This window comes from Tursiops truncatus, chromosome 11 (assembly GCF_011762595.2).
Source record: "Tursiops truncatus isolate mTurTru1 chromosome 11, mTurTru1.mat.Y, whole genome shotgun sequence".
NCBI classification, from domain to species: domain Eukaryota; kingdom Metazoa; phylum Chordata; class Mammalia; order Artiodactyla; family Delphinidae; genus Tursiops; species Tursiops truncatus.
This window is the reverse complement of record NC_047044.1, coordinates 94716119-94962879: the sequence shown is the minus strand read 5'-3', so window position 1 is coordinate 94962879 and position 246761 is coordinate 94716119. Positions and strand designations below refer to the sequence as shown.

Here is a 246761-nt window from a genome sequence, read left to right as displayed (position 1 = left end):
CCCACTTAGGATACTTATCATGGTGTAAACTCTTCCTTGGGGCAATGTTTTCGTTTTGGAAACAAGTTTGGAGGCAATGGGAGGGGGGTTGGGGAGCGAATAGTGATATTTAAACAGAGCCGATTCTCTAGGTAATTACACCCTTTTACCTTGGAAGTCCACACACTGATCAGAAACTCTGACCAAAAGGGTCAGGGAAAAGTAAGTCCATGATGTAGGTATTTCCCTAAACCCAAGGCCATGCTTGCATAAACTATTTGTTCCTTACCTCCTCCACCCTAGACTTTGCCCTGCTCCTCTTAGGAGTTCCCAAAGTGAGAGAAGATGGGGAACATACCCAAAGGAGGTCATCCCTAAGCCTGCCTTACCCTTCGGTATGATGGGAAGAGAACAGAGAACTCTAGAGAAAAGAGAGCAGTCATGAATGCTCCTCCCACACAGTGAAAGCCCCACCCCTCTGTTCTTTTGGGTCTGTAGCTCCTGCCAAAACTTCCCATTTTTTTGCAATGGAAGGAGGTGGTGGTCCTCAAGATTTACGAAGTTATATCTGGCCAAAAAAACATATCAGATGATTACAAAAACTATTCTTGTGTCTCTGGGGTTGAAGGAATATCTTCTGATTTAATATTATCAACCACACTGAAAAAAGGAATGTTCATGAGAAAATTTACATTCTTCAACTTACTGAAATATAAACGTTTGTGCATATTTGAGAAGCAAGGTGATTTTAAGGTTTAAGTAGTGTTTAGCATTAAAACGCCTAAAGCCCGTGCTCCGCAGCAAGAGAAGCCACCGCAGTGAGAAGCCTGCGCACCACAACGAAGAGTAGCCCCCGCTCGCCGCAACTAGAGAAAGCCCGCGCACAGCAACGAAGACCCAATGCAGCCAAAAATAAATAAATAAATTTATTTAAAAAAAAGAGTAAGGTTTCTATCTTCAAGGAGCTCACAGACTATTGGAGTGAGAAAAAGAAAACAAATCGACAGTCATGTTGTAGTGAGACAAAAAATAATGATAGAAAAAAGTACATAAAGCTATGGGAGTACATAGCAGAGGCACCTTCCCAGACTGAGGCGATGGGGTGATCAGGAAAGGCTTCTCCATGTTGGTCCCTGAGCTGGATGAGCGGCAACCAGAAAACAAGGGAGCAAGTTTGGGCAGAGTGAGCTACGTGCGAAAGGCAAGCAGTGGAAGAAGGCTGGTATTTCCCCAGAGTAGTTCAATGTACTCCTGGATGATGTGTGTGTGTGTGTGTGTGTGTGTGTGTGTGTGTGTGTGTGCGTCTCTGTGTGTGTGTGTGTGTGTGTGTCTGTGAGTAAGTAGAGAGAAGTTAGGTCACGAATTGCTTTTTAGAAAGATTATTCTAGGGACTTCCCTGGTGGTCCCATGGTTAAGACTCTGCACTCCCAATGCGGGGGGCCCAGGCTCGATCCCTGGTCATGGAACTAGATTCCGCATGCTGCAATTAAATGATCCCGTGTGCCGCAACTAAGACCCTGCACAGCCAGATAAATAAATAAATAAATATATTTAAAAAAAAAGAAAAAGAAAGAAAGATCATTCTAGCAACAGAGTGAAGAATGGGGTAGAGAAGAGTAAAGCTGAAGTCCTGAAGTGCAGGAGGCACTGAAACAGTCTAAGTAAGAGCTGGTGGACCGGCAGTGGGGGCGAAGAGGAGGGGGCATGTTCAGAATTACTCACTGAGGAGATAGCCTCAGGAAGACACAGTGATATCAAAGACAAAATGCACCAGATAATTAAGCAGATGGTTTTATTCAGGCTGTTGCAATAGAGAACATGTTCATTAATGAAGAGCATCTCATGGAAAGGAAAAGGGATCTGAGGTTTTACAGAGGTTGGAAAACTTAAGGAGTCATGACTGGATCTTACTGGAGTCATGAGCAAGGGCGGACATGAGTCTTTTCATGGAATATGCAAGAGCAGTGCAATCCTTTACAGTTAGCTGTTTTCCCTGCACAAAAGGTATGGGGCTTTGGAAAACAAAAGGATGGAGGGACTTCCTAACCAGCCTATTTTCCAGGAGCACAGGGCTCAGATAAAGCTCACTCCTGTCAATGACTGATTGGATGTAAAACAAGAGAGTCAGGGAAGAGTCTGGGAAACTGTCAGGATTCTAAACTGTGGGCTGTAGACTGTAAGAGAGGAAAATCTTTTCCTCTACCTACTTAGATTCAGTGACTGGGGCCTGAGAGTTAAGTTGGCAAAAGACATTAACAGGAGAAAAGGCTTATTTCCTGTGCACATCACTGCTTCACAGGAAAAAAGGGAAAACCCAAAGAAGCAGTCAAGCCTAATTTGAGAGAAGTGGCAAAACAAAGGAGGAGGGGTTTGGGCTTCTAGGGGTTGTCAATTGTGGGAAGGTAAATATATGGGCAAAAGGAATAGGAGATGAGGGTTATTTTAAGATTTGTTTAGGCAGATACAAGTCATTGCCACTTTCTATCTCCTGTGATATGCTGTTCTCCTCCTGGTGTGGGAGAGGGGAGGAGAGGCAGCTCTGAAAGGGAAATTTATGCCCTGCTTTTAGGCAGAATGAGGGAGGGCAGAGAGTTCCTCCTGAATCTGCAGCTTCTTAATTGCCTTCAGCTCAAAACAATCCTTATGCCAAAGTGGCTTATTTTGGGGTGGCATGTTCTGCATCTCGTCAACTATGTGGGTGGTTCCATCCATTCAGGCAGAGATATAGAAGGACGGAAAATTGTGTGTTCAGTGTCATACATTGAGTTCGAGGATTTGTGAGGCCCGTGGGATATAAAGGCTCAAGTCAGTAACTGAAGAAAAAGACTGGATTAGCCAGGGAACTGAAAAGAGAAGGGGAGAGAAGGAAAGGGAGTGTCAACATTTAACTGACAGAGGAAGAGAAAAGAATTCAGAACCCAGGATTCGCCAACATTTCTTCTCTTAACAATAATTGAGGGGACTTCCCTGGGGGCACAGTCGTTAAGAATCTGCCTGCCAATGCAGGGGACATGGGTTCGAGCCCTGGTCCGGGAAGATCCCACATGCTGCGGAGCAACTAAGCCCGTGCGCCACAACTACTGAGCCTGCACTCTAGAGCCCACACGTCTAGAGTCCGTGCTCCACAACAAGAGAAGCCACCGCAATGAGAAGCCCACGCATCGCAACGAAGAGTAGCCCCCACTCGGCACAACTAGAGAAAGCCCGCACGCAGCAACAAAGACCCAACACAGCCAAAAATAAATTTATTTAAAAAAACAAAAAACAATAGTTAGTTGAGGGTCTTCCCTGGTGGTGCAGTGGTTAAGAATCCCCCTGCCAATGCAGGGGACACGGGTTTGAGCCCTGGTCCAGGAAGATCCCACATGTTACAGAGCAACTAAGCCCGTGCGCCACAACTACTGAGCCTGAGCTCTAGACCCTGTGAGCCACAACTACTGAAGCCCACGTGCCTAGAGCCTGTGTTGCTCAACGAGAGAAGCCACTTCTCAATGAGAAATGAGAAGCCCACACACCGCAAGGAAGAGTAGCCCCGGCTCGCTGCAACTAGAGAAAGCCTGCGTGCAGCAACGAAGACCGAACACAGCCAAAAATAAATATAAATTTTAAAAATTAAAAAAAAAAGTTAATTGAGACGGCTTTCCCTTCTCCCTTAAGTCCCATTCTTCATCATGGATTTAGTGGGAAACAGGATTGAGGAAGGGAAGCAGTATCAGGAAAGAGCCCTACCTAATAAACAAAATATACAAGAGGCGAATTTAGAGTACATAGAACTTTTCATTCCTCCTCCTGAAGCCCTGACTCAAATTTGTATCATATCATCCAGACTGTTGGAAAAATCCTGCTCCCCCATCTCGAAACATTCCTCCACCACTAAGTGTATTATTACATATTGTATATTCTCTATACACATGGCTGTCCCTGTTCATTCAACTAACACGTCTGAGTGTCTAATTGTTTCAGGTGATGTGCTTCCAGAAATATCTATTTAAAATCCTAATCTGACTATGTCTCTCCCTCACTTAAAATCCTTCAGGGACTCCTAGCGATAAAGTTCTACTTCATTTTTGTGGCACAGGAGACTTTCCCTTTCTGTCCCTCTAGCTCCAATTTTGGCCGTCCAGCTTAATACTTCCTTCTTCAGGAATACCGGACAACTTTTAGTTCCCTAACTATGCTCTCTGATAATTTTGATATGTGCTTTTTTTTTGCGGTACGCGGGCCTCTCACTGTTGTGGCCTCTCCCATTGCGGAGCACAGGCTCCGGATGCCCAGGCTCAGCGGCCATGGCTCACGGGCCCAGCTGCTCCACGGCATGTGGGCTCCTCCTGGACCGGGACACGAACCCGCGTCCCCTGCATTGGCAGGTGGACTCTCAACCACTGCGCCACCAGGGAAGCCCTGATATGTGCTTTTTATCATGCTGTTGGAAAGCCTTCCTATCTCTTCTGCCTGGAGAACTTCCACTAGTCCTAAAGGTTGTGGCCTTCAAGTTGTGTTTTCTATTCTAATCAGTAAATCGCCCCCAAGGAATCTCTGTTCCTATAGCGCTTGTACCTTCCCCATCTTCTTTATTCATTCATCTATCGATGGACACTTAGGTTGCTTCCATATCTTGGTTATTTTAAATAATGCTGCAATGAACATAGGGGTGCATGTATCTTTTCTAGTTAACCATTATTCTACTTTCTGTCTCCATAGATTTTCTTATTCTGAACTTTCATATGAATGTAATCACATAATATGTGGACTTTTGTGACTGGCTTTTTTCACTTAGCATAATGTTTTCAAGGTTCATCCAAGTCACAACATCTGTACTGTACCAGGCATCAAGAAGTGGAAATAGTGTTTACAAGCGCAGTGGAATTGGATGGCTTTTGATAAGGAACAAAGATGTTTTGGAGAGAGATAATTACATGTTAAGAGTGATTAATAAGCAATTAAATGCCAAGTATGAAGTCAGAAGGCCTCTTGGCAAGATATAAAAATTTTCAGCCCAAGGGTAGGAAAATCTGAATATTAGCTTTGTCATAAGAGGAAGGTTGAATAGCTCCACAGATGGTTGAACTCTCAGCCATTGCAGGTCTGGTATGCCAAGGTCAAAGCACTGTTTGGGAAGGACTGGGACCCTGAGACATTGGGATGGGGACATCACAATTGATGCCCTCAAAAATTTTCAATTTCTAGATGCCCCTGAATTCTCAGGGCCTGAAAATTTCCATCTCCTCTCTGTTAAATGCTATCATTTCTCCCTTGCTTAAAGAGGAGACAGAGGCTTCTACCTTATGAGACAGCATGTGGTCCTCTCAGCCTATGTCCCTTATTTCTCTCCTGCCCAATACCTAGGGTTAAGTCACATAACAGTCTGACTGGGGAAGTGCTGGGCCTGCTAATGGAAGAAAAAGATTATACCCAGAAGAAGCTGTAGGATCTTAAACCAGCAGAAGCCAGGAGAGTGCACATGAGATAAATTCTGAGGTGCTGAATCAAGGGATCTAGAACATAGGTCGAATAAGGGAGAGTCTATCAATATGGGGGGACTTTCTGAGGAAACAGCATTTTATACCCAGGTAAGGATATCAGGAGATGGTACAAAAAATACCACCAGGATGGCTTTTAGGAGACTTGAGGAAAGTGATGCCCACACTAAGAGAAGCAGAAATGACAGAACTGCCATGGTAGATAGTTGAAGAAGATCAACTAGTTCAGAGAAGTGGTCCATGGGAAGATACAGAGCACCTTTTGTTTTCCAAAGTAATAGGAATGCTTTGTTGAGTGAGGCACCAGAATCATGGAGAAGCTAAGTGATGGCTGCAGTTGCAGGCATGGGCTGAAGATTGGAGGTGCTAAAAAAACCTGGATCCTCTGACAGCACTGAGAAAGATAGTTCCTGAAATGATAGAAGCCAGGTGTTGGCACGTCACACTCAGAAGCAAGGTGAGTACATTTGTCATAAAGAACAGCCAATCAGGGACTTCCCTGGTGGTCCAGTGGGTAAGACTCCACTCTCCCAATGCAGGGGGCCTGGGTTCAATCCCTGGTCAGGGCACTTGATCCTGCATACATGCAACTACATGCCACAACTAAGGAGTCCGAATGCTGCAACTAAAATCCTGCATGCTGCAGCTAAGACCTGGCACAGCCTAAATAAATAAATATTGAAAAAAAACATAAAAAGCACAACCAGTCAGCATGGATTCTACTGGAGACTAACCTACAGAGAGATACGGAAAGGATTAATAGGTACAATATCCCTAGGGCCCGATAGATGGTGTGATGGTTTAAAAGATGTCCAAACATTCTTGAGCTCTCCTTTTAAAAAGTGCTCCTTAATTTCCTTCCTCATGAATGTCAGCTGTCTTAGTGACTCACTTCTAATGAATAGATGAAGGCAGAAGTGATGATGTACGACCTCTGAGATCAGGAAATAATCGATAGTATGGTTTCTTGCCATGTTATGAAGACACTCAAACCACCAAATGGAGAGGCCCTCATAGTGAAAAACTGAGGCCTCCATCCCGTAAGGAACTCTTACCAACAGTCATCTAGTAAACTCTAAGAGGATAACCCAACTCCAGTCAAGCCTTCAAATGACTGTACCAGCTGACGTGGGTTTTTTTTTGGCTGTGCCGTGTGGCTTGTGGAATCTTAGTTCCCTATCCAGGGATTGAATCGGTCATGGCAGTGAAAGCTCCAAATCCTAACCACTGGACCGCCAGGGAATTCCCCCCGCTGACACCTTGATGGTAACTTCATGAGAGAGCTTGAGCTAGAGTCAACATCGAAGCTGCTCCTCAATTCCTGATCCACAGAAAACTTGTGAAAAAACAAACATATATTTTTTAGTCACTAAGTTTTGCAGGTTATTTGTTATGCAGCAATAGATAATACGAGGAAGTTTTTCCCAATTCCCCTTCAAGATTACATGTGCTATGGGTCCCATAAAATGGTATACTCACCTGTGTCAGAGGGCCAATTATAGTGTGTTGTAAATATCTCTGTACTTATCTGATCTCATCTTGTGGTAGGTATAATGGCCCCCAAAGATGTTCATGCCCTAATCCCTACTGAATACGGTACCTTAATGGCAAAAGGGATTAGGCAGGTATGATTAAGCTTGCACACCTTAAAAAAAGTAGATTATCCTGGATTACCTGGGTGGTCTCAATCTAATCACATGAACCCTAAAAACAGAACTTTCTGTAGCTGGAGGCAGCAATGATGCAGCAGAAGAGAGACAGAGAGATCCACTGTGAGAGCAGGACGTGATCAGCTGTTGCTGGCTTTGAAGAGGGAGGGGGCAAAATGATAAGGATGAAGCAGCAAGGAACCAGGGACCTCCATCTATGGCTACAAGGCACGTAATCTGCCAACAAGCTGAATGAGTTTAGAAGCAGATTGTCCTCCAGAGCTGGCCCATACCTTGATTTTAGTCCTGTGTGATCTGGAACAGTGTCACTAGATGAGCCCAGCTCAGACTTCTGACTTTTACAACTGTGAGAAAATAAATGGGTACTGTTTTAAGCTGACAAATTGGTGATAATGTGTTAGAGCAGCAATAGAAAACCAATGTGCATCTATACTGTAAACAGATTGAAATGATGTTGTGTAAACATCATTTCATTCCCAGCCTTTTCCACATTGTCAGACTTGAAATAAATGTCTTCTAAATATTTGTTGAGGGACTTCCCTGGTGGCACAGTGGTTAAGACTCCGTGCTCCCCATGCAGGGGGCTGGGGTTTCATCCCTGGTCAGGGAGCTAGATCCTGCATGCTGCACCTAACAGTTCACATGCCGCAACTAAGGAGCCCACCTGCCACAACTAAGACCTGGCACAACCAAATAAATAAATATTAAAAAAATAAATAGATAAATATTTGTTGAATAAACTCAACTGAGACAATCAAGGTCATTCAGCAGTGGAGGTCACCCAACTTTCCTCCACTGCATCTTAAAATTTTGTCTATTGCCTTCTTCTTCCCAAAACCCAACTGAGGAGCCACCTCCTCCGGGGTATCCTTGAGCTTTAGCACTACAAGTATTCCCTTGGGCTACCCTAGCACTTCAGCCACACCTTTGGCATTGCTCATGTCTCTCGTACTTTTGTGTTTGTCTTCATGGTGCTTCCTATTAGACTATAAACCCTTCAGGACAGGAACCATGCCAGATTTATTTATCTTTAACCCCTCGGTGCCTGACAAGTTTCCACCACATAGTACGTGCTCAAGAATATTTACTTAATAAATGAAACGTGTACCACATATTAACCAAGGTTAAATATGAACAACCGGCACTGGGAACTGTTGTGTTTTTTAGATGAGAGGTACCAAAATATATTTTCTACAGTAACTATGATATAAATAATAGGAAATGGCCATTAAACACCAACCTAATCTCTCTGGATTTTATCCACTTTTCTGCTCTACCCCTTCACACTTAAATCTGAAGTGGTTATTTGAGGTGTCCATTCAGATAGTCATGATTTAAGAAGACTTTCCATTAAGCAGAATAGAAGGGAAAATAAGTTGAGGTGGGAGGGAAATGAGAAAATAGGGAAGGAAAATGAAGCCCCCCCGCCAGCCACCCCCCAAGAAGCTATGGGACTACTCTAATGTGTATTCAAGGTAGAAGCATGTGACTTAGACTATAAGAGCCTTAGGCAGCTAGTGCAATAAATCATGGATAAGAATAACGTCAGTCTATGTGTGGAACAGTACTGCCTTCTATCAAAAAACAGCCATGGTTGGTCTATCTTCATATATTCTGCTACTTTGATACTTCTTTGTCTTCTCTTAAGTTCCCTGATGGAATAGGTGAGAAAGGAAAAGTAGGTGGGATGAAGGAAATACAAGAAAAAAGAGAAGTACAAAAAAAAAAAAAAGAGGGATGAAAAGCATAAAGGATAAATAAGGAAATACATTAAAGAGTGGAAAAAAAGACATTAGGGAGAGGGGAATTTTCATCAAGATGCTCTCTTTCCTTCTCTACCCCAGACCCCTTTCTTGGTAATGTTGAAGGATTCCTCGATTTCATGAACTTCCTCTCCTCGATAATACTGAAGAGCTCCTTCTCAGTTCCACTGAACTACCACTGTGTAAGCCCATACTTTTCTTTTCTTTTTTTTTTTTTGGGGGGTACGCGGGCCTCTCACTGTTGTGGCCTCTCCCATTGCAGAGCACAGGCTCCGGACGTGCAGGCTCAGCGGCCATGGCTCATGGGCCCAGCCGCTCCGTGGCATGTGGGATCTTCCTGGACCAGGGCATGAACACGTGTCCCCTGCATCGGCAGGCGGACTCTCAACCACTGCGCCACCAGGGAAGCCCAAGCCAATATTTTCTAAGCTGATCCTCAAACTGAGTTTTGAGGCATAAAATTCATGATAATTATAAAAGGAATTTGGGTTTTGCAAATAGTGTTAGGAAAAAGTAACATGAAGTTATATGCAAATTTATCTCTGTGTATCTGTTTATTAGTTTTGGGGCAAGAACCGTGTCACATTTTGTAAATGGAAAAAAAATGCATTCTCATTTTCCTTTAACAGAGAGGTTAAAGCTGTGGGTAGAGAACGAATTGTGGTGATTCTGCTGTCCCTTTGAAATAGAGTTGATGATGCTCAAATCAGGAGATTAAAATCATGAGGTCAAAATATGACTTTGACAGAGATGTTTGCTAATTCAGAACTCTATCCTGTAGTTTGATATTAAAAATAGCTTCTGTGGTCATAAATAATGGGGCTCTCTCTCAGGGCTGTGGTCTCTACCATATACTCTATACTTGAAGCATCCTATATTAGTTTGCTAGGACGGCCATAACAAAATACTACAGAGTGGGTGGACTAAACAACAGAAATTTATTTCTCGTGGTTCTGGAGGGTAGACATCCAGGATCAAGGTCTTGCAGGTTTGGTTTCTTCTGAAGAGTCTCCTCTTGTTTTGCAGTGGGCTGTCTCACTGTGTCCTCACACAGTCTTGCCTTGTCTGGGTGCCTCCCTGGCGTCTCTTCCTCCTCTTATAAGGACAACAGTCATACTGAATTAGGGCCCCACCATTATGACCCTATTTAACCTTAATTACCTCTGCAAAGGCCACAACTCCAGATACAATCACACTGGGGGTTAGAGCTTCAACAGATGAATTTTGGAGGAACAGAATACAGTCCATAACACATTGCCAGAGAGATTTCGGATCAACCAATCAGGACCACTAATTTTGTTTTCCATGAAGAAAATTGGGAAGGAAACATAAACTTCAAATATTTCTCATTGCATATGTCCTAAAAGAAATTTTTAAAAGCACATACTCCTTTGAATATATGCAGTCAACATCTAGAATTTTCATCTTAAATTTAAATACTTGAAAAGATATGATTTCTGGATATTATAATATTGGCCAGGATAAAACTGTTGAGGGGGAGGGATAAATTAGGAGTTTGGGATTAACACATACACACTACTATATATATAATAGATAACCAACAAGGACCTACTGTACAGCACAGGGAATTATACTCAATATTTTGTAATAACCTGTAAGGGAAAACAATCTGAAAAAGAATATATATATTCATATATATATATATAACTGATTCACTGTGCTGTACACCTGAAACTAATATAACATTGTAAATCTACTATATTTCAATAAATTTTTTTTAAAGAATAAAACTGTTGCATCACTTAAGAAATATGTGATGTAATCTATACTTCATACCAACTATCCATTAAAAATTTACACAAATAAGTTCAACAGTCAGAATTTTTACATTGTTCCTTTTCCCTCTTTAATTAATACTTCCATCCACCTTCCTCATAAACTTTTTCCTAATATATTTTTATGCTTAAAAGTTTTATTGATTGTGTTATCAAATTTTCTACCCCCAAAATACATATATAACTTGAAATATCAAAGGGTTTTTATTTTATAAAGTGCAAAGATATTCAAGAATTCTTGTGGATTGAGTTAACATTACAACTATGAATAGATGCAACAGATCAGCATAACTTGAAACAATAAAAAGTTAACCATATATTAGATATTTTGGGAAATAAATATTAAACATAAAATGTAAAATAATGTTGGAAAAGCAATTCCTAATGGAATAGATATAGTTTGGGATTTTTTTCAATTAGTGTATATATCTGTAGATGATTATTACTTATTTCTAGAATGAGATAGAAATTAGGATTAATTTTACTTCTGTTTTAAATTTCTATAGATGCATTCTTTGAGAAATCTCACTTATATAAACAAGTAACTAGGAATGGAAGGCATTTAACTTTTGCAATGTCACTGAATTTTCTGAACTCTTTCAAGTTATATGCCAAAAACTGTATAACACTCTTTCATCAAAAATGATTCTTAATGATCTATCCGAGCTCAGCTTGATTAGGTACTCCTTAAATTTGGTTGAGTTATAAATCTTGACTTGAAAAATAATTTTGCAGTAATGTAATTTACCTACACAAAGTGACGATATTTCAAAGTGTTTTTGGTGGCCAGGAGTTGTGTTTTTTTTGTTTTTGTTTTTTAACCCCCAGAACAATGCAGCACGGAATGAATGAGTCTTATACCTCTTGTAAAGTGAAAAGGAGAGAAGACAGAGGAGTGATCCCGAAGCTTCCACTAACATCGCCCATTCTCAGTGAAGCGTTCAGATGGAGAACCCATGTGGAAGTTGAAGATCTGGTAATTTCAGCCCTTGTACCTTTTGGAAAGTTTCCATACACTCCCAAAGATACAAGTACTACAGCTTGAAAATTACTGGTTTAAAGTATATTTGGTGTCGAATCTGCCTGTGTTTATTTTTTGTGTCTCTTTTTTTTTTTTTTGCTTTTTCCCTGTGTTTTTTTTTAAATTTTATTTTTCATACAGCAGGTTCTTATTTAGTTATCTATTTTATACAAATTAGTATATACATGTCAATCCCAATCTCCCAGTTTATCTCTCCCCCCACTGCGTTGCTTTCCCTGCTTGGTGTTCATGTTTGTTCTCTACATCTGTGTCTCTATTTCTGCCTTGCAAACTGGTTCATCTTCACCATTTTTCTAGATTCCACATATATGTGTTAATATATGATATTTGTTTTTCTCTTTCTGACTTACTTCACTCTGTGTGACAGTCTCTAGGTCCATCCACGTCTCTACAAATGACTCAGTTTCGTTCCTTTTTATGGCTGAGTAATATTCCATTGTATATATGCACCACATCTTCTTTATCCATTCATCTGTCGATGGGCATTTAGTTTGCTTCCATGATCTGGCTATTGTAAATAGTGCTGCAATGAACATTGGGGTGAATGTGTCTTTTTGAATTATGGTTTTCTCTGGGTATATGCCCAGTAGTGGGACTGCTGGGGCAGATGGTAATTCTATTTTTAGTTTTTTAAGGAACCTCCATACTGTTCTCCACAGTGACTGTATCAATATACACTTCCACCAACAGTGCAAGAGGGTCCCCTTTTCTCCATACCTTCTCCAGCATTTGTTTTTTGTAGATTTTCTGATGATGCCCATTCTAACCAGTGTGAGGTGATACCTCATTGTAGTTTTGATTTGCATTTCTCTAATAATTAGTGATGTTGAGCAGCTTTTCATGTGCCTCTTGGCCATTTGTATGTCTTTTTGGGAGAAATGTCTATATAGGTCTTCTACCCATTTTTGGATTGGGATGTTTGTTTTCTTAATATTGAGCTGCATGAGCTGTTTATATATTTTTGAGATTAATCCTTTGCCATTGATTTGTTTGCAAATATTTCCTCCCATTCTGAGGGTTGTCTTTTCATTTTGTTTATAGTTTCCTTTGCTGTGCAAAAGCTTTAAAATTTCTTTAGGTCCCATTTGTTTATTTTTGTTTTATTTCCATTACTCTAGGAGGTGGGTCAAAAAAGATCTTGCTGTGACTTATGTCAAGGAGTATTCTTCCTATGTTTTCCTCTAAGAGTTTTATACTGTCTGGTCTTACATTTAGTCTTTAATCCATTTTGAGTTTATTTTTGTGTATAGTGTTAGGGAGTGTTCTAATTTCATTCTTTTACATGTAGCTGTCCAGTCTTCCCAGCACCACTTATTGAAGGGACTGTCTTTTCTCCACTGAATATCCTCGCCTTCTTTGTCATAGATTAGTTGACCGTAGGTACATGGGTTTATCTCTGGGCTTTCTATCCTGTTCCATTGATCTATATTTCTGTTTTTGTGCCAGTACCATATTGTCTTGATTACTGTAGCTTTGTAGTATAGTCTGAAGTCAGGGAGCCTGATTCCTCCAGCTCTGTTTTTTTCCCTCAAGATTGTTTTGGCTATTCGGAGTCTTGTGTCTCCATACAAATTTTTAAGATTTTTTGGTCTACTTCTGTAAAAAATGCCATTGGTAATTTGATAGGGATTGCATTGAATCTGTAGATTGCTTTAGGTAGTATAATGATTTTCACAATATTGATTCTTCCAATCCAAGAACATGGTATATTTCTCTATTTGTTTGTGTCATCTTTGATTTCTTTCATCAGTGTCTTATAGTTTTCTGAGTACAGGTCATTTACCTCCTTAGGTAGGTTTACTCCTAGGTATTTTATTCTTTTTGTTGCAATGGTGAATGAGATTGTTTCCTTAATTTCTCTTTCTGATCTTTCTTTGTTAGTGTATAGGAATGTAAGAGATTTCTGTGCATGTATTTTGTATGCTGCAAATTTACCAAATTCATTGATTAGCTCTAATAGTTTTCTGGTGGTATGTTTAGGATTCTCTATGTATAGTATCATGTCATCTGCAAACAGTGACAGTTTTACTTCTTTTTTTCCAATTTGTATTCCTTTTATTTCTTTTTTCTCTGATTGCCATGGCTAGGACTTCCTAAACTATGTTGAATAATAGTGGTGAGAGTGCCCCCAATGTTCATTACAGCACTATTTACAATAGCCAGGTCATGGAGGTAACCTAAATGCCCATCAACAGATGAATGGATAAAGAAGATGTGGTACATATATACAATAGAATATTACTCAGCCATAAAAAGGAACGAAATTGGGTCATTTGTTGAGACGTGGATGGATCTAGAGACTGTCACACAGAGTGAAGTAAGTCAGAAAGAGAAAAACAAATATCGTATATTAACGCATATATGTGGAACCTAGAAAAATGGTACAGATGAAGCGGTTTGCAGGGCAGAAATTGAGACACAGATGTAGAGAACAAATGTATGGACACCAAGGGGGGAAAGTAGTGGGTGTGTGTGTGTGTGATGAATTGGGCGATTGGGATTGACATGTATACACTGATGTGTATGAAATTGATGACTAATAAGAACCTGCTGTATAAAAAAATAAATAAACTTCAAAAAAAAATAGTGGTGAGAGTGGACATCCTTGTCTTGTTCCTGATTTTAGAGGAAATACTTTCAGTTCTTCACCATTGAGAATGATGCTTGCTGTGAGTTTCTCGTATATGGCTTTTATTATGTTGAGGTAGTTTCCCTCTATGCCCACTTTCTGGAGAGTTTTTATCATAAATGAGTGTTGAATTTTGTCAGAAGCTTTTTCTGCATCTATTGAAATGATCATATGGTTTTTATTCTTCAGTTTGTTAATATGGTGTATCACATTGATTGATTTGCGTATATTGAAGAATCCTTACATTCCTGGGATAAATCCCACTTGATCATGGTGTATGATCCTTTTAATGTACTGTTGGATGCTGTTTGCTAGTATTTTGTTGAGGATTTTTGCATCTATATTCATCAATGATATTGGTCTGTAATTTTCCTTTTTTGTTGTATCTTTGTCTGGTTTTGGTATTAGGATGATGGTGGCCTCATAGAATGAGTTTGGGAGTATTCCTTCCTCTGCAATTTTTGGGAAGAGTTTGAGAAGGGTGGGCATTACCTCTTCTCTAAATGTTTGACAGAATTCACCTGTGAAGCCATCTGGTCCTGGGCTTTTGTTTGTTGGAAGATTTTTAATCACAGTTTCAAGTTCATTACTTGTGATTGGTCTGCTTATATTTTCTATTTCTTCCTGGTTTAGTCTTGGAAGGTTACACCATTCTAAGAATTTGTCCATTTCTTCCAGGTTGTCCATTTTATTGGCATAGGGTTGCTTGTAGTAGTCTCTTCTGATGTTTTGTATTTTTTTTTTACATCTTTATTGGAGTATAATTGCCTTACAATGGTGTGTTAGTTTCTGCTTTATAACAAAGTGAATCAGTTATACATATACATATGTTCCCATATCTCCTCCCTCTTGCATCTCCCTCCCTCCCACCCTCCCTGATGCTTTGTATTTCTGTGGTGTCCATTGTAACTTCTCCTTTTTCATTTCTAATTTTACTGATTTGAGCCCTCTCCCTCTTTTTCTTGATGAGTCTGGCTAAAGGTTTATCAATTTTGTTTATCTTCTCAAAGAACCAGCTTTTACTTTTATTGATGTTTAGTTTTATTGACTTTTCTATTTCATTTATTTCTGCTCTGATCTTTATGATTTCTTTCCTTCTGCTAACTTTGGGTTTTGTTTGTCCTTCTTTCTCTAGTTCCTTTAGGTGTAAGGTTAGATTGCTTATTTGAGATTTTTCTTGTTTCTTGAGGTAGGATTGTATTGCTATAAACTTCTCGGAACTGCTTTTGCTGCATCCCATAGGTTTTGGATTGTCGTGTTTTCATTGTCATTTGTCTCTAGGTATTTTTTGATTTCCTCTTTGATTTCTTCAGTGATCTCTTGGTTATTTAGTAACTTATTGTTTAGCCCCCATGTGTATGTGTTTTTTACTTTTTTTTCCTGTAATTGATTTCTAATCTCATAGTGTTGTGGTCAGAAAAGATGCTTGATATGATTTCAGTTTTCTTAAATTTACTGAGGCTTGATTTGTGACCCAAGATGTGATTTATCCTGGAGAATGTTCCATGGGCACTTGAGAAAAAAGTGTGATCTGCTGTTTTCAGATGGAATGTCCTATAAATATCAGTTAAATCTATCTGGTCTACCGTGCCATTTAAAGCTTGTGTTTTCTTATTAATTTTCTGTCTGGATGATCTGTCCATTGGTGTAAGTGAGGTGTTAAAGCCCCCCACTATTATTGTGTTACTGTCGATTTCCTCTTTTATAGCTGTTAGCATTTGCCTTATGTATTGAAGTGCTCCTGTATTGGGTGCATATATATTTATAATTGTTATATCTTCTTCTTGGATTGATCCCTTTATCATCCTGTAGTGTCTTTCCTTGTCTCTTGTAACATTCTTTATTTTAAAGTCTATTTTATCTGAGATGAGTATTGCTACTCCAGCTTTCTTTTGATTTACACTTACATGGAAAACCTTTTTCCATCCCCTCACTTTCAGTCTGTATGTGTCCCTAGGTCTGAAGTGGGTCTTTTGTAGACAGCATATATATGGGTGTTGTTTTCATATCCATTCAGTGAGCCTGTGTCTTTTGGTTGGAGCATTTAATCCATTCACATTTAAGGTAATTATTGATATGTATGTTCCTATTACCATTTTCTTAATTGTTTTCAGCTTGTTTTTGTCGGTCCCTTTCTTCTCTTGTGTTTCCTACTTAGAGAAATTCCTTTAGCATTTGTTGTAGAGCTGGTTTGGTGGTGCTGAATTCTCTTAGCTTTTGCTTGTCTGTAAAGCTTTTGATTTCTCCATTGACTCTGAATGAGATCCCTGCTAGGTAGAGTAATCTTGGTTGTAGGTTCTTCCCTTTCATCACTTTAAATATATCATGCCACTCCCTTCTGGCTTGTAGAGTTTCTGCTGAGAAATCAGCTTAACCTTATGGGAGTTCCCTTGTATGTTATTTGTTGTTTTTCCCTTGTTGCTTTTAATAATTTTTCTTTGCCTTTAATTTTTGTCAGTTTGATTACTATGTGTCTTAGCATGTTTCTCCTTGGGCTTATCCTGCCTGGGACTCTCTGCACTTCCTGGAGTTGGGTGGCTATTTCCTTTCCCATGTTAGGGAAGTTTTTGACTATAATCTCTTCAAATATTTTCTCAGGTCCTTTCTGTCTCTATTCTCCTTCTGGGACTCCTATAATGTGAATGTTGGTGCATTTAATGTTGTCCCAGAGGTCTCTTTGGCTGTCTTCATTTCTTTTCATTCTTTTTCTTTATTCTGTTCTGTGGCAATGAATTCCACCGTTCTGTCTTCCAGGTCACTTATCAGTTCTTCTGCCTCAATTATTCTGCTATTGATTCCTTCTAATATATTTTTCATTTCAGTTATTATATTGTTCATCTCTGTTTGTTTGTTCTTTAATTCTTCTAGGTGTTTGTTCTTTAATTCTTCTAGGTCTTTGTTAAACATTTCTTGCATCTTCTTGATCTTTACCTCCATTCTTTTTCCAAGGTCCTGGACCATCTTTACTGCCATTACTCTGAATTCTTTTCCTGGAAGCTTGCCTATCTCCACTTCATTTAGTTGTTTTTCTGGGGTTTTATCTTGTTCCTTCATCTGGTACATAGTCCTCTGCCTTTTCATTTTGTCTGTCTTTCTGTGAATGTGGTTTTTGTTCCACAGGCTGCAGGATTGTAGTTCTTCTTGCTTCTGCTGTCTGCCCTCTGGTGGATAAGGCTATCTAAGAGGCTTGTGCAAGCTTCCTGATGGTAGGGACTGGTGGTGAGTAGAGCTCTTTCCTGTGTTTAAATAACAGCTTGTTAGCTGACTGACACCCGGCAAGTAATTTATCTACAGCTCAGTTTCCTCCTCTGTAAAATGGGAGTAATAGCACATACCTCAGAGTACTTGAAAACTTATCTAGAGGAATGAATTACAAATTAGCATGAGGAAAAGCTTTGGGGGTGATGAATATGTTCAAGATCTTGATTGTGCTGATAGTTCATGGTTGCATAAATCTGTCAAAATTCATCAGATTGCACACTTGAAACGTGTGCAGTTAATTATACAGAAGTTTTACCTTAAGAAAACTGTTTTTAAAATACTATTTGGCATTTAGAAAATATTCAATAAATATTAGCTATTACTGTGCGTAGATATCCTGGACCCTTCTTTCCAGGTTTCTAAAATTCCAGTCCCATTTGGGGCCTCTGCCATGTACCTGGGCTCTTCTGTCATCCCTTGGCCCACCCCTGAGTAAGGGTGGAGCCTGCACCGACCTAGGCAAGGAAGTGTCACCTTCTGGTCAGAGAGGAGAGTATACAATGGTGTCTTCTGCATTTTCTAAGTGTTTAAATTTTCTGTTTTGTTTCTTTCTTTTTTAAAGAAATCATTTACTTTGGAATAGATAAGACATTCTGATGTAGAAACTTAAAGGCACAAAAAGACACCTTCCACATCTCTTCTCTCAGTTCCCTCCTCAGGAGTAACTGCTATTAGTTTTGTCTAACGCCAGCTCCCTGAAAATATCGCCCAAACACCGACTGATAAGGCAAAGCTGGGTTAATTCAAACTGTGGTAAGAGAGCATGTTGCCTTGAAGGCATCTTAGTAGCGTCTGGGAGGGGAGGGCTAAGTCAGGAGATTGATGAGGCTCTGGGGTCTGGGTTAAGGTGGGGGGGGTGCGGTCTATCAGTGTAGTGTTTGATTAAGATTGGGTAAAGATCTTGTTTTAGGATTGTGGACACAGCAAGGTGAGGGTTTCAAAAAGTCTTCAAGAATAAAAAATCATTTGATAATTGACTATGGAAAAGCTGATCAGTTTAAAATGGTTTTTCTGGATGTTTCTGAAATGAACAATATGATTATTTGCAACTTTTATTTTCTGGGCAAGAGGTTCCTGGAATACTGAAGTCATGTTAATGAAAATAGTGGAATGGTAAAGTCAAGTTTTATGGACAGCAAATTTTGTGGGTGTAAATGGTTCTCAGTTTCTTTCTTTCGGTTTGTGTTTATTTTTGTTTTGTTTTTTGTTTGTTTATTTTGGCCACAGAGCATGGCATGCGGGATCTTAGTTCCCTGACCAGGGATCGAACCTGTGCCCCTTGTAGTGGAAGTGTGGCGTCTTAACCACCGGACCGCCAGGGAAGTCTGGTTCTCAGTTTCTTGGATATCTTTTCAGAAATATTCTGTGCATATTCAAACCATACATGTACAAATTTAAGAAATGTCATCTTTTACCCTCTAACAGGTGTTTCAGAGATCCAGAGACTGGGTATGAGATATTCCTTACATAATAGCTATCCAATATCATTTACTTTGTAGTTATACGTGATGTACTTTTTTCAGAGTGTGAATTTTTTTTTTTTTTTTTTTTGCTGTACGCGGGCCTCTCACTGTTGTGGCCTCTCCTGTTGCGGAGCACAGGCTCCGGACGCGCAGGCTCAGCGGCCATGGCTCACGGGCCTAGCTGCTCTGCGGCATGTGGGATCTTCCCAGACTGGGGCACGAACCCGTGTCCCGTGCATTGGCAGGCGGACTCTCAACCACTGCGCCACCAGGGAAGCCCCAGAGTGTGAATATTTTAATCAAAATATGACTGAATGGAATTACCGTTTGAAGTATGTATTCGAGTAGTTTTTCCCCCTTCAGCAATTTATCTAACAGACAATGGTTTTGGCAAAACCAGTGGGGCACATTTTCTCTCATTCTTGGTTTCCTCTTTTCCATCACAAAGCACATTACAGGACTGTGTGGCAGGGGACAGAAATACTTACTCCATAGCACTGAAATATGAATGCGATTGGAGAGGCCTTCACCTAGAACCTAGTGAGGGAAGTAAACACTGAACATATAGTTATGAGTGAAATAAATATAACAAAAGATGGGAATTATGGGAGCTCAACCTAATCTTGGGGCCAAAGTAAGATTCCCAGAAGTGATTCTTGTGCTACAAACTGAAGGATAAGCAGGAAAGATATAGCTAAAGAGGTGACGAGTGGGAGGGATGTTCCAGACAGAGGAAGTAGCTTATGCCTTCTCTGGAAACGGAGGTTATTTTTCCCCATTTTCTTGTTTTCTGTGTCCAGCCGTTTGTTCTATGCATCTTGTGATCTCCTTTCTAAACACTTTGAATAGGAACATACACAAAGAATTTTCCAGTTCAAAGTCATCATCCTGAATACATAAGACTCTATCCTGTGATGAGGTCCCTCATCAGCACAGGCCTCTCATGTTAGTGGTCCTAGGGAGAGACAGCTCTGTACTAGTTTTTAGTTTTTAGGAGATACAATGAAGATTATTTTCTGAATCTTGGATAAAGTTCAAAAACTGCCCACAATTGGCAGAAGATAGACATAACGTTTTAGAATGGAAAGTGTCTTTAGAAATCACCTAGTATGATCTCTTCAACTGAAAAATGAGGAAACAGACTCAAAGTACGGAATTCTTTGTGATATCCGAGACGAGCAGCACGGGAGACCTGAGGGCTGTGGAAACCAAACACGTTGTAATCTCACAGAAAATCTGATGTGCTGATGTGTCTCCCCAACAATTAGACTTCTGCAGTGTGTGGGAGGTGGAGATGATTTCAAATAAAGGATAAGATAACTAGGATCCTTTTTTTTTTTTAAACCAGAAAAATTGGTTTTCTGGAGAAATTCCAGACAAATGTTCAGAGGGTCTCTTACCCTAGGGATAAGGAATTTCCTTAATTAGGTCTCAATTCTGTTCCCCGGGAAGGACTCAGCAGTTCATGTTCTCTGTGGCTATGGTTCCACCCTCTGGGAGCTCTTTCTTTGCTAATTTCCTCCTTGCCCTCATCTGAAGAGGGCATTGGACCACTGAGCAGGTTTTACATCACCTGAAGAAGTCTGAGTCCAGGAGTAATTATTCAGTCTCAAATATTCACAGATTTTTCTTTTTTTAAATTTAATTTTAATTTTTTATTGGGGTATAGTAGATTTACTCACAGATTTCTTAATCCAGGGTCATGGTTTCAAAATTTAGTCAGCCTCTTATCTTTTTATTCTTGTCAGCAGCCACATCTGTATTTCTTTCTTTCAAGACTTACCTCTTGAGACTTCTCTGGTGGTCCAGTGGTTAAGACTCCATGCTACCAATGCAGGGGGCACAGGTTCGATCCCTGGTCAGGGAACTAAGATCATGTATGCCACGCAGTGTGGCCAAAAAAAAAAAAAAAAAAAAAAAAAGACTTACCTCTTAATTTAATTGTGGGTACTGTAGGCCTGAGGTTTTGGCAACTAATGGGACTACCATAAGGTCTAATTGGCCTTCATTATTCAAAAGCTTTTCCACACAGCTGTCTCTCCCAATCCCATAAGACTCCATTTTTCTGCACTCTTTCCCCTTTCACTCCTGATTGAAAAATGGCCAGTTCTTTGCTATGGCCATTTCTTGCAGTACCTATTCAAATGCTGTCAAATGCAATAACCAATACACACTACTGATATTCTATTTTCCAACTTCTTCTGGAGCTATAATATCATCAAACTCGTTATCTGACTTTATGTTATTATAGACAAAATAATATCATATTTTCCCAGACTTTCAGTCTCCAGCAATTTTCCTCATCACGTGCAGACTTGTCCTTAAGCCACAGTTACATACTTTAGGAATTTAATGAGAAAGCACCTTACTCCTAGAACTAATGAGCCAGCATTGGTTAGGTTAAGTTGTAAAGTAACCTCAAAGATGAGTGATTAAAGTAAAAGCTTCATTCCTCATTCTACATGTCCATGGAAGGGTGGACAGGGCTTCCGCTCCATGCTGTCTTTATTCTAGGACCCAAGGTGACTGAACAGCTGCTGTATTGAATTATTGCTATATGCTGTAGCAGAGGAAAGGAGAGAATAAGGTTAGTTGTGTGCACTGGCTCTTGAGGCTTCTGCCCAGAAGGGATGCATATCATATCCACCCACATTTCACTGACCAGAGCAAGTCACACGGCCATACCTAACTTCCAGGGGGTGGGGAAGTACAATCCTATCATTTGCCTAAAAGGAGAATGATCTGGAACATTTGTGACAAATTTTAAGGCTGCCTCAATATGGTAAAAACATAAGAGATTTAGAATTCGACATGAGAGCCTTAGTCCCTCTTCTCGCTAATGTTTATGTTACCACGAACAAGTCATTTAGCATATCAGTTTTGGTAACCTCGTCTATAAAAATGGAGAAAACAGTCATTAATTCAATGAATGCTTGAGAGGAGCCACTAAGACATCACATGTGAAATCATTTAGCCCAATATTAGTTTCCTTCTTTTCCTCCATTCACTGCCCAGCGATAATGTATCATACGGTTTCAGTTACATTCAGTAAAGAAAAATTTGTATGTGTTGGTTGGCTGCTGCAATGTACATGAGTAATTTTCTTCTACCCTACCATACTACAAGCTTTTTGAGAATAGGGAAAATGTTTTATAGTTCTTCTGTATCTCTTACATTGCCCAGTACAGTGTTGAAAACATGATTTGGGTCACATACATATTGATTATTTTCTCCTGAAAAGTGTCCTACTTCTAGAGAACTGGGTTAACTTTCAAATGAAGCTTCCAATAAATTTCAGTTTCCTCTCCTAGCACTTGTAGCTTTTGTTTTACAGCCTTTTCCAACTGATTATTTTATTTTATACTTAAAATATCATGGGGACACAAAGGAGATATTATACTCATTTACAGTTAAAGAGTAGAAATTAGGGGAGATTTCATGAGTTCACCCTACAGTTCACCTTTTGACACAAGCAACCTTAGAGGTTTATAATCCAAGAAACCACTGACATGATTTGGGCCGTGCTTGCTGAGGGAGAAGGAGACCAGAAAAATGGATAATGTGCTACTTATTTGCAGTGGTTTTTCTGGATCTGGCTCTCTCTAAGGACTTCCAGGAAGCCAGACCAGGGACAGAGTTTGAGTGCAGGCTCATTAATAACCCCCAGATCTAGACAAGACACTGTTGACCTGAAACAAATAGACTCTCAGATATTTCTCCACCAAAGATGGGTATATTCTGGATCAGCCCAGAACTGCAATTCGGGGTCTGCAACCATGGCGAGTCAAGTGCAAGTCCCTGCACAGCAAAGGAAGGAGAACACCTTTATAGAGAGGAAAAGAAAGTTGGGAGGGCTATAGTAAACAGAGTCCATGGGTTTTCATCGGCCAAGTCCTTGCCAGGAACAAAGAGGAGTCTTTCTTCTTCCTATTGGGCTCTGCTATGGCTGTGGGGTGTGAGATCTCCCCCTTCTGGTCTCCCAACTCTATTCATTTGTGGTTTCTGATGATTAATTTTTTTTATAACCCTGTAATGATGATCTCTCAGGATCAATGTGAAGATTAAAGGGATAAAAAGTAAAAATCATCTGGCATAGTTGGTTAATATAAATGACTGTTGAGGTTGTCATTTGGCCAGTTTGATCAAGAGAGAAGATTCTTAAAGATGTTCCCTCTGATTCCTTCATATTCTGACCAAACACTACTCCAGATATTATTTTTCTCTTTTTTGTAGGAAGGGCAACTCCTTTGGAGACCAGATGCGACCTTTGTATCTTTGAGTATGTATAATCTTTTTACACAGTCCTAATCACAATCTGCCTTACACTCCAGTTGATAATTAATAATAAAAATAATAACAATCAATATTTTTTAATACTTACCAAGGGCAATCAATGGGCTAAATGCATTCTATGTATTACTCACTTAATTTTCACAACATTCCTGACAGGTAGGTAGATCCCTCATTTTACAGATAAGGAAAATGAGACTTACAGAGGTTATATTACAGGCCCAGGACCATGTAAATGGCAGAATTAGTAAGCAGCAGAGTCAGGATCCAAACCCAGGTCTCAAAGTTCATGCTCTTTTTTTTTTTTTTAAGTTTTTATTGGAATATAGTTGCTTTACAATGTTGTGTTGGTTTCTACTGTACAGCAAAGTGAATCAGCTATACATATACATATATCCCCTCTTTTTTGGATTTCCTTCTCATTTAGGTCACCACAGAGCACTGAGTAGAGTTCCCTGTGCTATACAGTAGGTTCTCATTAGTTATCTATTTTATACATAGTAGTGTATACATGTCAATCCCAATCTCCCAATTCATGCCCTTAACCACAGACTTAATATATATACCTGACTTTGTTTCCTAATTATTAATTTGCTTGAAATGAATGAATATTCTTGCTCATCTTAGTACATCCATAATGCCTAGCAAAATACCTTGAACAGAGTAAAGTAATTAAATCACAGGAAATATTTACTAATTCTCTAAAGGGTGTTATATTTGTGCAAAGAATTATAGATTCAGGTATATGGATTCAGGTTTTATAAGGGATGCATCTGAAAGTTATTAACATATGCCACTACAGGGAATTCCCTGGTGGTTCAGTGGTTAGGACTCAGTGTTTTCACCGTTGTGGTCCAGGTTCAATCCCTGGTCAGGGAACTAACATCCCGCAAGCCGCATGGCACGGCCAAAAAAAAAAAAAGAATATGTCACTACGAAATATGCCACTTTGATATAAGGATTGTTTTCAGCTGAAGGCAATTGAGAAACCACAGATGTAAGAAAAGCTCTCCACACTCTCCTTCTGTCTAAAATCAGGGCATAAATGTCCCTTTGTGAAGGCATCCCACTTCCTTTCCCATACCAGGAAGAACAGAACAACTCTCAATCACTAGAGACAATAAGAGAAAGATGGTATCAAGATGGGTCTACACAAACAAATCTTACTAAAGTAACCCTTATTGGGAATTCCCTGGTGGTCCAGTAGTTAGGACTCTGCACTTTCACTGCAGAGGGACCGGGTTCAATCTCTGGTTGGAGAACTAAGATCTCGCAAATTTATTGGTGGCAGGGCCAAACCAATAAATAAATAAAGAAACCCTTATTTTCCATTGGTTTCCTCAATATGTATACCTTCTTACAATTTACCGCCCCTAGAAGCCCAAATCTTTTTTTCTTTGTCTTATTTCTCTACAAATCTATTGTCCTTTGTTAAAATGGTATATAAGCTACCAGACCTAACTGCTTTTTGGGATTTTTCACTTCTTTTCTGTGAGCCCTTCCTGTCATGTGCATATGAAATAAACATTTTCTCCTGTTAATCTGTCTTTGTCAGCCTAATTTACAGGTTCCAGTTACAGAACTTAAGAGGGTAGAGAGAAGTTTTTTCTCCCCTACATATTCAAAATTAAGAAATCAGACTACCTATATGACACTCAGACAGTAAAATAATCACCTTTAGCAGGACCACCAAGCCATTAGGCTACAGAAGCCATACCCTGCCTAGGATCAATGTTGTTGCTTTCTCTACTTGGGTCATCGTTACATACTGTTCTCGGTACAAAGATGAGACATACTGACCATTCATGTGATATTACAGTTAGTGGCTTCAAAAATCTAAACTTCTCTTCATCTATATGTCAACTTTGAACTTATTGGGCAAATGGTTGAATCTGTTGTAAAGTATTTATTTTTATGTAGTATTTAGGATTACTAAAGCTGAGCATACCTAGATAGCTCCTGGAAGCAATACTCTCAAATTTCCCGCTAATACTGTTGATGCCAGAATCCATGTGGGCTTGCCTTTTCATTTAGCAGTTTTGATTTATGTGCAGGTTTATGGGCAGAAAACTCACTCATGGTCAAATAATATACTTCTAACCCTAACCAGTATCTTGTAAATGTATCACGTTGGTTCAAGAAAAACAAAAGGCTCAGCATAAATTTATTACTATAAACAAAACTATCAAGGAGGGACTTCTCTGGCGGTCCAGTGGCTAAGACTCCGCGCTTCTAATGCAGGGGGCCCAGCTTCGATCCCTGGTCAGGGAACTAGATGCCACATGCCACAACGGAGATCGGGAGCAGCCAAATAAACAAATAAATATTGGGGGAAAAAAAAAACTATCAAGGAATTCCCCAGCGGTCCAGTGGTTAGGACTCCGTGCTTCCACGGCCAGGGGCCCAGGTTTGATCCCTGGTCGGGGAGCTAAGATCTCACAAGCCGTGTGATGTGGCCAAAAAAGAAAAGAAAAAAAAAAAAGAACTACCAAAAGTGTGTACTCTAAAAAAAAAAAAAGTGTGTATTCTATTGATAACACATCATCCTTTTGTGGGAGGTATAGCTTAACTTTAGTTAACAAGTGTCTACAGGAGACATGTTTTCTGTGTGTGTGTGGAGGTAAGTGGATTGGTGGGAGTGTGCATGGAGGGTTAGAAAGGCAGAGAGAAAGAGAAAAAAGTTAAAAAGATAGAAAAAGACAACTATAAAATTACAAGGCTTAGATAAGAAGTCATCTAAAACTGAGGTTTTTAAATCGTTTTTCTACTATACCATGAATGAGATGACATTTCCACATGCCATCCTTGCCCTGACTCATCTCTATAAGGAGACCCAGGATTATCTCTAATTCTGGCTTCCAGCATTAATTTACCCACTTAACAAAATATAAGAGTACAACCTCTATGGACAGCAATTTTGCAATAGTTACTGAAATATAAAACATGCACATATTTTGACCTAACAATTACACTTTAAGGAATTCATTTTACAGTTATGCTTGCATCTATGTGTATTGATACATGTTTAAGAATATTGTGGCTGTAAAATATTACAAGTAACAAAAATGTTTCCCAATGTATCTATATTATATAACAAAGATGCCCATTCAACATAGTTACACAAGGGAATACTATGCAATTGTTAAAGAAGAATATGGCAGCTCTATGCAGCCTCTTATAGAATAACCTCTAAGGTCTATTCTTAGGCAGCAATCCTTGGAGGTACCTTTGTTTTCTTTCTTTTTCTCACCTCCCACATCCATTACGTCAGTAAATCCTATTGGCCCTAGCTTCAAAATATATCCAGTACCTGACCACTTCTCACCTCTTTCACTGTTATCACTCCACTCTACTGCAGATGCTTCCTGACCGGTCGCCATCCCTGTCTCTCATGCCTGTTCTTATCACGGCAGCCAGAGCGATCCTGTTAAAAAATGTAAATCAGATCATATTACTCCTCTACTCAAATCCTCCCAACATTTCTCAGCCGGAGTAAAAGCTGATGTCAGGTTTTACAATCATGATTTGCTTCCTCCCTCCCTCCTCCAGTCCTCCCCTGGCACTCCCACACTTTACACCTCTGACCTCATCTCCCTCTCCTCTCTTCCTGTCTCACTCTGGTCCAGACACACTGCGCTTGCTCTTCCTGTAGGGGAGGGAAAAGTTTCCTTGATCCTTTTGAGATTCCTGGCTGGGTCTGAAATTTAAACTGACAGATTAACAGAAGAAAAGCATACACGTTTATTTAATATAATTTTGATGTGACTAGGGAGCCTTCATACGGAAATGAAAACCTGTAGAAATGGTTAGCCCCACATTTTTTTTTTTTTTTGCGGTACGCAGGCCTCTCACTGTTGTGGCCTCTCGCGCTGCGGAGCACAGGCTCCGGACGCGCAGGCTCAGCGGCCATGGCTCACGGGCCCAGCCACTGCGCGGCATGTGGGATCTTCCCGGACCGGGGCTCGAACCCGCGTCCCCTGCGTCGGCAGGCGCACTCTCAACCACTGAGCCACCAGGGAAGCCAAAACCCACACACTTTTATGCTAGGTTTGATGAAGAGTGGACAGTCTAGGAGAAATCCGACAGGTCAAAGGGTATGAGGGAAATGTCGAAAACTGGGAGGAACTCAGGAAGACCTGTTTGTTCGGCCCCTTCTTGGCATCCCTGGCTTCAGAGGTAAGGATGTTCCTCTCCTCCAGGTACAGTATAGGGAGAGCGCTTCTCAAATGAGGGTTTATAACCTGTTTCAAGGGAGAAGGGCAGGGAGAAGTTCACTCTGACCTTCTTGTTTCTGCTGTTTCCTTCTTGTTTTCTGCTGACCTTCTCGTTTCCGCCTTCAGCTTAAAATATTCAATATGCCAAGATGTCGTATTTTGGAGTATCGTTCCCTGAACCGCATGGTTCCTCTAACGCACTGGCACATGATCCCTCTTCCTGGAGCAAATATACACATGGCTGCCTCTCTTCCCTTCATCTCTCTTCTTAAGTACTGTCTTCTCTGTGAGGTCTTCCCTGACAACCGTATTTAAATTCTAGCCCTATACCCAAATTCCCCCAACCCTTTTCCATTTAAAAATTTTCCTCTATTGCACTTGCCATCATTAACATTCCATAGATTTTAGATTTTATTTGTTTACTGTTCTTCTCCCCCACTAGAATGCAAGCTCCATGAAGGTAAGAATTCTTGCCTGTTTTGTCGACTGATGGACATGCATGAGAGAAAAAAGTGACTGTGTTGTAGTAGGTCCTCAAACTATTTTTTGTTGAATACTTGATATATGGAGGACTTAGATGTAGGGTATAAACTACAGAAAAGAGTTCAGGATGATTCCAACACGTCTTCGTCTTGACATCTGGGATTGCCATTTTCTAAGCTGAGGAAGTCTGAGGGAAGAACAGGTTTGCTGCAATTGTTGGTGGTCTGCCATCTATGTCTCGAGAATGCAGTCAGGAAGGAAAACTCAGGCAGGGAGCTTGGATGGGGAGATCTGTTCTCCCTGACTTTGCCAACTCTGACAGTTTCTTTACTCGGATTTATAGTTGTCAGAAAGATGATTCGAAAATTAGAAATAGAGGGAAGAGGTTCCTAGGTGTTCTTTCAGTTTAGTGCTGGGCTTGGGCCTTGCATTGATTTCCTATTGACTGAGTTATTTTACAACCCTGAAGAGGCAGAGGTTAACTCAAACCTGCAAATAGTTCCTGTCCAGTAGTGGAAAAGATATCCTTATTAAGGTTATGGTTCATGGTCGAATATGACATTAACCAATTTTCTATTCAACTCAGCAATCTTCTCTAACATACCTTTATTAAATTGCCTCTAAACATCCAGCTTCTCGAATGCACTTTTAACTGATTTTAGTACCTCACCGGTTCTTTCATTAATTAACAAGTTACATGAAATCTTTGACACATGTTCATTTTATTTTTGTATGAGAGTTATGATTCTACCTTTTTGAAAATTACACTTGAATGGCGTTTTCACAGAACTGAAAAGCTGCCACTCAAAATGATTCCTGAGCACTTTCTCCTTGATTAGCCCAAGCATGTGATACAATAACTTCTCCAGTTGTTAGCAAACAAAGGAGTAAAGAAGTTGGCAGCTGGCTGGACTTTCGGCAGCAGAAAAGGTGTAAGATTAGTTTCTGTTTTTTGAAATACTGGTTAGCTTCTGTGTTCACTTTCTATTGCTGCTGTAACAATGTGCCACAAGCTTAGTGGTTGAAAACAACACAAATTTATTATCTTACAGTTCTGTAGATCAGAAGTCTGACGTGCATCTCACTGGGTGAAAACCAAGGTGCTATCAGGAGGCTTTTGCGGATGCGCTAGTGAAGAATCCATTTCCTTGTTTGTTCGTTTGTTTCCAGCTTCTAGAGGCTTCCTGCATTGCTCAGCATATGGTCCCCTTTCACCTTCAAAGCCAGCAATGGCAGGATGCGTCCTTCTCCCATCACATCTCTCAACCTGTCTTCTGCCTCTCCATTAACACTTTAAAGGGCTCTTATAATTACATTGGGCTCATCCAGATAATCTTGGATAATCTTCCTATGTTAAGGTCAGGTGATTAGCAACTGTCAACCAATAAAATAATGTAGGAGGCTGCAAATAAAAGTTTATTTGGGATCTTAAGAATTGCAATTCAGGAGACACAGGTTATTCTGGTAGTCCCGAAAGGATGTTCCAAGGAAGAGAAAGAGTCAGGGTTTTTTAAAGACAAAAAGTCATGAGATTGTTAAAAGTTGCCTGGTGAGAATTGTGATTGGCTCTGATGCAAGTCAGAAAATCACTGTCCTTTAGGAATCATGAGTTGTTTTAGGGTGAGGGTCCCATAAGTATCTTGAGTTTCTAGCAGGTGTTTTGGATGACCTCATCAGGTCAAAAGGTCAAATTCCATCCAGGAGGAGATGTGCATAAGTCACACTTCTTTAATGACCTCCCAGTTCCATTTTAGAGAGCTCTCTTAGCAATAGCAACCCCATTTTGATTTTCCTTTCACACAGCATTATACCATCTGCAGCTTTAATTCCCCTTTGTCATACCATAACACAGTCGTAGGCTTCATGGACGAGGACATCTTTTGGGGCCATTACCTGCTTATCATAGTTTATAAGCCGATAAAGGAGAAAACAGAGAATTTAGGAAAGTGATATATACGTCTCTCTTCTTTATTTTTTGCTTCGACATCTCCCCAGTATCTATGTAGACTGATCGCCAGTTATTTCCCTTGTTACCAAAGGCAGGTGGGCCTTCCATTAAGGGTATTTATGATGGCAAATGCCAAACATCTTTGTTCAAATGTTTATGTGTGTGCTAAGCATTTTAAATAGATCTTTTGCACTATTCTATTTTTCACACTGAAAGACGTGATGTAGTTGAGCTTTGGAGTCAGACAGACCTGAATTTAAATTCTGACTCAATTACTTACAACTCCCATGAACTTTGAGCAATTTACCTGAACTTCCTAGCTTCAAATTAAGGATAAACTGTAAATTAAGGATTAACAATAGCTACCAGAAAAGGTTATGGAGAGGGCAGGAGTAGTTCCATCTTGGGCCTAGAAATTTATTTCAAAAGATTTATTTAGTATAATTCTGATGTGAAACGGGAGACTTCATAAAGAGATGAAGACTCAAAGAAACAGACCGGTATATTTTTAGGCCGGGTTTGATGAAGCTGCGACAGGCATGGAGGGATAACTAGGTTAAAGAGTACGAGGTGATTGTAGCGACTGGGCGAAATTTAGCAAGGCCTGTCTGTGAGGATTCTTCTTTGTGTCCTTTTGTCTTCAGAGATAAGGATTCTCCTTCCCTCCCAGGGCACCTCTCACATGAGGGTTTTATGATCTGTTTTAAGGAAGAAGAGAGAGGAAAGAAGGAGATCAGACTGACTTTCCTGCTTCTGTCATTTTCTCAAATTCCTTCAGCTTAAGATACTCAATATGCCAAGATGCTATATTTTGGGGGTAGTGTGTCCTGAACACCACTATGGGTATTAGTGATGAGAAGTGAGAGGAATTCTTTTTCTTTTCTGCTTAACAACAAACGTTTATTTCTCAAGGTTCTGAAGGCTGGAAGTCCAAGATCAAGATGCCGACATACTCAGTGTCTGGTAAGACCCATCTTCCTGGTTCCTAAGACAGTGTCTTCTCACTGTGTGAGAGGTATTCTTATATCTTTTAATTCCACATATTTTTTTTCAGTTCAGAGAAGGGCAAGCACCTAGAAAATTAATTCAGTTAATCAGTATTTATTGGATATCTTCTATTTGCCAGGGATTATGAAATGCCCCTCTTCTATATTCATCTTTTAGCCTTCAATTTTTTCCACTTAAAATTGAGGGGCTTGCATAATTTTAAAGGTTTTTTTTGCTTTTAAAATATTAGCATCTGTGAATTTTCTTAATCTTCATTTTCTCCCAACTAGACCTAGAAGTGGCATACAGAATTGTGGTGGGATAGGGGTGGGATGTGTATGGAGGTTCACATCCACAATTGGTTAAAGTAAAGTTTGATTTTTTTCCCCTACTTCCTCCCATCCACATTTGCATAAAAATGAGATCACACATGCTTACTTACTTGGTTATTTGTAAATACATGACAGTAACACCTCTCTTCCTTCACAATTCATTGCACATTGCTGGGCTTAGAAGAGAAGCTTGAAGAATGCTTATTCAATGTTCAGTTGATGTGCAAAATTATATTACTTTCTATTTGTTTTATTTGCTGCCAAACAGTTGATTTCCTTCAAGTCCTGATCTTTCTTTATTCAGAAAAGTTTGCAGGGGGAGGGCTTCCATTTCTACACACCAGATAGAATGCATTTCCTTTTCACCTATTTAGGCTAATGGCTTTGCAGTGTTATGCAGAGTAAAGAAATTATTTGGCTTCTATTCAGAAGACAATTTGGTTTGAAAAAGAAAAGGCTAATTCCAGCATAATCATTAAATGAAAATGAGAAAGGTTAGCACAAATTAAAAAAAAAAAAAAAAGAAAGAAAGAAAGGTCAGTTGAAGATTTTCTAGGAATCACAAATTGTTCTGCTCTATTTAGGTCTAGATAAGGTTTTCAGTATTTCCCAAGCTGATAGAGTCTTTGACAAGGATTTCCTTCTGGGTGGAGGTTTTCCTAATACTTCACTTTGCTGTTAATAAATTTCTTTTTTAAGCTGAATTTGTCTTTGGAAAATTGGTTAGACTTATGACCCTGGAAGTCTGGTCTGCCTTGGAGGGAGAAATGAACTTGAAAAGAATTACTGTGAAGTGAGGGATACAAGCCTTTAACATAGAAAATTAAAATAATGGCCCATAATCAATACAGCATGCTTTGTGACAGAGTATTTGTAGACTAGATTTATATCAGAAATTCAACAAAATTACACATCATCACTACCTTATCCCCTAACATCATCTAAATGTATAACTTTTAGTAGATGTAGGGGTCCATGACCCAGGGGGGAAAAAAAATCTTTAGAGACGGAATGAAATTATATGCAATAGTAGTGATTCTGTTCCACTTCTAATGGGGGCTGAAATGGCCATGTACCCTCCAGGTACGAAATCCCATAGGCTATTGGAAAGATGAGTGCATACCCTCTGGCATCTGGATTCCTTCTCCTTGGGATATGTTTAAACACTTCTTTAAATACTTCACAGTGATAATTCTCCCATAGAAACATGAATAATGTTCCTTGACCTGAATGTCATATAATCTAAAAATTGTCTATAGATAGAACTTTTTCACTGGTGCCAGGAAGTCAGCTTAGGCTCACTATATCCATTCTAAGCTTACGAAAGAGAGCTTTAAACTTCTTTGGCATGCCAAAAATCTAGGTTTGAATTAAATGACTAATGCTTTACCTAGTTTTTACCATGACTTCTCTCTGCCAGAATCTTTTCAATTCATCCTCAGCCAAAGCTGTCATCCATCCTGGCAACGTACCTTTTCACCTCCCCACACCTCATGTCTTTGCTTTTCCAGTCCTTTGGCTGCCCTCCTGTTTCTTCCTTCACATACCTGTCTGACTGGTTCCTAGAAGCTTGGCTGAGATTTTTCTCTGCCATAAATCTGGCTACCACAAATTAAGGGCCCGGTGCCCAAACACACCTCTCTCAATGAAAATCTAAATAGATCTAATATATAAACAAAGAGAATACTTCTATTTTCTTTCTAAAAATAGATCATGCCTTGGCTTTTAAAGGAGAGAATGAAGAGCAGGTTGACAGAGAAAATAACTGGTTAGAACAGAAGTTAGGAAAAGACTTGAGGTAAGAATAGTTACTCAACCACGATAATATCAGAAAAAGCAACAACCTTATTTATCCACAAGGCAGTCCCTCGCCCCATCCGTAAAGGCTAATGAGGGCAGTTATCTTTTTTCTGTGCACTGATGTAATCTAAGCCTTCAGAACCGAGGCTGCACATAGTAGGTGCTCTAGAAATATTTGCCGAATGTTCAAAGACTAAGTGAATTAAAAACTGATAAAAAATGACAAAGGCCACAGCTTCACCAAATGTTTAGCCTTCCCAAACACAGCCCCATTGTTCTATTCTCTTTATACCCCTAGCCTTCTCACTTGTTTCTGTCGTTCTCTTTTACATACATATTTAAATCTAAGAACACACACACACACACACACACACCCAAATCCCTGAAATAACAGACTGAAATGTGTTATTCAAAGCAAGTTATATTGGGCTGTTGCTTTTAAAGGAATGTCAACTCCTAACGGGTTTACTGTTTCTGTACAGCTTTCCCGCCTTCTCCGAGTGGAGGTGAGGGATGAGGAATGAAACAATCAACATTCTCTCTCCTTTTCCTCAATCTTTTTCTGTCCTTTTCTCTCCTTTCCTCGGCTTTATTTCCTTTTCCCGTCTGCCGTTTCTCTAGGGTTGTTGCTTGGTTTTCTCCCGCTCAGCCTGTTGGTCTCTTTGATCCTTTCTTTCTATCCCTTATTCCCAGAAGCTCCAGAAAAATACCTTCTTTTTTCCCCTTTTCCACGTCACTTCCCTCCCTTCTCCCATCTCCCTCTCCCTCTCTGTGAGAGGTGAGTTCCCCGCTAGAGGCCAGCACTTTCTCCGTTTCGTCCCTCCCACCGGCGAGCAGAACTCGGAGAGAAAGAAGGGGAAAAAAGAGGAGAAAGAGCGAGAGAGGGGAAAAAACACACAAAAAACCCCGGGGCCTAAGCGCGGAGGCCTGGCAGCAGCGTCGTCATGGCAACGGGCGCCGGCAGGAAACGAGGGACTCGCGGGAGGGAGGGGGGAGGGCGCCGAGGGGAGGGGGAGGGACGGGGGAGGGGTCCGGCTGCCCCGGAAGCACCTCCCCGCCAGCCCCCTCCTCCAGCCCGGCCCGCAGCCCCCGGCCTGCAGCCCCCACCCTCTCGGCCCGGCAGGAAGTGACAGGCCCCGAGCGAGCCCCGAAGGCCTGGCGGAGCCGCGGCCGGCCCGCACCCGGAGCGGCGGGAGGGGCGGGGAGCCGCGGCCGCGCCGGGCGCCTCCCACCCCGCTCTCGGCGCCCCCGCCCCTCCAGGAAGGGGAGGAGGCGAGGGGAGCCCGCCGCGGAGGCCGAGCGAGCCCCCCGCCCAGCCCGGCGCCGGGGGACCCCGGCACGTGAGGTGGACGCCCCCCCGAGAGCGCTCGGGTGCAGAGCCAGGCGCGGAGGTAAGCGGGCGGCCGCGGGCCGGGCAGGGGCAGGACCTCCGGGGGCTTGGCTGCGCGGGGATGTTTCTTCCGCCACCTCGGGCTGTGGAACGCCCCAGGTACCTCCCCCGGCGTCTTTCCCTGCCTACCTCTGGCGCTCGCTCTGCGGTCCTTCCCTCTGCCTGTCCAGCCTCCCGCTCTTCTGTTCATTTCGCTGTGCTCACTGCTGTCCGTCCGTCACCCTAGTTGCTTCTGACCGCTCATTCTCTCATTCATTTTCCCGTCTCTGACTTTGGCTTTCCCATCCAAGCATGCTGTCTAGTTATCTCCCTGCTTTTTCTGGTCCGCTGGGTTCCTCAGCTTCCAGTTCCTCGACTTCTGTCTGTCTCCCCGCTCTCAGTAAGCACATTTCTCCGCTCACTTGGGTCGGTTCACTGCTGGCACCGCTCAGTCGACCCCCGTCCCGCGGTGTGATTGATCCCTCTTGCGAACGTCGTTCTCATCCAGGTTCTAGGTACAACAAGGACCCCTGGGGCGTCTCCTCTCCCTCTTCTTCACATGGCTTCCATTTCTTTGGCACAGCCTTCCCCGAACCACCCCCCTCCTCCCGCCCCCCTTGCTATGCCCCATCCTTCCTACGAGACAGTTTCGTGCTTGGGGAAATTGATTTCCTCCAACTCTTGGCTCGGTAGGCCGAGTACCAGGTCCACTTCAATATCCTCTTCCAGCTCCTTGCCAAAGGTCTGCTCCAACCCAACCACACACGCCCAAATGCTGCCTTTCAGGATGACCGTGGTTTAGTTACTTTGGGGACCTCTATGGGTCAGCTTCTCTTCCAGTTAAATTCTGAAAATTTAAATTCACTGTGCTTCCCAAACTTTTTGTTATCTTCACTTTCTGTATTTAATTTTACAGTCCCAACACTGATCATTAATGAATAGATTTATGTGCCTGGGATCCAGGAATCCTGGTTTTGATGACAGTTTCTCCTGATTTTATTAAAAACTTTAAGCTGGTCCCTTTCCACCTCTTTTCTGTTTCTCACTCTGAAAAATTAATAAGACTTCCATTTTGGGGGGAGATGAGGGATCGTACGTTTTATTAGCATTTTCACCCATGAAGGGAATTAATGTCCCCTCCAGGGTCTCCTCCTGTCTCTGAGTCCAGTGAACTAAGTCCGGTGATCTATACAGCTGTGCCGTGCTGCCTCTAACCCTTACCCACTTTTTTTCTTCACATGCTGATAATGAGGATTCATGGGTCTGTATCTGTTTAGTGCTTTAATATTTTGGCAAAAGATGTGGGGAGAAGATAGGCTAGACTTGAAGCCAGTATGATTTCTTCTGTGTACTTCTTGGGTTATATCCGTGTTTGCAGTAACATTTGCTATTCCTGTGCAACTGAATTCTTGGGGAATAACGATGCAATCAGATGATACTGGGAATGGAATCATAAAAAATCTCCCCAACTTTATTTCCAAGCCCAAGCGTTTTGATTTTGTTTATTTTGTTTGTTTTGAATGCAGTCATTAAAATAGATCCACCCTAATAAAACTGTCGACACCCCTTAGCAGAAATTCTGGTTTGATGTTTACATTCCAAAACCAAATTGTGCTGTGCTGATCCGATATTTATAGCGGCTCCACGCCTCAAAAGTAGACAATATAGTATTTAGGTTTAACAGAAAAGGGGGAAAAAAAGAATGAACAAAAAAACCTTATTGTCATTTAGTGCTGCTTCAAAGGCATGTTTCTTCCTACTTCTCATCTGTCTCTTTGCTTGGTTCTTAGCAATGTTTTCATGTCTTTTTGCAAATTTTAGTGTAGACCCCAGAGGGTAAATTCTGACTACTTTAGTGGACTCAAAAGTTGAATCTTATTTTCTTGAAGATTTTCATTGTTGTCTTTACTGTGTTTAATACCTGTAAGTCATTTGTTAAAATGATGTATTATACTTATTTGTGAAGCCTTCCTTGCAAACAGGGAAACTGAGGTTATAAGAAGGGAAAGTGACATGTCCAAGGTGTTACAAGTAGCCTGAGTGGGAACCAGGCAGCTCTTCGAGGATATGGGCTGTAGGCTAGTTCTTCTGTCTCCTAGTTTTATGCCTTTCTATGATGCATTCAATGTATTGGTATCTGTATCTTAAGCCCCTCCTCCATAAAATGATGACAGTGAGTACTCAAAGTGAGTGACACTGCCTTAATCATAGATTGTTTTTGGTTTGAAGAAGCATGTCCTAGTGTAAAGATTTGATACTTAACTAGGACAACTTTAACTTCAGAAAACCTCATTTCCACAATTGTAAAGTGGGGATAATTATATTTACTGTAAAGCACTGAGAGATAATGGAGCTGAAGAGCCTAGCCCAGTGAGAGGAGGCACCTAGTGGCTTCTCAGTAAATGGTGACCATTGTTAATAAGATAATGCTGATAATGGTGTTGCACATGCGGAGAGAGATGAGATAACAGTAAATTTTAAATGGGACGATTTTAAACTATTTAAAAGTGTTATGGGGATATAAGGTGGCCTTACTATTAGGAGGAACCGCCTTACATTCTGGCCATTTTATATTTAAGGGCATGAGGGAATAGGTAAAAGTTGTTTATTTTGAGACACTGCTTAGCTTTAAAAGGTGGTGTGGGGAAGTTATGGTTATAAGAGTATATTGAAGATCTGGTAGTTATTAAACTGGAGAAATCATGGTTTATGGAAGAAGAGGAAGGTTCTTAGATAACTTGAATAATGACATGAAATAGTAGTTTGAGATCGGGTGTAAATTTGGATCCTTTGCTGCTTCCATCTAGGTCTCGAGTCGGAGCGCCAGCCTCGGGCTCCCTGGACCTCCATCATGGAGACTGAGAGTGAGCAGAGCTCCAACTCCACCAATGGGAGCTCCGGCTCTGGGGGCAGCTCTCGGCCCCAGATAGCTCAGATGTCACTGTACGAACGGCAAGCAGTGCAGGTGAGGCTTAGCTCTGAGGGGCTGTGATCTGTGAGCATTGGCTTGGGGTGGGCAAGGATGCAGGAAGATAATTGCCCTTGGTTCCTTTCCAGCAAACGCGGGGAGTTGGATTAGGTGACAACTAAGGTCCCTTCCAGTTCTGAGAATCTTAGGAGTTCACAACAGTTTGAGCAAGGAGGCAGAATGAGATTCAGTCTTTAAGGTTTTTATGCCATTCAGTTCATGTTGCTAGATTCTAACTAACCATTTCTCTTTATGGATTGTCAGGTTTTTAATTTTTGGTCTTTCTTGAAAATCATCCTGAGTAATGGAAGTTAAGAACTTTTACTTAAAATATTTTAGCTACTAGAATAACTATGCATATCCTAAGACTGGTCCTAATTATTAAAAAGAATACAGTAGTATCCTGAAGTTAATGTTAAAACTGAATTACCAGTATCATCTTGATAAACACCCATTAGTATTATGCTGTAGGTGTTTGAAAATGCCAGTTACTTGAAAATTTTACCTGATACAGTCTTTCATAAGTGACCGTTTACTCTATTTTTCATTGTATCCAACCCCTTAGGATTCTGTCACCTTTATTGTATCCCTAGAATATGGTCTTTTATTTTCTTCTTCTCTTTACATTAATCAACATCCCATTTATTTTCAAACCAGTTTAGTCCTAATTCTTTGTTATATCGTATATTAACAGATTCCTTTTGGGAAATAAGAGTTCATGTGAGTTACACTGCTTTACTTTTCAAGAATAGAGCACAGCAGAATTAACTGCTTGTCTACTTTTTAAGGACTTACTGGTTCTGATATAAAAATGGACAAATCAGATGTTGACAGTTTAACCAGATACCCATCTTCCTTTGTTTCCCTCCTTCCCACATGTCCCTTTCAGAGGATCACAGTGATTTCCATAGAATAGGAGTTAGGAGTGATTCTTCTTTTTTTCCTGGCCACGCCATGCGGCTTGCGGGATGTTAGTTCCCCGACGAGGGATCGAACCCGTGCCCCTGCATTGGGAGCAAGGAATCTTAACCACTGGACCGCCAGGCAAGTCCCAGGAGTGATTCATTCTAAGTGGATTGATCCCCGCTCTTTCTTCCTAGGCTCTGCAGGCACTGCAGCGTCAGCCCAACGCGGCTCAGTATTTCCACCAGTTCATGCTCCAGCAGCAGCTCAGCAATGCCCAGCTGCACAGCCTGGCTGCCGTCCAGCAGGTGAGAGGTCAGCAGCTAGCTGGCCCAGGAGGGAGGGAACAGGCACTACAGGTGGGTCGGGGCACGCTACCTTCTCCGCTGAGCCAGGCTGGAAACAGTCTCCTCTGCCTCCTGTCCTCCTGCAGGAGGCTGAAGGGACCTTAGTGTCTGGGCTGTCAGTAAGAACTGTGGGGAAACTACCTTTTAGAGGTAGCATGGCTTTGTGCTAGACCTGTACCGTCCAGTATGGTAGCCGTTAGCCACAGGTAGCTATTGAGCACTTAAAATACAGCTAGTGCAAACGGAGGTGTGCGAAAAGATTTTGGATTTCAGAGACTTAGTGTGAAAAAAAAATTTCAGTAGTTTGTTTATGTTGGTTACATGTTGAAATGAGATAGATCAGCTTGAATAAAGTAAATTATTAAAGTTTACTTCTCCTGTTTCTCTTCACTTTTCGAGAAATGTTCATACTAGATTATATATGTGGCTCGTATTATATTTGTATTGATTGGGCAGCACTGGGTTGGACTTAGCAGTGACTCATGACGTCACCTGACCAAAGTTTCTTGCAGCTAAAAGAAAGTGGGAGGAAGAGAGTGGGTTGCCTGCCTGCCCCGGCTGGGTATGTGGGAGTTATTGGGTTAGCATATGTGACAACATGAGGGTAATTGGGATTGTGAAGACACTGGTCCTTGCTCCATAGTAGAGGCTCTCAGTTCTTACCTGAGATCTCTATTATATTTTGTGCCTGTGATCTATTACTGGCAGATTCAGAGCCTTTTCCTTCATTGTCTCTGCTCTTTCTTGTCTTCTTTCCCCTCTAACAGGCCACGATTGCTGCCAGTCGGCAGGCCAGCTCCCCAAACACCAGCCCTGCCCAGCAGCAGACCACCACCACCCAGGCCTCCGTGAGTACTGCCCCTCCCCTCCGAGGGGCTTTCCTCTCTGGGTCTTTGTCTCTGGGTTAAACTACTTTGTGCTGCTGGTCTGAGAGTGTTTATTGAGCCGTCAATGGTATTTACTGCCCTTACGTAGAGAATATTAGTAAAATGGAAAGTAACCAGCTTGGATCTGTATAGGAGTCTTAACGAGGAGATCTAAGAAAGGAGGAGGAAAATCCTGCGTAGGCGGTAGCAAAGCCTTGAATGAGAAGTAAGGTCGGTTCCGTTTCGTTCCTTTGCCTTCTCAACTGTTACGCTGGTGGTTAGGGACTGGTTTGGTGATACCCTCCAGTAGCCAGATGACAGTAATGGATAGCAAGGTATTATTCATTTCCTCCTGACTCTGTGAAAGTGAGATACTCTGTTCTTGACCGCATCAGTCTGAATTTGTCAGTCGTGTATATTTCCTTTTACCTCTCCCCAATCCTGAGTCCTGGTTCCTTTCTGTACCACACAGATCAATCTGGCCACCACGTCGGCCGCCCAGCTCATCAGCCGATCCCAGAGTGTGAGCTCTCCCAGTGCTACCACTTTGACCCAATCTGTGCTACTGGGGAACACCACCTCCCCACCCCTCAACCAGTCCCAGGCCCAGATGTATCTACGGGTAAGCCAAAGCCACAGTCGCTGTTGCCCCAGGGGCATAAATGTCCTGTGTCTTATTGAGTGAAAGCTATTTTTTATTTTTTTGGCCATACCACGCAGCTTATGGGATGTTAGCTCCTCGACTAGGGATTGAACCCGGGCCCACAGTAGTAAAAGCGCCGGGTCCTAACCACTGACCACCAGGGAATGCCCAGAGTGAAAGCTGTTTTATTTAATCATGGTTACCCAGATGTTTTAAGACAAGCTGATCTGCTTCTTCTGCCTTACTTAACCTCTAGAAGTGATGCTTAGTGTTTACAGGTAGCCTGCAGATTATTGAGATCCTAAGTTAGAAGATGTTCACCGTAGTATTTGAGAAATTTGCGTCAGATAATAGTTTAATCTTTAAACCTATGACTCAAGTACACGAATCCTAAGTGTTATGTCTTGGCCTGTCTGCTTACTATATATAGACACTTGCTCCACAATCCTCATTGTCTCAACTTCTTTGACGTTTGATTCTTTGTTATCAGTGTATAGTTTTATACACGTTCTAGGTTTTCTTCGGATGCTTCATCGCACGTGGAAAATAAGGGTCTCCTGGGTTGGTGTGGAAAGGGGCAGGGCTTAGCTGTTTCGTATCTTCTGTTTATTTTGTCTTGTGGTCCCTCCCTTCCGTCTCTTCTGTCTCTCTTCTTTTCCTCTTGCTCTCTTCCCTCTGCTCGTCCTCTTCCTCCTCCTTGCCAGCCACAGCTGGGAAACCTGTTGCAGGTAAACCGGACCCTGGGCCGGAATGTGCCTCTAGCCTCCCAGCTCATCCTGATGCCCAACGGGGCGGTGGCCGCGGTCCAGCAGGAGGCGCCATCTGCTCAGCCTCCGGGAGTTCACGCAGATGCCGATCAGGTCAGTGGCGACCACTTGACCTGTGGACTGACGCTGGGGAGGGTGAAGGGAATGGCCTCGGACCAGGGCCCACCCTTCCACCCCATTACCACTTTTCAGAATCCTTTTTAAAAAAAATTTCTGTAGAACTTGAATACCTTACACCTTTTTAGTTCTTTGAGTTAGGAAGGGAAGTAGACTTGACTGAAAACAGCCCTGTGGATGTGGGAAGCCTTATTCTTAATACAGCACATATGTCCTTACCCTTCTTTTAGCCCTCCATGGCTCAGTTTCATTCAGGAAGTCTTAGTTCTCTCTTCTTGCAGTACTGTCTCTGTAAGATAAGGGATGGTTGAGGGAATTCTAGTTAGACACACGTGAAGCTGACCTGGCTGAGTTACTGGCAAAACACTTGATTCCTTGTCTTTATGAGTCACTGTAGCTCTCAACCTTCAGCAGTCTGTTTCCGCTCACTGTGTTCGCAGTAAAGTCTTCCTCACCACTGCTTCCCATGCCTTATCTCCAGTGTGTGTGTGTGTGTGTGTGTGTGTGTGTGTGTGTGTGTGTGTGTGTGTGTGTGTGTGTGTGTGTGTGTGTGTGTGTGTGTACATATATAGAGAGCCTGAATGTTTTAGCTTCTTACGGGTGGGATACAAACTGGGATCTCATAGTACTCGTTTCATTCTTTTAGTTTATCAGTCAGCAAGTAAATATTGCGCTCTCTCTTTTGATGTGCTCAGGTATATACTAGAAACTGGGGGATTGAAAAATGAGTCAAGTCTTCAAAGAGCTTAGAGAAGAAAGAAGTGCAAAAGTAAACAGTACCAACTTTGAGTGATGCAGCAGTTTAGGGAAGAGTTGCCTGCATTTCTTTTCAGTGACTTTTAGGAACATGAACAGATTCTTAAAGGACGGGTAGGATTTGATTTGGGGTAAGAAGAACACTGGAGAGAGAACAGTATGTGTAAAGGCCTATCTCACGTACGTGAAGATGATTTGGGGATGAGTGAATAAAGTGGAGACAGCAGGCCTGTGGCTGGAAAGGTCGTTGTTAGGGAGAAGTCTGAAAGCCAGGTAACTTCACAGGTAGCAGTGGCACTGCTGGCTTGAAAGGCAGATTGATAGGGTCAGGAAACTCCTTGAGAAAGAATCATTTAGGAACACGTGCCTGGAGAAGAAAGAGAAGTGAGGGGACCTGCTAAGAAACTGCTGAGGTCATTTAGTTACAAGGTAAGGCCTTTGGTTTAGACTACAGTGATAACTGTGGAATCAGAGGATGAGGTGGAGCCTGCTTCCATAGCAATTCTTCCATTTATCCATCTATTTATTCATCAGATATTTGTGTGTCACAGTGTGTGGACGGACAGAGCAGTGGTTGAAAGTGGGAATCTGATGTTTGGGTCAGATTCCAACTCCATGACTTAGTGTGACCCCTGCAAATGGCCTAACATTTTTAGCCACAATTTCTTCATCTATTAAATAGCTGTTATAAAATACTTACCTCAGAGTGTGTTGTGAGGCCCAAGGGAGTTGATGTGTGTAAGCGTTTGAAGAGTGCCTGGACACAGCATAGTGAGTGTTTTTAAGAGTTTAGCCCTCATTACGATCAGATATCAGACGTTCCTTGGCCTTGAATGTCCAAGGTCATGATCACTGGACTGATGGAGATGACACATCATCAAAGCACATTGAACAGATAATCACCTGAATAGTTTAGTGATTGCTTCATTAGAAAGTACAGTGTGCTGGGACTTCCCTGGTGGTGCAGTGGTTAAGAATCCGCCTGCCAATGCAGGGGACACAGGTTCGAGCCCTGGTCCAGGAAGATCCCACATGCCGCGGAGCAGCTAAGCCCGTGCGCCACAACTACTGAGCCTGCTCTCTAGAGCCCACGAGCCACGACTACTGAGCCCATGTGCTGCAACTACTGAAGCCCGCCTGCCTAGAGCCCGTGCTCCACAGCAAGAGAAGCCACCGCAACGAGAAGCCCTCGTACCGCAACGAAGAGTAGCCCCCTGTCACCGCAGCTAGAGAAAGCCTGCACGCAGCAACGAAGACCCAATGCAGCCAAAAATAAATAAATAAATTTATATTAAAAAAAAAAGTACAGAGTGCTCTGAAAACATAGAAAGGGACTTAATTTAGCCTTGGGATGGGGGTAGAAGTCAAGAAGGCGTTCCCGAGGAGATGGCAGTTAAATGGGGGCCTGTAGAAGTTAGTCAGGGGAAGACATGGAATGAGAGTGAAGGCAGGGCCCCCCCCATGTCCAGAGACCTGAGGAGGGAAGGGACTTTGTATATTTGAGTCACTAAAAGAAGACCCGTGTTCCTGGAGCCTGGCGCTGGGGGATGGAGATGGCACTGGGGAGGTGGGGGAAACTAATCTTGCAGGGCCTTGGGGACTGTGTGTAGGATTGGGGGCTCTGTGTGAAGGCCAGTGGGAAATGGCAGTGACTTGGAGACTTGAGGGTTTAAAAAATTTTTTTTTTAGTTTAAGGACTATGTTGGCTCCTCTGGAGGATAAATGGAAATGGTGTGAGTGTGAATATAGGGAGGAAAACAGTGTTGTAAGAGTTTAGGGGGAAGACGTTTGGATTAGGTGGTAGCAATGTAGATGGACAGAAATGAGTAGATTGGAGAAAAACTTCGAAGATCATTGGAAAGGGAGGCCTGACCCAGTGGATGGGGGAGTGGGGGGAGGTGCCAGAGCTGGGATCTGACATGGCCTGAGGGGCCAGGAGCGCTGTGAATGCGATGAAGAATGCCGGGAAGTGGACGCAGGGTGAAGTTCACTTGAGGATGTGCCGACCTAGCAGTGCTTGTGAGCCGCCCACGAGGAGGTCTCGGGTCAGCAGTCTGATGTACACAGTGCTCAGCTCGGAGAAGTCTGACTGAGTTGGAGATGAACAGACAGGAGTAGTGTGCGTGGAGATAATAAGAGAAGTCAAGCACCGGAAACCGCTTGGGGAGCTGGTACGGATCGAGAAGAGAAAATCCTTCAAGCTGGAGCCCCGAGGTTTAGAATGAGCCCTTAGAAAATAGAGCAGCTCCAGGTGGAGTAGAGGGTGGTGGGCTGGCAGAGGGGAGGAGGCAAGAGTGACAGACAAGATCTGGATTGTGCAGGGTCACGAAGACAAGGGAGCCGAATGTTATGAAAGTGGAGGGGGTCCTCTGTCCAGTTCAGTGGAGAGGGCGGGAGAGCTGGACTTAGGTCTGTGGGTGGAGAGCCCTTCCAGGGGAGTCGGGGGCTGAAGCCAGAGGAGTGGTGTGACTTGAGGAATGACTGGGTGGTGGGAGTCGGTGTGGTGGTTGTAAACAATTATTAAGAGATTAGCAAGAACAGGAGAGGAGGGTGAAGCTGGGCTTGGGAATGGGGTTCCGCTTGGTGATGGCAGGGAGCCAGTAGAGGAGAGGTTGAAGCAGGAGGAGGGGATGGGACCCTCAGCCTGGAGAAGGACGGCCCTTGGCGAGGAGGAAGGAGAGGGAGAGGGGGTGGTAAGTGACGGGGGCAGGTGCAGGGGCAGGTTTGGTGGAACTGCTGAAGCATCGCGCACATCTAGTGGTTTTATTGTCTCTGCTGGAGTGAACAGTGACAGGGGAAAGAGGAAGTGGTTCTGAGGTACAAGGAGAGGAGGAAAGTTTTAAATAGCCATTATGGAAAGGAAGCCGGTTAGAAAAGGTAAGAAGTATATAAGTGCCCCAGCACCCAATCCTGATGATTCTTGTAAATCTCTCTCAGAAGCTATTGCCTCTTCTTCTTCATTACTGTTGTCTGAATTCGGGTTCTTTTTGTTTTTCGCCTGAATTACTGTACTAGTTTCCTAATTGGTCTCTTGACTTCAGCCATATCTACTTCTAATCCTCTCCCACATTACTAACAGAATAAGTTTTTTAATAAGGAGATATATGTTGTTAGTAACATTATTTTTAATTGTACCTCTGGTGTACAGAATTTGATAAATCATAATCCTTGGCTCATGGCCTCCTCTCATCAATGGTCTACTTTTTAAAAATATTTACTCAGTAAGTTTTAATCATGTAATAAGCCATCCCCAGTTCCATCCACTGCCTCCCCTTACCCATGATTCCTAGGTTCATCCTTCCCTGTGTCCCTTTTTATATAGTTTTATTGCCTTTACGTATATTTCTAAAATGTACTTTTATTATGGAACATTTCAGACATAAACAAAAATATAAAGAAATATGAATCTCCATGTACTTAACCATCCAGCGTCAGCATTTATAAACATGTGGCCAATCTCTCCAGACCCCCTTCCCTTCACCTGTGGATTATTCAGAAGCAAATTCCAGATACCATATCATTCATATATATATATATATATATATATATATACACACACACACACATACGTCTAATTTATATTTAAATTTATAAGGTACTTGTGTGTAGTCTTTTTGGGAATGATTTCTTAATAGCTTATTGTCAAAATCCGTCTGTATTGTTGTATGTCATTGTACTTTATTCATTTTGATTTCTATGTAATATTCCATCGTGTAAATATACTACACATCTTAATTCATCTTCTCTTCTGATTATGGCCATTCAGTTGGTTTCCAGGCTTTTATTATCATGACTAGTGCTGCTGTGACCATTCTTAACACAAGCCACCCATTGTATACGGCGAGCATTTCTCTTATGGGATTCCTGGGTTATTAGAGTGTGTGTGAATAGTCACCTTTAGGATATGATGCCAAACTGTTTTCCAAAGTGGTTGTACTGATTTATACTTTCATCAGCAGTGTTTAAAAGAATAGTTTCGACTATAGATTTGATCACGATGATTCTGATGCATATTCTTCAGTGGCTTCCTGTAATCCATTAAGTGCTCATCATTCCTTCTCTCTGTTCATACCTTGGAGCACTTACTATCTGTCAGGCACTGTGCTAGGTGCTGGGAATATAACAACAAAGAAGATGGAGAAACTTTGTTTCCAAAGTAAAGTTCAGGCTCTCTTTATTTTAACACACCAGGCCCTTCGAGATCTGTCTCTTTCTAGCCTCAACCTACCTTCCTAGCTTCATTTCTTGCCATTTCCTCTAGTTCACCCCAAACATAATGAAGTATTTATAATTTCCAAAAATGCTGTGCTCTTTCTTGGCTCAGTGGTCTTGCAGTGTTGTCACCTATGTCTTCAAACCCCTGCCTTCACTATTACCTGTTGGTTCTCAGCTCAGACATCACCTGTTTTAGGACGTCTTCGCTAATCTCCCTAGTCTGAGTTAATCTCCTCTCTGTGCTCGTGTAGCACTGTGTGCCTATCTGTGCATAGTGTAATTTGGTTTTCTTGTCTTTTTTAGTAGAAAGTACTCATTAAAAGCAGGGGCTCGTGTCTTTCATCTCTGCATTCCCAGTATCCAGTGTGGTACCTGAAGCATAGTAGATGTTTTGTAGATGTTGAATGAATGAATGGAGAGGAAAGGGAAAATCGGAGACATTTTGAAGGAATAAAATAACCAAACTAGATGATGGATTTGATAGTGAGTGAAGGAGCCTGAAAAATCAAATATGACTTGAGTCCCTCCCTGGGAAGGCCTTCACTGTGTACGTTTGTATAGGACGGGGTACGAGTTGAGGGGGGCTGTGGAATATCTGTAGCTGTCGTCACTGCTTCGGAATCAGTCACAGAAATCTTTACCCTGAGTGCCCCCTGTTCCCCTTTTCTCAGTCTGTCTTTTGCTTCTTATCTTTCAGGTGCAGAACTTGGCAGTCAGGAACCAACAGGCCTCAGCCCAAGGACCCCAAATGCAAGGCTCTGCTCAGAAGGCCATTCCTCCTGGAGCCTCCCCTGTCTCCAGCCTCTCCCAGGCCTCTAGCCAGGCCCTCGCTGTGGCTCAGGCTTCCTCTGGGGCCTCAGGCCAGTCCCTCAACCTTAGTCAAGCTGGTGGAGGCAGTGGGAATAGCATCCCAGGGTCCATGGGTCCAGGTGGCCAGACACCTGGGGGCTTGGGTCAGTTGCCTTCCTCAGGAATGGGTGGTGGTGGGAGCTGTCCCAGGAAGGGCACAGGAGTGGTGCAGCCCTTGCCTGCAGCCCAGGCAGTGACTGTGAGTCAGGGCAGCCAGACAGAAGCAGAAAGTGCAGCGGCCAAGAAGGCAGAAGCAGATGGGACTGGTCAGCAGAGCGTGGGCATGAACCTGACACGGACAGCCACACCTGCTCCCAGCCAGACCCTTATTAGCTCAGGTAAGCTGTCACCTCTCATAATGTCATTGTTCTCTCGGGACTTGTTTGAAATCGTCAGAGTACATATCTTTGCCATTTTTCCTGCTTGTCTTGGTCCCGGACTAGTGGAAGGAAAGAGAATCTCATCAACCTTGATCATATTAGTCCAGGGAGACAGGACGACAGGTAACAGAGATGGATCTTGTCTGTTTCCACCAGGCAGCAGTCAGTTTACAAGTTGCCTTGTCCTCTCTTTCTTAGGTCCTGAGTTATTCAGTTTACTCACTCGAACCCTTCATTCACTTGGTTCTTTTTGAATTGCCTACTATGTTCTAGGAGGTGCTGGGACACACCTTTGAAAAACAGACTCCTCTGCTCACGGAGCTTACAGTTTAGCATAAGGGATGTGTTTAATGTTGGTTAGTTGGCCCAGTGTAGAGCAGAGGCTGTATAGGTGCCTTAGAGCACTTAGGATGAGCAAATAGAGCCATGGTTTAATACAGTCAACTTGTGATCATCTGTATCAATGATAAGGATAAAAAAGAATAAGTAATAACGCCAAATAGTTCTTGATTTCAGACTGTGTATAGAGTTAGATGTGTGCACCTTACTTGGCAATGTTTATTTTTGCCTTCCTTGTTTCTAGTTCTTTAGTTGTTGCTATATTTGAATAATGTATTCACAAAATGTAACAGTTAATTATCAGTTTAATACCTAGTATTTACACACTGTAGCACTTCTGTTACCGAAGTGCTTTCATTTCACATATATCCTCTGGACGCTCTGGTAGAGTATGGAGCGGGGAGATCCCAACTCTAGTTTACAGTGGAGGAAACTGGGTAAAGTCCGAGCTCGCAGCTGCTGACTCGTAAGACATCTTCTCATAGGCGGTGACCCAAACTGATAAATGTTGGAGACCGAGGCATTCACGGGAAGATGTTGGTATCTTTACCTCTGTGGACGTTTATTATTTCAGTGACTGCTAAGTGTTTCTCATGTGTCAGGCCCTGGGCTGGGTTCTAGGGATGTAAAAATGAATGAAACATGGCCTCAGTGCTTGAGGAGCTGAGTCTAATCGTGGAGAGGATGGGCCCGCCGTTGTCCTTGCTGAGTGCAAAGTAACAGAATTTAAGTAGAGCAAAAAAGTAAAAGTCAGATAAATGCAAGAAGTTACCGAGGACTGTTAACTGCTCGAGCAAGAGTGGTCTCTCCTGGAAACCTTTAAGACTGGGGTAGTTGGTAACGTCAGACTAGGAAGGAGTGTGAGCCAAGCAGCCGCCCGGGCCCCTCCAGGCTCGCCTTCCATTCGCCATCTGGGTCCGCCTCGGAAGGGTGCTCTGGCTTCCCATTCCTGGGGCTACTGCTGATTTTCTGCCCCCCTCCCTCTTTGTCGCTTCGGGGCTGTCCCCGCAGCCACCTACACGCAGATCCAGCCCCACTCCCTGATCCAGCAGCAGCAGCAGATCCACCTGCAGCAGAAGCAGGTGGTGATCCAGCAGCAGATCGCCATCCACCACCAGCAGCAGTTCCCGCACCGCCAGGCGCAGCTGCTGCACACGGCCACCCACCTCCAGCTGGCCCAGCAGCAGCAGCAGCAGCAGCAGCAGCAGCAGCAGCAGCAGCAGCAGCAGGCCGCGCCCCTCCCTGCCCCCCCGCCCCCGCAGGGCCCCCCTGCCCAGCAGGCCCCGCCTTCGCAGTCCCAGCAGCCAGCCCAGACTCTGGTTGTCCAGCCCATGCTGCAGTCTTCGCCCTTGTCGCTCCCTCCTGACCCAGCCCCCAAGCCCCCCGTCCCCATCCAGTCCAAGCCACCTGTGGCCCCTGTCAAGCCTCCTCAGCTGGGGGCTGCCAAGATGTCAGCCACCCAGCAACCTCCGCCCCACATCCCCGTGCAAGTCGTAGGCACCCGGCAGCCAGGTACAGCCCAGGCCCAGGCTTTGGGGCTGGCCCAGCTGGCAGCCGCCGTGCCTGCTTCCCGGGGGATGACAGGCACAGTGCAGCCTGGCCAGGCCCACGTGGCCTCTTCGCCACCTTCATCCCAGGCCCCTGGTGCGCTGCAGGAGGGCCCGCCCGCGTTGGCTTCGGGGATGACCCTGGCTCCTGTGCAGGGGACGGCACATGTGGTGAAGGGGGCGGCTACCGCCTCCTCGCCTGTTGTGGCCCAGGTCCCTGCCGCCTTCTACATGCAGTCTGTGCACCTGCCGGTGAGTGACGCCTGATGGCTTTGAGGGCACTATCATCCTCGAGAGGACCTGAGTTTAATTTAGGAGGGAAATAAGGAGTTAGGAAGGTTAAGATACTGGTATTGATCACTGCTTCTTTTGTAAGAGAGAGACATGTTCATGGAAGGTTAAGATCCTGGCACGCACTTCTTCCTTTTGTAAGAGGGAGACATTAGTGTAGATAATACCTGAAGTTCATACTCCTAAATTTGCCACTGAAATTCTGTGTTTTTGGACCTGTACTAAGTTATATCAAGATATAGCCTTAACCACCAAAATTGATTTTTAGAAAAACAACAGTTAGTGGTTGGGCTGTTGATGAACCCAGGGTCTCCAGGTCTACGTGAGGACCTGGAGAAAATGTATTTTTTGTCTTGATGTAGAAGTTACACTTCTTGGGAATGACCAGAAATTTTACTGTACTGTGGGAAGTATACAAATTGGGGAATCTAGAACTAAGAAAATTTTCTCTGACAGTATGGGAATAATTGTGTTTTCTTGTTACCCTTCACTCATAAATCTTTTCTTTCCTGTTCTTCACTTTATAGGGCAAACCCCAGACATTGCCTGTCAAACGCAAGGCTGAGTCAGAGGAGGAGAGAGACGATATCTCCACGTTGAGTTCAATGCTTCCTGCGAAGGCGTCTCCGGTAGTAGAGAGCCCGAAGGCCATGGAGGAGAAGGGCGGTCTTGGAGGTGAGTAACTGGCTTCTGCAGTGCTGCTGGAGTACATAGAAATTAGAGGAAAGTTCTGAGTGAGCTGAAAGATCACTCTGCCTCAGTAGGCTTGGTGGAGTAGATCCAAACACGGGGAATCCAGGGTGAATGATCAAAAGGGAACATGTATTACTGTGGAAGATCAGGCTGACCTGGCTCATAGATGGATCAGCTAGGTCATCCCCTACCTGTCCCTGAATCTTGTGTTTATTTTCCAGACAAAGCTGAACCAGTGACCAGTGTGAATGCTGGTGCCCCGAGCAGTGATGTAGTAGCCTTGGCTCCTGCCCCGTCAGCACCGCCTCCCACGCTGGCCATGGTGTCCAGACAGATGGGTGACTCCAAGCCCCCACAGGCCATTGTGAAGCCCCAGATTCTCACCCACATCATCGAAGGCTTCGTTATCCAGGAAGGAGCAGAACCTTTTCCGGTGAGGGCAGGGCCAGAAGGTGGGGCTTGGTCTGATTGTTGTCTTTTCAAACTCCACGAAATCAAAAGGCTCAGAACTATTTAATTATTAGCGAATGGTTCAATTCTGTTGTTTGTATGGTTAGTTGTAAAGAAGGAAGTGAAGAGAAGAAAGAATATGTAGACTAGAAAGTGAAAATGTTGGGAAGAGGAGAAGAAAAGGAAGAAAGTGACCTCTAAAGCTGTCGTGTTTAGTTAGACAAATTAGGTTGTTTTATAGTGAAGAAAATTGTGGTAGAGAAGTTAAGAGAGTTTTCTGGATACCATGAGTTGCAGAACCAGGACTTAGAACACAGGTATCTTGACTCCTAGTATGTTCCCTACAATTTAGGAAGGAAAAGGACAAAATAGGGAGCCCAGGTAGGAACCTGTTCTCCAGTGGCTTATCTGAAAAAAGCCAGTTAGAGGCTTTTGATTGCTATATTGAAAATGGTTTTCTCTGCATCGGACTTGGTCATTAACTCAGAACTCTGGGCAGAGACATGGTGGTGAAAAATGGTGGGGAAAGCTATAGGGAAGCAGAAAGGAATTAGGCTAACTTAACTAACCTTTTTCTGGGACAGGTGGGTTGTTCTCAGTTACTGAAAGAGTCTGAGAAGCCACTGCAGACTGGCCTTGTGACAGGGCTGAATGAGAATCAGTCGGGTGGCCCCTTAGGTGGGGACAGCCCATCTGCTGGTAAGTATTTATTTAGAGACCCATCTGGGGAAGGAGGCTGATGGAGATGTGTTTGAGGACTTAGTGCAAAATAGGAATTATCTATTTAAAGTGGGAATTACGTGAAGTCCATCCACGCTGAGAAACCAGAAGCCACATCATATAACAGAATACGTAGACTCACACAAAAGTTGTTCCATAGGATAGAATTAAGGGGAATTTTATCAAGCTAGTAATCTGTTGAATTATTTACTATGAGGATATATTTTTCAAAAGACGATCTAAAATAGGCTGTTTCTGGGAATTCCCTGGCCGTTCAGTGGTTAGGATGCCACGCTTCCACTGCAGGGGGCACGGGTTTGATCCCTGGTTGGGGAACTAAGATCCTGCATGTTGCAGGGTGCGGCCAAAAAAAAAAAAAAAAAAAAAAAAAAAACAGGCTATATCTTAATTTCCAGTTCTCCTTATTCTAGATTCTGTACTACATGTTAAGGAGTCCTGTTCACATTTCCCCCCCTGCTTTTGGAAACTTCTGTGGGAGAGAGGTCTTATGTCTTTCCAGGCATTAAGTAATCCTTTCCTCTCTCCTGTTCAGAAATGCAGTCTTGTCTGAAATCTGAGATTATGAGTCAGGATAATATTAGTCATTTAAAGTGGAAATCGTCTGGCTTAAGGTTAGGAAGACTGTGATGTTCTTGAGGGACAGTTCTTTACGGTTCTGGATCTTGAACTTTGTTTTAGGGAGATTCTCAATTAGGTTGAGTAGGTCTTTGGGGGGAACCCTGAGAGTAATTAGAGTCCAGTGCTGGGCCTGATGGGGGCCTGAGTGGCAGCAGAAACCGATGCAGCCCTCCCGCGCTGCCTTGTTTTCAGAGCTCGATAAGAAGGCGAACCTCCTGAAGTGTGAGTACTGTGGGAAGTACGCCCCTGCAGAGCAGTTTCGCGGCTCCAAGAGATTCTGCTCCATGACTTGCGCAAAGAGGTACTGTAGGCACCCCGCCTCACCCCCCTCCATCTAACCTTACACCCCTTCCCTAGGATCTGCTCAAGGCTCATAGTTAATGTCTCCTCGGCTTTCATTCCCTTCCCCAAATCGGCCCTTAAAATCCCAGTTCACATTTAGTGCAGGGGAGCAAGGCGGTCCTCTCTGGTAGCACTCATGACCTCCTGTACGTGCCCCGACCTGTAGGTATAATGTGAGCTGTAGCCACCAATTCCGGCTGAAGAGGAAAAAAATGAAAGAGTTTCAAGAAGCCAACTATGCCCGCGTTCGTCGGCGCGGACCCCGCCGCAGCTCCTCCGACATCGCCCGTGCCAAGATCCAGGGCAAGCGTCACCGGGTGAGCTGCCGGTGCGGGGCGCACTACCTCAGAAATGGGCCTTTTTCCTTCCTCTTCCGCACGGGGCAGTTCCTTTGCCCAGCTAAAATGAGTATGAGACCAGAACTCCGGTTTTGCGTTGATTGCCTTACTCCAAATTCCAAGAGATCCTGACCTGTGTCTCTTCTCACCTTACTGGTTGCCTGTCTGTTAATCCTTATGCCGTGTTTGAGGAGGGAAAATCTAGGGCAGTCGTTGGTAGAAGGGGAGAGCCGAGAGAGGGATACAGTTCATACTTGAAAGGCACTCGAGAGCGGACTGGTGACTTCGGGCATTTGCACGTGAAGTACAGCTTATTTCACTTGTGCTAAGATTAGTTTTTCCTCTGTGCCCGATAGTAATCCAAACCCAGGGTGGCTGGGGAAAGGAGAGGGAAACCTCATGACACTGTTACTTGTGACCTGTTTTGCGTTTTTTTCTGTAGGGTCAAGAGGACTCTAGCCGGGGTTCAGATAATTCCAGTTACGATGAAGCACTCTCTCCAACATCTCCTGGGCCTTTATCCGTGCGAGCAGGGCATGGAGAACGTGACCTGGGGAACCCCAATACAGCTCCGCCTACACCAGAATTACATGGCATCAACCCTGTGTTCCTGTCCAGTAATCCTAGCCGTTGGAGCGTAGAGGAGGTGTATGAGTTTATTGCTTCTCTACAAGGTATTGCAGGCCTGTCCACCAGGACCCAGGTCACCTATATTGCTTCATTTTCCTACAGTTTTCTTTAGGTCATCCCACAGGGGCTTTTGTAACTGGAAATGTAACGGACTTAAGCAGTAGAGGCTTAAGTATGGTATGACGAAGGCTCTACTCTTGGTATTTATTCCGGTTTTGTCCACAGCCTGGTTTCCCAGTTTTCCTGGGTTGACTGTCCTCTGCTATGTCCGTAATTTTGCAACAGTTGATTTTCATCTATGATTCTTAACCAATAATTTTTAAAGTATTTTTTTATGTGTGATTAATTGGGATACCCACCATGGATAAAAGACTTTTCTCAGCGGAGAAGGGGATTAGGAAATAATGGGCCATTGTTGCCCTGCTCTCTTCAAGGCAGGATTATTTACAAGTTATTCTTTTTTTTTTTAAAATAAATTTATTTATTTAATTTATAATTTTTGGCTGTGTTGGGTCTTCGTTGCTGTGTGCGGGCTTTCTCTAGTTGCGGCGAGCGGGGGCCGCTCCTCACTGCGGTGCACGGGCTTCTCATTGCAGTGGCTTCTCTTGTTGCGGAGCATGGGCTGCTCTAGGTGCGCAGGCTGAGTAGTTGTGGCACACGGGCTCTAGAGCGCAGGCTCAGTAGTTGTGGCGCACAGGCTTAGTTGCTCCGTGACATGTGGGATCTTCCCGGACCAGGGCTCGAACCCGTGTCCCCTGCATTGGCAGATAAGCTATTCTTGACAAAGGGATGGCTTTCTCCATCAGGAAAACCATCCTACCCTTCTTGGTATTTTGTTTGAATTCTGGGCCCTTAAAGATGTCAAGACGGCTCTTATCTTTGATTTTCTTGCCAGTGTCAAAGAAAACATATATATATTGCTCCCTCGCTTTGCCCCCCTCAGGTTATCTGAATGAAGGTATCTCTCTGGTTGAACAACTTAGGTGTTTTATCTTGGCTCTTTTTTAAAAAAAAAAATAGTTAATACTTCGGCTGCGTTGGGTCTTCATTGCTGCGCGTGGGCTTTCTCTAGTTGTGGCAAGCAGGGGCCGCTCCTCGCTACGGTGCATGGCCTTCTCGTTGTGGTGGCTTCTCGTTGTGGAGCACGGGCTCTAGGTGCGTGGGCCTCAGCGGTTGCAGCATGTGGGCTCAGCGGTTGTGGCTTGCGGGCTCTAGAGCGCAGGCTCAGTAGTTGTGGCACACGGGCTTAGTTGCTTTGCGGCATGTGGGATCTTCCCGGACCAGGGATCGGACCCACGTCCCCTGCATTGGCAGGCGGATTCTTAACCACTGTGCCACCAGGGAAGTCCATGTCTTGGCTCTTTTTGTTTTTATAAATAGCCAGTTGCTCTGATTTCATTTTGCTTCCAAAGCTTGCCATGTCAGGCCACTGTATTACTGAATTTAGGACAAGTACTTTGGTGCTACCGTGTAGTTTCTCATACATATTCCCATCATTTCCTTCTAGGCTGCCAAGAGATTGCAGAGGAGTTTCGTTCCCAGGAGATTGATGGACAGGCCCTTTTATTACTTAAAGAGGAACATCTTATGAGTGCCATGAACATCAAGCTGGGCCCTGCCCTCAAGATCTGCGCCAAGATAAACGTCCTCAAGGAGACCTAAGGTGGCCCTCTTGCACAAACCAGCCTAAGGCAGACACTCCCCACTGTCCAGGTTATAACCTGGTGCCAGCAGAGACTTCACAGGGAAGACAGAGCTGTTCCAATTCTGTATGTCTTCTGTAGAGGGGATTACTGAGACAGGGAAGACAAGTGCAAGAATTGGTCGCTGGTGCTACATGGTGGCAGCTTTGACATTTCTCTGGGTTCTACTTTATTTTTTAAATCTTTACGATTCTCACCTACCCTAATCCAATCTTTATAAAAGAGGCAGTCTAGAGAACTAGGACTGCTTGGCCTTATCCCGGAGCGGAGTGTCTAGCCAGGGTCAGAATTCTCCTAGAGGAGGAATGTACAGTATGGTGAGGCAAGGAAATGGGTGGAATGTAGGTGTGCCTCAGCAGTGGGGGAGCTAGGGTTTTCTAGCTTGTGTGACACAAGTAGCAAAATCTGGCACTCCCTCTTCCCTCTGGATCGTGTGACTGTAGCTGTGGCCCAGAGTTTTGTTGTCACTCCCTTAGTATTGGATATTTTCTCCTGCATCCACGGCAGGGTCACCAGCCAGGGTAGAGACTGGGTTGGCATCATTCTGATTTGCTGCAGGGACTAAAAGTTTTGGGCACACATGTGGCTGTTGTCTTTCTTTCCGCATCCCCCTGCTCCTTTCCAGTTTATCTGTTGTCTCCTACCCCACCTTTCTTTTCCATTCCAACTCTGCTCTGTCCTATAGCTTTATAAAGCAGGAGCGCGTGGGACTGAGGTCAGGAATAGAAGTACCTGCCTTAGGCGCTATACCTTATACAACAAAAATATTAAATATTTTTTTTCCTCCTCAGTAAAAGGATGAAAATTGGTCTCAGTTGTCTGTTACTCCATCATTCCAGTGTATCTACCCTCTTCTTTCACACAAATGACTAGGCCAACGTGTTTTTCTTTTTAATCTTTTAAGTGTTTTTGTACAAAAAAATGTATACATATATTTTTTGCATTTTTAAAACACCAGAGTGTGGGGGAGGGATGCAAACAAATAACAAAAAAGATGCTTTTATAACATTATTTTCCCTGTTTAGAAAGAAGAAAAAAAATCATTCCAATAGTATTTAAAAGTCGAAAGATGAAATCATTTCATTTCCTTCTCTAAAGGCTAAAAGAGGCCCCTGCCTATTGATTCCATCCTCCTGTGTCCAGTGGAGCCATGTTACTCTTCAGTGGCCCAGGCTCACTATCACACAAAGATCAGGCCAGGTTTCTGGGCACACGGCCTGAACAGAAAGGTGGAAGCATCAGAAGATTAAGACCGTCTCCCCACAGAAGTAATGTCGTGGGCAAGAAGACACGTCCCTGAGCCAGAAAAAGGGACAAGTGCTGCAGCCGCCGCAGCCAGGGCGGAAGGTGGCAGAGCCCTGGATGTCCCACTTCTGCCTCCATTCCCTTTCCAGAAGACTGGGGGCAAAAAAAAAAAAAAAAAAGTCAAAATGACATGCCTATGAAGGAAAGTGCAACATGTTTAGAAATACTGACACAGGGAACGTTTTAGGAGTAAGAAAAGTTTCGCCAGCTTTGATTGCAAGTGGGAGAAGAAAGTCATCAAGGAGATCCCACTACCAAGGTAAACAGACTTCCCTTTTCTGGAACCCCGGCAGCACAGGAGGTCAATTTCAATGTCCCTTTCCAATGGAGTGGACTTCTGGATTAGGCATTTTGGCTGCAGATGGACCAATAACTTTAGACTACAATCCAGGTCCTAGCTCCAGCTATAAAGTCACTCCAATGCCAGCAAATGATGTATGGTACCTTGTAATCCTCTAACTGGGAAATTTCAAATTTTCCCATCCTAATTCCAGAGGTGGGAGAATTAAGTCTACGACATCACCAGGCTCAAACCAAATGGCAGTACTTGGACTACAACCAAGTAATCACTGCAAAATAGTTCCAAGCAGCAAGAAATTACATCCAGATTCTCATGGAGACTATACTGTAGGGTACAGAGCAACAGCATGAAAGCAATCAAACCTTGTATAAATAATGTTTCTTTGCCTTTTTTTTTTTTAAAATTAAAGAAATCCAGTGTCTCAAAAACTTGTGAAAATGTGTTTAAAAAAGGAAGGGTCAGGGAGCCTGCCATACCCTTTTGCTCATGATAACTCCCCTACTTGTACTTTCTGATACCAAAAGACAGTGCAACAGCCTCTGCTGTCATTGGCCCTATTATATTATCTCTGTCCTACAACTGTACCTCTCAGGAGGGAAGACAAATAGGGAACAAAGGGAAGGCATTTCTACTACTGACAAGTGGATGCAAACCAAAAGCAAACCGGAAAGCAAGAGCAATATTAAGGGTGAGATGAGAGACTGGAGCGGAGGCTGCTTAAGAAACCTGGCTGAGGATGCTTTGGTTTGGGGGCTGAAGAAGCCGGACATTTAAAGTGCAATCACATCGGTAATAAATGATCATCCCTTTCTTCCGACTCCTCCCCCAGCTGGTCATCCCCCACACCACGATACGCAGCAGGCACGTTTCGGGGTTTAGATCGGCACACAAAGTCACAACCATCCTGTAGGGGGAAAGGAAAGGAAGGAAACAATCATTTGAAATCAGCAGCTTTCAGGTGTTATGGTCCAAGAATGTGGCAGGAACTGGTTTTCTCCAGGGATAATGAAGAGAAAACCCCAAAGCTCCAAGGATCAGCTTAAATTGAATGTGGGGAAGAATAGACAGGTTCTAACTTGGCCTCACCCTTTCCTCACCTAGGCCCCTTAAGAGCTGTATCAGGCTCCCAAATCTCAGGAAAAGGACTGCTCTTCCAGCCAAGCCTTAACAAGGCCAGACACTAAGATGCTATGTTGCTTATCTGTACTAGGGCAACCAACTGTCTTGGTTTGCTGGGACTTTTGTGGTTTTAGCACCCAATGTCCGGTGTCTCAGGAAACCCCTCAGTCTGGGCAAACTAGGATGGCTGGTCATTCAACCTTGTCTGTAGGCCACGGACTCAGCCAGCTGCCCTGTTACTTACTGCTACCAGGTTGCCAAGATCCTGCCAGAAGGCCAAGTGGGGAAACTGCTCCATTCCTTTGGCTCCCATCACCAGTCGCTGGTACAGGAACCCCCCGATGATATAGACGGCGATCAGCGATGCAAACCTATTGAGAGAGAAAGACATCTATACTCAAAAACCAAGAAATAGTAAGACTCAGAAACTAAAGATAATCTCTATATTCATTGTTACCTATTTCCTAAGCTGTGTTCCATAAAAATGAAAGGAAAAAAAAAGGGTAGTCAGTTGAATGAACAAGGGGGTTGGTAGGTCCTTAGAAAACCAATTAGAGTGTCAGTCTGAGAAAACCAAAATGATCAGAATAAAATAAGACAGAGTTTGTGACTCTGACTTAGGGCTGAGAACAGTCACCATTAGATACACAACTCCATTTCTTTAAAAGTTCGAATAATCTAATGGCAGCATATTAAAAACTGTCCAGCCCTCCAGTAGGGAAAAAACCCTACATCCAAATGCAAATATTTATTGGGGCCAAAACATTAAGTCATTTTTTAAAACTTGTGCAGAGTTTAAAGAGGATTTTTACAAATTACAGTATAACATATACATGCACACACACTATTTGTACCTATAGACCTCCAAGTAATTGTGGAGTTAAAAAAAAAAAAAGGTTTGGACTGATAAAGGAAAACGTACTCACGTGACAAGTAAGATAGAACCCACGCTGAGGTGGGAGATCTCTGGGGAACAGGCCAGGCTGCTGTCTATCTCAAAGAGGTAGAAACAGTCTTGGACTTTGCCTCGCTCCTCAAACACAGGGTTAAAATTGTCCTGATGACAAGAGGACAGAACACAACATTTATGTTGTGTCTGACACCTGTCTGAAAAAAGCACAAACCCCCAAAACCCCCAAAACATTTGCTTTCTCCTGGTCCAAAACCTCCTCTTCCATGTATGATGGAACACGGGTGCCTATGACTCAGGGAAAAGCTGAACTTCTCGTTTTATCTCCTCGGTCCCAATTATCTTGTTCCCTCTGGACAGTCTCTCCCACCTCAGGCCAGTCCTTTCATTTCCTCTAGGCTCCTAGGCCCCAGGGTGCCTCACCGCTAGGGTGTGTCGATTGCAGGAGATCATCACCACTGCCCGACGCTGCTCCTTGCCACAGTGACTGTCATATTCATCACCCCCTTTATAGATCAGCATGATCCAATTACCTGAGGAGGAACAAGGAAAACGGAGCTTTGGGGTGCGGGAAAAGCAGAGGCAGACCTGGGCACTGTGGTAGAGTGGAAGTGAGTTCAATGAAATTGGCTGTAATTAAAATAACCCTTTCAGGATGAGCTCTGTATACCAGAAACAGCAGCTAAACCTTGCTCCTTTATAACAGCTATGTGTTCCCTTATTAAGACGACTAAGAATCAGACAGTCATACAAGAATAACCTTAATTTTCCACAAAAATTAAGGCAATTGACAGTGCAAATACAATTATGATCCATACCTTAACCATGACTCATTTTCCGAATACCTGCCAACATCAAAAGGAGAGGTTCCACCCAATTACTTGGTGGCAAGGGAAAGCCTAAGATCGTAAAGTCACCACAGATAAATTCAAAGTGGATGATTTTGAAGACTGAGGGGCATTTTTCCTTCTTTAGTATTTACTGTGTTCAAATTTCTTTTGCAAAGTATCATTTGATCAATAATCACATGAGGTGAATCAGGTAAGGACTGTGCTTCCAATTTTGCATATGAGAAAACAAAATCAAAAAGGTGAAATGATTTTTCAAAGTCACAGGACAAATAAATATGAGCTGGATCAAAAATCCAGTCTTCTGACCTCTAGCCCCAAACTCTTGACGTTGTTTTTTATTATGTTATTTATAGGAGCAACAATGTGCAGTGAATAATTTATTTATCTGCTTAAGGGAGGAAAATAGACCACAGTTGCTCACATAGTCCTTTCCAGCAATATGATTTTATGATTTTTGAGAAATATTATCAACATAACTCAAGATGGTGGGGAAATTTTTGTAGACTGACTGGTTTGCAAAAAAGCTTGATCTCACTTTAAAACAAACACATAAATGTCCTGAGCCTTGGCTGTGGAGGAGCTGTGGAACTAGGTATCCTGTGGTTTGGGGGTATCTCAGATGAGCTGAACCACACATACCGTATGGTACACTGAAGAGCCTGGGAAGGGCTGAGACATACAGGATTATCAGAGGGATTCAATTAACTGATCAACAGGGAGAATCTTACTTCCATTGAAGATCTGAGTGCTGTTGATTCTCCCTACTACTGTCTCCTTCCCATTACTTTTGTTGATCTGCACCAGGCCTGCCCCAGAGGTTTGGTTGCCAGCTTCTCGGCACACCCGGAACATGTAGATATACATGTCTGGGCCCTGGCCCACGGTGCTCTCAAAGCTGTGAGAAGTGAGGAGAAGGAAGAGGACAGTTACAGCTGTCAGCCTTAGGAAGAGCAGTTTCCTTTTTAACAACAACAACAATGGTGCACTCAACTTATTTATCTGATGTCACGGCTAAACGTCCTAGTGAATAATATCTGTTGCATCATGAGATATCCATGACCCAGACAGAACACCCTATCTGTTGATGACGACTGATTAAAATACAGCATCCAAGACAGCTAGTATTCTAGATATTTCTAGAATAATTGCTCTAGACTATGCTAAAACATTACTACTTCCCCTTGAGTAAGGGTCTGTGTTCATGAGATACACCCTCCTTCCTTAAAGATTATCTTCAGATTTATATACCAGAAGATTCCTGACACTTATGATGACGCAGCAGGCCTAAATATATTATTCTGATACTTGTAAATATCGAGGCATCAAATAATGCTTTTTAGTTCCTATGAGCTGGTTTCTTGGATCCAGTCTTGGAAACCGCTACTCTTCTGCATAAGGTACCTGCACATGGCTGCTGAACACTGGGCTGAGCATGTGCTCTATATCATGAAGGAAAGCAAGATAGCACGGCCAAATAAGACTAATATTGCTAAAGTTCACATTAGAACTGTCTCTCAGAGGAGGTTATGATACATGTATCCCCCCTATGCTTGGGGGGGGGGGAAATAAAATCAGTACTAAATACTACTAAATAAAATACTAAAATAAAATCAGTAAGAGGAGGACGAGATTCTTTAATAAAGTTAGCTCCTCAAGCCCTTTAAGATTCTTCTCATTTACCTTTTGTTAAACAGCGGCGTCAGCCTCTTCAGTAGAGCCAACTCTTTCTCTGACTCTTTATCCTTTTCTCCTACCAGGTCGCATGTTTTTTCTTCGGTCTGCCAGGATTCTCTTACTGCCACGGCCAGCAGCAGCAGCAGGCCAGTCATCCAGGAGCTGTAGAGGGGGAACATCCTTTTGGGAGAGGAAGTGCGTGTGTTAGGGAAAGAGGGAGAGGATCGGGAGAGAAGGGAAAGAAAGCAAGCATATGAATGTGTCATAAATGAATGGTATTTTTTTAACCTTTTAATCTTCCACCCACCACCTATTATTTTACACTAGCCAGTTTTCTTCATTATTATGATGTTGGGCTTTATTTTCTTGTCTCCATTTCAAGTTCTGTTTTCTCCATTATTTAATATTCAGAATTGGAACCTTAAATCTCCAGGTTTCTCTTTTTCTTTTTAAAACTTATTTCAAAAGCTTCTTCCTAGCTGACTCCCTTGCTTGACACCACTGGTCACCTCCTTCTCGTGCCCCTTTCATGTACATTCAACAAAGAGGACAGCATTGGCCTTGGTGAAGAGTTAGTGTCTATAGATTGTTGTTGAGATTTCTGCAAGGTGCGCACAAAAAAAGAATATCTAGACTTCTAAGCTGTATTGGGAGAAAAACACATTTTTGGTCCTAGAAACTGTCAGAAGAACCAATCAATGGCCTAGAGAATACTTAAGTGTGACCAATGAACAGTATTTTGATTATGCAGAAACTATAAGATTCTTTGGCATATGCAACAAATATTACCTTTTAATATCTCTGTGCCAAGAGCACCTGTGTTAGGAAACCCATATACAGATATACATATATATATATATACACACATGCACATATGTATCTATCACCTGTGTCGGGAAACTCTCTCTATATATCAATCACTTTCAGTCTAATTCATAGGTAAGTCCTTCAGAACAAACTATGGGGCTGAGAAGAGGGAAAGGAAAGAACAAAAAGAATTAAATTATGACAGCCTGGTGGAGACATCCTTGCCTCTTTACCATTTGGCAAGAAATTAGATTAAGATGTCTCACTATTTAGAGTTCAATACTGGTTCATAAATACTGCTTAAACCAGTGGCCCTCCATAAGATAATTCTCGAATTACAATTGACACTTGATAAGGGCTAGTTGGAAGTTATTAAGAAAGATGTAAAATAGAGAAAAAGACTTGAATACTTTGGGACCTAAGTCCTCATTTTAATATTCAGGAGCATCTAACAGTCTTTGTTCATATTCACCATAAGAATGATAAACAGAAACACTGCCACAGCACCTAAAACTCGACATCTACCTGTTCTGATGTCTCACCTCTGAAAAATCATTCAATCATTTAAATGATAGGAAGAACAAAATTCACTAGGTCCAAATGAGTGGTTTGAATAAGTATTCCAAAACCCACCTCAGGCTCTACAGTCATGAACCTCAAGAGTTTCTAGCTTCCAATTGCTGATAACTCTAGGAATTCATCACGTCACTTTACAATTTAGCAAATCCAATTCATCTGATGCTTGTACTGCTTTAGGAATGGCAGTGTGCGGCTGTTTCCCAAACTCATTTTCTTTTCTCTAATTCCATCTTTATACCCAGGATACACTGATTTACCCTTTCAAAAGAAATCACTTTGGTATCCATTAATGATCCCTTAGGCCATCACTACTTGTTAATTTTATAACAGTATCACCAATTTTTCTGATACAAAGATTCAATTCTTCCGAATTTTTCTCACTTATGATAAAATGCTTCCATACTACAAGTCTGGACTTTGGTTTGAATACTCTTTTAAAGTCCTCTAATTCTTTGTCATGCTGGTCCACTGACTCCACTGCATTTTTAGCATATAAAACTTAAAACAGGCAGAATTTAATGGGTACTAATAGGTACCTGAATAAATTTTCTCCACTCTCCTAAACAAACTTACATTTTTTTTTTGGATGTCTGATCTCATTTATTTGTTACTCTTAGAACATCTCATTTTTGACTGGACTCAGACTTAGAGGTAGAAGCTCTCAGAGGACAGCCTCCGTCTCTTGGCAATCTGTTCCTGTTGTTTTTCTTTGGCCTCCTTCATTCTCTTGGCCAAGAGTTTAGCATATCCTGCAGCCTCTTCCTTATTTTCTTAGTATGCTGTTTCTTCAGAGCAATATGCTGACGTTTGTGTTGCAGAACACGTGGAGTAACAAGACGCTGAGTCTTGTGTGCTTTGGTCCTAGGTTTCCTACCCTCTTTGTTTAGGGGTTTTCTCTCACAATATACTGGCGGACATAGAGAGAGACTGAAAAGTTTGTGGATTCTGCTAGCTCTTTTGGGCCCCAGCTGACGAGGCGAAGTTGTGAGTCCAGGAATATGCTTCTCCCCTTTTTCCACTATGACCAAATTGAGAACACTCAGATTGGCATCCACAATGCAACCCCGTACAGATCTGTGCTTTCTTTCTCCAGTCCTCCTTGGTCTGTAACAGGAATGCCCCTTATTCAGTAGCGGGTAGACTCTACCATGGGTCCAGACACCTGCTTCATGGGAAAAACCTTGTTTGTTGTTCCCACCGATTCAGACCACATAACCCTTCCATTCTTCACCCAGAGCATTAGCAGCAACTTCTGTGGCCATATGCTTCTTACAAAAGGTACGAAGTTTTTGTTCATCGTCCACTTCAATGAGTTTCTGGCAGCCATTGGCTGGGAAAGAGATGTTCAACTTCATCCTGAAGTGGCCAACTGCCTCTGAGGCACCATGATAAAAAGCTAAATGAACTTACATTTGACATTCTTTTTTTAAAATTTATTTTATTTATTTATTTTTGGCTGTGTTGGGTCTTCATTACTGAGCGCGGGCTTTCTCTAGTTGTGGTGAGCGGGGGCTACTCTTTGTTGCAGTGCGCGGGCTTCTCATTGTGGTGGCTTCTCTTGTTGTGGAGCACGGGCTCTAGGCGCGTGGACTTCAGTAGTTGTGGTGCACGGGCTTAGTTGCTCTGCGGCATGTGGGATCTTCCCGGACCAGGGATCAAACACGTGTCCCCTGCATTGGCAGGTGGACTCTTAACCACTGCACCACCTGGGAAGTCCCACATTTGACATTCCGTTTCCCACATTCCACTAGGGCAACCAATACTTGGGAAGTCATCTCCCCGACTTGGTGTACTCCAAACATCAATTCATTGTAGTAATATTAATAAGGTGTTTCCATAGAATAAGTATAGCCAGCCACAAAGTCTGAGGCTCCCATAAACACATACAAAGCATCAACAGTAAACACTTAATAGAGTGCTTGCCTTTTGCTAGGCATTTAACATACATTAACCAGTTAAGCCTTACAAAAACCCTATGCAGTAAATACGACTGTCCTTATTTTACAGAGGAGAAAACTAGACACAGCTAGTGGCGTGAACCAGATAGTGCAGCTCTGAGCTCATGGTCTACACTTAACCATTCCTTTCACATTAAGTTTTCTGGAGATCAGAGTAGGCAGTCAAAGTTTTGCTTTCATTTTGACAAAGCAAGAAGGGGAAGTGACTCCTCACATGGTTCACTAAACAGGAGGCAGAATAAAGAACCCAGACCTCAAACTCCTACCTTCTCTAAATTCACTCACTGATCCACACAACTTGACCAGCTGACTAAAATAAGAGGCTCCTTTTAGTAGATTGATTAAGCATGACATTTCCTTTATATTCTTGCAGGACCCAATTTGAAATTTCAACTTTCTGTGCTTTCAATATTCTTTTATCCAGGACCATTTTCTGGAGGGATGCTCACACACAAGACTGTGTTCTTTGGCTTCAAAGTTAGTTCCTTATCTGTTAACAGTTGATGATTTCTTTTCCCAAATTAGAACAAAGACTCTCACAAAACTGCAAAAGGATGAAGGGCTGAACACCCTGCAGCCAGCATTAGTTGAGTCGAACTAGCTTTCATTTAATTATTGGTTCAAAAAGATAGGAGATAAAAAGAGATATATTCTTCTCTTTCCTGCTTAAGAGTTGGCTACATTTGAGCTGCTTCTCTTTGATTCAGTGGCATATGCTCTAAGTGCTTTATCTAGATTATGTTCATCAATCTTCACAACCCAGAAAAGTAGATATAATTTCTCCCATTTTACAGATGAGGAAACTGATTCCTACAGAGCTTAAGTTACTTGCCTTAGGTTATACCAGTATTAAACGTGTATGAAGTTATTAGTAAGGCAACTTGAATGAGTCATGGTATAAAGCTATTTTCTGATAAATAAAGGAGTGCAAAAATGTATTCGTAAGAGTATGAAATCCAAGGGCTGGGTAGTCCCCTTTTACATCTAATTGTGCTACAATTAGATTCTCAAGATGCAAGAGTTTGTCCTAGATACTTTGGAAACAAGCGGCAGGACTTAAAGATTTTGAAAAATCCCTTTCAATTTTCTTGTTCTACAACGATAGATCCATACAGTTAAGGCTAAAAAATTCTCCTCCAATGGGATGACCAATGACTAAGTCAGGAATTGGGAAACACTTTACATCACTAGGCCTCTGTACCACTCACTTCCCCCAGACTAGCCATGACCATTTTCTGTTTTTCGGTGGAATTTCTACTTTCTTCTCTCTGGCTCATTTCTGATGGCGACGGCCCTTACCTCCTGTCTCCAGCAGCCCACACTTTCAGAAGAGCAGCCCTAACTAGCTGAACCGCCCAAGGTTGAAAAGACTTAAGAAAGCAACTCTAGCCCAAGGGCGGAAGCTCTCTCCAAAAAGGAACGCAAATCCCTCTATTGGCGACTCTTCGTACCATACACTCATCTCCCTCAAACTTCTTCCAGGCTTCCAGACATTCGCGTCCCGTCTAGTCTCCCGACTTTGCAAATGCTTAGGGCCATACCCTCTACAAATGATGCCACCTGACCTCCCTCTACGATGCGGGCCAAAATCCCGTCTACGGGTATCCAGTAACACCTCGAACAGACTCCAGACTTAGCGACCTTCCTTTCCCTGCCTTCCAAACTCTGGTCTTGGAGATCCTTTCTCCCTCACTCCCTTGGCGACTCTGTAACTCCCCAACCTTACGCCTCCGCCTTTCTACCCTCGGGCTCCTTAGCTGGATTTTTGGGCTAGAACTCGGGCCAAAGGAGACTCAGCAATCCCGGCCCCCGTCACAGCCACGAGGGGTGAGCGCTCTCCAGCCCACTCCTCCACGCCCCTCATACTCACGTGTCACAGGCAAAGGGGGCAGCCACAGCTCAGAATCCCCGGCCGAGTACCTGCTCGCGGCTGGGAGACAGCACCAGCGAGGGGCCGGCCGCAGACCCCGGTTCCAGAGCTCGCGGCAGAGCCAGCGACCCCACGAGCGCCTCGCTGGGCTCCACTCTGGGAACCGGAAACAGGAAGTGCCGGGCGGCCGCTGGGCAACTGCTCCTCCCACTAGACCCCGCGGCATGTCACGGTAGAACCGTTTCGCTGCTTTCCCCTTCCCGGCCTCTCAGATCATCCCGGACGCTGATTGGCCAGGACCGTGGGCCTTAGGCTCCGCCCCCGCGGCATCAACTCCAATCCCTATCGAGATTTGCAAGTTTAGTTCCACCTTTGCGGGTCGCCTTTCTCCTGACTGGGGTCCCAGACTCCCACCTCCTGGCCTCTCGGCTCGGGCCCCTGTCACGCGGGGTCACGCGGGGGTCACGCGCGGTCAGGCGCCAGGCTCGCTCCCTGGTAGGTCGGACTGGAGGGCGGCGGAAGTGGAAATGCGGGGCGGGGCCAGATCCCCAGGCCGCGGCGGGAGCTGTAGTTCTCGTGCTGGTTGCTGCTTCGGATCTCTGCCGCCTGAGGGGGACGCCGGTTCGCTGTGTGCTGGCCCCGAGTCGCGTTGTCCCTGGAGGATAGTGGAGAGCGACTGGGTCGTGGTCCTCCTGGCTTTCTTACCGTCACTTTTGTTCTTTACGTCCTGTCTCCGGTTTAGCACCGTGAGGTGCGGCAGGGGTTACTATTACAGTTAGCCTTATCATCCCTCCGGCATTTTGTGTGATAAACACTCTGCAGCCACTTCTGCTGACCGAGACAAGTCAATTTTTGGTCTTTGCGCCTTTGCTAAGATCCTTTGCGGTGTCTCTCACGTGTGGCGTCTTGGCCGTGTGTGGAAGTCCTACCCGTTCATAGAACTCGGTTCAGAAGCTCCTGTGACTCCTGGACTCAACCTTTTCAGCTGGAACCGTTCCGTCCTCCCAGTGCCCGCTGGCTGCTCGCACCTGGCTTTAGTCTGGTTTGTTTCTGCTTTGATTCCTCGTTGCATTTGCGTGTGCCTCCCAACGTCTCCTCGGATGGCGACTGGATTTTGATTCCTCTTTGTGTTCACCAGAGCTAGAACAGCGTTTTGAATCGAATAATAATAGAAGCTGACACTGTGAGAAACCCGGCACTGTTGTACGTGTTTTAAACGAGTATCATTTCACTTCACCTTCACAACCAGCTTACTGAGGAGGTATCTTATCCCCATTTTACAGATGAGTAAATTAAAGGCGACAGAGGCTAAGTGACTTTTTTTTTTTTTTTTAACTTACCCTGGGCCCCACAGCTACTAAGTTATGGAGTCAGTATTCTGGCTCCATCATTTAGGGATAAGTTAGTTATATAGGTTGTGTATACAGTCCAGAGTTCATGCTGTCGACACTGCGTTATACTGACTATAAGAAACTGTATTTGTTTATTAACTGGTACATTCAATTCAGGCTAGGTGGTATATCTGGGTTGGGTTTGGATGTGTCTTAAGTAAAAAATACGAAAATTGAAAGATGAGTTGCTTTCTAATAATAAAAGTAATTTGTCTATTGACACATACACACTACTATATATAGATTAGATAACTAATAAGAATGTGCTGAATGGCACGGGGAACTCTATTCAATACTCTGTAATGACCTATATGGGAAAAGAATCTAAAAAAAGAGCGGATATACGTGTGTCTATAACTGACTCAGTTTGCTGTACAGCAGAAGCTAACACATTGTAAATCAACTATACTCCAATAAAAATATTAAGAAAGCGCTTCTAGGAGGTTCCTAAAATCAAATGTTGAGGCTGCCTCCTCTTTAGTATGTGCAGAAAAGGGAAGGGTGCGTGAAAGCGCTAGGTATTCTGATGCTTGCTTCAACTCATGGCTTTGAAAATTGTCCCAGGCCTGCTCTTTTGTCGGCTCTCAGGTGGGAGCTCTGTTGGGAATACCTTTTTTAACCTCTCAAGAGCTTTGTCCTGTGTGAGTTTTTTTTTACAGGTTTTGCTGTGGTTTCACTGTCAAATACACTCTACCTGCTCACGTTTTCTGATCTGCTTAGCAATCTTTTGATATTTGTTTGGTAGTTTCTCAGACCCATTATGCATGTATTCTATTTGCCATCTTGAACCAGATTTCAATTTTGAACTTTTATTGATGCCCTCCTTTAAAAAATGATCATATTTAACATATTTCAAAGGCTAAATATATTTTTGTTTTTGGTAATTTTCAATTTTAATATATCAGTAAATTAAACATTTTAGAAAAATGCAAGAAGAGTACAAAGAACTCTTGCATACACTCTACCTAGATTTGCCAAGTATTTACATGTTGCCCCATTTGCTTTATTGGTCTCTCCCCCCCACATCCTCCCTACACACACACACACACACACACACACACACACACACACGCACACACACACACTTTTATTCTGAACAATCTGAGGGTAAGTTCCCCATTACCACTAAGTACATCATTGTGTATTTCCTAATAATAAAGACATTCTTACATTACCACAGTATAATTATCAAAATTAGGAACTATAGCACTTTTTTACCCTTTCCCAACCACAGAAGCAAAGCCAGAGTCACACACTGCAATTAGTTGTCATTTTTCTTTATCTTATTTGACCTTGAAATTTGGAAAAGTACAGGTCACTTATTTTGTAGAATGTCTCTCATTTTGGTTTGGTCTGATGTTGCCTCCTGATTTAGGTATGCATTTCTTGATAGGACTAAGAGGGAAATAATGATCCTGTATCACTCAGCATCCAATCAGAAGACAGATACCACATGAGTCATTTTAAGGAAAAATTTAGTATAAAGAGTCATTTTTTAGTAAAAAATAATTACTAAAAGGGGTAAGAGAGGACTGTAAGTTACACACAAATCTTACAGAAGTAGGAACTACAAAATGCAGCTACTACTTTGAGGGCTGAAGATGGGTTAACAAGGAAGCAACTTAGAAACTTAAACGAAGTGCTACTTTTCCACCCACAGGGGAGAGGTTCAGACCTCTGAAGAAAGGATGTGGTTCCTGCCACAGGAACATGCAGCCCACTGATGAGGTGAGAGGAAAATTGCTGGAGGCTGTGGGTCACTGGGTCACTGTTGAACTGTCAGTGGGAGCCTCTTTATGGTGGCTTCTTTGTCCTTTGGACTTGTCCCCATCATTTTTTGAGCAGTCCTTTACTTTTGGGCACATAGATGTTCCACGTGGATCTTGAACTTTTCTTACCCTAGAATCAATCATATCTCGAAGACGGCCTGGTTCCTCTTAGTGGAGAAGGGTATTGAGAAACCAAGATCTGATTACAGTGTGTGTTTATTGCTACTTGTGTGTCCTTGCTTTGGTCCTTCTCAGCAGACAGTTAGGAAATCTATATATCTTTCCAAGAGTGGGAAATTAGCTCCCATTATATTCAGCATATTTATATGTTTGTTCACACGTGAGAAAACACAGGAAGTAACTTTATAACTGGTAAACCAAGCCTACTAATTAGAGTTCAATGTTTGTTTAAAGTTTTTTTTTTTGTTATTGAGGTAAAATGTATAAATCATGAAATTCACAACGCTTTTTAAAAATTATTTATTTATTTATGACTGTGTTGGGTCTTCGTTGCTGCACGCAGGCCTTCTCTAGTTGTGGCGAATGGGGGCTACTCTTCCCTGCGCTGCGCGAGTTTCTTATTGCCGTGGCTTCTCTTGTTGTGGAGCACGGGCTCCAGGCACACAGGCCTCAGTAGTTGTGGCACATGGGCTCAGTATTTGTGGCTCGTGGGCTCTAGAGTACAGGCTCAGTAGTTGTGGTGCACAGGCTTCGTTGCCCTGTGGCATGTGGGATCTTCCTGGACCAGGGCTCGAACCCGTGTCCCCTGCATTGGCAGGCAGATTCTTGACCACTGCACCACCAGGGAAGTCCCACAACTTTTAAGTATAGAATTCAGTGAATCTTGACAAATGTGCATCATAACTGTAACCCCCCTCTAATCAAGACTTAGCAGATTTTCATCACCCAAGAAAATTTCCTCATGCCCTTTTCCAGTCATTCTCCTAGGCCTAGAGGCAACTATTGCTCTGAAATTTTTACCATAGATTAATTTTGTATTTTCCAGAATTTCATATAAAATTGAATCATTAGAAAAAAATGAATCATATACTATGTTTGGTTTCTTTCACTCAATAAAATGTCTGTGAGGTTCTGTTGTTACATATATCAGTAGCAGGGTTTTTCTCTTTTTTTGGCTAGATAGTACTATATTGTATGAATATTTCACAACTTGTTGATCTATTCTCTTGATGGGTATTTAGGTTGTATCTATGTTTTCTTCCAAGAAGCTTTATAGTTTTAGCTTTTATGTTTGTATCTGTAATCAGTTTTTTAAAGTTTTTTAAAAATATTTATTATGTTTATTTATTTGGTTGCGCTGGGTCTTAGTCGTAGCAGCTGGGCTCCTTAGTTGTGGCTCGCGGGCTCCTTAGTTGTGGCATGCGAACTGTTAGTTGCAGCATGAATGTGGGATCTAGTTCCCTGACCAGGGATCAAACCTGGGCCCCCTGCATTGGGAGCACAGAGTCTTAACCTCTGCGCCACCAGGGAAGTCCCTGTGATCAATTTTGAATTAATTTTTTTGTATTGTTGAGGTAGGGTCGAGGTCAGTTTTTTTCCCACATGGATGTATAGGTCTTCCAGTAATGTTTATTCACTTTTCTTTCTCCCTTAAGTTGCTTTGGAACTTCGTTGAAAATCAGTTGACTATATACATGTGATTCTGTTTCTGGACTTAATTTGTTCCATTGATCTCTTTGTTCATTATTATGCCAACAACACACTGTCTTGATTCTTCTAGCTTTATAAGTCTTGAAGTAAGTTAGTGTAAATCTTCCTGTTTTTTCAAGATTGTTTTGGCATTTCCATAAATATGTTTAGAATCAACCTGTCAATTTCTGTTTAAAAAATCTTGCTGGAATTATAATTGGGATTAATGTGAATCTAAAGGTAAATTTGAGGAAAATTGACATTTTAACAATGTTGAATTTTACAGTCCATGGATAGGATACACTCTCTATTTATTTAGGTCTTATCTAATTTCTTTCAGCTATGTTTTATTGTTTTCAGTGTAGAGGTCTTACATGTCATTTGTTACATTTATTCCCAAGTACTCACATTTTGATGCTTTTATAACTGAAAATATTGTGAAAGTTTTTTTTTACGAATGTTTGCTAGTAGTGTATAAAAATACAGTTGAGTTTTGTATTTTGACCTATATCCTGTAACCTTGCTAAATTTACTTATTTTGGCAGTTGCTTCTTTCTTTTGAACTTCTGGCCATCATGGTGTAACTGGGACTGGATTTATTTTCTCATCTGAAACAACTGGAAAACGAAAATATATGAAACAGCGGTTTTCAGATACTGGACAACAGGCAGTACAGGACAGTGATTCCTGAGAGAAGGAAAATAAGGTGAGCCCCTGCTTATCCCTGCTTACAGTTGCCTCTGCTTACTAATTCTTGTCAAAAAGCAAGCCTCAAAAGGATCAAACTGGTACCAAGTAACTGTGTCCAATAACAAAAGCCAACAATTTTGAAAAGAGCTCAAGACAATTTGGCACCAACAGCATAAAATTCACAGTGTCTGGAATCCAGCAAAAGATTATCAGGCATGCAAAGGAGGCAAATATAACCCATAACCAGGAGAAAAATCAGTCATTAGAAACTGAACCAGAAATGACAAAGATGAAAGAATTTGCAGAAAGGATGTTAGAATAGCTATTATAAATACACTTCATATATTCAGTAGATAAGACGAACATTGAACATTATAAAGAGAAAAAGGCAAGATATTTTAAAAACAAACCAAATTATGCTTCCACAGATGAGAAATACAATATCTGAAATGATGCAATGAAAATATACTGAATGGAATCAACAGTAGACTAGAAACTACAGAAGGAAAGGTTAAATTTTTTAAAAAAATTATTTATTTATTTTTGCTGCATCGGGTCTTAGTTGCGGCATGCAGGATCTTCTCTGGGTCTTACGGAATCTTTCGTTGCGGCACACGGGCTTCTCTTTAGTTGTGGCGAGTGGGCTCCAGAGTGCGTGGACTCTGTAGTTGCAGCGTGCGGGCTCTCAAGTTTTGGCACATGGGCTTAGTTGCCCCGTGACATGTGGGGTCTTAGTTCCCCGATGAGGGATTGAACCCGTGTCCCCTGCATTGAAAGGCAGATTCTTAACCACTGGACCACCAGGGAAGTCCCAGGAAAGTTAATTAACTTGAAGACATATCATTAGAAAATATCCAAAATAAACACATGAGGAAAAAAGACCCTCCCCCTCCAAAAAAACCCCCCAAAACCCAGAACTTCAGTTACTTATGGTACAATATCAAGCAATCAAATATATTTAAAATTAAAGCTTCAGAAAGAGGACAGAAAATATATTGGCCAAAATTTTTCAGAATTTGCTGAAAACTATAAATTTACAAATCAGAGATATTCAATGAATATCAAGCAGAAGAAACATGAAGACACATTATTATCAAGCTGTTGAAAAGCAGTGATAAATAGAACATACTAAAAGCAGCCAGAGGGGAAAAAACACAGTGGCATAGTTCACATCAGAAACTATGCAAGTCAGACAAAATTAGACACCTGTAAGTACTTTTGTGGGGGAGGAGAACCCTGTCAACATACAAAAATACCTTTAAAAAAATGAAGGCAGGGGCTTCGCTGATGGCACAGTGGTTAAGAATCTGCCTGCCAATGCAGGGGACACAGGTTCAAGCCTTGGTCCGGGAAGATCCCACATGCCGCGGAGCAACTAGGCCTGTGCTCCACAACTACTGAGCCTGTGCTCTAGAGCCCGTGAGCCACAACTACTGAGCCCGTGTGCCACAACTACTGAAGCCTGCGTGCCTAGAGCCAATGCTCTGTAACAAGAGAAGCCACCATAGTGAGAAGCCCATGCACTGCAATGAAGAGTAGCCCCTGCTCACTGCAACTAGAGAAAGCCCACGTGCAGCAATGAAGACCCAATGCAGCCAAAAATAAAAATAAATAAATTAAAAATAAAAATGCAGGCAAATTAAAATTTTTTTCAGATGAACAAAAGATGAGGAATTCATTGCAAACAGACCACTAAAATACATATTAAAGGAAGTTCTTCTTCCAGAAGGAAAATTATACCACATGGGAATTGAGAATTATGTAAGGAAATGAAGAAGTTTAGCAATGATAAATATGAGTATAACTATAAAACACTTTTGTTCTAATTTTAAAAGATACCTTTAAAAGATTAATGCCTGATTAAAAGAAAAATATTAACAATCTATTGTGGAATTTATAACATAGGTAGAAGTAAAATGTTTGACAATGGCCAGGGAGAGGGAGAGAAAATATACTATTGTAAGGTGCATTTGATATACATGAAGTGGTATAATATTATTTGGAGGAAGAATGTGCTTAAAGATATAATGGAGACTCTAGAGCATCCTAAAAAAGAAAAAGAAAAAAGAAAAAAAAGAAAAGGGAGTTCCCTGGTGACCTAGTGGTTAGGATTTTGGGCTTTCACTGCCATGGCCCAAGTTCAGTCCCTGGTCAGGGAACTGAGATCCCGCAAGCCACGTGGAGCAGCCAAAAAAATTAAAAAAGGAAAGAAGGAATGAAGGAAGAAGGAAAAGAGGAAACAAGGAAAGAGAAAGGTATAACTGATATACCAATAAGGGAGATAAAATGGAATCATAAAAGACATTCAATTTTATAAAAAAGATCAGGAAAATAGGGAAAAAATGAACAAAGAATAAATCAAACACATAAATAGCAAGATAGTAGATATAAGGCTACCTATAATGATAATCACATGATCTAAAATGGCCTAAATACTCCAATTAAAAGGCAGAGATTATCAGATTAGATAAAAGAAAAAAGTAAGACCGAAGTATATGCTCTCTGGGAAAATAAACAAACAAAAAATAAAAGGATGGAAATAATTATACCATGCAAACACTAATCCAAAAAAAGCTAGAATGCCTATATTAATTAGACAAAGTAGATTTTAGAGTAAGGAATATTACCATGGATAAAGAGGGACATTTCATAAGGATAAAAGAATTAGATCATCAAGAGGACACGTGTTTGTAGCTAATAACAGCTTTAAAATACGTGAAGCAAAATCTGAGAGAATTTGAGAGAAAAAGACAAATTGACAATTATAGTTGGAGATTTCAATATCCTCTTCTCATAATTAACATAGTCAGAAAATCTGCAGTGATATAGAGGACTTGAACAACACCATCAACTAACCTGACTAATTGACATTAATTCACTTGCCACCTCTTTTGTGAATAAAGTTTTACTGGAACACAGACACACATACTTGTTTATATTTATCTGTGTCTGCTTTTGTACTATAATGGCTGAGTTGAGTAGTTGTGAGAAGACCATATTGCCAGGAAAGCCTGAGATATTTACTGTGTGGCCTTTTACAGAAAGTGTTTGCTCACCCCTGACTTAGATGAAAAGAACAGATTTATTGAAAGACACAAACTACTGAGGTTAACTCAAGAAAAAATACATAACTTGAATATCTCACTATCCATTAAAGAAATTGAATTTATAGTTAAAAGCTTCCCATAAAGAAAACTTTAGGCCCAGATGGCTTCACTGGTAAATTCTATCTTTTGATCTTTTATTTATTATTCTTGTCTAGTTCTTTCTCTACAGTGTTGAATAGAAATGGTAAAAATAGACATTCTTGCTTTGTTCTTGGAATAAACCACACTTTGTCATGATGAATTACCTCTTTTATGTTCTTCTGGATTTGATTTGCTGATAGTTTTTTTTTTTTTTTAAAGATTTTGATGTCTATATTTATGAGGGTTGGGGTCTGTAATTTACATACTTGTAATTTTTTCTCAGGGTCATCATGGCCTCCTAAAATAAGTTGGAGGGTGTACTTTCATTTTCTGTTTTCTGAAGGGATTGTGTTACTTATTCCTTAAAGTTTGATGTAATATGCTGTTTGAAGTCATCTGAACATGAAGCTTTCTTTTTCTTTCTTTTTGTTTTAATTGAAGTATAGTTGATTTACAATGTTGTGCCAGTCTTCTGCTGTACAGCAAAGTGACTACAAAACAGAAGCTTTCTTTTTTTAAAATTAAATTTTTATATTATTTTTTAATTAATTTTTTTTATTGGAGTAGAGTTGATTTACACTGTTAGTTTTTGTTGTACAGCAGAGTGGGTCAGTTATACATATATCCACTCTTTTTTTTAGATTCTGTTCCCATATAGGTCATTACAGAGTATTGAATAGAGTTCCCTGTGCTATACAGTAGGTTCTTTTTAGTTATCTATTTTATATATAGTAGTGTGTATATGTCAATCTCAATATCCCAATTTATACCCCCCCTTCCCCCTTGGTAAACAGAAGCTTTTTTTTTTTTTTTTTTTTTTTTTTTTTGCGGTACGCGGGCCTCTCTCTGCCGTGGCCTCTCCCATTGCGGAGCACAGGCTCCAGACGCGCAGGCCCATGGCCCACGGTCCCAGCCGCTCCGCGGCATGTGGGATCTTCCTGGACCGGGGCACGAACCCGTGTCCCCAGCATCGGCAGGCGGGCTCTCAACCACTGCGCCACCAGGGAAGCCCCAGAAGCTTTCTTAATGGGAAGGTGTGTACTAACAAATTCAATTTTTTGAATGAAAAGAGAGTTATTCAAAAATTTCTTCTTGTGTCAGTTTGGTAAATTGTGTTTTCCAAGGAATTTTTCCATTTTATCTACATTGTTAAATTTATTGGTATATAGACATAATATTCCTTTATTATCCTTTTAATGTCTTTAAAATCTATAGAGTTATACTCTCTTTAGTCTTGATATTCATAATTTGAGCCCTCTCTGTTTCTTGATCAGTCTTGTTAAAAGTTTATCAATCAGTAATCTTATCAAAGAACCAAATTTTGGCTTTGTTAATTTTTCTATTGCTTGGTTTTTAAAAATTTTATTGATTTCAGATTTTAAAATTCTGATCTGCTTACTTTGGTTTTAATTTGCTCTTCTTTTTCTATCTTCTTAAACTTGATTGTTTATTTAAAATCTTTCTACTTTTGTATTCATTTAAAGCTATAGCATTCCCTCCAAGCCTCTGTTTTAGCTGTGTTCTACAAATTTTTCTGTTGTGTTTTTATAATAATTTAGTTTGATATATTTTCTAATTTTTACCCATGTATTATTTAGAAATGTGTGTATTTTTTTTAGATGTACAAAAAGTCATCTTAATTCTTCTAAGAGAACTTAATTTTCTTTGGTTTTTTCCCCCTTTTAAATTATTTTTATTATTATATCAATGGAAAAGTCTCAGGTTAAAAATAGTGGATTTTTAACACTTCTCTCTAACATTTTAATTTTTTATATTTATTTTTTGAGATATAATTGACATATACCAATTGTATTAGGTTTGGGTGCACAGTATATAATTTGATACATATATACAATTTGAAATGATCACCACAATAAGTTTACTTAACATTCATTACCACACAGTTACAATTTTGTTTTCTTGTAATGAGAACTTTTACAATTTACTCTCTTAACAACTTGTAAGTATATAATACAATATTGTTAACTATAGTCACTATGCTGTATATTACATCTGCAGGACTTCCTTGTAACTGGTAGACTGTACCTTTTGACTACCTTCACTCATTTCCGCCATCTCTACTCCCCACCTCTGGCAATCACCAACCTGTTCTCTATACCTATGAGTTCGGGTTTCTTTTTTCTTTAGATACCACATGTAAGTGAGATCATACAGTATTTGTCTTTCTTTGTCTGACTTGTTTTACTTAGCATAATGCTCTCAAGTTTCATCCATGTTGTCACAAATGGCAGGTTTCCTTTTTTAATGGCTGAATGATATTCCATTATATATATAAAATCACATTTTCTTTATCCATTCATATATCAGTGGACACTTAGGTTGTTTCCATGTGTTGGCTATTATGAATAAAGCTGCAATGAACAGGGGGGTATAGATATTTTTTTCAAGATAGTGATTTTGTCTTTTTCGGATAAATATCTAGAAGTGGAATTGCTGGATCATATGGTAGTTCAATTTTTAATTTTTGAGGTGCCTCCATACTGTTTTCCATAGAGGTTGCTCCAATTTTTGTTCCCACCGACAGTGCACAAGAGTTCCTTTTCTCCACATTCTCTCCAACGCTTCTCATTTCTTGTCTTTTTGATATTGGCCCTTCTAACACATGTGAGGTGATATATCATTGTAGCTTTGATATGTACATCCCTGAAGATTATAATTTCCGAATACTTAGGGATGTTTTAATTTCTAAATATTTAAGAATTTTCTAGACTTTTTGTAATTGATTCCACTGTGGTCATAGAACATATCCGTAGTATTTCAATATATTGAAATTTATCAAAACGTTATTACTCAATATATAATTTACTTGATGAACATTCCATTTACACTTGAAAGTCATGGGTATTTTGTAGTTGTTTGATATTATTTTGTTGGGTAAATTTCAATTAGGTCAAGGTGGTTGATAGTATTGTTTAGATCTTTTATATTTTTAACTGATTTTTTTTGTCTAATTATTTTATCAGTTACTGAGAAAGGGATGTTTATATCTACAAATGTGATTATGGATTTGTTTATTTCTCCCTTTAATTCAGTCAGTTTTGCTTCCTATGTTTGGAAGTTTTATTCAGTATTATTAGGTGCATGCATGCTCATTTATAGCTGTGTATGCTTAATGCTGTGATTCATATAATTATGAAATGTACTTCTTCATACTTGTCAGTTTTGTCTTGTAATATAAACAATTGTGGTAGGCTGAATAATGTCCCCCTCTCCCATCCCCCAAAAGATGTCCACGTCTTAATCCCTACAATCTGTGAATATGTTACCCTATATGGCAAAAGAAACTTTGTAGATATTAAATTAATAATCTTGCAAGAGAGATTATGTTGGATTATCCAGATGGGTCCAGTGTAATCACAGTGATACTTATAAGAGGGAGGTAGTAGTGTTAAAATCAGAAAAAGGAGATGAGGCAGTGGAAACAGAGATTGGGATAATGCCCTTTGAAGATGGAGAAAAGGGCCATAAGCTAAGGAATTTGGGCAGCCTCTAGAAGCAGGAAAAATCAAGGAAATGGATTCATTTTACACTTCTGACACACAGAACTGTGAGAGAATAAATATACATCATTTTAAGCCGCAGTATTTGTGGTAATTTATTACAGCAACAATAAGAAACTAATATATCACTCCAGGTTTCTTGTTTACTGTTGCATGGTATATCTTTTCCAATATATTCCGTAAACCTCTTTGTGTCATTATATTTAAACTGTGTGTGTTATATAGAACATATAGTTGGTTCTTGCTATTTCATTCAGTGTTACAGTCTCATTGTCATTTATTTGATGCATTTAGTCTATTTATTCATTTATTTAAAAGAGTAGTTCACTATGCACTTTGTTTGTTTTAATATTTATTTATTTACTTATTTATTTGGTTGCACTGGGTCTTAGTTGTGGCACGTGGGATCTTCGTTGCTGCCTGCAGGATCTTTGTTGCAGCATGTGGGATCTTTGTTGCAGCATGTGGAATCTTTTAGTTGTGGCATGCAGAATCTTTTAGTTGCGGCATGCGGAATCTTTAGTTGTGGCACACGGGGTCTAGTTCCCTGACTAGGGATTGAACGTGGGCCCCCTGCATTGGGAGTGTGGAGTCTTAACCATTGGACCACCAGGGAAGTCCCACTATGCACTTTGTTTATTTATTTACTTTTATTATTATTATTTTTTGGCTGGGCCTTCCGGCTTGCAGGATCCTTGTTCCCTGACCAGGGATCAAACCTGGCGCCCCGGCAGTGAGAGCGCTGAGTTCTAACCACTGGACTGCCAGGGAATTCTCTGTTTAGTCTATTTATGATGAATTCAATTATTGATATGGTAGGCTTTAGGTCTTTCCCTTTGCTATTTGTGTATAATTTATCTTATCTATTTTGCTTTTTTTTTTCTTTCTTTTAAAGAAATTAAGGGGAGGAAACAAACCGCCATCTTTTATATGTATGTAAATATTTACCATTCTTCTTGTCTTCAGTCTTGTAGATTTAAATTTTCATCTTGTGACATTTTCAGTATGAAGAAGTTTCTTTAGTATTTCTAGTAGTGCCGGACTGCTCATGACAAATTATCTGTTTTCTTTACTATGAAAATGTTTTTTTTTTTCCTCTTCATTTTGCTGGATGTTTTTACTGGATGTAGAATTCTGGACTGGGAGTATTATTCTCCTCCTGACCCCTACTCCAGCTTTATTGAGATACAGTTGGCGTATAACATTGTGTAAATTTAAGGTGTACAACCTGATTATTTGATACATGTATATATTGTGAAATGATTACTACAGTAAGGTTAGTTACCACAGCCATCAGCTCACATACTTACCTTTTTTTTTGTAGTGATAACATTTAAGATTTACTCTCAGCAAATTTCAAGTATACAATACAGTATTGTTAGGTATAGCCACTATGCTGTACATTAAATTTCTAGAATTTATTCATCTTATAACTGGAAGTTTGTACCGTTTGACCAGCGTCTTTCCATTTCCTCCGTGCCCTGGTCCCCGGCAACCACCGTTCTACTTTCTGTTTCTATGAGTTCAGGGTCTACCAGTGTTGTCACAAATGGCAGAATTTGCTTGTCTTTTATGGCTGAAATATATATATATATTTATCTGTCTCACATTTACTGTATCCATTCATTAATCAGTGGACACTTAGGCTATTTCCATGTCTTGGCTATTGTAAATAATGCTGCAATAAACATGGAGGCACAGATACCTCTTTGAGATTGTGACTTTATTTCCTTTAGATACATGCCCAGAAGTGGAATTGCTGGATAGTATGGTAGTTATATTTTTATTTGTTTATTCATTTATTTTAAAGTCTTCTCTATTTTTAAAAATTAATTAACTAATTAATTTTTGGCTGCGTTGGGTCTTTGTTGCCGTGCATGGGCTTTCTCTAGTTGCAGCGAGCGGGGGCTACTCTTTGTTGTGGTGCACGGGCTTCTCATTGCGGTGGCTTCTGTTGTTGTGGAGCATGGGCTCTAGGTGCGCAGGCTTCAGTAGTTGCAGCTCCTGGGTTCTAGAGTGCAGGCTCAGTAGTTGTGACACCCGAGCTTAGTTGTTCTGTGGCATGTGGGATCTTCCCGGACCAGGGCTCGATCCCGTGTCCCCTGCATTAACAGGCAGACTCTTAACCACTGAGCCACCAGGGAAGCCCGGTAGTTGTATTTTTAATTCTTTGAGGAACCTCCATACTGTTTCCTATGGTGGCTGCACCAACAGTGTTATTCTTTTACCTTTCTAAAAATGGCATTCCATTGTCTTTCTCCTTTTAGGTTTCTGATGAGAATTCAGCTATCATTCATGTCATTGTTCCCCTCTGTTAATGTGTTATTTTTCTTTGGCTGCTTGCAGTATTTTCTCTTTATCTTTGGTTTTCAGTAGTTTTGCCATGATGTTCTCTAGGTGTGATATTCCTTATATTTATCCTGATTGGGGTTCATTTTCTCATAGCTGCAAGTTTTACACTAAATTTGGGAATTATTTGACCATTAATTCTTCAAATTCTTTTGCTGCTGTATTATATTTCTCCTGTTTTTTGGGACTTCATAAATGTAGCACTTATATTATACTACTTCATATTGTCCTACAGGTCACTGAAGCTCTGTTCACTTTTTCTTCTCTTCTTCATATTAGATAATTCCCAGCAATATATCTTCACATTCTCTGACTTCTTCTTCTGTTCTTTCCAATTTGCTGTTAGTCACATTCTTTAAAAATTTTTTTAAATTAAAAATTATGGATTTATTTTCTGTTTTAGGATATTCACTTTGTTATTTTTTATAGTTTTTACTTCTCTGCTGAGACTCTTCAAAGTTCAAAGATAGTACAAGGCATTCCTTTATACCCTTCACCCCACTCCCCCTAATGTCAACATCTTATTTATTTTTTAAAATTTATTTAATTTTTTGGATGCGGTGGGTCTTAGTTGCTGTGCATGGGCTTCCTCTAGTTGCAGTGAGAGGGGCCTACTCTTTGTTGCAGTGCGTGGGCTTCTCATTGCAGTGGCTTCTCTTGTTGCAGAGCACAGGCTCTAGGCGTGTAGCCTTCAGTAGTTGTGGCACGTGGGCTCAGTAGTTGTGGCTCACGGGCTCTAGAGCACAGGCTCAGTAGTTGTGGCACATGGGCTTAGCTGCTCCGCGGCATGTGGGATCGTCCCGGACCAGGGCTCGAACCCGTGCCCCCTGCACTGGCAGGCGGATTCTTAACCACTGTGCCACCAGGGAAGTCCCTAATGTCAACATCTTATATAATCACGGTACATTTGTCAAAGCCAAGAAATAAACACTGCTACATTATTATTAAATAACTCCAGGTTTTCTTGAATTTCACCAGTTTTCCATTAATTTTCTTTTTCCTGTTCCAGGATGTAACCCAGGATACCACCGTGCATTTAGTTTTCAAATTTTCTTGGTCTTCTCTGGTCTGTAATAGTTCCTCAGTATTTTCTTACTTTTTATGACCTTGATGAATTTGAAGGTACTGGTCAGATATTTACAGGTCTCAACTTGGAGTTATCTGATTATTTTTCATGTTTAGACTGAGGTTATGGGTTTTGGTGAAATATACTTTAGTGATTAGGTGCCTTTCTCATTGCATCGTGTTGGGGGTGCATGATATCAACAAGACTTATCACTGGTTGTTCACACACTTAACCCTGTTCATGGGTGAGGTTGTGTTTGCCAGGTTTCTCCACTGTAAAATTACTGTTTTCCCCATCAATACATTATTCTTTAGAAGTGAGTTGCTAAGTATTGCCAACACTCAAGGGGAGGAGGATTAAATTGCAAACATGAGGCAGGAGTATCTCCATATATTGTCTGGAATCTGTGTAAGGAAAATTTTAACTTCTCCCCCATTTATTTATTCAGTCATTTATTTATAAATCAGTACAGATTCAGAGGAGTGACATCAATGATGGCAGAGTAGGAGACTCCAGCCTCTGATCCCACAAAGAACAACAATTAGACAGCTATCTACTAACAAAAATAGCTCTGGGAGACCACGGGAGCAAAAGTGGTCTCCAAGCCTCTAGCTGTGAAGTTGCTTTACCGTGGGTCTGTAAGAAGGTCAAACATTGATGAATGGTCAGTCTGTCATGTGGCTCCCTAAAAAGAGGGAGCTGGTCTCTGGGTGTCAGGTTAGTCATGGGTACATATTTAGTGAGTGCTAGCCTTCTAGGCTATACATTAGATGTGAGATTAATCCTGCCTCCCTGGGATTGATGGTTTCTTGCTGGACTTTCTGAGAGTATTTAGATATTAACCACTTAAAGACTGGATGTAGGCAAATTTGTGAAATAGATGAGGTGTGCTTTTAGTATTTCGCACTCTAGTGACTAAGATTGCCTCCTTCAACCCCATCATCTCTGTCAAAAATGTACTTTTTCTACGCTATATCTGAGCTCAGCTGATGAAATCTGTGCAAATATGTACTATTGCCAATGTACTAGAGGGTTTTTATGTGTGCCAGTGGGTTGACATGCTACTCCTCGCTGATAATATATTTTTATCCTAACAGTGGTCCTTTGCAGGTAAAGCTTTATTCTAAAGAATGATGCTAATGGTGAGAAAATAAGTTGTGGAAGGTGAATGAGAGCAGGGTGGTGCTTTGATTCTCAGCTCTTCACACTTCCTTAAAGAGCTGGCCTTGACTGAATTTAGTTTTTCTGAGAACGCATAGGTGTGGTTGAATAAACCAATGTGTGACTGTCTTTCCCATGTTTTGAATGCGATTTGCACATGAATTTCACAACAGTGGTCAATCTGGTAAGGCATTTTTACAGAGGAAAATGTACAGAAGCAGTTTATGAGGTTGATCCCCCAATTATTTTTGGCACAAATGCCTCAAAAATGAGAAAAACTTTATTATTTCTCCTTAGTAAGGTTGGGAATAGATAAGGAGGCAAGGTGTTGTTTAAAGATATAGGAGGGAGTGATGAAGGAAACCATAATTCTGTACTGTTGATGACACTGGATTGTGATGTTTACTTGTCTTTCCCTTTTGTAGTATTTTTAGGACATGGACTGTATCTTATCCACCCTTGTATCCCAAACACCTAAAATAGTGTTTGCTTGTATCAGTGAATATTCAATACTTGAATGGATAAATAAAAAAATAAGAATTTAAAAATTCTTATTCTAGTTGTTTCTATTAGCCCACGAGTTAATTAGGGGAAACTGAGCAAAAAACACGGTGTATCTGAATCCTCCCTTAACCCTACTCATGTGAGCATTCAACAGCTGGCTCTAAGAAGGCAGAGGACCAGTTGAATCTAGATATAGTCAACACTATATACATATATGTGTGGGAACAACACCCTTTATTCGGCGCTAGAGACACACTGTGTACAGCACTAGTCCTGGAACCCATGCCATGAGGATACGGAGGGACAACTGTGTAATGTTCATAGAAGGAAGTAATGGAAACAAATTTCTATCTCCTTATAATCTCTTACCTTTGGTTCTGGGGCCGAGGGGTATCTCTTAGTTATGGATATAACGGTAGTGACTCCCACTTGGTTAAGGATGTCATGATTCCGATTCCATTTGGGCCTTGGCTTGGCAACTACCGGGTGCACAGTGCATTTACTTACTCAAAGAGAAGCACAGGAGTACAGCATTCACATAAATTCTCCCCTGAACAGATGGGATGTGGACAGCTTTCCTCTGTGTCTAGGGTTCAGTTCTCTTGTAAGGCTTTTTGCCACCTGTCATCAGAGCTGGGGCTAGTTCCTCACTGTTTGTCCCCCTTAAGGATGTTACATTAGAAATAGCTTGTTTCCTAGTCAACCTGGACTCTTGTCCATTTTGATTTTTTGCTATATTATTGTACTTTATTAAATAATTTTTGGACCTTAGGTACAGGGATTAGAATTCATCAAACCATCCCTATCAGTTCATATATGCCCCTCCAAGTTCTGTTCACCTTCTCCTTCTTCCTGTATCCCCGCTTCCATTCCTCTTTCCTCCACAGGAATATACTTTGATGTTTGATACATTCCTTGAGCTTATTTGTATCCTTAAAAAATATGTAGTTTTAGTCTTCGTTTCATATTTAATTAAATGTTTTTTCTGTATATCACTGCTTTACTTTTTCCACCAGCATTATGTTTTTGAGATCTATCCACGTTGCACTATGTACTCGTAATTCATCCTTTTAGCTGTTGTACAGTCTCCATTTTATGTACCCATTCCCTTAATACAGACACCTAGTTTGTCCCCTCACTGTCACAAACAAAGGGGATGAATGTCCTCTTACATGTCCCTATTCCCGAGTCTTCCCCATCTCAGGAAACGGCCCTACCATCCATTCAGTTGTTCAGATTCCAAACTGCGGAGCTTTCTGATACCTTTCTCTTTCCATTTACTAGTGCCTCAACACATTTTCTTATCTCTACCACCAAAGTGTATTCTAAATCTCATCACTTCTCTCCATCTCCACTTTTAACACTAGTCCAAGCCACAGTGGTTGTTCACCTAGCTTACTATGACAGCTTCTTTTGTTACTGCCCACCCCCCGAAAAAAACCCCACAGTTTTATGGAGGTACAGCTGACACACAATAAACTGAATTTATTTAAAGAGTAAAATTTGTTAAATTTTGACATAATGGATATGCGCATAAAACTGTCACCACAATCAAGATAGTGAATATATCACTATATAATCCTCATGCTTTTTGTAATTCCTCCCTCTCTTTCCTTCCTGTCCCCCACTCCAGGAAAACCCTGACCTACTTTCTGTCATTAGAGATTAGATTGTATTCTAGAGTTTTACAGTACATAGAGTTTTACAGAGTCATTAAGTATGTACTCTTTTTTTTTTTTTCTGGCTTCTTTCACTCAGCATAATTATTTTGAGATTTATCCATGTTGTGATGTGTATCAATAGTTACTCCTATTTATTGCTGATATTCTATTATATGGATGTGACACATTTATTTATCCATTCACATGTTGGTGGATATTTCCAGTGTTTGGCTACTAAAAATAAAGCTGTTATGCACATTTAGATACAAATCTTTGTATGGAGATAGGTTTTCTTTTCTCTTGAGTAAAAATACTTAGAGGTGGAATGGCTGGATCATCTGGTAGATATATGTTTAACTTTTTAAGAAACTGCCAAGCTCTTTTCCAAAATGGTTGTACCGTTTTCTATTCCAACAGGTATGAGAGTTCCATTTCCTTCACATTCTCAACCATACTTGGTATAGTCAGTCGGTTTTTTTTGGCATTTTGGCAGGTATTTATTTTTCCAGGGTGAACATGCTTTCAGAAATTGACAGTAGTTGCTAGTCAGACTTCTACAAACACAAAGGATATTACCCAAGCGTCCACCAGGCTGGTTTCTCAATTTAAGCTTTGTGATCCTAGCTCAAAATGTTGTAAATTCTATTACTGTTTGAATTTGGAATACAGAATTTTGCCAGCGATAGCACTGGCATTTGAGTCAGTAGTGAAGTGAGTTTTCTCCCCAGGAGGCCAGGTGACTGACTTGAAGCAAGGGCATGCTGTCCAAGATTGTGGGCAGATCATTTGAACCTCCTCAAAGGTGAAGAGAAACGATGTAAAGAAAACAACTTCATCTTGCCAGGAACAGTTGCCTTTTCCTTTGGTTCTCTCCTTTCTGATGACTGGATTTTCCTACTGTCCTTTTGTATCTTTCTCTTTCTTCTGGCAAAGGAACAAAATGTTCACACACTCAGGTACACTCAGTCCTTTACTTAAGTAGCTTTTCTAGATGAATTTGGAGCAGTGCCAGTGAAACTGAAGAAATACATGTTTTTCTGGACTAGTGATTAGATTTACAAAGCTTTTAAAAAATAATTGTTGAAAACATAGGTCTGTTCATTTACTTATTTTTGTTTTGTTTTGCACTGACTCTCTGGGCCAAGAACGGTACTGTGCTACAGTCTTTTTAATTTTAGCTAGTCTCTTTTTAATTTTAGCTAGTCTAATAGGTACTTAGTAGTATCTCATTGTGGTTTTAATTACCATTACCTTAAATATTAATTATGTTGAACATTTTTCATGTGCTTATTTATCATCCATACATTTTTCTTTGGTAAAGTATCTCTTCAAATATTTTGCCAATTTATTTGTTTTCTTCTTATTGAGTTGTCAGAGTTCTTTATATATTCTGAATACAAGTTCTTATCAGATATATACTTTGCAAATATTTTTTTTCTCAGTCTGTGGCTTGCCTTTTTATTATCTTAACAGTGTTTTTCGAAGAACAGAAGTTGAAAATTTTTATGAAGTCAAGTTTATCAGTGTTTGTATTCTAATTTGTATTTTTTGTGTGTTGTCTAAGAACTCTTTGCCTAGTCCAGGGTCACAAAGATTGCCTTTATGTTTTTTTCTAGAAATTGTGTAGTTTTAGGTTTTGCATTTAGGTGTGTGATCTATTTTGATCTTACCTTTATGTATGGTATAAGGTATGAGTTGAGGTCATTTTTTTTTATTATTCTTAAAGATGTCTAATTATTCTAGCACCATTTATTAACATAACTACCCCTTTTTTCATTGAATTCCCTTGATACCTTTGTTGAAAATCAATTATCACATACATGTAGGTCAATTTCTGCATTTTCTTTTCAGTGCCATTTATTTATTTGTTTCACTTCTACTCTAATGTAGCTTTATACTAAGTCTTGAAATGGGGTCATATAGTTGCCCAATTTCATTTTTCTTTTTCAAAATTCTTTTAGCTTTTCTAGGTCCTATGGTTTTTCCTGTAGATTTTAGATAAATATCCTGTTCATATGTTATTTTGTACATGTATGAATATATCAGAGGGAATTACTGGGTCAATGGGTACTTTCAAATGGGACCACCAGTTTAAAGTCCCCAGCAATGTATGAATTAAAGGGCCTATTTCTCTATACCCTCATCAAGCAAAGGTGAAGTGAACCACAGGATCCTCAAGATCATGATGACTTTTCGCTCCCAGCTGTATCCTGGAAAGGTGATGAGTTTTTACTTAGGAGAAGGTCTTTCATCTTCTTCACGTTAGAACATCTATAAGACAGATCTTTTCCTTGCTAGTAATGGTCTTCTCTCATAGCAAAACTTCGATGATAATAAGGTCTTTATTTCACTATTAGTACTGAGATGGGGAAGGAAATGAAGGGGAGGGGAGAAAACTCCTGTGCTGGCATACAGGAAAGAGTGTGAAAGAAATGTGATAAAAACTAAGGAAGGAGTGATTTTCAAGGTGGAGGGAGCATTCAAAGTATAAAATGGTAAAGAGATGTAAGGTAACATAATGAGAGGAGACTAGTCAATGAAATTGACAGTGTGGAGGTCATTGTTCACATCCTTCATTGGTGTGCTGGTGAAAGATGTGAAATTTCAGTGAACTGACTAATAAGTAGAAGGTAAGGAAGTGGAAACAATGAGTTTAGAAGTCTATTTTAAGAAGTTTTGTGATGGCAGGAAGGAAGGCGATGTTATCTAAAGAAAGGGTTATATGTAAGGCCAATATATTTTTACATATCGATAGGAGAGAGTAGCGCACGTTTACAGCTTGACGTGAAAATTTCAGTTGAATGGGAGAGACTAAAAACACATGCAAGACAAATCCTTGAGGCAGTCGATGAATATGAGACCCAACGCACAACTGGAAGAAATGACCGTGGGTGGAAAGGGTGCCCCCTTTTCTCAGGGAAGTGGGGAGGATGGGTGAGGATGTTGACAGGGTTTGTGTAAGGGGTAGGGAAGAAAATGTAGACTGTTCTTGTCTGGTGAATTCCATCTTCTCAGTGAGATAAAAGACAAGGTCCTAAAGCTAAGAATGAGGGAGGTAGTGAGAAGTCTGGGATCTGTGGAAGGCTGCATTTTAGAATAATCACAAAGGGAAAAGACAGACATCCGCTTAGAGACACAGCATTTGCCGGTCTGCACCAAGCACTCAGGTGAAGCAAGAGGCCACACATTTTCAGGGATTTCAGTCTGCATTATTACATGATTATTGGCAACAGCCCATGTCAGACTAGTTGTGATAACAGAGAAGTCAAATGGTAGGAATGATGAAGGGTGGGGATTTTACAGGGTGGTTTCAGGGGAGAAAAAATGTGTCAGAAAATAGAAGTCGCCAGAAGTAGACAAGAAACTTAAAGAATAGGGACCCCAAAGTAAGGAACATACGGATAGGAAAAGATTTGGGAGTAATAGTATAGAAGAAGAAATAAATAGTACTGTGAACATTTTTGTACATATATCCTATTTCTCTACAATAGATTCATAAAGGTGACATGAATCATGGGCCAAAATGTATAGCAAGTTTAAATTTTTATAGATATTACCAGATTACAAAAAGACTGAAGCAATTTTACTCCCATTAGCAATGGATGAGTTACTGGTCCTCCACCCTTCTCAGCTCCACATATTCTCAATGTCTTAAATTTTGGCTCGTTATTATCATTAGTGTGAATGTGTGGGCTGGGGGAGTGGTGTAGGAATGGTATATCCCTGTTTTAGTTTGTGTTTTCCTAACTGCTAGTGTCTTTGGGAATATTCTTATATTAATCTGTTATTTGTATTTCCTCTGAATTACCTGTTTATATCCCTTGGCCATTTATGCTATCATTCTTTTTTTTTTTTGTCTTTTTCTTATCAATCTGTAGGCACTCTTTGTATATTAGGGATAACCTTTTGTCAGTCATATGTCTTGCGATTATTTTCCTTCTATTTGTTATTTGTGTTTTTAAACATTATGGAGATCTTTTTCTTTCTATTGATGCATTTTAAGTTTTAATAAAGTCAAGCCTCTTATTTTTCCCTCATTGTGGATTCTGGTTTTCCATCCAGAATCTCCTACCTGGGATTATACATACATTTTTCCAAAATTTTTTCTAATACATTTATATAATTATTATTATTGTTATTTTGTTTTACATTTTAATCATGAATACATTTTTTTTGTTGTTCTGAGTAGAGGTCTAACTTGGAACTGAGAGGATGACTGAGTTCTGGGCCTAAGTCCTGGATCATTGTGAGGGAGGGACCAGGTTTGAGAACGCTGGTGACAAGGAGTTGAGTATGAGGTGGGCATATGGCATGTGCCTTAAAGGAGCCATTTTTAAAAACTGTAGTAGGGACTTCCCTGGTGGGCCAATGATTAAGAATCCGCCTTCCAATGCAGGGGACGTGGGTTTTGATCCCTGGTTGCAGAACGAAGATTCCACCTGCCGTGGGGCAACTAAGCCCACGCACTGCACCGAAAGATCCCACGTGCCACAACTAAGACCTGACGCAGCCAAATAAAATAAATAAATAAATAAAATATTTAAAAAATAAAAAATTGTAGTAAAATATTTAAAACATAAAATTTACCATTTTAACTATTTTTAGCTGTACAATTCAGTGGCACTAATTATGTTCACGATGTTGTGCAACCATCTGCCACTATCTATTCAAGGAGGCATTTTTATATGATTAAGAAATAATGGTCTGGAATCAGCAAAGGGAACAATCACACAACAACAGCAAAATGCAGACTTTCCTCTTCTTGCCACTTGTACTCCCGTTCCAACTCTGTGGGAAATTTAGCAGACTCATCATGAGAGGACATGATTTTTTAAAAAAACAGTTTAAACAGGGTTGCAGTTAAGTCAAAGAAGCGTGGGAATATTCTGCATAAAGGATCATACTACAGGGTAATCTGTTTTCGATGTCCAAGGGTTATAGTGAGCACACCAGATAGGGTTTACGGACAGGGGCAGTAAGAGGATGGTCAAACTGTGTGGGACCCAGATCAGGATGGGGACAAGGGCGTGGGCAAGTACCAAGGACAGGCATGAGCCTTTCCCATAGACTCAGACTAGACACTAATGGTATCTCATACCACGTTACTCTTCCTGCTTCTGGCCTGGTCAGCGTGTAGACGTGTTACACTGCTAACAATAGATTCTAAAAAATTGTTTGTACAAATGCACAAAGATTTATGTACAAAGAAACAATTCAAATATCTATCAATATCAAAATGATTAAATAAATAACCTCCTTTTTGCTTTCTTTTTTCTTCTGGAGAACAAACCTTTTAAAATGAGAATGTTTTTATCTTTTAACTGTGCAACTAGAAAACAGTAGTAATCAAGACAAAACGAAACCAGTCTGCACCCTCTAACCCCACTGTCAAGCTCTTATGTTGGTGAGGTAGCTTGGCCTTGACAATGTGTTAGGCTGTTCTCTGGGGCTTCTCTGAGCTCATCCCAGGCGGAGGACTAGTTTGGTTCTGTTGCTCTGGGGATGGAGGCTTAGACTGTAATTGTGCTGCTCCATTTGTGCTTTGGATTACTGCTTAACGCACCTTCTCCTTTCTCTCCCACTTTTAAATCTATTCGCAAAAGTTGCATTTTCTTTCTTTGTCCCCTCAGAACAGGTCCTGCCTGTCTTGAAAAGGGCCACATCCTTGGTCACATGGACATAGGGTCAGTGACCTCACTGCACACATTCCAAATTTTGTCATGGATGCTGGGACTGCTCTTAGGTTTTGGCTTGTCTTAGCTACAGTCATGTCCCAAACTGTTATATATGTGATGTCTCTCCACATATTGGCTAGAATGTGCTCTGTAGATCCCCAGTAAAGAGCTAGCGGGTTTCTTCCCCTTAGTTCTTCCTATTTTTTGCTTAAGTAATGTTCATGACTTGCAAGGTCCTGCATGACTTGTAACCAACTATTTGCATCTAAATGCTGCTGTCTGTGACAGGTATAGAATGCTCAAATGCTTTCCTGAAAATTGTTAGTTACACTGGTTCTTTGGCCATATATTTTTCCTTAGAAAATGCCTGTCCCCTCTTGAGAGCAGTGGGAACATAGTAGGAAGATCACGGATGCTGGAGTCAATAAGACCAACTTTTACTCAAATCCTTTTTCTAATAATTGCTGTGTGACTTTAGGCAAAATGCTTAATTTCTCTGAGACTACATTGAGCCATACTGTATGATTGTTCTATCCAAAATAGCCTATCTCCTAACTCTCTGCAACATCCACTTGTTTAGTTTCTTCAAAGCTCTTGTCACAGTTTGTGATTCTCTTCTTTATGTGTTACTTCTTTCAAATTATTATTTATCATGTTTTGAAGATGTGCCTGCTCACAGTATAAAATTCAAAAGTTACAAGGGATATATAGCCATGAAAAAAGAGTCTCTGTTCCACCTCTGATTACCAGCTCACCAGTTCCTTTCCCTGGAGAAAAATACTGTCGACTTCTTATGTTCTTTACCAGATATAACCTATTCATAAGCATTTATGTACACGAGTGTGCATACACACACACACAAATACACACAAGTTGTAGCATAGTATACACACTGTTCTGAACTTAACTCCCCATCCCCAATTAACAGTATATCTTGACTCTTTCTATGTTAATACTCATTAGTACTGCCTTATTCTGAATTCTATTTTATGGATTTAGCAATTTATTTAGCTAGTTTCCTATTAATGGAAGTTTAGATCATTTCCTCTCTTTTGCCTTTACAAACAATGCTACAATGACTATATTTCTACAGATGTAGTTTTGTGCTTTTTGAGTGTTTGTAGACAGGCCAAATTGCTCTACATAAATCTGCAGATTTACACTCCCACCAGCAATGATAGTTTCATTTTCCTCTACATCTTCACCAATGCAGTTTTTCATGAAATGTTTTGATATTTGCTAATAATTAAAGAGATGAAAAACGGTTTCTCATTGTGTTTTTAAAAATTAATTAATTAATTTATTTTTGGCTGCGTAGGGTCTTTGTTGCTGCGTGAGGGCTTCTCATTTCTCATTGCGGTGGCTCCTCTTGTTGCGGAGCAAGACTCTAGCTGTGCAGGCTTCAGTTGTTGTGGCTCGTGGGCTAAGAGTGCAGGCTCAGTAGTTGTGGCACACGGGCTTAGTTGCTCCACGGCATGTGGAATCTTCCTGGACCAGGGATCAAACCCATGTCCCCTGCGCTGGCAGGCAGATTCTTAACCACTGTGCCACCAGGGAAGTCCCACTTAGTGTGGTTTTAATTTGTATTCCTCTTATTAAGAATTATAGTGAGCATCTTTTCACATGCTTATTAGCCATTTGTATTTCCTTTTCTGTGAACTGACAGTTTATAGCCTTTATCCTTTTTTATAAAGAAATTGGGTGATAGATCTTTTCCTAAATAATTAGTGAGGAAAAAGTTTTTTATATACTAAATAAATGAGCCATCTATGTGTGATACAGGCTGAAAATATTTTGTCCTAGTTTGTAATTTTTCTCTTTATATCATTTGAAATACTTCATTCTCTGTTCTAAGATTAAATTAGTTAAGGGAAAGTATAAGACAACTGACCTCTAGTGAAGAGCATAATTATAGAAGCACCAGGAACTAACTGGAATTAGCATTGTTGTGTCAAAAAGGATAGAAAATTGGTGCATTTGCTAGTGAAACACTGAAATGAGCACAGTGATTACATTTATGAAGGCTCATCCAGGAGACTTTAAGAGTCTGTAGTGTATAGCATTCACTGACAGACTCGGGGACTCATCAAATATCCCTAGACTCAGAACCGAGCTACTAGTGGAAAATGTTGTTGAGAGACTAGAGCAGCCTGGGAATATTCTTTAAAGATATAAAATTCCGGATAGGAGCTCACCTATGAATAATCAATTTTTGTGAGAGTGCAAAAACTTCCCCCGTGATGAGAGAGACTTCTTTTCTGTGGTCTCAAAATTTTGGTTGAAATCTAAACCTATGTTCCAAAGAGAGTCTTTAGACACACCCCATAGGACTTTCCAAACTCATCTGGGGACAGTTACCAACAGCCCACATAATGAAAAGTTCAAGACTAATTACAGAGGCAAATTCTTTGAAGGAATTTGTAGATGATGAGATTGCTGGCCTGTTTCCCCTCCTTCTGCCCAGGCCAAGTGGGGGAGGAACTGGAGGGCCCCTGTTTGCTGCAGGTGGACACAGTCTTACTCCCCAGTCTGTGTTGCTCAGCTATGGAAACTTGTAGATCCGGGGCTGACTGGAGAACAAGAGTGCTTGGAAGAATTTGACCTAAGTACCCTGTTGTGGACGGCAGAGAAACTTCTGTCTGAATGTTGCTTGGAGAGGTCTGGTGGTGGGAAGCTAGCTGAAATTGCCCCTAATGCCAGGGTAAGGAGGGGTAGATGCAGTGGATGCACATCGCAATTTCACCATTTGTTCAGTGGGTATAGGAGGAAGCAGAAGAAGGTAATGGGGTTTGAGTTGTCTACAAAGGGCTTTATTCTCAAGGGGACCCCAGAAGAAAGAGGTCCTGTGGAATGTTTCACCGTAAGTTGAGAGTTAAGGTAAAGTTAAGAGGCTTTCCAGAGAGCATATCACCTGTATCAGGAAATGGTGCAGTGCAGAAATTCCTCAAGGGTGTATTTATCTGGGTGGGATCTCCTAAAACCCACAGAAGTGCCCCACAAGAGATAACTAGTATCTGGGTATCGTATCAGTCTGGGTTCAACAAGAGAAGCAGAACCAGTAGGGGATATATTTTTAAAAATTTATTGCATGGAATTGGTTCATGCCACTGTGGAGCCAACTAGGCAAGTCCAAAGCTCAAAGGGCAGGCTGTCAGGAAGGGCAGACTAGAGCTCTCCAGCAGGGGCTGGCACTGCTGTCCACAGGTGGAATTTCTTCTTTGTCAGGGAAGCTTCACCTCTGCTCTTAAGGCCTTTCAACAGATTGAACCCATCCCACCCAGATTATGATAATCTCCCTTGTTTACAGTCAACTTTTTATAGACTTTACTTACATCTAAAAAATACCTTCACAGCAACATCTAGACTAGTGTTTGATTGAATGACTAGGGACTATTGCCTGGCTGAGATGACACATCAAACGACCATCGCAGGTATCCTCCACACAAAGTGAGGCCAGATAACAGAGTACCAGAAAGAGAGACTTTGCCTCTTTCTTCCAATCCCCATCTCCTGAGGCTAGAGGGATGCCTCACTTCCCCACTGTTGGTCTGTGGAAACAAGAATCAGACCTGAGACGGGGGACTTGCCTCATGGTCCAGTGGGTAAGACTCCACACTCCCAATGCAGGGGGCCCGGGTTCCATCCCTGGTAGGGCAACAAGATCCCACATGCGTGCTGCAACTAAGAATCCTGCATGCCACAACTAAACATGCCGCAACGAAGATCCTGCACAACCGGGTCTCACAACTAAGACCCGGTGCAGCCAAAATTAATAAATAAATAAATATTAAGAACTGAGAGGAACGTAGGCAGAAATTTTGAATTGGTTATAAGATCGACATCTTGTTTTAGACTGTATTAAAGTTTTCAGGTATCAATTTGTATACACAGAAGTTGAGGATTGACAGAATGGTCTTATTTGGTTTTTGCACATGTATAAATTTAGGGTTTTTTTAAAAATTCAAAATTCATTTTCTCCTATCACAGTACCTTGTCCTTCGTTCCTTTTCTTTCCCCAAGTCATCCACTTTAAAAACATGCGTGATAATCTCTTGTGATTTTAATTGCCCTCTTGTGGTCAAAGTTGATGATTGCAGTGATCTAAGAGTTGCTAAAGCATTCAGTTCAAGGCCTTTTCAGAGGGTACTGAGTTAAAGACCATTATTCCAGGTTTTTCTTTGTTTGTTTTGTTTTTAAATGGCCAATCATGGGTAGAATCTGTTATATCCAATCACTAGAGGAAGGAACATTTTCTTATTACCTTGATTCTAGAAAAATTCTTGCGTTGACTTTACTCAGCTACGAAGAGTTCATTTGTGGCAAATCATTCCCTTTGTCACTGTACATTTTCAAAATAGAAGTCTAGGATCATTTGATTAACAAGATTGCTTGTACACTGTGTTCAGGTCACTGCCAGTTAGAGATACTAGTCCTAGAATGACAATGAGTGAATAAGAACAAAAAAACATGATTACATTAAGTAACAAGGAAAGTGGAAGTATCAGTAAAAAGTATCAGTAGTGAAGAAAAGAACAGAAGAGGATAAAACAAAAACACATCATATTTTTAATAAAAAGATGACATTTGATTATAGAAAATGAAGCTTTCTGAAAAGTAGGAGAGAAAGGAGAAGTAGGGTAGAATTAAGTGCTAATCTTGTTATCATTTTAGAATAGTTCATAGTCACATATACATAATTCCAGTATATGGCACAGAATCATCAGAGCCACAGACACAGTGCTAGGTCCCCAGGCCTTTTCTGTCCTTAAGGAATAAAATGTAATTTAACCCCCTACCCCATTTTGAAAGACAAAAGCCATGCTATCCATTTTTCTGTTTGTTTAAGTGCCTTTTGTGTTGAGTTATCCAAATCAGGAAATCTTTCCTTAGTGTTCTGTAGAAAACACTTGGCTGGAAATCAGGAGCTCTTTCACTATTTGGTTGATACATAGCAATGACATATTTGCAATGTCAGCTACCTTTTCTGTTTTGTGCCTCCCTCCCATACCTACATCTGGCATTCAGTGTTCCTAAAACTTATTTTCATTTAGAGTGCATTTCTTCTGAATCACTTTTTTTTTCTTTTTTAAATATTGAGTGGAGTTCCCTGTGCTGTACAGTAGGTCCCTGTTGCTTATCTATTTTTATTATTTTATTTTATTTATTTATTTATTTATTTTTGGCTGTGTTGGGTCTTCGTTTCTGTGCGAGGGCTATCTCTAGTTGCGGTGAGCAGGGGCCACTCTTCATCGCAGTGCGCGGGCCTCTCACTGTCACGGCCTTCTCTTGTTGCAGAGCACAGGCTCCAGACGCGCAAGCTCAGTGTCCATGGCTCACGGGCCCAGATGCTCCGCGGCATGTGGGATCTTCCCAGACCAGGGCTCGAACCCGTGTCCCCTGCATTGGCAGGCAGATTCTCAACCACTGGGCCACCAGGGAAGCCCCCTGAGTCACTTTTATACTCCATGTTCTTATATACAATATTGTGTTCTGTGTCATCATGCGCTGCTGGTAATGCAGCATTTCCTCAAAGAGGACCTCACTATTGTCTCTGAGATTGTTTGCCAAGCTGACAACCATTCAGTAGGTCTTCATGCTAACACTGTTTTGACCTTACTAGAAGATGTCAAGGGAGCGTTTCAAACAACAATCAGAATTCCAGTTCCTTTTTCAAATGACTCATTAACTAAACCATTGAGAGATTAAAGTCATTTAATGGAAAGGTCAATGGGAAAACAACCAAGTTCATACATGAACAAGGAATGACGACCGCCTGACAGCTACTGTGTAAAATACTGTGGCAGACTGTGTTTCCAAAGGTGGCTGCATGTCTTCCATCAAACATGCTCTTTAAAAACAAAGAAACAAATGCCTTTATTGGGGTATAAATGATGTACCATAAACTACACATATTTGAAGTGTACAAAATAGTGAGCCACAAGCTCTTCTGCACTGTGTCCTTGCCACATCAAGAAGTAGAGCACATTTTCCCTACTCTTCATTCTAGATTGAATATTTGTTGCACTTATCCTTTCTTTGTCTCACTATCATTTACTGAGTTTTCGTGTAGGGCAGATATCTTGTAAGTTCAGATTTCTTCAGGAACTAGGCAATTCCCTGGCCGTCCAGTGGTTAGGACTCCGGTGCTTTCACTGCCAGGGCCCAGGTTTGATCCCTAGTTGGGGAACTAAGATCCCACAAGTCGTGTGGTGAGGCCAAAACAACACAAAAAAACAGATTTCTTCAGGAACTATACTTGAGGAGTACTACCTAAGGAACTTCACCCCCAAACCCCATTCACACCTGATTTAGATGGTGAGATCCTAGAGCATCCATAATAGGATGAGATTTTCTGGGGAGAGGCTAAGTGTATTTTGTATGTGGGGGAGAGATGTGATTTCGGTTTTTTTTGTTTTTTTTTTTGTTTTTTTTTTGCGGTACGTGGGCCTGTCACTGTTTTGGCCTCTCCCGTTGCGGAGCTCAGGCTCCGGACACGCAGCCCCAGCGGCCATGGCTCACGGGCCTAGCCACTCCGTGGCACGTGGGATCTTCCCGGACCGGGGCACGAACCTGTGTCCTGTGCATCGGCAGGCAGATTCTCAACCACTGCGCCACCAGGGAAGCCCTGTTGTTTTTTAACTTATTGAATTTTGGGGTGGTTTGTTATGCAGCAACAGATAAATAAAATAGATGTTATCCACTGTCGGATGTATCCCAGTTTCAGGGATGTTAAGGTGTGAAGAATATGCAATTTAGAATTGATGAAATACAAAAATAGAAACATATGCAAATTACATGAATAAGTACTTTGGAGAAGAAGAAATGTTAATGGCTCATATGAAGAGATGCTCCACCTCACTAGTAATCAGAGAAGTAAAAATTAAAGCAATCAAGAAATAAGACTTTTTATTTAAAAATAGTGCAAAAGTTAGAAAGTTGGTTAAATGTTGGCAAGAATATAATGGAAATGGGAATCCTTTATGTACTATTGGAGGGAGTATAGATTGGTTGCAGCCATTTTAGAATACTTTCTTGCTGAATTCTGAAATTAAGTTTGTATATATCATTTCACCCAACAATTTCAATCCTAGCTGTATATTTGAGAGAAATTATCAAACAGCTCAATAAACTGGCATGTATCAGGATATTCAAAACATTTGTCAACAGAATTGAAAATTTCCCAAACTGAAGGTCAAAGAAAAAAAGATTAAAAAAAATAGAACAGTAAATCAACTGTACTTCAAAAAAAAGAAAATAGAACAAAATATCTGAGAACTGTGGGACAGTTACAAAAGGTGTAACATACAGGTAATGGGAATACCAGAAGGAGAAGAAAAAGAGAAAGGAATAATTGATCTGCTAAGAGATGAGGGAAAATGGAATCATAAAAAATGCTCACTTGAAATCGGAGAAGGCAATAAAAGAGTGGATGATAAAAGATAAATAACAAGGGCAATAAATAGAAAAGAGTTTAAATATTTTAGAGATTAACTATATGAAAAATCAACTTAAATGTGAATGGTCTAAATACATAAACTAAAAGACAGATGCTACTACAGAGGATAAAGAAAAACAAGACCCAACTATATGTTGTCTACAACAAACCCACTTTAAGTATGAAGACACAGATAGATTAAAAGTAAAGATATGCCACGCTAACGTTAATTTTTTTAAAAGCCTGAAGCAGCTATATTAATTTCAGATAAAGTACATTTCAGAGCAAGGAAAACAGTCAAGGATAAAGAGGGGCATTCCATAATGCCAAAGGGGCTAGTTCTCCCAGAAGATTGATAATTTGAATAGGTCTATATCTATTAAATAACTTGAATCAATAATTAACAATCTTTTGAAACAGAAACACCAGGCCCAAATGGTTTCACTGGTGAATTCTACCAAACATTTAAAGAAGAAATAATACCAATTCTCTACAATCTCATCCAGAAAATAGAGGTAGAGGGAAGACTTCCTAACACCATAACCAGGGCAAGACATTACAGGGAAGGAAAACTACAGACTCTCTCATGAACAAAAATGCAAAAGTCCTCAACAAAATATTAGAAAATTGTATCCACCAATGTGTAAAGATAATTCTCTACATCATGAAAAGTGAAATTTATTCTAGGTATGCAAGGCTAGTTCAACATTTGAAAATCGCTGAATGTAATCCACCACATTAACAGGCTAAAGAAGAAAAATCATATGCTCATAACAATACATACAGAAAAAGCGTTTGACAAAACCTAACACCCATTTATGATAAAAATTCTCACCAAACTACAAATACAGGGGAACTTCCCCAATTTGATAAAATAAAATCACCCAAACCCCACATCCAATTATATTAATGCTGAGAGACTAGATGCTTTCCCCTAAAATTTGGAACAAGAGAGAGATGTCCCCTCTAACCACTTCTCTTCAACATTGTCCCAAAAGTTCTAGCTAATGCAACAAGAGAAGAAAAGGAAATAAAAGCTATACAGATTAGTAAGGAAGAAATAAAAGTGTCTTTGTTCACAGATTATGTGATTGTCTATGTAGAAAATTTGAAAGAATTGAACCTCAAGAGAGGTTTGGGGCAGGGTTTCCTGTCTTTTGATTTTAAAAGAATAAACAGGGGAATAACAATTTAAGAAGGAAGAAAGCCAATTAAGAGACTAAGGTTTCTAACTAGAATGGCTAAATGCTTAAAACATTTCCCCAGACCAAAACAATTCTTCCAGGCTGGGCAGAGAGGTCAGTAATTTCCTTGGGGGAATTAACAGAGAAGGTTTGCATGGAGCACCTGGTAGGCTGGATCCCAGGCCCAGCCACTTGTTCTTTGTCAAATATTCCTATCCCTTTGAACAACAGGGAGGCCACAGGGTGGTGGATCTAAAACAGTCATGTAAACTAAAGACAGATGACTGCCGTGGGGTGGGATGCAATACCTTGACCCTGTATTAGATCACCAGGTAGGAAGAACCCCAGAATATTTGAGATAAATTTCCTGTAGTCTAATGGGGCTGGGGTTTAGAGTCACATTTCATTCACAGAAGACAAAGAAATGTAATATTTCATGTAGAATATACTGATTCTAAGAAAACCAACCAACCTCCCTCCCCGCCCCTCCGCCATACACACATACACACACAAACAAAATCACTATTCCCAGAATGCAATTCTGTGGACCAGTAAGGACAATTTGTGTGCTAGTTACCTTATTTTGTTGTCTTCTCACTATAAGTTTCCATGATTATTTTATTCCTCTCCTTCTCTCTTCTCTTTGCCTAACTTTTTTCTACAAAGTTTTTTTACAGTTAATAAAGCAGCAGTACTCATATTTTTTAACCTTTGCTGCCACCCTGTGGCTATCTTTCATTACTGTACATGAAAAGAGGGCATCTAAGAACTTCTGCTAAGGTATCAGATTAGGGACAAGCATAAGGGAAGCACATTAAAAAAAAAAAAAAAATATTGGCAGAACATCCGAGATGGTCTTTCACTATAATGCTCAGAATCTGAGGCATGAATCTAGTATATGCTGTATGTGTCTCTTATGTATCAGTATTTGTCCTTTAAAATCCTTTTAGTTTCTGTCTAACCTTATCTTAGTAGTCCCCCATTCCTCCTCTTAGTTCAAACTAAGATGCATAATTAATCACATTAATTGTTGACCCTAACTTGCCATTAGTGTCAATTATGGCTTTTAATGGACTCGAAAAAACACTGCATAGGAAGCTGAACCTATTTATAGTAGGCCCATATATTAAAATTTCTTTGTAGACTTTCATTTTGGTCTAGAACTTGTTATATTAATGCGAAGCATTCTGGCTTTCTCTAAGTGTTAAAAATGAAAGAATCAGTTTTAAGAAGTAGAATATATTCACAGCCCATTTTCCACACACATTTTTCCTGAGAAATAAGGGCTACTGTAATTGTCTCCTTACCACCTGTCCCTACCACTCTAGCCCCTTTCTGCTTCTTGTTACCATCTTAAATCAAATATGATCATGCCACTATCCTGTTTTTAAAAGATTCCATTGGCTTCCTATTACTTATAGGATAAAACATAGACTTCTTTGAACACCCTTGATAAATCAGTCTCAACTGATCTGTCAAGCCTCATTTTTAATCGCTCCCATAAACACTGCGTTTTCTTTTCTTTTCTTTTCTTTTTTTTTTTGCGGTACGCAGGCCTCTCACTGTTGTGGCCTCTCCCATTGCCGAGCACAGGCTTCGGACGCGCAGGCTCAGCGGCCATGGCTCACGGGCCCAGCCGCTCCACGGCATGTGGGATCTTCCCGGACCGGGGCATGAACCCGTGTCCCCTGCATCGGCAGGCAGACTCTCAACCACTGCGCCACAAGGGAAGCCCTTACTAGTTTTAAATTAGAAACTAATCAGAATACACAAAGTGAAAAACATAATAAACACTTTTTAAACTATTGTTATCCATAAAATTATAATTCATTAATTTTTTTAGCTGAACTTGGTAATTAAGGTAATTTCATTCATTTCTAAAAATGACCTGAAAAATAAAGTACATCGGTAAGAGTGTCAACTTCTGGAAATTAAAATCTTGTATCTTTAATGTTATACCAAAAAGGACTCAAGCTCATTGTCCAGTGAAAATAATGGCTCATTTATTCCGCTGCTAAAGTTCTTTCTCTGCCACACTGCATTTTTTTTAAGGATACATGAAGGACATCTTTTAATACAGTTCACAAGCATAGAGCCATTGTAGAGGGATTAAAGAAAACAGAAAAACAAAAAAACTGGATTCAAATCCAGGCTTTACTATTTTTTTTAAATTGTTTCTTCTGAGTTTTAAGGTAAATTAAGCAAATTTACTCATTGAACATTTCAAGTGAAAATCAATTTTTTTTTTTTTTTTTTTTTTTAATAAGGGATTATATAAACTTTCCATTGATTTTGCTGTGATTCTCTCCTTCCTTGATCCATCTGGGTAAAAATTGCCATTTATGTGTAAAGGATTAAGAATTTTATCTAATGGAAGAAGAGTTTCTGAATGTTCTAATTCAGAGCCAGTTCATTCATTTTATCTGCTCTGTAGTATTACAGGGCACAATACTACATTTTATTTAGCCATTTTAATACTCAAACTGTGGTTTCTAGTTTTTCTTAGTAACAGTACTGTAATGAACATTCTTGTGTAGTCTCCTTATTTACATATGGAATATTTCTTTATGGCAGATGCTCAGAAGTGGAATTGTTACCAGTGTATGCATATTTTAGAATACTAACAAATTGCCCTTCGATGTATATAATCCCTTTCTGCAACCTTGCCAAATTAAAAAAAAAAGTATTTATTTATTTATTCTTTATTTTGGCTGTGCTGAATCTTATTTGCGACACACGGGATCTTCGTTGCGGCATATGGACTCTTAGTTGTGGCATGCAGCCTTCTTAGCTGCAGTATTCGGACTTCTTAGTTGGGGCATGCGGACTCTTAGTTGCAGCATGTGGGATCTATTTCCCCAACCAGGGATCGAACCTGGGCCCCCTGCATTGGGAGCGTGGAGTCTTACCCACCAGGTCACCAGGGAAGTCCCAACCTTGCCAAATTTAATATTACCAAGCTTTAAAATTTTTCCTGATGTGATGTGTATAATGTTTTAATTTGCATGTTTCTGATTACTAATGAGGCTAGGTAACTCCTGTGTTTACCAACCACTTGTATTTCCTTTAGTTGTGCACTGCTGTTTCATGTCCTTTGTCCATTTTTCTATTGATTTGTCTTATTCATGATGATTTATAGCCTTTAAAAGATATAGTGTAGACAGTAATACTTTTTTTGTTGAGGTATAGTTGATCTACAATGTTGTAAAAAGCAAAGTGATTCAGTTATATATATGTACATTCTTTTTTAGTATTCTTTTCCATTATGGTTTATCATATATTGAATATAGTTCCGTGTGCTATACAGTAGGACCTTGTTGGTTATTCATTCTATATATAATAGCTTACATCTGCTAACCCCAAACTCCCACTCCATCCCTTCCCCGACCCCCTCCCCCTAAACAAGTCTGTTCTCTGTTAGACACTAATACTTTATTGTTTATTTGAATTAAAAATATCTTCTCCCAGTCTGTCTTTTGTTCATCTAAAAAAATTTTTTTTGACCCTTGTTTGTAAGTGATGGTTTATCTGGGTATATATTTTTAGATTTGAAGTTATTTTCTCTCAATATTTTGAGTATATTATTTCGCTATCTTCTGGCTTCAATTATTGCTTTTGAGTGGTCTGTTCATTCTAATATATGTTCTCTGTCTTTGTTTTCGAAATTTTCACTCTGATATGCCTAGCACTGGATTTTTTATTTTTGTGTTTTTATTATGGTGAAATATATAGAATAGAAAAGTTGCCATTTCAACCATCATTTAAAAGCACAGTTCAGTGGCTTTAATCATATATGCAGTGTTGTATAACCATCACCACTATTTATCTCCAAAACTTTTCTGTTACTCTTAAGAGCAGCTTTGTACCTGCTAAACAATAGTTCCCCAATCTTCCACCTGCCCCCAGTCTCTGGTCTCCTCTAATCTACTTTCTGTTTCTATGAATTTTTCTATTCTAGATATTTCATGTAAGTGGAATCATACAATATTTGTCCTTTTGTTTCTGGCTTATTTCACTTAGCATAATGTTTTCAAATTTCATCCATGTTGTAGAAATGTCAGAACTTTATCTTTTTTCATAGCTGAATAATTTTCCACTGTAGGTATATACCACATTTTAGTTATCCATTCACCTGTTGATGGACATTTGGTTACCACCTTATTGTGACTAATGCTGCAATGAACAATGGTGTACCAGCAACTGGTTGAGTTCCCTTTTCCAATTATTTGGAGGTGTGTCCTTAGGACCAGAATTGTTGAATCATATGATAATTTTATGTTTAACTTTTTGAGGTACCACCAAACTTTTTCACAGTGGCTGCACCATTTTACATTCCCACCAGCTGTGGGAACAAGGGTTACAATTTTCTACATCCTAGGCAACACTCGTTAATTTTTAAAACAATTATGGCCATTTTTTAGGTATGAAGTGGTATCTCATTATGGGTTTGATTTGTGTTTCCCTAATGACTAATAGCGTTGAGCATCTTTCATGTACTTATATGCCATTTGTATAACTTCTTTGGAGAAATATCTATTCAAGTGCTTTGACATGTTTTAACAAGTCTTCTAGGTAATTCTGATGCACACTAAACTTTGAAAACCAAATGACTAGAAACTAATGAACTACTACCACAAATAACCTAATAAGATAATTGGAACTGACTGGAGTAAAGGTGTTAGGTTTTTATTGTAAGACTATTTGATGGATCAGGGTGAACGTGTGCTGTTCAATTTTAAAGAACTTGTTTCTTGTCTTCTTAAGTAGACAAAGGCTGAGAAGAAATGGATAAACATTTGGGGAAAGGATGAGGAGAAATCAAATACAAGGAGGAAAAAGGGAAGCAAGAGCAAGAAAATACTTTTCACAAAACAAGATACGAAGAGTATTTGGGATTTAAGACCAAATGAAGATTATGAGGTAAGATATCTTTAATTGTACTTTATAGAGTAAGTATTCTTTCTCCTTGTATAGATTGGCAGGTACTGAATTCAATATTTCTTCTTAGACTTAAGCTTCTTATTCACTGGATTTTAGTTTACTTTTCAGAATAGTAAATATGTTCAAACAGTTCAGTAGTCAAATAATTTTAAATGGTATTCTCTAAGTGGTCTCCTTCCCATCCTTGAAAACTTCCACTTACTTTATACTGTTTCTGTAGGAAGATAAATACTTTTTTAGTAGCTTTTTTTTTTTTTCTGGTGGGTATCATTCTAGTCTTAGTTTATTTAAGTGCAAAAAAAAAAAAAAGGACATGTTATTTCCTCTCCCACCCTTTTATTATAATATGAGTCCATAATATGTACCCTGTTCTTAGCTCTACTGTTTTCTCCTAACAGTATAATCCTGGGGATATTTCTTTAATGATACGTAGAGTGCTTCCTCATTCTGCTTCCAGCCACATATTTTTCCATCATTTAGATGTTTCCTAACATATTCTGAATTCTTGTGACCTCTTTCATACAGTAAACTGTCATACTCTAATCTTCCAGGATTAACTTTTGATTTATCAGTGGGGTTTAAATAAACATAAAAGTCATTTATTCTTGCAAGGTGGATCAAGTATTCTATTTCTTTCTCTTTGAATTCCTGCCATAACCACCCAATTTCCCTGAGGCACAGGGTTGCCTCTGACCAAGTCACTCAAGGTGGGGAAGGATGAGTTTGGTGATGAGGCAAATGGGAGAAAATGCAAGCATATAGGGCTTCCCTGGTGGTGCAGTGGTTGAGAGTCCGCCTGCTGATGCAGGGGACACGGGTTCGTGCCCCGGTCCGGGAAGATCTATTTTTTTTTTTTTTTTTTTTTGCGGTACGCGGGCCTCTCACTGTTGTGGCCTCTCTCGTTGCGGAGCACAGGCTCCAGACGCGCAGGCTCAGCGGCCATGGCTCACGGGCGCAGCCGCTCCGCGGCATGTGGGATCTTCCCGGACCGGGGCACGAACCCGTGTCCCCTGCATCGGCAGGCGGACTCTCAACCACTGCTCCACCAGGGAAGACCGGACCTTATTATTTTTAAAAATAAAATATAAAACTCTATATAAACTGACCCCTGAACATCTCTATCTCACTTACTGTCATGTCTCCACATCCTTTTACAGAAAGAGTAAATCTCAATTCACAAAATTCGATGTAGTCAAGATATGTCACTCTTTAAAATTCTACCTATATCAGTAGGCTGGTGGCAAATCCATTTTCAATTATAATTAGACCTTTCCCCAGGGTAAAGAACACAATGTGAAAATTCATGGCTCAAGAGGATGCACGGGTCCAGGTTTTCCTGGTCACAAAAATAGTGTCCAAAATCTTACAATACAAATGAAAGAAAAATGAAGCAAATTATAAATGAATTCATAGAGAGTGCTTGATAATTGCAAGAATATCAGACCTTGGATGTGGTACGTCAAAACTTGAGAAGGTCACTGTGCCTGGAGTCCATCTTGGTAATAAATAGTTTGCAGTTCTTATCATGTAGTATTATAATAAGCCAAATATGTATCCTTTTTGTTTACTCTGCAGTATAATTTCTCTAAGGAAGGAATCCCATTTTATTGAATTCTGTATCATAGCATGGAATATAGTGCCTGACACACAGGAAGTAATCAGGAAGTGTTTCTGGAATGAATCTTTTTGGTCCAAGGAGACACAATGATTGATTTGCAACAAGTGTACTCTTCAAGTACATTTGCAGTCATGATTTGCAATGAACAAAGAAAAAAGGACTAGAACTAACAGGTAGAATTTATTTTAATCCTGTTAATTTATTTTCTTTTGTCATACTCCTAATTTTTAAAATATTTCATGCCCTGGATGGATGCTTAATTGATACTAATTATAACATTTATTCAGCTCTGAAATATGTTTTTTTCTTGGCTTTCTTGTCTGAAGTGGGCTGGAGAGACAGCATGGTTTGAGGTTATGAGTGTGGACTTGGAAACCAGACTTCTTGGTATTGAATTCTGGTTCAGCCCTTTACTAGCTGAGTAGCTTAGGGCAAGTTACACCTCTCTGTGCCTCACTCTCCTCATTTGTCATAAGAATACCTATTTCATAGAGTTGATATATTAATACCTCTGAGGTGCTTAGAGTAGAATCTAGCACAAAGGTGATAACATTTATCTTTCAATTTTGCCTAGCCTGGAGACAGAGCTAAGGGTGCTTGAACTTCAAGTCCTTTAGAGTTCTTAGTTTATAGCATCCAGGCTTCTGTCAGACTCAACCAGATGAAGACTAGGACTCTAGGACTTTTCAGGGACCTTCTCTTCAAACTCCAGAAGCTTCTGCCCCTCCATCCATATAATGGATGATTTTAATACTTAATGCCTCTGAATACCTTCTTGAGTTTGTATCCATCCTTTGGTTCTGGCTCAAGGTTGCAGAAAAAAGATGTAACAGTCCTATTTGGGCTTTGAATCCTATATATTCTTTCTTCTAGGAAAACTCACTTCTACTTGAATCACCTCTTCAGCATTTTCAATCTGTCATCCTTTCTTGAATCTGAAACCCAAGGTTAACTGACTGATCACTTGTATTGGTCAATGGCAGATTTGGTTCTGAGGTCACGTAACTTCCAATTCAAATCAAGTCCCAATTAATTATGCTGCCTCCCAATGTTGGACATATTCAACTTTCTATTTCATATTTCCCTTTAATGTAGAAAGTCTTTCTTTGTCAAGTCAGCCTTTTATTCTCTCATAAATCCACTCTTCAGCTTTTTATTAGGGTAATCCTATAACCAAACTCACTTTACATGCTCCTAGTACATAATCCAATACTTTCTTCTTTTCCCTGCAACCTCTAAATGAAGCCTACTGTGACCACCACCTCTGTAATGTTTTTCATTTTTTGAAATCCTTTAGCCCTTGATTGCTGTGAATTTTTATCTCAAGAGTCTATTGGGAATCACATGGAAGTGTAATAAGTGTTTATTGAATAAATGAGTAAACAGTAATATGGGCTGGCCAGAGAAAAAGGTTTATTCAACAAGCCTTCAGAGATATAAAAACTCTTTTCTTCCATGGAGATCTGAGTCTGTGGAACAGGGACTCCAGCGAAGCAGTTTTCATTGATGTGGTCTTTAAGCATTTCCAGTGTCTGTGATAGTGGAAAGAATAGAAAATTAAGATGGACTTGGGTTTCCAGAACAGTGAATATTCCTTCCTTTAGATCTGGGTAGCATGGTTCCTGAGGAAATCCAATTAGTATAGTGGGAAATGAGATCCGTTACTTAAAATTATCTAATATGCAATTCTGTGAACTGTCTGAGGTATGACTATCAGGGGCCCTTTCCCAATAAATGTATTTTTCTATAATAAGTTGCACTGTGAACAGTATGATGTCTATGAGAAATATTGAGCTAGAATTTTATGGAGGAGATTTGAGGGACAAGCCAAAGGGGTTCTGACTCCATCTGGAAGGAGTATGAATTGCTTACCTTTGCTGCAAGGAGCACTGTACTCAGCAACGGCAAACTCATCTGAATAAAAACAAAAATAGGAGAAGTGAGAGGGAAAGTGAACATCTATGTTACAGGTCAGTGAAAGAATCTTTATTGTGGGAAGAATTGCATCAGAAACCTCAGCAGAATTCATTTGATGTGCTGCTTTCTGTCTTATATTTTCAAATACTTTATGTTATGCTTTCCTTTACCCTAAACTCCTGAAGGGTAAGAGTACAGATTACACTTATTTAAATTTCATATTGTCCTACAGTTGATTTTATCTGAAGAAAAGGGAACTAAATATCTTACAGGTGCTTTGTATTAGTAATAATATATTTATATCAGACTTGATAGAGACAAAATGAAGTGATGAGAGTGATTAGTGCAATGAATTGCCCCAACACATCTCTCAAATCTAAATTTCTGTGATCAGGTATTTAATTTCTGTGTGAACTTTGCTTTCACTCACCTGTCTCATAATAATCATAGACTTTCACTATGGCTGGTTTCAGATCCCTTACTGGAATGTCTTGAAGAACCGTGAAGGACAAGCTCAGGGTCTGATTTGTCACCTATAAAGCAAAAGGGAATTAAATGACTCTCCAGGGAGCTTTCCTCTCTCTTCTTTGAGTGAATTTAAGTATTCATCTATTTTGGGGAAAAACTTTTTATCAACTAACAGGGTACTTAACTTGGGCCAAAAGCTCTCAGAGTAGGTGAAAACTTCCCCAAATTGTTTCTTAAATAACTAAAACTATTCATATACTCCCGTCAATGTGAGTGCATAGCTCTGTTCATAGGGGTGAATGGTGCAGGCTTTTTATTGTTTGAATAGCTGTGTTTATTTTTAAGTATCAGAGATTCAGTACAGCTTCACTACTCTATCTTGTAGAAATACTTGTGTCGACTCAAAACGAAATATAAAAGGTGGATCACTGCAGCCTATGTTTCATAAAATTCGTAAACTATAATATCCGTCAATGTAGGAATGAATAAACTATGCAACAACATACAACTGTAAAATCAGATTGGTTTATTGGTGCACTGGTCTTGTTGTTTTATGGTCTAAGTCCTTGCTGAGATTGATAGCATATCGCCCTTTTGTCTTTTTGATGTGCTGTTGATACAATAGTTGACTAATAATGGTTACTTCCTTATATGTGTCTTCAAAATAACTTGTGCACATAATGAGCACCTTTTGTGGAGAATTTCTTGCTTATGGGGTCCTAGAAATATTCATATCCCAATATTATAACAAGTCATTTCTTCCCATAGTCCCAGATGAAATATAAATAGAGAAGGAGAGGAGAATATTCACTGGACCTAGTGTTAGAATTCTCAAATTTTTAGCATGGAGGTGATGTCTCCAAAATGCCTTCATTCACTTCCCAGGTAGCTCATTATCCATATTTTTTTTGGATAGGATGGCAGGGCTCTCACCTTATCCAGGTAAATCAAAACATGGTTGTTGCTGACTTCTGTTCGGCTCACGTGGTTAGATGTTTCAAGCTGAAGAAAATTAAGACATCACAAATGTTAATAAACAGAAGAAAACCCTGGGGAACCAGAGAAAAGAAGAATGTTTATTACCAAATTAAGCCTGAGGGTAAAATTTCTTCAAATGCTTTTTGTAAGCAAAGGCAATAATGTGGCAGAATTAAAAATGAAAGATAATTGGGATGCACGGTTTAACTTTAATACGACACAGGACCTATGTGTAAATTGATTTATTTGAAGAAAAGGGAACTAAATGTCCTAAACTTGGAAATTACCTATATTTCAAGGTTCTATTCACATTCCATTCCTTCATGAAGGAGGTTTTTGTTTTTTTACTTTTTTTGCTTATTATAACTTGTAGCAATCTCAGTTTCCTCTGTACTTCTGTAATAGTTCTAGTTTATGTCAATCAATCTTTCTCATATTTTTTTCACTAGTTCATGTGTGTATGCTTTATCTTCTGAAGATTCTAAGCTCCATTAAAGCAGTAGCCTGCTGACAATTTTTTCCTAGTAGATGTGGCTCCTAGCAAAGTGCTGTTCATGACAAGAGATAGACCGTTGCTGTGGGTGTCCCTAAAGCGGTGGACAGGAAGGCTGCTGGAGCTGGCAAGGTCACCAGGTCTGCCCAGATAGTTCAGAAGGCTAAATGAGTATGATCCCTAATACCTGCCACCCCAGTTTGATCAATGGTGGAAGCCCAGTCTCAAAACCGTCTGAGTTGACCATTGAACTTAGTAGTGAAAGACTGGTTAATGATAACAATGTATCGTAAAACTAGAAGAAAAGGAGAATGTTTTATGGATCATTTGTTTTTCTGTGGGCGGCAGTTTTGAGTTATTAGTTTTTAAAATTAGTATTTTTATTAATACCTTAATGGAAACTTGACCAAAAATCCATCATAAAATTTTGAGACCCATTTAAACAAAGTTAAATGAGAAAACAAACAAACAAACCCCCATATAAATGTGCTAAATTATATTTCTCCTTTTGCAGACAGTAATGTCTTTGATAGAAGTTAATTTAATAGTATTTTTATATTAATGTTTTCTTAGTCTAGAGATACATAAAATATTAAATAAAATAGGGTCTCCTGGGCTTATAGTAAACCTACCATTTTCACTGTTGGTTTCAAGGGAATGAAGCCAGATACCATTTTCACGTCAGCAATCACCATGTTGGAGGCTGGACGTCTTCCAGTGTAACTAAAGATCCAGGGAAGAAAGGAATTAGGATTTTCTGTGTTATTAAATATTTTTTTCTATGTCCACAGTAAGCACTCAACAGCCCTGAAAAGTACCAGAAGTCTTCCTAAATTTCCTACCAAGTAGCTCAAAAAACTGGCTGTGCATTAGAATCTTCAGGGGAGCCTGTTAAAGCCACAGAGACCAGGCCTATACTCTAGACCTGATGAATCAGAATTTCATGGGTGTGAACTCTGAGGATCTGCATTTTAAGGAAGCTCTGTAAGTGATGCTTAGCTGGGCATGAGACTGCTAGTCTGTCGCAGTTATTTGTTACATATACTTTGTCTTTTTTCCTGAATAGTATCCCCAACCAGGTTATAATATTCTTGAGGACAGACACAAATAGCCCTGTAGGTATTTGAATATGGCTGCTTATGTATGTATTTTCCCCAAAATTGATTATTTTATATATAATCTGAGATTTAATTATTACCAGTAGGAATTCTAACTAGAGAGTCACTACTTCCTTCTATTCGCGCTTTTCAAGAAGTCTCCACTTCTGTCCCAGATAAAGCAAGAATAATATAGGATTTCATTACAATAGAATGAAATCAGGATGAATAATTACATTAGAATAAAGTCAGGAATTCAGGTTAGAGGTTCTTTATTTATTATTGAGGGGACTTAATAAGCTGTAAATAATGAGACTAGACACTAATAGATCCTGGAGTTGGGGGATGTACAATGTAAGCCCCATCACTGAGAGATTCTGTGTCAACACAAGAACACGTTGCTTTTTCAATAAAGGTAGAACAAACGTTCACTGTCACCCTGCTCTGCTTAATGCGGAGTTCCAGTAAGAAGATTGGTTGTTATACCCAGAACTGCGTGATGCAGTCAGAGATCTTACCTGACTCTCAGTGAGATTTGGAAGCTGGTGTGAGCTCTGGACCCATCACAAGTTTGGGGCAGCGTCTGCACCTCCAAAGCAAATGGGAACTCTTCCTTTCTCGGGAGAATATTGTATTTCAAAGATGTCTGTGGAACAGACAAAAATCTGTGATTTTTCCCTTGCCCAGGATTCCTCCCAACTTCCTCAACTCTTTCTTTGATTTGCCCCATCATTTGCTGTGTTAGGCCTTCTCAGTGACAATGTTACTCTGGACCTTTTGTCCCCACCTGCCCCTGGAATCTCACCTGGAGGTAAACACATCCTTCTCCTGTCGTTGTCATACTGTACTCTCCGGGCACCTCTGGCAATGAAACCTGCTGTAGTAACAGGAGGTTGCTGTTGTCCACTTGGAATTTTGTGGAAAATGTCCCTGAAGATTGGATGGTCACCTGTGTAGCCTTCCCAGTCCTGGTGAAAGTGGCTGCTCCATATTTGGACAAAGCATGGAGAGCCACCACGGTGTCCTGGAAGAGACAGGTGAGGGAACCCACTTAGGCATGACAACCCTTTGAAGACCCAAAGGCCCATGTTAGCTGCCACAAAAGGGGCTTTGATTTCCTATTTCCTGTTTCCCTCACTGCTTAAATATTGAGGTTCTCATTTCAAGATTGATTGTAATCCTTAGATAGATGACAGAACCATAACCTTCACATATCTGCCTTGTACTATATGCTTTAGAAATTTATTTCTCAGAAAATCGATTCTTTTCTCTCTATAAATATATGTGAGGTATACAATGTGGAGAATATATATGAATGGGAATTATTTATTAGCATTAGCTGTTTGCCTAAGATGTCTTTCTTGATAACTGTGGTCATATCTGTCACCACCCAGCCAAAGTTTAGTTTGGCTCTCACCCCAAGCTACACTCTGCTCTGCTGCTGAGGTCAGTGCCCTGAGAAAACCCAGGGTCCTTTGCAGCCATGATCAGGGTCATGCTTCGGTTTCTCCAGAGGAAATAAAAAATGAATAATTATAATTATATTCTGGATTTGTTGACATTTTTATTTGGTTCTCTCTTTTTCATCAGAAGTTTGGATCCCCCTCCAGCGGGCAGGTCATATTCTCAATTCTCATCCACATTGAACCTGGCATCCTTCAAATAATAATTTTCTAAGAAATGAATGATAACTTTTAACAAAATTATTTTCTCCATTTATATGGAAAAATAAGAGATTAAATACAGTGGAAAAAGGATGGAATGTCTTTCTGTCACATTCTGCTTCTCTTTTAGGGTGCATACGCTAACCTCTGAATTCTCTGGAGATGAAACTCCCTGCTCTGTCTATATTGATGAATTTTTTACATATAAGGTTATATAGTTAGGCTCAGGAGGTTGGATGAATAAAGATAGTTCTTTATGCTCCCAATGAACAAATGTTTGTATATTAAGAGGTGGATAGAGGAAGCATGAAATGTGTCAGCCTTAAAAGAAGCCAGTCAAAGTGGACCTAGAAATGGAGAGCTTTGCAAGGAGAGGTGATTGGTTTCTGAATAGTGTTTCTGGGAACAACTTGAAAGGACTCTTAGAACTTTCAGAAGAATGGTGGATTTTTAAATTCGTTCTGCTGTGGCCATTGTGTGTAGGGTCCTGGTGCCCCACTATTGCTTTAGGGATGTAGAGTTGTTGCTGGAAATAGGAGCCTGTGATAAAAATATGGGATGGGGGTGGGGCAGAATTGGCATTTTCTTTTCAGCCCTCTTTTTTTTTTTTTGCGGTACGCGGGCCTCTCACTGTTGTGGCCTCTCCTGTTGCGGAGCACAGGCTCCAGACGCGCAGGCTCAGTGGCCATGGCTCACGGGCCCAGCCGCTCCACGGCGTGTGGGACCTTCCCGGACCAGGGCACGAACCCATGTCCCCTGCATCAGCAGGTGGACTCAACCACTGCTCCCCCAGGGAAGCCCCCTCAGCCCTCTTTGACTCTCATTTTTTCTTATTTCTCACCATCCTTGAATACTAATAACATTCTTCTCATTTCAAGTTATTCTTATCTTCATTTCTTTTCTTCTTGTATGTGTTTGCATCTTGTTCAAACAATTTTCTACCTGAAGGTAAAGTAAAAGGCTCTCGCTAACCACAGACCTGGGTGGAGGAGAAGCCCCCCTGGGAGTTCTGCTGCCTTGAGATCCACTTCACGATGAGCGTGGCAGGGGTTAGGTCCTCCGAGGTCAGGGCAGGCTGGGCAGTGAGGTAAGCGAGGAGCACATAGGCTGTCATCTCCACTTCAGCAGAGGGAGCCCGGGGTTGGTACAACTGCTCCACTCGTGCCTTGGGTTTCTGAGGTCGTGTCCAGTGGACAGAATTATCTGGAGATGAGAAAAAAATTTGCAAGTGACCACATGTTCATATTTAACTTCAGGTAAAAGGACAAGGGCCAGTGCTGAAGTGCGGGTTGCCTTCCAGTGATAATCTCTTAAATCTTATCTGGCGACTTCCTGCCTACAGACAGCTGAACGAGGCTTGTCTCATCTGGGCTAAGGAGTCAGAAGCTGTGCCACTAGGTTTTCAAATGGTTGCGGTGGTTGCGTTGGTGGAAGAGAGAAATGGCAGAGCAAGTTCTCTGACTGGTTGTGGTAATTTCCAACATCTGAGGTTATCCAGACCCTGTCTAGGGCTTGTTCAACTTTCTGTAAAGCCTGTCCTCAGAGGTTTCTTATGAGGATCACAGATCACATGAGATAATGGAGTGTACACTCATTAGATTAAAAAAAAAATAGAGTAATCCTCAAAATAGCAAAGGCTGACAGGGTGTGAAATAACGGGAACGGATTTACACTGCTGTGGGAAGAAAACAGCTCTTTGGAGAGTAATCTGATGATATCCAGCAAAGGGGAAGATGTGTTTAGCCCGCTAATCAGCAGTTACGCTTTCTAAGTACAAGTTAGAGAAACTCACACACACCCTCAAGGAGATGGGTATATGAGTATTCATTGCAGCATGGTTTGCAATAGAAGTAAATAAGAAACAAGAAAAGATCCATGAGGAGAGACTCTCTAAATAAATTATGGCCTTTTTAATATATTGTAATGTATCATGCAGCAGTGAAAATGAACATACCCATACAGGAGACTCCTATCAGCCTGCCTAATGTTGAACTTAAAAAGCAAAAGGCAGACAGACAGACAAGGATCAAGCAGAAATACTCAGAAGGATGATACTTCTTATCTAAAGAGGAAAAATGTAAACATTCTGAATATTATTTAGGGATACATATGCAGTAAAAAGATAAAGAAATCCATGGAGTTTGGAATGACAAATTCAGGATAACAATTACTTTTGCAGGTAGGAATGGTACACAAGGGATTTTTCCAGCATTGGTAATATTTTGTTTCTTAAGCTGGAAGGGAAGTATTAAAGGTGTTTGCTTATTATTCTTTATGCCTTTTTGTATATATACAGTACATTGCCTCTTATCTTTGGATGTGTGACTTGAGTAAGAAATCCTTGAGTCCATAATGACATAGACAAAAGAAGAGAGGGGAAAGGGGTCCTGAGAGGTAGTCATGGGGTATTTTTGATATGGAATCCTTGATCCAGAGACTGTGGGATGGGAGAAAGATCCCGGGTGTGCTCTCACCTTCCTTTACGGCTTCCTCATCAAGTGACTTGAGGACTTCTCTCCTCTTTTCCTGGTTACCTGCCAGGGCAAAGGCATAGGCCAGCAGTGCCTTGGTGTAGACGTGGCTGCCTCGGGATCCTTCCTTGGCTGACTTCCAGGCTGACTCCAGGCAGAACAGGGCATTGCGGACGACAGGGTGCTGGGAAGGCAGAGCGAGAAGGGAGCGAGCTGTGTGAATAGGGGGGCTAGTGCTCCCGGATAAACACAGACCACAGCACAGAGGTCAGGAAGTTTTTGGAAAGCACTTGTCTTTCTAGCCTCATTCTTACGGATAGAGAGAATAGTATTTTTTTTTAATCTGTTAGTCTCACATTCATAAGGCAGGAATATAGACCATATCTTTAGAATTCGTTCTGCATGTGTGGTGATGGTGGTAGTGGGGTTGCTAGGGGAAAAATAGACTAGGGTCGTCACTGGGGAAGTGTAAATCTTTCTTAATGGACTAACTAAATTCTCTATTGATCTGGGAAGCATTGACATTGCATAGAAGGAATGCTGACAACTGGTTTTTAGTGGGGTGTTGTTTCAGACATCAGGTCAGCAGTTTCATTGCATCTAGAACGAGGCTTCAGCAAGGGCACCTACAGTGACAGGGAGAGGAATCTCCAGAAGGGCAATGGTGATATAGGCAGAGAGGGTCACTTCATCGTCCACTCCACCCTGTAAATATGAGAGAGAGACAGATTTGAATAATTTGAGGGACATTTATAGCGATACAAGCTTACCTCGGGAAACCAGAAAAATCTAAAATAAACAACCTAACCTTATGACTAAAGCATAAGGTTTAGGAAGGAAAGAAATCATAAAGATCAGAGAAGAAATAAATAAAATAGAAACTTAAAAAAATAGAAAAGATCAGTGAAACTAAAAGCTGGTTCTTTGAAAAGATAAACAAAATTGATAAACCTTTAGCCAGACTCATCAAGAAAAAAAAGGGAGAGGGCTCAAATCAATAAAATCAGAAATGAAAAAAGAAGTTACAACTGACACCACAGAAATACAAAGGGTCATAAGAGACTACTACCAGCAACTATAGGCCAATAAAATGGACAATCTAGAAATGGACAAATTCTTAGAAAGGTATAATCTCCCAAGACTGAACCAGGAAGAAATAGAAAATATGAACAGATCAATTACCGGTACTGAAAATGAATCAGTAATTTAAAAACTCCCAGTAACTTTTGAGAATGCTCTTAATCAGCTCCTTGTATTCTGCTGTCATGGAATTTGTCCTTACCCATATACATCCCCATGAAGCAAAGTATCACAGTCACTCTAAGTTCCATCCCCTCTTTCTTGGTGCTACCCAGGTTTTATTTTCTTCTGATACCTTCCTTAAGGAATTCTTATGTTATCACTTCCTCTCCTCATCCTTGAGAACAGTGTAATGGACAAATCAACACTAGCTCCGAGAACACTTCACCTTAATGGCATTGTTGAGCAGTGACCCAGAACTCCTGAAACAGCCACTGTCCCTCTGCTTTTGGGCAAGCCAGGTGAGAGCTTCGGTAATATGTGCTTCATCAATGAAGATATAGGTTCGAGCCTGGGCAAAACTCTTCAGTACAAAGGCTGTGAGCCTGAAGGGGAGGAAGTGATGATCACATTTACGTTGTTACAGTGGTTTTATAACCACATCACAGCAACAGGCTTCATAGGACACTTCTCACACTGACGTGAGTCATCTAACAGGAATTCACTTAGAGCTCCCATTGCCTTTACTTGATGACTCTGCTAGCTCTCGTACAGCTGACCCTTGAACGACATGGTTTGAACTGCATGGGTTCACTTACACATGGATTTCTTTTTTACTAAATATGTACTACAATACTACATGATCCCCAGTTGGTTGAATCCGTGGATGCACGACTGGGGATACCGAGGGCCGACTGTAAAATGATATGTGAATTTGCTACTGCTGAAGGTCAGTGCCCATAACCCCCATGTGTTTCAAGGGTTAACTGTACTAATGTTACTTATTTTTTTATTTTATTTGAGTAAGGCTTTAAATCTTTTCTTCAGCGATTTTCTTTGTAGATGGCAGAATCTTCTCATACACAGCTCTTACATGCAGTAACTTCTGACATTGCTTTGCCTTAGGGATTTTAAAACGGTGTTTCATATCACTGGCTCCATCTCATTTCTTTCCTCCTATTATTGAATTTATTAGTGATTAAGATGAATATGATCTAAAAACATAAACTGAAGTGAGCATGGTTTATCTAGAAGTTATATGATATGTTTGCTGGCTATCTCATTAAAAAAATCATGGTTATGGGGGCTATTTTAGGAAAAAAAATAGCTATTTCAGAAAGAATACCTTGGTGTATTATGAACAGGATGAATTCTGGGGACAAATCTAACATACGTGTGTTTGAATCTCAGCTTTTTTGCTTGTTACCTTGCTAGTTTTGGTATATTTATCTAGTATAACCAACTATAGGCTTAATAATACATATCTGATAGGGTTCCTGGGAATATAATTTTGATAATATATGTAAAAGACCTGACACAAAAACAGGAGCTCAAAAAACTGTCTTTCCCTTACCAGGTGTTACCCTCATTGTTGCCATGTTGCTCCCCAAAGGTGCTGTAAGAGCCGTCATAGTGCCTGTAGAGCAGCTGTCTCTGGTAACCTGGAATGGAAGGTTAATGAAGCAACATGACGGGTTGTACATTCTGTAGCCAGAGAAATAAACAAAATGCCTTGGCATCTTGTGATAGTTCCTAAATTTTGCTGCAATGTGTTAGATGGTTCTGAGTCCTAAACATTTTATTGGAGGTTGGACACTGGCTAGGTACCATGAAGTCAACTGTCATAGTATTCTTATTATTGTAACTATCATAGTATGATAAATTTACATATCATAGAATTGATAAGTAACTCAAGCCTATTGGGGATTCCAACCTATTGTTAAAATTGCACTGTGAAATTTTCACTCCCTTATTCAGTGACTCACCAGTGTTGAGGTAGCGAATGGCCTTGGACTTGATCTCTGCAGTCAGCTGCTGTATTTTATTTAGATAATCCAGAACGTAGATGTTAGGAGCAAAGAGGACCATATTTTGTTCTCCACAGCCATAGGGCATTTGGAGGAGATTTTGTGTATTTTGCATGACAGAGCCTAATATGTCTCCTAGGAAATGGGAGAGATGGGAAGTCATAAAGCTTATAGATTATAATCTATCAGGATCATTAAGAAGAAATGAATAATTAGCTAAGGTAAAGAAATGAGGAATTTTAGGAAGGGTGTCTTCAAGGAACAGAAGTGTGATTGGAAGCAATAAATAAGTCCAAAGAAGAAAGAAGTTAAAAGTATAGCTGTTATTTTGAGAAAGTATTTATGGAAAAAATATAGTAGACATTGTCTAATATAGTACAGTAGTCCCCTAGGGCTGGAGACTCACCCAAAACTGAGAAGGAGGCTCGGGCAGACTCTTCTACCACATTTGGTGGCAGCTTCAGAGATAATTTTTCAGACACCTCGGCACCTAGAGAAAGAAACAAATCAGCCACAATGAAGATGATTTCTGCTGTATATCTTCCTGAAGAGTTCCAAGACCCAGAAGCCAGAACTATGCCTTGTACCTAAACTTCTTCTGAAAAGTTGTCCCTCTTTTAATATTCCAGTTTTAAAAAATACCTTCAACATATATGAATGGGATTCTGAGATTTCTAGAACTTTCCTTCCCCAACCTCCTTGTATGTGGAGTTGCATTCCAAAAGAAGGCTACAAACTGACAAGTACCTGTGATGTTGTGATTCTGTTGTAATCATCCTATGGCTAACACAAGATTGTTATCACAAGGTGATATATTTCATGTCCATCCCCAGCCTCCTTACACAACAGTTGTATGCAAAAAACCCACTATGTATATATAAGCAAAGGAAAAATCTTCAAAAAGTTCCTGAATTCTACCATAATGCTCCGTCTTTACTTCCATCAAATTTCACCAGATATGAAGACAGTATTTTTAATGGAACTGCTAGACATGGGGCTAGGGGTGAAGATGAACAGTATTTGACTCAGTGAAAATAAATTAACTGCTGCTGATAAGCATACATTTGCTGGCATTTTAATATTAGTGAATTACATGAAGATGAAAAAAGAAAAATCTATTTATCATTATACTGCATCCTGTCTTCATAAGATTAATAATAAAACTTTTGTCAAAGGGTACAAACTATCAGTTATGCAAGATGAATAAATTCAAGAGGTCTATTGTAAAGCATAGTGCCTACAGTTAACAATACTGTATTGTAAACCTAAACATTTGCTAATAGGATAGATCTTATATTATAAAAATATAATAATAAGAGAGTGGGAGGAAACTTTTGGAAGTGATGGATAGGCTTATGGTATAGATCGTGGTGACAGTTTCACAGGTGTATACTTATCTCCAAACTCATTAAGTTGTATACATTAATTATGTGTGTATTATCAATTATATTAATTACTGATAGTTATATAATTAAGTTTAATCATGTAGTTAAATACATAATATAATTATGTGTTAAATACATACATAGTTATATTAATTATGTATGTATTATTTGTATGTCAAAAACTTCTCTTCAAAAAAAGCTTTGTAAGAAAACATGACATATATGGATTTGGTAGTAAGGACTAAATTCACTTAAATGTAGAAATAGCTAAATAATAAGGCAATTATGTTTTTAGAATACGTTTTATATATTTTAAGTATTGACATGACAAAAAAGGTAATAAACAGAAATTAGTAGGTACAGAAAGGTAAGGAACACATGATGTTGATTAGACATTGGTTTGAGATGAGAACACATTGTGTTGATAAATTTCTTCGTGTACTAAATTTCTATAAATGTTTCTGTTTAGGAAATTCTCCACAAAGATAAAACTGTATCTTTTACTGTAAGCTTCTTTAGTCCCTTCCCAATGACTGATAGGATACTAGGTATAGGATTGGCACCAAACAAATATTGACATGACAAATGGTAAAGGCTATGGCAACCTTTTCTTCTGGAAATAGCATAGTCTCATTATCCAGTGTGGTTAGCTATGCAAAACTCAGTGTTGAAGGGGCTTGAATTCAGCTACCCATGTGTGGTATTACTAAATATCCAAGGAAATATCCCCTTTGGCAGTATTCATTTTGAATCTACCCACTTTCTACCTATAACCACATCATACACTGGTCAGAAGGACAATTTGATGTTTGCACAGGTGCTTAAGAAATAAAGACTCAGGATTCCTGGGATACGGATATTCAGCTGATCAAATTACTTGGCCTCTCTAAAAACCAGTTTCCTCAGTTACGAAATGGGTTGATGGTTCTTCGGGTCTTGCTTACCTCATAGGGAAAGTGTAGGAATGGTATATATAAAATACTTTGAACTTCAAATATTATATTCTAGTCAATGTTGTTTTAATTATGATGACTGAGTCTTACCTGATGGACAAAGCAGGGAGTTGAATGTTGCTTCCTTCTCTAGTCCTTCAGGCTTTAGGTGGAAAGAAAGAAAAGTTAGAAATGAGAATGGACTGACTTTCAGGACATGTGTGTTAATAGGGGAACTACAGGTTTCTTGATGAAGAGAAGGATTGGAACTGATTTTCAAATATATTATAGAAGCAAATTCTATAAGTAATATGAAGGAGACAGGTTGACAGATGAGAAAGGGAGGAGAAAATTACAAAGTAAAATCAAGAGAGAGAGACAGAGAAGCACACACAGAGAGAATCATATTGTGAAATATCCCATGAATATATATATATATATATATTTCTTTTTTCATATATCTATTTTTTAGCCCTTCTTACCTAAAAGTTGGAACCCCAGCTGGATTCACCATTGTTTTTCTTGACTCACTGTGACTTATCAAATGGGCAGGCTTACTTACTTCCACCAACAGGGGCTTGATGACTGTGTCTTTCCTTCCATGTTCAGGGACCACAGCCACCTCGGTCCCACACAGCTCTTGAGACTCCAGTGCCTCTGCACTCACTGTGAAATTCACATTCCCTGGAAAAAGGGGCCAGTAGAGATGAGCACCATCTCTCTCTTCCTCTATGCCTCCAAACCCCAAGATTTATAAATGTTTAATGCTTTGTGACCTTATTTTTTTGTTTTATAAAAATATAGGAGCAGGAATGGAAGCAACATAGACTAGAGGCTAATGATACTGGGAATCCAAGGTGGAGCCGGAGGTGAGGGAAGCGGGTATATCCTTCTAGACATCCTAGAATGAAAGACAAAGAAAAAACTTCTACCATTTGGTGGGGGGTGGGGGCGTCTTTGCCTGGATATGAGGATCCCATAGACAGACACACACAGTCGTTGAGTAGAGAACTGCCTCTAGGAGGCTGTCTCTCACCTAATGACTTTGGGGTTACTGCCCAGGACACGGTTTGCCGGCCATTCCCACAGATGCATTGAGTCTCTTGTTCCGTCTCTCCTGGGACAGCTAGGAATGCAGGAGAGGCTTCTAGGTGCACACTGACCTGAAACCACGCATGAGACAAAAAGACAAATAGACCAGAGGGAAAGGGGGCCAAAGGAAGAATGGCTTGAAATAAAGCACATTGAGGGATTGGGTAGATTTCAGGTTGCCTAATACTGAAGATAATATAAATGAAGACTGGGCATCTTATAAGTGGATCTGACATCTAAACACTAGTATTTGGGGATAATCTGCTCTTTCACGTGGTAGGAGCAGAGGAGAGGAAAGTCATGATGGTGTATGTTTGTTGCCTGTGGAAGCTCTACTCCTTTGGCTTAGGATCTTGACCATACCCTCAGCCCTCCCAGCAGAGTATACAAGATTTATAAACAATTATGGGGAGATGCACATAAATAACTTTAAAAGTTAAGTTTAATACAGTTAGTCATATAAGAAAAGTTAAATATATGGGAATGTAGAGGTTGAAACCTTGGAGAGTATAAGACATGAGAATCAGCATACTGGTTTTTGTTGTTCATGTCAGAAATCTTCATGTTACACAAACTTCCTAACTTTAAAGGGTTATGATAAGGGTCAGAACCTTGTTTTAAGTTGTCATTTGGTATTTGGAGATACCAGCAACCATAGTCATATAACATATGAGTATCTCTGACAGTGTTATCTCCTGGTGAGCCCATCTTACACACAGGAGTTTGTCAGTATTCCCAGGAATGCAGTTTTTAATTTACTTGACTGTTACCTTGTGTTCAAGTTAATAAAGAGAAGGCCTTACCCAGATGCATTTGGGAAGGTAGTTTAACACAGTGGCCTTGAGTGTGAAGGCTTCTCCGCGGATCACAGAGTAGGGCATCGTGAGATCCACAAAGAAGGGCTGGAAGGCTCGGAGAGAGGCAGTCGGAGAGAGACCAAGTCCAGTGTCACTGGACAAGCAGAGGGCCCCTGCCTTCCACTCAGTGATGGTATCGGGGACTATTACTCCTACTTCAGCCACACCTGAGGAGCTGGGGAGGTGGCAATGTGCAGAACAAAAAGTAAGCAGTTAAATACAGGCACGCCTCATTTTCTTGCACTTTGCTTTATCGTGCTTTACAGATACTGTGTTTTCTTTTTTAAACAAATTAAAGGTTTGTGGCAACACTGCGTCAAGCAAGCCTATTGGTGTCATTTTTCGAACAGCATTTGCTTGCCTTATCTCTCTGTGTCACATTTTGGTAATTCTCTCAATATTTCAGATTTTTAAATTATTATTATATTTGTTACGATGATCTGTGATCAGCAATCTATTATGTTACTATTGTAATTGTTTTGGGGTGCCATGAACTGCACCCATACAAGATGGCAAACTTAATAGATAAATGTTGTGTGTGTTCTGACTGCTCCACTGACCAGCCATTCCCCTGTTCCTCTTCCTCTTCTTGAGCTTCCCTAGTCCCTGAGAAACAACAATATTGAAATTAGGCCAGTTAACAACCCTACGATGGCCTCTAAGCATTCAAGTGAAAGGAAGAATTGCACACTTCTCACTTTAAATCAAAAGCTAGAAATTATTAAGCCTTGTGGTAAAGGCATGTTGAAAGCTGAGATAGGCTGGAAGCTAGGCCTCTTGCACCAAACAGTTAGCCAAGTTATGAATGCAAAGGAAAGTTCTTGAAGGAAATTAAAAGTAAACACTTGAATGATAAGATAGCATAACAGCCGCATTGCCGATATGGAGAAAATTTGAATGGTCTGGATAGAAGATCAAACCAGCCACAATATCCCCTGAAGCCAAAGCCTAATCCAGAGCAAGGCCATAACTCTCTTCAGTTCTGTGCAGGGTGAGAGAGGTGAGGAAGCTGCAGAAGAAGAGTTTGAAGCTAGCAGAGAATGGTTCATAAGGCTTAAGGAGAGACGCCATCTCTGTAACGTAAAAGCTCAAGGTGAAGTAGTAAGTGCTGATGTAGAAGCTGCAGCAAATTATCCAGAAGATAATTAGTGAAGGTGATTACACTAAATAACAGATGTTAAATGTAGATGAAACAGCCTTATATTGGAAGAAGATGCCATCTAGGACTTTCATAGCTGGAGAGGAGGAGTTAATGTCTGACTTCAAAGCTTCAAAGGACAGGCAGACTATCTAGTTAGGGGCTAATGCAGCTGGTGACTTGAAGTTGAAGCCAGTGCTCATTTATCATTCCGAAAATCTTGGGGCCCTTCAGAATTATGCTAAATCTACTCTGCCTGTGCTCTATAAATGGAACAACAAAGCCTGTATGACAGCACATCTGTTTACAACATGGTTTACTGAATATTGTAAGCCCATTGTTGAGAACTACTGCTTAGGAAAAAAGATTGCTTTCAAAATACTGCTGCTCATTGACAATGCACCTGGTCTCCCAAGAGCTCTGATGGAGATGCACAATGAGATTGATGTTGTCTTCATGCCTGCTAACACAATAGCCATTCTGAAGCCCATGGATCAAGAAGCAGTCTTGACTTTCAAGTCTTATTCTTTAAGAAATACATTTTGTAAGGCTATAGCTGCCATATATGGTCATTCCTCTGATGGATCTGGGCAACGTCAATTGAAAACCTTCTGGAAAGGATTCACCATTCTAGATGCCATTAAGAACATTCTTGATTCATAGGAAGAGGTCAGAATATTAACATTAACAGGAGTTTGAAAGAGGTAGATTCCAACCCTCATGGATGACTTTGAGGGGTTAAGACTTCAGTGGAGGAAGTAACCGCAGATGTGGTGGAAACAGCAAGAGAACCAGAATTAGAAATAGAGCCTGAAGATGTGACTGAATTGCTGCAATCTCCTGTTAAAACTTGAATGGATAAGGAGTTGCTTCTTATGGATGAGCAAAGAAAGTGGTTTCTTGAGATGGAAGCAACTCCTGCGGAAGATGCTGTGAAGGTTGTTGAAATGACAACAAAGGATTTGGAATATTACAAAAACTTAGTTGCCAAAGCAGTGGCAGAGTTTGAGACGATTGCCTCCAATTCTGAAAGAAGTTCTACTGTGGGTAAAATGCTGTCAAACACCATTGCATGTTACAGAGAAATTGTTTGTGAAAGGAAGAGTCAATTGACGTGGCACACTTCATTGCTGTCTTGTTTTAAGGAACAGCCCCATCCCAACCTTCAGCAGCCACCATCCTGATCAGTGAGCAGCCATGAACATCAAGTCAAGACCTTCCACCAGCAAAAAATTATGACTTGCTGAAGGCTTAGATGAAGGTTAGCATTTCATAGCAATAAAGTATTTTTGATTAAAGTATATACATTTTTAAAGACATAATGCTATTATACACTTAATAGACTACAGTATAGTGTAAACATAACTTTTATATGCCCTGGGAAACCAAAAAATTCATGTGACTCACTTTATTGTGATATTCGCTTTATTGGAGTGTCTGGAACGGAACCTGTAATATTTCTGAGGTATACCTGTAAATCCTTTCTAGGAAGAGTACCCCTATATAAATGATTCTATTGTCATGACTTGAATGCACTTAGTAGAAATACCAATAATGGAGAGTATAATCAAGGCTTGAAATGGGAATGTATAAGTCCCTTTTTCCAAATCTGTTTTCAATTCTAGTCTATATCAGTCTCACCTTAGACATGTAGCTGTAGTATAATCTGTTATAGACGATATAGTGATAAATATGTAGTTTTAGATTGTTATTAAATTTTTTCTCTAAAATACTGTTCCACTGAGGGAAGGTTTATAATTTTAAATTCTACTACTACTGTGTAGAGCTGGCTTGACTGACCCTGTGCTTAACTCAGGACTGCCGAGCAATGAAGGATCTCTTATAGGTGTTAATCTGTGCAGTTCTTGGTTATATTTAGTCCTTATGCTCATTTTCTGGAAATCTTAGAATGACATTTGTGCAAAATTTCTGATACTAAATTAGATTAGTGAGACTTCATGACAGAAGTATTATACTAAACCTCTCCTGAACACAGCAATGTGTCCAAAAGATATACTTGGATATTGAAAAACTAGCTAAAAATTGAAAATTGTGAGGAATCTATATCGTTGCATCTTATATATGAAAGAAGTTACTTACTCTACTGCCACCAAATCCCAGATCCATGTCTCAGGGAAGTACTTCCGCACAGTCTCTGTGGGAGGCTCTGAAATATGTATTATATGCATAAGTTCATGCATTCTTCCCATTTCAGCTACGACTGCGGAGGAGACAGAAACAATAAATATAAAGATAAGGCTTATGAGAGGTTGTAGTAAGTGCTACAAAAGAAATAGGGTGATGAAATAGATAGGAACCAGGAGAGGACACTTGGGTATTAAGGGAAAGCTTCTTGGAGGAGGTGGCATTTTTAGATGAATTCTGAAGCATTACAGTAAGCTAGGAGTGGACTGGGGGAAGAGAATCACAATCAGAGAACAGTGAGACCTAGAGGCAGGACGAGTCTTGGATTGCCTGTGAAAGAAACCTAGAGGCAGAAAGGAGGCTCTGCAGCTTCTGCACCTCTGCGAGAGCAAAGAAAAATCGTACCCAGACATTTTGACAGTGGCTTTGAGAAACCGTTTGTAGGAGTGAGAGAATCAAGAATTTAAAAAGTTCTTTATTCCCTAATGTGACCCTTTATTCCCAAATGTGTCAGAAGATAAGACACAAGAGACAAGATTTGTCACTGGGACAAATCTTGTCCATCTATACACTTGTTCATACATAAATTTACTACAAATCTTATTGATAAAGGATTAAAGGATATAATTTATAAATACTAATAAAAATATACAATGATCTTTATTTAAATTCCGTATAGCCATTTGATTCTCACTGAAAGATTACCTTGATTTTTGACAAACTCTTTTGTTTGTACTCAACCTATATTCAACCATGATTTGACAGTATCAGACCATAAATAAATAAATGATTGATTACTCTATGATTCATCAAAGAAGTAGCCCATATCATTGACAAATGAGTGTGATTTCAATATGGATATTAGCTGATGTTTTGGGGAAGTTAAAGAGCTTCTTTTCTTGACTGGTGAGAATATAGTCCCAATTTGTGAATTTCTGTTTCTGTTTACATTATCCTATGCCTGGAAACTTTCCCTTCTCTTTTAAAACTCACACATCTCCATTTACTAGAAGCAAATTCTATATGAATGACTTCTTGATTCCTCAATCAGAATCAATCCTTTCTTTTATTCTTCATATCTGCACCTGTCTTATAACGCTTTTTACAGCCTGCCTTGTGTTCTTTCCAGCTGCATACGTGGGAGCTGGACACAAACAGAATTTTTTTGATTTGTATCACTATGTGACCTTGAGCAAGAACCTTAATATATCTAAATCACAAGTTCTTTTTTTTAATTGAAGTACAGTTGATTTACAATGTTGTGTTAATTTCTGCTGTACAGCAAAGTGACTCAGTTATACACGTATATACATTCTTTTTTTTTTTTTCTGTTTCTCTCTTTTTTTTTTCGTACATTCTTTTTTATATTCTTTTCCATTATGGTTTATCTCAGGAGATTGGATATAGTTTCCCGTGCTCTACAGTAGGACCTTGTTGTTTATCCATTTTAAATGTAATAGTGTGCATCTACCAACCCCAAACTCTCAGTCCATCCCTCCCCCACTCTTCCCTCCCCCTTGGCAACCACAAATCTGTTCTCTATGTCTGAAATCACAAGTCCTTTTTAATTAATTTCATCACATTTTATCTTTTTTAAAGAATTATTTTATTTGGTTCAATATATTAGGCAATTAATTTTTCTTAATTTCTTACCTGGAGAAGATAACAGTCTTTGAGATGACTGTATTTCATATTGTTGAGGCTGTGGACATATTTTGGGTTTATGAATTTTTGAGTTGGTGAATACCTTTAAGCCCATATCCTGTAAAGGAAATCATCACCTAATCAGTACACAAATATCATAAAATATGTATATACACATACTTCTTTTCATTGAATTTAACAAACAATCCAACTAGCTTAATATTAATCTTTTTGTGTTTTTGGATTTGGAAGTTGTTTCTTTCAAACAGTGTCCCTGCCTCTTGTCACCCCAGCGTTACCTATAACTGTTACTCTAACACCCGCTCTAACACCCGTCTTTACTGTGCACTGAGGAAGCTCAGTCAGAATCCAACTTTTGAGCCTCACCACTGGCATCCTTAAACATGGGAAGCTAGCGCCATAAGCCCTGGTGCTGAGTATGTGTGGTTTAAGTACATTTCAGAGTAGCTGAGGTCATTCTCTCCTGCAAAGACTTTTTTCTTTGGAATACAAAGGCTTGCATTGTTTCACTTGATGTGTAAATATTACAGTTTTTCAGCTGTCTAATGATTCTAATCAGGTAGAACCATATGAAATTACTGATATTTGACCATTTTTAAAAAACTTTAATTGGAGTATGGTTGCTTTACAATGTTGTGTTAGCCTCCACTGCACAACAAAATGAATCAGCCATACACATACAGCTATGCCCTCCCTAATATTAAACTTTTAATGTTCACATGAGTAGAAAGGAAATTGATATACTTATAGAGATAATTTCATTCTGTTTTTAAACCTTTGTCAACAGTAATTATTTTACATGTGTAATATTTATAAATGAATGAAATGAATGAAGAAAAAAAACTTGCTTAATAATCCCAAAAGTTCCAGTCCTGGCTCTGTTGTTATTAGTAGATCTGCTACTATTAGTGACCTTGGAGAAGTCACTTGACCTCTCTATGTCCCATTACCCTCAACTATAATATGGAAGCATTAAAATAAATATTTTTTTCCATATATAATATTTTGTGAACCTTAAGAACTGACCATCAGCAATATAATGGACTTGCCTTTAGGAAGCTATACATATCTTTTTCATTTGTATTTGATACTGGGGAATACATGATCCCATTGACATAGACATTATGGTGACTGATGCAGTCTTCATTGTCTTCCTTCTGTTGATTTAAACGGTCAGGGAAACCGTGGAGGTCCTTTACTGGTAGCAGGTTATAAACCTGTACAAATGCAAAGGGCGAAAGGACAAACTTACTTGTGGCTTATTTTTCTTAAGTGCAGGGAGAAAAGAAAAGAATAATCACTACCAGACTTTCTTTGAGTGACTCCATTGCCTAGATAATTTACAGAGAAGATGATTTTGAAAACGTTTAACAATTTTAGGGAAAAAAACAATTAAAACATTCCTATCTAAGTACTCAGGATCATAATCTTCTGTTATGCAATTCAGAGGCAAACCCTAGACTCTGCTGGAATGAAATAAAACTTAATTAAGAGAAATTGAGGTTTGCTATATTTGAGACATTGTGCAACACTTCAGGATGACAGAATTAGGTAATAGTTTTGTCTCTATCTGGTGGTTAGCAACTTACTCGGTGTTTAACAAAGTAAATGGACAACATGTTCTAAACAGGCACATGGATAAGCATGTATCCTCTGTATCGGTCAGGACAGTATTTTCTTAGTATTACCCATGGGAACTAAATGCTCCATATCTTTATAAAATACATAAAACTTTAACTGTAGAATACTGAAAATGATACTTTCAAATTCACTTCAACGGGAAGAATAAGACAAACATAAAAATTCTGTAGGTGTTTTATATTTATAGGAGTTCAAAATTGTTTGATAAGAATAGATTAGCAAAGTGAGTAGCACAATGAAATGAAGCACTTTCTCAAAGGCAGCTCCTTCTTAGCATTCTCCATCTCCTCCCTCTGCTTTATTTTTCTCCAAAGCATATCACATAATTATTGTCTGTCTCACCTATTAAGTTCCATGAGTGCATGGATTTTTTTCTTTCTAGTAGTTCACTATGAGATCCCCAGAATTTAGGACACACCCAGAACACAGTAGGCACTAAATAAATATGTGTTGAATGAGTGACTTATGCTACTAGGTGCAAGTGTTTCATTAATGAAACATTATCAAAGATTGAGAGGAACCCTTGTTCTAACCCAGGTCTACTACTAGATACATGAAAGCTTCTGCTTTATTATTAACAAACTAATAGAATTTTCTGCTTTATCTATCCACTAGGATTGTTATAATTGAAAACAACTTTGAGAACTATAAAATTATGTTATACAAACATAAAACATTAATGTTAGCGTTCCACATATTCCCTTGCTTCCACTATGCACTTAATATCTCCTTTAGAAGTATTCTAATATTTTTAATTAAATACTATTGGAAGGACCAGAAAGTAAGAGATCTTTTCTTTTCTCTTGTAGGGAAGTAAAAACGTAACTTTCCCTTTATAAAATTTTGGTAGTGAAAAAAAACTTCAGTAAGAGGTTATTCCAATTGCTCTCATTGAAAATTTGAAGTAATGGGCAAACTACTATTAGGACACATTAAGTAGTTTCCCGTTGTTATACTAAGCATACCCTTTTGCTATTTTTCCTATTAACCCAGTATTTGAAAAGGTTTCATTTATTAATGTCATTTATCACATGGTAATTAATTTTTCCTAATTTTTATTAATCAGAGACAATACAGATCTTCCTTCAGAAATTGTGTTCATCTTGGGCATGCAGTGTTTCAACTGATACTATTCTTATTAAAAGAAGTTTGATATTTCACTTAGCCTGTGCAGTCTAAGTGCAGGTATATGTACCATTTCTGTTAGACTTTTTGAAATATTAAAACTAGTTTGAAAACTCCTACTATTGGTTTCATAAAGCTCTAGGATTTCAGGGATTTTGGATGGTGCATGATTTATACATTGATATTCATATGTAATATCTTCCTCACCAAAAAAAAGTGCACATGAAAGAGCTCAAAACTATTAACTCCTAGATAAATATAACTTTAATAGATGCTATCCCACTCAGGGTTTTTTCTTGCTCTGAGTCCCTGATGTGGCCCTTCCTGACCCCTGGGGCTGATGGAACTCACCGTGGCCACAGAGAGCTCGGCCTCAGGACTCATGAGCAGCACACTTTGGTCCACGGCGCGGAGGGCACAGAGGGACCGAGGGGAAGCGGTGACTTTCAGGCGGGCGTGGGAGGCTGGGAGACTCTGTGCTGGGCTGAAGTTCAAACCCACCTGTGGAATTGGGGACAAAGTCAGAAAAACAAATTTCCTGATTTACCCATGCGTTCACCAGCATTTCCTGGGTGCTCCACAAATTCAATGCATAATCGCTTTGTTTGACTTTGTTGATGTTTGGCACCATGTAAGCCTTGAGGCCTTTGGTTCCCTATTTTGTCACTCTGATTCTCATCAGTTGAGCTATTATAATGATATCTGTTTTTATAAGTTATTAAATTGGAGATGCTATTTTTTACCTTTGATACATAGTGAGGTGTTCATTAACTAACTGTGGGCGGAATGCAAATGGTTCTAGATGCTCTTGTATTTTTCCTTTGGCCCTTTTGTAGTCTTATAAACTTGGTTACATGTTTTCCAACATTTCATCGTAAGAGAAGGGAACAAGGTACTCTGAACTGTATCATATGGTAAGAGACAGTGCATGAGAATTTTGCACTAGGAGTCAAGTGACATGGATAGCTTCTTTTTTTTTTTTCTTAAATTGGGGTATAGTTGCTTTACAATGTTGTGTTAGTTTCCGCTGTACAACAAAGTGAATCAACCATATGTATACATATATCTCCTCCCTCTTGAACCTCCCTCCCACGCCCCCCCCGCCACCCATCCCACCCATCTAGGTCACCACAGAGCACCGAGCTGAGCTCCCTGTGCTATACAGCAGGTTCTCACCAGCTATCTGTTTTACACACGGTAGTGTTTATACGTCAATCCCAATCTCCCAGTTCATCCCACCCTCCCTTCCCCTCTCCTTGTCCACATGTTTGTTCTTTATGTCTGTGTCCCTGTTCCTGCCCTCTATTCCCAAATAGGTTTATCTGTACCATTTTTCTAGATTTCACATATATGTGTTAATATATGATATTTATTTTTCTCTTGACATGACTTCTTAGTGTGATCTGCCATTACCTTGCTGAAAACCTCTGGTGAATTCATTTAACCCTTTTGGCCCCAGTGCTTGCATGTAGAAAATAATTGATAGTGATAGTAACTTCTAGTTTTAAATGTTGAAAAATTTATGATATAAAACACCCACCTTGTTGGCCAGACAGTTTTCGACCTCATATTTTGCAGAGTCACCAACCACTTCCCCATCAGGTAAAATGGCAAAGATGAGCAACCTAGCGACGGGAGCAATGTCTGACTCCACAGGGACTGACAGGGGAAAATGGCCTTCCACTGGAGCACAGAGAGAATGAAAGGAAGTGGTCATGGGTTAGACAGCTCAGGGCTGAAATAACACTTTTCTGCTGTACAATGTCATTTTAGGAGCCTGGTCTGGTTGATGACTCTATTAGTAGATGTAACAGATATAAGAAATAGTAGATGTAATAAATGGATGGCTATCTCTAAGAATCCTGGCTTAAAAAAAAAACAACAACCTTATCATAGCCCCCCATCTTCTCTCAAAATCGCATAATGATTTCTCCCCAGTTTGAAGCTTGAGTTCATCTATACAAAGTTCTGATGCTATCTAAGGATGTGGAGACATCCATTTGGCTACCATTTGATCTAGATTTTACACTAGAGAAGGGAAATAGTACTTGAAGTTGCGAGATGTAATAGTAAGAGTTTAACACATTGTATTTACCCCTATATCCTCTTTAACTTTCTATGAACCAGATATTCTATTCTTTCTTCTTAAGAGGAGTACTGAGCTCCTTTGCAACTTATTTTTTGGTGCCTACATAGAACTGTTAGAAGTTGCATCGAACTTCTCTACTATAGTGCTTCTATGTTGCTACAAAGTAGCAACAAAAGAGTAGTTCACTGATAATTTTCTTAAGGGAACTTTTAGACTCCCTTAGGATAGGTGAAACCTTCAGAGGATTATATTGTTCCACATTTGTTCCTGGGGAGAGTCCAGTTTACCTCTTCATAAAATCATAGCTCTCTTCAAAAGGGAAATATGATGTAAAGATATAAATGACTCAGCACAAGACCTAACATATAGAAGACACTCCAAAGTTTTACCTTCTCTCCATTGTCTAAAACAATTTTGAAATGTCATTTTGAGAAGGAGGTCCATGACTATTTATGGTTTGAAAATTTGGAATAAGCATAAATTATGAAACAACTAAACACTTTAAATAATCTGAACAGAATAACCTGAAAGAAAAGAAAATAAATATTTGATAAAGGGTTTAAAAAAAGAAAGAAACATTATTGCTTTCCCCTTTCAACTTCTTTATTAGGGTTAGATGAAAATTCTCTCTCTTTATTTGAAGCTATTCCTGGTATTTCTGCAGTGTAAGGTTGCAAGTGACTGAGTATGGCAGAAATGGGGAATTATGGAAATACTCACTGTCTCCCTGGTGCACGGGCAGGGGCAGTACGTGAGTCCCAGATCGGACAATGTCTCCCTTTGCCATTACCTGCAAAAAAGGAAATGAAAAGGGATTTAATTTGCCGGACAGATATCTGACCCCAAGTCTTGCTCTCTATGTGATATGCTTGTTTTATTGAGCCCCTGCTGGCAATAATTAGCCCTGAGAGAAGTCAGACTTTCAAAAGGAACATGGTTAAGAGGTCAAAGTTGCGATGCCTAAAGAGCTTCATAAATCCTTGCTCACACAGGAGTTCACAGATGAGTCAGAGTAGTGGCCTTCCTTCTCACCAGGTAATAGAACACGAGCTCCTTCAGCTCCTGCAGGGCCTGTCCATTCAGCATATAATGTGCTTGGACTGTCTGAGCTCGGCCGCAGGGCAGTTCACGAGGCAAGGGCTCAAGGTGGACAAAGCTCTTGCTTTGGGAGAATACAAGATTAGCAGTGTGATAAGCTTCTTCATACTCTTCTGACAGCCACTGGTAGCCATAGCAGGTACTATGATCCTTGTGTCTGACCTAATGAATTAGAAAAACAATATTATCTTATAGATTATATGTCATAGAGAATCAGTGTGCTCCAGAATTGCATTCGTTTAGTATCCTACCTTAACTAGTACCTAGAAATCTGGTGCTCCACACTCAAAAGTGAGAGAGGAGGGTCCCTTATTTTGTTTATCAGTATTGCAGGCCTTTACAGGACGGAGGCTCCTTGAGTTGGTATTGATTTTTACATTTGTGAAGAGCATAAAAGGAGGCATCCTTTGCTCTGATTAGCTTGGCTTACACTTCTTTGGCTACTTTACCTATTCAGACAGAGACATTGGAGCTATGAAACCTCACTGAGGAGACTAATCCTCAGAAACGGAAGAATTGCATATCAGAGAGTAGGTGCCTCATTTATGATGGGTTTCAAATGGGTATTATGAATAAATGTAATATTGCAACCTTAGGGGTCTGAGAACACTTTCTGTAAATAGCATTGGTTCAAGAGTTGAGTTAGTGAAGTAGTTGAAGTCTATACTCAACTCTTAGTTATTTGCTCTTAATATAGAGTTGAGCCAGGATTTTAATCTAATTTATCTGATTCTGGAACCTACACTTAAAAAAATTGTGGTAAAAAACACAACATAAATTACCATCTTAACCATTTTAAAATGTACAGTTTGGTAGTGTTAAGTAATATGCAGCCCATCTCCAGAATCCTTTCATCTTGCAAAACTAAAACACTGTCCCCATTAAATACCAACTCCTCATTTCTCCTTCTTCCCAACCCCTGGCAACCACCATTCTACTTTCTATTTCTATGGCTTTGAGTGCTTTAGATACCTCATGCAAGTGGAGTCATACGCGATTTGTTTTTTGTGACTGGATATTTCACTTAGCATAATGTCTTCAAGGTTCGTCCACACTGTAGCCTGTGACAGCCTTCCTTTTTAAGGCTGAATACTATTCCACTGTACATATATACCACATTCTGTTTATCTGTTCATCTGTTGATGGATATTTGGGTTGCTTCCACCTCTTGGCTACTGTGAATAGTGCTGCTATGAACAGGGCTGTGCAAGTATCCCTTTGAGATTCTGTTTTCAATTCTTTTGAAGGTATACTCAGCAGTTAGAATACTGGATCATATGGTAGTTCTCATTTGGGGGGACTGCCACGCTGCTTCCCACAGCGTTTGCACGATTCATGTCGCTACACGCGAGTGCACACGTGGAGCCCCCACTTTAGCCACAACACTATACTGCCTCCTTTTAACAAACTTTTTCAAAATTGACCTTGAATTGGTTTTTAGTTTCGCATTTTTTTTTTCCTAAGACTAAACACAACTTGGAAATGCCATCACTTTTCGGTTGCAACCTTTCTTCCAAGACTTCTTCACATCATTGGTAACTTCCCTCCAAACTTACCCTGACAGTGAGGGAGGTGCCCGTGATGCTGGTGGTGTTGATGGAGAACTGCACCAGGCCGTGCTCATCAGTGGTGGCGTTGGAGTCATAGTGGGCTTCCTCTGCTGTGATGAAGATGAGTTTATTTGGTATAGGGACACCTTTTCCATCCGCTAGGCGCACCTGAAGATTAAAAGCTGCAGATCAGTTATGTGGCTAATATCCAATAGACACCAAACATTCATTTTATTACAAATATGTATTGAGTGTGTCCAATATGTCAGACATGGTTCGAGGCATTGAGGCTACAGCAGTGAACAAAACAAAGTTCCTTCTATCATAGAGCATACGGTCCAGTAAAAGAGATAGCTGCTAAATAAATGCGTAATATATACTTATTTAGTGGTAATCAGTCCTAAGACGAAAAATAGTGTAAAAGGGTAGAGAATGATGGAGATAATAGAGGTGACCTGAGAAATGTATTCTGTGGATATTTTGACATACTCTATATATTATATATAACTTTTGGAAAGTCACAGACCACAAGAGCCATAATGAAAATTTTTAACCCATTAGTCAAATTTAATTGAGCCTCAAATACTTATTTTATGGCAGACCATTCCCTTTCTACAGATTAGTGTTCTGAGATTTAATATTAGTAATTGCTAATATATTGTCCTGTGTGCTCCTCTAGTTTTATATATGATATCTGCTTCTTGACCTAGATTTGCAAACTTTTGGAAGGTAGGTAGATTTTATGAGGTACTTCCCATCTGAAAAATGTAAAATTGAAAAGAAGCATAGAATATTAAATAAGGGCCTAAAGTCAAATTACTGCTAATACTGAACCCAGAAGATTAGTAGCTCAGTTCAGATTTTAAAGATGGTGATTTTTTTTCTCAGTATAAACTACTTTTGGTAGAAGGAAGCACAACCAGCAGACTTGGATTAGTATTTGTAATTGATTAACAAGATCTAAGTTTGCTAATGAAATGTCAGCTGTATACCAGGATAGGTACAAAATTGTGATTCTTTCACTTTTGGTGAGAGAGTCTTATGATAATAGGATAGTTATTTAGCAGGAATAAAATCTCAAAAAAGTACAATATACTTCTGAGAAGTTTAAAGAAGTGAACTTTCATTTTAGGAAGTCACCAAAGTTTCTGAACATGTTTGCTGTCATAGCATAATCAAGACATTCTAAAATTTATTCCACTACTCTTTTTGTGGAGCCTGGTCCCTCTGTCTTTTACACTCTCCACAGCTGACATCTTATAATATTTCCATTAAAAACAGGATGCACAGTAATTACGCATGGAGGTACATACAACTCTCATCTCAGACTTCTGGAGTCCGAAAGGTCCATTAGCACATCTGCTTATAACAGTAAGCAGAAAAATAACAGTAGCAGATTTTTTTTGTAGATCTGAGAGAAAAAATTTATATCTTTAAAATCTGGGTATACTTTATTATTATTATTTTTTTTGCGGTACGCGGGCCTCTCACTGTTGTGGCCTCTCCCGTTGCGGAGCACAGGCTCCGGACGCGCAGGCTCAGCGGCCATGGCTCACGGGCCCAGCCGCTCCGTGGCATGTGGGATCTTTCCAGACCCGGGCACGAACCCATGTCCCCTGCATCGGCAGGTGGACTCTCAACCACTGCGCCACCAGGGAAGCCCTGGGTATACTTTAAATAGCAGTATTTTACCCCTCTGTGTACTGTTTTTAAAATATACTTGCTAAAATAAAACAAATATATTTGAATAAGTATACTTGAGTAAAATAAAATATACTTGAAAAAGTAATGTATATGTAATATCCATGAAAGAAACACCAGGTACAGCAGAATCTTTTATATTTCAAAATAAAAATGAAAGCCACCTACCCACCCATTTCCATACAAAGTTAATGTTAGAAGGATAATGTGATCGGCTATCAGGAATTTCGAGACACTTTGTGAAAAAATATTATAAAAATCTGAGACTGCCTGGTAAACCCCATGGGAAAGAGATTGAGTGACATCACTCAGTGCTGTTCCCAAAACCTTCTAATTTTGATAGTGCTTTAGAATGGTTTTTATAGATTTGATGTACAAATTTAGAGGAACAAATCTATTTTATGTGGGTTTATACCCTTGATTATATTAATCAACAGATAATATTAACCAGGTATAGTTTTAGCAGAATATGTTGTACGTATTAGGTGAGAGTACAGTTTGATTTGTGAATTGAAAAATACCTCACCTGCCCAAAGAAGGGAATCCCTCGTCTAGCGTCTGAGTCTACTTTCACAAATGAGAGTTTGGTTATGGTTCTTGTTATTTCAGTGGTCCCTTTTCCAGTTAATTCCACCTCTGAAAAAGAAGGAAAAAATAAGTTCACTTTTGGAAGGATGCTCTCCCTGAACTTATACTACTTCCTCCCTTTTAGTTCACTGTTTGGCAAAGGAACTAAATCCATGTCCATTGTTCTTCCTCCCATACCCATGAGGTATACACACCTGTTCCTTCTTCTTGAATCTTGGCCTCCACTTCAATTTTCATTTCAAACTCTTGTCTCTTCATTTGGAAGATCTTGGTCTTTACTTGCTGCGAGAAGCAGCCCTGGCTGTTTAGCTAGGAGGGGACGAAATAAAATACAAAAACATAAGACTGGACAAATCAGTGGTCAGTTAATCTGGTGGCATTTTTTTTTTTTGAGGCAACATAACCTAGGAATTTTGTATGATGAGAACACAATAAATATTCTCTGGGGATTAATTATAATTACATCTCACAACAGTTTCTGGCTTATAACTGACAGGTGTATTCCTTAGTATCTGATATTCCCCAGAGTGAATGAGGTGAAGAAATGAAGAAATGCCTTAAAACTTGAGGGGTAATCTTACTGTAGCAGGCAGCTAACTCTTCACCGAAGCCTGGCTTCCCTTCCATAGTTTACAGCTGTGGCTGGGAAGTGGCTGCCCATCTGGGCACTGTGTTTCCCAGCTCCCTGGCATCTAGGTGGGGCCATGTGACAAGCTCTTGCTCATAGAAAGAGAGAAAAACTGACACCTTTCCCAGCCAAGGTGGTTAAGATTTGTATGCTTTTTTCTCCTTCCTTTACATAATTGGATGGATACTCAAGGCGGCTTTAGGTACCAGGTACTGGAGATGGTTCAACTTCAATCATCCTGGGTGCTTGGTGCACCAAGAATACCCACAATGGACAATTACAAGAAATAATTCCTATTGTGCTAAGTCACTGATTTTTAAAAAACGACTATAGCTAGCATAGAATTCTCTTACAGATTGGTCTCTTCCTGAGTTACCACCATGTTGTAACTCACTGCTCATCAACAGTGCCTGGGCTGTTAATCCCTAGGAGTAGTTTCCCACATACCTGCTGACTGAACTTCTCACAGACAGCATGTGATTCTCCACCAAAGCAGTTAGAAGGGTTACTGTACTTTCTGCACATGTTTATAGTCACATGTCCTGGGACAGGCTTCCCATATGTGTATCTGTCATAAGAACATTGCCAAATGGATCAAATCAGACATTGAACACCCCCATTTTCTACCTGTTTATATTTTCCCTTTAGCTATAGTATATTTTTAGACTCTGTACTTCCCTCTGATTTCTGCAGGGCTTATACAGTGTTGAGGGCAAGTAAACTAAGTAACGAACCTTCTCTTTTAGAAATTTCCAGTGCAACATGCTGGAATTTACTTCAGTCTTCTTTTACCATGTCTTTTTTTTTTCTTAATCTCTAATTTTCAGTTTCATCTTTTAAAAAATATTTTTCTTTTGCCAAAGCTACACCAGATCTTAAGAGAAAAAACAATACCAACAAAACAAAACAAAGACAAGAAATAAACGCTCTCAATTCTACCTAGGAATATAAACTATTAATATGATGGTATCTCTCCTTCCATCATCCTCTTCCTATGTGTAGCCATCTCTGTTCATATAGACTTTTACTTGTTTACCTTTTACAAAAATGGGATTGTGCTATAAATGTATCATTGATAATTGCTGTGGTTTTGAGGGTATTTGTTCCTTCCCTATTCAAAATACCCTCTGTATCTATATTTGCAAGAGTACTGGTTCACCAGCTCTGTGGGATCAGGAGCTTGGTGACCTTACTCTGAGATAGTGCTGGGGCAGGGACCCAGCTGAAGGTCTTTAGGACTGGTTTCTTCACTCTGGCTGTTCTTTCTGTACTGCTACTGCTGGGCTGCTGGAGATGGGAGCAATAAGATCCTAGAAACATGAATTTTCAAGGTTGGAAAAGACTGACTGTGAGATCATGTCTACTCTCATCAGTGAAAATGGCAGTTCAGAGAAGTATGTGACATGCCTTAGGTAGACAGATGAGTTAGACGACATTTCTGTAATATGCCTATCTCTACAAATTCTGAATCTGAGCTATTTTTCCACTATGTATCCAAGGTCAAGTAAATGATCTGTTGATGATTGAATTTACTTTACAACCTGGTAAAGGGAAAGTCACTACACTTCAACACTATCTCATTTGTGTGTGTACATGTGTACGTGCATGCGCGAGTAGCTTTATTACTTTCAGAATCAATCCTATTAGCATAGCTTAGCTCTAGGAACAGTTGCCTGCCCCATGATAGTTATAATAATGTTGGAAAGGACATGAAAGAAAATAAGAAGGGAAATAGAAAAGCAACAGGAGAGGAAAGTTCTAGAGATGGGGATGCTCCCATGTATTTAAGGTATTTGTGCTGCACTGCTTCTAGACAAGCTAGTTAAAATATCCCAAAGGGTGAGTCTCCTTTAAATAATTCCCCTCGCCAAAGATTTTTTAAAAGTATAAACTCACAGGCCACACACTGACACATTCATCTCTTCTTCCAAGATGGTGATTATCCTTGGCACTCTTACTTGCACTTCAAACTTAGGAAGCACTGTTGATTGGAGGTAAAGGAAGTTGGTGATTGTTTTTCAACTTCTGGGGAATTGGTATTTCCAGGTTCTCATAACAATTCTCTAATCATATTTTAGGGCCCTGAAAAGGTAGCCCACTTCTCCAATATATCCACCTTTCTCTCAAATGGAGATCCTGGTTGAAGGACTATGATGGATCAATGTAACCTTAATGAATTATGGGAGACTCCACTGGACTAAGAATGTTTTACATTTTTTTTGAAGATTAAAAATTGCTACAAAAAATGCTATATGACATCCTATTCACGAATCATTGATGGTCCTCATTGGATTAGAAGTAATTGGTTCCACTCCAAGCCTAATCTCACCCGTGGGAAATAGAAAGTAATTCCAAAGAAACTCAAATTCTAGGCCCTAGAAGTTTAAATATGAAAAAACTGTTCCATGGTTTTGCATAATCCATACCAAATTCCTCCACGGTGAAGGGGTGCTCTGCCATTTCACCTGATTCCTTCTGTACCACCACCTTATAGGAGCCCTGAAAGGGCTCTGATGAGAGGGGAAAGGTCAACTGCTTGAGGCCACTCTCTACCTTGAGGTTCTGCCATTGCATGATGCGATTTCCTTTGGGGTCCTGTGGACACAGTAATTGTAATTTACAAAAGAGCCCAGAGCATGAGAGACAATAAAGGAAATCTATGGGGACTCCTATGTTATCCACAAAGAGGTGGGGAGGGGTGGGGAAGGGAGATGACTTGGAACCATCTAGTGTTACATGAGTTTGAAGTCTTCTCCCTTAATGACAAGTTTCTGAAATATTGTAAGAATCTCTCAAATAAGAACATTTTCCCTAAGTTTATTATTTGTGTCTAATTATGGAATGTTTCACATTGCTTACCTCAATATATACTAGTGGAATCTGAAAGACAAAAGAGAGAGAAAGGAGTTTAGAATTGTTCTTAGATATTCGCAGTTCTGATTTATAAGCAAGACAGCCTTATGCAGAATAACTTTATCTGTAGTAAAACACAGAAAAGTTCCAGATTAAGTTTTATAGAACTTTTGATTAATCCATTACAAGCAATTAATAAGTAATGTTAAGTACTTACTGGGTGTGAGCAACAAATGCATACGTGCCATTCATTAGGAATGGTATTTACTGATATGACTTAAATGCTTACAGTATCCCAGTGAAGAACATTCCTTTGCTGTGCTATTTTACAGATTGAGAAATCAACACTAATGGAATTATAAGTAACCATGTTCAGATCCAAATATTAAGGTGGGTCACAGAATTCTTAGGTAGTTCTAAGAATAAGGACGACTGGGAATAGCTCCTCTACTATCAACGCTTATTCATTTTTAAAACTAATATTTATTAAGTGCCTAACATGTGCTGTGTATCATTCTAGGTGCTATGAACAGAGCAATGCACAAAAGAACAACAGATCTGCTTTCATGGAGCTTACATTCTAATAGGGATGGATACATGAGAAACACAGTCATATATGAAATATATATTTTTGATATATATAGATATATATTTGAGATATATATGTTTGACATATATATTTGAGATACATATATTTTATATATATATTTGAGATATAGATAGATAGATTTGAGGTAGTGGTAAATGTCAAGAAATAAAAACAAAGCAGAGTTAAGCTGATAGAGTGAAGGGCTAGGTGTTTGATTTTAGATAGAGGAGTGTAAGTGGAAACCAGGAGACCAATTTCAAGGCTATTGTAATAGTCTTGTTTAGAGGTGATACTGGTCAGGACAAGGTCGTAGCAATTCATGTGGTAAAACATGGTCTGGATATATTTAAACTAACATGATTTTCTGATGAAATGGATGTGGGTGAGACGAAGGAATATGCCTTAATCCTTTGCCTGAGGAGCTAGAAGAGAAAAGTTGCTTCTTTCTCTCCCATCCCTTTCCCTTCTTCACCCCCTAGCAAAGATGGGTTTGATCAGAATCAGCAGGGAATTGCAAACTCTATGGCAAGGGAAAGAGAACACTTTTAAGAGGGGAAAAGGAAGTTGGGGGCGGAGGGGCTATAGTCAACAGAGTCCTTGGCTTTTCATTGAAAATTGCCTCTTTCTGAGATAAGAAAATGTGGTTGAGGACTAGATCTAGGAGAGAAAAATTAAGGCTTTGGTTTCTTGTCTACATTAAAATTGAGAGTGTTAGTCTTGAGGAACAAACATTGATTACACTCCCCTTCCTTTATAGGAGGGGTTTTGTGTTTAGAAAAAGTTTGAATCTTTGAGAAGTCATTTAAACCTAAGTTTTTTGATGGTTTATTTATTATATAGTGTATCTTTCTAGTTTGGCTAATTGAGAATTTTCTAAAGAGTAAGTTTGTGTGACAACTGACCAAGTATCAGTACCAAGAAAGAATCAGCTACTCTCTTGACCCAGAATACTGTTTTAAATGAGGATCTTGCACTATGGCAATGCCAGAAAGTACTGCTTTCAGTACCAGATTCTTCCTCTCCCTGGTTCTCTCCCAACACCAAAAACAAACTCTCAGCCTGTTTATATAGATAATAATAATTCTAGATGGATATTAGGACACTTACCAACTCATTCAGGGGGTGAAAATTTTCATCCAACAAGACAACACGAAATTTCACTGAAACAGAAATATTTTTCATGAGTCCCGGAAACCTGAAGCCAGGCCTATAGGCTAGTAAGACAGACTATAAGGGAACCAGGATTCCTTTGACTGGGGAATACACAGGGTAGGAAGATCTTTCTTTTTTGAAGTTGTCCTGACCATAGGCCTTTTTGTACCTGTCTGCTCTGGTTTGTAGATGGGTTTGTCTGTCTGGACAAAGACCAGACTCTCTTCATTTTTAACCAACACTGTGGTCCGCTTCTTGAATTCTTGCGTTGGTCCTTTCACTTGGATAGTGAGGAACATTACCTCCTCATTGGATGGAGATCTTGGGATCTGAAATATAGGAGAGATCCTGAGAACCCGTTCATCTGCCAAGTTTCTTCCTCCAGTCCCTGTCCCACTTCTCCCTGGGAATCTTGTCCCTTTTACTTAATTTCACTCTCTCATTCTCATCAGGGAAATTTGGCATGGACAGGAATTCACAGACAGAATGACTTCTGTCATTTACAAATGGGAAGACAGAACACAGGATGGAGGAAATTACATCAGTGAGAGAGGTCATAAATGATACTCACATCTCCTTATAGATCAGCCAATACAGGTTTTTAAAAAATGTTTTTGCTTTATTTATTCATTTTAAAATTTTTATTTTATGTTGGAGTAGAGTTGATTAACAATGTTGTGTTAGTTTCGGGTGTATAGCGAGGTGATTCAGTTATACATTCTTTTTCAAATCCTTTTCCCATTGAGGTTATTACAGGATATTGAGCAGAGTTCCCTGTGCTATACAGTAGGTCCTTGTTGGTTATCTATTTTAAATATAGCCGTGTGTACGTGTTGATCCCAAACTCAATCTATCCTCCTCCCCACCCTTCCCCTGATAACCATGTTTGTCTCCAAGTCTGTGAGTCTGTTTCTGTTTTGTAAATAAGTTCATTTGTATCCATTTGTTTTTAGATTCTGGATATAAGCAATATCATATGATATTTGTCTTTCTCTGTCTGACTTACTTCACTTAGTATGATAATCTCCAGGTCCATCCAGGTTGCTGCAAATCAGCTAATACAGTTTTTTTTTCTTTCATAATTGAGATGTTTTATTGGTTGTTTTGAGGATCAGTACACAGACATTTCAATTTGTACACAATTCTTAACATACATACCAAAAATCTAAAAAATCATGTAGTTGTGATTCTTTTCTGAACAGTTATTCCAGTGACCTTCCAGCTTAAAATTTGGAGACAAATTTTCCTTGACAGGCTATCAAGTACCAATACCTTCAAATATTGATATGCTGTTACATCGTAAGTCCCACTAATTCACAATTTAATATCATATACACTACATACCCAAACTGTCAATCGTTCATAGCACATTAACAAAGTTACTAGAAGAACTGGACTACCACGACCAAAGATGTTACAGAGTGCACAAAATTCTGACCAGGAGAGCCAAGATCAAGGGGTGAGTGGTTTGCTTTAGGAAATAATTCTACCAAAAACAACATGGGAGGAGAAGTAATTTAAAGTGTTCAAGGCATTAAATGCACAACTGACTCCAAACTGCCATTTAGTATGCTTTGTATTATAGGATATAAAATATCGCCCATCTATGGAATGTTAAGCTGGCACCCAAGACAATGCCTGCCACATTCAATATCCCACTATTTTCTGGTGGTACCAAAAAGTAAACAACCAGCAAATGATTTCACCTCTTAAAAAAAAGCATTTACACTTAAAAAATGGGATGAGGTAGGATTCCCTCCTTTTTAAAAATGTTTCTAAAGCTACTTAAAAATTTGCATTTACAAAATAGTTGATAAAAATATTCCTCTGTATTGTACAAGAAGGGAGACGGGAACCACTGATAGGACCAACTGTGTGATATTCATTAGACTTGGCTTCTTTCTCTCCTGCTTCATCAGAGGCTGGGCTCTCCTCGTTTTCAGTTTCTCCGTTTTCTGCAGGTGAGTCTTCTTTAGTCTCTTGGTTAGCCACTTCGGCCTGTTTTCCCTTTGCTCCCCTTTTCCTTTTTGTTTGCACGTTTTTGTCTGAAGATTTATCCTTTCCTGCCGCTTTTTTGGCTTCGTTTCCACTTTTTCAGGAGCCGGTTTCGCTGAAAGCCTTGTCAGCCTCCTCTTGGGCTCCTCCTTCGCCGCCCCATCGGCGGAGCTGACCTTCCTCTTGGCCATGGTGGCGGTGGGGCTGGCATGTGCCGGGGGCCTGCGAGCCCCGCACACCGAGAGCCTTGGCGAAGCTGGGCTGCCTGGCCTCTGCCGGTCCTCCCGCCGCCCGAGCTCGCTAATACAGTTTTGATTCACTTATACACTGAACTTTACCAAACTGATGTTATGTGGTAAAAGAGCATGGTAGAAGCATCTCTTAAGGCTATGAGAAAGGAAACTGCAACATATTATTGGCTGTACGCTGTAAGGATTCTATACATGGGCAACTCTGAAGAGCTACTGGATAGTCACTCATGGTAATTTCTACAAGTTCACTCTTAGAAAGAGTATGGGGTGGTGTGTTCCTGTCAGCCCACTACTGGGGCTTATGTTAAACACTGGCCTAGTTTTCTTTGTTAGTATTTTTTCCATTTTAATTTTCAGGAGAACTCATATTTTCCCTTTGTCTAGTGCATACTGCTTTTCTTTTTTTTCTGGTTAATAGGAATTTTCTCTAATCATTAAGTTGATTTTAATATCTCTATAAATATTGGTCTACTATTATTTATATTGGAAATTCATGCATTGCTTCTTAATTTCTACACTTAGTCGCTACATTTAGATTCCTTCCTGAAGTCCATGCCAGCCTCTCAAAGTCTTATCTTGACTGAATTCTGGTTGCCTATGTTCCCAACCGATAGAAACAAGTATTTTAAGTCAAACAGCCATACTCACAGTGAAGGAGACACAGTGGAATAAGTCTTTCTTTGCCACCACATCAGTAAAGAGGCTTCTGTTCTCTCTGAGGGACTCCAAGGAGGCGCTTACGGTCACCGTCTCATTCAGGTGCTTCAGAAGGAGGCAGCCCTTCTCAGGGGTCCCAGTGTGGAGCAGGGAGGGGACCAGCACCATGTAGTGCCTGGGGATGGGGGAATCCAGTTAGAGGAGAGTGTAGGAGGCGAGGCATTATTACCAGCAGCACTATCTTCCGCCATAATTCTTGTTACTATCGTTAGTTCTATGCCAAGAGAAGACATGTTGATAAGCATGAAATTGATCTCTGCCGTTGGAGGGCATGCGTGGGAGTTACTCCCCTTTCCATCGTCAGTGCCATGTCAGTGAACATTTTACTTGAAGTGAGGCTTTAAGAGGTTAACATTTGCAGGTGTACCTCACTTTAAGGAACCCAAATATCAATCTGTGAGCATCTGAATTCAAATAAAAATATGCTAATTATATATATTTATGCTGTAAATCTATTTTACATTAGGGTTGCTGTAAAAAGCAAGCAAGTTCTCATGTGGAACACTACAGAAACCAATCCACTTACAGAACTTTTATTTATTTATATATATATATAAAACAAGCCTGTAAAAATGGAATGGCAAGTTCTTGCTTTCCACTCTGAGGCTTAAAGAGAGTCCTTAAAGTCTCAGCGTGTTAAGCAACTAATGAAATCTTAGTGTGTTACCTAACCCTGGATGTTTGCATATTAAATATTTGCCTTTCAACTCAGGGTAGACAAAAATGGTCTACTCAAGAGTGATCTTCTAGAGATTGGATTTGGGGTCCTCATGAACAGAACAGAAACTTTCTCAATGCTCTCATATATAATTTATTGACACTTGAGTTTTCTAACATTTTTGCTCACAGAATTCCTATTTTTAGACACTACGCCCTCCTTACATGTATTCAAGTAAACATCTATTTTTTATCACAAGTTTAAACAATAGTAAAATATATTATTTTTGATGAAATTTTAAATTAAAACTTACATTACTTTTTTGTACATCTCCCATCGAATCTTAAATATCATAGTGATAAGATATCCAGTATGATTTATTTAAAAAATACATCAAAATGTTCTTTTTGTAATGATCAGAAATTTAGCATCTTTCCCCCTTTTCCTCTGTGAACTTTCATGCCATTTACCACACAGAAGTTTGTCCTAACATTTCTATGCTTCAAAATATTTTATGGATCACTCTTCCTTCTTTGTTTATATATACATATGTGTGTATATACATATATGTATATACACACATGCATATATATATACACATATATATGAAATATGTGGGTATATAAATTTAACTTCAACTCTTCTTTTAAATTTAATGTGACCTTAAAGCTGTAAATGTTAAACATTTTCTTCTGGATTGAATTGTTTTCAAAAGTCTTACTAGTATACAACTGATCAAAACAAAATAAGTATATTACAAATTATGATTCATATTTATTATATATAAAATCAAAATACTTTTGAAGTACATCTTTAATGAAAATAATGAGTTCTTATATATCCATGGATGGATATTCCTTATTGCAAGAATTAAATAAGGTCTAACATTAACTCTGTTGCTGTTTTTCGTTTGTGTAGATATAAGTACCATGAAAAATTGTTCACTTAAAAGTAAATAAATGACAGATGAAACAATTATATCATTTTTACCAGTTCTTGTAACTCCTTCTGCATTACATGCCAAAGATCACCCAGTGCCCTATTATCAAGAATTGCTTCTAATTGTTTATCAGCTGGTATTTCCCTTAGATCTTCCTTCAATTTTGTTGAAACAAAGAATTCGTCGCCACAAGATCTGCAAAAGGATTTTTTCTCCTGTCTTTAGAGTCCTTTGCTTTCTCAACATCAACATCGGTATTTCAAATTGCTCCTTTATTTGGCACCCTAGGGATTTTTATACTCCAGAACAGTGTTCTACAGTAACATCTGATTGAGGGAGGTTTGTCTTTCTCTTTTAAAGTGAAAGATAGGAAATTAAGACAGGGGAAGTAAGAAAGGATAAATAGCATGGTCTCAAGCAGATCAATATGAATGTGAGGATCTGAAAATTGATTCCTTTAAAAGAATCACTTTCCAATGCCCTTTAGAAAGTCTTTGTATATCTCCAGAGAATTTAGAGATTCAGAGATTCAGAGATCCAGAGAGTTGGAGAAAAATGGTTAAGAATAAGTGAAGACTGAATAAACCAGATTTGTAAAATCTCATAATTGGAAGACACCTTAAAGATAAGAAGGTGACAGTTCCATAGGGAAGACGAATGAATGATAAGGAGGATTTGAAATAAAGGAAAGGACTCTTCAAGTTTATGCTCTATGTGAAACTCACGGTATTCCAGAGACTGAGGCATCTGTAGGCAGGAAGACCAGAAGAAGGAGAGTAAGACTTGGATGGAGGAGTTTGTTCTTCTTCTCCCCCATGCTGCAGGGAGAAGGGACCAGAGGAGACCAGACTGTATTGTGCCTTTCTCCCTGCAATTGGTCTGGTCCCAAACATTCCTCAGAGCAACTAGGCTTTATGCTGTTCTCTGTGTAAACAGGAAGTTCCACCCACACAAGGTGTCTAAACAAAGTAGAGGTCTTTGAACATTCTCTGAAAGGGTCATTGCTCTCAGGGACTTAATTACAGTCAAGGTTAATTCCTGGTGGGCTAAATAGGATTCCTGGAGGGATAAAATCCACATTCCCATTAGTGCTCACTTTCCCTGGGTTTTACCGTAAAGCAGCTAATCGGCTTTTCAACCCCTTCTCTCTCTTACTCCCTCCTTTCCACTTCCCCATAGTGCCTTGTATGGCTTTCCTCACATCTCTTGCATGAATAGCTGGCAGGGGAAGCTATAATTTAAGCAACACAAGACAGGCTCAAAATAGGTATTTCACTACAAGTCAGTCTGCCTGCAAGTCCTCCATCAGATATGTCTACCTCAGATGTTGAAGCAGTTTCAGAATTCAGCAGTCCTCTATGCAAAAGACATTGGGTTAAAAGAATAGCTTTTTGAGCTTGGGGTTTTTACTGGATTGCAGATAAAGAGCTAGGTTGTGGAAGAATGATGATAGGAATATTTTCCTGTATTAAGGAAGTGAAAAGATGAAAGGAGAAGTAGCAGGACCTCAGAAACAAGCTTTGACTTACTGTGCCTAACAAAGATACCAATTGCCTTTATCATCTACTATACAAACACATTTTGTTACTGCCTTCTAAATGTGCAACTCCCCTTCAATCTTTAATCATGTTAACTGTTTTATTCATCCATCCATCTGTCCATCCATCCACCCATCCATTCATCCATTCATTCATCCAACTGTTTGATTGTTTTGTGTTTATTGAGCCTAGTTGGTCTAGGAATCATACAAAATCATGGAGATGGATGATCAAATATGAAGAAACAGATTGCACATTCTTGCAGGTGTAAAAGCAGACAAATAAGCAATAAAAATACAGTAGCCAGACATCATTATTGGAGAAGTTCAGGATGCTCTGGGAGCACTGAACAGGGACACACAATGCAAACCTGGGCCTTGGAAAGGAAATCTAAGGTAAAGCAAAATGTAAATCAAGTTCTAGAGTGTGGATGGTGGTTAGCCAGAGGGAAGTAGGAGATAAAAAGTGCATTCTAAGCACATAAGGAATGACATAAACAAAGGCACAGGAAGTAAAAACCATCATGAAATGTTTGGTAAAATGAAAAGTGTTTGGTATGAAGAAAATGCCTGTATACTTAGAAAAGTGGTGAAGCAAGCTTGCTTCAAATTAAAAAGGAACCTGTTGGTACTACTAGGGTATTTGGGGAGTAATCAGTGAAGTGACTTCCCCAGATTTGTTTCTTGGAAAGATCACATTTACTGAAATTTGGAAGACTGATTGGAAGGAGGCAATCCAGGAGGCAGGGTAGGAGTTGCACAATTATATGGGTGAGAAATGATGATATTTTGAGCTAGGGTGTTCATAATGAGATTGGATAGAGGTTGACAGATTTATATCATATTTAAGAGGTAAAATTATAGTACACAGTGAATACATGAATGTGATGGGTAAAGGAGAATGTGCTTTTCAGTTTTCCTGGTTGGTCACTGAGTGAGTGACTTGCATTGCCTTTAACTCGTTGAGTGAAACACAGGAAACAGGGTGGGAAGGAGAACAGAGGGCTGAGGGTTGGGAAGAGAAAGAGTCTAGTTTTAGAAAGCGCTTGTGGGATAGTCCAGTAATAATATTCGTAGGGAGTTTAACATTTGCATCTAGAGCTTAAGGCAGTGTGATCTAAGGTGAGCCTCCTATGTAATTTTACATTTTCCAGTAGCCACATTGAAAAACAAAAAGAAACAGATTAAATTAATTTTAATGATATAATTTACTTACCTCAATATTGCCAAAACATTATCATTTCAACATTTAATCAATATAAAAATTGTTAATGAGATACTTTAAATTCTTTTTTCATACTAAGTCTTTGAAATCTGGTGTGAATTCTACACTTACAACACATATTAATTTAGACTAGCCACATTTCAAAAGCTCAATAGCCCATGTGGCTACTGGTTATCAGATTAGACATAGCAGGTTTAAAGCAATGTTTTTCAAATTATGGGTCACCATCTATAGTGAGTTGTAATGTCATGATCAGTGAGTCATGACCAAGAGTTTTAAAAATGTAATAGAGGGCTTCCCTGGTGGCGCAGTGGTTGAGAGTCCACCTGCCGATGCAGGGGACGCGGGTTTGTGCCCCGGTCCGGGAAGATCCCACGTGCCGCAGAGCAGCTGGGCCCGTGAGCCATGGCCGCTGAGCCTGCGTGTCCGGAGCCTGTGCTCCGCAACGGGAGAGGCCACGGCAGTGAGAGGCCCACGTACCGCAAAAAAAAAAAAAAAAAAAAAAAAGTAATAGAACACAATAAAATAGAAAACACAGTGTACCAAACAGAATAAGTGAAACTATTGATTTTGGAAATATTCGTTTCAATGTTGTGCAGCAGAAACTTTGGTTGTGTCCTATTACCCCTTCTCCAATTCTGTCTTTAATACTAGAACACTTGAGTTTTCTCTGGGCACAAACTGCCTCACTGAAAACTTTCATTTCCTAGCCTTCTCCTTTAAGGCTGGGCATGGTATACGGCTAAATTCTGGTGATTGACATGTGAGTGCAAGTGATGTATGCAACTTTCAGTTCATGATTTAAAAAGGAAGGGCTAGGTTCTGTGCCTCCCTTTGCTTCCTACCACTGGCTGGAATGTGGACATGTGGGCAGTTGTCCCATCTTCCATTGTAGGTAATAAGATGGAAGCCATGTGTCAAGGGAGGCAGAACAACAAGCAGGACAGACTGAAGAGGGAGGAGATATGGGGATGTATGTATACGTAGAGCTGATTCACTTTGTTATACAGCAGCACCTAACACACCATTGTAAATCAACTATACTCCAACAATGATGTTAAAAAAAAAAAAAGAAAAAAGGAGGCATAGACTGAATCCCTGAATCATCCAAAGGCCATTTTAGCTTGGACTTTCATGTAAGAGAAAAACACTTTCTCTTATTTAAAAGCCTTTGCATTTTGAGATATCTTTGTTCGAGCAGTAAAACTTGTATCCTAACTAATATAATTTCTCTTTCTTTATTACTATCTCTATCATCTCTATCTTTAACTATGAGTGTCCTGAGTCACAATGTAAAGGTTACATTGTGAAAATGTGATTTCAGTGTTACATTGCAAACTGTCTCATGAAAATATACAAAATTCTTATTGTAGGTTAAAGTTAAAGCAATCTGAACACCACCAGTTTACTGAGATCTGGCCTATTTGTACAGATTAGAGATTTATCAGCTTATAGGGAGAGCTGATGCCATGGAAATAGATAATATGGGATGAAAATAGAAAATAGTCCAGGACAGAGTTAGGCAAGGGCACCCAAATGTAACCCGAATGGCTAGACAGAGAGAGAGAAACACAGGAGAGTGTGGGATCTCTGAGTCCCAAAGAAGGGACATTTTAAGAAAATGGTCAAGAGAAGGTTTTTACTAGTCAGAGTGGTTGGAGCTTTATGCCAACACATCAATGTTAATAGCATACAAAATTAAAAAAAATCATTTCAAAAGTTTGCATCATTTTATAATACATTGATTCAAAACATAACAGAAATTAAATGGATTTTAAGAAACTAGAAATAACTAAACACTTATTTGCAAGGTTAATTACTTAAAGAAATAATTAATAGCATTCATTAGGGGGCCTTATCAGAAATTACAAAGGGCATCTGTAAAGATTATTGCTGAATCCCTAGCTATTTGTGTCAAATGCCACTCACTGTGAAATCAAATAATAGATCGAATGATCTTTTTTTTTTTTTGCTGAATTGAGGGACAAGAAGAATATGGGGACCCAGCTTTAAGGGTCTGTGTGGAGCAGAGCCTGACTGCAGCTCAAGGGGGAGTGAGAGGGAGGTTTCTGAGTTTATGTGAAGGGAAAGAGAATGATAGGGCAGTACTCAGCAGAGATGTCGGGCTGAGAGGGAGGTTTCTTTAAGAGGAGAGAGACTTGAACAAGTTTAAATGAAATGCTGCTTCTGTAAATGCTGACGATCAAATAAAAGGGAGAGGTTGAACACTGTGAGTGAGAAGTGATAGTCCCAAGAGAGAGAACTTTGAGGTTGCGTGAGGTGGACGTATTAAGTAAGTGGATGGCGGAATTATCCTCAGGAGAAGCGACACCACTTCAGTATAATCGCAGATAAAGAGGAACGTTTTATCTAAAATGCTCCCTTCACGAAGACAGAGCTTTCTCTTCTTGGGAAGACAGAAAATGAGCTTGAGGGGGGAAAAAATGACTGGATCAGTTGTCAGGGTACCTGAGCCCTAGTTCTGACTCATTATAAGGTCCTGGGTAACTCATTTAACTGCTCTGAGCCTCGGCTTCCTCACAGATAAATATGGGGTTAATAATATCTGTCCTGTCAGCTCCAAGGGGTACTTTTATACAAGATGCTATATGGAACCGTTTTTAAAACTGTGAACCTTACTGTACCTGTCAGAATTAATATTTATATTTTGAATCTTAATGACTGAGAAAGAGGTCTAGTTCATCTGTCTGCTGTGGGCTTTGATGTAGGGCAGCATCCAAATAAAGAAAGTTAGGCTACCTGAATACCAAGTCCTTGACAGAAATGACGGCACACAACTTGGACAAGTTCTGCACAGTTTCGAGGCATTTAGCAAATAATTACTGTTAGAAAGCTGAGGTAAAGGGTTAAGAGAAAAAAGAAGGTAAGGGAAAGAAGGAAGGCAGTTTATGGTAAAGAAGGTAAGGGAGCAAAATGCAGGAAAAAGCCATTAAAATAGAACAAGGAGAATCATTTGGGAATTGAGAAAAAAGATTAGGAGGTATTGGGCCTTAACAAAAATAAACAGAAAAAAATGTTTCCCCTGTATTGCTGTAGTGCTTGCTGGGGACTGAATGTAGTTTCTCTAATGGCACCACTGGTTACACATACGCTACCCGTAGTTCCTAATAAGTGATAATGAAGGACATTTCAGCTGGTTACATATTAACCACTTTCAAAAATCAGAAAGCTCAGTTACTGGAATACCACATTCGCTCTATCAGACAGTATACTTGCTTTACCTTTCCGTAAATATCTAGGGCAAACTTGGAGTTACGGCAACGTGTATCTACAGAGATGTTCTCAAAGATCAGAGTGTTTCTCATTTATGCCATCTCAATGCTCCTTTCTAATTTTTAATGAGAAAAAATATTTGAATGTACAAAGATAAAAAGCATAACAAATCCTCAGATCGTTTCTAAACAATGTACTTGCCATAGTTTCTCAAAATTATCAAAATTTTAGTGTGTTATCTTTTAAATTGTTCTTTATCTTGTTTTGTTTTTTTTAATTTATTTTAATTTATTATTTTTTAAGATTGATCTGATGACTCTCAAGCTTTATTTATCTATTTTGGCCATGCTGTGCAGCATGCAGGATCTTAGTTCCCTTAGTTCCCCTGACCAGGGATTGAACCTGTGCCCCCTACAATGGAAGCGTGGTCTTAATCACTGGACCGCCAGGGAAGTCCCTAGCACGTTATCTTTTAAATTAAACTCCACTTGTTCCTTTAAGTTTCTAAAGAGTACTGATATTCACAAATTTAATCTTTTTTACTAGACACTACATTGTGATGCAGAGGAATTAGTGCCCAAATTAAAACAATTTATTACAAACAATAGAATTCAATGTCTGTCCTTACATATACATACTTTGGGGCATGTAGAAGTATTTTCGTATGATGAACCTGTGCTGTAAATTTGCTATGTAAAAGAGTATACACATTTAAAACTTTTATAGTACTGTTACATCCCCTTTCTGAAATGAATCTGCCAGAAATAGAGACACAGACATAGAGAACAAACATATGGGCACCAAGGGGGGAAAGGGGGAGTGGGATGAATTGGGAGCTTGAGATTGACATATCTACACTAATATGTATAAAATAGGTAACTAATGAAAACCTGCTGTATAGCACAGGGAACTCTACTTAATGCTCTGTGGTGACTTAAATGAGAAGGAAATCCAAAAAGGAGGGGATATATGTATACATAGAGCTGATTCACTTTGCAGTACAGCAGAAACTACCACAACATTGTAAAGCAACTATACCCCAATAAACAAATAACTCTGCCAGTTATCTTCTACCAGCAATGTCTACAACTGCATTTTTCCTATGCCTTTAAAAAATTTCCCAATCTGATAGGGAGGGGTGCGTGACATATATTTTTCTTTTTCAAGTTTATGATTACTAGTGATGTATTATATCACTGTTACTTGTAGGAACTCTGTTGCTTGTATTTTAACTTTGTCTTGGGGTTTTATTTTCTGATTAGGAAGGCCTTTTGTACCCCCAAATTGTAAAACTATGCTACATGTTTTTCCTAATTTAAATATTTGTGCTTCATATTTTTATCTCTAACTCTATACAGTTTATTTTTGAATATGAGACTAGGTAGGGAATATGTTTCAGGGTGAGTTTTCCTTTGGTGAATGGAAAATGTGTGTGTGAGTGTGTGTGTGCGTGCACACACGCATAGGGTCATTTCATGACTCTTTACTTTATGAACCCACTTTGTTCTCTGTGACTCTCATGTTCACTCTGGAACTTTTCAGTGTCAGAACTTTTGTTTGAGAGAGTTATATTTAGTCTGGCAGCGAACAATAGAATCAGATTTTAATAGGAAAAGATAAAATTATTTGTCAAGTTTTATTTAATTACTTAGATGATAATGATGATATGGACAACAACAGTAATGATAGCTCGTAATTACATAGTGCTTACTATTTATATGACTGTGCTGAGTAATGTTCTAAGAGCTTTAGATGCTCTAATTTATTTGATTTTTGTTATGCCCAAATGTTATTGAATCACAGGTTCTTAAAATAACACACAATTTCTAGTAATATAAAATTTTGTAAGAAAAATTATGGAATATATTTTGTAAGATACTATTAAAGCTGTTAAGTTTTAAATGGTATTGCTTTTTAAATTTATGTGTTTTCATAGCAAGTTATAAACACACAATCTCCTGTTACTTCATTTGAAATAATCAAATATAATACGAGGTAAAATTGTTATTTATGAAGCAAAGTGTATGAAATCAGGGAGTGTGATACCTCTAGCTTTGTTCTTTTTTCTCGGGATTGCTCTAGCTAGTCTGGGTCTTTTGTGGTTCCATATAAATTTTAGAATTTTTTTTGTTCTATTTCTGTGAAAAATGTTCTTGTGATTTTGATAAGGATTGCACTGGATCTGCAGGTTGCTTTAGATAATATGGACATTTTAACAATATTAATTCTTCCAATCCACGAACATGGAATATCTTTGCATTTCTTTGTGTCTTCTTTAATTTCTTTATCAAAGTCATATAATTTTCAGTTTACAGGTCTTTCACCTCCTTGATTTAATTTATTACTAGGTATTTTATTCTTTTTGTTGCAGTTGTAAATGGGATTGTTTTCTTAGCTTTCTGGCTCATTTCTGCTAGCTCATTGTTATCATGTAGATATGCAACAGATTTTTGTATGTTGATTTTATACTCTGCAACTTTACTGTATTTATTATTTCTAATAGCTTTTTTTGGTGGAATCTTCAGGATTTTCTGTATATAAAATCATGTCATCCTTAAATAGTGATAGTTTTATTCTTCCTTTCCAATTTGGATGCCTTTATTTCTTTTTCTTGCCTAATTGCTCTGGCTAGGACTTCCAGTACTGTGTTCCATAAGAGTGGCAAGGAGTCTTATAGTGTTCAAGGAGCAGGGTGTGATCAGCTGGTGGGCATTCTTCTGATTGGCTGGTGGTGATGTAATTGGGAGTCAACATCATCAACCTTCTGGTTCCAACCAGTCTGGAGTCTACGTGCTTTGTGGGCAGCACACAGTTAACTTCTTTCACCTGGTGGGGGTTTCAGTATCTGCAAAACAGCTCAAAGGACATGGCTCAGAATATCATCTATAGTCCTTGAGGAAGAACTGAAAGTTCTTGACTTTGTTTAATGGCTAAAGTATTATTATTTTGTCTTGCTTGACTGTTTTCCTTTCTGCATTTTCTTATTTCTCTGATTAGATTTATTCTTTTTTTTTTTCTGCGGTACGTGGGCCTCTCACTGTTGTGGCCTCTCCCATTGCGGAGCATAGGCTCCGGACACGCAGGCTTAGCGGCCATGGCTCACGGGCCCAGCCGCTCCCCGCCAAGTGGGATCTTCCCAGACCGGGACACGAACCCATGTCCCCTGCATCAGCAGGCGGACTCTCAACCACTGCGCCACCAGGGAAGCCCCTAGATTTATTCTTTGACTAAAGTTTTTCTACAGACAAAAGGCAGGTAGAAGACATGGGTGGGGGTCTATTCTGGGAAGGCCTCATAGGGTCCTGCTCAGTTACATGAATTGAATGAGTTAAAAGAATGTGCAAGTTCTTGGTAAACTTAAAGCGCTACATAATGTTGATGTGAACTCCTTTTGTTGTAGATGGCAATTTACAGAGAAGGCGGACTTTCCATAGAAGTGGGTGCCTAAAAGTCATGACTGTACCTTGATCATGTCTATCTGACCACAGTGTATCAGAGCAGGGGTGGATGCCTGACCCAAACAGGGCTATATGGATTCTCCATCTTGAAATTTGAATTTGGACCAAAAGATGACTGTTCTGGCCTTGCTGATCTAATGTAAGGATATTAGAAACCTAGGAAGCTTTAGGGCAGCTGTCTTCTATTGGGTTGGCCAAAGAGTTCATTTCTTTTTTTTCTGTAAGATGGCTCTAGTAGTGCCTAGTTATCTTTAACTTCATTCGAAACAATTTTGTTAGATTGTATTGTGTCAGCTGTCATATCAGCATGCATTTAAACAAAAACATCAAAATTGGTGAATTTTTGTGTAGCCATTTTAATATTGAAGATGGAAAAAAAGCAACATTTTTGGCATATTATGCTTTATTATTTCAAGAAAGGTAAAAATGCAACTGAAACACAAAAAAAGATTTGTGCAGTGTTTCATGATTCAGTCTTGTTAGGTTTTATGTCTAGAAATTTCTCTGTTCTAGATTGTCCAATTTTTTGGTTTATAATTGCTCATAATGTCTTATAATCTTTTTTATTTGTGAGAATAATTGTAATATCTTCTCTTTCATTTCTGATTGTGTGAATACTCTTTTTTTCTTAGACTAGTTAAGGGTTTGTCAATTTTATCTTTTCAAAAACACAACTCTTAGTTTCATTGATTTTTAAAATTGTTTTTCTTTTCTCTATTTCGGTTATTCCTCCTCTAATTTTTATGATATTCTTCTGCTAATTAAGGGTTCAGTTTGTTCTTCATTTTCTGGTTCCTTGAAGTGTAAAGCTAGATTGTTTATTTGATGACTTTCTTCTTTTATATCATAGGCATTTATTCCCATAAATTTCTCTCTTAGTATGGCTATTGCGGCATCCCTTAAGTTTTGGTATGTTGCATTTCATTTTTGTTTGTCTTGAGATAGTTTTTAATTTCCCTTGGATTTCTTTTTTGACCCAATAGTTGTTAAAAAGTGTGTAGTTGGGACTTCCCTGGTGGCACAGTGGTTAAGAATCCACCTGCTAATGCAGGGGACACAGGTTCGAGCCCTGGTCCGGGAAGATGCCACATGCTGCGGAGCAACTAAGCCCGTGTGCCACAACTACTGAGCCTGTGCTCTAGAGCCCATGAGCCACAACTGCTGAGCCTGCGTGCTCTAACTACTGAAGCCTGCAAGCCTAGAGCTCATGCTCTGCAACAAGAGAAGCCACTGCAGTGAGAAGCCTGCAAGCCTAGAGCCCATGCTCTGCAACAAGAGAAGCCACTGCAGTGAGAAGCCTGCTCACCATAACAAAGAGTAGCCCCTGCTCGCTACAACCAGAGAAAGCCCGTACGCAGCAACACAGACCCAACGCAGCCAAAAAATAAATAAATAAAATTTATTTTTAAAAGTGTGTTGTTTTATTTCCATGTATTTGTGAATTTTCCCACTTTCTTTCTATTATTGATTTTTTGTTTCATTCCATTGTGATTGGAAAAGGTACTTCTTAAATTTGTTGAGTTGTTTTGCAACCTAGTAAGAGACCTATCCTCTATCTTTGAGAATGTGCCATGTGCACCTGAGAGGAATGAGTTGCACAGTACTTTTTTTTTTGCCCCGAGCACCCATGGCAGTTTTATATATTTATTTAAATTTTTATTTTATATTGGAGTATAGTTGATTAACATGTTGTGTTAGTTTCAGGTGTACAGCAAAGAGATTCAGTTATACATATGCATTTATCTTCTGCATGTGTCTTTTAGGCCCAATTAGTCTATGGCGTTGCTCAATTCTGCTGTTTCCCTGTTGATTTTCTATCTGGATGATCTGTCCATTGTAGGGGGTGGAGTATTGAATTATCCTGTTATTATTGTATTGCTGTCTGTTTCTCTGTTTAGTTTTCTCAATGTTTGCTTTATGTACTTAGGTTCTCTGATGTTGGGTGCACATATATTTTAATCATTATATCTTACTGTGAATTGACGATCATCATTTTATAATGACCTTCTTTGTCTCTTAAGACAGTTTTTAGCTTAAAATCTATTTTGTCTGATACATAACCACCTCTGCGGTTGTTTTTGTTGTTTTTTTTTTGCGGTACGCGGGCCTCTCACTGTTGTGGCCTCTCCCGTTGCGGAGCACAGGCTCCGGACGCGCAGGCTCAGCGGCCATGGCTCACGGGCCCAGCCGCTCCGCGGCATGTGGGATCTTCCCGGACCGGGGCACGAACCCGTGTCCCCTGCATCGGCAGGTGGACTCTCAACCACTGCGCCACCAGGGAAGCCCACCTCTGCGGTTTTTGATTAGTATTTGCATGAAACTTCTTTGTCCACCCCTTAACTTTTAGCCTTTGTATGTCCTTAAATCTAAAGTGAGTCTTTTGTAGACAGTATACAGTTGGGTTTTGTTTTTTAATCCTTTCAACCGCTCTATTACTTTTGACTGAAGAGTTTAGTCCATTTACATATAGAGTAGTTACTGATAGGTAAGGACTTACTATTGCCATTTTGTTTATTCTTGTCTATTTTGTATTTCTCTTGTTCCTCTCTTGTCTTTCTTTGTGGTTTGATGATTTTTTGTGATGGAATACTTTGATTCATTTCTCTTTATCTTTTTATATGCCTACTGTAATGTTTTTGTTTTTGTTGTTACTGTGAGGCTTGCATTAAATGTTTTATAGGTGTAGCAGTCTGTTTTAAGATAATTAACAACTTAACTGCAATCACGTAGTCTACACTTCAATCCCACTTACATGTTATGTAATTCATGTCAGATTTTACTTTTTTCTATATTGTGTTTCCATTAAGAAATCTGTGGTTATAGCTATTCCGCTACAATAGTTATGCTTTTAATGTATATACTAGCATTAAAAGTGATTTATGTGCCACCATTACAGTATTACAATATTCTCTATTTGTCTTTATACATACCTTTAGTGATGAAATTTGTACTTTCTATGTTTTTATGTTGCTATTGAGCACCTTTGTGTTTCAACTTGTAGAACTGCCTTTAGTAGTATAGTGGATCTAGTGATGATGAACTCCCTCAGGTTTTTTTTTTTTTTTTTTTTCCCCCCAGTCTGGGAAAGTCTTTATTTCTCCTTTATTCTTAAATGACAGTTTTGCTAGGTAAAGTATTCTTGGCATTTTTTTTTCCTTCAATACTTTGAATATGTCACCCTCCTCTCTACTGGTCTTCAAGGTTTCTGCTGAGAAATATGACGATAGTCTTATGGGTACCCCCAGGTATGTGACAAGTTGCTTTTTCCTTGCTGCTTTCAAGATTCACTCTTTGTCTTTGACTTTTGATGATTTAATTATAATGTGTGTCTATGTAGACCTCTTTGAATTCAACCTATTGGGAATTTGGGGGTTTCATGAATCTGGATGTTCTTTTATCTCCCTAGATTGGGGTAATTTTCTGTTATTATTTCTTAAATGCCCCTTTATCTTTCTCTTCTCCTGGGACTCTCATCATGTGTATATTGTTTTACTTCAGGAGATGCCATAACTCACATAGGCTTCCTTCACTCTTTTCTATTCTTTTTCTCTTTTTGTTCCTCTAACTAGGTAATTTCAAATGACTTGTCTTTGAGTTTGCTGATTCTTTCTTTTGCTTGATTGATTTTACCTTTGAAAGTCTCTTGAATTTTCAGTTCAGTCATTGTATTCTTCAACTCCACGATTTTTGTTTGGTTCTTTTTTAATCGTTTCTGTTTCTTTATTGAGTTTCTTATTTTGTTCATGTTTTGTTTTCCTAATTTCATTTAGATATCTATCCATGTTCTTTTGTAGCTAATTGAGTTTGTTTAAGAAGATTATTTCAAATTCTTTGTCAAGCAATTCATGAATTTCCTTTTTTTTTTTGTGGTACGCGGGCCTCTCACTGTTGTGGCCTCTCCCGTTGCGGAGCACAGGCTCCGGACGCGCAGGCTCAGCGGCCATGGCTCACGGGCCCAGCCGCTCCGCGGCATGTGGGATCTTCCTGGACTGGGGCACAAACCCGTGTCCCCTGCATCGGCAGGCGGACTCTCAACCACTGCGCCACCAGGGAAGCCCCATGAATTTCCATTTTTTAAGGATTGATTACTGGACCTTTATTTGTTTCCTTTAGTAGTGTCATGTTTGTCTGATTCTTTGTGATCCTTGAAGACTTGAATTTGTGTCTCTGCATTTGAATGAGCAGTCACCTCTTCCAGTCTTTACAGACTAATTTTAGCAGGTGAAGACCTTCTCCTACCTGGTTCCTGGACTGATGGGACTATCACTGAGGTCATGGTCAAGTGGGCTGGAGGCAGGTCTCAGGGATGCTTTGGATCTTCAGTTGACTCCAGGGTCACCAGACCTGTTACCATGGGGCACAGACAGATGTTGCTCCTCCAGAGTCCCTGGATGGACAGGAGTGCCTTCGGGGCTCTGGTTGAGTGGGGCTGAATCTGGATCACAGGGATGCTACCAGTTTCAGTCAGGTCCATGGTAGGTAGGCCTGCTACTGGCGTCACAGTTGGGCATAGTTCATTCTGGGACACATGGGTCTGGTAGCAGGACCATGGACAAGCAAGACTGGAGCTGAATCCACAGGGAGATAGGGCTACTACCAGATTACAGCCAGGTCCATGGTCAGTGGGTCTGCTCCCAGGGTATGAGCCTGCCTTCTCAAGGCAGCTTTCCTCAGTGTTTGGCTCCACTGGGGTGCTACAACTTTCTACCTGGATTCCAAAGCTCCCCCAAAGACATTTTTATTTGTGCACGGTTTTCAGGTTGGTATTTCTGTGGGAGAATAAGGGCTGGGGACTTCTGTTCTGCCATCTTGCTAATGCACTCACATATTTTATTTTTTATTAGAAAGTTAAAAAATGTTAATTTTTATTGGATGAAATAAGTTGATAATTTTTTGTTATTGGTATAAATATTTTATGATATAATTTTATAAATGGAGCTTAAATGACCTGATTAAATCTGCTGCACTATCATGCATAAAGCACATCTTAATACATTGACTACATTTCTAGTTTCAGGTTCTCTCTTGTTTGTGAATTAATTGGAGTTAAGAATCTTCCTAAATTCTTTACACTTCTCTTTAAAATTTATAGTTATTTCCTCTAGGTCCAATTAATGGTATTTTAAAATATTAATTTCCTTTGAGTATTTCCAACAACTTCAACCCAATTTTTATGTAAAAACTGAGATTTTTTTCATATTTATACTCTATCAGTTTGTGTAATTTATCACTAAAATTTGTAATTGTAGTAATGCAGATTTGGCAATAAACCACAATGATTCTGAGTAAGCATGTAAACTTGACTGTTAAGAGCAAAACTGTGAGATTTTGAGAGATTATTATTTGCCACAAGCCTTTAACATGTCACTGGTTTTGTTTTCTGAAATGAAGAATGTTATTTCATCTGGTGAGTCTCTTAAGTGAAGACTAAAGTTTTTACTATAATTCATTTAAATGTTATGTAAACATGATATTCCGTTGAAACTTTATTTCAGAGGAGTAACAAGTGTTAAGATTTTATGTTTAGAACAAAATTTACTCTATGAAGGAGCTTTTCATGTGACATAGGACCTTTTGAGGGGAAAATTTGAGTTTTGTCTGCTGTTTCTCCTGTGGCTCATCTTTGTATTAACCTGGTCTTAACATAGACTCCTTAATTTTTACAGAAGAATGCATAATTTACCACAAAAATTCTTATAATTCGTTAAGAATGCAATTAATTTCTAAGTCAAGAGACAGTTATTCTTCCACCGGTTTTCTTTGGCAGAAGCTGGGGTGGAGTGTTTGGAGTCAGAAGATATTTCATCCTTTCAGTTACACTTCTAAAGGATGTTGAATCTATTCACTTCCCTATATATTTATGCTCTAACTTTTGTGAAACCAAACCACTGGAAAACTACACACCTGGACTATATTATCTTGGCTTGTTAACAGAATTTCATTAGGTGGCTTGCTATTTAATGTTATCAACTAGTCATAACCTCTTTTTTCTCTCTCTTTCTTTTTTTCCTCTCTTATTTCATCAGAAGATGGTTACAAAAAACAATAATATTTAGTTACTTAAAACCTACACAGTCTGACTCATCATAGACATTTAATAACAAATATTTATTAAATGAAGAACCATATTAAATTTAATTCTTAAATTGATGCTAAATATAGATTGTTGTTGAAGGCATTATTCACCATCACTAGTTGATGATAAGTTTATGAATTCATTCAGCAAACATTAGATTGATAAATTCTGTTGGTGATAATGTAAGTGCAAATAAACAGTCACTATTTAAGAAAAGAATTGGAGAGAAGAAAGTAACTTTTCATTTTTTCAAGTTTTTCAAATATTTCTCTGATTATAAAAATAATGCACATGTAAAAATATAGGCATGAAGAAAATAGAAAACAACACATGATCTTCCACTCCATATATTTCCAGTCTATAGGTATTATTGTATATAATAATATATATGAAGAGGCAGTTGTAAATTTTCCTTTTCCTTTTTTTTACCATTTTGACCTTTTTAAAATGTACACTTCATTAGTATTAAATACATTCAGTTGCTGTGAAACGGATTTCCAGAACTTTTTATCTTGAAATTTAGAGCCTATACTCATTAAACAACCACTCCCCTTTTCCCCTTTGTCCTAGCTCCTGATAACCACATTCTACTTTCTGTTTCTTTGGCTTTGATTACCTTAGATACCAAGTGAACTCATACAGTATTTATCTTTTTGTGGCCTGCTTATTTCATTTAGCATAATGTCCTCAAGATTCATCCAGGTTGTAAATGTGACAGGATTTCCTTTTTAAGACTGAATAATATTCCATGATGTGTTTATACCACATTTTGTTTATCCATTCATCCATCAGTGGACATTTACATTGCCTCCACCTTTTGGCTATTGTGAATAATGCTACCATGAACATAGGTGTACAAACATCCCTTTGAGACCTCACTTTTAGTTTTTCTGGATATATTCCCAGAAGTGAGTTTGCCCCATCATATGGTAGTTCTAGTTTTAATTTTTTGAGTTCTCATAGTATTTTTCATAGTGGTTGCACTGTTTTACAATCCCACTTACAGTGCACAGAGTTCTGATTTCTCCATATCCTGGGTTTTTTTTTTTTATTGTAACCATCCTAATGGATATAACCACAATAATAATAATATCTTATTGTGGTTTTAATTTAGATTTATTTGATGATTAGTGATGCTAAATATCTTTTCATATGCTTATTGGCTGTCTGTATATCATCTTTGGAAAAATGCCTATTCATGTCTTTTGCTCATTTTTTAAAAATCCAGGTATTTGATTTTTTGTTGTTGAGTTGTAGAAGTTCTTTATATACTATGGATATTAACCCCTTATCAAATATATGATTTGCAAATATTTTCTCTCATTCCATAGGTTGCCTTTTCACTCTGTCTATTGTGTTTTTTGATCTATGGAAGTTTTTAAGTTTGATGTAGCTTCCAGTTATCTCTTTTTGCTTTTGCTGCCTGTGCTTTTGGTGTCATAGTCAAGAAATCATTGCCACATCCAATGTCATGAAGATTTTCCCTTGTGTTTTCTTCTGGGAGTTTTATAGGTTTAGGTCTTACATGTATTTCTTTAATGGTTTTGAGTTAATTTTTGTATGTGGTGTAAGATAAGGGTCCATCTTCATTCTTTTGCATATGGATATCCACTTTTCCCAACACCATTTATTGAAGAGACTGTCCTTTTGCCATTGAGTGGTCTTAGCACTCTTGTTGAAGATCATTTCATCATATACATGAGGGTTTGTTTCTGGGCTCTCTGTTCTCTTCCATTGATCTATTTGTCTGTCTTTATGCCAGTACCACACTGTTTTGGTTACTGTAGCTTTGTAATGTTTTGAAACCAAGAAGGGAAAACCCTCCAGCTTTATTCTTTTTCTATTCAGGGTCCCTCAAGATTCCACATGAATCTTAGGATGAATTTTCTTTCAAAAGTGTGATTTTACTACACCATACATTTTGCTCTGCAATTTTTCCATTAAAACATATATTGGAGATACTTCTCATGTCAGCATAAATATCTATATTAAGAGAGGTATATTCTTTTGAATAATTACCTTATATATACATATTATAATAAATCAGTATCATATAGATAACCTGTCAGTCTTCTGTCTTCTAGTTATTGCATCAATGAGCATGCTTGTCATTGCAGAGTAGTCTGTATGGTAAATTACTAAAAGTAGAAATATTGGATCAAAAGGTCAAGGCTGGACTATTTACAATAGCCAGGACATGGAAGCCACCTAAATGTCCATCAACAGAGGAATGGATAAAGCAGATGTGGTACATATATACAATGGAATATTACTCAGCCATAAAAAGGAATGAAACTGGGTCATTTGTAGAGACATGGATGGACCTAGAGACTGTCATACAGAGTGAAATAAGTCAGAAAGAAAAAAAATATCATATATTAATGCATATATGTGGAATCTGAAAAGATTGGTATAGACAATCTTATTTACAAAGCAGAAATACAGACACAGACTTAGAGAACAAACGTATGAATACCAAGGGGAAAGGGAGGGTGGGATGAATTGGGAGATTGGGATTGACATATATATACTATTGATACTATGTATAAAATAGATAACTTATGAGAACATACTGTATAGCACAGGGAACTCTACTCAATGCTCTGTGGTGAGCTAAATGAGAAGGAAATCTCGGTGCTCTGTGATGACCTAGATGGGTGGGATGGGGTGGGGTGGGAGGGAGGTCCAAGAGGGAGGGGACAGGCATACATATGGCTGATTCACTTCATTGTACAGCAGAAACTAACACAACATTGTGAGGCAACTATACTCCAATAAATTTTTTTTTAAAAAGGTCAAGGCTGGGATGGAAGTTCGACAAGGGAAGGGATTTTGCTCATCGTTGTATCCCCAATGCCTATAACAGTACCTGGTATGTACTAGATGCTAGGTGCTAAATAAATAGTAAATGAATAATAAACCCCAACAACCAAACAAATAAGTAAACAAATAAGTAAATAGATAAGATATAACTCTTGAGCTAAGTCTCAAAAATTGAGAAGATATTTGCCAAAATATGGCAGACAATGCTCATTGGCTTAACTACTCACACAGCATCTTTCTCCCTAGCCATCTTCAAACCATGGGTAGCTCTTTGATTTAGTCTGGCCAGTGACATATAAATGGAAAACTTCTGGGTGGGGTTTATGGAAAACTTTTGCTCTCTTAATAAAAAGAGCAAGTTTCAGTAGGCACACCAATGAACATTTTTATTTATTCTTCCTGCATGGAAAATGGATGTAATGCTTGAAGTTTCAATGGCCATCTTGAGCTGACAAAGCAACAAGCAGGAGGATCAAGGTCTGCATGCTAAAGCAAGTCCAAAAGATAGAAAGGGCCTTGGTCTCTGCCAGTATTATTGGGTAATTTTGTCAACCTTGGAATGTCAACCTATGGACTTCTTCCCTATTTGTTTAGCAATTGCTAGTTGCTTTTCTGTTATTTATTGCCAGAGGGATTCCTAGCTGATACACAGACAGATGAAAAATTCATTCTAAATGGATAGAGAAAGCAAGGACTTAAAGTAAGTTTACAACAATAGGGAGAGGGAGAAAAATATGGATTTGAAGTATACTGGACATGACTCAATTACTAGTTTAATATTGGTGAGCATATTGCAGAGAAAAGTTACAGTACTGCATTTTGTCTTGCCTGATACACTATTGATATAAATGACACCATTATCTAATATGCTACTTAAACAAACCTCATCTGATTAAATTATGATACACTACTGATTGTAAAATATGTCATGATTAAAGAGATGTGAAAAGATGTGTATCTTAGAATCATTAAAAGCTGGTAATAGCTAATATTTGTAGGTACTATATGCTTGGCATTGTGCTAAGCACTGTATTTCACTTATTTTGCTCAGAAATTTATAAAACAGTTATGGACTTATCCATTTCAGAGATGATAAATAGAGAATGACTATAGGTTTCTCACTAGGGCTCTAGTGGATGATCTTGCTAGTAACAGATGTAGAGAAACTATCAGGTAGAGTCTTAGATATGTTGGATTTGAGGCTCTCGTGAAATTCAGCGAAGCTATTCAGTAGGGAGTTGGGTGTAAAGTTCAGAAGTGAAGGAAAAAAAAGAGATTGATTAATTGGGTCATTCATCCATTCAGTCAATATTTAAGCCTGTTATGAAACAGACTCTGTATTAAGTACTGGGATGTGGTGAAGCAAAGCAGTCAAGTGGAGAAGATGGATATTATTTAATCAGTCCACATATATTTTAATGCATGCTTTGTACCAGACACTGTTCTGTGGTTAACAGAGACCATATGTTTCTGCCATTGGGGAGTTTACATTCACTTGCATCAAAATTAAGAATGTGGCATGTGAAAAGCATGTGAGCATGCTGACAGATCTCACTTTAAATTCACAACTATAGACTTTGGTACAAACACAGCCTCCATGCAGTGCTATTATATTGCTCAAGTAATTTTACCCTCTCACTCTCCCATGTCATTGTTTTTGTAAACAATGCCTTCTTTTCTCTCAGCTGATGACATCGCTTCTTAATTTACTGAGAGAATAGAAGCAATCAGAAGTAAAACTTCTGATCAGCTCACCAATACTGAAACTACCAAGCTCATCTGCATGTGTACTTATGTACTCTGTCTTCTCTTGTGTTGCACTGGGTGAACTGTATATGCATCTAAATCCAAACCATCATTTTACTTTTTTTACTGGAACTTGTTCCTTTTTGCATACTCAAAAACTTCGTTACTAGATTGATTTACCTCTCTCTACTACACCATAACTTTATTATTTTCATTAGCATATAAATATATATTTCATCTGTGAGAAAACAAATTCTCGACTATACATATCCCTCTATCTACTTCCCCATTTTTTGTTCCCTTTTCCACAAATCTCCTCTCAATATTTGTCCAAACTTACTACTTCCACTTCTTTTCCCATTATTTCATGAACTGACTCTCATCAGGCTTTATCTCCACCCATCAGTCACCTGTGATCTCCATGTTGCCAATTTCAGTGGTCAATTCTCAGTTCTCATTTTATTCTATCTTTCAGAAGCAACTGACATAGTTGCTCACTCTGTTCTTGAAATCCTTCCTGAAGCAATATCTTCACTTGAATTTCAACATCCTGCACTTTGATTCTGTCAATCATTTTCAGAGTCTTTTACTATTTGTTTTCCTGACACTTAAACGTTGTCGTGTCTCAAAGTTCAGTCTTCTAATTTCATCCCTTCTCAAGTCACATTCTCTCCAAAGGGATCTCTCCTTGTCCTAGGGCTTTAAATGCTGTATTTAGAGATTATTTAAACTCTCATTCTCAAACAATTTCTCATTGCAAAGTATCTATCCCTGATTGCTCCCTTCTGATTCAGAATTGTATTTAGAACTGCTTACTCTGACTCTCCACTGAAGTCTTATAGGCACCTGATACAACAAGCTCAGAATTAAACATCGCACTCTTCTTCTCTTCCCAGTCGTTTTCCTCTCAGTAAGTGGTATCTCCATTAAACCAATTGCTCGGGCCAAAAATATGTGGATTCATCCTTGGTTTCTCCTTTCTACTACTTCCAACCTAAAGTTTAACAGCAAGTCAGAATATATCTTTAGTATGCTCACTTTTCTTTATTTCATCTATGCCATTCTAGTCCAAACAACCATCATCCTTTGCCTCTACTAGTGCAAGGGTCTCCTAACTCTCACAAAAGCCAAAATAAATCCTTTAAAATAAAAATCTAATTACATCATGCCCTGGGAAACTCCTCTGACAGTGCTCCATGATCATGAAAATAAAGTCCAAAATTTTTATCAAAGCCTACAAGACCCTACAGGATTTGGCTATTTCCCTCCCATGGTCAGATCTCATTTTTATGGCTTGACCCTGTCTTCTTTTTTTTTAAGTTTATTATTTATTTAACATCTTTATTGGAGTATAATTGCTTTACAATGGTGTGTTAGTTTCTGCTGTATAACAACGTGAATCAGTTATACATATACATATGTTCTCATATCTCCTCCCTCTTGCGTCTCCCTCCCACCCTCCCTATCCCACCCCTCTAGATTCTCACAAAGCACCGAGCTGATCTCCCTGTGCTATGCGGCTGCTTCCCACTAGCTATCTATTTTACGTTTGGTAGTGTATATATGTCCATGCCTCTCTCTCACTTCTTGACCCTATCTTATTCACTCTGCCGCACTCACGCTGGTCCCTTTCCTGTTTCTAGAATACATAAATCCTGCTTTTTCTCAGGACCTTTGCACTCCTGTTTTCTCTTCCTGGGGCACTTGGAATATGCATAACGTTTTCTCCTCTACTTCATTCATTTCTCTGTACCAGTGCCTCCACACAGAGGCCTTTCCTGACCACTCTACTAGAATAGCAGTCCTCTGCACATTGTCCTTTATTTCCTTACCCTCTTTTTTATTCTTCATAGCATATTTCATTACACATATATATGTGACCATATAACACTGTATATAAATATAAGTGACTATATGACATAAAATATATTACATGTAACTATATGATACTATGTGTGTATATATGTGCACATATATATTTACTATTATACTATACTATTATATAGTATATATATGTATTAATACCCAGAACAGTGCCCAGTTATTATATTAGGTGCCCAATAAATAATTCTTGAAGGAAAAAAGGACTAAAATTAATATATAAAAGAATACTGTTTTGGCAAATGTTGGTCTTTATATTCAGTTTTTCAAATGTGATTCCAATGTCCACAGAGTTGTCTTTCCCAGCACAGTTATTTGCAAAACTGATAAGCATTCCTTTTGTGCATTTAGTCACTGATAGAACATGTAGAGCTGAAAAAGCTAAGAATTGAGGACTTGATGTCTCCTATTAGAGAACATTTTCCAAGTTAAACTGTATTTATTAACATTCTAGGGACAGTAATTTGATTGTGAATTAAGCTATGAATTTACTAACAGCTATGTAATTCACATTTCTCTGTTTTTTATAAAGACATCATGGTTTCTTTAGATTCCTTGCCAGTATTACATTAGACAATGGCAACTTCATCATCCTATGCTATCAGTAATTTATTCCTTTCCTTTATTTCCGTCTATCCATCCATAACATTAATTGCGCACACACTGAGTTCAAGGTGAATAACTCTTCCTGAAAATGCAATGAGGTTCTTTCTTTGTGAACTCATGTGGGTGTAAAATGTTGACATAAAGAAAGCACTGACAACTGGGGCCTGGATATTACTTGAACAAACATGACAGTCAGTGTGACACTGCTGGAGCAATTTCTTAGAGCAAAGTACCAATGACACATCCAATAATATCAAAATTGTTTGAGGACAGAAAAACAAGGAACTCAAAATTCTTTTTATGAACTGAGGATAGCATTGATTTCCAAACCTGGCAAAGATAACACAAAGAGACTAATTTCACTTATGTATACCAATTAAATGTCTTAACTGAAAATTTAGTAAACATAATCCAGCAGCACATTAAAGAATTACTGATTTTATGCCATGACGAAGTTCATTTTATTTCCATAGATGTAGAAAGGCATTTGACAAAGTTAAATATCCACTGAAAGTCAGTACCATGCTTAATAAGAAAACATTAAAGTATTTACAGTAAGTCAGAAGTAAGACAAAAAGTGTTCAGAAGTAAGACAAAAAGTGTATCTCCACTACTCTTTAAGTTTGTTCTACAGGTTTCATTCAGTACAAATAAAACTAAACAAAACAAAACAAAATAAAATAAATAGGTAATAAGTATAAAGGAAAAGGTAAAGTTAGCATTATTTAAATACAAGATAATTTTATACTTGCAAAATATAAAAGCACTAGAGTTGGATAGTTCTCCTAGAATTTCTTCATTTTTTAAAGATCTTACTTCTCTCTCCTCTTCCACCTGTATCATTTCTAGATTTCCATCTTTGAGCTCACTAATTCTCTCTTCCATATGGTCTGCTCTATTTCCAGTGCTTTCTAATGCATTCTTCATCTTATTTATTGAGTTCTTCAGCTCTAGTTTCTGTTTGGTTCCTTTTTAGAGTTTCAACCTCCTTGATAAAGTATTTCTTCTGTTCATTAATGTTATTCCAGGGCTCATTGAACTGCCTTTCTGAGTTTTCTTGTAGCTTCTTGAGTTTCTTCATAACAGCTATTTTGAATTCTTTATCAGTTAGACTGCAATATTCCATGACTTTAAGTTTGGTTCTGGAGCATCGTCATTTCCCTTTTCTGGTATCATGTTACCATGGCTCCTCATGGTACTTGATGAGTTGTTCCTCTGCCAGGACACGTGAAGTAGCAAACACCTTTCTTCTTTAAGTAAAACTTTTTTCTTTTTAACTTAATTAGAAAGATTCAATTGGTTAATAATTCGAGGACTTTCTTTTGTTTTCCAGTGGGTGGCGCTATAGCACAAGTTTTTTGGGTTTTCTTACCTGAACTACTGCCTCCAGTTGTATCTGAGAATGGGCACTTTCCACCCTCCACTGCCTTTGTCAGAGGTGTTGCCTGGTGCCCTCATTGTCGCCGCTCTTGCCTCCAGGATCATGGGTGCCTTGCTGCTCCAGTGTCACTGGCATCACCCCCTGGAGCACCAGGATGGCAGGTGCTTCTGACACATCCAGGGCCTCCTGGGTTGTAAGCTCTGGTGCTGTGAGGGGAGGAGAGGTGGGGATCCAGGGTCATGGGTGTCTCTGCCATGGCTGGGATTCTTGGGTCATGGGTGCTGCCACTGTGTGTGTGTGGGAGTCGAGTTGCAGGCACCTCTGTGGCTGGAGGAACAGAGTCACCGTCCCCGCTGCCACTGTTGTCCAATACCCTGTGACTGCGGGTGCCTCTGCAGCCAGGAGGCCAGTGCGCTTCTTCCCCTGATGCTACCAGGTTGTCTGGGGCTGCAGGCTCAGCCATTAAGGCTGACGGTCCAAGACTGCAGGCACTGCTTCCAGTGTTGCCCTGGCTCTGCCTCCTGTATGTGTCCCAGTCCACCCACCTTTAGATGTATAGATGTTTGAAATTCTCTGATGTCCTGGTGTGTTGGACAGAAGCACCTTTGTTTAGCTGTGGATGTTTTACTGGTTGTAGACTGAAGGGGAGAGATAAAGAGAGCATCTCACACCACCACGATGCTGATGTCACACCAAAAAGATTGTTCTTGCACTGGTGGGAGATAATGGTGCTTCAGATTAAGATTTAGAATGGAGATAGGGAGAGCAAATTTAGCTGAGTTAGTGATGATAATGCCATTGCCAAGATAGTTCATACAGGAGGAAAGGAAAAGTGAGAAGAGGGCAAAGTGGTTATAAGACATCCAGGTAGAAGATGTCCAGAAGGCGTCCTACCTCTTCAGCAGGGATATCCCAGGGTGATGCTGTGTTCTTCTTATTGTAACTAACTATCAGGTGGCACATGTTTCCATTTCTCCCATTTTGGGTGATATTAAATTCAATCACTTGATTAAGGTGATATGTGCCAGACTTCTTGTCTATAAAGTTATTTTTTTCCTTTGTAATTAATAAATATTTTATGGGGAGGTACTATCAGACTATGTAAATGTATTTATTTGTTTATGCCAGTATAGTCATGTTTTCCTCATTTATTTAATGGGTTATCATCTGTTATTTCATTATTTTGATGCTCAAATAGTCTCAGATTTGGCCAGTAAAAGTCCATTTAAGCTGGCTTCTGGGTCCTTTTGACATGTCCTCATCCTTCTTGAGCAATTATCTTCTGTCCCAAGATATTTCAGGCTCATCTTATAATTTTCCTCCTCTTTTTTTTCAGCAAATGACATTAGAAATCAAGAACTGGGCTGCAGGCATGCCCATTATTTTTATGGTGTCCCTACTAGGCTTTCTCAGCAAATAGAGCTGCAGAGTTTATGTATGTTTAAACACATAAACATGTACATACATTCATACATCCTCTGTTTGGCTTCTGATGTCCCACACATACACTACCCCTCCATAAGGACACCTTCCTCCTCTTGCTCTGGCTCTGACAGCTTGAGCCAGGCTACCCTCCTTTGAGAACCTTCTTCTCACCATTGTCCAAGTTGTACACCCCACCATCTACTGTCTTAATTCTCTTCAACCCCATGTGATATCTATCTTATCTAGCCCCATCTAGTGGTGTTGGGCTGGATTATTCAGAAAATGAAGGGAAGAGGCAGAGCTGACTTTTAACTTCTTTTGTGGCTTGCTACATTTTTCAAATTTACTTTAGTAGCCATGTGCTGTTTATAAAATAAACAAAATGAAAGAAAAATAAACAAACAGACAAGCCTAGACAGATAAACAGGATTATCTTGGTAAATGCTATTTATTCTGTGAGGAAATTAAGTTCAATTCCTTCAGGGGTTGCTTAATTAGTATCTAGTTAAAATAAATAGAAAAGCCACTTTGTGGCTTGTCTTCTCATTTTCTTGATAGAGTCTTTCACAGAGCAGATTTTTAATTGTAATGAAGTTCAGCTTATCAATTATTTCTTTCATGGATAGTGCCTTTGGTGGTGTAGCTAAAAAAGTCATCCCCATAACAAACGTCACCTAGATTTTCTTTTATGTTGCCTTCCAGGGTTTTATAGCTTTGTATTTTACATTTAGGTCTATGATACATTTTGAGTTAATTTTCATGAAGAGTGTAAGGTCTGTGTCTAGATTCCTTATTTTTCTTTTCTTTTTTTTCTTTTTTTGCATATGGATGTCCAATTGTTCTAGCATCATTTGTTGAAAAGGCTATCTTTGTTCCATTGTATTGCCCTTACTTCTTTCTCAAAGATCAGTTGACAGTACTTATATGGGTCAATTTTGGGGTTCTCTATTTTGTTCCACTGATCTGTTTGTTTCTTCTTTCACCAGTACCACCCTCTATTGATTACTGTAGCTTTACAGTAAGTCTCAAAGTTGGGTAGTGTCAGCCCTTTAACTCTGTTCTTTTCTTTAGATGTTGTGTTCGGTCTTTTGCCTTTCCATATAAACTTTAGAATAAGTTTATTGATATCCAAAAACTAACTTTCTGGGATTTTGATTGGGACTACATCGAGTGTATAGATCAAGTTGGAAAACACTATCATCTTGATAATATTGAGTCTTCCTAACCATGATCATGGAATATCTCTCCGTTAATTTAATTCTTCTTTGATTTCTTTCATCAGAGTTTGATAAGTTTTCCTCTTATAGGTTTTGTATGCATTTTGTTAGATTTATACCTAAGTATTTCATTTTTGGGGGTAGATAATGTAAATGATACTGTGTTTTTAATTTCAAAGTTTACTTGTTCATTGCTGGTATATAGGAGAGCAACTGACTTTTTATATTAACCTTATATCCTGCAACCTTATTATTACCACTCTATGTAGCTATCTGATATTAGTCACAGGAGGGTTTTTTTTTTTTTTACTTTTCTTTTTTTTTTTTTTTGCGGTACATGGGCCTCTCACTGTTGTGGCCTCTCCCGTTGCGGAGCACAGGCTCCAGACACGCAGGCTCAGCGGCCATGGCTCATGGGCCCAGCCACTCCGCGGCATGTGGGATCTTCCCAGACCAGGGCACGAACCCGTGTCCCCTGCATCGGCAGGCGGACTCTCAACCACTGCGCCTCCAGGGAAGGCCAGGAGGGTTTTTTTTGTTGTTGATTCTTTCAGATAGCTACACAGGCAATCATGTCATCTTTGAACAGAGCTTTATTTATTCTTTCTCAATCTGTGAAACTTTTAGTTCTTTTTATTGTATTATTGCATTAGTTAGGACTTCTAGTATGATGTTGGAAAGAAGTGATGAGAGGGGATATATTTCTCTTGTTCATGTTCTTAGTGGGAAAGCTCTAGTTTCTTGCCATTAAGTGTGATATTAGTTGTAAGTTTTTAGTAAATGTTTTTTATCACGTTGAAGAAATTCCCCTCTATTTCTGTTTTGCTGAGAGTGGGTTGGATGCATGGGTGTTGGATTTTGTCAGCTGCTTTTTCTGCATCTATTGATATCATGTAATATCAATTTCTTCTTTAGCCTGTTGATGTGATAGGTTACATTAATTGATTTTCAAATATTGAACCAGACTTGCATACCTGGGATAAATACCACTTGGTCATTGTGTATAATTCTTTTATACATTGTTGGATTTGATTTACTAATTTTTTCTGAAGATTTTTGCACCTATGTTCATGAGGGATATTAGTCTGTTGTTTTATTTTCTTGTATATTTTGGTACAGTTTTAGTATTATGTTAATGTTGGCCTTATAGAATGAGTTAGAGAGTATTTCCTCTTCTTCTATCTTCTGGAAGAAATTGTAGAGAATTGGTGTAACTCTTTCCATAAATGTTTGATAAAATTCACCAGTGAACCCCTGGTGGTTTTTGTTTTGCAAGGTTATTAATCACTGATTCAATCTCTTCAGTAGATATAGGTCCATTTGAATTGTCTATTTATTCTTGTGGGAGTTTTGGCAGAACTGTCTTTCAAGGAATTAGTCCATTTCATCTAGGTTATTAAATTTGTGGGCATAGCATTGTTCCTAGTGTTCCTTTATTATCCTTTTAATGTCTGTGAGATCTCTAGTGATGTCCCCTCTTTCATTTCTTATATTAGCAATTCATGTCACCTCTCTTTTTTTCTTAGGTGGCCTGCTAGAAGCTTATCATTTTATTGATTTTTTCAAAGAATCAGTTTTTTGTTTCATTGATTCTCTCTATTGATTTCCTCTTTTCAGTTTCATTGATTTCTGCTCTAATTTTTAAATATTTCTTTTCTTATGCTTGCTTTGGATTTAATCTGCTCTTCTTTTTCTAGTTTCCTAAGATGAAAGCTTAGATTACTGATTTTAGATGCTTATTTTTTTCTAAAGAATATATGCATTCAATGCTATAAATTTTCCTCTAAACACTGTGTTTGCTGTGTCCTACAAATTTATATTTTACTTGTTCATTGCTGGTATTTTAGGAAAGAAACATTATATTAATTTTTTTCTCCTTCAGAAACTCCTTTATGTTCTCTAAAAGATGCAAAGACTACTAATGCCATATAGAAAATTTATAAAAGTCTTTTCATTTATCAACTTTCTGACAATATATTTCTAAAGTAGGAATTCTAGGACTAGCTGAGCGACAAGATATTAGAATTGGCCACTTAAAATCCTAAGATTCACATGGAGTCATAAGAGATCCTGAATAGCCAAAGCAATCTTAAGCATGAAGAACAGAGCAGGAGTCATCATATTTCTTGATTTCAAACTATATTACAAAGCTATAGTTATCAAAAGAAGTTGGTACTGGCATAAAAACAGACACATTGACCAATGGAACAGAATAGAGAGCCCAGAAATAACCCCCCACATTTACAGTATATTGATCTTTGACAAGGGAGGCAAGAATACACAATGGGGAAAGGATAGTCTCTTCAGTAAACGGTTTTGGGAAAACTGTATATCCATATACAAATCTTACACCATACAAAAAAATCAACACAAAATGTATTACAGACTTTAACATTAGACCTGAAACTGTAAAGCTCATAGAAGAAAAGATAGAGAAAAAGCTTCTTGACATTGGCCTTGACAATGATATTTTAGATATGACATTAAAGACACAGGCCACAAAAGCAAAAATAGCTAAATGGGACTACATCAAACTAAAAAGCTTCTGCACAGCAGAGGAAACCATCAGCAAAATGAAAAGGCAATCTATGGAATGGGAGAACATATTTGCAAATCAGGTATCTGATAAAGGGTTTATAATCCAAAATATGTTAGGAAGTCATAGAACTCAATAGCAAAAAAACAAATCATCTGATTAAAAAATGGACAAAAGACTATTTCTTCAAATAGACTTTTCTCCAAAAAAGATGTGCAAGTGGCCAACAGGTATATGAAAAAGTGCTCAACATCACTAATCATCAGGGAAATGCAAATCAAATCACAGTGAGATGTTACCTCACATCTGTCAAAATGGCAGTTATCAAAAAGAAAATAACAAGTCTTGGTGAGGATGTGGAGAAGAGGGAACCCTTGTGCACTGTTGATGGGAATGTAAATTGGTGCAGCCACTATGGAAAATAGTATGGATATTCCTCAAAAAATTAAAAATAGAACTACCATATGATCCAGCAATTCCATTCCTATTTATCCAAAGAAAACAAAAATACTAATTTGAAAAGATGTATGCACCCCATGTTCATTGCAGCATTATTTACAGTAGCCAAGATATGGAAGCAACCCAAGTGTCCATCAACAGATGAATGCATAAAGAAGATATGGCATATAAATACAACGGAATATTACTCAGCCATAAAAAGAATGAAATACTACCATTTGTGACAACATGGATGAACTTGGAGGATATTACGCTAAGTGAAATAAGTCAGGCAGAGAAAGACAAATACCATATGATTTCACTTACCTGTGGAATTTGGAAAAAAATGAACAAACAAAACTGAAATAGACTCATAGATACAGAGAACAAACAGGTGGTTGCCATAGGGAAGGGGTGTAGGGGGATTAGTGAAATAAGTGTGGGAGATTAAGAGGCACAAACTTCTAGTTAGAAAATAAATGAATCATGAGGATGAAATGTACAACATGGGGAATATTGTCAATAATATTGTAAGAATGTTTTATGGTGACAGATGGTAAGTAGACTTACCATGGTGATCATTTTGTAGTGTATAGAAGTATCAAATCAGATGTGTTGTGCATCTAAAACTAACATAGTGTTGTAGGTCAACTAAACTTCAATTTAAAAAAGAGAAATATACTACTGCAGAAATTGCTTTAGTCTTTGCTTGAAACTGGTTACTCCTCATATGACCATGCCATTGTCCAACCCCTCAGCCACTTTGAAGCCTGGCTGCTTGGCTGCTTCTATGCTATATTTGGACACAGGAATATTTTCTGAGACTGGGAGCTCTGTGGTCGAGAGTTGGCCTCACACAGCCATTTAACTCAGAGCTTTTACCCTGGGTACAATGATGGAGGGGCCCCAGGTGCCCACTATCCTGGGTCCCATAAACCTCCACCCACCTCCTGGTTTTGAATTCTTCCTGCCATTGGGGCTTCTCCTCTAACCTCCCTGCAAAAGACTTCTTTTTCCTCTTCCTCAGGAGCACCTAGAGTAATTTGTCCAAGTAGCCAGGGTTTTCACAAAGTTATCTTTAAGCAACCTCTGCTTCTAACCTTGAAAGTTCTTTAGGCAAAAGACACAAGGATTAGGCTATACTTTTGAAACAGGGAAGGGAAAAATACCAGAGGATAAGAATCAGCACAGATCACATTCTTTCCAAATCCTTTTCAGCAGTGAAACCAAAACGCTGGTTAATACGTTAGTAAATTATTCTTCCACATTAGGAAGGGGAAAATGCTGGGAAAACTGAGAGATGTTTTGTTTATTTTGGGAAAAGAAAAGTGGGCTTGTATACTTTCAGTTAAGGTTTGTTTGTGTAACATTTTTTTTGAAAAAAAAAAAGAAAAAAAGATAAAGGGACAGGGAAGAGCAGGCGGGTCTTGTTATTATTTGGAAAATTCCTGTTTTCATATGTATATATCTCCATAACCTCATATTATTGAATAAAAACATGTAGAGACTTATGTTGTTCTGTATAAATTTTTTATACAATAGTGAATAAAATGACCCTTCTCCCAGTTTCTTCTTTGGTCCTTGTATGATAATGCCATCACTGCCTCACACATATATATTCTTTCTGCTTCTGCCAGCAAAAATATGGTTCTGGGGGCTTACCTGGTGGCGCAGTGGTTGAGAGTCCGCCTGCCGATGCGGGGGACACGGGTTCGTGCCCCGGTCCGGGAAGATCCCACATGCCATGGACCGGCTGGGCCCTTGAGCCATGGCCACTGAGCCTGCGTGTCTGGAGCCTGTGCTCCGCAACGGGAGAGGCCACAAGAGTGAGAGGCCTGCGTACCGCTTAAAAAAAAAAAATATATATATATATATATATATATATATACGGTTCTGGAAATCTGGAATTTTAATCCCAGGATTCAGTAAAGAGCACTAGCATTGAAACTTAACTGTTTTTTCTGGGAGCAGCAAGATGTTGGGAAAAGGTGTTTATCTTTGTTTCCTATTTCTACCATTCTTTATGAAAAAATGCATCAGCAATATTTGACCTTATGAAAAAGGGATCAAAATACATAGTAATAAGTGGTACTCTATGCGTCATTTGAGAGAAGGGACTAGTACACAGTTTCTTCTTCTCTCTTTGGAAAATATGAAGATGAAATTTAAAAAGTGGTCTGAACTGGGGAGAGAATTCTTAGACTTCTGGCTGACCTGCCCTTCTACCCTCCCTCCTGTTGGCCTATGTAATCCCTGTGATTGAGAATCCGTTGTTTTATACAAAATTCTTTCTCACATTCTAAATCAGATCTTTTGGATCATCTTCAAAGATTTCTTCCAAGTTTTCCATTGTGAAACCTGTGCCTTGTGATTATGGTCTACAGTAAGGCCAAGGAGAATAGTTTCTTACATTGCTTCTGGCTCTTTCTCTGGAACAGTTTAGATAAAATGAGATGTATAGAAAAGTCTCTGAGATGTTTAAAATACCATGCAAATATAAAATCACATCAATATTTGTTTTCCTCCCCAGAAAAAAAGAAAGAAAAGAAAACCCATATAAAAATTAAAAATGAATGGATAAAATTCCTTCACAAGTAGGTTGTGTAGGTTGAGAATTCTCTAACCAAAAGCATAGCAACTGAAACAAAACTGGACTTCTGAATCAAATGAGCGTCCTTTTCTCTCCTTTTCTTTTACTAATGGCCCATTTAAAGGATGCTGAAGACAGAGATAGAAACCCACAGTAGGGCTGAAAATGAGAGACAACCTCATCAGGTTGATGGATAAGTTTCTTGCAAATTAACTGAAATGAATGAGGAATATACCTAAGGATGAAACAGCAGGGGGCGCAGCAGCCCAGAACATTGAGGTGTAGAGATTGAAGCCATTATTTTGAGCAGGAATAGACTCTAATCATGGCTTGCTCTTTCCGGTGACCAGACCCCATCCTGAAGCTATCCAGGAGCCCACTAAAAGTTGCCTCATTAGAAGAAAAGATACCCTATCACCTAAAAAATGCCAGTGGATTTAGGAGGTCTGTGTCAGAAACTAGGGTCAAAGACCCAATATTCGAACAAAAGATTCTCCAAGTACTCTTATACAAGGGTTTTATGAGCACTGTGCCAGGAACCAGGGATATATATATATAGGTTTACATATCTTGTGTGGTTTTTTAAATATGAATTTTAGAATCAGCATCTCTGATCCTAATGTAATTTGAACTGATTACATAAAATTTATAAATAAATTTAGGGAGAATTGACATGTGACATTTTTATAATGCTGACTTAACCTATCCAAAAATATAGTGTGTTTTAACATTTGTTCAAGTCCTTTTTTGTGTTCTTCATTACTAAAGTTTTTCTTATATATGTTTTAAACATTTCTTTAACATTTATTCCTGGGCATCATGAAAAAAATCAAATCCAGGACAATAAATGTACCCTTGGAATAAAAATGAAGTCAGAGTTTTGACTGTAGCATCCAACATTAACATTCAGAACTAAATAAGGGTATGCCTAACAGGTACTTTTAAGTAGAGAAAAATGACTTTAAGAAATTTAGGAATATTCCTCTCCAACTGTATTTGCTAGAGAATAAGAATTCTAATAGTCTTGGTCACAGAAGCCTCATAGGTGACCTAAGGTAGAGGTGCCTGTGTTGGAGCGATTTGTGGGTGTTGCTTTTGTCTCATGGAATAAATCTCATTAAGACTGATATGAAACCCATGACATTTTAAAAGACAGTTGTAGTAACAGAAGCACTGCCAGATGGGACATTAAAGAACAGACACAGTTCAAAATGAAAAGAGATTTCAGAGCCCTCAAACTTCTATAGACAGGAAGAAGACTGAGAATATATCTCAGCTGAAAACACGTCCTTTCTCGTGGAAAATAAAGGATGAACTAGAGTGTGGAATGGATTCTGAAGCCACAGAGAAGCACTCTGAGGAAGCAAGACTGAACCCTAATTAGAGAACTGGCGACATGTGCCTGGTTAGATTTCAGAGTGGCTATGGACCATTAACTGATGTGTGTCTCCTGTTCTCTACTTTTTTGAACAGAAATACCTGTTACAGTTGTCTTGTGATTGTCCCCAGCAGAGTGGCAATAGATAATTTTTCTCTTTAGGTCACAGATCTTCAGATTGAGATGAACTATGCTTGAGGAACTGAAATTAAGGCAGATGACCCCAAGAAGTCTCATCTGTACTTGGACCTAATTTAGATGACAGGATCCTGCATTTCAAGCCTGAAGCTGATGTCATAATATGACAAGACATCTAATGTTGGAAGGGCACACGGATGAGTGTTTTTTACATGTAAGAGAGATGCAGATGAGTAGGGGCCTTATGGAAGATCATGAAAGCTAGTGGCTAAAGATTGTTCCTCAATAAATCACACCTTCCAGTATTCACAGCCTTATGTGGTTCCCTTCCTTTGAATCTGAGCTTGCCCTATGGCTTGTTTTTGAAAAAGGGTCAATGATGGAAGTGGTACTATGTGACTTCCAAAGCTAGGTCCTAAGAGGCTTTTCAGTTTCTGCCTTGGTTCCCTAGAATGCTCGTACTTGGGGCACAGTCTCTTGGAATCCTGCTGCCATGTTGTGAGAATCTTGAGCCATCTGGAGAGGACATGTGTTGACACTCTGGTCAACATTTCTAGGTGAGCCACCAGGTGATGGCCAGCATGAACAGCATGCCATCTGAGGAGACATACTGGATACCCAGTCCAGTTGAATCTTCAGAGGACCACAGTCCTAGCCAACATCTGATTTCAAGTGCAAGAGAGAGTCAAAGCGAATACTGCCCTGTAGGGTGAACCCAGTTAAACCATAGAACCATGAGAGAAAAATAATAAATTATTGTTTTAATTCATTACATTCTAGGTAGATACTGGAACATATAGCTACATAGACACACATACACATACACACACTTGTAGCAGAGACTGGCTAGTTCTGCACCAAGTTTCTTTCCTTTTCCTTCTGAATACACATATTGACTGTCTCATCATATGACTGAGTTCTGGCTAATGGAGTATAAGTAAATGTGACGTACATCATATCCAGGTTTGCCATACTAAAACTTCCTGTGGGCGCCTTCACTCTCACTGTTTGCTTGCTGGATGAGTATTTGGAAGTGACACATTGAAAATGACAAAGCCTCCATCTGCTTGGGTTACTGTGCTTTGTCACTGAGTTTTAGGGTTTACTGTTAAAGCAACTAATGTAAAATTAACTAAATACACAGCTGAAACAAATTGGAAATATTTTATTTTGCATTTTACATTTGTGTTCATAAGTGAGATTGATATTTAATTTTCTTTTTTGTGTGTGATTCTTGTGATATTAAACTCTTAAAATGATTTGTATAGGTATTCTTTTTCTGCTCTCTAAATAGTGTTTTTAGGATAAGGATTATCATTTCCTTGAAAGCTTGGTAAAATTTTCTGTAAAGTATTGTTACGCTACTCTCTTTTGTAAGTGAAGGAATACTTTTTACTCCTAATTCACTTTCATTTATGGTCAATGGTTTATTCAATTTTTCAAAATAATCTAACCTCAATTTTGATAATTTGTATAATTTTTTATTCTTCTAGAGCATTATAATTTTCATCGAGGCTTTCAAATTTACCAGATATCTGTTTTATTAAACTTTAGAATACTGACTCTTTGTTTTCTTGATTATATCATTTTGTTGACTTCCACTTTATTAATTTCTGTTCTTCACAATTTCTGTCAACATTCTTTATATTTACCTTTTTTCTCATTTTTCTAGCCTTTCTTCTAACTCATTTCATCCATTTAACAATCTTTCTTGATTTTTCCATACATATAGTTAGTTTAGGTTATAAAATGTACTTCTATGTGTATCAGGTATTTAAACAAATAAATTAGGTATTTGATATGTAATGTTTTAATTTTTGTTCAATTCTAAATGTTTGTAACTTTTATTGTTATTTCCTTTTAATTTTAAAGTTTTTATGTGGAGAATTTCAAACATACATAAAATTAGACAAAATAATAAAATGAATCCAAAAATATCCACAATATTATATTAATATAATAAACTACTAGACTCACAATGCGCAGTTCTAATATCCAACAATCTATGTACACTCTTGCCTTACCTAAATCCCAGCCACATTCCCATCTACATTCACCTAACCACTTCACCTTTCCCATTATAATTTTGAAGCAAAACCTGTAAATATTTCAATACGTATTTCCAGAAGAAAAGGATTATTTTTAAGCAAAAACGCATTATCATTATTATACATAAACATTTAGCAAAATATTTTAATATCACAAATATTTAAATATTCAGCCAGTAAAAATTTATAACTGCTTATTAAAATGTCATGATGTTTTAAAAAATGTCTTTGGAATCAAGATCGAAATTAGGTCTATACATTGTGATTGATTGATTGATGTGCCTTTTATATCTTTTTAACTCCATAGGCTCTCTCTGCTTCTCCTTCTGGGACATTTTATTTGTTGGATAAATCAAATTGTTTGTCAGTTTTCCACAGTATGGATTTTGCAAATTATATGCTCATGATCGAATTTAACACATTCATTACTTTCTGTACACATATAATCTACAATATGAGTTAAAATTACTCCTGACTGTACATTTTAAGTATTTTTGTAGTCAATACCTTCCATCTGAAAGAATGATTCTGTGAGGGTGGAGTCTGAGATTTTGGTGTCTAATCAAATCATGCTTCCTAATGACTACATATTGTGTTTATGACTGTTACTGACCCAATGAAAAACATTATTTCAAGAATGTAAGATAGATGAAAGACAAAATGTATTACTCTATTATAATTTTAAGATATCTTAAGGAATGGAAGGGTAGCATTTAATAGGAAAGGCAAAGCAAACATATAAGGGAGAGACTGAAATAAAAAACAGACTGTTGAGGAAGGGACTTTGGGTGAGACTTACGGTTCTGCAGAATCTGAGGTGTTGGCAGAAAGCAGGACGAGAAGAAATAACATGAGACACGAGTGAAGAAGTCTGCCTTTCCCCATAGTGAGGGACAAATCACAGGTATCGTATCGTGCCCAGCTCCCAGCTCTCAGCCTGGTCCCTGAGACCTTTCGAATTTACCAGGCTTTATGTGGCTGCTATTTGCAAACAAGCTCTACCCCAATGCCTCCAAACAGAGTTCTAGTTGGGCACAGGTCCCTTGAAAGGGTTGATGCTCTCAGCGATTGCCTCATTACTCTCAAGGCTAAACTCTGTCTGACAGGCTCTGAGTCATTTCCAGAGGATAAAATTTATGTTCTAGTGAGAATGAACTTTCTTTAACTTTGACAGCAAAGCTCCTGATGAGGAACTTTCAATCCACCTTTCTTCAACGCCTTCAAAATTCTTACAAGCAGGTGTCAAAGAAAGCTATCTTTGAAGGTCACGGGACATGTCACTATGCCAGTAACTCATAATACAGATTCATGTCTGGGATTGAGTGAGGTATAACTTTAACTTTAGGGGGATTTCTTTTTTTTTTTTAAGGAAAGAACCTTTGTTTTTAATTAATTAATTAATTATCTTTCTCTGTGTTGGGTCTTCGTTTCTGCATGTGGGCTTTCTCTAGTTGAGGTGAGCGGGGGCTACTCTTCGTTGCGGTGCACGGGCTTCTCATTGCAGTGGCTTCTCTTGTTGTGCAGCACGGGCTCTAGGCATGCAGGCTTCAGTAGTTGTGGCATGTGGGGTCAGTAGTTGTGGCACATGGGCTTAGTTGCTTCACGGCATGTGGGATCTTCCCGGCCCAGTGATCGAACCCATGTCCCCTGTATTGGCAGACGGATTCTTAACCACCGCTCCACCAGGGAAGTCCTAGGGGGATTTCTTGACAGAGGATTGAGTACGAGGCCCTGGGAGAATGTAATTCAAAAGAAGTGCTTGTGCATGACTAAAACTGCAGGTGTCCCCCACAAGCCCCCTGCACCCCTCCCCTCAGCACTCTCTCCTGGCCTCGCTCAAGCTGCAGGCAAGCCCTGCTCCCAGCACTCTTCCCCTGCATCACCAAAGCTGCAGATGTGCCCCACCCTCAATGCTCTCCTGCAGCCTTGCTAAGGCTGGGGTCTGGGGGGGGTGGTAAGCACAGTTTGCACAGGACACCTCTTGATCACCTGGTGCTGGTGGCCAGAGGGTCTAACCTCCCTGGGCCCCACAAGTCTGTGACAATTAGAAAGACAGTTCTAGGTAGGCTACCACACCCAGGGCACTGCACAGACAGCAGAAAGAAGCATACCCACAGTCTGCTGTGAAAAAGGCATCTACTTGTCCTGGAACTTCAACCTGGGGGACATGCTTCAGGACTGCCACTCATCTAGAGGCTGCAGACCCACTCGTGGGGAACATAGGCAGGAAGACATCATCGTGGCACCCTCCCCTGGCCTTGCCATGGCTTGCTGGTACCTTCCAGAAGTGAGCATATACACTCATATGAAACCTCAATTTTGCAACTGTTGCCTAGGGAAATATCCCCAGATCTCCTGGTCTGGAGGTCAGCAGGGTCAACAATTGCAGACCCACAGAACTATATATATTTACATAGTTTAAAGCTGCTGCCCGAGGATCTGGCTTTTGATCAGCCTGAAACTAGGTGCTGACTGAGATCACTCTTTTTGGAACACAGACAGGTCTTGAAACACCCTCAACAACTGGGACCTATCAAGAACAAAACTTAGACAATCACACAGGTTTGAGAGATAACCAAAAACTAGGGCAAGGATAAATGCTAAGTTTCATCTCCTACACAAAGCCACTCCTTCCAGACTGGGAGAGTTAGCTGTTTCACTTAATATGTAGACTCAAACACAGAGAGTCAAGCAAAATGAGGAAACAGAGGAAGATGCTTCAAATGATAGACCAAAACAAAACCTCAGAAAAAGACCTTAATAAAATGGAGGTAAGAAATCTATCTGAAAAGAAGAGTTCATATAGTCAAAAAATGCTCACTGAACTTAGGAAAGAATGGATGAACATAGAGTTTCAACAAAGAGATGGATGATGTAAGAAAGTGCCAAACAGAAGCCACAGAGCTGGAGAATATAATAAATGAACTGAAAATAGGCTTGAGGGGTTTAACGGAAGACTAAGTGAAGCAGAAGATCGGATCAGTGACCTGAAAGGCAGAGCAGCAGAACTCACCCAAATAGAGCAGCAAAGAGAAAAAAAGAATTTAGAAAGAGTGGAGATAGTTTAAGAGGCACAACATCAAGCAGGATAACATTCATATTATAGGAGTCCCAGAAGGAGAACAGAGAGAGAAAGAGACAGAAAATTTATTTGAGAAATAACGGCTGAAAACGTCCCTAACCTGGAAGAAACAGACATCCAGGTTCAGGAAGCACAGAGAGTTCCTTATAAGAGGAATCAAAGAGATCTATACCAAGGCACGTTATAATTAAAATATCAAAAGTTAAAGAATCTTAAAAACAGCAAGAGAAAAAAAAAAACTTGTTACATACAAGGGAAACCTCTAAGATTATCAGCTGAGTTTTCAGCAGAAACTCTGCAGGCCAGAAGGGAGTGGCACAATAGATTCAAAGTTGTGACGGAAAAAACTTCCAGCCAAGAATCTCTACCCAGCAAGGCCATCATTTAGAACTGAAGGAGAGATAAAGAGTTTTCCACAGAAGAAAAAGCTAAAGGAGTTCATCACCACTAAACCAACTTTACAAGAAATGTTAAAGGGACTTCCTTAAGCTGGAAAGAAAAGGTACTAACTAATAAGAAAACATATGTAAGTAAAAATCTCACTGGTAAAGGCAAGTATATAGTAAAGATAGTGGGTTAAGCTCTTATAAAGCTAGTATGAAGGTTAAAAGACAAAAGAGTAAAATTAACAACCACAGTAAGTAGGTAGTTAACAAGTTAAAGGAAACTCAAAATAAAAAGGTGTAAAATATGGCATAAAGACATAAACTGTGGGAAGGGAAGTAAAAAGGTAGAGTTTTTAAGAATGTGTTCAAATTTAACTTGCTAACACCTTGAAATAGACTGTTACATATATAGACTGTTATATGTGAACCTCAAGTTAACCACAAGCAAAAGCCTATAGCAGATGTACAAAAGATAATGAGAAAGGAATCTAAACGTAACACTAAAGAAAGTCGCCGAACCACAAAGGAACGGAGTAGAAGAAGAACAGAGAAGAACTATAAAAGCAGCAAGAAAACAACTAACAGAATTTTAAAAAGCTTGTGAAACTTACTATAAAATATATTAATGTGAAGCTAAAATTTGGGTTTCTCTTTGTTAAATGGTATATTGGTTTTAGAAAGTAAATTGTGGTCATTTATCTGGAATATAGTAGGTATTATTTAAATATATTGTGTTTTTAATGAATCTGAGAAAAGTCCTTTTTCTTTTACTTATGCTGTATCTAACTCTCAATTTAGTAGATTTTGCTCTTAACAATGGTTGAGTTTATTATTTTTTTCTGTTGCAATGTGTCCAGATAACATTTATTCAATATTGCACCAGAATATTTCTCTCTGCTTTGTGTTGGCTTTACAATCATGTTATCTTCTTTTAAGTTAAAAATATTTTATCACTTTGATTAAATAATAGGTAATAAAGGATTGCTTCCCCTGTTTAATCTAGATAGCAGTTGCAATTTAGCAACTCTCTTTTTCCTTCCAAGATTGAATCCTAAATTAAAAACAATTAAATTCAGCATAGTTTTCATTATATTTATTAATTAGCTTATTAGTGTTGTAAGAGATACATGGGAAAAATGATCAAATTGGAAGATACACTCAGCCTTCCCTAGGTTAAGTTTGTATAGGTAGAATATTATTAATATAAATATTTCAGAAATTGTACCTTTTATGTGAAGGTTCTGGAGATTTGTCAATGTCTTCCCTGATAATAGTATATACTTAAGAAAATGTTTTCTTAAGAAAACATTGATGAAAACTATAAAATAGCTATGTGCAGTATGACTACAGAAAATTTTGCCATCCTTCATGTGATGTTATTGGTTACTGTGATAAATTAAGTAATTTTATTATCAAGCAGGTATCTGCTTCTTGATGCTTGCTGAAGGATTCTGGAAAGGATTCTACTACATCCTCTGAACTTTGATACCTCAGAGAATAGACTCTTGGATTCAGGTTTCTGAGCTGTTATTCCTTAGACAACTTTCAGATTGTACTAGTGGATCAAGACAGGATTTCCATGACTCTTTTTACTTTAAAAACAAATGTAGTGTATATATGTCCATGCCACTCTCTCATTTTGTCACAGCTTACCCTTCCCCCTCCCCGTATCCTCAAGTCCATTCTCTAGTAGGCCTGTGTCTTTATTCCCATCTTGCCCCTAGGTTCTTCATGACCTTATTTTTTCCTTAGATTCCATATCTATATGTTAGCATACGGTATTTGTTTTTCTATTTCTGACTTACTTCACTCTGTATGACAGACTCTAGGTCCATCCACCTCACTACAAATAACTCAATTTCATTTCTTTTTATGGCTGAGTAATATTCCATTGTATATGTGTGCCACATCTTTATCCATTCATCTGTCGATGGGCACTTAAGTTGCTTCCATGTCCTGACTATTGTAAATAGAGCTGCAATAAACATTTTGGTACATGACTCTTTTTGAATTATGGTTTTCTCAGGGTATATGCCCAGTAGTGGGATTGCTGGGTCATATGGTAGTTCTATTTGTAGTTTTTTAAGGAACCTCCATACTGTTCTCCATACTGTCTGTGTCAATTTACATTCCCACCACCAGTGCAAGAGGGTTCCCTTTTCTCCACACCCTCTCCAGCATTTATTGTTTGTAGATTTTTTGATGATGGCCATTCTGACTGGTGTGAGATGATATCTCATTGTAGTTTTGATTTGCATTTCTCTAATGATTAATGATGTTGAGCATTCTTTCATGTGTTTGTTGGCAATCTGTATAACTTCTTTGGAGAAATGTCTATTTAGTTTTTCTGCCCATTTTTGGATTGGGTTGTTTGTTTTTTTGATATTGAGCTGCATGAGCTGCTTGTAAATTTCGGAGATTAATCCTTTATCAGTTGCTTCATTTGCAAATATTTTCTCCCATTCTAAGTGTTGTCTTTTTGTCTTGTTTATGGCTTCCTTTGCTGTGCAAAAGCTTTTAAGTTTCATTAGGTCCCATTTGTTTATTTTTGTTTTTGTTTCCATTTCTCTAGGAAGTGGGTCAAAAAGGATCTTGCTGTGATTTATGTCATAGAGTGTTCTGCCTATGTTTTCCACTAAGAGTTTGATAGTTTCTGGTCTTACATTTAGGTCTTTAATCCATTTTGAGCTTATTTTTGTGTATGGTGTTAGGGAGTGTTCTAATTTCATTCTTTTACATGTAGCTGTCCAGTTTTCCCAGCACCACTTATTGAAGAGGCTGTCTTTTCTCCACTGTACGTTTTTGCCTCCTTTGTCAATGATAAGGTGACCATATGTGCGTGGGTTTGTCTTTGGGCTTTCTATCCTGTTCCATTGATCTATATTTCTGTTTTTGTGCCAGTACCATACTGTCTTGATTTATATAGCTTTGTAGTATAGTCTGAAGTCTGGAAGCCTGATTCCTCCAGCTCCATTTTTCTTTCTCAAGATTGCTGTGGCTATTCGGGGTCTTTTGTGTTTCCATACAAATTGTGAAATTTTTTGTTCTAGTTCCGTGGAAAATGCCAGTGGTAGTTTGATAGGGATTGCATTGAATCTGTAGATTGCTTTGGGTAGTACAGTCATTTTCACAATGTTGATTCTTCCAATCAAGGAACATGGTATATTTCTCCATCTATTTGTATCATCTTTAATTTGTTTCATCAGTGTCTTATAATTTTCTGCATACAGGTCTTTTGTCGCCTTAGGTAGGTTTATTCCTAGGTATTTTATTCTTTTGTTGCAATGGTAAATGGGAGTGTTTCCTTAATTTCTCTTTCAGATTTTTCATCATTAGTGTATAGGAATGCAAGAGATTTCTGTGCATTAATTTTGTATCCTGCTACTTTACCAAATTCATTGATTAGCTCTAGCAGTTTTCTGGTAGCATCTTTCATATTATCTCTGTATAGTATCATGTTATCTGCAAACAGTGACAGCTTTACTTCTTCTTTTCTGATTTGGATTCCTTTTATTTCTTTTTATTCTCTGATTGCTGTGGCTAAAACTTCCAAAACTATGTTGAATAATAGTGGTGAGAGTGGGAAATCTTGTCTTGTTCCTGAACTTAGTGGAAATGGTTTCAGTTTTTCACCATTGAGGACGATATTGGCTGTGGGTTTGTCATATATGGCCTTTATTATGTTGAGGTAAGTTCCCTCTATGCCTGCTTTCTGGAGGGTTTTTATCATAAATGGGTGTTGAATTTTGTCAAAAGCTTTCTCTGCATCTATTGAGATGATCATATGGTTTTTCTCCTTCAATTTTTTAATATGGTTTATCACATTGATTGATTTGTGTATACTGAAGAAGCCTTGCATTCCTGGGGTAAACCCCACTTGATCATGGTGTAGGATCCTTTAATGTGCTGTTGGATTCTGTTTGCTAGTATTTTGTTGAGGATTTTTACATCTATGTTCATCAGTGATATTGGCCTGTAGTTTTCTTTCTTTGTGACATCTTTGTCTGGTTTTGGTATCAGGATGATGGTGGCCTCGTAGAATGAGTTTGGGAGTGTTCCTCCCTCTGCTATATTTTGGAAGAGTTTGAGAAGGATAGGTGTTAGCTCTTCTCTAAATGTTTGATAGAATTTTCCTGTGAAGCCATCTGGTCCTGGGCTTTTGTTTGTTGGAAGATTTCAATCACAGTTTCAATTTCAGTGCTTGTGTTTGGTCTGTTCATATTTTCTGTTTCTTCCTGGTTTCAGTCTCGGAAGGTTGTGTATTTCTAAGAATTTGCCCATTTCTTCCAGGTTGTCCATTTTACTGGCGTACAATTGCTTGTAGTAATCTCTCATGATCCTTTGTTTTTCTGCAATGTCAGTTGTTACTTCTCCTCTTCCATTTCTAATTCTATTGATTTGAGTCTTCTCCCTTTTTTTGTTGATGAGTCTGGCTAATGGTTCATCAACTTTATCTTCTCAAAGAACCAGCTTTTAGTTTTATTGATCTTTGCGATTGTTTCCTTCATTTCTTTTTCATTTATTTCTGATCTGATCTTTATGATTTCTTTCCTTCTGCTAACTTTGGGGTTTTTTTGTTTTTCTTTCTGTAATTGTTTTGGGTGTAAGGTTAGGTTGTTTATTTGAGATGTTTCTTCTTTCTTAAGGTAGGATTGTATTGCTATAAACTTCCCTCTTAGAACTGCTTTTGCTGCATCCCATAGGTTTTGGGTCGTCGTGTTTTCATTGCCATTTGTTTCTAGGTATTTTTTGATTTCCTCTTTGATTTCTTCAGTGATCTCTTGGTTATTAAGTAGTGTATTGTTTAGCCTCTATGTGTTTGTATTTTTTACAGATTTTTTCCTGTAACTGATATCTAGTCTCATATCATTGTGGTCGGAAAAGGTACTTGATATGATTTCAATTTTCTTAAATTTCCCAAGGCTTGATTTGTGACCCAAGATATGATCTATCCTGGAGAATGTTCCATGAGCACTTGAGAAGAAAGTGTATTCTGTTGTTTTTGGATGGAATGTCCTATAAATATCAATTAAGTCCATCTTGTTTAATTTATCATTTAAAGCTAGTGTTTCCTTATTTATTTTCACTTTGGATGATCTGTCCAATGGTGAAAGTAGGATTGTGTGATTGTGTTATGTATGAAATGTATGAAAGTATGATTGGGTTACTGTCAACTTCTCCTTTTATGGCTGTTAGTATTTGCCTTATGTATTGAGGTGCTCTTATGTTGGGCGCATAAATATTTACAATTGTTATATCTTATTCTTGGATTCATCCCTTGATCATTATGTAGTGTCCTTCTTTGTCTCTTGTAATAGTCTTTGTTTTAAAGTCTGTTTTGTCTGATATGAGAATTGCTACTCCAGCTTTCTTTTGATTTCCATTTGCATGGAATATCTTTTTTCCATCCCCTCACTTTCAGTCTGTATGTGTCCCTAGGTCTGAAGTGGGTCTCTTGTAGACAGTATATATATGGGTCTTGTGTTTGTATCCATTCAGCCAGTCTATGTCTTTTGGTTGGAGCATTTAATCCATTTACATTTGAGGTAATTATCGATATGTATGTTCCTATTACCATTTTCTTAATTGTTTGGGGTTTGTCATCGTAGGTCTTTTTCTTCTCTTGTGTTTCCTGCCTAGAGAAGTTCCTTTAGTATTTGTGTAAAGCTGGTTTAGTGGTGCTGAGTTCTCTTAGTTTTTGCTTGTCTGTAAATGTTTTAATTTCTCCATCAAATCTGAATGAGATCCTTGCTGGGTAGAGTAATCTTGCTTGTAGGTTTTTCTCTTTCATCACTTTAAATATGTCCTGCCACTCCCTTCTGGCTTGCAGGGTTTCTGCTGAAAGATCACCTGTTAACCTTATGAGGATTCCCTTGTATGTTATTTGTTGTTTTTCCCTTGCTGCTTTTAGTATTTCTTCTTTGTATTTAATTTTTGATAGTTTGATTAATATGTGTCTTGGCGTTTTTCTCCTTGGATTTATCCTATATGGGACTCTCTGTGCTTCCTGGACTTGATTAACTATTTACTTTCACATATTAGGGAAGTTTTCAACTATAATCTCTTCAAATATTTTCTCAGTACCTTTCTTTTTCTCTTCTTCTTCTAGGACCCCTATAATTCGAATGTTGGTGCGTTTAATGTTATCCCAGAGGTCTCTGAGACTGTCCTCAGTTCTTTTCATTCTTTTTTCTTTAATCTGCTCTGCAGTAGTTATTTCCACTATTTTATCTTCCAGGTCACTTATCCGTTCTTCTGCCTCAGTTATTCTGCTATTGATCCGTTCTAGAGAATTTTTAATTTCATCTATTGCGTTCTCATTTTTTGTTTGCTCTTTAGTTCTTCTAGGTCCTTGTTAAACATTTCTTGTATTTTCTCCATTCTATTTCCAAGATTTTGGATCATCTTTACTATCATTATTCTGAATTGTTTTTCAGGTAGCATGCCTATTTCCTCTTTATGTGTTAGGTCTGGTGGGTTTTTACCTTGCCCCTTCATCTGCTGTGTTTCTCTGTCTTCTCATTTTGCTTAACTTACTGTGTTTGGGGTCTCCTTTTCGCAGGCTGCAGGTTCATAGTTCCCGTTGTTTTTGGTGTTTGCCCCGAGCGGCTAATGTTGGTTCAGTGGGTTGTGTAGGCTTCCTGGTGGAGGGGACTAGTGCCTGTGTTCTGGTGGATGAGGCTGGATCTTGTCTTTCTGGTGGGCAGGTCCAAGTCTGGTGGTGTGTTTTGGGGTGTCTGTGACCTTATTATTACTTTAGGCAGCCTCTCTGCTAATGGGCGGGTTTGTGTTCCTGTCTTGCTAGTTGTTTGGCAAAGGGTGTCCAGCAGTATACCTTGCTGGTCGTTGAGTGGAGCTGGGTCTTGGCTTTGAGATGGAAATCTCTGGGAGATTTTTGCCATTTGATATTACATGGAGCTGGGAGGTCTCTGGTATACCAATGTCCTGAACTTGGCTCTCCCACCTCAGAGGCACAGCCCAATGCCTCGGTGGAACACCAAGAGCCTGTCATCCACATGGCTCAGAATAAAAGGGAGAAAAAAAGAAAGAATGAAAAAGGTAAAATAAAATAAATTAAAGTTATTAAAATAAAAACCAATTATTAAAAACAATTTAAAAAGTAATAAAAAAAAAGAAAGAAGAGAGCAACCAAGCCAAAAAACAAATCCACCAGTGATAACAAGTGCTAAAAACTATACTAACAAAAAGAAAAAAAAGAAAAAAAAAACGGACAGAACACTAGGACAAATAGTAAAAGCAAAGCTATACAGACAAAATCTCACACAGAAGCATACGCATACACAGTCACAAAAAGAGAAAAAGGGAAAAAAAAAAATATATATATATGCTCCCAAAGTCCACCTCTTCAATTTGGGATGATTCGTTATCTATTCGGGTATTCCACAGATGCAGGGTACGTCAGGTTGATTGTGGAGATTTAATCCGCTGCTCCTGAGGCTGCTGGGAGAGATTTCCCTTTCTCTTCTTTGTTCGCACAGCTCCTGGGGTTCAGCTTTGGATTTGGACCCGCCTCTGAGTGTAGGTCGCCTGAGGGTGTCTGTTCTTTGCTCAGACAGGACGGGGTTAAAGGAGCAGCTGCTTCGGGGGCTCTGGCTCACTCAGGCCGGGGGGAGGGAGGGGTACGGAGTGCTGGGCGAGCCTGCGGCGGCAGAGGCCAGCGTGACGTTGCACCAGCCTGAGGTGCGCCGTGCGTTCTCCCGGGGAAGTTGTCCCTGGATCCCGGGACCCTGGCAGTGGCGGGCTGCACAGGCTCCCAGGAGGGGCGGTGTGGATAGTGACCTGTGCTCGCACACAGGCTTCTTGGTGGTGGCAGCAGTGGCCTTAGCGTCTCATGCCCGTCTCTGGGGTCCGTGCTGATAGCTGCTGCTCGCACCGTCTCTGGAGCTCCTTTAAGTGGCGCTCTGAATCCCCTCTCCTTGCGCACCAGGAAACAAAGAGGCAAGAAAAAGTCTCTTGCCTCTTCGGCAGTTCCAGACCTTTTCCCGGACTCCCTCCCGGCTAGCCGTGGCGCACTTAACCCCTTCATGCTGTGTTCATGCCGCCAACCCCAGTCCTCTCCCTGGGATCCGACTGAAGCCTGAGCCTCAGCTCCCAGCCCCCGCCCACCCCGGCGGGTGAGCTGACAAGCCTCTCGGGCTGGTGAGTGCTGGTTGGCCCCGATCCTCTGTGCGGGAATCTCTCCGCTTTGCTCTCTGCAACCCTGTGGCTGCGCTCTCCTCCGCGGCCCCGAAGCTTCCCCCTTCCGCCACCCGCAGTCTCCGCCCGCGAAGGGGCTTCCCAGTGTGTGTAAACCTTTCCTCCTTCAAAGCTCCCTCCCACTGGTGCAGGGCCTGTCCCTGTTCTTTTGTCTGTTTTTTCTTTTGCCCTACCCAGGTACGTGGGGAGTTTCTTGCCTTTTGGGAGGTCTGAGGTCTTCTGCCAGCGTTCAGTAGGTGTTCTGTAGGGTTTGTTCCACATGTAGATGTATTTCTGATGTATTTGTGGGGAGGAAGATTGATCTCCGCATCTTACTCTTCCACCATCTTGAAGCTTCTCCCTCCAAATAATGTTTTAAGGCATGGAATTGTCTAAGTGTAGACGAGAGATATGTGTGCTAAACCATCAAAAGCATGAAAACAGCCCCACTCTGCACAAATGGACTGTATCAGAAATTAGAAAGATCAGAATTAATTTGCTTTCTTCTTCCTGCCATTGCTTAGAAGATGGACTATCTATAATGCATCTCTGAAATAATTCTTTTTAAAAAAATCTTTCAGTGGTTTCTATCAATAAGAAATATTGTTCTAGTCTTTCCTTATCTTGTAATTTTATTTTTGCCCTTATCTTTTGTCTCCTTGTATACACTGTATTATTCATTCAACTTATCTTACTATTTATGTCCATGAAATTAATCTCTAATTTTTATTTTGTAGTTCAGGCCAAATTCAGAAATTAAGTCAGAATTAGAATTCACTTCATGTGAAATGAATAAATGAACATAAAATGTGTCTGAATAGGGAAGGCTAAATATTGTAAAAAAGTTGACATTCATAATCATTATAAATTTATTAGTATTCAGTGAATTTCCAAACAATGCTCAATGTGACTATGGGGATAATTCACATCATAAAAAGATATCAAAATTTTACCTGGAATAAATAATAAGCTTAGTATTGCAAATAAAAGGTGAAAACAGAGAAATGAGAATGGACCAGCCAGAGTAATTATTAAAATATTTTATTAAGCCCCAGTAATTCAAATATTTTACTGCATGTGAAAGAATAGACTAGCTAATCAATGAAATAGAATAAATCACTTAGAAACAAGTCTTAAAACATATGCTAATTTAAGTTGTGATAAAGGAGTCATGTTTTATTAGCAGGGAAATATTGAATTGGTTCATAAATGATAATGGGACTATTAGAAAGCTACATACATGAGAAAAAATGTCAGTTTAGATACTCACTCACCAAACAATAGAAAACAAAATAATTTAAGATGGAATTAAATGTAAAAATTTGAACCAGGACTTTTGCTTCTACACCTGCATGATTTCATCACCACAAAGATCTCTCTAATGCTATCCCTTTGTAAGTCACATCCCTCCCCACTGGCTCTAGCCTCCATAAAGCCTGGAAACCACCAATTTATTTTCCATTTCTATGATTTTGCCATTTCAAGAATGTTATATGAAAGGAATCACACAGTATGACCTTTTGAAATTGTCTTTCTTTTCACTCAGTGTAATGTTTTGGAGATCCATCCAAGTTGTTGCCTGTATCAGTACTTTGTCCCTCTTTATTACCGACTAGTATTCCATAGTATGAATGTACCACAGGTAGTTTAACCTTTCACCTACTGATGGACGTTTTGGTTGTTTCCAATATTTGGAAATATTGTTTTCTTTTCCTCACCTTCCTGTGGGTTACTTGAACATTTTTTAAAATTTCATTTTGATTTATCTATAGTTTCTTTGCTTATACCTCTTTGTGTGATTTTTCAGTGTTTTAAAAAACACTGTGGGCAATTAGGAACCAAGATGGTGGAGTAGAAGGACGTGTTTTCACTTCTTCTTGTGAGAACACCAGAATCACAACTAGCTGCTGGACACTCATCGACAGGAAGACACTGGAACTCACCAAAAAAGATACCCCGTATCCAAAGACAAAGGAGAAGCCACAATGAGACGGTAGGAGGGGCACAATCACAGTAAAATAAATCCCATAACTGCTGGGTGGGTGACTCACAGACTGGAGAACACTTATACTACAGAAGTCCACCCACTGGAGTGAAGGTTCTGAGCCCCACGTCAGGTTCTCAACCTGGGGGTTTCGACAATGGGAGGAGGAATTCCCAGAGAATCAGACTTTGAAGGCTAGTGGGATTTGATTGCAGGACTTCAACAGGACTGGGGGAAACAGAGACTCCACTCTTGGAGGGCACACACAAAGTAATGTGCGTATTGGGACCCAGGGGAAGGAGCAGTGACCCCAGGGGAGACTGAACCAGACCTACCTGCTAGTGTTGGAGGGTCTCCTGCAGAGGTGGGTGGTGGCTGTGGCTCACCATGGGGATAAGGACATTGGCAGCAGAAGTTCTGGGAAGTACTCCTTTGGCCCTCCCAGAGTCTGCCATTAGCCCCATCAAAGAGCCCAGGTAGGCTCCAGTGTTGGGTTGCCTCAGGCCAAACAACCAAAAGGGAGGGAACCCAGCCCCACCCATCAGCAGTCAAGCGGATTGAAGTTTTACTGAGCTCTGCCCACCAGAGCAACAGTCAGCTCTACCCACCACCAGTCCCTCCCATCAGGAAACTTGCACAAGCCTCTTAGATAGCCACATACACCAGAGGGCAGACAGCAGAAACAAGAAGAACTACAATCCTGCAGACTGTGGAACAAAAACCACATTCACAGAAAGATAGACAAGATGAAAAGGCAGAGGGCTATGTACCAGATGAAGGAACAAGATAAAACCCCAGAAAAACAACTAAATGAAGTGGAGATAGGCAACCTTCCAGAAAAAGAATTCAGAATAATGATAGTGAAGATGATCCAGGACCTCGGAAAAAGAATGGAGGCAAAGATTGAGAAGATGCAAGAAATGTTTAGCAAAGACCTAGAAGAATTAAGGAACAAACAAACAGAGATGAACAATACAATAACTGAAATGAAAACTACACTAGAAGGAATAGCAGAATAACTGAGGCAGAAGAACGGATAAGTGACCTGGAAGACAGAATGGTGGAACTCATTGCCATGTAACAGAATAAAGAAAAAAGGATGTAAAGAACTGAAGACAGCCTAAGAGACCTCTGGGACAACATTAAATGCAACAACATTCGCATTATAGGGGTCCCAGAAGAAGAGACAGATTAAGGACCCAAGAAAATATTTGAAGAGATTATAGTCGAAAACTTCCCTAACATGGGACAGGAAATAGCCACCCAAGTCCAGGAAGCACAGAGAGTCCCATACAGGATAGACCCAAGGAGAAATACGCTGAGACACACAGTAATTAAACTGACAAAAATTAAAGACAAAGAAAAATTATTGAAAGCAGCAAGGGAAAAACGACAAATAACATACAAGGGAACTCCCACAAGGTTAACAGCTGATTTCTCAGCAGAAACTCTACAAGCCAGAAGGGAATGGCATGATATACTTAATGTGATGAAAGGGAAGAACCTACAACCAAGAAAAAACACTGTGGAGAATGGATATGTATTTCAGAAGGGAAATATAACACTGATAAAGAACAAAAGAAAAGATAGAGTTGTAAATGTCATAAATTTATTCGACACACAAATTTCATGTACTTCCAATTCCCGTCCCTTCTTTCTCCCACTATTTTCTCTCCTGATAAGTCTTTGTTCTTCATTTCTGGAAAAGTTCATCTGATGAAGTTTGTAAGTTTCCATCTTCAAGCATTTCCGTGTTCAAATGCTAAACAGTAGAAGAAAAGTTAGAAATATGAGGGAAATTTTGTGATCTAATAAAGGAATAATTTTTCATATTTTAATTATAAATATTTGAACTTAATAAGTTTAATTATTTTTAATGATAAGGTTGTTCTCAGTTTTTTCATGTTTTAAAGTGGAAAGTGGAAGGTCTCACAGCAAGCGTTGTATTGTCAAAGATGAACACTGTCAATCAGCCTAAAGGAAGGTCTTGTAGATCACATCTCTTGTGCTGTGTTATATGGATAATTTATAGTGAACAGTTTCCTGACTTTAACTAGTATAAGTTTAGAAACATCCCAGAAAGGCTGTGGGTAATAAATATATCACCACTGAGTATAGAAACATAAACTAAATATTAGATGATTTCCCTTTTATATGTGGCAAATTCCTGGATTCATCTTCAAACAAGTCAACCCAGACACCAGTAATTATATTTTACTTGCATTTTTTTCTACTGTGAAATTCTATAATACATTTTAGATAGTTCAATTCATAAATGATTTACCAAGGAGTTTTATAATATGGTAAGGATATGCTCAAGAAGCAGCTTTACACAGACAACACATATTGTATTTATTTTCTTTTTGTTGGCATTAGATTTTACTGTTTATACTTTACCAGCACTGCAGGGAACACTGTACTCTTCAATGGTGAATTCCTCTGAAATGCAAAAATGATGAGACAGAGTGAAGACATTCAGTAATAGGCACATGAATGGTTACTTGTAAATAAAGTGTGTAAGCTACGAAAGAAAGTATAAAGCACAGTTACAGAGCCCATGAAAGGACTGACTTCTGTACTAAGCCTTTTGGGATTGGTTAGTGAGGAGCAAGAGAAAATTGGCCTTGGACATAAAGCTGAGGGGCAGATTTCACAAATGGATAACTGTCTTTCTATAGGACACTGTATAGCCCTTTTTCACAACTATGTTTTTCTTATTGGAGTTGTACGTTCCTCTCTGAACCTTTTCTTTTCTAAGAAAGAGTAAAGTTTGAACACTACCAGTATGCTAAGATACTGGTAAGTTTCTACTTCAAAGTCATGAGCAAATGGAAGAATTTCCTGACATATTATACAAAGTTTCCCAAAATTTGTGAAACTATCTGAGGCCCAAATCAAAAACAGAACAAATTTTGGGTCTCATAGCACACATCTTTAGTTATTGCCACCCTTCTTTTCTTTCTGGAATAATTCAGTCCAGAAAAAACGTCATAGGGGAATTTAGAAAAAATCGATCCCCTTATTGCTTTATGATCAATTTATAAGAATGATTCTAATACTTGTTTGGGGGCATAAGACAGATTAATATACAGGAATATGCTTATCCTGTGATCATAAACTCAACTCTTTCTTCCAGTGAAAGATTGTGGAGTTTTCTTTCAGTTAAGGTGACCCTGTCCTAGTTAGTCATCTTTTTCCTTTCAAGGCTCAGCATGTCTGAATCCCACTCACCTGTCTCATAATAATCATAGGCCTTTACGGTAGCTGGTTTTAAATTCTTTATTGGGATGTTTTGTTCCACTGAGAAGGAGAAACTCAAGCTTTGATGGGTTAGCTGGAGAGACAGGAAAACTGAATTGGAATCAAAGATTAACTCAGTTACTCTTTTCTTAAGATAGTATCAAACCCTGTACTTATGCTGTCCTCTGCACCAAAACCTGTGGAAAGAACGAGAGGTTTTAAGACTTGCATAATACACTCAATGACAGATAAAAGAAGGGCAAAAAGACGATTCAATGGACAGTCAAATGTAGTAAATTGAGCTTTGTTGACCTGGCCCAGCTTCGTTTCCCTCTGTAGCTATTTTCTTTCCCCACAATTCATAAATGCTATACCAGGGAGTTTTATAATACGATAAGTTGTGTAGGTGAAAAACACTCTTTGGAACCTGGGTTGGTTTGTTAGAATCTGTAGTGGTTCTTCCAGATCTAGCAGAATCACAGAGAATCTTACCTCTTCAAAGTAAATCAGGATGTGGTTGGTGCTCACTTCAGTCCTTTGAATCTGAGGCCTTTCTTGGAGCTGTTGACCAAGAGGAAAGGCCAAAGATATGGGATGAGGAACTTGCAGGCTGAGGCAGTTTTCAGGTATTTACGTTCTAAATGGCTTCTCAGAGACATCCAAACACTACTTTTGATTTCTTCAAGAATAATAGTAATAATAATAAAAATAATAAAAGTAATATTTATTAAACCCTCCTTATCTATCTATCATCTATTTAGAGAGGGAATTATCTTCCAACTATATTAAAAAAAGGAGAATATATGCTTACATATGATATAGTCTCCCTTTTTCTTTTTGTACATAGTTGGAAGATAATTCAATGCACTACACATTCCTAGAAGTCTCAGGGCCTGCTGGAACATTATTAACCATGTTTATGATTTATATCTTATAGTTGAGACCACATAGCTAGGATGCCCACTTTTAAAATGATGGAAACACACACTAGAGAAACAAGTTTGAGGGAATAAACCTCTTGGAGAACTGAATCAACAAAATAAAATTGACAGCATTTGCCATGACTTTGCTATCTGTAAGAAACTTAGGGTTTACCTTTTTCACTGATGCTTTCACAGGTATGAAGCCTGATACCATCTTCACATCAACAATGACCATGTTGGAGCTGGGTCGTTCCCCAGTATAACTATGAAGTCAAGGCATAGGGACAAGGCAGTCAAACAAAATTCCTTGGAATTCATTCAAGACAGAAGTCTCTCCTCTTTTATTTCTACCGTTCCTTATCCCTGGCTACCACTCAGCTTTGCCATCTACTCTATTTTCTTCTGCTATAGTTGTTTGGAAAACTCATTATGAATGCATACTCTGCAGGTATGGTAACATCATATTCTCAATGTTAAGGCTTTTCAGTAAGAGTGAAGAAAATTTTCTTTTAAATAACTATTGCAAGAATTTCTTGTTTATTATGTATGACCTTGGACAGTGAAGATCCCCTGCACAAGAAACTCTATTTCACTATATTCTACAAAATGTCTCATAGTGGTTTAGGATTTACCTAATGTTGATGAGAATCTGGACTTTGCTGTGAGCATTGACTCCATCACAATTCTTGGGGAGAGTATCAACTTTCAGAGTAAAGGGAGATTTTCCTTCTTTCTTGGGCAGGATATTATATCTCAGGGATGTCTAAAACAAATTGAAAAAAAATCCTTTATTTTTACACTCAAATAGTTTATCTCTTCTACGTGATTTATACCTCCCCTTAGGACATGTTTCTTTTTCTATTTTGAAGTTCAAATGGAATTCTTGAGACTTGTTCTCCCATTTGTGGCATCGCCTGAACCCTGGCAGTCTCACCTGGAGGTACACACATCCCGACCCTGACACTGCCATGCTGTACTCCCCTGGAACCTCCGGCAAAGCGACCTCCTGCAGCAATAGGCGATTGCCTTCATCTACTTGGAATTCTTCAGAGAAGGTCTCTGAAGACTTGATGGTGACTGTAGCCGCTTTCTCCCTTTTAGTGAAAGTTGCTGCTCCATACTTGGAGAGCGCTTGGAGAGCTACCACTGTATCCTGAAAAAAGATGGGTTCAGAAAGCACAGGAGAGGAAGGTAACAAAATCATACCAGATGTAAACCACATCAACACTGTTCTCAGAGTTATTTAGTCATAAACACAGTTCATTCACTGGATTTCAAGTCAATTCAGACCTGGTTATTAATCATGAACTATTCTAGGAACTTTGGGGGAAATGAAGTTTCCTTGTTCAAGCAGTTTACAGTGTACATATGGGAATGAGACTCAATATTTGACGTAGAGGATATTTCAATAATTATAGATTTATATAACAACATTTGTTGGAAAAATTCAGAGAATGGAGAAGAAATTGGAGCTAGCATAATAAGAAAATGCTGTGAAGAAGCTGTGAAGAAGGTGAGAATAATGAGGTCTGAATAATGAGAAAGGTCTGAATAATGAGAAAGGTTTATAAAGACAGAAGAGAGGCATCAGGCAGTACCAGGGACGGAAATGTTGTTGTAGTAAAGACATGGAAAAGAGTGAGCCAATTCCAGAAAAAGAGAAGGGATCAGCCTTTTGGCCATGCCACGCAGCATGAGGGATCTTAGTTCCTTGACCGGGGATCGAAGCTGCACCCCCTGCAGTGGAAGCATGGAGTCTTAACCACTGGACTGCCAGGGAAGTCCCCAAGGGAAGTAATCTTATGAAAACATTGCTCTAGAAAGGTTGATCGACATTAGGGATGAGGATCCACTAAGGAGAGAAAATATGAGAGATTGTGCAGAGGACAGAGAAATAATCCATATATAAAATAATGAGGCTGGAACCTTTCTGGTGATGGAGGAATAGACAAAGTATAAATTAGAAACATTATGCAATTATTCAACTCCTAGAATGTGGTTGTGTCTACATGGGTATTAGTATATTTATTTTTCTTCCTAGAGTCTCTTCACAGACCTGAGTGGAGGAGAAGCCCCCACTGGGGTTTTGTTGCTTGGTGATCCATTTCACAATCCGTGTAGCCACAGACAGGTCTTCTGAAGATGGGGCAGGCTGGGCAGTAAGATAGGCAAGGAGAGTGTAAGCTGTCATCTCCACTTCAACAGAAGGAGCCCGGGGTTGATAATAGAGTGCATTAACTTCTTGAGGTTTCCCAGGCCGTTGCCAGTGGATTGAGTCCTCTTTGAGATAAAAAAGGATACAATCTTAAGCTTAGAGAACATTTTCAAAACCTAATTCATTAATGATCATTATAATTAGAGCTCACCTAGTGAATGGACATACATGAAGTGAAAGTATTAAATAATCACCAATCAAGCTAATCTTTGCCATGAAAGTAAATTGAGGTTCTAGCAAATCACATTGTGTCTTTGTGTCTATTACATACTTGTGTGATATTAGAAGCTGGGCTGTTTAAAGTCTATAATGTGTGAATTAATAAAATGATCCATGTCACCCAGAGAACTTAAGTGTTAGGTCAATAATAAATCATCATCATCTTCTTATAATAATATAATGGATAGAATATAATATAAGCATGATATGTGTGAATTTAATAGGTCCTCTCCCTTTGATCACTGGTGATTTTTGGAAGTCACTTTTGCAGTAGCAGCTCTTACCTTCTTTTACAGCCTCTTTGTCTAGTGATTCAAGCAGCTCACTTCGTTTGGCCTGGTTTCCTGCTAGAGCAAAGGCATAGGCCAATAATGCCTTGGTATAGACAAGACTTCCTTGGGCCTCTGAAGTAGACTCCCAGGCCCTTTCCAGGCAGAATAGGGCACCGCGGACAACTGGGTCCTATAAAGAAGATGGACCTTAAGATAGAACCAGGCTAATGAACTGCCTCCAGGGTAACCCTAGATTCAATGCCCCGAAGTGCCTGTGCAACATCACAGTCTGACCAGAGGGTAATTTTCTTTGCAGCTTCCCAAAGGATCTGTCATCCTTTATGCTCTAGTGAAATATACTAATATTAAATAACATGAAAATCACAACTCATTTTCCTCAGACATTCATAGTTCCATGAGTTTTATTCCTTACATTTGTGAGGGAGGTCCAGGGAGTGTGGTAGTACATACAGTGACAGGCAGTGGCTTCTCCAGCAGAGCAATGGTGATGTAGGCAGAGAGCGTCACCTCATCGTCTACCCCACCCTGTAAGGATCAGAGGCAGAGACACTCAAACACTCCAGTATTCATCAGCCAGAATCAGCTAACTCTGTTTTCCCCTTGGCCATCTCCACTAGAAAGCATCTTTCCTTGGGCAGTATTATTGATTTTTCCCCTTCCTCCTTCACCCTAAAATTCTTAAATCTGTCCCAAATCACTTTCCCTCACTTCTATTAATGTATTGGAGCTTTGGGGGCATGCTATTTTCTTTCAATACAAACAACTAATTTATTGCTAGGTTTCAGAAGCTTTAGAGTCTACTTTCCTTCTCAGAGCTATGTCACCAGGACTTGAGGAATCAATAGGAGCATCGTAGCTCCTACATGTCACTGTCCTCAGGGCCCAGAACAAATTTAAAGGCATCACCTTAATAGCATTGTTTAACAATGATCCAGAACGCTGGAAACAACCATTTTCCTTTTGCTTCTGTGAGAGCCAGGTAAGGGAGTTCATGATGTGCGAGTCCTCCACAAAGATGTATGACTGGGCTTGAGCGAAGGACTTGAATACAAATGCAGTGAGCCTGTCCAGCAAGGAAGAGGTGGAGACCTGAGGACCATCTCACTTTTAAAGCTCACTGTGTGCAGTTGCCTCCAGGTAGCTTCACAGTTCCGTGGAGAAAATTGGTGGCAAAATGATACTTGAATACTGAATATACTCTTATTTGTCCAGCAAACTTCTGAATCTGTTTTAAAATGTCTCAACTTGATGGGTTTCTCCAGAGTCGATACTTTTCACTTTTTTTTCTCATAAAATGTTTGTGAAATGTGGTGCCTTCCCACCACCAAAATTGCCATTTTCTGAATGATTTTACTACATCACAGTCTCTTTCTGTCCTTCCCCTCCTCTCCTCCCTTAATGTAGAAGCTTTTTCCTCTGTCATTTCACATTATGACATTTTCTGCCTTCTATTTCCGTTTTGGGGGATCCTTACTTTACTGCTATTTACTATACTGTCAGAACAGTGAGCTTTCATAGATGAAATGGTGAGATCCTCCACTAGTGATGACACACATAGGAGTTTTTAAAGGATAACAAAATGGGCAGAAGACCTAAATAGACATTTCCCCAAAGAAGATAAACTGATTGACAACAAACACATGAAAGAATGCTCAACATCACTAATAATTAGAGAAATGTAAATCAAAACTACAATGAGTTATCACCTCACACCGGTCAGAATGGCCATCATCAAAATATCTACAAACAATAAATGCTGGAGACGGTGTAGAGAAAAGGGAACCCTCTTGCACTGTTGGGAGGAATGTAAATTGATACAGCCACTGTGGAGAACAGTATGGAGGTTCCTTAAAAAGCGACAAATAGAACTACCATACAACACAGCTATCCCACTACTGGGCATATACCCTGAGAAAACCGTAATTCAAAGAGAATCATGTACCACATTGTTCATTGCAGCTTTATTTACAATAGCCAGGACATGGAAGCAACCTAAGTGCCCATCGACAGATAAATGCATAAAGAAGATGTGGCACATATATACAATGGAATATTACTCAGCCATAAAAAGAAACGAAATTGAGTTATTCGTAGTGAGGTGGATGGACCTAGAGTCTGTCATACAGAGTGAAGTAAGTCAGAAAGAGAAAAACAAATACCATATGCTAACACATATATATGGAATCTAAAAAAAAAAAATGCTCTGAAGAACCTAGGGGCAGGACAGGAATAAAGATGCAGACGTAGAGAATGGACCTGGGGACACAGGGAGTGGGAAAGGTAAGCTGGGATGAAGTGAGAGAGTGGCATGGACATATATACACTACCAAATGTAAAATAGATAGCTAGTGGGAAGCAGCCTCATAGCACAGGGAGATCAGCTCCATGCTTTGTGACCACCTAGAGGGGTAGGATAGGGAGGGTGGGAGGGAGACTCAAGAGGGAGGAGATATGGGGATATATGTACATGTATAGTTGATTCACTTTGTTATAAAGCAGAAACGAACACACCATTGTAAAGCAATTATACTCCAATTAAGAAAAAAAAAAGGATAACAAATTTCTATGCATGAACTCCAGGTATCAGAGAATAGCTATTTCCAGAATTCTGAAATACTGTGGATCTACAGAGAACATATGGAAATAATTATCTTACCAAGTGTTCCCCTGACTTCTACTATGATGATCCCCAAAGGTGCTGTAAGAACCATCTCTGTGCTTATAATTCAACTGTCTTTGGTAACCTGAAGAGGAAGTTTGCATAGATTTATGAAATAGCAGAGACACTGGAGAATGAATCAGGGTTTTCCTCAAAACTGGTTGAGGTGTCACAGGGAAACTACTATGTTACTATGAAGTCTCCAAGACTTGATGATACCATCGAATTTCCTGGTTGTATAGTGGGACAACTTGTTGGATATCACAGCAACAATAATTATTAAATCTTAATCAAAGGGATGTTGACTTGAGTTCACTGGAGGAGATATTTAGGGAATCAGTTAATGTTTTTCCTTTTGGGGTAATCTCTCACCACTGATGAGGTGGCTGATGGCTGTGGACTTGATCTTCTCTGTCAGCAGCCCTGTCTCATTCAGATAGTTCAGAACATAGATGTTAGGGGCAAAAAGGACCATATTCTGCTCTCCACAACCATAGGGCATCTGGAGAAGATTCTGAAGATTTTGCATTGCAGAGCCTAGTACATCACCTGGGGAATGAAAGATATTAAAAAAAAACAGAGGAACTCAGAGCTGATTTATGTTGGGATAAGAAGATAGATTACTAACTAAGTGAGAAGTCAAATCATATATAAAGGGGTGGAAAAGAAAGCATAAGAGGTGAAGGAAAACAAGAAATAGAAAGGAAAGAGAAATGAGGGAACAATAAAGTAGATAGTTCAAGGACGGAAAAAACAGGAAAAAATCTGAATGGTAGGATACATCTTTCTGATGAGCCACAAATCTGGTAAAAAACAATTATTTTTCAATCTATTAGGAAGCATCACTACCTAGCCAGTCTCTTGAAGATGAGGGCACAAAGAGATGGCCCTTTTTACTTTTTAGAGTGTGTCAAGGTATAAGATGTAGCACAACATCTATTCAACAGTGCAGTCCTTAGCTTGGTGTTCTTTCTCTCAATCCAACGCCTAGACTCAGACAGTTCATTAGTAAGGGATGGTGAGGCCCCATGCACTAGAATTATGGGGATGGACAACTGCTTCTTTCGGGCTGGGAGACTCACCCAAAACTGAATGTGTTGCCCTGGCAGAGCCTTCAACCACATTTGAAGGAAGTTTTAGTGACAACTTTTCAGGTTCTCCGGTTTCTAATGAAACAAGACAAATATATATAAGGGAGGGAAAAATGAGAGAAATGTTCTAGATTTATTTGAATTTTTTTCATCTATATGATCAAGATCCAACATCTCATTTCTCTTGGTCATTATATAATCTCTTTGATGCAATCCAAGTTTCTCCTAAAGCCACAATTCATCTCACAGTGAAGTTCATATTAATCATATATATTTGTGTTAAATTTCTATAGATTTCCTTATAAGTGTATACCTTATGTTATATTTATTTCTTTCTCTTCATTGTTTATGTTAATTTCTACTATAGTTGTGGTTGTAAAAAAATCATATTCACTCCATAAATATGTATTAAGTGTGTACCATAATCTGTATTATGTACCAGATTCCGTTTTAAGTGCAATGATATAGCAATTTGCAAAAGAAATTTCCCGACATCCTAGAGTTTTCATTTTGATGGGAGTAATAAAATAACAAATAAATATTTAGTGTGATAGATACCGGTAAGTTCTATAGAAAAAAATGAAGCAGATTAAGTGCTTATATGGGTGAGCTAGTGAGGCAAGGCAAATCAGGAAGTACAGGGTGTGGGGAGAAGGTTCCCAATGATAAAGCTCATTGATTAAAAAAATCATAGGTGACTGACAGTAAGTAAGTCAGGGAGTAAAATTTATAGATATCTAGGGGAAGAGACTTGCAGGAAGAAGGAACAAAATGTGAAAAGACTCCAGAGATGAGAGCATGCTGGGTGTGTTCTAAAATCAGATTAGAGGAGCAGGGTGAGTAGGGGAGAGGGTAACAGGATATGAAGTCATGAGGATAGAAAGGCTTTGTAGGTGATGCTGGAGACATAGTCTTTAACTTTGAGGGATATGGGAGACTCGTGGAAAACTTTGAACAAAGGAGGGACATGATCTGAAATATGCTTTAAATGATCCCTCTTGTTGTATAGGAACAGGGGGAGATGACCAGGAGTCCAGTTAGGAGGGGACTGAGTTGGTCCAAGAGAGAAAGGTCTAGAGTAAGAGTGGACATGATGAAAAGTGGACAGATTTCATATATATTTAAAGGTTCAACCAGCTAGATTTGGGAATGAATTGGGTGTGGAGTAGAAGAGAAAGGACATAATAATGGATGACTCCAAAATTTTTTATCTCCAGCAAGTAGAAGAATGGAATTTCCATCATCTGAGATGGAGAAAATTGTAGGAGGAGCAGGCTTATGGGGACTAAGCAGAGGTTCAGTTTTGAACATGCTAGTTTTGAGATACCTCTTAGACCTCCAGGCTTAGAAATGCAGATGATAAGTGAGCAGCTGAATACATGAGTCTGAGTTTAGGAAAGAGGTGTGGACCAAAGATGTATATTTTGTGGTCTCTGGTACAAAGTTGTTATTGAAGTTCTGTGACTAGATGAGATTATCAGGGGATACTTATATAGAGAAGACAAGAGATCTGTAGACTAAGTGCTGTTCTCTAGATGATTTTAGATAGTGCAGAGTTGAATATTTTAATACTAATTTTTTAATGACTGTGTGAATATTTAAATGGTAGTTTTAAGTGTAATAGAAAAAGATTGGTTTTCTGTATATGTTAATGGCCTAAAGTTCTTCTTAAAATAACTTGTTTAAATAAAAACATGAGTACACTTCAACTATTAACAGAATAACCAATAGTACTAGTGCCACAAAGATATTTCAATAGTTTGAAAATTGTGTTGGAAGAAGTTTGGGAAGCACAGGCGTATTTGGAAGGAATCCTGTCCTATGGTCATCAGCTTTAGTCTTCATTATTAGGTGAGTCTCTTAACTTCTCTATGTCTTTATCAGGAAAAGATTGTTCTCCATCAAATGTCCTTTGATTTGCACATGGGATAGTATACTTGTTTCCTCTTTTTCCCCCAGAGGAAACATGCCCCAAAGAGCATTTCACAACTATATACTTTGGCAAGTGGCTTAACAAAAGAATTTTATCTATTTTTTGACACTTACCTGAAGCACAAAGAAGTGTGTTGAAAGTTTCCTCCTTTTCTATTCCTTCAGGCTTTGTATTGAAAGAAAAAAAATCAAAAAGAAAAGTGATAGTGAATGTAGATAGTGATAGAGAAAAAGCAATCACTTTAGGAGAAAAACTGTTAGTGAAAACTTGAGTTGTGGACATATTCATATTCTTGGGAATGAAATGTCACTGTCGCATACCTATTAGATAATGTGATTTACATAATAAGGCCTCTGAGGCTCAGAGAAAGTAGACTCGCATACCTCAACAAATAAGGACTTGACTACAGTGTCCTTCTGTCCAGGTGCTGGGACGTGGGGCACCTCATTGTCACACAGTTCCTGAGACTGCAGGGCTTCTGCAGTAGCTGTGAAATTCACCTTTCCTGGGGAATAAGATTCTTAAGGAGTTAAACAGTGATTCTATATTGAATGGTTTCTTCTTTTTAAGCCTCTCCAATATTTATAACGGTTTTCTTTCAATCGATCATTGTCAAAGGAGGAGAAAAAAACATGCATCTGAGTGAGAATGGAAAGCAAATCATTACAACATAAGAAGTAGGATTTGTGAACAACTTTACCACTCACCCAGTGACTTTGGGGTAACAGCCCAGGACACAGTTTTCTGCTTATTTCCACAGACACAGTGAGATTCTTCATTCTTTTCTACTGGGATGGCCAAGAAGGCAGGAGAGACCTCCAGCTGCACGCTGACCTGTCCCCCATTCCCACCCACAAATTTGAGAAAGAACACAGGGAAAAGGTCAGTAACAGGGGGAAGAAGCTTAAAGGGACAATGCATACTAATTGAGAGGCTTTGAGAAACTGTTCAAACAAGGTAAATCCTGTCAAATATTTTGTAGTTTAGATGTTTGCCATTAGGACTTTGAAAAACTGTCAGGAATCAGGATAAATACTCAGGATTTAGGCTTGTGCCAACACAAGGAAGAGATATTTTCTTTAGTTAGAGTGAAAAAATAATCAGGGGGAAGTAATATCTGAATTTAGGAATACACAAATAATGCAGAGTCCTGAATAAATATAACCTTACCACCTCAGACCTGTTGGGGAGCTTTGTTCTTAGTACTTATTCCATTCTAAAATTAGGCTACATCATGTTCAATTATGACTTACTAGGAGATTACCTGGGAAATCTAGGTAATGAACGGTAATTTTGTTCCTTCCTTCTACTTTTGCTTACGTCGAGAAGTGCCCTTACCCGAATGCAATGGGACACATAGCTGAATGCAGTGGCTTTGAGTGTGAAGGCTTCTCCTCGAACCACAGAGTAGGGAAGAGTGAGTTCCAGGAAGAAGGGCTGGAAGGTTGTAAGAGAGATGGTGGGGGAGAGGCCAAGCCCTGCTGTTCCAGACAAGCAGAGTGCGCCAGCCTTCCACTCCGTGATGGTGTCAGGGACCTTCACTGCCAACTCACTTCTACCCGATATGCTAGGGAGGGGAAAAAGAGGAGGAGAGTCAATGAGTCCCCTTTAGCAAGCACCACAGCTGATCCTAGAGCATGAAAACTTAGTGTGCTAAATGTTAAACTTGATATAAGGTTTGGTGTTCATAATGAGGTCTCTGAAAGTTTTTTTTTTTTCTTTTTAGGGTCGAGGGTAGCTTCCTACTTTCTGTTATTTTAAGTATCTCAGGACCAAATTAGAAAAAGAAGATTGCATTGTTTAGCTATGAGATAAATGAACTGTGAATCTAAATAACTACCAGAAAAGAGCGGAGCAGAACGGAAAGGATCAGGAACCAATGATCACACCAGAATTATAGAGGAGGATTCAGATCCTTTTATGAACTCAATTCTGGGCAACACACAACTTACTCGAGTGCCACCAAGTCCCAGATCCAGGTCTCAGGGAAATACTTCCGGACTGTCTCTTTCACTTCCACAGCTGGAGGGTTTTCTCTCCCTACCATTGGATAAGCTATCCCTGCATTTCCACGTGCTAGAGCAGAGACTTCTGGGCCCATTGGACCCAATTGACCTGTCGAGAGAAAACACACAGGGCCCAACATAAGCCTCAATTTTATCAATTTCTTACAGCTGCCTTATTTATCAAGTAGAATAAGATCATATGCTCAGGGAATGTTTATTATTAGAACAATTTAACCTACCGGCTTCTTACTTCGTTCACTCATCTACGTGTCCTATTGGAAGGCTAAATCCTATTGCTTCATCAAATGGTTTAAAGGTAACTGTATTTTTCTCTAGAAGTGAAAACAAATGTAGCTCTCCCTAAGCTGAGTTTTCAACTGGTGAAGGCAAAAATAAAGAGTAATTTAAAACAACAAATACTGCTTATACCCTGACGGGATGATCATGTGTTCTCCATTTGCAGTGAGAATCAAACAAGAGGAATTGATAGTAGCTACAGCAAGAGGATTTCAGGAATTTTTTTTAACAGTTAATAAGATATGAAGACATAAACAATGATATAGTAAAGTATGGGTTATAGACAACAGAGACTCAATAAAGGACAGAAAATAAACTTTAGATTGGCCAGAAAAGACTTTACAAAGCAGAACTTAAGAAGACCATGAAAGGATGAGAATCACAGGGGAATGAAGAAGGCATTCCAAGGAAACAGCTACACATGTATGTACACAGAGGTCAGAAGCAATGCTCCAAAGGGATAACAAAAAACCCCTCAGGAGTAGAATGTCTATCTCGGGGCAGGGTGGGGGCATTTAACATAGCTGAGTAAATAGTAGGTGTACTTATATAATAAAACACCATGAAGGTTAGGACAAATAAGTTAGATCTGTTAAGGAGGCAGGAGTTAGGTTGATTTTTAAAAGTGATAAAAGCAACTATACTCCAATAAAAATTAATTTTTTAAAAAACTGACCTGCCAGAGATCAGAAGACATATAAAGATAGTATGTATAAATATATAAATATAAACATACATAAAATAATAGCATTGAACATGCTCTTTTAAAACCTTAAATATGATGACCTATGAATTCTGGAAGTAGCGATTATGTCTGAGAAATAAATGACATGACAGAAGCAATGTTGAAGGGTGATGCAGCTTTCACGGTATAGAGGCTGGATTGAAGTGGAGAAAGATGGAAGGCAAGGAAGGTAAATTATAGTGGCTTTTTAGTACTTTGGTTATGAAACAATGAAGGACAGGACTAAGATGATGTAACTGAACAGGAAAAGGAAAGAATGGAGAGGTGACGAATACCAAATGTAAAATTTGTCTAGAGTGTTACAGAATATCTGTGATAAGAATGTAATGATGGTAGTTTGTTTTCAGGTTTTTCTGGATCATTCCACCTACATGTTTTCACTTAAGATTGAAAAGAAATACAGTTGGTATTAAGGGGAATGTGAAAATAAAGTAATAATAATGTTTTTTAGTTTTTTTTTAACCAAAAAACACTGTTATATGGAATCATGATTATATTTTTTTTAATTTATGCTCATGATACCTCAGTGACTTTGGTGTTGTCATTCTGACTTTCAACTGAGCCTCAAAAATGTTAAATGAGTCTGCAAAATTTTTTTTTTTTTGCCACACCACGTGGCATGTGGGATCCTTAGCTCCCCAACCAGAGATCGAACCTGTGTCCCCTTCAGTGGAAGAGTCTTAATCACTGGACAGCCAGGAAAGTCCCTGAGTCTGCAAATTTTCAAAGTTATATGTGTCATACCAGATAAAGGTATGATGAAAACTTGTTTTTTTTTTACTACACGAATTTGTTTCTGTGGAGGGAATATTCTTATTCATTCCTCTACTTTCATAACTTTACTCTTTGTCTTCCTAGGCAAATAATTTCTTCTGTATTAAATGTGTTTAATGTGTTTTATTTTTTAAAAACACTTTATACCACCAAATTTCTTATTACAAAATGGATTAGTAGCCATCCCAGCATGCCTCTAGACACTTCTCTAGGCCTGTTAGCAGCAGAAAAGAAAATAGTCAGAGCTAGAACCTTTTCAACTTTTCCTCTTTTCTAGGTGTACCTGAGACACACAAAGAGACTAAGTATATTCACCAAAAGCTGAATTATTCTATTTTGTTCAATATGTCAAAATCACTCTGATTTCCATAAAAGAATATGACAGAGGCAAACAATATCTATATAATCCTTCACATTTCTCAGCATCCCTTGCAGGTAGGGCAATGAGATATATGCCACTTCCACTGCTGGCCATAAAAGTCATGTGCAAATCTATTCCTTCTTCCCCGTGGTAGTAACCTTGAAAGGCACATTGGAGATGGAGTCACAAGATGAAAGCCCAATGAACCTCCCTGACAATGACTGGTCAGGAGGTGTTCTGAACAGCTACTGGACTCACAAGCAGTGTTTGTGAAAGGAAAAAATAAACTGTTATATACTTAGCCTCTGAGACGTGGGGGTTTGTTTGTTACTGCAATATAATGTATCTTATCCTGACTAATTTAGGTATTGAAGCCACAGTGGGTAAAGAGGATTTAAAGTACCAAGACTATTGAAGACTATAACAGAAAAGTATTTGATTTGGATGAGAGACAGAGAGAGAGAGAGAGGGAAAGAAATAATAATGGCTTAAAAATTATTTTTTCTGGGGAAAAGTATTATATGAAGAAAATTTACCGAGAAGTTGCTGCGGAGTTACAACATTCAGTACTTTAAAAAATGGCTTTTTATCCCAACCCAACGCAGCAAAGCATCACTTTTCTTCTATTATTTTAGCAGATAAATAATTCTCACCCTTACCTCCTGCATAGATCATAGATGCTCCTGGATATGGCTGAAGCAGCTGACAAAAATGTGGCTTGTGGATTTTTGAGTTGGTAAAAATATTTAATCCTACAGACTGGAAGAAAAATAATTATTAAAGCATACTGGCAATCCAGTCTGGAGACTAGAATATTTCCTTACGTTTGTATTATACTCTTACTATTATTATACATATAGCTCATAGGATCATCATGAAAATTCCAAACAATGGAGAAGAGAGGTATTTTATAAGTATGAAAATGGGGTCAAAGAAAGTCCAGATCATCCAGTTAGTGAATGGGAGCTGGGATTAGGATCCACTTCTGATTCCTATTTCTGAATTTTGTCTCCTATGTGCTGATGCCTCTTTAATTATCTTTTGCCTCCAAGAAACTTGAGTATTTTAATTTTGGATGTTTTTCTTTCCTTCCTTCCCCCCCCCCCCAAACCAAACATTAACTTTGTGGCAGACAGTAATTTTTTGTTTCTTTTCCATTGAACTTGTAGGGCTGCATATTGGAGATTTTTCTTTCTAAATAGATTTATTTATTTATTTATTTATTTTTGGCTGCAATGGGTCTTTGTTGCTGTGCGCAGACTTTCTCTAGTTGCAGAGAGCGGGGGCTACTCTTTGTTGCGGTGCGTGGGCTTCTCATTGCAGTGGCTTCTCTTGTTGTGGAGCACAGGCTCTAGGCGTGCAGGCTTCAGTAGTTGTGGCACATGGGCTTAGTTGCTCCGTGGCATGTGGTATCTTCCCCTACCAGGGCTCGAACCCGTGTCTGCTGTGTTGACAGGCTGTGCCACTATGCCACCAGGGAAGTCCTGGGGATTTTTCTTCACAGTCAGTACACTTTGTTTTGTTTATGTTTATTGGAAAATATTGTTTTGTTTATGTTTTATTGGAAAATATTCCTTTGCCTGAATATCTATGTTCAACTCATCCCTTTTGTGATTTATCCTTTCCTTTTTTCTTTCTCACTGTCTTTTAAGTATCTTGAATCTCTGCATGCAAAACACAATCGCAGATGTCCACAGTAGCCTGATTCCTAGAGCCCCCCTGTTCCAAGCTTCCTCTTTCTTTGATATTAGTCACAAATACTACTTGCTGTCCTATCTCAGAGTACTTGGGAAACTGTGGGACACTGAAGCACAGTTGTCAGTGGTGGCAGTGATATGGAATGGGGAGAAAGAAGTCAGAAAGAAATGTTTAAAGATGCTGCAGTTAGCTAATAAACCGAGTCTTGTTTTTCTCCCTCTACCACCGTCTGATTTATGATTCTGGAGGCTCCAGAAGAGGGAGGTTTAAATTGTTCTCAGCTAAGCTGCAGACCTCATCAGCTAAGCTGATGTATGCTTTCCTCAAGGTATAATGAGAGTTTTCAGTCATTTTTGGTAGAGATAAGATTTAATCTCACAACCTGGATAAACTTCCTTTTCATAACTCTGCCTGATTAAAGATACACATTTGAGCTAACGTACCTAAGGCAAGCTAACGTTTCTACTCCAAGTTTTGTAAATCTTTTCTTTATGAACAGCTACTTTCAGTTTTCCTGAAATTTTACTGCACTGAAGGTGTTGGCTGAAGTAATGTACTTTGTGAATTTAGTCATTTACTCAATCATTTATTTTTGTGAAAATGACTATTATAATGGCTGCCAATAGGGTACTCACCTTTCCAAGGCTGTCAGAGGTGCTATGGGAAATATTTTGTTTTTCTCACATATTGGAATCTCTGAGAATCACTGAGAGGGGAATATGACAGTGATAACTAGTTTTGGGATCAACTTGGTTAAAGTTGTGACCCTAAAAGTATACCCCTTGCTGTTTAAAATGCCAGAGAAATTCATGATTGACTCTCTGTGTGTATACAAAGTTCTCTATGCCTCTGAGATTTCAATATTTTTCTGTTAATCACAGGTTTTCTTTTTGGTGAATGAGAGGAAGATCAGATTTTAGAGGTTAGAAATCTATTTGTTCTCCATCTTAACAAAGACTTAGAAATCAAATTTGGTTATGTTTTTAGGAAGAAGAATTACCTCAAAGATACTGTAAACATCATCATCACTCAGGACCTGCTTTGGTGTGTAAATGATTCCATTGTGAGTTATATCTTCTGCATTGATGCATTCTTCCCCATCTTCATTCATGGGACCTCCATATCTAACACTAAGGACGCTCTTTACTGGTAGCAAATCATAGACCTGCAAAATAGAGAGAACAAAGGAAAAACTCTTATTTATTTTATTTTATTTTGAGTGTGATAATGTTCAATCTGGAGTTTAAGAGATCACGGTGCTTATTTAACACTCCCATACCAACATTATAAAAAGTGACACAGAAATCATGGGGAGATATTAAGGGTTATGGATCCTAATGCTCTTCTTGTACAAAAGAAATTAATACATAAGATATCAAATTAATTGATCAAAGACTCACAGCGCATTTTGGCTGAGTAAGTATAAAACTCAAGTCTCTTTGTCTCCCAGCCCAAACGCCTACTTTTAAAAGAAAGCAAAAATGTGGACAGTACAGAGAAACATCATGAAAGAATAAAAGTCATTCATACCCATCACCCAGTAACAACCTCTGTAAATACTTAATTCATTCCCTTTTCCCATTTTATATGATTAAGTTCTTACCAAGTTTTTTTTTTTAAGTCTACTATTTTAAGACCAATTTTAACTTGGAAAAAAACTAGGTACAGGGGTAACCTAGAAATAAATCCATTCCAGTTCAGTTTTCACCCAGAGCCTAGCATAAGGCTACCTGCTCAGTCATATAGTGTTCATTAAACACACAGTGACTCCATGCGGACCTGCTGTCATCTCTTATCTAAGCTACTACAATAGCCTCCTAACTGTTTTCATTCTTGCTCCCATACTCTGAGTGGCAAACAAGATCTTCTTACCAAATAAATCTAAATCACTAAATCACTCTCCTGCTTAAAACTCCTCAGTGATTTACCACTACATTTGCTGTCAACTCCTAACTCCACTGCAAGCTCACAGTACTTGTCATGATCTTCTTTACTTTCCATCCCACCTACCACCTCTACCATCCTCTTCTCTCACCATTACGTATAAGGTCATTACCTTTTCCTCTTTGAACACTGCAGACTTATTCTGACCGCAAGACCTACAGGCACGCTGCTTTCATTCTTTGTAATGCCTGCCCCTACCCCCCATTATCTGACAATCTAAGAAGACACCACTAATGACTATATCAAAAATTGTTCAACTCTTTTCTTTAGCTCAACATCCTGTTTATTCCTTAAATGATACTTATCAAAATTTAGAACTATTATATGTTTATATGCTTTTGTTGCTTGCTTGTTTAATAACTCACAAGACTATACGTCTAAAATGGTCAAAGACCACATCTGATTGTTCACCATAAAAACTCCTATTCCTGGAGCAGTATCTATCCCGTAATCCAGACGCAGGGGATATTCGTTAAATAAATAAATGGACAATGAAGATTGTAAACTATTGGGCCTTTTTGGAAGTTCTTCATTATAAGAAACATCTTTAAAAGACAAGTTTGGTTGGAAACTCTCTTTTGTCCATACTTAAAACCAATGAGTAAGTGCCTGTTTTTTTAGAGAAGACTTAAAAACCTGGCATTTCACATACTATCTTGAATTGTGGTGTGTTAGACATGGCATTGAATAAAATTTGGTTCAAATCCCACCTTTCAAATATAATTTTGGGGCTTCCCTGGTGGCGCAGTGGTTGAGAGTGCGCCTGCCGATGCAGGGGACACGGGTTCGTGCCCCGGTCCGGGAAGATCCCACATGCCGTGGAGCGGCTGGGCCCGTGAGTCATGGCCGCTGAGCAGGCGCGTCCGGAGCCTGTGCTCCGCGGCGGGAGAGGCCCCAGCAGTGAGAGGCCCGTGTACCGTAAAAAAAAAAAAAAAAAAAAAAAAAAAATATATATATATATATATATATATATATATATATATATATAGATAGATATAGTTTTGGCATGTTCTTTCTATAGTTGCTTAATTTATGCTGGCTGTGTTTTCTTCATTCATAAAATTAAGGTAATAATATCCACGTTAAGGAATTATTATTCATTTATTCGTTCATTAAAAATGTGTTGAGGGACTTCCCTGGTGGTCCAGTGGTTAGGACTCCACACTCTCACTACCGAGTGCGTGGGTTCAATCCCTGGTCAGGGAACTAGGATCCCGCAAGCCATGCAGTGTGGCCCTCCCCCACCGCCAAAAAACAAAAAAAAGAAATGTCTTTTACATGTAAGGACTGTGCTAGGCACAGGGAATGTAGTAGTGAACGAGACTGCTCACTCTTTGATATGTTATAGCAGAGAATGAAGTAAGATGATCTGTGTGAAGCACCCTGTGCAATGTCTTTTTTGGAACTGAATTGAATCCAAACTCATATGTGACTTACTACACTATGCCTGACACTGTGAAGAACTTGTCCTTTGCAGTTGTAACTTCCAGCTTCCAAAAATGGTCATATCATGTGTGCATTTTCTGATATGCAAGACTGAAATGGGACTCACTGACTGAGGTGAGACCTCAGCTTCAGGCTTCATTAGCAGGACACTCTGGTCCACCGCACGGAGGGCACAGAGGGAGTAAGCAGCAGCTGTGACCTTCAGGTTGATATCTGAGGCTGGCAGTCCCCGGGCTGAAGAGAAGTTCAAATTTACCTGTAAAGAGGATATGATTATAGCCACACATTTTCTAATTGTTACAATCTTAAAACTCTCTCCTACCCCAGGGTAGGACTAGTCCTTTCCACACTTCCTTTCTCTTCATCCATGTTAGAGAAGGGTTAAGAGGTGAAGCTGCCTGACGACTACCAGTTAACCATCTCTGGAATAAACTGGAAATGTGGTTCGATTAACTCAGGTTTCCCACTCTCTTTATAACCAGTGAAATATAAATTGATGTTGATCACAGTAAAAGAGAATCTTGAGTGGGAATTGGAATGCACACGCTAACAAAGATACATACCTATCTCCATGCAGTGTTTTTGTGATGAATGTGTGCAGTTTGCACGGGGCTGTGAAAAATCCTATTCCACCTCTAAGACCAGCCAACGAAGTCTCCTTCAGTTGGCCCTCTTAATCACCTGGCATTCTATAGCGGTGTAGTACTGTTTATCAGGATCAGAAATTTACTCATTAATTTAAAAAACTAAACATCTAATATGCATCCTAAGAGTTAATTCATTGACAATATTCAAAGGACTGTGAATCAAGAATGAGAACTACAAAATAATGAAAAATGTGCGTAATTTTTTTCAGAGTTTTGACTGGTTTGGCCAGTAGAAATTCATCGGTAAGTGAATCTATTGGTTCCTTATGTTTATGTTAGAATTTTTTGAGTAGAATCTTGAGTAAATTATAAAATAATTTGGAATTTAGTTACTGCAGTAGCATCCATTAAGCTTCCAGGTTCTTGAACTGAAAGCTGATTTGGACTGCAATGAAATAGTACATTCCGTTAAATAATATTTGACTTGGATTGCTGGATTTAACTATGATAATCTGCTATGTGGTCTATTGAATTAATGTAACACTTTGGATTCATGTATATCATAAGACATATATGAAAAAAATTAATTGATTTATCCTCAAGGTGCAGTAGTATTCATCTCTATAGTTCAATATATTATGAAAACACCGCTTTTGGAGAATTCTATTTTAAATATGTTTGTTTTTATTTTTAGAAAATTTAAGTTCATTAAAATATGTTTGTGAATGCCCATACCAAATGAACAAGTGAGTTATTTGAGATTATAATCACTGAAAATACTCCTAACCAAGAAATGGATATGCTTGAAAATGTAACATGTTCTACTGATATGAGAACCAGAAAAGAACTTTAAGGCATATTTTGAGAGCCTGTACCTATCCATATTAATCAATGTTATCCTTAATGAATAATTATTTCCAGTTAGGAACAACAATTTAAACTGTTACATAGTATTTAATCTGTATAATAAACCTGTCATTATTAAAATAAGAAAGTGGTATATGGATGGTGAATAGAAAACAGGTTTCTTCTTTCCAACAAAGATCAAAAAATTATTTAAAGTATATTGGTTTAAAGAAACACAGGTCTCAGACAGACCTGGATCTTTCCTCACATTCTCAACCCACTTCTTACTCTGCTCATCATCCTGTCAGGATGTCTCACTTCTAGGGTCCTTAATTGTTAACTTTAGTAACTCTCTAACTTTTAAACACACAGTCAACTTTCTTCTGAATACTGCGAAAATCTTCATCTATATTTATCATAGCTTATCTCCATCTCTGATCAATGATAAGTGAAAAGATATTTGATGTGAAGTGATTGAATATAATGTCCATGGACTTTTGATTCTATGTGGAAGTTTTATGATATGACACAGAAGCTGTCATATGTTTTTGCACCAGAGTGAAGCCACTACTGGGATGAGTAAAGTGTGCTGAAAGCTGTGGCATAAGATGGGCATTCCAAGGTTTAACAAAAAACTAACTACCCATGATTAGCAATAAAGACATTGAAGCTTGAAGCAAAAGTCTCTTCTAGGTTTATATGAAACACACAGAACATCCAAACAGAACACAAATGATGCTATTGGACATCTGTCCAGGTTTAATAGCATTCTTTAGTAAGATGGAGTTGAAAATTTATTCAGAATCCACTGTGTATTTTCTTAGATCATTGTATATTACAAAGGACAATCTAAATGTAATTCTCATTGCAGAAATGTTCACTTCCTGTAAATGCATATTGTTTTAATCTTCATAAAACTCATGTCAGAGTCCTTGTAGGTATATTTTAAAAAATATATCTGAAGTCTGTGGATCCTAGTTGATTGTTAATGTTAAGATTACCCAGAAAATTCTGTTGGGATAAAGCTTATTAATATCTCAGTAGGCTTCTCATTACAGCTATGCATTCTTTGGAAATATAAGAAGATCCCATATGCAACTTAGATTTTTATGCTATAGTCATTATTAGAGTGCCCAGGCTATGTTTCTCAAAATGGGATACACACATATACCCCTGTTCTGTTTCAAATTCAAAGTGAATTTAACTCACAATAAATTACTGATTTCTGCAGTAGTACATGGAGGCGTGTCAGGGGGATATGAGAGAATAAAACTGACATCACTGTGAAGCATCATTTTTAATTGAAAATTTGGGGAACAAACATTTCAAAATTAAAACTATTAAAGGTTAATTGTAGAATATATTTTGAATTCCACATGAATTTTCAGATAAAGCAAGAGAAAAAATTGTGCTAATGGCCACCTGCTTTGAACTACTCCTCTAGACCTCCCGGGGCTTAGCATCAATCTTTCCTTTAGAGGTCCTTTGGCAGAAAGTTTTAGGAGCACTACATGGCAGTTTTTAAATGTACATAAGGTCCTTATTTTCCATACTTCAAAAGGGGAGATGAAGAAAAGGACTGGACTTAAACAAAACACCCACCTTATTGGGAAAACAGTTTTCAATCTCGAGTTTCTCAGTATCTGCAATAACTTCTCCATTAGGTAAAATAGTATAAATAAGCAACTGGGCTGTAGGAGCAATGTCTGATTCCACTTGAAAGGAGAAGGAAAATACCCCTTTCACTGGAGAGTAAAGAAAGTTCAAGATCATAGATTAGGAAGAGGGAAGAGTTTCAATTTTATAAAGAAGAGGTTCTCAAATTATTTAACTTATTTACATTTGGAGCATATTGAAGTAAGACTTGCATTTATACCATTTTGTGTGCATTAGTATTCAATAAATATATGCTGAACTAATGACATTTTCCCTTAAAGATGTAGGTTAAATTGTTCATTTCCTCTGCGGAAGTAGAAAAGAACATTTAGTGAATGTCTCTATTTTTAAATTAAAAAAAAGACGTTAAGAATTCAAGAGAGAAGAACTTTTAGACACCTTTAATGATCTCTATCTATGATCCAGTCAGCACAGTTCTTGTCATATGCATGAGGCCAAGTCAAAGAATGCAGCATAGTCTCTACCTTCAGGCCATTTAAAACACAGCCGAGATACAGGTACAAATAATCACATACAAAACAGTATGCCTCCGATTTTTATAAAAGAATTCAATGCATTTATCTTAGTGGTTACTTTCTGTGTGAATTACATAGTGTTTAATTCATGTATCTGCTTAATCTTCTCAAAAATGTTCTGTTTTATCTTTGTAGCATAAATTTCTTTAAAAACTATAGCCTTCCTGTATCTATAGAAGATCTGAGGGCAGCTTGTGGTGAAAATACACAAAAACAGCAGGGTCAAAATAAATTTGAAACAATGATACTGAAACCATATGAAATTGGACTTCTCAAGCAGGGTTAAACAGAGGCAGGAATAAATTTTATTAAGAAGCTATAACAGGGCTTCCCTGGTGGCTCAGTGGTTAAGAATCCACCTGCCAATTCAGGGGACATGGGTTCGAGCCCTGATCCCGGAAGATCCCACATGCCGCAGAGCAACTAAGCCTGTGCGCCACCACTACTGAGCCTGCGCTCTAGAGCCCATGAGGCACAACTACTGAAGCCCGCGCGCCTAGAGCCCGTGCTCCACAGTAAGAGAAGCCACCGCAATGAGAAGCCCGCACACCGCAATGAAGAGTAGCCCCCGCTCACCGCAACTAGAGAAAGACCATGCACAGCAATGAAGAACCAATGCAGCCAAAAATAAATAAATAAATAAAAATAAAGTTCCCTTTAAAAAAAAAAAAAGCTATAACAGATGGTTAAACACTAGAGTGCTTAAATTTAACACTGAGTTTCCCAGAAATCAAAGACAAATGGAAAAGCAACCATTTACATAGTCATCATCAAATAAAATGAAGTGTATTTTTTCTTAGAGAGACACTTCCTTCTCCCCATTTCACCTCTCAAGATACTCAGTATACTATATAGAATTTAAACTCTATTACAGGAACTGATTTTGAAGAAATTGCCTTAGGAGAGAGTTTGATTTTTGATATGCTATTAGGAACAATCTTACCTGCTCTAGAAAAACCAATATAATGATCAATCCCATAAAAATCAATGATTAAATGGAGAATTAGAGGGACTGTCCATATTTGAGTGCCTGAATTCAATTTTTTTAAGCAATAAAAAAAACTTTTAGCAAGAGAGATTTTACAATACATATTCTTTATTTTTTCTTGGAAGTACTGACTCACCTTGGGTGAATGGGCTTTTTGATCTTTCTAAATATGCTTTGTTAATAAATATTGCTTTAGTAAAATGATAGCCTATAACTATTCAAATGAACAGAAAAAAGGAAGCTACTTATGAGATTTAGCCTGGGGACATGTAACAAATAAAGAGACTAAATGTACTTATCTTTTCATAATAGATTATTTCTTGAAAAGTTAGTTATTCTTCCTGGGATAACAGATATCAATGGATATTTATGATTCAAGAAAATCTAGAAGGAGAGTATGATCTAAAAGAGAGAGGCAGGAGTATAAGAGAGATTTGAAGATGGTGTGTTGTTGGCATTGAAGATGGAAGAAGAGGCCATAAACCAAGGAATGCAGGAGGTCTTTGGAAGATGGAAAAGGTGAGGAAACAAGTAACCTCCTAGAGTTCCGGAAGGAATGTAGTTCTGCTCACAACTTGATGTTAGCCTGTAAGACTTCTGATCTACAGAATTATAAGATGATAAATTTGTGTGGTTTTTAGCCAGAGAGCTTCCTACAGAAGCAATAGGAAACTAATACAAAAACATACAGAGTAAAATTTTTCTTTGGAGATTTTCTGCATTTTTCTATTATTTTCTGCATTTAAAAAATTTAATAAAATGAATATATTTTACTTTAGAAATAAAATTTACAATATAGAAATGCTATAAAAAAGTTCTAAATGGACTAAAATGAACCTAGTATCCTTCTTTTATCAGCTTCCTCAACTTTGGTTGATGGAAGAAAGCTGGTGACCATTTCCTCCAATGTAAGAAATAGCTTCATCTTGCTAAAACGTTTAGGATTTGACAATTTGAGAGAAAAAATAGGAAAATAGGAAAAAAAAAATAGGAAATCCTGGAAGTACTTACTCTCTCCTTGTTTAATGGACAACACATGGGCTCCTGACTGAGCGATGCTTCCTCTTGCTTTGATCTGAAGGCAGAGGGAAATACATGTATTATCATTTTAAAGGGTACTTATTAAACTTACTTAAACATATGTATAATACACAAATAAATAATAACTCGCTACTTCAACCCAGAAGTTGTTTTTGTTCACTAAATTTCTCTTTCAATATTTTCCTATACATAGAGTTTAAATAATAAATTTTACTTCAAACAACATACTTTAAATAAGAAACATAAAATTTTACAATGCTTTAGAATTTTACTTAATGTTACTACTTATCTTGAATATTAATATTTTAAATTTACATATTCTTTCAACAAATATTTTAAGCATCTATTATGTGCAAAGCAATATATAGTGAAGGCAGGTATAAAATATATGTAAGTATTCTCTATTGTTGCCTCTATTTAAAAAAAAAAAAACTATGTGCCAGGTACTGAACTAAATAATTTAGTTTTAAGATTTTTATTTAGTTTTGACTATAACTCTATGAAGTAAGTATAAATACTATCTTCAGTATTCAGATGAGATGATTGACATTTCTCTTTACAAATGAGATTAAGTAAATTACCTGAGGTCCCATAACTAGGAAGCAATAAAGCTAAGATTCTAACTTACTGTCAATTTTTTCACTTTTTTATAGAATTAAAAAAATACTATTTATAGTTAATGTTCCTACACAGAATTTCCTACACATAAGTTTTTCTTCTTAAAAAGACTTACTTGGATAACTACCAGCTTTGAATATTTTAAATTTTTGTAGATCAGTAGGTATACTGACCTGAAAAGGATCATATCAATTTATAATATGCCTGTCAATGTACTTTTCCCTGCAGTTACACCAGTTCTTGAACTTTGTAAATTATTTAGAACCTTTATAGGAATAAAATACTACTGCTTTATTCTTTTAATTTTCACTTCTCCAATTAATGTTAAATTGACATTTTTCCAGAAGATTGTTTATAATTTTTATTTCCTATTGGCTAAGTTCTTGATTTTTATCCTTCGCTTATTTATCTACTGGGTTCTAGGAAAAACAATCTTTTTTGTCTAACAAGGCATTTGTCTTAAGCTCTTTCCTCTTCCATTCAATAATTTTCCATTGGAACTCAGAAAAAAAAAAAAGTTTTTAAAAGTTTCAGTGGAGACCAGAATATAAATGAAAAATTAAAGCATTAATTTGTTAGGAAACAACTTCTCTTCACTCATAAAAACATTATATTGATATAAAGAGCATTACTTAGATAAGAACTCTATCTTTTTAGGGTCTACATAATTAGGAAGCACTACACTGGCCTTTATTCTTACCAAATAATAGAAGGTTAATTCTTTTTCATCATTCAGAATCTGTCCATTCAGGATGTAGTGTGCCCGAATCTCCTGGGTTTGCCCACAGGCAATGGTACCAGCCACAGGTTCAAGGTGAACATAACTCTTGCTTGGGGAAAAAATATGCTTTACAGTGTGCTGTGCTGGTGTGTGAAATTCTTCAAGCCACCAGTTATCAAAACAGAGTTTATTTTGCTTGTAAGTGACCTAATGGATAGAATAAAGGTCTTAAGTAGGTTATTTGTTATTAACATATATTATGTATATATTGGTCACTCTGTCATTTACTGAAGATTTTATTAAGAATCATGCTTACTTGGTTTCATTATAGGCTGCCTTCCCAAATAAAGCATAATCTCTAAAAACTTTCCCTTAAATTTATTTAAGTTTACACCATACTGATTTAGTAGGTATTATTCACTCATAATCAAGATCAATTACTTTTTCTTCATACCCTTAACACAAAACAAAAATAGTGGTATAACAAGGAAACAAGGCAAAATCTAATTTGTAATAAAACTGTTGAATTTTCAAGAGACTATCAAGATGTTCTAATATTTAAATGTCTCCTGAAACTAGATCATGCTGTAAACAGAGTCTATCTAAAGTAAAAGTTTCTGACAGAGAATTTTTCATTTCTTATTGTTTAGTTCTCCACATTGCTTAATTTCTGCTTTAGTCTTATCACCTTTTCTTTTCTCTCTGGAGTTCACCTGCTTCCCATGTACCCTTAAATTCTGTGGCCCCAGTGATCTGTGTCTTTTTAGTCCCAGATGCCCCTTCCCACTTACCAAAACTGAAATGAAAGAAGATGTGAAATTACTGGTATCAATGGAAATGTTCACCAAACCATGCTCATTCGTAGTAAAGCTGGCATGGTATGCAAGTACATCCACGTCGACAACTACAGTTTTATTGGGGATTGGCTGATCCTTCTCATCAACTAGAAGAACCTAGAAATAGGAAAGTGATAGCTGGTTCCGGGTGTTATATAGCAATAACATTTTCTACTCTGTCGTATTCGCCTCTTGACGCCTTGGCCACTGTCACTTAACGAAGATCTTAGAATATGAAAATAAGATTTGTTTTTTGGGCTCTAAAATATTTTTCTTTTTGACATTTATATTTAGATAACTTATGAGCATTCAACTGAGAACAGCCAATAGTGGACTCATGATGTTACCTTCCCAAATTTTCTTCATCTCTGGTGTTCTCTATCTCAGTATAGAGGGCTTCTATCCATCTGGTAATTTATGCAGGAATATGTAGGGCCTTATTTTTTTGGTCATGTTCTCTCTTTCACTGCCTATATATAACAGTGCCTATATCTAACCCCTTGCCAAACGCTAACCCTTCCCCTGCTAAACATCTTTTATTCCTATTTACTTCTCTCCAAATCTACTGCTTCCATTCCAGTTAAAACCACAATATTTTTTCCCATCCGGTTTCCTATATCTTTCTATTTAAGTTTATGCAGTCCCCCCTCTGCTGCTCTGTCCTTGCTTCAAACCATTCTCTATACAGTTTAAACTACACTGCTCATGTCATTCTCCCTAAAACTTTCAGTAACTTCTCAATCCAAAATTCTGAACATAACCTAAAACACACTTGGTTCTTTGATCCTGAAAAAGCTGTTGTACACCTACAGCCTTGGCTGTTCTCTCATCTTTCTTAAATTTCTGGCCAAGTCATATTCATCCTCCAAGTCTTCAGTTTTCTCATGCTTTTCTCTTGACCTGAAATGGTCTTGCCCCATTATTAATTTCTTGCCAATTTGATACAAAATACTGGAATACCTTAAGACAATATCAAATTCGTATACATCAATAAAATGAGGAAATTGCCTGTAAACGGTCAATTCAAAGATTAGTTACTACAAAATAAAATGTAAAATGCCTAGAAATCTTACATTTCCTTGATAGTTTACTAAATTGGATATCAGTCTTATAATTTAGCAATATTATTATGAATATTGAGCCTTGAAACTAAAAAAATTAAAAAACTAACAATAATAAAAACACTAAATGAAAATATCTTATTCTTTCTATAGAAAATTATATTATAAAATCAGTTTATAAAGAGGCAATCAAAGAGTATGCAGCCAAACTATACAGGAAAAGTGTATTATAAAGGTGTGTTAGGAAGTTAATTAGTAAGAATATGCTTTTTTGGGGGGATTCTGTGACAATATTTGCCTTTCAAATTTGTTATATTCTTTTCTTACTCTAAATAAATATTCATTTTTATAATAAAATTTGATTTTGTGATATAAAAATTTGTTTTCTTAAAAGCCACATCCCCCCAATTATGATTATATTGAAAAGATTACTTTACCTGCCCAAAGAAAGGGAGCCCACGTCTGTAATGTGAATCCACTTTAGTAAATTTCAGTTTGCTTAAGGTGTTCGTGATTTTACATGATCCATGTCCAGTTAATTCCAACCCTGAAAAATAATTCAGTGAAGCTGAACTGTTCCATATATTCAGCTCACCTCATACTTCCATCCCATTTTCACTCCATTATAACAAAATACCATCCATATACTCTTTTCTTAGTCTTTCCAGAACTTCTCATGCTTAGAAAATCATTGTTATCCATACTTCCTCAATTCTCTGTTTTCACAAATATTCCGCTTGTTCCGCACATGTTCTTGAGAAGTTTTTCACCTCATCTCCTCTGGGATCTTGCTGTATCTTTGTGTCTATTTCACATGCACGTCTTCCCCCAACAACTTTCTGCATACATCTTGATTCTTCACATTGGCCTAAAAATATTCTTAAATTTCTATCACAAACTACTTCCCCAGCAAAAACATTCTTTTTACCACGTGGTGAAAAGTATAGCCAATAGCCGGTGCTCTTCCATTCAGTGAAGTGTGATCTGTATTTTAACTCCATCATCTAAAGCACCGCTCTATCAAGTCTAAAAGATCCTTTATTTTCCCCCAATATGGTCTTCTCATCTCAGACCTCATTAAAATGAACTCTCAGAATTACTTCATACATAAGTATCACTGAAACCCTACCAGTGGCATCTAAGAAATTGTCCTTATTTCCCCTAACCTTGTGACTTCTAGTTTTATTTTGCTGACTTATCTGATACTATTTCCTAACTGCAGTTGTTTCTGGTCTTGGGGCCCTCGTTTTCTGCCTCTAGCCTCAATTTAGCAATGCCAAGTGAGCTCACTTTCAGAACACTTGCATTTACTCTTAGGAGGATCTGGACACAATGAGAATGGTTTCAGATTTACATTTCTCGTTCTGATTTTGTTCTGGCTTCCTTTTGAAATTGTCAAAATGAATTTCATTTTGACATGAATGGAATGAATCAACTTCCATTTTGATATTCCAATCTGTGATGAATTACCTTTGACACATTCTCATCACCATAGCTCTTTCTCATCTTTTCCTTATCTTGGTTAATGACATTTCCATTTCCCTGGCCCCCAAGTTGTAGTCTTTGGGGTCACCTTTGAATAGTATTCTGATGTATCACATTGTAACACATTTTTCATCTAGCCTGTCCTTCTCATGCCTACTGGAATTAACTTTTTAAAAAAAATCAATTTATTTAGGTCATTCTCCTTAAATATATCTGAAGATATCCAATGTTTTTCATAATAAAGTCTGATCTCTTTAGTACATGATTTACTTTTCTAAACACCTTAGCACCAGCCTACTTTTTTAAGGTTCTCCTGGGACTGAACGCATTTGTTTTATGCCTATTACGCTTTCCTGGTCCATCACTATCTTTCAAAATACTATCCATTCTATTCAAATCTGCTCAAATGTTACTTTTCAAAGCCTTCTTCAGCTCTATATTAGAATTAACTCTCTCCATGCTCATTTGGCCCTTATTTTTTACATTTCCTGTGGAAATTTTATTACGGTTATATATAATACATGCATACATATATACATAGCCATATATATAATTTCTCTTTAGATTCCTAATTCCTTGAAGGCAGAGACCATGTCATTGTCATAGTCCCCAGAAACTATAAAGCATTTTACATGGAATGGAAGTTTGATAAATGTTTAATAAATTAATAACTATTTAAAAATAATACAAACCTGTTCCCTCCTCTCTGACCTTGGCTTCCACTAGTAATTTCATGTCATATCCTTTTTGTCTCAGATGAAATATTTTACTTTTTACTAGTTGTGTGAAACAGCCTTCCTCGTCTGCCTGAAGAGAAAGGAAGAGAATTCCTGGGTCCTCTGATTTGTGATTTAAAAAGTCAGTTACCAACCTATGAACATTTTGTGTTGGCCACAGAAGGAAATTTTACAAATGTTCTGACCATCTTTTGGGTGCTTATCTTTTCCCAAGCCTCCAAATGATACAAAATTTCTTCATTAATCATTGAGTTAATCATTGCCAACCTTTGCCTTCTCCCCTCTCTTCCAAAAGCCTATCCAATTTCTGTCATATTAAACTTCCTAGAGTTTCCCCAATGTGCCATGGTATTTTGTAATTCTATCTCTTTGTGTGTGTGTGTATGTTGTTCCTCAAATAACATTCTTTCTTCCATTCCCAGCTTGGCCAACAGTTACTGCTCTCCTAAACTCAGCTCAGACATAACATGTTCTAAGGAGCCTCTGTAATGACCTCCACCTAAATATCAACTAGGGACTGTATTTTCTTAACTGTGATATCTAGGTCATTAAAAAAAAAACATATATTCATTGACTAGATGAATCATTATAGCAATTAGATCTCTAAACTAAACGTCGGGTTTCCTATTATAATAAAGATTTGTTTTCATTTTTGTACTTATTTACATGAAAATATTTATTGCATAATTAAATTTAATCTTATTTAATGTACTTATATGCAGATATCATGACTCATTTGAAAATAGAAATTAATCCTAGTCTCCCTGATAATAATAAGGATTTTGGCAGCTAGATTTCTCTCATGTTTATCTTGCTTATCGATGTTTATCTTTTTTTTTTTTTTTTTTTTTGGCGGTACGCGGGCCTCTCCCTGTTGTGGCCTCTCCCGTTGCGGAGCACAGGCTCTGGACGCGCAGGCTCAGCGGCCATGGCTCACGGGCCCAGCCGCTCAGCGGCATGTGGGATCCTCCCGGACCGGGGCACGAACCCATGTCCCCTGCATCGGCAGGCGGACTCTCAACCACTGTGCCACCAGGGAAGCTCTCGATGTTTATCTTGAACTTCATCATCATATTCACCACCCTAGCCTTTCATTTATTTGGTCTCTACAACTTTGATAACTTGCTTTTCCACACCCTTATAGTGTCCGCTCACGTTGCCACACCCTGGACTTTTATATACTCTTCCCCTGAAATCAGTATTCATACATTTCATTTGTTAATACGTGTCCTACTGCTGTTTCCCTTAGTTATTCTTGCTCCACTTTTTCTCTGATGTACTCGAGGCCTCCAGTTCATCATGCCTCTCAGTCCCCCTCTCCTCAACCTGAGGCTGGTTTCAGTCTCCGCTATGCAGGGTAGATTCCATAGGGTGTCATTTGATTCTCCCACTAGCCCAATTCTTAGTATCTGTCACATTCTTCTTCTATTATATTTGATAAAAGCCAACTTTGGAGACTTCCACATCCTTTTATGCCCATATACCTGGCATGTCAATTGCAGTCAGAAGGAAATTACAAAACTGGCCAAATAAATACCAGTATAAATCCATGAGCCCCACCCTCAAGTTGGTTCCGATCATTGCCAGGCAATCTTAAAATGTGTCCCTTACTCCACACTTCTCCCAGGTGACTATTTCAAACACTACTCTCATATTGTATTGTATTGTAGTGTATTCTCTATTCTATTATCAGCCACAAGAAAACAAGATCTGGTGTTACTGTCCTGGGGAGAGTGATTTCCATATACCTGTTGACTAAATTCTTCACAGATACTTTGTGAATGTTTTCCATGGCAGGTAGAACTGTATCGTGAATATCTTCTGCACACGTTAATTGTCACCAGACCACGGACAGGCTTTCCATATGTGTATCTATAACAGTAAAGAGTCATACAAAAAATACGTAACATAAATAACTCAGATGTTTTCACAGGATTTGATCCATTCATATACCCATCTTACTCATTGACAGCAATTGTATTTCCTTCCAAAGCATTTGTACTTTAGAAGCACTTATTCTGAAACTGTGTCTTAATTATCTACAACTCTAAGAGAAAATACTTACTGAATACTGAAATACTTTTTGAAACTCCTCCAAATGGAAAAGTAACAATGCAGTTTTTTCTCAGATCTTCCTTCCCTCTCAGCTGAAGTTTTACTTCAGCTGAGAGGGAAGGAAGATCTGAGAAAAAACTGCCTTATTTCCTTCTTTCTCTGCTGTCAGATTATCTAGGTTATGCTTCTACCTTTGCCAATACCTCCTAAGTTGTTTTAGGAAAAAAATTAGGGAAGCATGCACAGTGTATTTCTAAGTCCTCCCTAACTCATGTATATTTTAAGAGGATAAATGAGGAATTAAATGGGAAAGCACTAGCTATAGAACAAAAACATTATAAGTGAACAGTATCATGATGACAGTCGGATTCTGCCAAATATGATGGAGAGATGTGATGTGGTATGGTCTGAATATTTATGTCTCCCCAAAATTCACTTGTTGAAATTCTAAACCCCCAAAGATTGATAGTATTAGGAGGTGAGGCCTTTGGGAGGAGGGTGAAGTTCTCATGCATGTGTTAGTGCCTTTATAAAAGAGGCTCCAGAGAGATCTCTTGTCCCTTCCTCCATGTAAGGACACAAGGAGAAGACACCAGTTATGAACCAGAAAGAGGACCTTCACCAGAACTTGACCATGTTGGCATCTTGATCTTGGATTTACCTGCCTCTAGAACTGTGAACAATAAATTTCTGTTGTTAATAAGCTCCCCAGTCTGTGGTATTTTGTTATGGCAGCCTGAACAGACTAAGACATGATGTGAAGCTGAACTTAGTCTATTGTTTCTTAAAGTATGCTTCATGGACCACCCACATTGAAATTCCCTGAGATATGCAGTGATAGTCAGAGTCCCAAATCCTTCCTCAGATTTATGACTGGAATCTCTAGAGGTGGAGCTGAGGAATCTACATTTTAACTAAGAACGTCCATAGATTCTGATGCAGACTTAGATTAGAGACTTATTGCCCAAACTGTGAAGCCCCGAGCTTCCTCTTTTTATAGTTTCCCCCTCCAAAAAAAAGTGCTGATAAAGTAATAAATTATTTACTAAATTTAATCACTTTGTTGAATCTTATCTTTAAATCTGAATCAAAAGCCTTTCCCTTTGATGGAAAAATTTATAGCATCAGAGCTGGTGAGAAGAATGAAAACATGTTTTACATGCTGTTTTTAGAAGCAAGAAGTACAATCAACCTCCTTGGTGCATGTAGGGGGTACTCTACTGCACTAAAAGGTAATCAGGGAAGAAATAAATGACATGTAGTTTTAATTCTACCTTATATATCCATCCTTTAAGATAGAGGGTCTACTGAGCTTCTTTCTAGCTTTCCATAGTTTAAGAAATTGGGAACTATAAAAAAATGGAGATAATAGGACATGGAATAACATGGAATCTATGAGCATGGGCTCCAGAGTTGGATGACCCAGGTTCAATTTAAACCAGTGTCTGGGATATAGAAATATAGAAATGCTTCATGAAGCTAGAATTTTTTTTTTTTTACTTTCAGAGGCAATATAGAATAGTGGTGAAGAGTTCAGGGTCTGGAGTGGACTGTTGGATTTAAATTCCAGTCTTCTGGAATTTACTGTCTGTAGGAACTTGAACAAGTTATTTTATCCTTTAAGTGTTGCAGTTTCCTCATTTGTAAAATGAGGATAATTATCCCCTTCTCATAGGGTTAGTGTAAGAAAAAAATGTAAATAAGTGCAAGGCACTTAAAACATTGCCTGGCACATTTTAAATGCTCAGTTAATAATTTTTATTATTAGCAGTAGAAGTGTTGTATGCCACCACCCCTGCTCCCTAGTCTGAGTTCAGACAAGTTGGGGAGAGAGTCATTCCTTCGCTAATTAAAATACTTCAAAGTCCAGTGATCATTATGGGCAATACAAATAAAGTAGGGAAAAAGAAATGAGGTGAAAAAAATGTAACTCACAGACTGCAGACGGATACCACAAATTCATCATCTAGAAAACCAATAGTCTTAGGCATTTTCACTTGGACTTCAAATTTGGGCAAAACTGTTATCAACAAAAGAGAAAAAAAATGGTGAGAGTGGGCAGGAGGTCCTGTAAGCATTAGTAATGATTCTGCTACAGAACCTTGTAACAAAGGGTCACATAAAGTGATTTCAATTACAATAAGGGGCAGCAGGGCCACTATTGGCAAAGGAGATGCCGTCATAACCATGGGCAGTTGGTACCATGTTAACTTGGTTAAGCTGGTATTATGGTTCCTAGAATCTCCTTCTCTGAATTTGTCCAAGATTTCAAAGGTGGGAGGAAAGTAGCATCATTAATCTCTGAAGATCCCCATGGTTAGACGCAGTTACAGGTACAGAGGGGCCAGCAGTTTCCAGTTTGTCCTTATTTTTTCCCTCTCTGTGTCCAGCTCTCTTCCTCCCAACTTCTAAACCCTGCTGACTCACAGAGACCCTAGGCCCACCATCAGCACCTGGTTATAGAAATACTGGAGTGGTAGGTAGGGAGAGGTAACAGTCTTCCATTGATTCTCCTGTCAGTTTCCCTTCGTGTTCCACTCTGGCATCTGAAGGTGCCCTTGTGAGTTCTGATCTGTCCATCCCCACCAATGCTTCAGGAGGACTGGTTAGTAATTTCCTCTGATCTACTATCTCCTCCTGTTGGACTCTGACTTTTCCAGCCTCTCTCACAGTTGTGTATAAGGCTTGTTATTTCTATAATGAATCCCTGTTCTATAATTCTCATGGCAGTTCTGGTGAGTTTTGAGAATCCTGTTTTTGTGATAGGTCTCCTTATCCATGGCATGATGTATTTAACTTAAGTTAGAAAATCCGCATAACTGATAGCTAATAAGATGGTTTCAAGGTCTGATTACTATTATTAGAGTAGATTACATGTAGGTCACACAAAGCCAGGTTGTAATCCCAGGAAATACCTCCTGTTATAAGATATAGATCAAGAGATGCATGTAGATAACATAATGTATTGGTTAACAATTGATGTTTGAATAGGGTCAGATGGAACTATTAAAATTTCTCTTGCTTCTTGTTGGCTCTGTGATTTTGGTAAATTAGTAACTTTTCTAGTATTAATATGTTCGTTTGTAAACTGGAGAAGGTATAGGATCTGCTTCAGAGGGCTACTTTAAGGATTAAATGAGATAGTGCATGAAACGTGCTTAGCAAATATTTAAATAAATAAAAAGCCTTGCTGATTTTCAACTATTACATGCTAGATTTTTGCTTGTCACCTACATGTAAAAATGATCCAATCTTTCATTCTCTAATGTCATAAATATCTTGGACACATGCAGAATTCTTACCATATTCATTCACCTCGAAAGAGTGCTCTATTTTTTTCCCTGACTCCTTCTGCAGTATGACCTTGTAGGGACCCAGCGTGGGCTCCACAGAGAGTGGGAAAGAGAGCTGCTTGAGTCCCCAGTGCAAATTGACACTGTGCCATTGGAAAATCCGGTTCTTCTTGGGATTCTATAGGTAAAAACATCACAAGTTCATAGAAGCAACTGAAATATATAATTTTGAGTAGAGGAACAGCTTTTCAGGGAGAGTGACATTGGGAGGTGGACAGTTAGCTGATTGGTAAATTGGCACCAGAGGTATTACCAAAGGTTTCTAGGAATTCTAGACTGAGCAAAGGACATCTTTCCCAGCTATGCGATATGACAGCTGATAGCACCTCTTTTTGAGATTATGCATACCCATCTTGTTTAGAAATATTGGAAGAGCCACTAACTTGCATCATCTCAGGGAATTTTGTTCCTTCATTTACATCTTATCTACTCTCCCCAGGATTTAAGAGAGAGGGAAAACAAGTGTTTTATTTAGTTTTGGTGAACTGCCGGTGGGGAAGGTGGAGGTGGAGCGAGGCAAGTTAACACAACTGGCAGTGAGTCCTCATCCCAACCGAGATACACAATACGTTACCTACCTCAATATAAACCACTGGGAACTGAAAAGAAAGGAAGAGTATGAGTGTGAGATAGAGTTTAGAAAGAGAACACCATGACATTAGCATTAATACAGTGTCGGGACCAGAGGAAGTAAGCCTGTTCATTTCTTGTCCAAATGAGGAGATGTGGCTCCATTTCATTCACAATACTTTATGTGTTTAGTTTGGGACACACGCCTCTTAAGAAGCCATGACTTCCCTTTAATGAAATAATGTACAATTGAGAAACCTACATTTAGGTAAAAAGGTCCTAATAATAGTTTATTTTGCAGACGACGTTTATCTCTGAGAAATTCTCCATTTCTCTAGGAGAGACGTGAAATGCACTTATTTTCTTCAGTTCAATGAAAATAATTGAGTCTTTAAGGGCATAATTTTAACTGAATATTTAATTTGTTTAAAAAATGTAGTTGATGAACTGATCTCCCTTATTCTCCAGCAGCGATACACTTTTGAGATCTTTCTGTGATAGATTTAAGAATCTCATATTGGTCTCGGTTCTCCGAAAGAATAGGTTTTACAATTTTGCCTGTTTCTGCCAATCTTACCCACTGTTGTGACACTCACCATTTCATTCAAAGGGTGAAAATTGACATCCACAGAGACAATGCGGAATCTCACTGAAACACAGAGATTTTTCTCATGAAACCCTCCAGTGGGAACTCAGGGTGGTAAGACAGATAACAACGTGCAAGGATTTCCATAAGTTAATAGAGAACCACACTTCCAACCCTTCAAATTGCTTTTGCTCATTTGGTTCTTTATACCTGTTTGTCCTGGTTTGTAGATGGGTTTGTCTGTCTGAACAAAGACAAGGCTTTCTGCTTTTGTTATGTGAATCCACTTCCTCTTTATGAAGTGCTCGGTCGGCCCTTTCACCTGCACAGTGATGAACGCTGAGGAAGATGATGACTCCGGAATCTGTAAAAACGAAATGAGCTGAAGAATCTGCCCAGATCCACTTCTGAATGTCTCAGCCTTTGTGATTTTCTCATTTCTCTGGTTAGTCCCGTGAAAATTAGTAAGGGATAGGGTCAAAGGTGATGTCCCCTCTTTTTATAGATTATTATGATCGTGTAACATGACAGCAACGAATTGTTGATTTGACTAAAGGAAAAATGTCATTGCAATAAAATGAACTAATTCTTCAACCAGTTATGACAGTGAAGGCAATAACAAGCTCACATTTTCACAGCAATATGGTAGTATTAAAATAATTATTAAATTTTATTTTTCAACGGTCAAAATAGCATTACATATTATTGTTGGCAGTAAGCTGGTATGATTAACTATTTAATACTTTAAGTTAATTAAAGGTTACAAGGACAATACATTAACCATCAACCATCTGCGAGATCATAGAGAAGTCACTTAACTTTATGAATCTATGTGTTTATATCTGTAATGGCATGAACATTATTTTCCTTAGAAGTTTACTTTAAGAGCAAAGATAATAACGGTTATAGAAGTCCTTCCTGTAACCATTATTATCTTTTGTATGTTGCACCAGTTCTGTTTGTAAATATTATGTAAGTTTATTCAGTAGAACTTTTATTTTTAGACTCTAATTTGAAATTTGCTCTGTACTCCTCATTTTTTTCTTCCTTTTGCTTTTTTATTGTTGGGGGTCAGAATGCAAGGCATCAACTAACATGCTCTCTCTTTAATGCTCTCCCTTTTCCCAAGGAGGGATACTGACCATGAAGGAGCTGCAGTAGAAGGAGTGCTTCGCCCCCAGGTCTGTGAGGAGATTCCTGCTCTGCATCTCATACTCCAGAGTTACTGTCAGTTCCACTGTCTCATTCAGGTGATTAAGCACGACACAGGCCTTCTCGGTAACCCCAGCATACAGCTGTGATGGGACCAGGACCAGGTACTGCCTGCGGAGAAGAGGGGTCTGGGTCAACCATGGAAGAGTTAAAAAGACATCATTACTGTGGTTGTTTTCTAGATGATCTTTGCTATCGTCACCAATCAGACAGCAGAGCCAGATTTCAACAGGAGTGGAGAGGAGTATATTCTTCAAAGACCAATCCAGAAGGCCTTAGAAACTCAGAAAGCCCCTGCCAAGTTAAACATCAGTATGCTTCTCCTATACTGTGGAAATATTCACTCTCGATACTAGTAAACCTATTCATAAGTTATGGATAAGCACTCCATGAGTTGTTATATATTTTGTATAGAAATAATTTTCAAATTTAGAAATTTTCAATGAATCAAGTAAATGTGATCATACACACGCATGCGCACGCACACACGCACACACACAAATATTATTCAGAAACCCTGCTGTTCATGACAACATGAATGGGCCTTGAGGGCATTATGCTAAGTGAAATGAACCAGATAGAGAAAGACAAATACTGATGGTATCTCTTACAGCATGCGGAGTCTTTAAAAAAAAGTCAAACTCAGAGACATAGAGTAGAAAAATGGTTACCAGGGAATGGGAGATGGAGGAAAATAGGGATAGGTTAGTAAAAGGACACAAACTTTCATTTATAAGTTGAATAAGTTCTGTCTGAGGATGTACTATATAACATGGTGACTATAGTTGATAACATTGTATAATTGAAATTATATAATTGAAATTTGCTATGAGAACAGAACTTAAGTGTTCTCACCCCCCCAAATAAATATTTGAGAGATAGATGTGTTATTCGTTAGATTAATCTATGTGATAGATTAATTAAACTCAATGGGGAGAATCCTTTCACAATATATATGTGTGTACACTTTAAATCTCTTACAAGTTTAATTCTCAGTTATATGTAAATAAACCCCAAAAAAACTTTAAATTTTTTTTAGTAACAAACAATATTATTAATCAGTTAATGATCATTGAAACCAGTAAGAAAACCTATCCACATGTGGTCTTGGCTTTCAATGGATGATATCACAAACCTCTTTGTTCCAGGAAACATTGAGGGATAACGATAATACGTGGAGAGGAGCTGAATCGTTTTTCACTACTGTTTCAGAAGCAACCTTAGCTCTTTTCTTTCTTCCACTCTCTAGAGATGGAAGAAAAACTAGGCTAATCATCAGACATATTACCATATACATGCAGAAGAAAATATTCTCCTGTTGCGGTTTGCCCATCGTTTACAATCACCTAAATGTGCTGCACTTTGTGATGTTCTGCTGGCCCATGACTCTCTCTCTTTCTGAAGTGTCCTGGTCTAGCTGGAAAACTTCTATTGGCTTCATAAGACTCATCTCAAAAGCAACTTTCTTATGTGGACTTTGGTGATGCCTCTTCCCTTGTATCAGTTCCCATGAAGAGTTAGGTTATCTCTGAGTATTCTCACAGAATCCTACAATGCCTGGTTCTGTTTTTGCATTTTATTTCATTCGCTGTGCACCATCTCTCTCTCTCTCTCTCTTTTATACTATGAGGTACTAAGGGCAGGGGCCACATTTTGTTAATCTGTATATTCTCAAATCTAATGCCAGCCCTTAAAGTTTTGCTGAAGGATTGAGTGAAATGACACACAAACCCTGGCTTGTCTGTAAGTCATGCATCCATCTTGGGAATACCTGCTTGGGGAAGATACAGACACTGAGTCACTTTACAATGGCCAAGACACTGCAGCCTTTTGCACCAGTCAAAAAAGAATTTATCTTTTTTTGGTAGGAATTCTATATTCTTATTTGATGAATGTTGCAGAATTCTATCATCTTATTTGGTAAATGTTTCACAAATGTTACTACCCTATATCGCTGAGTTTTCTAGAACTGGAGTATGCCTTTTACCACCTGTGCACTAACAATTTATCAACACTTCTGAGCTTTTTCAACAACAGATAATTTCAGAAGGAATCAGGAAATAAATAAAAAGACAGACATCAAGAAGCTGATAACACAATGGGAAGAGGAGGGCAACAGACTTTTCTGGAAATGTTGCTTACGGTTTGGAGGTAGCTGAAGCATCTCTGGGAAGGAGCAAGGAAAGCAGAATCAAGACTGGATTAGGCAGCTGACATCCCCTCATGGTGTAGAGAAGAATAGGAAAGAATGGGGCTCTTGAGTCCTTGATTCCTTGAACTCTGTTCTTGTTCCAGAATCACCGGTTTTTATTTTGCCTAATGGGCAGTAAAAGTAAATGGCTAACCATTTATTTTTGTAACATATTAACTACTTCCAGTATAAAAAAATCAATTGCAGATCACGTTCATCCACTTGCTCAAATTTTCTAAATGCCTGAAAAATAGTACGTTGAGGCTACATTAGCTCTGGTTATTAATCAACACGTTAAATATCTTTAAGAAAAAACAAAGTAAATGACATGATTTGATGAAATCAATCAATACTCTTGATCTTTTTCTTTTTTAACAAGAGCTATTTATGTAAATACATATCCCAAATCTCTTCTTGGTAGACCAGGGAGCATCACATATTCTCCCAAGCTTCATCCAATACAGTTATTTAATGAAACAAAGAAATAAAATTTATCACAGATTTTAAACAAAGTATGAAGATAATCTCTCCTTTGTTTAAAAGCTTAGCTTTTGCTTTTTACAACTATCCTTATATTTGTTTGTTTATAAAGAAAATGAACCCATGTAATGCATTTTTATAGTTTCTTAGTTCATTTAACATCAGAATATAAAGTCAATAAATTTATTTTATCCTCTAAGGAAATAATCTTTATGTGATGAACATTCTTATTTATTTTACTGTGAGAAATATAAACATTTTATCAATAGTGATCATCATCCTATTTGCTTTTCTAAGGAGATGGGATGTTAGAATCACTATTGATAAAATGTTGGTTTAAACTATAAAATGCAATATGAGGAGAAACAAGCACTCCCCTGGATGAGGTATATTTGGTTCTTGACATACATTTTTGTATATGATCTGAAAGAGTGAGAAATGAAGATACCGTACATGACAGTCCTTAGTGAACTATAAAACTACAGATTTGTAAGATATTAAAATTCACTATTTACACTATTTACAATAGCCAGGACATGGAAGCAACCTAAATGTCCATCAACAGAGGAATGGATAAAGAAGATGTGGTACATATATACAATGGAGTATTAGCCATAAAAAAATAAATCGTGCCATTTGCAGCAACATGGATAGACCTAGAGATTGTCATACTGAGTGAAGTAAGTCAGAGAAAGACAAATATCATACGATATCACTTATATGTGGAATCTAAAAAAATGGTACAAACGAACTTACAAAACAGAAATAGAGTCACAGCTGTAGAAAACAAACTTAAGGTTAAGGGGTGGGGGAGGGATAATTTGGGAGACTGGGACTGACATACACACACTACTATATATAAAATAGATAACTAATAAGAACCTGCCATATAGCACAGGGAACTCTACTCAGTGCTCCATAATGACCTATATGGGAACAGAATCTAAAAAAGAGTGGATATATGTATATGTATGACTGAATCACTTTGCTGTGCACATGAAACTAACACAACATTGTAAATCAACTATACTCCAATAAAAATTAATTAAAAAATAAATAAAATGCCAATCATGATAATATTTATTTATTTATTATTTATTTTTTATGGCCGCGTTGGGTCTTAACTGCAGCACGCAGGATCTTCGTTGAGGCATGTGGGCTCTTTGTTGTGGTGAGCGGGCTTCTCTCTAGCTGTGGTGTGCAGGTTTTCTCTTCTCTAGTTGTGGCGCGCGGGCTTCAGGGCGCGTGGGCTCTGTAGTTTGCAGCACACAGGCTCTAGTTGAGGCACAAGAGCTCAGTAGTTGCGGCATGCAGGCTTAGTTGCCCCGTGGGATCTTAATTCCCTGACTAGGCATCGAACCCATGTCGCCTGCAATCTAAGGCAGATTCTTTACCACTGGACCACCAGGGAAGCCCCCCAATCATGATGATAGACTATGAGTGATATAATGCCAGGTCAGAGTAAAATGTAATAATACATTGTGCGAGCCCTTGGTAGTTGGTAAATGCTTGCTGAATGAATATAAAACTCTTCTGCTTCAATTTGGTTTCCTCTCTCGTTAGAAACTTTATGCTCTCTCCACTTCCATCCTGCACTCCCACACTGCCATAAATATCTTCATTCTCTGCCAGCTTAATATGGAATAAATTAATTTACAATAAATAATAAATGACTTTTAAGAAGTCTCTATGTTACTTTTCACAGGCATAATTATACTTTTTGGATATATACCAAGCCTATATTTTGGCCAAATGCCTAATGACTAAGTATAAAAATCCACATTTGGATGAAGCAAAATCACCATTGTAGTTTAAACTTCTGGAATAGAAGAATAAATCTGAAGTATTATCAAAACTTTATTGTTGTGATTTTTAATTGAAAATATTAGTAGATACATTTAAAATATTTATTGTAGAACATAAACAATATGTTCTCAGAATTCTCAGCTAAGGCTTACATATTCCTGTGGTCTTCAACTCTTTTTTCCTTGTATTCCCTAAAAGAATTTTATTAAGCATGTAACCCTTCACACATACTTGATTTCTAAAACTTCTCTTCACCAGTAAGATAACAAAAAGTGTATTATAAATACTGACATTTAAAAAATAAACTGTAATACGATTTTTAAAATGTATCCAATGAAATGTAAATACTGCAGTCATTTATTGCTTACCATCATCTATTTAAAACATACATGAAGTCTTCTTTTACAATTTGGAAATCTTACATCATTCTTGTTTTTCCTCGATCTTGGATTTCCATTCTAATTCCCCAGATAATTTTATCCTGGTATTTTATGCTTCAATATACTTTAAAGGTCACTCTATCATACATTACTGAAACTAAAGATAATCGAAACTATAAAAGAGGTTCTTGTACCTGTACAGTTCTGAGTAGTAATAAACTTTACTGGATCAAGTTATCATTACAAGTATTGTTAATATATTCTTTATTTTAAATAAATTTATTTTATTTATTTATTTATTTTTGACTGCATTGGGTCTTCATTGCTGCGTGTGGGCTTTCTCTACTTGTGGTGAGCGGGGGCTACTCTTTGTTGTGGCATGCGGGCTTCTCATTGCGGTGGCTTCTCTTGCTGTGGAGTCCTGGCTCTAGGCACGTGGGCTCAGCAGTTGTGGCACGTGGGCTCAGTAGTTGTGGCTCACCAGCTCTAGAGCATAGGCTCAGTAGTTGTAGCACACAGGTTAGTTGCTCCGCAGCATGTGGGATCTTCCCAGACCAGGTCTTGAACCTGTGTCCCCTGCATTGGCAGGCATATTATTAGCCTCTGTGCCACCAGGGAAGTCCCTGTCAATATATTCTTTATCAAAACTGTATATATATATATATATATATATATATATATACTATTATCTCAATGTATGTTAAACACAAGAAAAAATCTTATTTGACAATCATTTCTTAATGAAATTAAATGTATATTCCATCCTTCTGGCTCCCCCAATCAGACCATGTGTCTTTGGATGAATATTAATTGCTGCTAGATTGACACAAGTTTCAACTATCTATTTTTTTGCCATGTTTTCTATTCTACTCTATTTTATTCTAGAATATTCCTATCTACGTCCTATCCTATAGATGTAAGCACCAAGAAATCTTGTTCACATAAAGAGAGAAATGTGAGAAGTTCCGTTATAACATTATCATTTAAATATTTAGGTGTCTAATTTATAAGCCAAAGGTCACACTGTAATCATCATTAAAGAAGAATTTTAATTACCTATCAGCTGATAAATCAAATATGATCTCCTTAATTCTATTGAAAGCAAAGCACTGGAAGCTAGGTCAATTGCAAAAGGGTTTGGAATTCAGTCACTAGAGTCATTCTCATTCTCAGTGTCTCGAAAGAATGCAAAAAAGGCTTACCAGCGCTTATAAATGGTTACTAATTGTTACTAATTGATATACTCAAGAACTTTGGGGAGATTGAAATATTATTCATTTCAATATACTTTTGTCAATAGAAAACCTCATAACGTGTTTTTTATTATTGTCAAAACTATGACTTGCACATGTAGCTGATTAAATTTCTAGAAAGCATCTACCAATAATCTGATTTGCAAAGCCAGGTGTCATTGTCCAGATAATCAGTAAAATTAGTTTTATGACCGATAGGAAAAATATTATTTCATTTTTAATTGTAATAAACTCACAAATATATATTCTTATGATAATTATCCCATTTCTGAGTTCTAAGATAAGGTAAAGAATTTTACTGGGTATTTGTTACCTGGATTCAATGTTTCTTTCCATGCTCTCTATTTTATTATTATGCAACTCTCAGGGGCAATACAAACATTGACAAGAGTTGAGGAAGGAAGAGGTGAGGCTTAAAATGAAAATTTTTATTATTTCTGCCATCCACCACCACAATATGAATGAGTACAGAAAATTCCAAAATGAGCCGAAAGTACCCATTTTTAATGTCATGCTTTTTTTAATACCAGAAATATGTTTAAGACAGATGGATGTATGAGACCTACAATGGGCTTATGATTCCTTGATTTAAGAGACTTTGTGCAAATATCAATATTTTGAATGTCTTTTTGTAAAAGACAAGCAAGTTTTTCACTCCAAGATATATCTAAAATACATATTATAAGTAAATATTCATATATTAAAATAAATACACAAGTCATGTCTTGATTGAATTATCAACATTATAATAGTGATCTTATATAATTATTATCTACAAAGATCATAAGATTATTGATCATGCACAGTTTTAGGGATTCCAAAATGATGTTGAAATAGGTTGAGGCCGAAACTGAACCTTAACGGCAGATTCTAGCCAAATGTCAAAGATCAATGTTACAGTATTCCAACTTTTAATAGTAGGTAGCCACTTAACTCACATGAATGAAAATATAGTAATGAAATTCCAGGCATCGGTTTAATAGGCACTCAATAAATATTTGTTGAGTGAAAGAACAAATAAAACAAATTGGTATCATTTCTTGTCTAAAGTAATGTTCATATAATCAGGGAAAACATCTGGAAAAGAAACAATCTGAAATACAATATGGGAATATTCTAACTGACCTAAAAGCAGGATGACATAGCAGTTAAGAGAATAGACTCAATTGTCAAACTCCTGGGAATGGATCCCAGGTTCGTCACTTACTGTACCATCTTGGACAAATTACATAATCTCTCAGTGCTTCAGCTCATATATAAAGTTGACTTAAGAGTAGCTCTCCAAGGATTAGATTACATTAGTTAACACACTTATAAGTACTTAGAAAGTATCTGTCATAGAGTGAGTGCTATATAAATGTTCGTTATTGTTAGTAAAACTGGCTTTCCAGTTTTTTATCTTAGAAACTCTTTTTTTGTGCAGGGGACATTTGTTGTACATAACTGATGTGTAAGATTCATGGTTTTGAGCACCAAGTGTAAATGACTGAGCCAAGAAATTCCCACACAAAGAGTAAAATTGCACACACCAAATCATTCACTAAAGCAAAAATTAATAGTCATAAAACTTGAGATGAACTGAAATGCTTAATAAAAATGAAGACACATGCTGTATATTGCCTTGGTAGAATCTATCTTACACATCTATCAAAGTAGGAAGACTTTATCACAACATCAAAAGCTTTAATACTTACTGCTGAATAAAAAGGAACAAAAGCTAAGCTTTGACTATAATAACAGCATTAAATTTTGACATAAACTAGGAAGAGAGGAGAATAAGTAAAAGTGAAAAGAGTTGACTTTGTAATTGCTGATAATTCTGATACAATTTTAATTGTATAAAAAATTGATTTTTTAAAATCTCAAAATGAAGCTAATATTTAAAAAAAAACTCTATGAAAGACATCATTACCTTTGGACATATTTCTAAACTGTTACTTCCAAAGGAAAATATGTTTACAGAGCATTGAGCAACCATGAGTGGGTGAGAATGGAGGTGTCCTTGTCACTTAGTGTACATTGGGGGAGGTACAGTTGGAATCACTGGCATAAGTAGAATGAAATTGAAAATCACAACACAAATGGGACATTCGTACAGATGTATTTAATGAATAAAAGAAGAAGGAATCTCCTGGCTGTGATAGCCCTCCATGATAACTTGCTGATTAACCCTGTGTATATTTCCAAGTATTTTTGTGAGTACTTGGTCTGGTAGAGACCAACTGGAAAATGCTGGGACTTATATGACACACTTCCATGCTTCAAGGATTTCCCTGCACCAATTCTGAGAGGCAGGACAAATGATAAAAAGAATATAAGGAATGTGCTCTTTTTCTGTCTTATTAGAAAGACTCACGGTTAATACTAGCATGCTGATTCAGAGATCAGGCCAGTGGACTTGTCAGCCCAGCTGTGCTTCCTCCAGCCCGCTTTATTCAAGACTGTAGTATTATTTTCTTCAGTACGTGTGGGACGCCGCCAGGAAGGAGCTGGATTCTTGGTCCAGAGGAAGGCGAAGTTACATTGTTGCATCTTGCTTGCACTACCCGGGAGTGCCGCGTAAGGCGCCACGCGTGCATCCCGTGGATTGTAGGCGTAGCAATATTTTGTCACATGTACTGACACACACCAATCCAGGGCTGTTGTGTGGACCTTCTGGCCAGTATAAAGCCTGCCATATTCTGCTGCGTAGGGTCTTCCTTCCATCTTTCTTCAACTAAGCTGTGCTCCAATAAAGTGTGATACGAGAAGAATCTTGCGTGTGGTGACTCGTCATTCTGCTGGTCAGAAGCGGCTCGCCGCAAGTACGCATAATGAAAAACTGACCTAGTGGCAAAATAATGTTCCATCCAGCCCTGTCTTCTTCCTCTGAGTCATCCGTGGAAGTTTTGTCCAGGAGAATGACATTTTCCATGCCTGCACACCCCTCCCAAACGCTGGTACTCCCCCATCCTCCACCCCTCCAACCTGCTGACTCCTCTTGTCTGTTTCAGTCCTACTGACGCCTCGCTCTCCTTCAGCGCTTGAGAACTCTCCTATCTTAACGACTTGTGCTTTTGTTCCCTTCTCCTCTATTTCTCTTCTCCCAGGTGTTCACACTGCTAACTTCCTTACAATAAATCTTTGCTCATCTATCAACTTCTCAATGAGAAGCAAGTATCATGTCTCATGGGAACATGATTCTTCATTCATTTATTCAACAGATAATTTCTGAGTGCTTGCTATTACTGGATATAGTTCTCATTGCCAAGGAACAGTGAGCAACAAGACGAAATCTCTGCCTTATATTCCAGCGAGAGGAGCCAGGCAATAAACACAATAGCAAGTGCATTATATAATATGTCAAAAATGACAAGTGCTATGGAAATAAATAGAGCAAGGGAGATCAGTAGTGCCCCAAAATAGAAAGTTTAGACGCTGTGGT

At 38.9% G+C, this 246761-nt stretch overlaps 4 protein-coding genes, 1 long non-coding RNA gene and 2 pseudogenes across 16 annotated transcripts; 2 read left to right on the top strand and 5 right to left on the bottom strand.

The window, feature by feature from the left end:
* Positions 1–11564: 11564 nt before the first annotated feature.
* Positions 11565–56440, top strand: PHC1 (polyhomeotic homolog 1). 4 transcript variants are annotated; one of them, XM_019926045.3, is made up of 16 exons: positions 11565–11664; positions 30931–30981; positions 37314–37471; positions 38575–38685; positions 39492–39572; positions 40063–40212; positions 40938–41093; positions 46786–47275; positions 48668–49455; positions 50022–50169; positions 50409–50620; positions 51222–51336; positions 52189–52297; positions 52505–52655; positions 53119–53350; positions 54814–56440. In XM_019926045.3, the coding sequence occupies exons 2-16, from the start codon at positions 30960–30962 to the stop codon at positions 54966–54968; spliced, it is 3078 nt and encodes a 1025-aa protein (XP_019781604.2). In that variant the 5' UTR covers positions 11565–11664; positions 30931–30959; the 3' UTR covers positions 54969–56440. The 4 variants fall into 4 exon arrangements, with proteins under 4 accessions (XP_019781604.2, XP_073645157.1, XP_073645156.1 ...); XM_073789055.1 differs by lacking the exons at positions 11565–11664; positions 30931–30981 and adding an exon at positions 34261–34528 and having other exon boundaries at positions 46786–47041; positions 47123–47275; XM_073789056.1 differs by lacking the exons at positions 11565–11664; positions 30931–30981 and adding an exon at positions 34183–34528.
* Positions 55885–66710, bottom strand: M6PR (mannose-6-phosphate receptor, cation dependent). 5 transcript variants are annotated; one of them, XM_019926046.3, is made up of 8 exons: positions 66384–66660; positions 61176–61349; positions 60224–60390; positions 59068–59177; positions 58661–58791; positions 57979–58105; positions 57401–57519; positions 55885–56407 (listed from the first exon to the last, which is right to left on the bottom strand). In XM_019926046.3, exons 2-8 carry the CDS (start codon positions 61346–61348, stop codon positions 56248–56250), a joined length of 987 nt encoding a protein of 328 aa, XP_019781605.2. In that variant the 5' UTR covers position 61349; positions 66384–66660; the 3' UTR covers positions 55885–56247. The 5 variants fall into 5 exon arrangements, 4 of the variants coding, with proteins under 4 accessions (XP_019781605.2, XP_073645158.1, XP_073645159.1 ...); XR_012324532.1 differs by having other exon boundaries at positions 56375–56407; positions 57342–57519; positions 66384–66643; XM_073789057.1 differs by lacking the exon at positions 57401–57519 and having other exon boundaries at positions 66384–66680.
* Positions 61356–66377, bottom strand: LOC109548458 (small ribosomal subunit protein eS6-like; annotated as a pseudogene).
* Positions 66711–66892: 182 nt separating the features above from the next.
* On the top strand, positions 66893–182434 carry LOC109548460 (uncharacterized). Of its 5 annotated transcripts, none has more exons than XR_012324533.1 (5): positions 66893–67644; positions 69435–69502; positions 71739–71899; positions 104392–104547; positions 180824–182434. It is a non-coding gene; the product is annotated as an uncharacterized lncRNA (long non-coding RNA). The 5 variants fall into 5 exon arrangements; XR_012324535.1 differs by lacking the exon at positions 180824–182434 and adding an exon at positions 176817–178259; XR_012324534.1 differs by lacking the exon at positions 180824–182434 and adding an exon at positions 176805–178259.
* A2M (alpha-2-macroglobulin) lies at positions 107578–147976 on the bottom strand. Its single transcript, XM_019926039.3, has 36 exons — positions 147836–147976; positions 145444–145627; positions 142719–142878; positions 142505–142557; positions 140815–140835; positions 140382–140550; positions 139852–139936; positions 138403–138523; positions 137522–137636; positions 137266–137375; positions 135045–135206; positions 133423–133650; positions 133111–133180; positions 131842–131984; positions 130653–130802; positions 128585–128752; positions 127524–127632; positions 125826–125946; positions 122534–122762; positions 121675–121801; positions 121201–121322; positions 120750–120801; positions 118728–118811; positions 118280–118456; positions 117868–117955; positions 116743–116899; positions 115905–115979; positions 115278–115458; positions 113783–114006; positions 111945–112163; positions 111658–111785; positions 110675–110765; positions 109505–109573; positions 108534–108636; positions 108059–108100; positions 107578–107718 (listed from the first exon to the last, which is right to left on the bottom strand). The coding sequence occupies exons 1-36, from the start codon at positions 147925–147927 to the stop codon at positions 107702–107704; spliced, it is 4446 nt and encodes a 1481-aa protein (XP_019781598.2). The 5' UTR covers positions 147928–147976; the 3' UTR covers positions 107578–107701.
* LOC109548459 (non-histone chromosomal protein HMG-14 pseudogene) lies at positions 143641–145415 on the bottom strand (annotated as a pseudogene).
* A 15687-nt stretch (positions 182435–198121) lies between the features above and the next one.
* LOC101325870 (pregnancy zone protein-like) lies at positions 198122–246043 on the bottom strand. The gene is made up of 35 exons (XM_073789298.1): positions 245803–246043; positions 238363–238472; positions 237129–237355; positions 236791–236806; positions 236137–236379; positions 235438–235458; positions 234809–234977; positions 233442–233526; positions 231200–231323; positions 226124–226285; positions 225312–225539; positions 223964–224027; positions 221375–221517; positions 218446–218595; positions 215961–216114; positions 213911–214003; positions 211021–211183; positions 210407–210635; positions 209776–209971; positions 209452–209573; positions 209182–209233; positions 207127–207210; positions 206387–206593; positions 206042–206129; positions 204292–204448; positions 203836–203910; positions 203377–203554; positions 202715–202938; positions 201593–201811; positions 201291–201421; positions 200831–200921; positions 200228–200296; positions 199727–199829; positions 198893–198934; positions 198122–198257 (listed from the first exon to the last, which is right to left on the bottom strand). The coding sequence occupies exons 1-35, from the start codon at positions 246041–246043 to the stop codon at positions 198235–198237; spliced, it is 4683 nt and encodes a 1560-aa protein (XP_073645399.1). The 3' UTR covers positions 198122–198234.
* Positions 246044–246761: the final 718 nt, after the last annotated feature.

Coding starts and splice junctions, on each gene's coding strand:
- PHC1 (XM_019926045.3), top strand. CDS start 30,960: ATGCCGACATACTCAGTGTCTG. Junction 50,170..50,408: donor GGAGAAGGGCGGTCTTGGAG/GTGAGTAACTGG, acceptor TTTATTTTCCAG/ACAAAGCTGAACCAGTGACC. Junction 50,621..51,221: donor AAGGAGCAGAACCTTTTCCG/GTGAGGGCAGGG, acceptor TTTCTGGGACAG/GTGGGTTGTTCTCAGTTACT.
- LOC101325870 (XM_073789298.1), bottom strand. CDS start 246,043: ATGGAAGGAAGACCCTACGCAGCAGAATATGGCAGGCTTTATACTGGC. Junction 235,459..236,136: donor ATCCTTGCACGTTGTTATCT/GTCTTACCACCC, acceptor CTTTCTTTTCAG/TTCCCAGTGGTTTATATTGA. Junction 200,922..201,290: donor CAGATTCTCATCAACATTAG/GTAAATCCTAAA, acceptor TTGACTTCATAG/TTATACTGGGGAACGACCCA.
- A2M (XM_019926039.3), bottom strand. CDS start 147,927: ATGGGGGAGAAGAAGAACAAACTCCTCCATCCAAGTCTTACTCTCCTT. Junction 133,651..135,044: donor GCACCTCCCTCACTGTCAGG/GTAAGTTTGGAG, acceptor CTAATTCATTAG/GTCAGACACAAGGATCATAG. Junction 109,574..110,674: donor TGAAACCAACAGTGAAAATG/GTAGGTTTACTA, acceptor AATTTTCTTCAG/CTTGAAACATCTAACCACGT.
- M6PR (XM_019926046.3), bottom strand. CDS start 61,348: ATGTTCCCCCTCTACAGCTCCTGGATGACTGGCCTGCTGCTGCTGCTG. Junction 59,178..60,223: donor CACTCAGATCTTCAATGGAA/GTAAGATTCTCC, acceptor GTTCCTCCTCAG/GTAATTGGATCATGCTGATC. Junction 56,408..57,400: donor GATGATCATTTATTACCGAT/GTGATTGCACTT, acceptor TTTTGCCCCCAG/TCTTCTGGAAAGGGAATGGA.